The sequence below is a fragment of the Geotrypetes seraphini genome, chromosome 1 (assembly GCF_902459505.1).
Source record: "Geotrypetes seraphini chromosome 1, aGeoSer1.1, whole genome shotgun sequence".
Taxonomy (NCBI): domain Eukaryota; kingdom Metazoa; phylum Chordata; class Amphibia; order Gymnophiona; family Dermophiidae; genus Geotrypetes; species Geotrypetes seraphini.
Window position 1 is genome coordinate 82,514,077 of NC_047084.1, and position 288,358 is coordinate 82,802,434.

Here is a 288,358-nt window from a genome sequence, read left to right on the forward strand (position 1 = left end):
GGCTCTTTTTTTTTTTTTTTTTACAAAGCCGCGGTAGAGATAAATGCTCCGACGCCAATAGATCTCGCCAGCCCAAGCGGTAGAAACCTCTATCGCCAGCGTAAGTTGGTTGAGCTGCAGAACCAATTTCCATGCTGTCAGCAAACTTGGTTACAATATAAAAGATTTTCCCTGCTTGCGTTTGTTGGAGCTCCCAGAATAACGCTGCACATTAAAAAAAAAAAAAAATGCGTGGCAATTAGCAAATTGAGCTACCTTCCTATAGTTATATCATTTATGATCCTCTGTTGCAGTGATTATACCCTACTAAACATTTTCCATGGGCAAAAGAGAATAAACCTGTTAGCACATCTAGTCCAGGAGCCTGGTTGGGGCTGCACAACTATTAAACAGTGTTCAGGATGAAGGTTTGGGCTGAGCTAGCATGGAGTAAATGTGGGACCATTCATTGCCTCCTGAGGCACTGTGGGGGCAGATGCTCAAAAGTTTACCATAGCCTCTTTCCTGTCAGTGCCTGAGTGCTGGTTGGCTCAGGCACTGACATGAAAGGGAATCGCACGAACCCAACCTGCAAAAATGGCCGGGGGTCCAGCGGACCTCCTTCCAAATAAAATAATCCCCCAGGGTTCCAACAGATCCCCTCCTGAATATAAAAAAAATCCTGGGGGTCTGGCGTACCTCTCCTGAGGCTTCATAAATACCATGATGGTCCAGTGAACCCTCCTGACCCCCCTTGTTTGAAATGCACCTGATGGTCCAGTGGATTCCATCCTGACCCTCCCAGCCCCCCAAAAAGGATATCTCTGGGGGTCCCAATACATTATATTAATAAAAAATATATAGGATAGAGAGAGATTAATCTTAATATTCCCAAAAATACCTCTCTTATTAAACTTAGTTCCTCTTATGCATAGAAACAGTGGTAAATGCTTTCTATTAAACTTGTCTCCAGTAATTAGAAGTTCAACAGATTTTATAAGGGGAAGGAGCCTCTGATCCCCGTGCATTGCCAGTTATTTCCCTATCTAGTTTAGTTGCAGAGTTAACATACTGGCAAAGCACGGGGATCTGAGGCTGCTTCCCCTTATAAAATCTGTTGAACTTCTAATTACTGGAGACAAGTTTAATAGAAAGCATTTACCACTGTTTCTTTGCTAGCGGGGTTAACGCACGCAACTTTTCATCACGCTTTAACCCCTGCGCTGGCCAAAAACTACCGCCTGCTCAAGAGGAGACGGTACCGGCTAGTGCGGCAGGCAGTTTAACTCGCACTATTACGTGCGTTAAACCGCTAGCGCGGCTTGATAAAAGGAGCCTTAAGTCCCAAATGCCCAACACAAAAGCTGTCGGGGTGGTTGGGGGGGGGGGAACTCTCTTCCTATAGATCTTCATACTGAACTTTCTTACACTAAATTTAGAGGTCTTTTGAAAACCTATTTTTTTCAATTAGCATACCCATAGAAGACTATCATTATTTACTATAATAAGATATTTTGGATTGGAACTTAGGGAGGGAGACAAGACTGCAGCTTTGTAGGTTTTTATGTTTTAATTTTTTAATGGGGGGTATATTTGTTTAATCTTGTTTTGTGTTCTTTTTAATCTTTTCTCTTATTAATGAGTTCCTTTTCTTGTTGTTTAAAATTGTAAACTGCTTTGCTATTATTGCGAAGGGCAGTATATAAGTATTAATAAACAAACAATAAAAGAAATGTTTAAAAGTAAAAAGAACAAAGAAACCATTAGGCGAAGGAGGGACCAGTCCTTTGCCTAAAAGCTGGATTCTGTAACCGGTGTCTGTCAAAAAGAACACCGGTTACAGAATCCCCCCCCCCCTCCAGCAACGATCGCATCAGGAGAGATAGCCAATCTCTCCTGCCGCGATCCACCCCCCATTGGATCGGGAAGGAGGGAGCCCAACCCCTCCTGCCCTGAAGAAACCCCATCCGCACCCGGCCAATACGATCGGGGCAGGAGGGAGCTCAACCCCCCTGCCCCGCTGAAACCCCCAACCCCCACTAAGATACGGGCAGGAGGGATCCCATGCCCTCCTGCATTTGATGCACCCCCCCACGATTGCACCCCCCGAACCCCTGCTCAGCCCCCCAAACCACGTGACCCTCCCCCCACCTGGTGACCCCCAAGCCCCCCCATACCTGAACAAAGTTGGACGGGTCCCAAACCCGTCCGTCCGGCAGGCCTGCCATCCTCAGAATGGCAGGCCTTAGGGCCTGATTGACCCAAGCGCCTCAAGCCCCGCCCACAGGTGGGGCCTTAGGCACCTGGGCCAACTGGAATTGGCGGAAGGATGGATGGATGTTTTTTTTTTATTATGAGCCCCATAATGTTTTAAGATACAGGAGGTGACAGTTCTATACACAGGTCCAAGCAGAAAAATGTATTTAGATCTTTTACATGACTTGCACAACAAGAAACAACAAAGAAGAGCTATATCACATCATAGTGTGTTTTCAGTTTCTCCTAAGCATTGTTCTCCCTGAAGACGAACATGAAACCCAGCTTGGGTCGGAGGGCAGTGAAATATTAGACTTGATTGCAAGCATGACTATGTTATTTTAAAGCGACACTGGACAGCACTTTATCATATAAGCACTTTATATGGATTAATTTAATGCGGGTTATGACAGATGATAGTTAAACGCTGGACAGGAGGGCAACAAGAATAACAAGATAAGTACAGTTCTAAACATGTTTTTGAAAGCATTTTAAAACAACAATATAGGCAATTGGAACATTAGTGATTTTTTTGAGTATTTTATGGAAGGCAGGGAACAATAAAGTGCAATGATGGTTTCAAAACTATCGTGGTCTGACCTGCATTAGCAATGACCTGGTAGTGGCACTGAGCACTTTATGATTATTTATTTATATTTGTAAAGCAGTTATTTGGTCATGAACTGAATATTCAATATAAGAAAATTGTATTTTGATTGAAAGCGACACTATTGTTAAGTTGAAAGATTGAAATTAGAGTGCCAATAAATATAAATAAGAACATAAGAATTGCCGCTGTTAGGTCAGACCAGTGGTCCATCATGCCCAGCAGTTTGCTCACGCGGCGGCCCTCTGGTCAAAGACCAGCGCCCTGAGACTAGCCCTACCTGCGTACGTTCTGGTTCAGCAGGAACTTATCTAGCTTTGTCTTGAATCCCTGGAGGGTGTTTTCCCCTATGACAGCCTCTGGAAGAGCGTTCCAGTTTTCTACCACTCTCTGGGTGAAGAAGAATTTCCTTACATTCATACGGAATCTATCCCCTTTCAATTTTAGAGAGTGCCCTCTTGTTCTCCCTACCCATAGGTGGTTTGTGTAGGTATTTTGTTCTTCACATAAATACTAGCATTAAAGAAAATTTGATTCACAGGCACACAAGTTCTGCCCACTTCAAATTTGCATGTAATTAGTTTATTGCATTGTCGAACAAAACTTTTGTTTTGTTTTTGTTAGAAACTTTGTGGACAGCGGTAAGCTCATGGCTCTAACACAAGCTTTTCTGCCCTGGTCAGTGTTTTCCGTGTTGGAGGAGAAGGCAAGCTAATCCTGACATTGGAAGTGAGGATCTGATTGACACTGCCTGGGCCCTGTGGAAATATCAGTGTTTTTATAAAGCTACCTTTCCCTGAAATTATTTATAAGACAGCACCTCGTAGCGCTTTAATAGGTTATACAGAGTTGTCAAAACATAATTTTAGGGAAATTAGACTTTCAATATCATGCCTTCTTTTTTAACTTTTCATAACTGATACAACTAAATGTCAAGCATATACAGTGGTACCTTAGTTTACAAGCATAATTTGTTCCAGAAGAATGCTCGTAATCCAAAGCGCTCGTATAGCAAAGCAACTTTCCCCATAGGAGATAATGGAAACTCAGACGATTCATTCCACAACCCAAAAAACACAAAGTAATCCCTTTTGTTTCTCACTCTTGCTTTAATAGCAACTTGCTCAGTGACAGCAGCCCCGAAAGGAGCTAGATCACGGCTCTGTACTGTCGAATGTCTAGGGCCTGTAAGCGCTCAACCAGTCATAAGGCCCTGGCGTGCCTTCATCAATATATACAACTGGCGACAAGTTTTCCCAGTGGACATGTATCGCGAAAGAAAGACCAAGATGCAGCGTGCGTGTTTTGTGCAGTTGGTGGACACGATTCACACACGGACAGCATCGCAGATCCATCCACGGCTGGAGAATCCTAGCCACCTGTAGGCAGGCTCTAAGATATGGTGCTGAATACAAGATCCTGCATATATCCTGGAGCAATATTACACAGTATCTGGTGGATTATGAGTAACTAGTGTTTAAGCCCGTTACATTAACGGGTGCTAGAATAGATGTGTAGACTTTTAGCACAATGGGTCGCTGAGGCGTTTCTTTCTTTCTTACTTTGTTATTGTTTTCTCTCCCTGCCCCCCTTTCTTTCTTTCTGTCTCTGTCCCCCTGTGTGTCTCTGTCTGTCTAAACCAATGGCTTCAGTGTTTGGTTTTCTGCTTGAGAAGCTAGGGTAGGGCTGGTAGTTTACAAGTGAGAGAAGCCTCTGCCTCATGTAACCAGCAGATGGCGTTTCAAAGAGTTTGAAGACCCAAGTAGGGTAGTGGTGGCGCTCCCTAGTGAGAATATGACAAGACTCAGAGTAGAAAAATTAATTCCATATGGGCTAGGTAGGTAGTAAGTCAGAGGAAATATCAAAATATGTAAATTAAATGTCTTAGATTCTCTAAAGCAGAGGTGTCCAACCTTTTGGCTTCCCTGGGCCACATTGGCCAAAAAAAATGTTTCTGTGACCGCACAAACGCTGCAGCAAGACAGAGGAGGGAGCCAGCAAGACGGTAAACACCCGGGGGCAGTAGAGGAAAACACTGCATTGCCCTAGACCGGGGCCGCACAAAATACTTCACGGGGCCACAGGTTGTACACCCCTGCTCTAAAGTCTCTAGCTTTATATGTACCATCAAATATTTTCATAGCTGAAGCAGCTACATTTTGCATTTTAGTCAATTGAGACTCAAAAGATCCCATACACTGTTCCAAAGAAATGACTTTCTTCTCCTGTTCTTCCATCTTCTCCAAAGAAACCTTAGTGAATTTGTTTTCCTTCCATGTCACAGCTAATACTATATATTTTTAAAATTTATTTCCATATCAGAAAACAAAGTCTCATTTGCAGACTTGGGTAAAGGCAACATATTCTCAGACCTAAGAACATCACTTGAGGAACTGGAAGGTGAAATTCCAAGTGAAATACTCTCACCAGGAGAGATAGGGACTCGGCCTCTTCTCCCTCGAAGAGAGGAGATTGAGAGGGACATGATTGAAACATTCAAGGTATTGAAGGGAATAGACCTGGTGGAAAAAGACAGGTTATCCACTGTCTCCAAGGTAGGGAGAACGATAGGGCGCTCTCTGGAATGCTCTTCCGGAATCTGTCATAGGGGAAAACACCCTCCAGGGATTCAAGACCAAGTTCAACAAGTTCCTGCTGAACCGGAATATACGCAGGTAGGGCAAGTCTCAGAGCGCTGCCGCTCCGCGTGAGCGGACTGCTGGGCATGAAGGACCACTGGTCTGACCCAGCAGCGGCAATTCTTATGATACATGTAGACCCTTTCCCTTCCAAGTCATAAGCAGGTTGAGGGGATGGAGTTCAGTCACATGATGTAAGAGAAGCCTCGAAGGGAGAAAAAAATACTCACTTAAGATAGACTCTTCTCCATTATGGAGTACACATGTTGATCAATAAGTCCTTGTACTGTCTCCTTTTTTTTAGCTCCTGGAGCACATTGTATAGATTTACATTTCCACATCAAAATTAAAAAGTACAGATTCTCCCCCGCTCCATGCTCTTCAGTGGCTCCAAAGGAATTCTAAAGGGGTGAGTCCTGATCCTTTTTTCACACTCCTTCAGGCACATGCTTGTGGCAGCTGATTTATAACAACAATTTGACTGACCCCCTTGTGGGTTCTTTTGTATTTTCAGATGACAAATGCATATAAAATACAAATTACATTGAATTTAAGAGCAAAGAAAAGTGAAAGAAAGAGCCCAAGAAGTAAGCCCCAGAAAAAGATTCTAAAAATCAGTGCATAGCTACAATTATACCCTTTCTCTGCCCAACCCAGGTAAGGCAGAGCCTTGGCCAGGGTAACATACCCTGGTCAGGGTACCACATATGCACAGATGTGAAGGGCTCTGGCTGTGGCAGGAGGATTCATTACTAAAACAGTGTAAATAGGGCATGTAAATAGTTTCAGATAAGAAAAACAGATGTGAGGCCAAAGGAAAGGCCTTGGATACCTAGAGAGAGCTCTGGAAAGCCAAATTCACAGCCCATGTGAACCTAATTTCCCCTGACAAAAGAAGGTTTCTGTAATTCTGCATCAACCATCTTTGTGTTTTGAGAGTTTAGTGTTACTGAAGACGTCTGTGAATCCAAGACGTGTTGAAACTGGCAAAAGGATCTTCTGTTGTGTAGGAGTCAAGCTATGGAACTCCCTGATGGGTCAGATATGAAATTGCTGTGAAAAGGGTAGGTTCAGAAAACTACTAAAGATGCAGCTATTCGTAGATGCCTTTTTTATTAGTTACTTCTGCTAAAATTGATGAATTATCTGTGATCTCTACTATCCACATTAAGGTATTTTCCTGAGGATTGTATGTATATTTATTTTATACTAGTGTTTAAGCCCGTTATATTAACAAGTGCTAGAATATATGTCTGTCTGTCTTTCTTTCTGTGTCTCTCCCTGCCCCTGTCTCTCGCTTCCTTTCTTTCTTTCTCCTTCCCGCTGTCTGTCCTTCTTTCTTTCTGTCTCTCTCCCTGCCCGCTGTCTTTCTGTGTGTCTGTCTTTCGTTCTAATGCGCTGCCTGCCTGCCTGTCTTTCTGTCTCTCCAATGGCCTCCTTCTGTCTCCCCTCCCCCAAAGCAAACCAAGATTGCTCCCAGGCCCCCTTTCCCTCTCCACTTCTCTGTGCAGCAGCAGCATTTCCCTCCCACCCTTCCCTGTGCAGAAGCAGCATTTCGCCCCCCCACGCACACTTCCCTGTGCAGAAGCAGCATTTCCCACCCTTCCCTGTGCAGAAGCAGCAGCATTTCCAGGCCTTCCCTGTGCAGCAGCAGCATTCCCCCCCACACACACACTTCCCTGTGCAGCAGCAGCAGCATTTCCCACCCTTCCCTGTGCAGCAGCAGCATTCCCCCCACACACACATACTTCCCTGTGCAGCAGCAGTATTTCCCACCCTTGCCTGTGCAGCAGCAGCATTTCCCACCCTTCCCTGTGCAGAAGCAGCATTTTCCCCTCCCCACACACACACTTCCCTGTGCAGCAGCAGCATTTCCCACCCTTCCTTGTGCAGAAGCAGCATTTCCCCCCCACACACACTTCCCTGTGCAGCAGTAGCATTTCCCACCCTTTCCTGTGCAGCAGCAGCATCTCCCGGCCTTCCCTGTGCAGAAGCAGCATTTCCCCCGCACACACACACACACACTTCCCTGTGCAGCAGCAGCAGCATTTCCCACCCTTCCCTGTGCAGAAGCAGCATTCCCCCCCACACACACTTCCCTGTGCAGAAGCAACATTTCCCACCCTTCCCTGTGCAGAAGCAGCATTTTCCCCCGATACACACACTTCCCTGTGCAGCAGCAGCATTTCCTGGCCTTTCCTGTGCAGCAGCAGATTTCCCGCAGCCTCCTTCCCAGCCTCCCCGTTTAAATTCACAGAAAAGCGCTGCGCCGCGCTACCGCTGTCTTCGGCGTCTTCTATCCACTGCGGCCAATCCTAGCGGAAACAGTAAGTAGTCAGAGAGGGCAGGCCGCAGTGGACAGAAGATGGCGAGGCCAGCGGTAGCGCGGTGTAGCGCTTGTCTATGAATTTAAATGCGGCGGCTGGGAAGGGGGCTGCGGGAAGGTTTTGGCGGTGAGTGAGCTGGCGAGAAGATTTTGGCTGTGAGTGAGGGCGGGAGGGGTATTCGCCGGCTGTGCTGTGGCGCATGCGCCTCAAGCCGCCGCCATGGACGGACACAGCACATGTTAGGTCCCCACATCCTCCTAAGTGCGCATGCGCACTTAGAGGATTATTATTATAGATGTCTATTTGATCACGTATTTGTTTTTATTTTGTCTTCATTTTAATTTTATGTATGTAAATTATGTAAGCCGTTTAATTTTAAACGGTATATACATTTTTAAAATAAATAAAATAATAAATAGTACAAAAGGGATCTTCCTTTTAGGGAATCGGGTCCACGATCTCCCAGATGGCCCAGTAGTCCAAAGCAATACTTGCACTCAGCATCTGTGGTACAATTTGGTAGGGTAGGAGCTTTCCTAACATATGTTTTATTAAAGCATGTTTCTTCTGTTTTAAAATAACTCTCCGTACATTCAAAAGAGTCCTACTGCGTTGGCATATGAAGGGAGAAGCAGGACCCCAGGTTAATAAGTATGAGTCTGATGCAAGTTGGGTGTTCTTAAACCGGGGACTGCCTGTATTGAAAAGATAATAGGATGCTACAGTGTTTTGATTTATTGTACACCGCTTTGATTTGACTCTTTTGTTAAAAATGGCGGTATATCAAATAAAATTACTGTAACTAATAACTGTACCCCCTAAAGTTGGCTAAGGTTCAATGTTAGATTTAACTTCTATAACCTATAAACTGTTCCATACACTTACACCCAAAACTGAATTATTGTTTCATTCCCCTTAGTAATTCAGCAACTGGAACTCAATTCTGCTACTAATAACCTTTAAAGAATATGACATCAGATAAGTATTATTCCTCCTCATTTATATAATTTCAAATCTCTCCACTAAGATTTTGGTTCTTTGTTCTCAAATTTTTCTCTGTCTTGCCATACAGGTGTCAACAGATTCACATTTAACCAGGATTCCTTCAGGTATGTATACTACAATACACATTTACAGAAAATTTAAATATTGAGATCTGAGGTGTGTTTTGTTGGAGTAAATTGTTTACACACAAAGTTACCAGTGTAAGAGAGTCTCTAAATGTTGCAGATGATATTGTTTCAGATCATTGATTGAACCATAGTCACGTCATTCTGCTCTTGGATGGGCTGATAACTTTTCAGCACCCCCTCGTATGTATGAATTATCTAAAGATAATTCCCTGACTGTAACAATAGTACAGAGCTAACTTAATGATTAGACTAAATAAGCAGTCACCTAGGGCAGGGGTCTCCAACCTTTTTCACATAAAGGGTAGCAATGTGAATACAGAAAGTTTTGAGGCCCACCAAAAGATTTCAAGCTTACACACACTACAGATTTGGTAAACCACATTTACCAGCCTTTTCAAACTGGGTAAAAAACATTAAAAATTAATATCAATATTGATTCTACAACACTTCAAGGATATATTTTATACTCATTTTATTTTAAACTGTCCACAGTAACAAATTCCATAAATGAGGCACTTCAGTAACACATTTAAGAGATTGTTTGCAATTACTATATCAAGTGGGCAAGATTGAAATTAACGCATTTACAGGATTTGAAGCACACAATGAAGGACTTCGGGGGCTGTGCACTGGAGACCACTGATTTAGGATGATTTTTTTCTGTGGAGTTACAAGAAGCAACTGCATTTAAGACAAAACAATAGTCCCTGGTAACCACACAAATGCAAAGAACTATCACCATGTATTTTTATATGCTGGTAGGGTAAGGAATTTTCAAGTAGCACATTTACTGGATAAATTAATTTTAGGAAATCCTCCTTATAATGTAAATATAGAAACACAGAAACATGATGGCAGATAAAGGCCAAATGGCCCATCCCAATCTGCCCATCCGCAGTAACCATTATCTCTTCTCTCTAAGAGATCCCAAGTGCCTATCTCAGGCTTTCTGGAAATCAGACATAGTTTCCATCTCCACCTCTACTGGGAGACTGTTCCATGCATCTACCACCCTTTCTGTTAAAAAATATTTCCTTAGATTATTCCGGAGTCTATCACCTCTTAACTTCATCCTATGCCCTCTCATTCCAGAGCTTCCTTTCAATTGAAAGAGACTTGACTTGTGCATTTACGCACATAGGTATTTAAACGTCTCTATCTCCCCTCTCCCACATTTCCTCCAAAGTATACAGATTGAGATGTTTAAATCTATCCCCATAAGCTTTATGACAAAGACCATGCACCATTTTAGTAGCCTTCCTCTGGACCGACTCCATCCTTTTTATATCTTTTTGAAGGTGTGTGGCCTCCAGAATTGTACACAATATTCTAAATGAGGTCTTACCAGAGTCTTATACAGGGGCATCAATACCTCTTTTTCCTACTGGCCATATCTCTCCCTATGCACCCTAGCATCCTTCAAGCTTTTGCCTTCACCTTTTCAACCTGTTTGGCCACCTTAAGATCATCACATTCAATCACACCCAAGTCCCGCTCTTTTGTCGTACACGTAAGTTCTTCACCCCCTAAACTGTAGCATATCCTTGGGTTTTTGCAGCCCAATTGCATGACCTTGCATTTCTTAGCATTCAATTTTAGCTGCCAAATTTCAGACCATTCTTCAAGCTTCGCCAGGTCTTTTTTCATGTTATTCGCCCCATCCGGGATGTCTACTCTATTGGAGATTTTGGTATCATCCGCAAAGAGGCAAATCTTACCTGACAGCCATGCAGCAATATCGTTTATAAAAAATGTTAAAAAAAACAGGCCCAAGAACAGAACCTTGAGGCACACCACTGGTAACATTCCTTTCCTCAGAGCTATCTCCATTGATCACTACCCTTTATCGCCTTCCACTCAACCAGTTCTTGACCCAGCCTGTCACTTTGGGACCCATCCTGAGGGCACTCAGTTTATTTATTAGATGTCTGTGTGGAACAGTGTCAAAGGCTTTGCTAAAATCTAATTACACCACATCTAGTGTCCTCCCTCTATCCAATTCTCTGGTCACCCAGTCAAAGAAATTGATCAGATTTGTCTGACAAGACCTACCTCTAGTGAATCCATGTTGCCTCCGGTCCTGTAATTCAAGGATTCCAGAAACTTCACCATTTTCTGTTTTAAAAGTGTTTCCATTAATTTGCTTACCACAGAAGTCAGACTTACTGGCCTGTAATTCCCTACTTCTTCCTTCCTTCAACTTTTGTGGAGACACCACGTCCATCCTTCTCCAATGCTGGCAGAGACAGCTTGCTTCTTGTGAACTCAGGAAGAGACTGGGCCACCCTTTCAAATTCTTTTCCCACTATTGATTCCCTGACGCAGGATCGAAACGGGCCACGTCAGAACCTGAAAAAAGTGCTTTATTCATCAATCATATGAGAAACAAAAAGAGTTGACTGTGACACAGCGAAGAAAATATATTCTAACAATATTTAAACATATGCTACGACTGGGTGGTGAGGCAATATTCTTGGGGCTCGTCCCCTTGTTTTCCTTCCATGTCTCTGAGCATATACATTTTGTGATATTTATTGAAGAGAAAATTATATATGTTTAAATGCAGGCACCGCTGGACCTTTTCTGCAGAGGAAAACTGATTGTCGAGTGTTAATTATTAAAATGGTGAGGGACTGGTCATTGGGGCGAATTGGGCGTGGGCAAAGTTGAAGATTTGCCTAGGATGCCCAACCTTGCAGCGGCCCAGCATGAATCTATCCTTCAAACAATTCTTCCACTCCTCTACCCTTCCCAGACAGTAATTGGCAACTTCTGATCTTTGGTTGTGCTAATGCAGGAACCCCTGCGGACGAGCCTACTAAGGTTTTTTTTCCCCCCAGACTTACAACATCTGGGAGGTTATTCTTTCATATATGAATCGGGCTCTTTAACAAATGAGTGAGCGGATCCCAGCAAACGTGTACTTGAGAAACAGGAAGGGAGGAAGCGCGCCGCGATCTCATCACAATCCCCACGCGCCCCCGCCCTGCAGACCACGTGAACAAGTTCCCGAAGCCGCGGCCGGCATCTGTCAAAGTGCAAGTGAAGACAGGACTAACTCCGCGCGCGCTCACACTTGGCCGAGCCGCAGCCCTAGGAGGCCGCGGAAGGATCTCCTTCCCCGCTGCCAATCCCTAGGACCACCCGGAAGCGCCGGTGCTGTCACTGTGGGGCAGAGCTGCTTCTGCCCGGGGACAGTCGACAGAAAGAGAAACTCTGCTGCGGCCGAAGCGGAGGGGACCCTCTCTTTCTCTGTTTGTTTGGTTTTTTTTTTTAGCTCGGGGGTAAAGGCGCCGGCCGAGAACAACCGGAAACTTCGGCCGCCGGTCACGTTAGACAGAGGAACGCTCTCGGGGGACTAGCTGCCAGGGGATCGGAAGGAGACCGGAACGCGGCAGGGACACTGCGTCTATCTCCGGGGAGCCGTCAGCTGCGGACACGGCATGGAGAAGAAGAGGATAGACTGCCCGGCGCTGCCACCGGGCTGGAAAAAAGAAGAAGTGATCCGGAAGTCGGGACTGAGCGCTGGCAAGAGCGATGTCTATTACTTCAGGTACGAGGGGGGAGGAGGTTTGGTTGCTGTCAGATCGCGTAAAGGGAGGGAGTTCTGTGCCAGAAGGAAAAGGGGGTTGGGGGGGGGGGGGGTTTCGGAATCTTTATGCTAAGAACAGTAGGGTATCAAACCGGGGGTTGGTTAATCTTTATGCCAAGAGTAGTAGGGTGTGTGTGTTGTGTTGGGGGTGTAGTAGTAGGGTGTGTGTGTGTTGGGGGGTGGGTGAATGTTTATGCCAAGAGCAGTAGGGTGTATGTGTGGGGTGGGATGGGGGTTGGATAAATCTTTATACCAAGAGTTATTGGGGGGTGGGGGGTAATTTTTATACTAAGAGTAGGATGTTGGGGTACATGTGTGAATATTTATGCCAGGAGCAGTAGGGTGTATGTATGTGGGTGTTGGATAAATCTTTATGCCAAGAATAGCAGGATGTCAGTGCGGGGTGGGGAGGAATCTTTATGCCAAGAGCAGTAAAGTGTCGGGTTGGGGGGAAAATCTTTATGCCAAGAGTAGGGTGTTGGGGATGGGAGGGGGGGAATCTTTATGCCAAGAGCAGTAGGGTGTCGGGGTGGGGAATCTTTATGCCAAGAGCAGTAGGGTGTCGGGAGGGGGGAAAATCTTTATACCAAGAGCAGTAGGGGGGGGGAATCATTATGTCAAGAGCAGTGGGGTGTCCAGTGGGGGGGGGGGGGGGAGAAGTCTTTATGCCAACAGCAGTAGGGTGCCCATAAAATACAAGGGAAACTTATTATCAGTGCTGGTATGTAACAATATTTCACCCAGAAAACAAAAAAACAATACACCAGTATACACAATGGTTCAGAAAATCAATGTAACAGCAATCTTGGCGTTAAATTGTGCTCAGAGAAAATTCAGATATTTGAGATCATTGTGTGAGTCAAGCCCCACCATAAGATGTCTCATTTCTCAATCATAGCACATTTATAGATATGCAATAAAAATTGTTTGGTACAAACAGGGCAGGATTAACCAATAGGCCAAGTAGGCACATGCCTAGGGCCCAAAATGGTCAGGGGGGCACGATGAAGGAGGGCATCAACATTGTTTTTTCCAAACAGCGATGGGCCCCTCCAGCATCGATCGGCAACGCGGGCCCCCTCGGTCGGCAACACGCCCCCCCCCCCCCCAATTGACGGAAAGTAAGACAAGCAAGCAATGCGGGTAAGAAAGGCAACGGGAACTGTAATTTTGGAAGCAGTACTGCTTGCCCAAAGCTTCTCTCTGACGCAGCTTCCTGTTCCCCTGGGCGCTTGGTGGGTGGGGGCGGGGCAGGGGGGCCCAGTGTACTTTGGTGCCTAGGGACCCTCAACAAATTAATCCTGCCCTGGGTACAAATGCTGTGGACTAGAAATGTCTTCATATGTATTCTTTAGGGTCTTGACGCATTTCGCATTTAGCTGTCTCAAAGAACCCAAACTGAATTGTGCAAAACTCTTAAACCAAATAACGTTCTCTGCAAACTGAAGGGGTAATTGCTGATAAATAATACAGGTTCTTGAAACAAGAACCACCCTGTGCTTTATTTTGTTCCTTGTGAACCCACCGGGGAGTCCCATCGTCTCTGGCATAGGCTCAATACTTGAGCCGTTATCAGATATGATGGATTTTCACCCCAGACAAGACCTATCCAAGACACCAGTCATATGTAAGAGACACCACTGATATGTTATTTACATTGGAATCAGCTGATGAAATTCCAAATTCCAGTAGGTTATTTTCTTGCTACTTTGGATATCACAGCTCTTTATACCAACATACCACAAGATCAGGCTTTATTAGTGATTCGTTCACATTTGCAGACCTTGTCACTCCCAGAAAGCAGAATCCATTTCTTGGTTAACATAGCTGACATAGCTCTTAGTAAAAACTATTTTTTTTATTTGATCACACTTTTAATATGCAGGTCAAAGGCTCCAACAGTATCTCTCCTTATACATCTCCCAGAGAACTCCGTTCCTCAGATAAGCTGCTCTTAGCTGTACTTTTCTCCTCCACTACCAATTTCAGACTTTGTTCTTTTCATCTAGCTGCCCCTATGCCTGGAAAAAATTACTCGAGTTTATCCACCAAGCCCCTCCCCTTCCCTTTTTTAAAAGCAGACTGAAAACCCATCTTATCCCAGGACAAGCAGGCAGCATATTCTCACCGATGGGTGACGTCACCGACGGAGCCCCGGTACGGACCACTTTAAAAAGTGCATCGCCGCTTTAAGGATTCAAAAAGTTTGCGATAGTCCGAATCGCACATGCGCGAGTGCCTTCCTGCCCGATCCTCTAACTGGAGTGGAAAGCACAGTAAAAAAAAAAAAATCTCGGCAAACAAACTCTGCTAATGAGAAAAACCTGTGCTTGCACCAACCAGTGACTGACTCTTTGGCTCCATTTGGATAACAAATACTCGTTTCGGACAGCGTGTTTTTAGTCACGTTTTGGATCCTTTCCTAGAATATGGATGTGATCCTTTAGAGATTAAAGTACTGCTGGAGTTTTACTCCTTTTTTGTGACATTTTGCTATTGATTTTTGCATTTTTGTTTCACCTTTATGTTTGCTGTGACCGGGTTCAGGGCATTTTTGCACATTTTGATTACTCAACTGGTCGGTGCAAGCAGAGGTTTTTCTCATTAGCAGAGTTGTTTGCCAAGGTTTTTTTTTTAACTCTGCTTTCTCCTCCAGTTAGAGGAGCCAATGATTTGATCATTTTGTAGCCTTGCTATGGCTTATTGGTCAAGCTGGGCTTTGTTCTCAGCTTGTTAGCTCTGAGGCTTGTTTTGTTTCAAGATAAAAATTGAGCTTCCCGCACTGGTCTCTGCAAATGTTAGAGGTCAAGTGGGTGTTTACGTTGGATAATTAATTTTGGCAATAATACCAATTTTGTATTTACAAGTTAGATTCCTTACCATGTTGTGGACTGCTTTCTTTCTGGACATTCTTTCTCCATATTAACCAATGAAGCTGAATAGTTCACTGATTTATCCTCTAAGCAGGATCAATCAGGTGGTTTTTTTTTTTTTTTTTTTACTGAAACACGCTTCCCACTGTACCATCAGTGTTTATACAGTATTTTTCAGGATGCTCATACAATTACTTTGAAGTATCTTTCCCTACACATGTTTCTCCTGTTGTTTAATGTACATTATCCACAACACTCTTTATGCCATCTCCTTTTTTATTCTAAAGGAACCTGGAGGTTTGGGAGTGGCTGTACGGGAAGAGGAGCCACTACAGCCTTTTTAGGATGTTTTTTTTAAATTTTATTCCATTACTCCAGTTTATCTCGAATAGAGTCTCTGAACCGAAGGTTTCACACACACAGGTTAAAGTTAGAGGGTTGTACTTTCAGACATTAGTGTACAAGCAAATGCAGAAATTATCCTATTTGTATATTTTATTGAGCACACAAGTTAGTCAAATCTCCTTAGCTTGCTTTTTGAAGATAAATTTTGGTGAGCATTGATGAATAGAGGCTGTTCTGCAGGTTCAGGTGTCCTTGCCAAAACCATTTTATTTTATTTTTATCTTATAAGCACAAGAGCATTAACATAACATAAATATGGTGCTAATGCTTTTCTATAATATCGTGTATCCTATAGCCGAGGGGTCAAATGCAGATATTAGATGGGGACAAGATGGGTGGTACAGATTGCTTATCTCACCATTTAAAAGATTGACAACAGTTCCTCTGAATCTGCTTTTACACAATCCTGTGACCTGCTCATCATTGGCAGTGCCCCTCCAGCCCTCATCTCGCCATTTAAAAGGTCTCTGACAATTTTTAACCGACTTATTTGCTCTGTTTCTGGGGACTTATCTTTTACCTCACTAGATGAATGTACTCGACTCTATCTAGTAATTATGCTTTTTGTACTCTGTAAATGTTTTTGAAAATCTTATACATGCTTTAACCTGCAATTGCAATTCTGAATTCTCTGCTAATTCTATAATTCCATTCCCCTGTCTCCACAGATTGACAACAGTTCTTCTGAATCTTATTTAACACAATCCTGTGACCTGCTCATCTTTGGCACTGCCCCTCCTCCAGCACCTCATTTCACTCTGCAAGAGATTTATTTTTATCCCCCTTTTTAACCCTCTCGCATGCAAACTCTCCCCAGTAACTATATTAACTGTCTTCTTTGAGCCTTCATCTTATGAGACTAGCTCCCAGCCAATCTTGACCACCACACCACCACTGTCTTAGAAGCCTCTTAAATCTGGCTTGTATCACCAGGCTAGACCTAGGAAGCTTTCCCATATCTAGGATAAATCTCATTGTCCACTACGTAGGTGCCTAGTGCACTCTCCTTCCCCTTCCCCCATGATTCCTGTGTACCAGCTCCTCCTCCTAATACTGACTTTAACCAAACTCTCAACCCACCGGACGTTTTGATTTCACCACCTCACCCTCCTTCTTGTCATCCACCCTCTTCTCATCCCTATAGCTTCAACACTTTCTCCCTCTCATTCAGCCATCCCCACTATTCTTGAATGCATCTCAACTGCGATGCAGCCCTTGCCATGCTTCTCCTACACTCACTTGTATTCTCTTTCTCTCTGCCAGGGACATCAATCCCAATTCCGGTCCTCCTAATCAGCCCTCATCCCTCTCATATGGGTCACACTGCAATGTAACTAATTTTATTTCTGTTCCTCTCTTCCCCACCTCTTCTCTGCCTTACTCGTGTGCCCTGTGGAATGTCCGCTCTGTCTTCAAGAAACCTATCTTCATCCATGACCTCTTTGTCGCTCAAACTCTCCACATGCTAGCACTAACTGAAACCTGGATCTGCCCCAAACATTCAGCATCAGCCCCTGCCCTGTGTCATGGAGGCTACCTTTTCTCATATATATATTGCCCAGTTGGTTGTGGGCTATTACTCATGTGAGACGCTACACTTTTTTTGAGATGGTTCAACACACGATTTTTCAAGATCTTATTTTAAAACGGGTCGCGACCCTCGCTTCAAGCAGCTACTTATTTGTTCTATGATTCTTAAGACTCCTGAGGCAGGCCTGTTGGCCGAAACATGTACATGTCGAGTCATTGGATCATTGATTGTACCATGATGATATTGGAAGAATAAAAGATTTGTACATCTACAGATAAGTTTGTGAACACTATTTTAGTGCACATCTTTCTTTTGGACAATTCCATTCTTCTTATCTTGGGCTATTACTCTCACCATTATGTAGATATCAACCCATTCTTCTGCCTCAACTGTTTCTGAATTCAAGATAGGCACTTGGGATCTCTTAGAGAAAGGACTGTTGTCCCCTTGCAGGGACTATACAGTTAGACCCCAACTAGACTAGGCAGTGCAATTCTGGAGGCTGCATTATCGCAAGGATGTGCTGAGACTGGAGTCGGTGCAAAGAATGGCCACCCGGATGGTCTCGGGACTCAAGGATCTACCATACGAAAAACGGCTTGACAAATTACAGCTATACTCGCTCGAGGAGCGCAGAGAGAGGGGGGGGACATGATCGAGACGTTCAAGTATCTTACGGGCCGCATCGAGGCGGAGGAAGATATCTTCTTTTTCAAGGGTCCCATGACAACAAGAGGGCATCCGTTGAAAATCAGGGGCGGGAAACTACGAGGTGACACCAGGAAATTCTTTTTCACCAAAAGAGTGGTTGATCGCTGGAATAGTCTTCCACTACAGGTGATTGAGGCCAGCAGCATGCCTGATTTTAAGGCCAAATGGGATCGGCACATGGGATCTATTCACAGGGCAAAGGTAGGGGAGGGACTTTAAGGTGGGCAGACTAGATGGGCCGTGGGCCCTTATCTGCCGTCTATTTCTATGTTTCTATGGGAGAGAACTAGGAGTCACAGCTTCATTTCTCAGTGAAATCCTAATTTCTAGCCTGCAAAATCTAAAAAAAAAAATATCTAAGCGAGTTACAAGAATACATACATAAAATAGAACACCTAATGACATTAAACATATATCAGACATCCCAGTCCATATATATGAGACATTCCATTATCAGCTGTTAAAACATATTCAGCTAATAACCTTAATAAGATAATTTTTTTTAAAAAGTTTGCTTAAACAGATGTGCTTTTAGCTGTTTCTTAAATTAGAACAATTAATTTATCTGTCTTATTTCCAAAGGCAATCATTCCATATAAATGGATCAGCAATAACAAATTTTTTGCTCTGTTCTCTAATTTGACTTGTCAAAATGAGAGAATCTCCAAAAGACATCTATCTTAAGAATGTATCATAAGACAATAAATCTTCAAACAAAAGGGGATGGTTGGAGGAGCCTATCATGTAAGGTCTTAAAAGCCAAAACTAAAATCTTAAATCTAATTTTCCACACAACTAGTAACCAGTGGAGCTAAGAAGGCAAGAAAGTTTATATGTTCAATCATTGATATCCTTCCAAAACTCAAGCTGTAGCATTTTGAGTAATCTGCAAAGTCCTTAATAAAGTCTGTGGTAAACCACAAAGAAGTAGAACAATTTTTGGTATTGAGTCAGCTAGACTAGTGTAGTAGCTGTTACATAGACATCAGAACGCTTTTTTGTTTGGGGGGCCTGAAAGCTCTGCCCCAGACCCCGCCCAATCTCTGCCCCAGACCCTGTCCCCATAATGGTACTAATTGTAATACCATTTTTTCCATTCATTTTTCATATATACATACAATATAATCTTATTAACAACACATAGGGCTCTTTTTACAAAGCTGCACTAGTGGTTTTAGCATGCACGAGATGCTAGCGCCACCATTGAGCTGGCATTAGTTTTTACATGTAGCGCGGGGGGCAGTGTGCGCTAATCTCCAGCGCGTGCTAAAAACGCGCACCTTAGTAAAAGGAGCCAATAATAGTTAACCACAAAATTTAAAAAACACAAAGCACACTACGCAGGGGTTTCAAAGATGTCAAGGCAGATGACTTTAAAATATGCAATGTTACCTCAGTAACAACTATAGAAAAATAGACAAATATAGTGCAAAATATAGACAGTAGATATAAATTCTCAAAACTGACACATTTTGATCACTAAATTGAAAATAAAATTATTTTTCCTACCTTTGCTGTCTGGTGATTTCATGAGTCTCTGGTTGTACTTCCTTCTGGCTTCATCCTTTCTTTCTTTCTTTCTACACTCAGGCCCAACAATTATCCCTTTCTATTTCCTCCCTCCTTCCTATGTCCTTAGTGTCATTTCCTATGTCCTTAATGCCCCCAGTGCCTCCTTCCTATGTCCTTAGTGCCCCTTCCTATAGCCTTAATGCCCCCAGTGCCTCCTTCCTATGTCCTTAGTGCCCCTTCCTATATCCTTAATGCCCCCAGTGCCTCCTTCCTATGTCCTTAATGTCCCTTCCTATGACCTTAATGCCCCCAGTGCCTCCTTCCTATGTCCCTAGTTCCCCTTCCTATGTCCTTAGTGCCCCCAATGCTTCCTTCCTATGTCCTTAGTACCTCAGTGCCTCATTCCTATGTCCATAGTGCCCCCAGTGCCTCTTTCCTATGTCCTTACTGCTTCTTTTCTATGTCCTTAGTGCCCCCAGTGCCTTCTTCCTATGTCCTTAGTGCCCCCAGTGCCTCCTTCCTATGTCCTTAGTGCCCCCAGTGCCTCCTTCCTATGTACTTAGTGCCCCCTCCCTCCCGAACCTGCGCCAAAGTCTGCCTGCCCCCAAGCCCAACCTGCTGCCGCTTCCTCCTCCCCTCCCCCCGGTCCGCTACCAGCTACATTAAATTACAGCCCCAGTGCCGCAACTACAGGAAGGGAAGGGCCAGTGCGTGCAGCGATTGTACGCCACCGACCCACAGCCCTTCCCTACTCCCCCTCCCTCCCCCGACGTCAATTCTGGCTTTTAGTTACTCTGTGCTCTTTGGTACTAGGCAGCTGGAAATTCCTTCAGCTTCTGTGGTGCATTTCTAGAATAAATTTTCTGTTGCTTTGTGATATGAAATTTGATTTTAGATTTTGGAAACATTTTAAAGGGTATATGTTGGAAGTGAAAACGGGAAACTAACAGGGTTAACGGGCAGTCTAGAAGAGGTATGCAGGCAGATTGATAGGCTTAAAAGCAATAAATCCCCGGGACCGGATGGCATCCATCCAAGGGTCATCAAGGAACTAAAGGAGACCATAGCTGAACTGCTTCAACTAATAGACAATCTGTCGATCAAATCGGGAAAGATTCCGGAGAACTGGAAGGTGGCAAATGTTACGCTGATCTTCAAAAAAGGTTCGAGGGGAGACCCGGGAAACTACAGACCAGTGAGTCTGACCTCGGTACTGGAAAAGATTGTAGAGGCATTGATAAAGGACCGCATCATTGATCACCTTGACGGACACGGTCTGATGAGGACCAGCCAGCACGGTTTCAGTAAAGGCAGATCTTGTTTGACAAACTTGCTGCACTTCTTCGAGGGAGTAAACAGGCAGATAGAGAAGGGCGACCCGGTTGACATTGTATATCTGGACTTTCAGAAGGCGTTCAACAAGGTTCCACATGAACAACTACGTCGGAAAATTGCGAGCCATGGAATCGAGGATGGATGGATTAAAAACAGGCTGGAGCACAGGAAACGGAGAGTGGGCGTAAATGGACAATACTCGAACTGGAAGAGCATCAACAGTGGGGTGCCGCAGGGCTCGGTGCTTGGACCCGTGCTCTTCAACATCTCTATAAACGATCTGGACATAGGTATGACAAGCGAGGTGATTAAATTTGCGGACGATACGAAGCTATTCAGAGTAGTGAAGACGCAGGGGGATTGTGAAGATCTGCAACGTGACATAATCAGGCTCGAGGAATGGGCATCGATATGGCAGATGAGGTTCAAAGTGGATAAATGCAAAGTGATGCATGTCGGTAACAAAAATCTCATGTAAGAATACAGGATGTCCGGGGCGGTACTTGGAGAGACCTACCAGGAAAGGGACTTGGGAGTTCTAATTGACAAGTCGATGAAGCCGTACACGCAATGTGCAGCGGCGGCAAAAAGGGCGAACAGAATGCTAGGAATGATAAAGAAGGGGATCACGAACAGATCGGAGAAGGTTATCATGCCGCTGTTCCGGGCCATGGTACGCTCCCACCTGGAATACTGCATCCAGCACTGGTCGCCGTACATGAAGAAGGACACGGTACTGCTCGAAAGGGTACAGAGGAAGAGTGACTAAAATGGTTAAGGGGCTGGATGAGTTGCCGTACAGCAAAAGATTAGAGAAACTGGGCCTCTTCTCACTTGAAAAGAGGAGACTGAGAGGGGACATGATCGAAACATTCAAAATATTGAAGGGAATAGACTTAGTAGATAAGGGCATGTTGTTCACCCTCTCCAAGGTAGGGAGAACGAGAGGGCACTCTCTAAAGCTAAAAGGGGATAGATTCGGTACAAACATAAGGAAGTTCTTCTTCACCCAGAGAGTGGTGGAAAACTGGAACGCTCTTCCGGAGGCGAAAACATCCTCCGGAGATTCAAGATAAAGTTAGACAAGTTCCTGCCGAACCAGAACGTATGCAGGTAAAGCTAGTCTCAGTTAGGGCATTGGTCTTCGACCTAGGGGCCGCCGTGTGAGCGGAGTGCTGGGCACGATGGACCACTGGTCTGACCCAGCAGCGGTATATGTTCTTATGACTAGTTAATTTATTATTCTATTAATTATATACATTTTCTTGAACGCTGCATAGTACACAATTGTGTACTAAATTTTACATATAGTATTTTAATAAATGAAATGAAATATTTGAAAAGATAATTCAGCCCATCTCTTCCTGATTAGGAACCAATTGTAACTAGAACAGAAAAAGGTGCAGATGAACTGGAAAATACTTGTTATCAAGGGGGTATGGGATTCATATTTATTTGAAGAAGTAGGGTCTAGCAAGGTTGCCATCTGAGAAAATGCCAGCATTCAAATCTCTTCCTACTGGTCCTGCTTGGACCTTGGTCAAGTCACTGCAATTTCCATTTCTTCAGGTACAACTTATTGGGACCTATCAACTGTACCTGAATTTGTAACTCACCTTAAGTTCGGATTTAAAAAAGTGAGTAGGTAAATCCAGATCTTTGTGAGTTACAGTATTTACATGTTAGTTGAGTGTGTGTTGCTTTCCAGTGTAAGTTTAGAATATGGACTACTGAAATGCATTTGATTCCTTTTTGTTCACTTCTCTGGCTTTTCAGTGTGTGTGTGTGTGGGGTGGGGGGTGGGAGCTAGGATTTGGATTTAACTCATTCCTTTTACTACTACTGTTAATCATTTCTATAGTGCTACTTAGGGTTACCAGACATCTGGGAAAATCCGGACATATCCTCTTTTTAGAGATGGACTTTCCAAAACCTGGCAGTTTGTCCGGGTTTTGGAAAGCCCCGACAAGCTCAAGCTGCATCTGGAGGGCATCTGAGCATGTACAGATGCTCCAGGCCCTCCAGATGCAGCCAGAGCTTGTCGGGGAAGAAGAGAGGAGGCTGAACTGGGAGGAGCTGGGGCAGAACTGGGTGGAGCCGAAGGTGGAACTGGGTATAATGGGGCGGGGCCGGAGGTGGAACAGGGCAGGCCATGTGTCTGGATTTTTGCAACCCAAAAAATGATAACCCTGTTGCTACTAGACATACACTACACACGTTATATGCAGGTACTTTCTCTGTCCACATTGTGCTCACAATGTAAGTTTTTGTACCTGGAGCAGCAGAGGATTAAGTGACTTGCCCAGAGCCACAAGGAGCTGCAGTGGAAATTGAACCCAATTCCCTAGGATCAAAGTCCATTGCACTAACCATTAGGCGATTCACAAGATGGGTTACATTCAGGTACAGTAGTTATATGCCAGTTCCCAGAGGGCTTACAATCTGTCTGTACCTTAGGCAATGGAAATTAAGTGACTTGCCCAAGGTCATAAGGAGTAGTAAATGGATTTAAACCCTGACTTTCCTGGTTCTCTGCTCACAGCTCTAACCTTTAGGCTATTTCTCCACTGCCCACCAGTCCAACCAGCTTCTTGATTTGCGAACTGGGGTATGTATATGTATATTTATATATTTATATATTTATATATTTATATATTTATATATATATATATATATATTTATTTATTTATTTATTTATTTAAAGGAAAATGCTTGAAGTACCTGTATGTAAACTGCTTTAAGGGTGGTTGTAAAATTCCCTTTAAAGCTTTATCTGGAAATAGAAAACAGTGGAGTGAGTGTATTTTTGGATGGTGGAAAAAAGTATAAATTCTAATCTAGTATTAGCATACAATGGACATTTTGTAATGATTTTCATATATAAATTCTGTCCATGCCCACAGTCCAGGCAACACCAAGCTAACTCCAGCGATGAAGAGCCCTCATTCTTCTGCCACCCTCCCGCTGCCTGTCAGGGAATCCAGATTCTATACAAGGCCCGGCACAGGTGCTAGCTTAACTGATGCAGAGCCTTTGAGTCTATCTGCTCATGAGATCCTGTTGGTACAACCCCTCTGATACAAATTTGTCAAAGTGGGTGGAGCCGACAGGGCCATCCCAAACACGTGGATGTGAAGGTGCTTCAGTGGAGGGGGCATGCCGCTGGAGGAAGGGGGTGCAGGAGACCCGCACTGTGTACCCCCCAGAAGTATCTCATGTACCCCTAGGGCAGGGGTAGGCAATTCCGGTCCTCGAGAGCTGGAGCCAGGTCAGGTTTTCAGGATATCCACAATAAATATGCATGAGATAGATTTGCATCTCAAGGAGGCAGTGCATGCAAATCCATCTCATACATATTTATTGTGGATATCCTAGGGGTACACATACCATGTGTTGAGAAACACTCTTCTAAAGCTACCCTTATTGTAACTTTTACATTTGAACCAGACAGAAGTTAGATTTTGAGATTGTATTTTGAGTGTTAATTTTTTGGGTCTTAATGTGATTTTTCATGATTTATCTAGGATTATTCAAAGTTGGTGGCTCTAGGTGCAACATGTTTTATTATATATGAGAATAATATCCAAGGTGATCTTTTACTAAAGGTTACTACATGTTATTCCTATAGGCTCTGTTCCAGATAATATACGCTAACCTTTAGTATAAGACCCTCTGTAATTTAACTGACCCAAATCATTTGTAAAATTTCATTGACACATAAGTTGCTCCTGTGCTGGTAGTTCTGTCTTTTCTCTTGGTATAGTTTTATGTGTTTTCCATTAGATAATTATACTTTGCTTGTTTTTCCTTTTCCTGATAGCATACTTTTCTCCCAGAATTAAGGGTATAGATGTTTCACTTGGGGATTCCATCTGAATCTTGAAGGGTGCATTTGACTCTTCTCAATCTTTCCATCCACAGATAACTACTTTACTCCCACCCCCACCCCTTTTATAAAGGAACGGTAGCGGCTGCTGCATGGCAAACGCTCAACGCCCATTGAATTCCCATGGGTGTCAGAGCCATTACTGCATGCAGCCATGTAAAAGGTGACCTTAATCAGCAGATGTTTTTAAAAATCCTAATGGTTGTTACATGAAATTGCCGTTATAAACTTTTGAATATGCCATGACAGTTCACAATCCACTAGTTACCAAACAATTTGTCATGGACTAATCAAAATCTATAAAGCTCACAAAACTTATCAAGAAATTTTTGTGGACCTTCAAAATGTGAGCTGATTTCAAATTACTGTATAATGTATGAATCACTCACTCCAATCTTTATTAGTCCATTTTTTCAGTCTTTCTTATTGACATCATTATGCTTAAAAACATCCAAACAGGTTTTTTTTTAAACAAAATATGTTTTTATATTCTTCCACTTATCTTAGATAGTCTTAGAGCTGTTCTTCAATCTTCCTGTCTACTCATAGAGTAGAATGAATTATCCACTTGTTTCTTTTGGAAAGTCTTGTCTTTATTGCATTATTAATGCAACTTTGTGCTGGTGATACAGAACACCTTGGCCTCAATCTGGTGGTGGAAGCATTCAGCGTTCGTATTGAAGATGTGTGTGTGTGTAGGGAGAGGGAGTTCTTCACATTGCTAAAGTGCAACAATGCTTTGGCTTACCTAGAGGTTTACTAATATAACTATTGATTAATTCTATAGCGCTACCAGACGCACGCAGCGCTGTACAGAGTCACAAAGAGTAAGAAAACAGTCCCTGCTCGAAAGAGCTTACAATCTAAACAGGCAAGAAAGACAAATAGGATGTCATGGATACAGTTAAGGCAGGGATGTCAAAGTCGATCCTCGAGGGCCGCAATCCAGTCGGGTTTTCAAGATTTCCCCAATGAATATGCATGAGATCTATGTGCATGCACTGCTTTCAATGCATATTCATTGGGGAAATTCTGAAAACCCGACTGGATTGCGGCCCTCGAGGACCGACTTCGACACCTGTGAGTTAAGGGAACGGTTAATCAGCTGGCTGGGTTGGAGGGCAGAGGAGTAGGGTACAGAGGTTTTGCAGGGCTAAGTTGTGATTGACTTTATTCAGAAATTTGTACTGTTGTAGAACAGAGTGTGATCTGTTTGGAGACAAATATTTTTTTTTTACTAAATTGAGTTGCAATACAGTGCACTCAAAAAAATATTTGCTTTTATATTGCAGTGTTGAGTAAAGTAGTGTCATTGCAGTGCTAATTTGCTTAAGGGCCCAGTTTAGCAGAAAGCAGTTATGTGTATTTACAGTGTGCTAGCTGTCATCGATGCGGATAGTGCTTATCACCTCCTTTCATGCCATCTGCCACTGCACTTGCTGCATAGTAAAGCACTCTTCTGTGCCATAAGTGTATGGGAACATAATGGAAACATACACAAATAAGAAGTAGAGTATATTAAACTATTCAATCATCAAATCCTGGAATACGGATACTATGAAGTAAACACATTAGTCAATTCAGTGAGCTTGATGAGTGCTTGTAAGTTGAGATATTCTGAGACCTTTTCCTCCATGTAATTATAAATCACAGACAAAAATTTAATAATATTTATATGAAAAAATGTAAGGATTGGAAAAAAAAAATGTTTCATGTGATTTAGAACAGGGGTAGGGAACTCCGGTCCTCGTCAGCCGTAGTCCAGTCGGGTTTTCAGGATTTCCCCAATGAATATGCATTGAAAGCAGTGCATGCAAATAGATCTCATGCATATTCATTGGGGAAATCCTGAACACCTGACTGGAATACGGCTCTCGAGGACCGGAGTTCCCTACCTCTGATTTAGAAGTATCGCATTAAAACATTCCAGCAGTGTTGTGTAGTGCCCGTATTCCAGTGGAGGATTTGATGAGTGATTCCACAATGGAAGCACACAACAGCCCAAAAGCTTTGCACTTGCTGTGCTTTAGATGCAAAATGTAGCGCACAGTACTACTACTGCTATTATTTCTAGAGCACTACCAGACATACACAGCGCTGGATAGAACCAAGAAGGAGATAATCCCATCTCGAAAGAGCTTACAATCTAAACAAACACAATAAGTGAAAAACTTTACCACACTGTAGCAGAAGGGCCTCTCGCTTTACGGAGAGTATTCGGAAATGTTAAGTGATGTAGCCGATATGTTGTTACCAAATGAAAATGAGCAGAAAAAAAAACACAAAAATTCACATTTTATCTATCATCTGCGCTAGGGTTTTTAGCGCACGCACAAAATTACCGCGCGCTTTAGCGTGTGGTAGCCGAAAATCTACCGCCTCCTAAAAAGGAGGCGGTAGTGGCTAGCGCGCTCAGGAATTTAGCACGGGCTATTGCACGCGTTACGGCCCTAGCGCACCTTTGTAAAAGAAGCCCATAGTGTCTTATATACTGCAATTCTCTGCAAGAAATATGTGGTTTACAGTAAGAATTAGATCAAGTTTTGTAAGTTAATACTGCATGCTCTCTACAGAGAGGATGCCCATTGCGCAAGTATGAGCAGTGGTGCATAGTACACTCCTTCAGAATAAGTAAGCCCCCTTTGCACATAGTATATATACCCTCACCGACTCCTGTACCAAAAATGAAAAGAAATAGAATGAACATTCCTGGAAACAACATGAAACAAAACATTTCTGGTTGCCCATTCCAGTCTCAGGTTTACAAGAAAATATCAAATGCACAATAAAAATTTATTACACTGTGTAGGTTAAGACTAGGGAAGGAAAGAGGAAGTCATTAAAGCCCATAGCCGAAGTTATTTGACTTGAAAGAGGCACGTACTTGAAAAGAAACATAGATTTTTTTTTTTTTTGCTATAAACCTTAAGATATAGCTCTCATCTGGCCGTGTGGCACTTGGATATTTTCTAGGCCTGTAATCTTTTTGAACCTGAGACTACATACACGGATCAATTTATAGATTATCCAACCCACACTTAGATATATAAACTAACACAATAGGGGGGTTTTTTTGGGATAGTTTATAAATGCCCATATTTTGCACAAAAAAGTGCTTTAAATTATTAAAGATTTAGTATTTTAATTCATTTATTTTAAACATATACACCATTACCTAACTAAAAAATATATATCTAGAAATCATCCCTATAATGAAGTTGAAGTATGCATAATTCTCAGTAAAGAGACCTCTTATAACCTAGATGTTATTTCAAGTCTTCATTCTGAATGCATGTGATGTAATCATCTACTTCAAAACCTCCTTCCTAACCTAGAGTTTTTATTGTTGAATTTATTAAATTATTAATCCAAAAATAAGAAATATAGCTAACTAAATCAATAGGGAGTACAGTTTTCCTTTCAATTCTATAACATTCAAAAATATGTACTTAATACAAGAGCAACAACACTTATCTTAATGGCTTCTCAGCCAAGGCCAACGTTGGGGGACCATAAACTGCCTGACCCTTTCGCTAAGTTTAAAGCGTTTCAGCTAATGAAGCCTTTCTCGGGGGACAATCTTGCTGTTGTACCACTTGTCTTCAATCTTTGCAAGCTTGTCTGCTTGAATAGGCGAACTCACTGTGAAGTTACTTTATAAAGTAAAATTGTTAAATATAGGCATTTATAAACTATCCAAAAAACCCCTATTGTGTTAGTTTATATGTACCTTTTTGAACCTGAGCATATCAAGGACCTGTAGTAAACTGCTTACAGCACTGACTAGGAAACGACAAGATTTCCTTGGTGTTCTAAGCCCCCAACTTGCAGACAAAAAATACATGTTATTAAAAGTGTTAATATTCTCATAGGCTCTGCTTAGCTCAGTGAATTCACATGGGGTTACAGAGCGTTTATGATGAAACTTTCACAACCATCTGTCAGTCACCTCTTTTTCTTTTTTTTTTGCCCCATGAGAAATGAGTCACTAGTTTCTGTTCATTTTTCAGAGGACACGTGTCCATATCACTATATCGTAGTCACAGTATGGTACCAATTAACACTTTTGACAGACAGAAACATTGGGAGCTAAATTCCTTTTTACAGCCTTTTGTGGTGGGCTCTGCAGAGCTGCATTCAGACACATCAGCAGGGCTGTGTGAGGAACATTTCATTGCCACTGTTTGTGCTCTGACTGTGCTGTGGATTAATAAATCCTTTTGGCTTCAGTGTTGTCAATCCTGATTAATTTACTACGAGAAGGAGTCAACTTGCCAAGTTGTGATTACACATTTAAACCTTGATAAGTTTTGAGGTAGCCAACCTGAAACCTTCCTTTTCCCAATATTGTCTTCTTTCACTAATTAGATCACTTTTCTTAACTGTAAGAAAAGAAAATTGAGAGAGAGGATGTATTGTAGGCCTGGGGTATAGAAGGGAAGATTTACAAGAAAACTTCAACTATCTTGTGACTTGAAAAGGTGGCTCCTTCTCCTTTTCATGTTCTTTTTTTCTAACTTGCAAAATATAAATGCATTGTGGTTTCTGTAAATTTCTCACTTTCCAGGAGTGGAAGCCTTGGGCTCAGCCTCCTCAGTCCTCCATGGCTGGGGATCTGCAGGAGGTTTGATCCCAAGGGAAGAAATCCTTTCCAGAGTCCTCCAAAGGTGCACTGGTTAAGCGCAGACATGTGGCTGCCACGGAGCCCAGGAGGACCTGCAGGGATTCCCTGCTGGGGTCCTTGAGACCCCAGTACAAGGCTTCACAAGGGATTTTGTGAGCCTTATGTGGAATGCCTATTTGAACTGCCGAGGGTCCTCAGCATCTACGTTAAGCATGACAGAGACGGGAGCACAGGGAATCTCCCATTAGCATGCGCCCTGACCAGATGAGGACACAGAACTTGACCAGGGTGTTCAGTCTGACATAGACTGGAAGGATGGAAAGTCTGATTCCATGCCATTATTGTCCCAGGATGCAGTTTCTCTGACAGAGTCAAGTTTGCTGCATGAGGGCAGTGATCAAGAAACAGTAATAGCCCTAGACCAGGGGGATGACCCCACAGTGTGTTGGCTGTTCAAAGCTTCTGCATTCTCGGGCATTATTTCTACCTCGATGTGAGAATTGAAATTGGAAGTTCCTCCAGCCCCCTGTTACAGTGCTCAATTATGAGCTGTTCAGTTACTCAGACCATGTTCTTTCCTCACATCTGAACATCACAAATCTGGTTACGGACCACTGGGAGTTGCCAGAGTGATCCCTTCAAGTGGCTCAGACTATGTCCAAGCTTTACCCTATGACTCTGGATTTCCAACAACTGTTTGTTTAGCTGAAAGTGGATTTGCTGGTAGTGCAGATCACCAAGCGAACCTCTTTAGCTAGTGAAGGAAGTGTGATGTTAAAGGATACTCAGGACCGTAAAGTGGACGTGGTCCTCAGGAGACAATTTGAAGTTTTGGCCCTAGGAATTAAGGGGACAGCTGTGGCTTCCTTTGTGGCATGTGCTTGCCATACCCAACTGTTTAGAGTCCCGGCCTCGGAGGAAAACGAAGACCCCTAAATGCTATCTGGGGTGAATTATATAGCAGATGCTTTGTATGACATCTTTAGAGTCATGAGCAAGTGGTCAGCCTATGCTATCTCTGTCCGGTGGATGCTCTGGATCAGACAGTGAACAGTAAATTCAGCCTCTAAAGCAGCCCTGCACAACATGCAGCCCGCACCAGAGTGAACTCCTACTGTCCATCCATCCACCCGCTTCCTGGTAAATCTTCTGGCAGCAGCCACGTCAATGAGCAAGCCTTCTCCAGAGCAATTCATTCTAGTTCCGGGGCAGGCCTGTGTTGCGCAGTGGCTGCCTGAAGACTCCAAACTTCCTGCTAGCATCGCGTATGCCAGGACTCCTTCCTTCTGCTGCCGTCGTGTATCTGCCAGGACTCCTGCTTTCCTCCTCTTCTCTCCCCACCCCCGGACCAGCAGAAGCTCAGTGTGTTTTTAACTTCGCCACACAGCTGCCACTAGCACTAGTTTAGACATGGTTCCATCAGGCAGCTTCGGGGCCTTTGCTAGGCCAGCCCACTTCGATGATGCGAGGCGGGCCAGCCTAGCAAAGGCCACGAGGCTGCCTGGTGAAACCGCGTCTAAACTAGTGCTGATGGCAGCTGTGTGGCGAAGTTAAAAGCACACAGTGAGCTGCCGTTAGGCTAGAGAGAGGAGAGGTATTGTTGGACAGGGGAGAGGGAAAGGAAAGGTGCTAAACACTGGAGGGGAGATTGAGATGGTGCATGAGTAACGTGACTATTTATTTTTTTCCTCAAAACAGGGCAGGACCGCCCCCCCCCCCCACGGATCCCCCCTCCATTAAATATAGTGCAAAATATAAACATCAGATATAAATTTTCAAAACTAACACATTTTGATCACTAAATTGAAAATAAAATCATTTTTCCTACCTTTGTTGTCATGAGTCTCTGGTTGCATTTCCTTCTAACTGTGAATCCTTTCTTTCTTTCTGTCTTTATTTTACTCTCCCTGCCCCCCCCTTTCTTTCTGTCTTTCTTTCTCTCTCCCTGCCTCCCTCAAGCCGCCGCCGCCAATGCAGCAACAACTGCACAATCCTTCCCCACCCCATGTCAATTCTGATGTCAGAGAAGAAGTTCTGGGCCAGCCAGGCAGCGATTGACTGGCCCGGAAATTCCTCTTTGACGTCATAATTGACATTGGAAGAGGGGGGGGGGAGGCTTGTGCAGTCACTGCACCCACCTGATCTGTTGCTGTATATGCTTTGGGAAAGCAGGGAGAAATCCCGGGTTCCGCAATCAACTCGCGTTACCTTCAGATAGAGATCAACATTTTGGCACAGCTTCGGCATGCTGTTTCTGAAAACGGGGCATTTCGGTGTCCCGAAGCTGTACGTTGGGACAACGGGACAGGCGATCTAAAATGGGACGGTCCCATTCAAAATGGGACATATTGTCACATTATGCATGGAGAGAGCATGTTGGGTTGAGGGGTGGGAAGGAAGGATGCCACTCAAGGGAAGAGGCAAGGATAGAGAGAGAAAGCGTGCAGGAGGCAGAAAGTGTTGAACTCATGAAGAGGGTGAGATGGATGGGGAGGACAGAAAAGAGGGAAGGAGAAATGTCACACTCAGAGGAAGGGGAGGAAGGCAAAGTGTAAAAAGTTGGACTCATGGAGAGAGAGAGAGATGTTGGTTAAGGGAGGGAAGGATGACTGGAGGAAAAGCATGCAGGAGGAAGAGAGAAAGAAATGTTGGACTGGTGGAAAGGAGGGAGAAATGTTGGATTGGGAGGTGGGCCAGAAAGGAGGAAGGGTAGGGAGATGAACAGCAGGGGGCGGATAGGAGGAAGGGAATGAGAAATGTTACACTGGGGGGAGGAAGGAGAGATGACTAAAGGAAGGGAGAGATACCAGACCAGGGAATGAAAGGGAAGGAGGGGAGTCTGGTAGCGCTATAGAAATAATAACCAATTTTTTTTTTTTTTTTTTGGTAAGTTCTTGTTGTAATACATCTTGGATAATTCTTTTGTAATCCGCCTTGAACTGCAAGGTAATGGCGGAATAGAAATCCCTAATGTAATGTAATAATAGTAGTGTTAGTAGAGAGAGAGGCCAGATTATGAGAAGAAGAGGAGAGAGATGCCAGACTGGGAAGGGGGGAAAGGAAGGAGAGAGATGTCGGACTACTGGGGTGGAAGGAGGGAAGCAGAGAGATGACAGACCATGGAAATGGGGAGGGAAGGAGAGAGAGATAGGAAGGGAAGGGATGACATGGAAAAAGTAGATTTTGAGAAGAAAAATTGAAAAAATTGAATGTTAAGTTAATGTTAAAGATGGATGCAGGGCAGAAAGTGAAGAAGGAAAGAAAACAGTCAATGGATAAGAAGGCCCTGGAAACATAGTTAAAAGCACAGAAAATAAAGTCACCAGCCAACAAAGGTAGGGCAAATGATTTTATTTTCAATATAGTGATTGAAATGTGTCAGTTTTGAGAATTTATATCTGCTGTGTGTATTGTGTATATGAAAAATGAAAGGAAAAAATTGCATTACAATTAGTACAGGGGGCAGGATCTGGGGCAGAGCTTGGGTGAGTATAGGGCGGAGCTTGGGAGGTCTATGGTTGAGGGTACTTAGCTTGAAGTAGTTGAGAAACACTGCTCTCCTTCTCTCCCATCCTGTTCCCTGCTGGCACCCTCTTCTGGCATCTCGGGGCCCGGCTGGAAGGCCTCTCAGATGAATGGATGCCAATTCTATATCTCAATTTGGTCAATGCTGCACTGAAAGTGCCTCACTTCTGCATGGAGACTGTTCGGTCAGTCATAGTGGCAGTGGCACAGATGGAAATTATTGCCTCTCTCAATTTGATGGAAGCCTATCTCCACATTCCCATTTTTTCAGCCCACAGGAGGTACTTGTGGTTTCGTGTTCTGGAGCATCATTTCCAGTTCTCTTTGCTTTCCTTCGGCCTAGCAACAGCACCTCGCGCCTTTACCCAAAAATAAAAACTAAAACATGCAAGAAAGTAGGCTGGTTTAAGTCTCTGCTTGATAGCAGGACATGTGAGTAGCTACAAGCTCTATATAATATAAGTGTTGGTTGCACATAGTTTTGGTATCTGTTTTGAGCACTTACTTGAATGTTATAATGTTAATTGATGTTTGTGTTACAGAACAGAATTGTAGTGTCGGGAATTTTTTCCTGTTTCCCTCCTTTCAGTTATGTATGTCATTACAGTGCTACTTGATTGCTTTTGTACAAACTTAGGGGGCAGATGCAGCTTCCTGGGAAGGAGGCAGAATTTAAACATGATTGACAGCATTCTGGAAGCAACTTGCGGGTTCAGAAGCATAACCCTAGCGTTCAGGACTACTAGACACATCTTCAAGAAAGAAGATTATAGAGGCAAGAACCTAATTTTAATGACAACAGAACAATCCATGTGCTTTTTATATTAGAAAAATCCCTTCTCCCAACCCCCCTCTTCCCCTGCAATGAACCCAAACCTCTTGCAATGAAGCAAAAACAATTCCCACAAAAACGACAAATGGCAGAATTAGCATGTGGTCATTAATTCGTAAAATGGAAAAATTGACCATTTTTCATCTGTAGAAAAAGCAGCCTTAGCACAAGAGGAAGACCCAGTTTAGTAAAAGTGCCCCTAGGTGTGCTAATGTACCATTATAGAATACTAGCTGATCAATTTTTGAGCACCCTTTATTGAGTGACCTCAAAGTGGGTAGCAGAAATACTGTAGTAGTATTCTTAACTAGAGAACTCCAGAACATAAACCTGAATTCCTACTGTGGGACCCTGGAAATTGCAAGCAACTATGTTTAATAGCACTCACTAGATGATGCTTTTACAGAAAATTATCCTCCTAAATACTTGAGAAATGTGGATGGAGCAACATTAAGAACCATAGTGACGTGAGTGCACTAGGTCTCCAAGAAAGCAATGAATAATCTGCATGGAAGAGCCTTAGTTAAAACCCAAATTCCAATGAGCATGGTGGTGAGGGTGAGTTTTACAAATGTTCTAATTAACCTTGGTAGCTTTGAGGATTATTGTAAAACTTGATAATGAAACATAGAAAGGAGCTGAAATGATCTGTGAGCAAAGATGCTAGAGGCCATCATTGTATCAGATCTTGGGCAAGCTTGGGGTAGATATGTTGAGCAGGTGTAGAAAGGGATTGAGAGGTCAAATAGAAGATATGAGGGGAGGTGAATGGCGGTGAAGCGGAGTTGGTGCTGGTTTGTGTATGAGATTTATATGCACATCTTCCCTAAATGGACCAATCTCCACTGGACAGACTGGAAGGGCCATTTTGGCATTTATTAAAAGAAAACTACTATACTTCTGTTCTGTTGACGTACAATGAAATGTCAAAAGTATAGGGAACATGTAATATACATTCCATTTAACCCAAAGAAAGCTGGCTGTTTAATAGTAATGTCGTTGAAGACATAATTATGCCTTGTTTCTCTATAATTACCCTGAAAATAGAGACAGAACTCCTGGGTATTGGGCTGAGTCAGTCTTTGCCATGTCAGTGCCTTTATGGCCATGGGCAAGTCCCTTCATCTCTGACTTTCATGGGGGAAACAGAAGTGACTTGTCTAGGGTCACAGAGTCAGAGGCAGGGTAAAGATTAAGCTGATACCCTGATGTTCTGTCTCCACTTTCAGTATAATTATACTCAAGCGAGACATAATTATGCCCCAAGTGACATCACCATTAAATCACAGGATCTTTCAGTTAACCACATTGTATGTGAAGTGTTCCATGAAATTCTAGAATCTGTTTCATTTGATTGCACAGCTGTGTGGATGTTGTTCTCTGCAACTTGCATGAGTACAGCCAGATTAGAAAGCAGTTCTCCATTAAAACAGTAACATTTTTTCTTTTTGGCACCCTTATCATAGAGCTGCCAGCGTCTTGCTGTGCCATCCTGGCTGCTCACAGTTAACTCTATTCATTCCCAACGGGGATGGGATTTGATATACCGCTTTTTCTGTGTGATTACAGTCAAAGCAATTTACATATTTTAGACAGGTAGTTATTTTGTACCTGGGCAATGAATGTTTAGTAACTTGCCTAGAGTCACAAGGGGCTGCAGGAGGAGTCAAACTCACAACCCCAGAGTGCTGAGGCAGCCGCTCTAACCACTAAGCCACTCCTTCACTCCACTTCAGTGAAGCTGCAGCACATCACTCCAACATCTGCCAGTATGTTTGTGGGATATCTGCAGATTGCAGCCAGTTTTCAATTCAGCATTGGGTTTAGGGGGAGTGACCCTGTCGGAGGCATTTGTCACAAAATAATGATGTGATGGAAACATAGTGTGCTGTCTACAGAAAGTTTGCATTCTTTATATTATTGTGAATGATTTTGGGATAGCACCATCTCTGTCAGCCTTGAAAACCTATTTGTGGCTTTTGATCCCTGAGATCTGACAGTTGGCTATTAGTAGCTATTTAGTGCAAATTTATATTTTAAACTGTAATGATTATGTGCAGTTCAAAAGAACAAGGAATGATGGTGGGACAGAATGTCTCTTGCTTCACAATTCAGCTTTTGCATTGGTTGTAAGAAACATCTTTGTCCGAGTAACATAAAACAGCATTATAGAAAGGACACCCAACTTGGAATAAGGATGTCTAAGTCTATATGTTACATATAAATGACCATTTCTTATGTATTTGAGAACAGGATCTTGCAATATATACAGCCTGTTCGAAAATACATGAGAAATAAAAGTCCATGTGCTGGTGATGTCATTATCACAGAGACATGGTTCAGTGAATCACATGGATGGGATGCAAACATACCGGGATATAATCTTTTTAGGAAGCACAGAGATGGTCAAAAAGGTGGAGGGGTAGCTCTCTATGTAAAGATCAATATCCAAGCGACCGAAATGCAAGGGACCTGGGGAGAGGAAAAAGCGATATGGATCGCTTTGAAAAGAGAAGATGGAACTTCTATCTATGTGGGTGTAGTCTACAGACTTCCGACTCAGTCGCAGCAAATTGATAAGGATCTGATTGTGGATATCCAAAAGTTTGGAAGGAAAAGAGGAGGTGCTGCTATTGGGCGATTTCAACCAGCCGGACTGGAATGTTCCGTCTGCGGAATCGGAACGAAGTAGGGAGATTGTGGATGCCTTTCAAGAGGCTCTGCTCAGACAAATGGTGACGGAACCCACAAGGGAAAAAGTGATATTGGATCTGGTCCTCACAAATGGAGAGAGTATCTCCAATGTTCGAATGAGTGCTCACCTGGGAAGTAGAGATCATCAAATGGTTTGTTCCGATATAACGGCTAAAGTGGAGAGCAGCCGCACGATACTTAAATTCCTAGATTTCAAACGTACGGACTTTAATGTAGTGGGAGAGTACCTGAAAAAAGAGCTGTTAGGATGGGAGGACATAAGAGAAGTGGAAAGACATTGGTCTAAGCTGAAAGGAGCGATAAAAATGTCTACGGAGCTTTATGTGAAGAAAATAAATAAAAACAAGAGAAAAAAGAAGCCGATATGGTTCTCCAAACTAGTGGCGGAGAAAATAAAGGCGAAAGAGTTGGCGTTCGTGAAATATTAAAAAACCCAAGAAGAGGAGTGCAGAAAGGTCTACAGGGTGAAACTGAAAGAAGCCAAGAGAGAGATACGTCTGGCGAAAGCACAGGCGGAAGAACAAATGGCTAAAAATGTAAAAAAGGGAGACAAACATTTTTTCAGATATATTAGTGAAAGGAGGAAGATGAAAAATGGAATTGCTAGGCTAAAAGATGCTGGAAACCGATATGTGGAGAGTGATGAGGAAAAAGCAAATGTGCTAAATAAATACAGTGGTACCTTAGTTTACGAGCATAATTCGTTCCAGAAGCATGCTCGTAATCCAAAGTACTCATATATCAAAGCACATGTCCCCATAGGCTACAATGTAAACTGAAACAATTCGTTCCACAACCAAGGTTTACTATGGTGGCCCAGGGGTGGGTGGGTACCTGTCTGTGGGTACTGCAGCCCTTGCAGCATGGTGGTTTTCTTTCCCCGGGGTCCCCGTGTGGCTCTCCTCACTCTTCGGCGATGCCTTTGCCTTAACCAGCGCCTCCCGGCTTCCGATTCAAGCCGGCCATCCTCCAGACACATGCACAGGACCTCTGCACTCCCCCGTCAAGCCGGCACCGCTCCAACAACACGCGCACCACGTACAAGCACGCAGGATACCTCTAGCAACTTTCTGGTAAGTTTTATGGGGGGAGCATTAGCCTGAACTAAAAGGAGAAGGGTAAGAATTGTACAAAAATGTTATTTTCTTCTGATTGCATATTGGATTTCATTTTACTATTCCCAGGGAGAATTTCAACTAAAGTTTGTAACCAATTGAGCTCTTTAGGGAGGGTGGGATATAAAACCAAATAAATAAATACACAAAGATGACTAAAGCAAACACTGTTTTTGATAAATGGGGGTGCATGATATCTTTATATTTTTCTAAGAAAAAAGTAGTTGTACTGAAGCATTTTCTTCTCTTTTTTTTTAGTCCAACCGGTAAGAAGTTCAGAAGCAAGCCTCAGTTGTCAAGGTACCTGGGGAACACTGTTGATCTCAGCAGTTTTGACTTCCGAACTGGAAAGATGATGCCCAGTAAATTACAGAAGAACAAGCAGAGATTAAGGAATGACCCTCTCAATCAAAATAAGGTTTGTTATTAGCTCCACTGTGCTTTGAGCATAGTTATTCTGCTTTAGTTAATAATAATAATAATAACTTTATTTTGTATACCGCCATACCCAGGGAGTTCTAGGCGGTTCACATCAAATTAATTAAGATTACAAACGATGAAGTCATTGGAGTTAAGATTACAAATGAAGAAGTCATTGGAGTTAACAGTTTAGAAATGTACAGGACATTGGAGTTGACAGGAATATACAGGAGAATACAATAGAAAGGTTATATTATTTACAGGAAAATACAAGTCTTTGAAGTTAACAAGTTAGGCGAGTACAATAAGAAGGAGTAGGTGGAGGTTCACGTGCATTGATGGGAGTTGAAGAAGTAAGAGGGGGGTGTTAAGGGTTCTGTACGTGGAATAAGTGTGTTTTGAGTTTTTTTCTGAAGTCGAGGTAGGTGTTGGTGTCGAGCACAATTTGGGCTAGCCATGGGTTCAATTTAGCCGCCTGGAAGGAGAAGGTTTTGTCAAGGAACCTTTTGAGATGACATAATTTTAGGGAGGGGAAAACGAACAGATGAATTCTGCGGGAGTTCTTATTGTTGTAATTTAGGTTGATGTGTGGGTTGAGGTAGCTTGGGGATATACCAAATACTGTTTTGAAGCAGAGGCATGCGAACTTGAATAGGACTCTGGATTCAAATGGTAACCAGTGCAATTTATGGTAGAAGGGGGTGATGTGTTCCCATTTGCTTAAGCCAAATATAAGGCGGACGGCTGTGTTCTGAATCAGTTTTAGTCTCCTGGTGGTTTTCTTGATGGAGCCCAGATAAATGATGTTGCAGTAATCCAGGATACTGAGAATGAAGGATTGTACTAACAGGCGAAATGAGTTCCCCGTTTTATTTAATGTTTTATACTTTCATTTGGTTATACAAATTCTCAATCCTTTATTTGACATGCTCGACACCAGAGTTATTTTGGATTTTAGAATTTTTCAGTATTTTCAATGATGTCACTAGTGGCCCTAGCGATTCATATTCGTCGCCTGTTACTGTCCTGCAGGCTTCACTCTGCTGCTTCCTGCCTTGCTGATATCACTTCCTCTTTCCTTACTGGCTGGATGCCACAGAGAGAAGCATGTGGGGCAGAAGCAGGCAATGAATATGAATTGCTTCGGCCACCGGCAACACCTCAGAGGTATACCAGTGGAAGGTAAGATGAAAAAACTGAACTACTATTAGCAGAGAGTGAAGTCTTTAAAGTGACTTTGGGGCCAGGCTTTACTTTTGAAGCTAAAAGTAAGCTTTTTTTTTACAGATTAGTAATGCAACAATGTTACAAAAATTTTTTGTTTTTTGGAGCTTTTTGTTTTTTAGAATTTTGGATAAAGAACCTTGCACCTGCATTAATTTAGACAAGGGAGAACATATTTTTTCATATGCTGACAGCCGCTGCCAATATAGAGGAGACATTAACAAAAATTATTAACTGTATTAACAAGATTGAAAACCGGGCACTTTCTAATATGCTAAAATTTGAATATTGCCAAACTTTAAGTTCTATGGTTAGGTCATCATTCAGGATCTGTACTTAAAACATTACCATTAAATTCCAAAGATTCTCTTGCAATTGAAAGCTCAATCAAAGTGCTGGGAGTCACCTTGAATTCTTTCTTGATGTTTGACGTTTAGATAATTAATCTGTATTAAAAAAGCTATTTGTTCTTCTTTGATAATCAGTTTGCTGTCTTGGTGCAAGCATTGATTCTTTCTCAGGCTGTTGCAATTCACTTTACACCAAAGTTTCTGTTACATTCATGAAGAAGCTTCAACTCCTGCAGAATACTGTAACTAAAATGATATTTAGGCAGAACAAGTTGGATCGTGTTGTTCCTCTTTTGGTGTTCCTTTGCTTTTTGCCACTGAGAGCTTGAGGTGTATTTAAGTTAGTCCTGTTTGTAAAATTATAAATAGCTTAGCACCTGAACTCTTGTCTAATCAGATGTTTTCACATTTTACAAGATGTTCACCCAGATTAAAAGATGAATTGATTACATTTTCCATCTCTAAAAACTATATGGTTTACTAAAGTATATGATAAAGCTTTCTCTTATCAAGCATTTTGGTTATGGGAACACTTTACTCTCCTTAGTAGATAGAATATCCTATAGTTAACACAAAGTGTCACGACATCTTCTCTGTCACCACAACTTTGGAATGCTCTATCGACGCATCTTAGGAAAAAATTCTAGACCGTTTTAAAGACAAGCTGAAAAGCTTCTTGTTTAAGGACGCCTTCAATCTATAAAATCTAACAGATAGGCATACCACATTCAATCTCTATGATAATTTTCCATATCTTTTCCCAACCCTATTGTTTTTGCTTATAATGTACCTCTATCCTATTATGATTGTAGTTCTCCCCTCCTTCCTTTTTGTTTCAATCTGTATGTTTATTTTGTCCTTGAGGGAAAAGTAATGAAAAGCACTATGTACCTCTATCCTATTATGATTGTAGTTCTTCCCTCCTTCCTTTTTGATTCAATCTATATGTTTATTTTGTCCTTGAGGGAGAAGTAACGAAAAGCACCATGGACACTGATCTGCGACCACAGCGGAGGCTGAAAAAGGGGAAATCTGTCATCCTGGTGGGAGACTCGATCCTAAGACAAGTGGACAGTCACATAGCGGGAGGAAGAGAGGATAGGCTAGTGACCTGTCTCCCAGGAGCAAGGACTAAGGACATCGCCGAAAGAATTGATAGGATCCTGGAAGGAGCAGAAACGGAGGAGATGGCAGTGATAGTCCACGTCGGGACAAACGATGTCACCAGGAGAGACTACAACAGGAATGCACTCACCGAACAGTTCAAGATCTTGGGAAGGAAGCTGACGATGAGGACACAGAGGATAGCGTTCTCGGAGATCCTACCAGTACCGAGGGCTGATGTGAAGAGGCAGACGGAACTACAATCAATTAATGCGTGGATGAGGAGATGGTGCGAAGAGGAGAGTTTCCACTTCGTGAGGAACTGGACATCGTTTTGGGGCAAGAATAAGCTATTCAGGAGAGATGGACTACACCTGAGCACAGCGGGAACTAGACTACTAGCAAACAACATCGGGAAAGGAATAGAACAAGCTTTAAACTAAGAAGAAGGGGAAAGCCAACAGTCGACCAGGCGTCGATGATTCAGAAGACAGTATCCCGAAAGGATACTGGGTGGGGAATGTGCTGGGAAGACACCAAAGACACACAACAGGCGATGAAAGACCGACAGAGCCAGACGAATCAAGAGGAGGTTAGAAAGAGTCTACTACAAGGCGAAGACAAAAAGAAACAGGAGGAAGGGAAGGAGCATAAGGAGGAAAACATAAGAGACATTAAACAGGAGTCTGCAGGGCAGGAAGGGGATGGTGCGAACAACAAATCACAAGGGAAAGTAACAAAAAAACAAAAATATCAAGACTTAAATTGTATGTACACTAACGCAAGAAGCCTGAAGAACAAAATGGGTGAACTAGAAATCATGGCCAAAGATGAGAACCTGGACGTCATAGCAATCACGGAAACATGGTAGAACGAAGAAAACAAATGGGACATAGTACTACCAGGATACAAGCTCTACCGAAGAGAAAGGACGCATCAAAAAGGGGGAGGAGTAGCACTTTATATAAAGGATACCATTCACTCAACCGGAGTGGATGCAGCAGTGACAAAGGACCAGCCGGAATCAATATGGGTTAAAATACCAGGAAGAAAGGGAACCGAGATAAAGATGGGACTGTACTATCGCCCACCTGGACAAATAGAAGCAATGGATGAAGAACTGAGGGCTGAATTGAGACGAGAATGTAAAAACGCAAACACCATAATTATGGGAGATTTCAACTATCCCAGGATAGACTGGAGCCATGGAGCCTCAAGATGTTCAAGGGAAATGGAGTTCCTGGAGACAGTACGAGACTGTTTCTTGGAGCAGCTTGTCAAGGAACCAACAAGAGGGACAGCTATACTGGATTTAATCCTCAGCGGGTTGAAAGGACCTACCCAAGAAGTGGAAGTAGTAGGACCATTAGGAAACAGTGATCACAACAAGATCCGATTAAAAGTGGAAATAGAAATGCCAAAGGGGAAGAGAACCATTGCAACAGCGTTTAACTTCAAGAAAGGGAACTATGACGCTATGAGGCAAATGGTAAGGAGAAAACTCAAGAACAGCTCCAGGAAAACACAGACGGTGGAGCAAGCCTGGACCTTATTCAAGGACCCGGTAAACGAGGCGCAAAACTTGAATATACCCAGATTTAGAAAAGGGAGCAAAAAGAATCAAACAAAAGACCCAGCATGGATAACCAATGAAGTTAAGACGGTGATAGGAAGCAAGAAAAAATCATTCAAGAAGTGGAAAAAGGATAAAACTGAGGAAAACTGGAAAGAGCACAGGAAACATCAAAAAGAATGTCACCGTGTGGTCAGAACAGCAAAAAGAGAGTACGAGGAGAGACTTGCCAAGGAGGCACGAAATTTTAAACTATTCTTTCGATATGAGAAAGGAAAACAACCGGCAAGGGAGGAAGTGGAACCTCTGGATGAGGGAGGCAGAAAAGGAGTGGTAAAGGAGATAGCAGACAGATTAAACATGTTCTTCTTGTCAGTCTTCACAAAAGAGGACAGAACCAACGTGCCAGAACCAAAAAAAACCTTCAAGGGGGATCAAGAGGAAAAATTATTATCAATAGAGGTGAGCCTCAAGGACGTACTCAAACAGATAGATAGACTAAAAACTGACAAATTGCCGGGACCTGATGGAATCCACCCGAGAATATTGAAGGAGCTCAGAGACAAAATAGCAGAGTTACTACAGAAGATTTGCAACCTATCCTTGAAAACAGGGGTAGTTCCGGAGGACTAGAGGATAGCGAATGTTACACCTATCTTCAAAAAGGGATCCAGAGGTGACCCGGGGAACTACAGACCGGTGAGCTTGACCTCAGTCCCGAGGAAGATGGCCGAATCATTAATCAAAGACAGCATAAATGAGCATATAGAAAGAAATAATCTGGGTCTGCAGACCTCCCTCCAGGACCAGGGTTTCACCACACCCCAATGCAGATTTCTTTATAACGCTATTTTAGTTGTGAAGAAATTGATTTTGACATACTGGATGTCCGAGGAGCCCCCTCCGTTACCGCACTGGAGGAGTCGGCTTCGAGAGGTCGCTCTGTTTGAAATTCGATCCCATGCTAGAGCGCCGAGCGTGCTTAAGCAACACTACGCTGATCTATGGGTGAGACTGCGGGACCTGGTGCCGTCGAACGCACGGGAGGGGGAGCGGGGGCACCCTTAACCGGGATTTTACTTTACGTTCTCCTGGTTGGCCCTCAGTAGTTTGTTTCCACTAACGGCCTCTCTATATCCTTCTCTTTCTTTCTTTTTTTCATATTTTGGTGCCCTAGGGAGGGGGGGGAGGGGTAGGGGTGGGTGGGAGCTGCCCGGGATATGAGTGAATGGTCTGTACGGGGTGGATGATGCCGAGTGTGTCTGGCGTTCTGAGTGTTGTGTGGTATTTGGGGGTTCTTCTAAATGGAAAAAAAAGGCGGGAGATCACTGCTCCAGACGGGCGGCGCATCTTTACAATTGTACTTCATGGCCTATGCCCCAGCTGCTCTTTTTATACTGTCATGTTTTGGTATATTTTATGCTTATGGGGGTACCATTGGGGATGTTTTGCTATTGTTCTTGCTTGTTTTTGTGTGATGGATTGCTGTTTGTCTCTTTGATGGTTACTGTTGCGCCCTGCTGGGCGGTGTATTTTTCTCGCTGTTAATAAACATACGTTTAAAAAAAAAAGAAAGAAATAATCTGATGAGAACCAGCCAGCATGGTTTCTGTAAAGGGAGATCCTGCCAAACGAACTTACTGCACTTCTTCGAGGGGATTAACGAACAATTGGACAAAGGTGACCCCATAGACATCATATATCTGGACTTTCAAAAAGCCTTTGACAAGGTACCCCATGAGCGCCTGCTAAGGAAACTGTGGAACCATGGAAGGGGAAGTGCACAGATGGATCTGTAATTGGTTGGCGGACAGGAAGCAGAGGGTAGGAGTAAAAGGACACTACTCTGACTGGGAAGCAGTCACAAGCGGTGTCCCACAGGGGTCAGTGCTGGGACCACTGCTGTTCAATATATTCATTAATGACCTGGAAGTGGGGACGAAGTGCGAAGTTATAAAATTTGCGGACGACACAAAACTCTCCAGTAGGGTTAGAACTGTTGAAGAATGTACAGAACTACAAAGGGACTTGAACAAACTGAGTGAATGGGCAAATAAATGGCAAATGTGCTTCAATGTAGAGAAATGCAAAGTCTTGCACATAGGGAAAGGAAACCCGATGTTCAGCTACAAGATGGGGGGATAGTATTGGGGAGGAGCAACCTAGAAAGGGACTTGGGGGTCTTACTGAACCAATCATTGAAGTCGGGAGCACAATGCGCAGCGGCCTCCAAGAAGGCGAACAGAATGTTGGGAATTATTAAAAAAGGAATCACTACCAGAACCAAAGAAGTTTTCCTGCTGCTATATCGGGCGATGGTACGCCCGCATCTGGAATACTGCATTCAGTACTGGTCGCCGTACCTTAAGAAGGATATGGCGACACTCGAGAGGGTCCAGAGAAGAGCAACAAAGATGATAAGGGGGAATGGAAGGCCTCTCATATGCTGAGAGGCTGGAGAAACTGGGGCTCTTTTCCCTGGAAAAACAGAGACTTAGAGGGGACATGACAGAAACTTACAAGATCATAAAGGTTATAAAGAAGGTAGAGAGGGGCAGATTCTTCAGACTGGCAGGGGAAACAAAAACAAGAGGGCACGCAAGAAAATTGAAGGGAGACAGATTCAGAACAAATGCTAGGAAGTTCTTCTTCACTCAGAGGGTGGTGGATACCTGGAATGTGCTTCCGGAGGAGGTGGTAGAGCAGAGTACGATTTTGGGTTTCAAAAAGGGGTTGGACATGTTTCTGAAGGAAAAGGGGATTGAGGGGTATAGTTAGAGGGTACTATAAAAGGATAAAATGTCTTAAGTAAAGGATCACTACAGGTCACGGACCTGGGGGGCCGCTGCAAGTGCAGACTGCTGAGCACGATGGACCTATAGTCTGACTCGGCAGAGGCGATGCTTATGTTCTCAATATGATTGTATGTTTTAAATTGTACCCATTTTAATTTTTGTACATCGCTTAGCAGTGTTCTCCCTAGAACCCCAGCCGGGTGGCATGAAAAAGTAGCTGGGTGGGGCGGGACAGGGAAATTTGGTGGCGGGGAAAATTAAGGGCTCCTTTTACTAAGCTGCAATAGCGTTTTTAGTGCGTGCAGAATTGCCGCGCTACATGGCTAGAACTAACGCCAGCTCAATGCTGGCGTTAGCATCTAGCACATGCGGCAATTCTGCACGAACTAAGCGCGCAGTAAAACTGCTATCGCAGCTTAGTAAAAGGAGCCCTAAATGTGTACTATTTGTATTAGTTAATTATTATTCGTTATTTTCCAATGCTCAATATGACTGCCTTTCTTAAGATTTGACACTTGTTCCATAATATTTTTATTAAATTTAAGAAGTATCCAATTCTAGAAGTGAATAATTAGATATTTCCCCTCTTTCAAATGGCATAGAGCAGCGTCTCTCAAACTTTTTAAACTCCAGCACACTAAACGGAGCAAATGTTTTTCATGGCTGGAAAAAATTTCTGGGGAGAATACTGATGCCGTTAGTTTTCAAGGTCCAATCACGTCAAAGAATGATGCTTATCTGGGCAGTTGTATAATAAAAAGAATGGATAAGATAACATGAGAAGTGAAATTGTAATGAATCAGAGGGATACATACCTTGTAGGTCCTAAAAGCAGGCTTGTGGATTAGATATAAACTATGAAGGCAGTGGCGTACCTAGCATATGTGACACACGAGACCCATCATTTTTTTTACACCCCCCCCATAGTTTTTAGTAACAATCCACACATCACACAAGAGTGTACCTAGGGAAAGGCAGCATCTTACATATTGTAGTGAGCAGTACATCAATACACCCATTGTAAAACTAAACAAGCCAGACTAGTACAGATCAATCTTACACAGTCAATCCTAACTGAAAACCATGTCTTTCAAACACACAGAACACACCTTCGCCTAGTATGGAATATGTAATCACAAACTAACCCCTCTCCCTTTTACAAAACTGTAATGTGGTTTTTAGCCATGGTGGTAACAGTTCAGACTCTCATAGAATTCAGAGCAATTACCACCATGTCCGGTGCTAAAAAAACACTCTACAGTTTTGTAAAAGGGGGGATAAAATAGAAAAACGTAGACAAAGGTTAAATTGAACCACCAAGAAGCTGGACTCTGCATACAATACAACACCACAGAAACAGCGATGCATCTCCCCTAAAGCCAAAAAATAAATAAATAGAATTTTTTCTACATTGTCTTATCTGGTTTCTGCTTTCCTCATAGTCTTGTCACTCTCTTCCTTTCATCCACTGTCCTCTCTCTGCCCCTTCTATATGGCATCTTCTCTCCTTGTATTCCCCTTCCATCTCTCCTTTTACCCCTATTATTCTGGCATCCATCTTCTTCCCTTCCCTCCTCCAATGGTCTGGCATCTCTCTCCTCTTCTTCCCTCTCCCACACCCCCATGGTCTGGCATTTCACTCTCTCCTCTCCCTTCCCCCCACTTCCATCAGCATCTGCCCCCTTTCTTTCCCTCCAGCGCAATTCCATCCAGTTTCCTTTCCCCTTATGTCTCTCTCTCCTTTCCCTGCACACCAATTCCATCAGCATCTGCCCCCTTTCTCTCCCTCCACCACCCTTCCATACCACCTGACCTCTTTTTTCTCCCTCCACCACCCTTCTATGCTCCTCTCTCCCTCCAAACCAGCAAGGTCCCATGATGACTGCTTCTGTTGCCTCTGCCTCTGGAATATGTAAGTGACGTTGGAGGGGGTGGCCGGCAGACGCAGGGAGTTACAGCAAGGTTCTGCAATGACTGCAGCTGCCAGTCCACCCCTTCCGACATCACTTATGTCTTCCAGAGGCAGAGGCGGCAAATGCAGTCATCATGGGACCTTCCTGCACTTCAGTACGGCTGCCAACTCTGCTTCGGAATAAGTACGGCAGCCATGCTGAGGTGCAGGTGCCATTTAGAGCAGCTTGGAAGGTTCTGGATCCAGCCGGCTGTGTACCCCCCTAGGGCTGGCACCCGGGGCGGTTTGCCACTGTATGAGGGGACAAAAAATAATAAAAAGAATGGATAACTTGATCGATTTAGACATGTCATACAATTATAACCACAAAAATATATCATAAAATGTAATTCTAAACTCAAAAGACTCCAGACAAAAAGCAGACTATAGAAAGAAAACCAGAAAAGACCAAACACATAGTACTAAGGTCCAAATGCTAAAATCGGACATGTCCAATATGAAGAGAAGTGTGGATCACTGCTAATTATAACGAGTGAGTCTTTAAAATATGAGATGGTAACGGATAGCCAGACCTGGTGGACGGAAGTGACAAATACTGGAGCCAAAACCAGAGCACCGTGATGAAACTTGAATGGACATATGGATACCTATTTATACTTTTGAGTAAAATTGCGATGCGAACATGTCATAGAAAAGAATAAATAATGTGTAAACAAAAAACCAAGAACAACATATTGTAACACCGAACTCAGAATTAATGAAATAACATGCTAAAAGAACTAAACTAGGGCATATACATACTTAAAATGATGGCTGGTTACAAACAGTATGCCTAGACTATATAGACCTAAACAGGGCAAAAGTAAATGTATGGGAAATGAACAGCTGATAATGCAGAGTAGATGAAAAGTGAAACCTGGGAAAGATCTAAATTATTGTTCAAATGAGCTTCTATTAAAACCAAAGAATAAAACCACAGCACTCGAGAAAGTAAAAAAGGGAGAGTAAAATGGACTGCACTGATGAGATAAACTCGTACGCAGAATAAATGTGAATACGCGACAGTGGGGCTATGATATTTGATCTGTGGAAAGAGACGCCAAAAAAGTGGATTGAATGCACATTGATGAGCTGTTAAAAAATGCTGCTTTAATAAATAAATGAAAATACTAGTGAAAAACTAAATAAAAAACCAAAACCGTGATAAAATGCCGAACCTGACTGCAAGTGGTAGTGAAAGTAGCATAAGGCACCCGTAGTACTGTTAGTGTCAGAGCTGCTTAGAATAAAGAACCGTGCTGTACAAGAGGAGAAAATAAAAAGAATGAGGTGATAAGATGTAAAGTGCTGGCCCCTCACTGCACCACTTGATAAAACTAAGGAGCGATGTTCTAGAGCAGGGGTGCCCACACTTTTTGGGCTTGCGAGCTACTTTTAAAATGACCAAGTCAAAATGATCTACCAACAATAAAATTTAAAAAACCCCCACAAAGCACACTATACGCAGAGAAAATGTTAATTATCATTCCTGTTCTGGAGTTTTTTCAAAGAGGTCAAAGCAGATGACTCTATGCACTGTCACCTCACTAACAACCATACAAAAATAGACAAATACCCCCCTCCCTTTTTACTAAACCACAATAGCAGTTTTTAGCGCAGGGAGCTGCGCTGAATGCCCAGCGCTGTTCTCGACACTCATAGGCTTTCTACGCTAAAAAACGCTATTGCGGTTTAGTAAAAGGGGACCTTAGTGTAAAATATAGACAGCAGATATAAATTCAGACACATTTTGATCAGTAAATTTAAAATAAAATCATTTTCCTACCTTGTTGTCTGGTGATTTCATGAGTCTCTGGTTACACTTTCTTCTTCTGGCTGTGCATCCAATCTTTCTTCCCTTCTTTCAGCCTGTATGCTTCCTCTCCTCCTGACCTCATTTCCCCCCCCCCCCAATTTTTTCTTCCTCTCTCCCTGCTCTCTCTTTCTTTCTCTCTTCATGCCCCCTTTCTTTTTTCTGTTTCTCTTCTTTCCTTCTGTCTCCCTGCCTGCCCTCTTTCTTTCTTTCTCCCTCCCTGCCCTCCCCCAAGCCACTGCCACTGCTGCTGCCATCGGATAACAGGCCCCAAAGCCGCCACCGTCCCAAGCTCTCCCTTCTTTGGGCCGACCAGCATTCCTCTCCCTGACGTCAATTCTGCCGTCAGAGAGGAAGTTCCGCTGGCCAGAACTTCCTCTCCGACGGCAGAATTGACATTGGGGAGAGGAAGGCTGATCGGCCCAAGATCGACCTATTGGGAGAAATGCTGCCGGGTCCTGCCTTCGCGGAAACAGAAAGTAGGCAGGACCCGGCAGCAAGAAGAGCAAATGGTAAGCTTCACTGACCTGTCTACCGCCTTAGCCCGCAAACGCATGCTCCGGGTCTCTAACATGTACGTGCCGGCTTCCCTTCTCTTCCTTCCCCCCCAGACATAACTTCCGGTTTCGGAGGGAAGAGAAGGGAAGCCGGCACGCACACGTTACAGCCTCGGAGCATAAGTTCTCTAAGGTGTTTTTTTTTATGTTGAGCAGCGGCGGCAGCAGCAGAATTCAGGAGCGGATGATAGCTGAGCGGTCATCTAAATTACCCAGGCAGACCACCCGGCTAAAAGGCCCTAGGGAGAACACTGGCTTAGGAATTTGATAAGCGATCAAATCAAATTTTAATAAAACTTGGAACTTGGCAATTGAAAAGTTCTCTATTCCAGAAATATTTAGTATAACTTCTATTGCACTTTTAGCATTTTGTAAATGCTAATATTTTGCTGTAAACCGCTTTGGACCAAGTATTGGAATTAAGCAGTCTACAAGTGATTAGATTAGATTAGATTAGTCACTTTTCTTGTGGAGTATTCAGTAGTTCTGTTACAAGCTTCTATGAGCATTTGGCTGCTAAAATGGCCGATGATGTGGGTGGAGGAGGTTTGAGCATTCAGGCTCTGCCTATAACAAAACCTGAGGCTTTTTCTTTCGTGGGGATAGTGCTCTCAGTCATAAGGAGTGGTGTTTAAGTTTACTATTAGTACTATTTATTATCCACTTTCGCTTGATGCAATATAATAGTGCTGCTAAAATGTGGAAATTTCCTAGGAACAGCATTAATATATTTCTTTTATTTTAATAAGAATAAATCAGCTTAGTAGAGCTTGGTGCATTAAAGTAGTGGATTCCTGGTTGCTTACACAGATATGTACTCATTCAGCTTTTCCTGTTGCATTTCCTTAAATAGATTATTTCTGTGAGGAACCTGGACCACAAAATACATCAGGATACTGTCTTATATTATAATTTACGAGTATGCATCCTGTTGCTCTAAATTGGAATGTGTTGCGCTTTGTGATATAGATGCAGTGTCTAGTTGTTTTCACTTTCATAACTGAATCATTCAGGAAATCAGTAGATGAGGAATTTCACAGGTATATACATAAGAACATAAGACGTGCTGTGCTGTGTCAGATCTAAAGTCCCACTGAGTGGTACATCTTGGTTTTCTATTCCTTGTTTCTTACTCTCAGGCATAAACAGCAGCTTCTCTCAGGTTTAACTGGCTAATAATGGCCTTTTAACTTTTCTTCTAGGAACTTGCACAAACCCTTTTTAAACTAGCTCTAATTGCCCCAACTACATCCTCTGGCAACAATTTTCAGTTTAATTGTACATGGACCAAAAAAATACTTCTTTTAAAAAAACTTTTTTTTTCAAATTTAGTCTATGGACATGTTAGCTGGCGTACCTTAGTAAAAGGACCCCTAGGCCCTGATTCTGCAAAGTGCATCCCCCAATTTTAGACAGCTGTAGGCATCCTACAGCTGTCTAATCATCCAATCGGGATGCACGTTTTTTTAAAAAATGCTCCCGAGGCAGGCCTCCTATATTGAAGGCGACTTCGGGAGCCTAGGGAGTCCCGCAAGACGCCTAAGCTCGCCTAAAGGCCTTAGGCGAACCTAGGCAGCCCCACGCGTCTCCCTAGTAGAGGAAGAGACGCTTAAAATGTAGGCCAGCAAAATGCTGGCCTACATTGTAAGTAGACGCGGCCACTATACTTATCGCGGCAAGAGATCTCCCTGCTGCAATAAGTAGCCTGTCCGATCACTGGCAGAAGGGTGCCCAACCCCTCCTGCCGGAACGCCGCCCCCTCCCCCCGAAACTCTTGATCACTGGCAGGAGGGTGCCGAACCCCTCCTGCCGGAACACCCCCCTGAAACTCCCAATCATAGGCGCCTGGGCCAATCAGGCCTTAGGATTAGTGGGGATGGGCGGACCCGCTATGCCTAAGGCCTGATTGGTCCAGGCTCCTAGAGCCTCGGCCAATCAGGCCTTAGACTTAGCGGGGATGGGCTGGGAAGGGGCGGGCCTGCCTCATTTCGAGAAGGCGGGCCTGCCGGCATGATGGTGGAAAGACCCGTCTGGCCGGCCAACAATTTAGAGGTTAGTTGGGGGGAGGTTAGGGGGGTCATCGGTGGAGGGGCTCTAGTGTTTATGAAATATAAAAATGCTCAAGAAGAGGAACACAAAAAGGAATGCCGGATGAAAATGAAAGAAGTCAAGAGAGAGAAACATCTGACAAAAGTGCATGCAGAAGAGCAAATGGCTAGAAATGTAAAAAAGGGAGACACAATTTTTTTCAAGTATATTAGTGAAAAAAGGAATACGAAAAATGGAATTGCAAGACTGAAAGAAATTATAAACCACTATGTGGAGAGTGATGAGAAAAAAGTAAATGTGCTAAATAAATACTTCTGTGTTCATAGAAGAAAATCCCGGAGAAGGACCATAATTGACTGGCAAAGTTACATGTGAGAATGGAGTGGATACCTCACCATTCATGGAAAACCGTGTTTATGAACAATTTGAAAAATTGAAAGTGGACAAAGCCATGGGATCAAACGGGATCCATCCCAGGATATTGAGGGAACTCAGGTTCTGGTGGGTTCACTTAAAGATTTGTTCAATAAATCATTGGAGATGGGAGAGGTTCTGTGGGATTGGAGAAGAGCAGATATGGCAATAAAAATGTCTACTGACCTTTATGTGAGGAAAATACATAAAAACAAGAGAAAAAGGAACCTGATATGGTTTTCTTAACTAGTGGTGAAGAAAACAATGGCAAAAGAGTTGGCGTTCATGAAATATAAAAATACAGTGGTACCTTGGAATCCGAACGCCCCAGAACTCAAACGCTTTGGAATCCAAACTTTTTTGTGTAGTAAATTTTGCCCCAGAATCTGAACTCTGCTTTGGAATCTGAACACCCTGCACATTGTATGTGTGTGTTTCTGCCCCAGAATCTGAATGCTGCTTTGGAATATTTGTTAATATTTTACCTTAAAATCCAGTGTATTTACTGTTAAAATTTGAGTTTGTGGGATCCAGGAACGGATTAATCCAGTTTCTATTATTTTCAATGGGAAAAATTGTCTTGGAACTCGAACGGGGTTCTGGAATGGATTAAGTTCGGATTCCAAGGCATCACTGTACTCGAGAAGAGGAGCACAAAAAGGAGTACTGGATGAAAATGAAAGAAGCCAAGACAGAGATATGTGCTGCAAAAGTGTAGGCAGAAGAGCAAATGGCTAGAAATATAAAAAAGAGAGACAAATTTTTTTCAGGTATATTAGTGAAAGAAGGAAGATGAAAAATAGCATTGTGAGACTGAAAGAAACTATGAACCATGGGAAGTGATGAGGAAAAAGCATATTTCCTGAACAAATACTTCTGTTCTGTGTTCACAGAAGAAAATCCTAGAGAAGAACTGCAATAGGCTGGCAAAATTACATGAGAAAATGGTGTGGATACTGCACCTGTCATGGAAAAAAAGTGTTTTTTAATTCAATTTTCTATGTCATTCTCCCAGGGGAGCTCAGAACAGTTTATATGAAATTATTCAGTAAGAAAAAAGACAATTTAATAATGAAATTATAATACATATAATTATAGGGCAGACTGGATGGACCGTCCAGGTATTTATCTGCCGTCATTTACTATGTTACTATGTTTATGTATGTCAACCTTGTTACCCGTTTGGAAAATGTATGTCAACCATGTTACCCGTTTGGAGAATGATATTGCCAGGATAGGAGTGACAGCTATTATTCCTGTCCTCTTCTGAATCACCACGGATTGCCTCATACAGTAGGTATGGAGGTGCCCAGTAAGAACAGGTTTTCTTTTGAAGTAGTAGTAGTACTCTGTGTGTGTGTGGGTGAGGGATTATTATAAACATGGGGCTCCTTTTACTAAGGTGCACTAGCGTTTTTAGCGCACGCAGGATATTAGCGCGCGTCACGCAGCTAGAACTAACACCAGCTCAATGTTAGCGTAAGCATCTAGCGCACACAGCAATGTAGCGCGAGTTAATGCCCTAATGCAGCTTCATAAAAGGAGCCCATAGTTTTGGACTAGGTAAGGATATTCAAAATCCAATGGCAATTTTTATGTGGTCAAACAGCACACAAATCTGCTATTTTTCCATTCTTTAGTCAATTGGCCCTTAAGTTTTTACCTGAGGCAGTGAAGGGACTTGCCCATGATCACCAGAAGTATCAGTGAGAGAAGCAGAATTTTAAAACCTTGCTTCTCTAGAATAAAATATGGGTCTTAACCAACTTTTCTTGAGACGTTCCTGCATTTCAGTAGAACTACATGCAAATTCATAAGGCTTACCAACTTATTATTTGAAGCAACCAAAGAAATAAATACCTTTTCTTTAAATATTGTAGTTCTCCCCCCATTCTGATTGTTTTCTGAGGCTTAAGTATGTCAATCAGCCCAAGAATGTCCTATTATCAGTCATGTACGTCTAATTGGTCTAAAGGTTTGTCTTTAAATTTTTTCTGTACAACGCTTTGTACCTTTGGTTAAGCGTTTAATCAAAAATTTGAATAAACTTAAACTTAGGTCAATCATTGTAGACCCTATTCTAATAATTTTTTAAAAATCCTGAATTCCAAGTCTAAGAAAAAAAGGCAGGTGGTGTGGGGGAAAGCATCACTGTTTTGGAAAACACAAGCCCAGGAGTTCACATTGACATGGAGACTTTAATCTTGTACACTTAAAGATAGTGAAATTTTAATTATATATCGGTGTATGTGTTGTGCTGTTCATGAGTACTTGGTTTGGGCCCTTTGATTCTGGTCTATAACTTCTGCTGATTCTCTATTTTTGTGCAAGTGGATAAGAGTTATGTATATTTTTTCTAGGATTACTTAGAAGTGCTGTAGGTTCTCTTCTACTCCACCAAAATGAACCACAAATTATTAAGTCTAAAGGACTCTTCTAAAGCCAACTCCTTTCCTACAGAAATAGTTATCCAAAAGCAGCGAGAAATAAGTAGTAGTAGTAAATCTGTACTTGCAGAAAGGTGTTCTTTTGGTCACTTATGAGGGACATTCAATAATGTTTCTACCTCAGTAAGAAAGGAAAGAGTTTTCAAAACATTTTTGTTTTATTTTTTCCATATAATCCCCTCATTGCTCCATACACTTCATCTACTTTTCCTGCAGTGACTTTAATCCCTTTGAAAATAATTCTTCTATTTGAACTTCAAAGCAGGATGTCGCAGTTTCCTTGACAACTTTGTCATTTGAAAACTGTTGTTCATGGAAAGATGTCTTTAAAACTCGGAACCGGAAATAATCAGGTCAGGACTCTAGGGTGGATGGTTCAGCTGCTGAAACCCACATTCTTGGATGGCAGCCTGTCATTGTCGTGACATGTGCACTGGTGCATTGTCGTGAAGAAGCAGCATGCTTTCTGAGTTTTCCTCGTCTTTTTCTCTCACAAAATGATCATTGTGTTGGCATAACTCTCCCTTATAGTTGGGGTGTCTTGTGTGAATGAACTCCAGAAGCAAAAGTCCATCGTCCCAGAAGATAGTTGCCATGACTTTGCCTGCAGATTTTTCTGTCTGAACATTTTGGGGGGTGGGGGATGACTTGTGCTTTTACTGCATTGACTCCATTTTGGACTCAGGTTCTCTGTGATAAACCCAAGTCTCATCTCCAGTCACCAAATGATGAAAAAAATTAACTTAGTCTTCACAGAGCATCTCCAAGTTCTCCTGACAGCACTGGAGCCTCATGGTCTTCTGACATGGTGTTGGCATTCTTTGAACCCATCTTGCACTAACCTTGGACATGCCCAACTTTTCATGAATTATTTTCCAAACTGTACGTTCCGAGATGCCCATTTCTTCAGCTATTCGAGAAACCTTAATTCATCTGTCTGACAAAATTAAATCCATGACTTTTTTGTGCGTCCAGTGTGAGGGTCATCTTCAATGGACTCTCTACCCCACTTAAACCGATTGGGCAGACTCACCATAAACTGCAGACATGTGTTCATGAATCTCCTTTGGCTTCCCCCCCCCTGTTGTGAGAAATTGTATCACTGAACGGTGCTCCAAATCTAGCAGTTTCTTACTTGATTCACACAAGGACTTTCCTGACATCCTATCTCTTGGAATGTTAGACTCGCACTGCGCTGAAACTGTGCATGAGTAACCTTGAGACATGTCACAACATGCACTTGTTTCAACATCTTTGCTACTTTCTTTCATACTCAAGTAGATAAATTATTGAATACTCTTCATATCTTCAGAATGAGGCAGTACATGAGAGTGATTATAGTTATGGAATGAGACCTTTGCAGTAATCTAATGTTAGTACAATGAGCGAAGAACCAGAGAAATAAGGTTTTAAAATTCTGCTTCTCACACTGATACCTCTGGTGGACAAGTCACTTCACCCTTCCCTGCCTCAGGGCTAATTGACTAAGGAGTGAAAAAGAGCAGGTTTGTGTTCTGTTTGACTACATAAAAATTACCACGGGATTTCCAATATCTTTACCTGGTGCAAAACTATGTTTATAATAATTTCCCACAAACATACATGCTTGTTAAAAAGCCAGGACTGTTGGAACTGAGTAATTTGGCAGCTGTCTGAAGCACTTTGTGTCAGTCCTCAGTTGCTTCTATTCTGTGGCTAGAGGACTTATCACATTCCAAGAAGTCAGCTGTTGACAAGGCCTCAAAGACTTCATACACAGGTTGAAGTTTTTGTGCTCAGTGCCTTTCAATTCACATTTATTTAAGTATTCAGTTTCCTTCTGTATGGAACAAGAGTCTTCTGTTGACATCACCCTTGCCAGTGCCATTGTTCAGGGAGCTATTGTATGCTGGTCCATAACAAGTTTGATTGTGACGAAATTCTGCTGTGAAAGGTTGCTTATCAGCTGCATAACTTGTTTTTAAAATTCCATTTTACAGTACACTAATATTAAGGCAGACCTATTGTATTGTCATAGGTTGAACTGTTGCATAATTAATGATATCACAGTACTTTTATACATTGGTTTTCATACATTTTGCAAATACTGATGTCCCTACTTTTGCAACAGCTTGTTCTTCCTTAGGGGGCTGAGGTTCACTTTGATACTATAGTGTTAACTGTAATTTCAAAGAAGAAAGGGTAAGTTGTACATACTATTTTCATTTAGAGAGAATAAATTTGCTGCTTTAAAGGAGAGGCACCAGTAATAGAAGATAATGAGATTACTGCATCTGCCTCAATTGCTTCTTCTTTGAAGAATTAGTTATAAAACACAGTCTTTTTCTGTAAAAGTAGTTTTATATCTAGGTCTTTGCATAGTTTTGAATAGCAATCATGTACTTTATTATCACAGCCAAGAAGCCAGACTGCATACAATGCAACACCACAGAAATAGAAATGGTAACATATGTCCCCTAATACTGTGCAAAATTTAAAGATAGCAAATGTAAAGTTGAAAAAATTGACAAATAACAATCATCACTTTATAAATTAACAAATAAAAATAAAACAAAAAAATGTAAAATACCATTTTATTGGACTAATATATTTTTCAATTAATTTTCAGAACCAAAACCTGCTGCTAAGATATCCTGTCCTGACCTGAGGAAAGGGGTTTTGGTATCCAAAAGATAGTATATAAAAAAAAACAAACTATTGCCTTATTTCTATTTTCTGTGTATAAACATTTATCAATATAGCTACAAAAATACATTCTAAAGCAACAAAAAAAATCTTTTTTTTCTTTTTTACCTTTTTGTCATTTCTGGTTTTTACTTATTATCTCTTCACTCTCTTCTTTCCATCCAGTGTTATGTCTTTTCTCTCCCTTCCATGTAGCATCTGCCCTCTTTCTCTACCCCTTCCATCCACTGTTTCTTTCCCTTCCATCTGGAGTCTGCTCTTTCCCCTTTCCATATTGCATCTTCCCTCTTTCTATGTCACTTCTATATAGCTATCCTGTGCTATTTCTCTTCTTTTATACATGATTAATTTCAGCTTCACCCCTCTCCATTTTTCTCTCTCTTTCTCTACCCTCCCCCATGCCCTGGCATCTCTCTCTTCTTATTTACTTCCTTCACACCCTATCCCACCCCACCCTGGCATCTCTCCTCTCCCTCCCTTCTTTCTCCCTGGTCTGGCATCTCTGTCTCCTTCTCTTCCTTTCCCCATGCCCTTGCATCTCTCTCTTCTCCTTCCTTTCCATTTCTTCCTTTCTCCTCTCCTCCATGATCTGGCACCTCTTCTCTTTCCTTTCCCTCCCTCCTTTACCCCAGATCTTGCATCTCTGTCTCCTTCCCTTCCCTCCCCCCATGTCCTGGCGGATCTCTCCTCTCCTTCACTTACGTCTCACCCTCTCCCTCAGTGCTCTGGCATCTCCTTTCCTTTTTCCCCCCCTCCCTTCCCCATGGTCTGGCATCTCTTTCCTCTTCATTCCCTCCTTTGGTCTTCCTTCTACCTCCTCCTCCAATTGAAGGCTTTTTTCTCTTACCCCGCCCTCCCCCCAATCGGGTACAGCATTTCTCTCACTCCCCCTTCCCCAGGATGGGTACCTCTCTCTCTCATCATCGGCAATGGCAACCTTTACAACTTGCTGCTTTTGCCAATGTTGGGCTCTTCCTCTGCTGGTCCTGCCTACTTCCTGCTTCTGCGAAGGCAGGACCCAGCTGAGAGGAAGGTTCCATGCCAGCAGAGCAGCGAGTTGTGAAGGCTGTCACTACCAGAAGGGGAAGAAGTTCCTGAACCATGATGCTGGCCCTGGGAGCACCCCCTTATGGACTGTACCCGGGGTAGACCCCCCCCCTGCCATTGAGTTTTATTCTTTGTTACAAATGATCTTGTCTCTTGCATGGGATGAGAAGAATGGTATGAGTGTTTGGTGTGGATGAGGGGATTTTGTGTGGTCTACAATGTGTTTATTGTAAATTTTGAGTTTTATACTGGCATGTGTAGTGGGCTTTCTAAGTCGAATAGTAGTTTTGGTTGTTTTTGCTTTGTTACAGTGTTCATTTTGTTGGTCAACCTGAGACTTTTCTTATACTTTTATGTTGTATTCTTTCAAAGGATAATTTCTTCAAGTGGGTTAATTTTGGGCATATAATGACAGGAATTAACCTTGTTCCAAGCATGTAGAGTATGATCTTAGTCTCTCAAATTTACTTCAAACAATCGCCATAGTATTTGCATTGTGCCAAAGACAGCTTCTTTCTGGAGTTCATAAGATGTAACATATATAGGCAATGTATCCAGGTGTGCATGAAAAGTCTTTTTAATCAAGCTTGTGGCACCCAAAATAATAGGAAATATTTCTGTATTTTTTCTGCCACATTTCATAGTCTCTGACTGCATTTCCTAATACTTGAGGATCTTCCCTCTCTCCACAAAATTCACTAAATAATCACTTAGGACCGGTGCTTCTGTAATCAATGTCATTCTGCTCTTTTTCTCTTTTACAATTATATTTGGGTTTCATTTTCCTTTGTAGAAAAGTATCTTATTAACTTTGCAATATTATTATTTCCTTTGTTTTCCAATAGCTCTCTCTCTCTCGCTTTCTTGATCTAACTTAAGAAAGTCAGAAGTATGATGTTTTGAACTTGGTGTATCTGACTGTAAAGAGTCTTAACAATCCAATTTAAAGAAGGAACATTTTCCTGTATTTGGAGAAGGCTAAACCCTCTGTTATCTTTTTGCAAGACACATTTGAAAGCAGGGCATTCATATGAGTATGTACAGGCAGTCCCCGAGTTAGAATCCCAATTTAAGTACAACTCATGTGGCTTCATTTGATTTCACTGAGCAGTATTTCCAGTGGCATAGACTCCTACACTTCTGTAGCAGATTCAGGAATCATTCATGGCCACAATAAGAGCAGTGTGTGGTTGTGCATGCTGTGCCTTAGAGGGAACACTGGTAGGGACAGTTGGCCTTTTTGTCAGCTGAGAGCAGAGATAAGCAGCAAGAAACTTAAAATCTACAAGTTCTGTGTTACATACAAATCCGACTTAAGAACAGCTTTAAAAACATAACTCGTTCTTAACCTGGGGACTGCCTGTACTTAATACCAAGAAATATGTTCTGCTGACTAGTGTAGGGGCGGATGGGAAGAGAAATTGGATTACAGTGTTGTTACAAGCAGAATTCTGATCCCTTAGGTAGGGGGGTGATGTTAGTGTTAATTATGTATAATGAAACTTATCAAGTTTCAAATTTTATTATTTTTAATATACCGACCATCAACAAATATCTAGCCGGTTTACAACGCGTTGATTTACATGCGTTGATTTACATGCGTTGATTTATTTGTTCTAGTTGACTTGCCACAGTTTTTGGAGGATCTGTCAATACATATTTTTGAAATGGCATCTGAGAGCATTGTGGGTTTTCTTTTTTTTTGGGTGGGGGGGAATAATTTTCCTCTGGGTGCAGTACTGGATGGACAGTCACGTTTCATGATTTACATTATTTGATTAACCGCTTAAGGTAGCCCATCAAAGCAAACTATAAAGCTTCAGAAATTAACTCCATTAATTTAAAGCATTCTTAAATAATGCCCACCATTGGCTAAACTAGAAACATAGAAAGATGACGGCAGAAAAGGGCTATAGCCCATCAAGTCTGCCCACTCTACTGTCCCACCCCATTAAGTCAGAGTGCTGCTCGACCCACGTAGAGATCCCACGTGGATGTCCCATTTATTCTTAAAGTCGAGCACGCTAGTGGCCTTGATCACCTGCACCGGTAGTTTGTTCCAGTGATCCACCACCATTTCTGTAAAGAAATACTTCCTGGTGTCACCACCAAATCTCCCTCCTCTGAGTTTGAGCGGGTGCCCCCTTGTGACTGAAGGTCCCTTAGGAAAGAATATGTCGTTTTCCACCTCGACACGACCCGTGACGTACTTAAATGTCTCAATCATGTCACCCCTCTCCCTGCGCTCCTCTAGAGAGTAGAGCTGCAACTTGCCCAGTCTTTCCTCGTATGAGAGACCCTTGAGTCCGGAGACCATTCTAGTGGCCATTCGCTGGACCGACTCAACTCGAAGTACATCTTTACGGTAATGTGGCCTCCAGAATTGCACACAGTACTCCAGATGAGGTCTCACCATGGTTCTGTACAGTGGCATTATGACTTCAGGTTTACGGCTGACGAAGCTTCTATTGATATATCCCATCATCCGCCTTGCCTTGGATGAGGCCTTCTCTTTATATCAAAGAGAACATTAAGACAACCAGGATCACAGATGTCAAGTATACTGGGGAATCCATCTGGGTAAACTTGGCCAGAGGTGGAGAAAAATGCCTGCATCTTGGTGTGGTATACAGACCTCTGAGACAATCGGAGGAAAAGGACGCAGAATTAATTGAAGACATTGAGAATATCACCTTACGGGGGAGGCTGTTCTATTAGGAGACTTCAACATGCCTGATGTAGACTGGAACACACTATCAGCGACAACTTGTGATAGCAGGAGGATATTAACGTCCATGAAGGGAGTACGGCTCAAACAAATGGTACTAGAGCCCACTAGGGCCCAGGCCATCCTGGACCTGGTACTTACAATTTAACTGGACAGGAGCATCTCCATCCCAATTAAATCACTTTATATATGACACCTTGGTTTGTTTATAAGTTACCAATGCAGAGCCATGTCAAATCTTGGTAAAAATCTAGTTATTCCAAATCAATCATATTTTTATGTCAATGATATTCAACAGGGATGGTACAGGGAGCAGCACTGAGAAGCTGGAAGTTATGCAAGTGTCTCAGCACCCACATAGCTAAGCAGGAAAATATAGAACAGCTCAAAAACAGTTGTAATTCAGGCCACATAGCTTTGTGGATGCCAGTGCTGAATATTGGTGGCACCTTCTTTTTTTGTTGTTGTGTTCAAGATCCCCCTCCCTCCCTGCCTGGGCCATGTAGAAGCCCCATTCACCCCTCTGGGTCTACCTTTGCTCCCTGGTGGTCCCTTCACTCCTGCCCTTGCAACTGGCTGTAGAAAATGGCTGTAGCGACTTCTAGTGGCAGCTTGCAGTGCTTGTGTAGTACCGTGAGGCTGCCATAAGAGGTTGTAAGTATTGCAAGCTGCCACTAAAGGTCATGTCAGCCATTTTCTGTAGCCAGCAACAAGGCCCCTCTCTCCTGTCTCAAACTCTCCACTGGACCAACAGAGAACAAAAATAAGCCTCAGGGGAAGGGGAACCTATCTACACTGGGGGTGGGAATTAGGGTAGGAGGCTGCTACTTGGCATGGACAGAGGGAGAGGGGGCATTTTTGGGAGGCTGTGAGAGATCACATGCACTAAAAAAAAAAAAAAAAAGAAGAAGAAAAAAGTAAATGTGATTCCTGCCAATATTTAGCCAGAGTCTGCATAACTGTCTTAAGTGGGCCCTGAATGAATATTGGCCAGGACCTGCATAAGCTCCAGCAGACATGGCAGGATAATTTAGTCACAGTTATTCAATGCTGGTACCTGCACATTGCTTGGTATTGAACATTTGGGGCTATATTAGCTGGTGATAGCTTTTTTAAAAAACTACTGTTCCCCATTGGCTGCATATCGGCTGGTGCTTTCTCCAAACAAAAACTTTGTTTTGCCTCTGGAAGAAATTAATTGAGTTTGCCTGATGAGAACTACTTCTAGTAAAGCCATGCAACCTTGGATCCTACAATGCATTAGATTCTAGAAACTGTACTAACCTCTAGTTCTATTTCCATGTATTTAATCACCACCAAGATCAGATTAACTGGCCTGTAGTTCCCAGCATCCTCTATTTCTGCGTTTGAGGAATAATCATATCTACCCCTCTCTGGTTCTTTAAGACCACTCCCAAATGTAAAGTAGTACTGAAAAGGTCGGACAGAACTGCTAGAATGTTTAAAAGTTCTCTCCGTATCCTAATGTATCCTGTCTAGTGTCATCACTCGTTAATATATAGGTCAATATTCCCAAAGTTTATACATTTAGTGATGGCTGCTAAATGTACAGTATGTACCCCTTTAAAAGTCTTACAGAATGCCCAGTCAGTGTCTCTCAAACTGTGTGCCATGAGAGATTCCAGAATTTTACTATATTTAGGGGGGCGTGGCTTGGCAGCACACTGTAATGGACGGCTGATAGTTAAGCTACTCAGCTTCAGGTGTTTGGATGAAATTTTTTACAGTTACTCGCAGCTTTTCCTCTTGTATCAAACATAGTCTGTAAGTGGTACGATGGCTACTACCAGGCAATCGAAACTAGAAACTGCTTTCTTGGCAGGAGGCAATGCTAAAAGGATGAAAGCGGATCCACTGACTCCCTCGAAAGTCCCGCTGCCTAAAGAAGCTGCAGATAATGCCTTTGACAGCTCTGAGCTTCTGGAGGGAACTGAGAAACATCAAACAGGTAGTGTCAGAAGTAAAAGAAGAAGTTGTTAATTTGGCTGAGCAAATGGAAATTGCAAACGTTCGGGTAACACAGCTAGAAAATAGGATGGAGAAAGTGGAAGATGGAATCATACAATACTGGAAAGATCATAAAATTTTAAACGGTATGACAAAACAGCTGGAGGAATATGAGAACCAGGCTAGAAGAAATAATGTATGGATACTGGGTCTTAAAGAAGGATTGGAAGGGTCTGATGCTATTGCTTTTTTAGAAGAGAATTTACTGAAATTGCTGCCATTGACTTCAAAATTCCCATTGGAAATTGAATGCGCCCACAGAATTCTAATAAGGAGAACCAACAGTCAAGTGGGCCCAAGACTTCTGATATTTAGAGTGCTGCAGTTTCAACAGGTACTTGAAATACTCAAATTGGCAAAGGCAGACAGGAATTTACAATATAAAGACTGTAAATTAATTTTTGTTCCCGACTTTGCTAAGATGAGAGCTAACCTGAGGAGACAATTCCTGCTTTTGAGACCAAAGCTGAGGGAACTGGATATCAAATATGGTCTCTTTTATCCTGCAGTAATGAGGATTACACATGGGAACAAAATTATAAACTTTGAAGACCCGGATAAACTGAGTGAATATATATCTCAGCAAACAGAACAGATGTCTACTTAATAATAAAGTTCACACAATACCGTAATCCTTCAGTGATTGATTGAGGAAAGGACAAGGGTTGAATGAGGTAGAAGTTCTATAATGGTATATATGGTTGGAGGAATTATATTCTACCAGTAGATGGCATCGTCACATAGTGGTTCGGCTTATAAGGGATCCAGCTTTTTCTCTTTGATTCAACAGACAGATGATGCGCTCAACATACAGAAAAGGTCATCATATATTACGTGGAGCTTTATAAAAGTTATGTAATATGAGCTGAGATCAGCGTTGGAATCTCAGGGAGAATATAAGCAATTAATGGCACAAGAAGGAGAGGAAAATTGATACGAAGAAGGTCTGGGACTGTCTAGATCTTTAACGAAGGCAGGCTTCCTCTACATAGTAAAGTGGTCTTTGGAAAGGGTATATGCTTAAAGGAGCTAAGATTTGCGTTGGATTCAAAGGATCAGTCTGATGAATCACATGTAACAAGAGGCGCTGTCAAAGTTCCTCTCAAAAAATCTAATCTATAAGTGCTGGAAAATCTCTGCTGATTAATGAAGGTGTAAAATCCTGAAACTGAATGGCACGGAGATGAGAAAATGAAAGGAAGGATAGATAAAGGCAGCCTGAATACCTCAAATCTGTAAAGATAAGTAAATGCGGTGTCAATGCAAAGGGCCTAAGTGCCATGTTTTGTAATATGTCAATATGTCAATATAGGATTTTATTAATATGCTAATACTATTGCTTATGTGCCTATAAATGTTAATGGAGTATCACATCCCTTTTTGGAAGTTATGAACTCTGTTTTTAGATTTATAATTTATTATTTTAATATATTTCTTTTTATATATCATTCATCTTATACATATATATATTGATTCTTATAAAGAGATAGTTTTCTTTTTTGGTTTTTTTTATTATTATTATTGAATTAATATGGGGAAGATGAATTAAACCATTCTATTGGGTTTAAAATTTACCCCTCTAGGTAGTAAGTTATAGGTTAGTTTATTAAGAATCAAAATGTAGATTCTTAATTTAGATAGGATAATCTAATTTTATGAATTTTTTGAGGGGTAATTGATATAGTTTACTTGATTATAGGGCCTTGGTGATTTGTCAATTGCATCATTAAGTAAGCTTTGTAACTTCATTAAATCTTAAAGGGGAAAGTTGTATGTTGCTTGTTTTAAGCAATATTTGATTCCAAAAATTGCTTAGTAAGCTTACTTTGAAAGGTTATATTCATATTGTGATTTAGTTATGAACTACAATACTTCTTATTTTGTAATCTTAATGAATTAAAATTAATTATCTGCTTATTTTACGCTTTCTAAACTTATTAGTTGTAGCTATCTTGATTTAGGCTCTCATTAATTTTTATTATTAAATTCTGCTTTAAAGAGGAAACATTAATAACACCTGGTGGGAGTTTGAGATTACTAATCTATATGGGCGCTCCCAAGCAATCGTATTGTTTATTGGGTGGGGTGAAGGGAGGGATAGAGGGGGATATATTTTGGGGGACTGGATGTGTGAGGTTTTAGTGTCAGTTATATACTAATGATTTTTTGGTTTATATTTTATGGATCCTTATTATTAAAATTATATAATGGAGTTAAAACTGTTTTCGTTAAATGTTAATTGACTCAATCACCCAATTAAAAGGAAAAAAAAACCTTAATTTCTTAAAGAAGCAGGAGGCGGATATATATTTTCTCCAGGAAACACAGTTATCTGCTGGCGAATCGACCAAATTGGAAGGGGGGTGGGTCAAGCACAGCTTTTTTTGCTCCTGCTGTGGGAAAGAAGGCGGGGGTGGCTATTCTATTAAGTAGAAAATGTTCAGCGACATTTAAAGAAATAACTTCAGATCCCATGGGATGGTGGATTCAGGTGCACATGAGCTTAGGAAAAGGTAGTCTTGATGCTTTTTAATACCTATGCCCCTAATTCAAATCAGCTGATTTCTTCAACAGTTGATTTTACCACTGGCTTCTTCTAATCTAGTAGTAGCTGGGGACTTTAATGCTGTTATGGACCCATTGTTGGACAAGCAAACCAGTAAACTAATAAAGTCAATGGGCTTAGATAACTTGGTACAATCCTGTGGATTGAAAGATATATGGCGGATCCTTCATTTTGATGCTCAGGAATTTTCTTTTTGATCCCATGTTCATAAATCATTCTCACGAATAGATTATGTTTTCGTTTCAGATCAATTAGTACAGCAGGTAACAAAAGCTGCTATTGATCCTATTATTTTCTCAGATCATGGTGGAGTTTGGATTGAATTTAAGTTTGCTGAACCAGATTGTGGTAGACCCTGTGGAGATTTAATAATACATTGCTTGCTGACTCAAACTTTCTGGAAGGTAGAAATCTGAGAACTACTGCAATCCCTCACTAACATGTCAATTAGAACCGGACGGATACCAGAAGACTGGAAGATAGCAAATGTCACCCCAATCTTCAAAAAAGGATCAAGAGGAGAACCGGGAAACTATAGACCTGTAGTCTCACATCTGTCCCTGGGAAAATGGTCGAGGCTTTGATTAAAGATAGCATAGTCCAGCATCTGGATACCCATGACCTGCTGAGAGGTAGTCAGCATGGCTTCAGGAAAGGGAAGTCGTGCTTGATGAACTTACTTCAGTTTTTTGAGACGGTGAACAAACAAGTCGATAGTGGAGAACCGGTGGACATAATATACTTGGACTTCCAGAAAGCGTTCGACAAAGTGCCACACAATAGACTTCTCAGAAAACTACAAAGTCATGGAATAGAAGGGGATATACTAAGATGGATAGGAAAATGGCTGGAAAACAGAAGACAGAGAGTGGGCATAAATGGGAAGTACTCGGACTGGAAGAAAGTAACTACCGGAGTGCCTCAGGGCTCGGTTCTTGGGCCTATCTTATTCAATATCTTTGTAAATGACCTGGAAAAAGAAACGACTAGTGTTATCATCAAATTTGCAGATGACACAAAGCTATGCCGTGCAATCGGGTCACAAAAAGACAGCGAGGAACTCCAGAGAGATTTGAACCAACTTGAGAGATGGGCAGAGAATTGGCAGATGAGTTTTAATGTAGAAAAATGCAAAGTAATGCACCTGGGCAGGAAAAATAAGGAGCATGAGTATAAACTGTTAGGTATAACATTGTGGAAGAGAAAACAAGAAAAGGACCTGGGATACTGATAGACAGGACCCTGAAGCCGTCAGCTCAATGTGCAGCGGTGGCAAAGAAAGCCAACAGGATGTTAGGCATGATAAAGAAGGAAATCACGAGTAGATCGAAGGAGGTCATAATGCCGCTTTATAGAGCAATGGTCAGACCACACTTGGAATACTGTGTCCAACACTGTTCTCCATACCTGAAGAAGGATATAACACTGCTGGAGAGGGTGCAGAGGCGAGCGACGAAGCTAGTAAAAGGTATGGAGAGCTTGAGCTACAAAGATCGCCTCAGAAAACTGGGATTATTCACCCTCGAGAAGAGAAGACTGAGAGGGGACCTGATAGAGTCTTTTAAAATACTAAAAGGAATCGACAAAATGGAGCAAACTCACTCACCAGCAGGGGGAAAGGATGGTGAGCAAGAAACAACATTATTCACATTGTCAAATGTGACTCGGACTCGGACAAGAGGTCATGGACTGAAGCTGAGAGGGGCACGGCCAGGACAAATATCAGAAAGTTCTGCTTCACACAGCGAGTGGTGAATGCCTGGAACTCTCTCCCGGAAGAGGTGGTGGAGGAAACCACCATTCTAGGATTTAAGGAAAAATTGGATGCACATCGTCTTGCAGGACACATTGAGGGATACGAGTGACTAAGGTATTCGCTGGGGTAAGCCTGGCTGAGCCTCCGCGTGTGCGGATCACTGGACTATATGGACCCCAGGTCTGATCCAGTGCAGGCATTTCTTATGTTCTTAATATTTCCAAATCAATGCCTCAGAAGAAATCTCCTTAGAAACATTGTGGGACACCTTCAAAGCTACCATGAGGGGGCAAATCAGATCATATTCGGCACATATTAGGAAACAATTTACAATGGAATTTTCTAATTTGGAACAAAATATTAAGAATTTGGAGTCAAAATTGGCTGTGAAATGGGAACAAAGTACTTTGCAGGCTCTCTTAAAAGCTAAATATATTCGGATGGTGGCCCGCTGAGGACACAGGGAGGCGAACCCGCGGTGGATCCTCTTGGGCCTGATACTACTCTCAGCCCCGATGTCAGGGCGCCGCCCCCGCAGCTTCAGGTTACCAGCTCCCCCAGGGGTGGGGAAACCCCAGAATTTGAGGTGTTCTCTTCTCCAGAGGCAAGTTTGGATCTGGTGGAGAGCTTGGAGGTTGGGGCTCATTCCCTAAGGGCCCCAATGGAGATATCTGGGGCACATTCATCTCTGCAGGAGGGTAATACCCAGAAGACATGCTCCAAAGAAAATCTACAGAATGGTGAGCACTCTACACTAACACAAGTTCCAATTTCATTGATTAAGCCCACTGAAGGGACTCTAGATTCCTTATGAGATTTAATGGCTGACTTTATAAAGACTTTTACTCCTACTTTTCAACAAATTGAAGGGAAAATTAAGGACCATAACAAAGAATTGAATGACATAAGAAAGGAAATGATTACTTCTAACTCATCTATAAAGAAAATTGAAAAGGAAATTACCACATCTAAACAATTGCAAGAGACTTTAGTTAAAGATAATATTAATTTAAGGAGGAAAATTGAAATGCTTGAGAATAACTCACATAGTAATAACTTAAAATTAATTAATTTTCCTAGGCTTGAGATGGTAACACCTAGAAATATGCTTAAGAGATATGGAGTGGAAATCTTGGAGATAGCTGAAGAATTGTTACCACCATTCTCACGGTTTTATTATCTGCCTGATAAAGGACGTAATCAACAACAAAAAGAAAAATCCTCAGACCAAGAACCCTTAAATATTTCAGAAATTTTAGAGACATCTGATAAGGATTTAGCACCATCAGCCACTTTGATTATGACTGTAGCCTTACCAATTGATAAAACATGGTTGTTAAAGCTTTACTTTAAAAACAGACAAAAAATTTTCCTTGGTCACAAAATATAGATGTTTCCAGATTTAGCATGGAAGATGCAAAAGCGCCGCCATGAATTTCTTCTTTTGAAACCTGGGGTTATATCTTTGGGGGCGACTTTTTATTTGAGACACCTGTGTAAGTGTATTGTGTGTTACCGTACTGTTAAGTATGTGTTTTTTGAACCATCTCAATTGACAACTTTTATAGCGATGTCTCGTCTGGATGGAAGAAATCTTTGAGCCCTATAATTTGATTAAATAGAGGACCTCATTTTCAGTGCTATAGCTTTCAGCAGTTTGTTAAATACGAGAGTGTTGGGTGGTTGGGATAGGAGTTGGATGGGAATACTGGGGAATGGGGGTCTGGGGGGTGGGCTGGTGAGCAGTGTGATGGGAGTGTACAGGGGGGGTGGGCTGCGTCCTGGGATTCTGTTGGGGCCTCTTCTGATCTATGAGTGGGTGGTGTGCTGGCCCGGCTGGGAGGCTGGTGTCACTGCTCCATACAAGTTTTCACTTTATGCATATGAATTGGATGCCTTTCAAAAGGCTCTGCTCAGACAAATGGTGATGGAACCCACAAAGGAAAAAGCAATATTGGATCTGGTCCTCACAAATGGAGAGAGTATCTTTAATGTTCAAGTGGGTGCTCACCTGGGAAGTAGCGATCATCAAACGGTTTGGTTTCATATAACGCCTAAAGTGGAGAGCGGCCGCACGATACTTAAAGTCCTAGATTTCAAACGTACGGACTTTAATGCTATGGGAGAGTACCTGAAGAAAGAGCTGTTAGGATGGGAGGACATAAGAGAAGTGGAAAGACAGTGGTCTAAGCTGAAAGGAGCGATAAAAATGGCTATGGACCTTTATGTGAAGAAAATCAATAAAAACAAGAGAAAAAGGAAGCCGATATGGTTCTCCAACCTAGTGGCTGAGAAAATAAAGGCAAAAGAGTTGGCGTTCATGAAATATAAAAAAAACCAAGAAGAGGAGAGCAGAAATGATACAGATACAGGGTGAAACTGAAAGAAGCCAAGAGAGAGATACATCTGGCGAAAGCATAGGCGGAAGAACAAATGGCTAAAAATGTAAAAAAAGTGAGACAAAAATTTTTTCAGACATATTAGTTAAAGGAATTGCTAGGCTAAAAGATGCTGGGAACCAATATGTGGAAAGTGATGAGGAGAAAGCGAATGTGCTAAACAAATACTTCTGTTCTGTGTTCACATAAGAAAATCCTAGAGAAGGACCGAGATTGTCTAGCAAAGTTACACGAGAAAATGTAGTAGATTCTGCACCGTTCACGGAGGAAGGTGTTTATGAGCAACTTGAAAAACTGAAGGTGGACAAAGCGATGGGACCAGACGGGATCCATTCCAGGATACTAAGGGAGCTCAGAGAGGTTCTGGCGAGACCTATTAAAGACTTGTTCAACAAATCTCTGGAGACGGGAGTGATTCCTGGGGATTGGAGGAGAGCGGATGTGGTCCCTATTCATATAAGTGGTCACAGGGATGAAGCAGGAAACTACAGGCCGGTGAGCCTCACTTCAGTTGTTGGAAAAATAATGGAAGTTTTGCTGAAAGAAAGGATAGTGTACTTCCTTGAATCTAATGGGTTACAGGATCCGAGGCAACATGGCTTTACAAAAGGTAAATCGTGCCAAACGAACCTGATTGAATTTTTTGATTGGGTGACCAGAGAGCTGGATCAAGGATATATGCTAGATGTAATTTACTTGGATTTCAGCAAAGCCTTTGATACAGTTCCTCATAAGAGGAAAAACTGAAAACCCAAAAACTGAAACTTTCCTTTCCCTCTCTAAAAAGCGTTTCACTTGTAGGAAAACTAGGTTCTTCCCTCCCTTTCAGAATCACTCAGCTCTGGAACAACCTTACCTCCCCTCTTAGGAATCTGAGCTCCCTCCAACTCTTCCGTAAACATCTGAAAACCTGGTTATTCTCAAAAATGTAACTCCTCCTCCCTCTCGGGTTATTCTAGTTCTCTAAATTTTCTCTTCATTTTGCCTCTTCCCTCTACTGGAGTTCCTTTCTACCCTAACTCTTGTTAACCGTGTTGAGCTTTACGAATGTAGAGATGATGCGGTATACAGACCTAAGGTTTAGATTAGATTAGATTAGGCTGTTGAACAAACTTGAAGGGCTGAAGTTAGGATCCAAAGTGGTGAACTGGGTCAGAAACTGGCTGTCGGACAGACGCCAGAGGGTGGTGGTTAATGGAAGTCGCTCGAAGGAAGGAAAGGTGAGTAGTGGAGTCCCTCAGGGATCAGTGCTGGGGCCAATCCTGTTCAATATGTTTGTGAGTGACATTGCTGAAGGGTTAGAAGGAAAAGTGTGCCTTTTTGCAGATGATACCAAGATTTGTAACAGAGTAGACACCGAAGAGGGAGTGGAAAATATGAAAAAGGATCTGCAAAAGTTAGAGGAATGGTCTAATGCCTGGCAACTAAAATTCAATGCAAAGAAATGTAGAGTAATGCATTTGGGGATTAATAATAGGAAGGAACCGTATATGCTAGGAGGAGAGAAGCTGATATGCACGGACGAGGAGAGGGACCTTGGGGTGATAGTGTCCGAAGATCTAAAGGTGAAAAAACAGTGTGACAAGGCAGTGGCTGCTGCCAGAAGGATGCTGGGCTGTATAAAGAGAGGCGTAGTCAGTAGAAGGAAGAAGGTGTTGATGCCCCTGTACAGGTCATTGGTAAGGCCCCACTTGGAGTATTGTGTTCAATTTTGGAGACCATATTTGGCGAAGGACGTAAGAAGACTTGAGGCGGTCCAGAGGAGGGCGAGAAAATGATAGGAGGCTTGCGCCAGAAGACGTATGAGGAGAGACTGGAAGCCCTGAATATGTATACCCTAGAGGAAAGGAAAGACAAGGGAGATATGATTCAGACGTTCAAATACTTGGGTATTAACGTAGAACAAAATCTTTTTCAGAGAAAGGAAAATGGTAAAACCAGAGGACATAATTTGAGGTTGAGGGGTGGTAGATTCAAAGGCAATGTTAGGAAATTCTACTTTACGGAGAGGGTAGTGGATGCCTGGAATGCGCTCCCGAGAGAGGTGGTGGAGAGTAAAACTGTGACTGATTTCAAAGAAGCGTGGGATGAACACAAAGGATCTAGAATCAGAAAATAAGATTAAATATTGAACTAAGGCCAGTACTGGGCAGACTTGCACGGTCTGTGTCTGTATATGGCCATTTGGTGGAGGATGGGCTGGGGAGGGCTTCAATGGCTGGGAGGGTGTAGATGGGCTAGAGTAAGTCTTAACAGAGATTTCGGCAGTTGGAACCCAAGCACAGTACAGGGTAAAGCTTTGGATTCTTGCCCAGAAATAGCTAAGAAGAAAAAATTAAAAAATTTAAATTGAATCAGGTTGGGCAGACTGGATGGACCATTCAGGTCTTTATCTGCCGTCATCTACTATGTTACTATGGATGTGCCATATCCTCATTGGTGCGGTGAAAATTGATAGCTTTAATATAGATGGTCTGCACTCTCTTGTTAAACGCAGTAAGATGCTCCAGTATTGTAAGAAATTGCACCTTGACATTCTGCTTCTGCAGGAAACTCACCTTAGTGTGGTTGAACATACCAAGCTGAAGAGGGACTGGGTTGGTGAACTGGCTTTTACCTCCTATAATAATAGACAGCGGGGTGTTGCAATTCTCTTTCACAAAAAAAACAGCATGCACCTTACACAAGCTGGTTCAAGATGCTGAGGGCCATTATGTGATTTGGGCTGGGGAACTTTTGGGGAAGAAATATGCCTTTTGTTCCACCTATGCCCCTAATGTTTACTCTCGTAGATTCTTTTCTGTTTTGGTAGCAGCTCTTGCCCCTTTTTCAGAGTATCAGCTGGTCTTAGGTGGAGACTTCAATATTACATTATTGATTGCAAGCCTCCCAAACCTAGGATGAAAGGGAGGGGTACATAGAGGGGTCAACTTTGTGGTGTCTCAACTAGGCCTCGTGGACCTGTGGCGGACGCTCCATCCAGATGAGGCCAACTTTACCTATTATTCTACTGTACATAAAGTTCATAGTCGCTTAGACTACTTATTAATAGACCCTTCTTTGCTGCCCGGAGTAAAAACAGTGGTGATTGAAGATGATGTGATGTCAGATCATCACTAGGTCTGGATGGAGTTGGTCAACACCCGGGTCTCTCAAAGGTCACTGGCAGGTTGGCGTATGAACCCCAAGCTGTATGGCGCAGCAATGGAATGCTTATGTTCTGGAAAATTCCTCTACAGAGGTTTCCGATGTAGTATTTTGGGAAGTTAATAAGGCCATTCTGAGGGGGAAATTTATGGAATACACCGCTTGCAGGTGGCAGGCTCAAGACCATGCACTTGTGGACTTGGCTTCCCGCTTGGGAGTGGTGCGGGGGGACCTGATGAAAGCGGGTTCAACAGCAGCTAGGACCTTGTATTTGGACCTGCGTCACCAATTTAATGATTTGCTAGCCCAGAGAGCTCTTAGAGATATACAAATGTACAAATATCGCCTGCATCGATGGGGGAATAAAGCTGGGAAGCTGCTGGCCTCCTTGGTTAACCAGAAAGCCCCTAAATGACTTATCTCTAAGATTCAGGCCCCAGATGGAACTGCATTGACGGGGCTCACAGATATCCAACGGAGCTTTGTGGGATTTTACCAGCCTACATGATTGGGGGGCTTGTGACACAGTGCAGAGGGCTGTGTTTTTTCAGGACCTGCAGCTTCCAAGTTTGGACCAGGGTCAGCGAGATGTATTAAACGCGGATGTGCAAGTGGTGGAAATTCAGAGGGCCATTGGGGCGCTGAAACTTACTAAGACGCCTGGACCCAATGGGCTCGGCCCTGAATACTACAAGCTCTTAGAGATTCGGGTGGTGGGTCCTTTTCAGGCCCTGTGTAGGGCCTTGTTTGTGGGGCAGCTTCCCCCTCACCGACCGACTCATGCTTATGTTGTTGTCCTCCCGAAACCAGGTAGACCAGAAGATCAGCTGGGCTCTTACCGGCCCATTTCCCTGCTTAATCAGGATGCTTTTTCTACCAGTTTCCTGGTGGGTTTTTGATGTCTCCTGTGGTTTGGTTGCTTTGTTCACTGTACCTTCTTGTATGACCTTTCTGTATTGCTTCTGTGCATTGTTCCTTAATCTATATATATAAAATCGGAGGTATGTGTGTATGTATGTGTGTGTGTATGTGCCGCGATCACGCAAAAACGGCTTGACCGATTTGAACGAAACTTGGTATGCAGATCCCTCACTTCCTGGGTGATATGTTCTGGGGGTCTCGCGGCCTACCTGCACACGTGTGCGGAGCTACAAACAGAAAATCAGATTTCACCCATTCAAGTCAATGGAAAAAATGTAAAAAGCTGTGGGACCGATTTGAACGAAAATTGGTATGCAGATCCCTCACTACCTGGGGTGATATGTTCTGGGGGGTCTCGCGGCCCACCTGCACATGTGGGCGGAGCTACAAACAGAAAATCAGATTTCACCCATTCAAGTCAATGGAAAAAATGTAAAAAGCTGTGGGACCGATTTGAACGAAACTTGGTATGCAGATCCCTCACTACCTGGGGTGATATGTTCTGGGGGTCTCGCGGCCCACCTGCACACATGGGCGGAGCTACAAATAGAAAATCTGATTTCACCCATTCAAGTCAATGGAAAATATGTAAAAAGCTGTGGGACCGATTTGAACGAAACTTAGTATGCAGATCCCTCACTACCTGGGGTGATATGTTCGGGGGTCTCGCGGCCCACCTGCACACGTGGGCGGAGCTACAAACAGAAAATCTGATTTCACCCATTCAAGTCAATGGAAAAAATGTAAAAAGCTGTGGGATCTCCAGTTATTTTACTTAGCAACCTTGACCCACCAAAACTTTGCAATGGCACAAGGCTTTGTGTAAAGATGTTACTGGCCAATGTAATTGAAGCGACTATCTTAACCGGAAAGGGACAAGGTGAAACCGTATTTATCCCGCGGATACCACTTATTCCAACAGATCTTCCTTTTCAGTTTAAGAGATTGCAAATTCCAGTGAGACTTGCAGTGGATTTAAGATCCCCCTGTTTTTCCCATGGACAACTCTGTTGCTTGCTCAAGGGTGGGTTCACCCAAGAATGTATATGTTCTTGCTCCTGGAGGTGAAACTAAAAATGTTGTTTATAATCAAGTTTTGTGTTAGTTGTATTGTATTCATTTTGTCAAATATTTCACTTTATAATTTGAATATTGTACTTTTTATAAAGCTGTAAAAAAATAATTTCATTCACCACTATAAAGTATCTTTATTTGAATCCATTTACAGTGTTATTGCTATAATTAAATACCCGTGCAACGCCAGGGCATCAGCTAGTAAACACATAAAAAATTAAAAAAAAAAGAAATGTATGTGAAATGGAACCCTTTGCATCTGTCTTGGTGGAGGAGAATTCAAACGGTTAAGATGATGATTTTGCCTGTGGTTTGCTACCAAATGGGTATGTTGCCAGTTTATTTCCAGAGGTCCTTTTAAAAGAAATTAAATACAGTGGTACCTTGGTTTACGAGCATAATCCATTCCAGGATCATGCTCGTAATCCAAAATGCTTGTTTATCAAAGCAAAGTTCCCCATAGGCCTTAATGCAAACTCAGAAGATTCGTTCCACAATCAAAGTTTGCAATGGTGGCCTAGGGTGAATACCTACCTGCGGGTGCTGCAGCGATTCCAAAGTGGTGCCGTCCTTCCCTCGGGGTCCCCATGCAGCTGCCCTCTCACTTCGGCCGATGTCTCTGCCGTCAGTCAGCGCCTCCCGGCTCCCATCTAAGCCGGCCGCCATCCTGAATGAGCATGCGCGCAGCTTCACCTCTCCTATCCTAAGTCAGCCGCTGCCCCGACAAAACGCTCACCACCATTAGGCTTATATATTGCGTCAGAATATGTATTGGATCCTTCCTGAGCTCATGGAACCATCTCCCTGATTGGTTATATATAGAGTGGCAATTGATGTCCCCATTAAGATTGTTTCATATGTTGAGCATCCAGTTACCCAGATATGTTAAGGACAATAGTATTTTGTTTGATACCTGGAAAACCTTGAAATTTATTAACAAATTAAGTAGGATTCTCCATTGGAATATCTGTTATCAATCCTTATGGCTAAACTCCAAGATTCAAATTGGTGAGTCTAAGATTGTCTGGAAGCATTGGATGCAGGCAGACATATATATACTAGATGATGTAATATCAAATGGGAATATGTTTGATTTTTCACAACTGCAACAATCATTTGGTATTTCAAAATCTCAAAATTATAAGTGGTTGCAGTTGAAGCAAGCCATTCAGAAGGGGTTCCCTGATTGGCGAAACCTAAAAACTCATTATAGCTTGCAGGTCCTATGCTTCCAGACAGATTTCCTAGGACATCAGGCCGCCCGGTCATATAAATTATTATCTGAATTCTTGAATAATAAAACCAAAATCTATTCTTAGAGATATTTGGAGCATTGAGATAAAACAGCATATTTCTACGTCTCAATGGCCACAAATCTGGACTTGGAGGATGAGATGTACAGCATCAGCATCTATGAGACAAACATGGTTTTTCTTGTTACATAGATCTTTTTGGACCCCTGTTAGGTTATAAAAGTGAGACAGTTCTAAATCTAATAGATGCTGGCATTGGAACACTGGATCATCTGTTGTTCTATTGTCCTCTGATACTCAGCTTTTGGAAGTCAATATGGGGACAGATTAATGTTATACTCGAGTCATCAATTCCATTGACATATGACGTAGTCATATGTGGAACATTATTGCATATTAAGCCCCCCATGGACTGCTATAAATGCCAGCTTTTTCTGATTATGACAAGAATAGCCATGTAGATGGTAACTCGTAATTGGAAAAATTATGATCGCCTCAATTTTCCTTTTGGGTGGGCGAATTTATGCTCCAGCTAAAGGTATGAAAAAATAAATGCTGACATGTTGGGGGCATAGTAATTTATTTAAATTGGTTTGAGGACCGTTGACTTCTTTTATTACTTCATTATAGTTGTCTTTTGTCTTTAATTTTTGTCTATTCCCACACATCCAGGGAAGGGGGGGTGGTATTTTTATCTTAATTTTAACCTTTTGAGTATATACATCTAGGGTGGGTGGGAGGAAGATGGGATTACATTACTATTTTAAATAGGGAAATGTTATTGAAAGAATCTATGTATTTGTGTTTTATTGATTAGTCATTGGGTGGGTGGGGGGGGGGATAAAACGGTTGCTCATGTATGTTTGTAAGTTGAAAGTGTTTTTCTTGATTTACTATATGTTTATGTACTTTTTGTGTTGCACTGTCAATATTTGGAAAATCAATAAAGAATTTAAATTAAAAAAAAGAATTTTACTATATTTTTAAAAATTACACACTAGAATAGATGACATGTACGTCACGTACACAAATCTGTGAATGTTATAGGCATCTGTGTGCGTAAGGATACAACTGCACAGACAAGCATCATTCTTTGACATGATTGGTCCTTGAAAACTAACAGCAAGTCATTTTAGTTTTATTTTTTATGCAATATAGTGGTTATCCTAACCTGAGCAACAAAGCAATCGAGGCTTTGTTACCGTTTGAATCTGCTTATCACTGTGACCTTGGATTTTCAGCTCTTGACAGAAATTAAATCGAAAAAAAATTGAACAGCTGCAGATGGTGGATGATGAAATGCGTGTTTGCATGTTGACTATTGAGCCGCGTTTTGAGTTAATTTGCACTCAAAAACAAGGACATCCATCGCATTGATTAGCAATTCTATTATATCTACTTTAGTTTCACTGTTGTTACAATTACCACCCATACGTAGCTTAGAGTAATTTAAATATATAGCCCTCAAATTTAATTTTTTGTTGGTTTTGCAATTTTATAATTTCAATTATAATGTGCTGCAAAAAACATTTGCTCCGATTACTGCGCCAGATCTAAATATGTTTGAGAGACACTAGTCTAGATAGTGCTGGGGTAGAGTACAGGTGTTCAGCAAAGGCTGTCCTAAAGTAAACCATATACAGTGGTACCTTGGATTACGAGCATAATCCGTTCCAGGAGCATGCTCGTAATCCAAAATGCTCGTTTATCAAAGCGAGTTTCCCCATAGGAAATAATGGAAACTCGCTTTGATAGGTTCCCACCCTCCACCCCCCCACTCCCCCGAGGCCAGCAGCGCTGCTCCCCCCCCCCCACGTGAAACGGCATTGCTCCCCCCGAAGGCCCCCGCTAACCGGCACCCTTCCCCCCGTGATCCGGCACCCCCCCCCCCCGCCGCCATCAGGCACCCCCCCGCCGCGACTTGAGGTCCCCCAACCCACCCGAACCCTCTTCTTATTTCAGTGTAGCCTCTGCACCAGCATGTCTCTCGAGAGACAGGAGGCAGATCATCGGGCATTGGCAGGACATGCTGGTGCCGGTGCAGAGGCTACACTGAAGTAAGAAGAGGATTCGGGTGGGTTGGGGGACCTCAGGTCACGGAAGGGGGGTGCCTGATGGCGGCGAGGAGGTTGCTGGATCGCGGGGGGAGGGTGCCAGTTAGCGGGGGGGGTGCTCGCAAATCGAGGGACGCTTGGTTTCCGAGGCGCCGATTTTGCAAATGTTTTGCTCGTCTTGCAAAACACTCGCAAACCGGTGCACTCGTAAACCGAGGTACCACTGTATTTCATTCTGCTGCTTCTACAGATAGCAGCGCTGACTGAATACATGAGAAACATGTGATTGTTAAATTGATAAATTTAACCAATATATATATATTGGTTAAATTTATCAATCACAGGTAACAATTTCCTGCTGTAGCTGGTGCAAGCAGTCATAACTATTGTCTGCTGGCTAAGATCTAACCTTAAACAGGTAATGGCTGCAGCGGCTGCAATGGCAGTGGGAGAGGGTAATTTGAAAGACTGAATGGCCTAGCTGCCTGGACGAGAGAGGGAGACAACTAGATTGCCAGTCACTGGGGGTGGGGGCCGCACAGCTGAGTCTTCTTACTTGACTATAAGCCAAGACCCCAATTTTTGGACCCAAAAATCTCAGTTTATAGTCAAGTATATTTGGTAGTTAATTTTCATTTGGTTATTTGACTCCTGTGTTGGAGTGGCTGGATAAAACAAGAGCTCTGGAGCCACAGACTCTTAGCTTGCTCTCATGTGTGACTTGCTTGACAGTTTTACACTGTGTTCCTTTAGCAACTCGACAGTCACAGTGACAAGGACAAATCAAGATCAGATATGCATATATAGCATCATATGAAACCTTATGCTATGAGTTTATCTTGTTGGGCAGACTTGGATGGACTATATGTTACTACTATGCTTTTACATACAAGCAGCAGCGAGACCTACCGCAACCACCAAGAGCCCACAGACCCGATCCTGCCAGGAGTGTGAACTCCTCCCCCTGCAGTCCATTGGAGAGATCAATCTGCCTGCTTTTAAATATCAGCAGCAGTGGAGATCAACTGCTTTTACACCTAAGCAGCAACGAGACCAGCCACAACCACCGAGAGCACACAGACCCGTTCCTACCAAGAGTGTGAACTCTTCCCCCCATGCAATCCGCTAAGAAGATCGACTGTCGGCTCCGGGCGGCTTTCCCGCAGAGGAGAGAATCCTGCATTCACCGTGGGCCTCATCTGGGGCAGCCTCCTTGGAGCGGCTGGGGCACGGGCAGTGTGTCTGGGAAGGGAATGCATGGATGGGAGAACATCGCAGGGGAGGAGACATAGGCATCCTGGGACTGTTTATTTTATTTTTATTTTTCCTTTAACTCTACTTTTCACTTCTCTATTACCCTCCAGGTACTTTAGTTAGATTGTGAGCCTTCGGGACAGTAAGGGAATTTTTCAAGTACCTTTCTTATTTCTAATCTTAATGTATATTTTCTGTAAACCGCTTAGAACCTAACGGATGTAGCGGTATATAAGAAATAAATTACATTACATTACATTACTATGTTGCTGTGTGACTAGTATCTTCCAGAGGAATGACAAAACTGACTATTAGTGGGCTTGTGGCTTTCTACAGACCAAGCAACTTATTGAGGCATGAGCTTTTGAGGATCAGAGTCCACTTTGTCAGTTGTCATAGGAAAATTCACAGCTTGTACCATTCAGTTAGTGTTTAGAAGTGCTGAGTTTAGTCTCCTGTTATCCCTCCATTCCAAAGCAGATTTTCCTGGCTGGTTCAAAGATCAAGAACCAAACCTGGAAATCAAATACAGGTCTCCAGCATAGCAGTAAATACTGCTGCCTGGCAGCCTGCCATTTCTTAATGCATACATTCCTCATTGTATCTTGCTTTTCATCAAGATATCTTTAAAGCAAACATTCAAATACTGGCAGAAGGGAGGTGTTCTGCAATTTTCTTTCCAGGAAAAAGAAGCTGACACACAAAGGATTTTCCAGCACATAAACTGTGACCAATAATAAAATATATTTTTTTAATGCTTTACTGTGTAATCACAGCACAGGACAATGTAAACATACACAGGTCAATTAGGGAGAAAAATGCATGATCAACCCAAGTCATATAAGGTCCCTGTACTAAGCTGTATTAGGTACTAAGATATGCTTAATGCAACACAATATGAACTACCATGGGATAGCTATAGTGTACCCAGTAGTTTCTGAATGTGTATGAACTAACTGCATGCTATATCATATTTTTGTATTTTTTTAGGGAGTTTGTCAGAGGCAGAGCCTGGCCATTCCCTGCGCTGATCATTTAGTGCATCTATATTACTGCAAATTAACTGGTTAGCAGATGGATAATGCAGGAGCCCTACAAAATAGGTGGCAATGAGTGTTCCTGTGAAAAATGTGAACAATGGCTGCGTGCTAATGGCAACATTTAGCTTATGGCCATTAATGCAAAAAAATAGACAAAAACATTTTATGGCTGTGGTAAAAATGACCTTAGCGTGTGTGTGAAAGACCCATGTAAGTACATACTAAAGCCAATTTTTATTGCAGCTTAGTAGAAGAATCCCATAGATAAGTAGCTGAGAGAATTGTTGAAACAAAATGCACAAGAAATAGATTATTCCTCAGAGTGGCTGCACTAGCAGCAAAATAGCAAAGCACATTTTTATATTTCCTATGCATAAAACAGGTAATGTTTTGAATTGGATAGAATGCCACTTTTCTAATGTTTCCTGCTGAGATACATTTTTTGTTGTTGCTTACAGGGTAAACCAGACTTGAATACAACATTACCCATCAGGCAAACTGCATCTATTTTCAAACAGCCAGTAACCAAAGTTACCAATCATCCCAGTAACAAAGTGAAATCAGATCCCCAGCGAGTGAATGAACAGCCACGTCAGGTATGAATTTGGTTATTTATGTTTTTCCCCCTTACATTTCGCTCTTTAGACCTGCTCTATACTTGGTTATTTCGTTCTTTTTTGTTCGGCAGCACTTGTAACTTCTCTTAACTAAGGGAAGTAGTTATCAACGTTGGGATGATTTTACCACACATTCATGCTATTTTAGCATAGGCCCCATTAATGATGGCCCACATTGATTACTTCTTCCCTAAATGTGCAGGATACCTGTGGTTTGATCCACTATGTGCAAAACTTGTTGTATGCATTCATGCTGGATAGCAAAAAAACATGACTGCTTGGATCACCGTTATATCATGGTATATGATGCTTGCTTGTTTCATACAATAATCCCTGGGTCAATATGCATTCAGCGGCATTCAGTGTTTTGATGCCACCAGTGTTATGTCCAGATATTCAATGCTGGGTGCTGTATGGGCTCTGAAACTGAATGTCTAGTTTTGCGGAGTTGGCAGAATCAGTACTTGGCTGATTAAATCCAATATCCTGCACTTAACTGGCTATGGATTACCGCATATAGGACAGCTTTTTATGTGGTCCTGTTTGTACGGTGACCTTGGCCAGTTAAGTGCTGAATAGCAGCACTTACAACATAAGAACAGCCATACTGGGTCAGATGATGCACAGCATTATTTGTTAGAACAAAAGAACATAAGAATAGCCGTACTGGGTCAGACGAATGGCCCATCTAGCCCAGGTTCCTGTTTCAACAGAGGTCAGTCCAGGCCACAATACATGGCAGAAACCCAGATAGTAGCAACATTTCAGGCTACCGATCCAGGGCAAGCAGTTGCTTTCCCCATGTCTGTCTTAATAGCAGACTGTGGACTTTTTTTTTCCAAGAACTTGTCCAAACCTTTCTTAAACCTAGCTGTGCTAACCACTGTAACCACCTCCTCTGGCAAAGAGTTCAGAACTTAACTACCGTATTTTTCACTCCATAAGACACATCTGACCATAAGACGCACTCTAGATTTAGAGGAGGAAAACAAGAAAAAAAACATTCTGAACCAAATTCTCCCTGCCAACCTCACACTCCTTGCCAGGCTCTGTACCCTTTCCCCCCTCTGGTGGTCTAGTGGTAGGCTGGGACAGGGTACAGGGCATGTAGGCAACCTCCCAGGCAGGCATTCCCCCTCCCAGGCAAACCCCCCAAGCAGGCAAGAAAGCAGGCCTCCCCCCTCCAAGGCAGCCCCCCAGGTAGGCAGGCCTCCCCCCTCCCAGGCTTCCACCCAGGCAGGCAAGCTTCCCCCTCCCTGGCAGCTCCCCCAGGCAGGCAGGCCTCCCTCTTCTGGTAGCCCCCCCCCCAGGCAAGCAAGCAAGCAGGCCTCCTCCCAGGCAGGCAGGCAGGCCTGCCTTCCCCCTCCAGGCCTCCCTGCAGGCAAGCAGGCCCAGCCTCTCCCTGCTCCCTCCCTAATTCGGCAGGGCAGACCCCAGCCCCTTCCCCTCTTACCTTTTTTTCCATTTTGGCACCCTCTCTCATTGGACGCGGTTGCCTCCGAGTCATCTTCTTTTCCCTTGCAGCTCAGCGGTGCACATGGCTGGCTGCCTGCCTGGTCCCGTGCCGCTTCCCGCGAGAGCTCAGTTCTCACGGGAAGTGGTGCGGGATTGGGCAGGCAGCCCTGTGTGCCGCTCTGCTGCAAGGGAAAAGAAGAGGACTTGGAGGCAGCCACGTCAGCTGTCACTGCTTGTTGGGAACCAGGCATGCAGCTTTGTCTAGCGAGGGAGGGCACCAGAATGAAAAAAAAGTAACGGGGGTGTTTGGGTTGGGTATTCACTCCATAAGACGCACTCTTATTTCCACCCCCTTTTTAGGGGTGGAAAAAGTGTGTCTTATGGAGTGAAAAATATGGTGTTTAAGTTAAAAAAATATTTTCTCCTATTTGTTTTAAACGTATTCCCATGTAATTTAATTGAGTGTGTTGTACTTTTGAAAGGGTGAAAAATCGATTCATTCTTACCTGTTCTACACCACTCAGGATTTTGTAGACCACAATCATATCTAATCTAATCTTTGGTTTATATACCGGGTCATCTCCCAGTGGAGCTCGACTGAGTTCACATGTAATTAAGACTAGAGTGCATAGCAGAAAACATAGGAGAAGGAAGAACTAATTAAAAACTAAAGTACATAATAAAAGCAAAAAGAAAAACAACTATAATATTATCATTTCATTGAGACTGTAGATAAACCATTTAAAAATTGTGAGAACAACCATCTCTTTTCCAAGCTGAAGAGTCCCAACATTTTAGTCTTTCCTTATATGAGAGGAGTTCTAACCCCTTTATCATTTTGGTTGTTCTTCTGTAAACCTTTTTTAATTCCACTATATCTTTTTTGAGATATGGTGACTAAAACTGTGCGAAATGCTCAAGGTGAGGACGCACCATGGAGTGATACATTTAACCGGCTAAATGCCGGTTCTTCCTCCGGAATACCCCCAAAATAGCCAATGTGTAGTTCAGCTCTAAGTGGTTATTTTCAATGGCACTAACCAGTGCCATTGAAAATGAATGAGTGGTTAGCTCTGAACAGGCAATGTAACTGGCCAGAAGCTGCTTCTGGTCAGTCATTTTGAATACTGACCTGCCTTTGTTTCTAGGACATGTTCCCAGCCTTTCAGATAGGTACAATCTCTCTGATAAATGCATTATGATAAAGATTGTAGTGGTGAGCTCACCATATCCATCATCGTCATCTTGCTCTCCAATTACCTGAACTTTTTTGAATGGCTAATTTGTTTTGATGGATTGCTACTAGTACATATGCTCCTGTCTTATTTACTGTGTTTGCTGTAAGTTTACAAGTAGTACCCTGCTCAGTGGCCCATTTTTCATTACACCACAAAATATGATTTCAAATAAAGCAAACCCCTTTCAACATTTTCAGCATGCACAAACCCATCACACTGCACACCCATTTATTACTCTGCTATAAACAACATTAATAATTATGCACTGCTGAACACATAATTTATTAGGCCACTTCCATATGACGGAGCATTCATCATAGCTAAATATCGAAAGTCTATAGTTTCAAAAACAGCACTTTAGCAGTGAAGAAGAGTTATACACAGCTTCTAGTCTGCCTGCAATGGAGGCCTTCATTGGAAAGATAGTGATGCATTGCAGATTACCAGCTTTAGGATTCCTTTGACCATCACAGCCTGATGTTTGGCGTGATGCTAATATATGTTCTGTTACGTCCCTTCTGGATTCCATATACTAGATGTTCATTCCCAACCCGCAGTCTAGGAGTTACAGAAATCCAACACTTTTCTGAGCACATGTTTCTCCCTCTTAGACTGAGAGCTTATCATAATGTTAGATTCACTGATAATGCCTGCCTCATCCATTGCTTCATTCCAAAGAGAGCCTTCTTTTGGAGTTCATAAGTTATAAAATGCATGGGCAATATATCAAGATGCACTTGGAAATTATTTTCAATCAGGCCAGTGGCACCCAATAAAATTTATTTATTTTCTATTTATAGCCTCCTTTTACTAAGCTGCACTAAGGAAATTAGCACATGGATGAACGTAGCTGACAATAGCCACGCGCTAATCAGCAAATTAGTGCATCTATAAATAGTATGTGATGGGGCTTGTTCATGATAGTGCTGCTCTATTGTTATTGACGCGTTGAGCAGCACATCAGTCAAAACCTAGGCCTAATCTTCTTGAGATGGAGCACTGATATTGGTGGCTCAAAGACAGTGTAGTTTACAGAGCAACTGTTTGGGGTTTTGGATGTAGGCAAAGTGCTTTGTATGCCAGAAGTGTCCTCAGAGTTTCCTAGGTCCATTTTCCAGCAGGCTTCAATTAAGAGTTTACAGTGTCACCTATTGGTAAATGTTTGCTACTGCCTAAATGGTTATTGCTGTGTCCTACATACATGCAGACTCAGGTTCAAGTCCCACTTCAGGTTCCACAAACCCAACTTACATGTATCCAACCCATCCACTAATCACGAGTCACCAACGGATACAAAAATGACTCGCTTGCAGTTTGGGAATGGTTCACAACAGCCATAGAGAATTCATGTCTGAAATATTTATACCAGTCTATTTCAGAGTTGTTCTGAAATATTTTTCCATCAGGTATACTCACTCAAAATCATTTTGGAATCATTCCTGTGCTATTAGCTGTCCCATGTGTTTTAGTTGGGGTGTTGGGATAGAGGTATATTTGGGAAGAAGAGGTGAGGTTATATACGAGGGTAGCAAGTGCAATGAAATAGTTATTGCTTTAACATTCCTCTTCCTCCAAATGGGGAGGTTATTGATGCAGCTTAGGGGAGACTCTCAAAGTGCACAAGCCATGCACAGCAGAACCCCACCAATGATAATTCAGCAAAATATCAGAAAGAAAGTCTAAACTGTGCCAGCTGGAATAACTGTGTATGCATATGTCAGTTTAATGCTGGACTTGGAACTGCAAAGTCCAAGTGTGCAGCATATTGCATGCTCTGGGAAATAAGGAGATGCTGAGATCAGGGCAGCTACTGAATAAGAAGCTGAATACAACTCAGGTCAGGTACAATCCTGGTCACATAGGGGACTATGATAGTCGTATGTAATTAATCACATCTTTGGGGTAAAAGGGTAAAGGGCATCAGACATATAGGAAAAGCACAATACATGCTGTATTTTAAACAGGTACTTATTTTGTACCTGGCTTAATGAAGTATCAAGTTACTTGGCCAGAGTCACAAGGAGCTGCAGTGGGAATTGAACTCACAATCTCAGGGGCTGAGGCAGCAGCTCTAACACTAGGCCACTCTTCTTGTGTCAGATAAACACAGCAGCATGGATGTTAATGTAGCATCTTTTATCACAAAGCATATCTGGAATGTGCGCAAAGTACATTTATGTGCCATCTTTCTGGAAGGGGTGCTTGCTGATGTGTCTCAAGAAAGGGCCTACAGCTTTCAACTCGGGCACAAAATGCATCAAGAGTTTGGTGCATATGTCGTGTCTTGGCACTTCTACTGCTGTTGTCAGTAAGCCCTGCCAGATGAATCTCCCATAATTTACACTTCCAGAATCTCTTGCACGATTTACACTTCCACAAAAGATGTCCAACTTGGTTATAATGTGTTGTCATGTATACTGCATGCCATGCGGCATCTGGATACTCTCTGTAGCACCTGCCCATGTTGTGAGGTTCCTTCTCTGATGGAGATGTATATGATGGTGTACTGCTGTTGACTGTAAGAGCCTGCAGATAGAGAAATGCTTACAACCATGTAAATCATGACATCTCAGCTTGGAGCTATACTATGACACATGGTTTACTACTAAATTTTGGAGTCAGGAAATGTACATTCTGCTTACACCGTTATGCACTGTGTAGAGAGAAGGGTTTTATTTATGTTGATGCCAGAGAGATATGGTTCCAGTAAGTATATTCCCTTCGCCAAAATTTAGATCAGTCACTATTTCCTGATCCCTCACGTCACAGCTTGCTTTGCTTGGAGGACACCAGCCTCAGCATGATATCGTGATGACCTGGTACCTCTGCAAACAACATTGTATGGTGCAGGGCAAAGAGGTGCGACTGTGCAGACTGTGAAATCTCTGCGCCTACATCTGATCCTCCATTGGAAGATGTAGCTGCAAGATCAGTGGGAGGTAGGGAGAGTTCATTAGCCGATATCTCCATCCCTACCGATGACCCCAAAGCTCATGAATGGTGCAACTGACCATATTTTTAGGCAGCTGTACAGTCAAACCACATAGGCTTACATACCAGGAGTGTGGCCCTCTCTAAGTAGACCCTGCCTTTAACCTCTACACTGACCCAGGGAACATACATACTGATCCACAGTCTACATCACCATAGGCCCTGGAGAATTTGGAAGATATCTGCGAGTAGTGTAACTTTGACCTGATAATGGAAAAAAGTTATGAAGTGGACAGCTTTGTAACAAGCCAAATTGCAGTAATATATGATAACACCTGCTGCATTTTCAGGTATGCAAGGCATCTTCTCCACAACCCACACCCTTTGTGAGTGGTGCTAAATCATGACACACACAATTCAAGAACCTTTCCCTCCATATCTACCACACCTTCACCACTCAGACCACCAAGTACTGTAGGATAATGCTATCAATACATAGAGTAGGAAACATTTATGAACCTTAAAGGGTCCCTGAGATATCCTGAAGATAGGCCCTTCCACTGGTGACAGCATGTGTACCCTGGGCAGTCAGGATGCCCATTAGGCATCACACAGACATTCTCTGTAACATGTGACACTTGGAAAAGGTGGTTGAAAGAACATCAGTGATCCCTAGGCCCTCTAGGCAATCAGGAAACATTAGGGAGACTGTGTGTGTGACCCTGTGAGGTACATACCTTTGGTATGGAGGCTCTGGTTCAGGTTATATCCATGCTTATCAATCTTCTACAATTGGAGTAATAGAATTGTAAGAATCTTGGGAGACAACATGCTGAAACAGGAGATAGATGGGGTTAACTACATCATATTTTGAAACTGGCAGCTTTCTCTCCATTCTCAACCAGATAACTGTATAATCATATGATCAGGCAGTCAGACGGTAAAACTGACTCTAAGAGAATGGTGTATACTAACACTTCGGCTGGTGGGTGAGACAAGGCCAGTGTTTGAGGAACTTCTCTTGGAAACCAATGGCTGCAAGAGGCAAAGGTTGCTAAGGATTTTCAGCACATTTCTTTCGGCCCAAGACTCATTTCTACTATGTGAGAAATGTGAGGTATCTTAGTGTTTAGGTCTAGATTATGTTGATGACCTCCATTCCTATCTGTAGCTTAGCTGATCCCCTCACCCTCTACTACATACAGAAGGTAGCATTACAGTGTGTCAGGATCTGTGGTATTTGACAGGAATGGCAAATTTTGGGACATTGTATAAATATTCAGTACATAGTGTGCCATGATGGATGTGGATAGGGAGTTGTGGATGGGCCAGAGGCAGAAGAGCAATCCAGATATGCATTTCTACATGTCTATTTTGTTGTGTGAGTGCTGTGTCCTAGCTAATACTGTTCTCATTTATACCTGACTGTGTAGGTCAAGGTAAGGCCAACATCAATCTTGTAATTTTTTGACCAGAAGCCAAAGGCAGAATACAGTAGTATAAGGTAAACATATTTGAAATGGTTCAACATGGATTTACTCATGTGTGTGCAGGAGAATGTCAGTGATATTTGTGTCAGACATATGTGTTGGTGTTTGTCGTCAGAAGGGATCTTATACCTGTAGAGGCTGGGAAATTAAAAGCTGACGGACAGTACAAATCATACACTGACACTACCATTGTGTGGTGTGTGGACCAGTCTCCCAATATAGAGCGGTCACTGTGGCAAGATACCTCAGCTGAGGGAATGCAGCTACATACAATATTCAAAGTTGCCAGCTTAGAGCAATCACTGTATGGATACATCTGAACAACAATGAGTGGTCACACTGGACAACAAAGTTTTTGCTTCTTCAACACTTTCAGGTGTATCTTACAGATTTCTGGCTGCTGATCATGAAAATCACATTTAAAATTACATATCACATACTGTTTTAACAAAAAAGTACATTTTTACAATTTCTTGTTATACTTTCAGCCTAATGCAGTTAATTCTTAGCCTAATTCTTAATAAAGGCCTATTGCTCACATTATACCTTGCTAGATATAGTGTGGGCATGTCCAGGCATACATTCAGGGCAGGTTGCATAACGTCCATGGAAATGATGCAGTCTGGGCATGCTTGTACATAGGCTTGATGGATGCTGCCTGAAAAGGCTATATAAAAGCAGTTTGCCTACAGGAATAATTTTCATTATGTGTCTTTCAGTTCGGGTGTATTTTAATGCTTCAATTCATAGTATTGTCTATGTAAGTAACTTAATTAGTAAGCCAGTTAATTATTAATTGCTATAGGATAATTTGTGATAGCGAAAATGTCTCACCGATGTCACATCAGCTGTGATACATTCTGCTACATTTGTGGCGAGTACACGCTTAAGCCTCAAAGACACACCATGACTCGACTTGTTGAAAAAGCATATGAGCAGTACTTCGGTTGCAAAATTGGTGATCAAGACAAACCATGGGCTCCTCACATTTGTTGTTCAAGATGTGCTGTCAATTAGAGAATGACACGGGGAAAAAATCTGTCCCCGTCACCGCCCCGTCCCCAGCCCACCATCCTCTGCACCGCCCCGTCACCGCCATTCCCTTCACCGTCCTGTCACCATCACCGCCATCCCTTTCACCGCCCCGTCACCGCCACTGCCATCCCATTCACTGCCCTGTCACCATCCCCGCAGCATCCATATAAGCCTCAGTACTGCAATATTTAGCTTATTCCTTCCTTATAAATCAAAGTTCTGGCTGCTGAACTAGAGAAAGAGATGTTCAGCTGGCAGGGCTTTGTTTATAAATTTTTATCAACACAACTAACATACTACTTTATCCTAAAGCAAAAAATAAATAAATAAATATAATTTTTTTTTCTACCTTTGTTGTCTGGTTTCTACTTTCCACATCTTCTCATTCAATTCCTTCCATCCACTTCTCTCTGTGTCTTCCATTTGCTGTTACTGTGACTCTCCCTTCACCCTCCCCCAATTGGTCTAGCACCCATCTTCTTCCCTCCGCTCCCCCATAGTCTGGCATCTGTCTTGTTCCCTTCCAGCATCTTCTCCCCACTCTGTCTTCCACATTTCCCTTCAGGGTCTGTTCCTCTCCACCCTCCTTCAATGTCTGTTCTACTGCTTTCCACCACCACCCTTCCCTCCCTCCTTTACCTTTGAAAATCCAAAAATGTGTGTGTTAAATCCAAACCCCATCCCGACTCCACCCCCCAAAATGTCTCTGCTCATCATGAGTATTTTTATCCATATATCCATATATTTATAGGTGATTTTGAAAAAAGCCATTTCCATACACAAACCTGCAATTTATGTGCTTTTAAAATTACCCCCCTTCTATCCCCCAATGTATTTATCTTTGTTGCAAACCAAGCTAAGACTCACCAACATGACTTCAACTTAGCTTTAAATCAGCATTTTGCCCAAATTTCTAGAGGTGAAATTCTAGAGGTGTACTCCCAACAGCCCTCCATTCAGAACCTTTACTACAGGGCAGAGAATTAACCTTTCAGCAAAGAAACCACATCAGATACATTAAAGAACCACTATTTTCCACTGTGGCATTTTCAGATAACTGGAAGGACTCAACTGAGCCTCAAGCACTCCCCTGCCCTATATCTTAATGCTGCCTCACCTTAGTTTGCAGGCTTTCTTTTTTGGCGACCTGCACGCTTTCAAAGAGCCGCGCACACGTGGCAGCTCAGTGTTCAATCTTCTGCTCTGCTGACACTTCCTGTTTCCGGTTGCGTCAGAGCAGAAGATTGAACACTAAGCAGCCGCGCGTGCAGGTCGCCGAAAAAGAAAACCTGCAATTAAGGTGAGGTGAAAGGAGGGAGCTGGCTAAGATCTATCGGGCAGGCAGGGGCTGCGGGGACCGCGCGATCCTTGATGCCTCACTGCGGAGACAAGACCATTCACTGCTCCACGGGGTGGTGAATTGGCCTTGTCCCCGTCCCCGCAGCGACTGCTGTTTTTCTTTCCCCATTTCGACGGGTTACCCGCAGCTAAACGCGGCTAGCCGCGGGTCACCGCCACCGTGTCATTCTCTACTGTCAATCTTAGAGCTTGGCTTCAAGGTACTCTGAAGTCAATGCCATTTACTATCCCAATGATATGGTGAGTACAGAAAGATCACTTGAAAGACTTATTTTTGTCTGACAAATATATCTGGTTTCTCTGGTAAAAATAAGAAATCAATTGAATACCCAAATCTTCCTTCAGCCATGAGACCAGTCCCCTACCATGTACGTCTGGTGAGACTCATCTTATAACACAGTCAGAATGAAATGACCTAGTCATAGACTTAGGTTTGTCAAAAGCAAAAGCAGAATTATTGGGTTCAAGACTGCAGGTATTTGCTCTCTCAAAGTATGAAAATTTCTGTCTTTCGAAACTGCCAAGACAATTTAACAGATTGTTTTGCACAGGTTGAAAACCTCTATATCTGTACTGACATTGAAGGGTTGTTCACAGCTTTGGGTTGTACGCATGACCCACAGGAATGGCATCTTTTTATTGATTCATCAGTGTTAAGCCTCATAGCTATTTTGTTACATAATGGCAATATGTACCCATTGATACCTATTGGCTATGCTGCACACATGAAAGAAACATATGAAAACATGGAACTGATGTTAAAACATATCCAGTGCACAACGTACACTGCGGTGATCTTAAAGTAGTAGCTCTGCTACTTGGAATGCAGCTTGGATATACCAAGTAGAGAATGACACAGGGACAAATTTTTCCCTGTCCCCACAGGAACTCAGTTTCCCCGTCCTTTTCAGTTTTGTTGCTGTCCCTGCCCCATTCCTGTAAGCTCTGCCTTAACTGCACAAGCCTCGAACACTTATGATTTTAAAGTGTTTGAGACTTGTGCTGATGAGGATGGAGCTTGCAGGAATGGAGCAGGGACAGGAAACGAACTTGACGGGATGAGAAAATGAGTTCCCACAGGGATGGGGAAAAATTTGTCCCCTTGTCAATCTCTAATACCAAGTACTCTTGTTTTATTTGTGAATGGGACGGCCGTGCTAAGGAGTTACATTACATTCAAAAGAACTGGCCACTCTGTAAGAATTTGGTCCATGAACCACTTGTTGATCTGACAAAGATATTTTTGCCTCCTCTTCACGTAAGACTGGACTGATGAAAAATTTCATAAAAGCGATGAACAAGGAAGGCAAAGATATTTCCGAGAATAAATGATGCCAAGATTAAGGAAGGCATTTTTGTCTGTCCGCGGATCGGACACATCATCAATGATGAGAGATTTGAAGATCTGTTAGTTGGACCAGAGAAAATTGCCTGGAAAGCATTCAAGGACGTCGATAATTTTCATGGCAGTTACAGAGCATAGCATCAAACTCTGCTTGACAAACTTCTTAGAGTATACAAAACCATGAAGTGCAACATGCCACTGAAGGTGTACTTTCTACATTCACACTTGGACTTCTTCCCTGCAAATCAGTCAGCGTTGAACATGGCAAAAGGTTTCACCAGGACATTGCCACTATGGAAAAAAGATATTGAGGCAACTAGAATCTATCAGTGCTGGCTGTCTATTGTTGGACACTGCAACGAGATGCACCAGACACAGTACAAACGAAAATCAGCAGGAAAACACTTTTATCCATGATGAACTATCACAGCGTATCAGAAACTTTGAATCAGAAGTAGATGTAATTATTAAAGTAATTCTGAGGGTAGTCTGCGAAAAACAAAATATCAGGCTGGAAGTGACCAGATGTTAGGACAGTTTTGAGAAAGTGGAAGAGGAGGAAGTGAGTAGATTATTACATGTACGTAAACCAATTGTAGCATAAGGTGATTTGTGTTCACCAGCGGTATTGGGGAACTAGATAGTAGAATATGTCCCGTAACCACGCAAATGATGAATCTAATGTTGGAAGAGGAGGTGGTACCTGATATGTTAAAAACAACAACTGTCCAGCCCACAATTAAGGATGAAAAGTTAGGGATAGAAGAAATTAAGAATTTTCGACCAGTTGCTTCATTAACAGTGTTGAAGATCTTAGAGAAATTTGTAATACACAACTGGATAAATGCCTACAAATTAATAAGATCCTAGATCCTCATCAATATTCATTTTGAAAGCATCAGAGCACTGAGACATTACTAGTATTATTGCTTGATGAACTGCGATGTGCATTTGATCATGGAAAATATATTTCTGCCGCTTTTGACACTTTGGATCATGCTTAAAGATTGTGGATTTTGTGGGATAGGCTAGAGTCCCACAAGGATCAGCCCTTTCAGAAGTTCTCTTTAATTTATACCTTCTCTCTTTATGTAAGCAGCTGCAGAAACTTAAAGTATCATATAGATTGTATGCAGACTAAATACAATTCTTCTTTCCAATTGATAGATCATTAACGCAATCCATCAGATTGCTAAGTGAGATCATGGTTGAGATTAAGGAGTGGATGGATGTTAATAAGTTAATGTTAAATATTGCAAAAATGAAGGTAATGTGTCTCTCCAAAAATCCTGATATAAATATTTCAGCTTCTGGTACAGTATTGGACACAGTTGTGAATTTTTCATCTGATATTCAATACTTGGGTGTTATTATTGACTCACAATTATCCTTTAAAGGACACATTTAAGCAATAATAAAGAAGATATATTTCAAATTGCGGCTATTAAGTAATCTTCGATTGTATCTTTCTAGGAATGACTATAATCAAGTTCTTCAGGCAGTTGTGGTACCTAGTTGTGACTATTGTAATTTAGTACTTTTAGGTACCTCTTTGACAACTATGCATGCTCTGCAGCAGTGTTCTTCAATCTTTTTACACCCGTGGACCAGCAGAAATAAAAGAATTATTTTGTGGACCGGCAAACTACTAAGACTGAAATTTAAAAAAAACATTTCCGCCCCTGTCTTTGGAAGCTCGGTCCCCGCAAACCATCTGATCCCATCTGCACAAGCCGCAGTTATAATTTTATATTGAACGTATTTTATTAAAGTATAAAAATAAACAATATTCTGTACAATTGTTATTTTATAAATACGAATATACAGAGCAAGGACAAACAAAACCCCTGTCTCCCCTCCCCTTCACATATATCCCCTCTACTATCAAGAAAACTGAACAAGCCAAGTTATTACAGAATGCTACACAGAAATATCATGCTAACAGAATACTGCAGTCACACATGACAGGAATAGTGATAGGGGAGTGCCCCCTGGTCCGAGAGAGCCCTAAGCCAGCTGGAAGCTAAAGAAGTACTGCCTGGGCTTTGCAGTCCCCAGTTATATCTCTAGCAGGATATATATTTCAAATCTGATATATTCTAATGACAAAATAGAAATAAAATTATTTTTTTTCTACCTTTTGTTGTCTTTGGTTTCTGCTTTCATCTTCTTTTCACTCTTTTCCTTCCAGCGTCTGCCCTGTCTCTTCAATCCAGCATCTGCTCGTTCCATCCACTGTCTGCCCTCTCTCCCTTCCATATGTATCTGACTTCTTTCTATGCCCCTCTCCCCTTTCCAGCCAGCCTGTGCCTCCTCTCCTTTTTACATCATTCATTCTAGCTTTCTTCATTTTTATCTCTCCTACACCAGATGTAGCATCTTTATCCCTCTCTCATTTCTCTGCTGACCCCCTTTCCAGCATCAATCTCTCTCTACTTTCTCATTCCTCTCTCTCCCCTTCCCTCATCTGATCTCTCCATTCCACCCTGACCCCCTTCCCCTCTTGTAATCTCCCTACCAGCAGTTTCCTTCCTTTTTTTCCTTCTCCCTTCTCCCCCTATCCAACAGTAACTCTCTTCCCATCCCTTCCTCTCTTCCTCTCCCAGCAGCATCTCTCCTTCTATCTCCTTCCAGGTCCAGTAGCAGCTCTCCCTTTATTCATCAGCTTCCCAGCCTCCAACAGTGGCTTCCTCCCCTTCCAGCAACTCTCAGTACTTGCCTGCAGCAGCGATTTACTTAGGCAGCCTTGGGTCCGTTGCCGCCTCTGAGGAAAGAGGAAGTTGCCGGTGAATCACTGCCCTGGCAAGTACGAGAGCTGCTGGGAGGGGAGACAGCCACTTTCGAAGGCTCCCCATGATCTTGCTCCCGCGCACGATGACCATCTCCCTTCTACCTGTACCTGCAGCTCTCTCCCATCAACCTGAACCTTCCCCGCAGCTCTCTTCGGCGACTCGGCAGGGGCGGCGATCAAGACAGGCTGCCAACGTCGGGACCTTCCCTATGTGAGTCCTGCCTATTTTGTTTCAACTTTCTGTTTCCGAATAGGCGAGACTCACAGAGGGAAGGCCTCGACATCGGCAGCCTGTCTTGATCGCCCGAGGCTGGATGGAACAGCAGCCTTCCGCCAACACTACCGCAGTCGGCAGGAAATTTAACCGCCGACTTGATCTTGCCGGCCCTGCGCAGACCAGCAGGAATTTTCTGCGGACCGGCAGTTGAAGAACAGTGTTCTACAGGTTACCCAAAATTACATCATTCGTGCCCTATTTGGGTTGGCAATAGGTGACCATGTATCAGAATATTATATTGCACTCTATTGGCTTAAAATGAAATGTAGAGTGCAACATAAATTGCTGTTATTAATTTACTTGTGTGTACACCAGCTCGCGCCCAAACATTTGATTGATAGAATCTTGCTTTATGTCCCACATCAGAAGTTGCGTTCTGGAGGACACACTGAATTATTTATACCAACAAGGAAAGAATTAAAACTGCAAACAACTAGAGCAGGTGTTTTTTTGTTTTGTTTTTTTGTGCACATGTCCTGCAGAATGGAATAAACTCCCGGCCTATATAAAACAGCAAGGGGGATCTGTGTACTTTTAAAAGACTGGTAAAATGAAATATGGTGATTGAAAAGTTAGTTATTCTGCAGAGGAAAAATGGATATTATAGTCCAAGGATGATGTGTTTTATTGTTTGATTTTATATTTGTGCTTGTCATATTTATTATGTATGTGATTTTGTAATCCATCTTGTTAAAGGCGGACTATAAATTTAAAAAAAACAACAACTAAGGGGAGTGGCCAAGATAGCGGCGCCAGTCTGGTAGCATTAACAATGCTCTGGTAGCTGTGGAGGTTGCGCGCTGCCCAACCGAGAAAATGAAAAACTTTTTCTGCTAAGATGCCACTTATGAAAAGGAAGGGTAGTGTGAGGGTGCCTACCTCCTTAACCCCTTCGTCTGCCATTACACAGTGCACACTAGAGCATTACCTGCCAGCAGTTTGCTCTGGAACGGGTGATTTGACTTCCTCTGCTAGACTGAGTAGAGAAGGCATGTTCTTGCTGGGACAGGAGACCTCGCTCTCGCCTGCACCGGATGTCCCGCCTCCCTGTCCGGCTGAGGCAGCTGCCCTGGAAGTGGAAGGAAGAGGAGCCGAGAGTGCACCCGATCCAACCATGGAGGAAGGATTCACGTCAGATGAGCTTCTGCCGATGCAGACCAGCATTGGGGAGTTTTCCCCTGTCAGAGAGGACACTTTAGTTGCAATCTTCAAGACGCTCCAGAAATTGGATATCGCTACAATGAAGACAGCTGAAGAGGTAAAGGCTCTTAGAGCCAAATTGGACAATATAACTAAGGGCTCCTTTTACTAAGCCGTGATAGCGTTTTTAGCGCACGCAGAATTGCCACACGTGCTAAACCCACGCTACGCAGCTAGAACTAATGCCAACTCAATGCTGGCATTAGCGTCTAGCGCGCGCTATCACAGCTTAGTAAAAGGAGCCCTAAAACTTTTGAACAGTCATATTGAAACTAAAAATTTAATTGGAAAACTACAAAATGAGGTCCAATCAATACAAGCTTATAAAACTGCTGCAATAAAGGATAGCGAATTGTTATATCGGAAAATAGAGAATATTGAAAACTACAATCATAGGCTGAATGTGAGAATTTCTGAACTTCCCTAAGTTTCCAGGAATTTCTCCTTATGAAATGTTAAAAAAATATGCGTTAGAAGTTTTGAGAAATTCCTCAGAATTTATTCCCCCATTAAATAAGATTTATTATCTCCCACTGTCCGCAAAAAAAGTCCCAGGAGGTTATGAAAGGGGAAAATATGCAATCTTCACAAATAGATGTTAAAAATATATCCGCTATCCTAGAGGAATCCATTTCTGATTCAACATTGAGAACAACATTATTTATATCCTTCGTATTTCAACAAGACTTGGACTCATTTATAAAGTTATACTTTAAGTTTTCTAAAAAATTTGTTTTATGGCAAGAGAATTTGGGCATAATTAGATGTAACAAAGGTAACTCAGGAAAGAAAGAAACAGTTTTTCTCTCTAAGACAAGAAGTAATATCCCTGGGAGCATCTTTCTTATTAGCTTACCCTGTAAGTGTATTGTGAAGTATGCCCAAATTAAATACGTATTTTTTCTTCCTGACCATTTAAAATCCTTTCTGGAGCTGAAAAAGATAGCCTGAAGTTGACACAGTGAATTATAAGAAAGCAAACTTTTCTTTAATAATTTGCCTTATTGTGTAAGGAATTTACTTCTCATATATTCTTGCCTTAAACTCCCCTCTGTTATGTTGTGGTCTAAGGAAGGATATACAATTATTCCACTTTTCATTTTTGTTTAAAATGATAAATTGGTAAATTTTATTTTTGCTGTATTTCTCTCACAAGAAGTTTTATTTTCTTGTACTCGTTGTTGAAAATTATAAATAAATAAATAAAAACCAACAACTATGAACTCTGATTAGCATTCCAGCTTTAACAGGCAGCAGTTGGGGGTTCAAAGCCCAGGAGGTCACAGAATACAGGCTCTGTGTCTCTCAAAAAAATTGTAAATAAGGAGGAATCCAGATGACTGGACTATTTACACATGCTGTGTGTGATGATTAACCCACAGCATTGATCTTACTGCCTGGACTATTGCTGTATATATTGCAGGTACTTTGCTATACATGTGCTCTTGTGCATTACATTAGGTATGCACCTTCATGCACAGCGCATTATGTATGCCTGTACACCCACTGTTTGTGACCCCCCCTCCCCCCACTAATGACATCACTTCCACTTCTTTTACCTCGTGCCATTTTGCCAGGATGCCTCCTAAAAGTAGATAACCTTGGTTCAGGCCTGCTGACCTGCGCCTCCTGACTCAGCTAACAGTTCAGCATCAGAGCGTGCTGTTTCCAGGATCCTCTTCTGCATTTGATGTGGAACTTTATAACCAACGATGGGAGCGAGTCTGCAAGTGCTACAACTGCCAGGCACCATTTCCCAGAGAGGTAGGTATACATTGCCACACAACATTCACGCCTCATCTCAACAAAAATACTGCCATAATGTTCATGGAGGCCATGCAAGTACATACAGGGGCTCTGTCAAATAGCAAAGGCACATATACTCACCAGTGACTCATAACATCAGCTTTCGAGGAGCTATGTACACTTCTATATGCAGCTTCAAATACACTCTGGCTCCAGGATGGCCACACCACTTGCCAAATAGCCTTGTGTCTATGGCCCTTTCACACTGTGTTCTCAGATGTGCTCCTTGGAAAACATCACAAATGAGATCGCTGCCCTGCTGCCCAAACCCCACATTACACAACAGACCCACGTAGGCTGTCCTCCGGAACTTGCCTTAGAACGAATTCCAAAAAGAAAGTGCTATAGAAATACTTCCACAGTGTGCTTATTTCTCACCAGCAGCTCGGAGCAAGGTTTTGGTGTTTTATGCCCTCTATAATCCCATGCTGTTTCCTGTGCTAGCAAATCTTTTTCCACTGCTGTTCAACTACAGATTGTAAGAGTAATAAATTGTATCTCTATCTTAACCTCTACAGCCACTATACTTAATATCCAACAGATGTTACACCTCAGTGGATAAACTCAGAGTACACAATTTCCATTCAGAATTGTAACAAGGCAGCCTGGTCACTGGACTTAGATAAAAAGGTCAAATGTTTCCTGTGCTCTCATTATCTGAGGCACCCCCCATTTGTCACCACTGGGAATTCAACTGTAACTCTCAGGGCTGGATTAATCAATAGGCCCAGTAGGCATGTGCCTAGGGCCCGAAATGGTCAGGGGGGCCCGATGAAGGAGGGCATCAACATTGTTTTTTTTCAAATGGCAATGGGCCCCTCCAGCATCGATCGGTAACACGCCCCCCTCCCCCCACCCCCCCCTCCCATCGACGGAAAGTAAGACAATCAAGCAATGTGGGTAAGAAAGGCAACGGGAACTGTAATTTTGCAAGCAGTGCTGCTTGCCCAACGCTTCCCTCTGACCCAGCATCCTGTTTCCATCTGGGCTCGTCAGAGGGAAACTTTGGGCAAGCAGCACCGCTTGCAAAATTACAGTTCCCGTTGCCTTTCTTACCCGCATTGCTTGCTTGTCATACTTTCTGTTGATGGGGGTGGGGGGCGCATTGCCGATCATGGGAGGAGGGCCCGCGTTGCTGATCGGTTGGGGGGGCTCCCGTTGCCTACCTCGATCAACACTCTGCATGCTTCATCAGGAGTCTTAACCTACTAGTTAGTTCAGTCTCTTCCCACCCCTTCATTCATTTTCTGTGTTGTAGCATCAGGAACTGGACAACATTGATAGGTCCCAACTAGCAATACTTGTTCAGCACAGTCTCATTAATGGTTGAAGTTTTAATGGAACTTTATGAGCTAACAGGAGTATAAATTTAGCATTACTAGCATTTAAAATGGCTAACAGAGAAGAAACGTGTTGAACATATGTTAAATAGTATAGAACAATGCTGGATATTTTGACTAACTACTTTAGCTATTAATTGCACTATGATTAATTTGTGCTTAATAAAGCCCATGTTGCCGATCAATGCTTGGTGGGGGGGGGGGAGGGGCGTAGTCATTCTAAAAAAAAAAATAAATAAATTGGAGTGAGATGGGCCTGGGGTGGAGGGAGAGAGAGAAGGGGGTAAGGCAGAGCAGGGCAGATGATGAATGTGGGAAGAAAGGGGCAGGGCAGGACAGATGATGGAAGTGGAGAGAAGGGAGACTGAAGGGAGCAGAGCAGATGATGGAAGTAGGGAGAACTTGTGCCCAGCCCTCACCTCCTCACTACTGCTACTGCTTTCCCACATCTGATGGGGGGGAAGAAGATAGTTAATGAGATAGTGGAGGGGTGAATGAAAGGGGTGGCAAGCTGTGAGTAGACACAGTGAAAAGAGGGAAACTGAGGGCTGAATAGTAAAAAAGAATTTAATTTAGACAGGCAGAAAATAGAGAAGGAAGACCAGAGAAGAAAAGGAAAGGGAAGAGAGAGGAGAGAGATGTCAAAGAACGGGGAAGGACACAGAGATATCAGATCTGAGTGAAGGAAATGAGAAGAGAGATGCTAAAAACCACAGGGGGGGGGAAGGAGAGATGGAAGGAGAGAGATGCCAGACTATGAGAGGAACAGAGGGAAGGTGATGGAAACCAGACCAAGGGGGGGGAGGGGGCAGGAGCAGAGATGACACAGGGAGACAGACATTTTCTGGAAGGGGCAGACAGTGGATGGAAGGAAGAGAATGATGAGAAGATGAGGAAAGCAGAATCCAGACAACAAAAGTAGAAAAAAAATTCTATTTCTTTTATTTATTTATTTTTGCTTTAGGATAAGGTATTATTGTAGCTGTGTTGATAATCATTTATTAATAGAAAATGGAAATAAGATGATTCTGTTTATTGAACTAATTTTAATACATTTTTTTACAAATTCAGAGACCATAACTCCTTTCCTCAGGTCAGTACAGGGATTCTGTAACAGCAGTATAGTTTACTGATCTGAAGAAAGAGGTTTTAACCTCTGAAAGCTAAGTAAGAAATGTATTAGTCCAATAAAATGACGGGCACTAAATTTTCTTCCCGCCATGCCCCATGCCTCCTCCCCAAATGCAAAATATAAATTGGTAGGCTTCCCAAAGCCCTGCCAGCTGAAGATCTCTTCCTCTAGGAAGGAAGGGGAGTTTTGTTCAGAGATGTTTGGAGATGTTTGAAGAGAAACTGTACACTGGCACTGGTATGGTAATCTTTGTTTTGAATTATAAAATAAAAGAAATAAAGAAGTAAATACATGGGGGTGGGGTATGATGGGGTAGGGGCGGAGTGTGGTAGGGCGGGGCAGGGGGGCTCAGTGTACTTGTGTGCCTAGGGGCCCTCGATGAATTAATCCTGCACTGTATCTAGTAGAAGTTGTCACCATCTTCCAAGTCTAGAGTCAATGATAATGTGGTTTATTAAGAGCTACCAGGGCAGGATTAATTCGTCGAGGGCCCCTAGGCACACAAGTACACTGGGCCCCCTGCCCCACCCCATCATACCATCTTCCGCCCCACCTAACCATGCCCCGCTCCTCCCCTTCCCCCCCCCCTGCTGAAGCCGCCAGCACTGGGGATGCCTCCGTCTGCATGCCCGCAGCCCAGGACTTTCTCTACGATGTCAGAATTAACATTGGGGGAAGGCTTGTGGGCCGGCCGCTGCACGCGCCATGGCCTGGAGTTGCTCTTTGGCCGGGGGGGTTGGAGCATTACGGCTCTGGGTCAACTTCGGGGGTGGGGGTGGTGCAGCAGGCATATAGACGGAATCAGGGAGGCATCCCCTGCATGGCAGCTTCAGCGGGGGCAGGCAGAGATCCCTGGCGGCAACTGTGGTTTCTGTGGACAGGTCAGCTTCGGGGGAGAGGAAGCGTGCAGGAGGCAGAAAGGAAGAAATATTGGAAAGGTAACCAGAGACTTATGAAATCACCAGACAACAAAGGTACGAAAATTAATTTTATTTTCAATTTAGTGATCAAAATGTGTCAGTTATGTAAATTTATATCTGCTGTCTATATTTTGCTCTATATTTGTCTATTTTTTTATAGTTGTTACTGATTGCATATTTTAAAGTCATCTGCCTTGACCTCTTTTAAAAAAAAAAAAAGCCCAAATATAAATAATTAACATTTTCTGTGCATACATTGTGCTTTGTGTTTTTTTAAATTTTGTGGTTACCATTATGTATTAATAAGATTATATTGTGTGTATATGAAAAATGGATTGAGGAAATTGCATCACAATTAGTAGTAGTATTATTTTGGGGGGTGGGGTCTGGGGCGGAGCTTGAGCAGGGTACTCGGTTGGTATTTGTTAGGCTTGGGGGGAGTACTTGGCTTGAAGAAGTTGAGAAACACTGCATTAGATAGATTGTGAGCCCACCAGGACAGATAAGGACAAATAACCGAGTACTTGAATGTAAACTGCTTAAATCGATTTAAACAGAACAAGTAGGAGGGTTAGGGCGATTCTCAGGCAGGGGTTCTGACATACAGCTTTTGCAGCTGATTGGCCATGTTGAGAACCTCCTATTTCAGTGTTGTCAAGCCAGAGGCTGTTTGGCTAGGTTACTTTGAGAAGCCATCTCTTTGCATTGCATTAAGAAATGCCCTGAAAAAATGATGGATATATGGCACATGATGGGCTCATGAAGGGGTTAGCTGTAAGCTAGTGACATTCTACATGTTTCACTTAGCATGTGTGGTAACATGGTGTCTCTTTTCTGTATATCAGAGGGAAAATTTGAGGAAAAAGGCCAGGGAGCTGAAGCGCAAGCAGCCTAACCCTCTTGCTGAGGCCCTTGTTGAGGTCCAGGCTGCTGGAGGTAAGGGCACAAGTTGTGAGAGACTTACAAATAAACGCTGCCCCCTCCACACCATCTTTCCCAGGCTCCCAGCCATGTTGTTGGGAAGTTTTGCCACAGGGAAAAATGGCACAAAGCAATGGCCAGCTGACATCAGCAACTTTGGATACAAACCTAGCATCTGTCCCTTTATGATGTGAATGTTGCATTGCTCTCAGGGGTCTTTTTCCTGGTTCTCCTGTCTTATGCTCACTGGAGAAATTTACAACTAAGTAATCACCAAGAATAATGTGATACAAATAAAACTATCAAATTCCTGATTGTCAAACACTTATATATAGTGTATATCCTTCATAAGTGCTCAGAAATAAGTGTTAAAGAGACCAGAGTCTCCTGTCCTTTGGCCATTTGTCTTCCATGTCCCTCTACCCTTCTCCTTTCCCCTGAATTCTATCCCTCCTGTCCAGTATCAGTCTTCTGTGTTCCTGTGCTTATTCTCTTCTTCCCCACCACTTCATATTCACCTAATGCCCTTTCAGCCTCATCAGCATCCTCTACATTGGCCATTTATTCTAATTGTTCCTTTCCCATGCACCACGATGGATGGCCTTTTCTTCTTGTTGCTGTCCTCCTTCCATGTTGTATATCTCACATAGGTATCCCTATTTCAGTATGTCCAGCATAGCTCTCCACATTCCTCTCCTTTCATATGTGTGCAGTTGTGGGCCTTGGCAGCCATGGCCATGTGTTGCACCCATCTTCAGCATCTTGTTAGTGTCTCCATTCACATCTTCACATTTCCCTCCCCCCTTTTCCAGCACTTCTAACTGTTCTTCCCCCTATGCTCCCTGCTCTGGCATGTCTGTCTCTGTCACTCTGTTGACTCCAAATCTACCAGTCTCTCTATTCCATGTGCCTAACACCAAAACAGGTCTCGTGTCTTTCCCTTCTCTTCCCAGCCCACCTTTGCTCCTGGTCTCTCCCCTGTCAACCCCTTCTCTGCTTGTGCTACACTTTATTTTCATTCTGTGTACCCCCCTAGTCTACCATCTGTGCCCTCTTCTCAATTAGCCTTTGATGCCCAGCCTATCCTGTAGTCCTCCTCAAACACCTTGGTCTGTCCCTTGACTCCCAGCTCCACCGTCTGTCCTCCCACCTTGCTCAGGCCCTTTGCCCTCATCGCCCTCTATTCAGTCAAAGCACACCAGCTTCAGTCACCGCAGCTCACTCTTAGCATATACCATATTGAAAGCAGTTTCTCTCTGCCCACCAGAGCCTTTCCACCACTGAATGCCTCCCCCTCCCCCTACAGGATACTGCATCAAAGAGGCAGACTACATCAGGGGGAATGCTGGGACAGCCACAAAGAAAGATAGGTTACTTTCAGTGCTCTGTCTGCTGCCAGCTTCTTGTAGTGGGTAGTGTACCAGCATTTAAATACCTTGTAATTGGGCCGAGCGGTCATCCCCATCACTCATCCATCCCCAGACACCTCTGGTCTTCCTTCTTCTTATTACCAGGCACTGTTAAAACAAGATCAACACTCACACACTGTTAAAACAAATGACCAGGTCCCTCCAGACACTTCCTGGTCACCACTGGGTCCTCCCCAACCCTTCCTGGACTTTTAGGTCTTTTCATCACTCCTGGTACCATTTATCAGTCTCGCTGGGCCCTCCGCCAGTCACTTGCCAGTCACTGTCAGTTCCAGGGTCTCTTGCTTTTCATCAGGTCCTCTCCAACCCTTATTGGCCCTCCGGATCTTCGGGCACCTTCCAGTACCATTATTGGCCTCTGCCAGTTGCCACTGGCCTCGCCAGTCCTTCCGCCAGTCACTCACCAGTCACCTTTGGCCAGTGCTCTCTGGGTCTATAGTCTGCTTCCTTCTGGGTCTTCTGGCAACTCCCAGTATCATTACTGGTCATTTGCCAGTCCCCATAAGCCTAGGACCTCAAACTCATCTAGCAACTTATGGGGCCACCACCAGTCCCTCTGCTCCCCAACCTTTTGGGTTCTCATCAGTCCTGGACACTCTTCACTGGTCCCACTGCTGGTTGTCAAGCTTGAATACGCTCCGGTCACTCCAAGCTCTACCAGGCCCTTTGGCTACTCCTCCTCCCAGTCAGACTCCCTGAGGACTCGCCCAGTTGTTCAGTCTCTCTCCATGAGGATTCTCCTAGTCAATCACACATTCTCTCCAAGTTGGACCGGACTATAGGCTTATTGAGGATTAGGCTGAAGCCTGGCTCCCGAAGGATCGCTTACTTTTTCCAGCTCTCTGTGCTGGATTGTTCTTTTCAGAACCATACTTCACTCAGGGTGAGTGGACAGCTCCCAGGGGCCTTTGCAGGATCTTATGCAGATTAGCTCCTATCTGCTGCTAAGGCTTCCCCCTGCTGGCTTCTGATAGGAACTTCACCCTGTCACGTACCTACATGGCATAAATGCACATGAGGCGATCTCTTTCTTTTGAAAGGAAGCTTCGGAATGAGAGGACATAGGATGAAGTTAAAAAATGATAGGCTCAGGAGTAATCTAAGAAAATATTTTTTTACAGAAAGGATGGTAGATTAGTGGAATAGGCTCCTGGTACAGGTGGTGGAGACAAACACTGTGTCTGAATTTAAGAAAGCGTGGGACAGGTACATGGGATCTCTTAGGGAGAGGAGGAGATAGTGGATGCTATGGATGGGCAGACTGGATGGGCCATTTGGCCTTTATCTGCCATCATGTTTCTATTACTCTGATGTACAGATGCAGGCTGTGGCTAGGCCCAAGCAGAGCAGATGACGGTAGCAGCCTACTGCAGATGGCCTCTAGCATTTAGAAAATGAAACTATTGAAAACCATTTGCACAATATCAAAAATGGACACTACTTCTATATTCCAACTTTTTAATTAGATTCACTACTTAAATAATTGGATTTAATAGTATAACTGTTGACTTTTAATCACATTACATTAATTAACTTCTAATGGGGACAAGCCTCAGACTTTGGAGAATATGTTTCCCAAAATGGGATTACTTAAAGAGAGAAACACATTGCTCTCTTATCTCCTTATAACATCACCGGCTATTACCCCACCTCCCTACCAATATAGATAAATCAAATGTTTAATTCTCTATTTTAAAAAAAAAATACATTACATTAATTTTGATAAATAAATAATTCTAAACACTATACCTCCTCTTTTATTAATTTGAATCCTTAAAAGCTTATTAAATTTAAGCTACAAAAACTATTTTGGTATGGGATATATATTACTTGAAAAGATCAGCATATCATTTTTGAAACTCAGGACCAACTCATATCAGACCATATATATTCACCTAATCAAATTCAATCAAGATATCTCATCTAAAATTCTTATTCAATTTCATTGCAATTCATTTCCTCTTGTTGTCAATTACAATTTCATCCCATTATTTTCATCAATTCATGTATCTTACATATTTCACTGATTACCATGAAATATTAACAGTGTTACTAATAGTTAAAGTGCATACTATAAAGTGCTCAGTGAAAGTGCTTCAGTGTTATAAATACAATAAATACACTAAAAAAAAAAAATCAAACTTATACTTTCTTTAAAGGACCATATGTTTTGAGACAATCTTGAATTCACTAAATCAGTGACTTTCCTATCAATGTTTTAAACATTTCTTCAATCGTTCATTTGAAAAAAATGTTCATTTGCAAAAATAGAGTTCATTTAAAAATAGTTCATATAAAGAAAAGGAAATTTGTTGTAGCTTATGACATCAATGACATTCCTATCAATGTTTTAAACGTTTCTTCAATCATTCATTTGAAAAAAGTTCATTAGCAAAAAGTGAGTTCATTTAGAAAATAGTTCATATGAAGAGAAGGAAATTCATTGTAGCTTATGACTTCTGACTTTCCATTTAATATAGTCAACTAATGTATTCTTTTACAAGTACGTAGCTCCTTAACTCGAGTAGCCCATTGTCAAATCAGCATCATTGCTTCTAACTGTTATCCAGGCCTTAGTTTTGCGGGGTAAACTCGACACCCCCGCTGCTTCAGGGAAATGGCTGAGCAACGCTTATTCTATCTTCTTTGCCACATTGGACCCAAGCAAACAGACAAATATGGCCACACACCATTTAGAGCCATAACCACATTAACATTATGAACAGCACCACACCCTGGTTGTGCCCTTAGCAATGTTTCCCCCCTCCCCTCACATGAAATGCCAAATGAGTGTATCTGGTATGGAATATCTGATGTGAAGGCTTAAAGCACTATATGGGTGGGAACATGGTGGAAATCTCTTCCAGCACAACTATAAACTATCCTCTCTTATGAGACTTCTGTAAAGGCCTGAAGACCCATTTGTTACTGAGATCTCATTCACTTGAAAAGAACATAAGAATTGCTGCTGCTGGGTCAGACCAGTGGTCCATCATGCCCAGCAGTCCGCTCATGCAATGACCTTCTGGTCATAGACCAGCACCCTAACCGAGACTAGCCCTACCAGCACCCGTTCTTGTTCAGCAGGAACTTGTCTAACTTTGTCTTGAATCCCTGGAGGGTGTTTTCCCCTATAACAGCCTCCGGAAGAGCGTTCCAGCTTTCTACCACTCTCTGGGTGAAGAAGAACTTCCTTATGTTTGTACGGAACCCTACCTTGAGAGAGGGAACAGATCTATATGTTTATGTTTGGATTGGTATTATATAGGATAGTAAATCCTTGTGATTGAACTCCTATTGGGGTATATTAGATATTCTGAAATATTTTGATAATGTCATATAAAAAAGGAGCTTATACTACTGGATTGTATTAAGGTATCTTAAACACTGGCCATCATGGTATAATAGAGAAGGTTGGAAAGGGATATGCAGTAGGAAGAGTCTATGGGCCCAAATACAGTTGCCTAGGTAACAGTTTCTCAACTTCTTCAAGCCAAGTACCCCCTAAGTCTAATAAACATCAACCAAGTACCCCCCTCCGCCCAAACTCTGCCCCAGACCTGCCTAGGCTCTGCCCCAGATCCACCCAGGCTCTGTTCCTGACCCCCACCCCATAATAATAATATTAATTATAATGCAATGTCTTCCATCAATTTTTCATATGTTTATGTTTGTATATTAAAATCTTTATATACCGCATATACAGCTAAAAAGGATCAAAGCGATTTACAATATAATTCAATCAAAATTATGAAAAGAACATCATTTAACTAGAAAAGAAAAGAAGAAAAGAAATAACATTTCTAATACATAATATCCTATAACAGGGGTAGGAAATTCCGGTCCTCGAGAGCCGTATTCCAGTTGGGTTTTCAGGATTTCCCCAATGAATATGCATTGAAAGCAGTGCATGCAAATAGATCTCATGCATATTCATTGGGGAAATCCTGAAAACCTGACTGGAATATGGCTCTCAAGGACCGGAGTTCCCTACCCCTGTCCTATAACATCCAAATTAATAAAATTAAATTAAAAATTTGTTAATACAAATTAAAAATTATAAAAATATATAAATGCAGACTGCAGTCCCAAATACATATCCTGTCAATTTAACAAGGCCAGTTGAAAAAATATGCCTTTAAATGCCTTTTGAAATTTTGAAAAGATTCTTCCTTTCTCAATTCTACAGGCAAGCTGTTCCATAATGTACATACAATATAATCTTAATACATAATGGCAACCACAAAATTAAATAAACATAAAGCACACTGTACACAGAGAAAATGATAATTATCATGTATATTAGTTGTTTTTTGTTTCAAAGAGGTCAAGGCAGATTACTTTAAAATATGCAATGTCATCTCAGTAACAACTATAGAAAAATAGACAAATATAGTGTAAAATATAAACAGCAGATTTAAATTCTCAAAACTGACACATTTCAATCACTAAATTGAAAATAAAATCATTTTTCTTACCTTTGCTGTCTGGTGATTTCATGAGTCTCTGGTTGCACTTCCTTCTGACTTTGCATCCAATATTTCTTTCTGCCTCCTGGATACTTCCTCTCCTCCAGACCTCGTTCCATTCATCCTCTCTTTTCCGCCCCCATTGGCAACATATCTTCCTCTCTCTCTCATTCTCTCTCCTGCTGCAAAGGGAGTAGGGACAGAGAGAGAGAGAGAGATGTCCAGGGTTCATCTCTCTCACTCCCTCTACTGCCACATCCAACATTTCTCCCTCTTTTCCACGTGTCCAAGATCTCTTTCTCTCTGCCTCTTGCATGCTTCCTCTCCTCCAATCCTCATTCCCTCACCCTACCAACATCTCTCTCCTCCATGAGTTCAACTTTTTACTCTCTGCCCTCTCCCCCTTCCCCTGAGTGTGGAATTTCTCCTTCCCTCCCCATCCATCTCTCACTATCTCTCTCTCCATGAGTCCAACACTTTCTGCCTCCTGCATACTTCTCTCCTCTGGACCTCATTTCCTTCCCCAATCAACATCTCTCTCTGTCTCTCCATGAGTCCAACTTTTCTTCCTCTCTCTTCCACCCTTACTGGCAACAAGTCTTCCTCTCTCTCTCATCCCCTGGATCATGTATAGCATTTTTCAACACTGCCCACCAGCCCCATTCCCATTTCTCCTTCTATCACCCCTCTCCAGCACAATGCCACATCTCTCCCTCCATCACTATGTCTAATATTCCTCCCCCTTGCAATTCTCTTCAATCTGTCCCTCTATTCCCTCTCTACCACCATATCCAACATTTCTCACTCTTATCCTTCTCTCCCCATGCATCTCCTTCTCCTCTCTCTATGACCAATTTTCCTTTCTTTCTTTCTCCATGTGCCTCCATCTTTCCCTCTCACTCACACAATCATACCCAACAATTCTCCCTTTCTATTCCTTCCCCTCCTATGTCCCAAGTTAGTGCCCCCTTCCTCCCTCTCTTCTGTGACCCATGTTCATGCCCCCTTCCTTCCATCTGTGCATATTTCGTGCCCCCTCCCCTTCACATAAGTAGGTGCCCTTTCCTCCAGGGATCCCGCCTTCCTGCCCACCCCGTGCCGCAGCCAGGGATCCTTCCCTCCCTTTATGTCATTAACCCCCCCCCCCCCCGAAGCTGACCCAGTTTTTGTTCAAGCTGCACTCGCTCCTTCTGTCTGCAACGGGGACAGCGCAAGCAGCAATTCACACATTGCATGTGGATGACCCAGAAGCCTTCCCTCCGACGTCAACTCTGACATCAGAGAGAAAGTTTCTGAGTCAGCTACTTATATGCAGCATGTGAATCGCTACATGTGCCGTCCATGCAAGCAGTGCTGCTGAAGACCGAAGGAGTGAGTGCGGCTCGAAGAAGGTGATAACTGTGTCTGCTTCAGGGGCGGGGGGGGGGGTGGGCAGGCGCACAGGCAGAGATTGTGGGAAGCGACTTCAGTGGTGGGATGGCAGGAATGCGTGATCTCCTGCGACAGTGGCCGTCTCTACGGATGGGTGGAAAACCCCCAAGAATACGTATACCACGTGTTGAGAAACACTGGCCTAGGATGTCTCTTTCAAAGCTCCTCCAGGTGACAAACTACTGTTGTATACCTCTGTGGGCCGCTGTGAGCTGACTGGCAACCTCTATTTACTTTCCAGAGCTGTCTCTATCACAGCAGCATCCCTTCAGAAACAATATCCTAGTTATCAGTATGAATTTCATGCTCTCATTATAGTTGCTACAGGCCCCCACAGGTGTCATTGGCTGCATGCAGACACCTACAGGGTTCTTCAACTACTAATTTACCTAGAAACATGATGACAGATAAAGGCCAAATGGCGTATCTAGTCTGCCCATCTGCAGTAACCATTATCTCTTTCTCTTTCCAAGAGATCCCATGTGCCTATCCCAGGCCCTTTTGAATTCAGAATGGAGCTACATTGTGGTCACTGACCAAATAGAGGGTGGGGGAACAACAGCCTTCAAGCTTCACATTTACTGTGTGCATCTGTCCCTACAGCGTCACTGTGCAACCCTCCACAGTGGCTCTGACACTGTAGGTGTAGTTTCTATTATGACACCATGCGATTTATAGTGAGAACTAGGTCTGGCGTCCTAAGGTGAGCTGTTCTGATAGATGCACCGCTTAGAAGCTAGATTAAGCGGTATATCAAACTTTTTAATAAACTTGGAAACTCTGGGATGCAAATTAAGGTAGTGGCCTAAATATAGTATGATTTCGTTTGCATTCTGTGCACCACTCTAAAATCATTAGGAAGTGTGTTATGTCCAAATACGTAAACTGTTAAACTAAACTATTAAATAGTACCCCTCCCCTTGCACACTGACTAATCATTAATGACATGCATGCACAGGGGGTCTCTTATCAAGCAATGCGTCAACCAAACGTTTGGCAACTGGGTCTGTAGCAGCAGCACTACAAGAAGCAATGATGATGTCTTCCTTGTGTGAAATACACATTTTAATACTGGTCTCTTACCTTTTGTGTTGTGTACTTACAGGGCACAGGGTGGCACCTCAGCAAGGAGGGGTGGAAGAGGAGGAGGAGGAAGGGTGGGCAGCAGCAGGCACCTCCACTGGCAGCATTGCTACCAGCAGCGCTATACCAGCCCCTACTACTACTGCAAGCACTGCAGCTCTAGAGGTGGCAGCTGCCATGACCAGTGCTACAGCAGCACCCACCACCATCAGCAGCAAGGCAGCTGCAGCAGCAGCAGCAGCAGCAATAATAATATCTGCCCCTCCCGCAACCCCCCATGTACAGGCTCTACACCATTCCCCTTCTATCAGTCCCATATCCACTTCTGAATCCACCCCTCGGCAAACCACCCCTACCCACCTCCATCCACTCTGCCCCCTCCTACTCGAGCAGCACCCCCATGTGGTGGAGCTCTCTGACCCCCCACATCACCCCATCCATCGACACCATCCCTCTTCAGGGCCAGCCCAAGGCACAGCCCCACCATGGGAGGGCCCTGTAGATGACACAGCTGCTTTGATCAAGGAGATAGAGATGATGAGGGAGGCCATAGATGGCCGATTTATGTCCCTGGAGGGCCAGATGGTGGCCACGCAGGGGCACGTGGCTGCCCTGGATGGGTTTGTGACCTCTGTAGAGAGGCATTTGGCCTCCATAGATGGTCACATGTCTGCCCTGAATAAGCGCGTATTCTGCATGGAAGGGCCTGTGTCTGCCATTGAGGCCCGTGTGGCCTGTATGGAGGGGCACATGTCTTCCATTGAGGCCCGTATGGCCTCTGTGGAAAGGCACTTGTCTACCATGGAGGGGCACATGGGGGCCCTGGATGGCCGCATGGGTGCCATAGAGGGTGCCCTCTACCACATCCACCACACTGTAGGGCAAATGGCTGCAGATCTGGCAAACTGTGTATCTGCCCTACAGTGTGGTGGTCCCCGTGATGGAGGACCCCCTTCATGACCCTCGAGGAAGCATGCTGCACCACCCACCCCCATGACTGGTCCTGCTCTGTGGCAGGGGTTGTTTTATCCCACCATCACCCCTATGTGCCCATCACTCAGCCCTTCCTTGATCCTTTTTACTTCAAGTTTGTATTGCAGTTTGCCTTTTAAAATTTTTTTTACATATGTATAGTTTTTCTTCTTTTATACATATTATTGAAATTATCTTTTATATTTTGTTATTATAATTTTTTATTACAATTTCATATTTCTGATGCAAAGTGTTGTGTTTTGCTTCAATAATACGTGTCCTCCACTATAAGTGAACAAAATTCCAACAATGCATTATGACATTGTGCAGAGAATATGTGAAATAGCGATAGGTTATTCCTCTTTCCCCTACTTCCCTATAGCCTAGACATTGCATAATGACTAGACTTTCAAACCTGCATCTACATCATGATCCCTGCACACACATTGCTATTATTCTCATAATCACTATAGTAGCATCATCTTTCAGCTCTTGCCATCTTATAAATGACTCCATTGTGTCAGAGGCACCTCAAAGCATACACTGACATGCTACAAGAGTGCAGACAGAGTGGCTCCCGTACCCAGAGTGTTAGAGGTGACACAATCTGGAAGAATTGCACATGTAATCTGTTAGGGTTGTACAGTACAGGGTTCATTTAACCATTGTGTATCTGCTTTGAAGGTCATCTAAATCCTGCATACCACCTTGGTCACCTAGCAATGACCGAAGGCTGCAGGGATACATTTTCATTTTCAGACAGCTAGGTTACCTTGTTTGTACACCCACCCAGCCAAGCATAATATATGAGGCCCTTATGCCTTTAGGTGGCTCATGAATATGTAATAATAATAACAGCTTATATACCGCAATACCGTGAAGTTCTATGCGGTTTACAAAAGATTAAGCAAAGGTACAAATTGACTGACTTCAAGAGGGGAAGAAGAAAGAGAAGTAATTAGACAGGAAATTCATTGTTGAGGAGAAAAGTGATCAAAAGGACAGTAGGTCGCTATTGAGAGGAAAGAGATAAGTGGATCAGTTGTCAAGATGTTTTAGGAACAGGTGTGTTTTTAGACGTTTCCTAAATACCTCATAAGTAGAGGGCGAAAGTAATTGTTCTAGGTCTTTACCCCATGATGCTGCTTGGTGCGAGAGAAGGAATTCATGGTGTTTTTTCAGTTTGCAACCTCTCACTGGGGGGGAAACGAAGTTGGAATGTGAACTTCTCTTGTGTCTGTTGGTTGAGAAGGAGAAAAGGTCAGTAATGTATTTGGGGGCAAGTCCGTGTAATGCTTTAAAGCAGAAACAGGCAAATTTGAACTTTACGCGTGCCTTCATCGGCAGCCAGTGTAGCCAATGTAAGAGGTGATAAGCTCAGGAGCAATATAAGGAAATACTGTTTTTACAGAAAGGGTGGTAGATGCATGGAATGGTCTCCTGGTAGAGGTGGTGGAGACAAAGACTGTCTGAATTCCAGGAAGCATGGGGCAGGTATGTGGGATCTCTTAGGGAGAGGAGGAGCTAGTGGATTCTGCAAATAGGCAAACTGGACTGCCCATTTGGCCTTTATCATGTTTCTTTGTTTCCTAAGTAGTTTACAAAAAGCTTTTACCAGGCCATCCGCTGCCTCCTACCATTGAAAAGTTTTTGATGTCTAACCTGGCTGTTGAAAGTGACTCTGGAAATTGATTCTGAGAACTGTCATCCCTCGTAAATTTAAATGACAGACTGGCACCTTATCAAGAAGTCAAGTGTTCATACTGTCGGGCTACAGTACAGTGAACATCTTTCGTGTAGTGATCAATATGTGGTCCCTAGCTAGGTGGTACATTTCACTGAAGCTCCTATGACCCATAAGCTGTAGGTTAAATATCCTGGTGCATGTGAAGAAGGATGCAGCTGAACTATTGGTGGGTACTGTGTAATAGTATGGGGGAATTATTTTGCACATAATTGTGCACCTGATTTGCTCTAGCTTGTTTCTATTTGCTATGTTCAGGAAGCTTGCTGAGACCTCATAGCCTTTCAGCCAGCCTCGACATTGAGTTTTAGGCCTACAGTTTATTGCCGTATTGTAGCATACCTACATGGAAACAGGATGATGTTTTGGTGTGCTGGTTGTTTTGTCCTGTGTGTGCGTCCTCCACCAGCCTTTGGTGTATAAGTACAGAACTGGCATCAGATCATTGCCACAGAGTACCAGCTTCTGGTAGTGTGTCAAAGGAGAATCTTGTACAACACAGGAAGAAATAGAATCTTCAGAAGGAGGTGGCCAGACCCTGCTACACTCTCTTAAATCTGGGTGTATTTGGAAAAAGGGAGTGGGAGTTAGACCTGCCTTTTGAAAATGCCTCCATAGCTGCAGCTTGGCTCAGAGAAAAAAAAAAAATGCACAATGCACATACTACCAATACAGTTAGAAAGCTGTGACACTTACAACAAAGATTCAGAAGCTTGCTGCTGGCCAGAAATGGGTGGACAGGCAGGGAAAAAAAAAACCTGTCTGATTCGATATGTCAAGCTCCATCTCTGGCAGTATTCACATTCAAACTCAAAGCCCTCTTCTTTGAAGATGTTTTCAATTCCATCAACCCACCTTCTAAGCATCAACATCTGTCTTATCATTATCTCTGTAATTCTCCCACCTGAGCACAGTGTATTGATGCACCTTCTTGTCCAGTTTGCCTGTCTTGACTGGATTGTAAGCTCTTTTAAGCAGGGACTGTCTCTTCCATGTTTTGATGTACAGCGCTGCATATGTCCAGTAGCACTATAGAACTATGATTAGTAGTAGTAGGCTTCTCTGCTTTTCTGAGAAGATGGGACTCTCTCACTATGTGTAATTTCAGGAGAAATAAGTAAGTGGTGCACGATAGTTTGCTGTTCCATCTACCTCACTATGGATGTGAGGCCTATTTTTTGGAGTATAACACAGTACTCCCCCGATATTTGCGAGGGTTCAATTCCCGGAACCCCTGCGAATCTTGAAAAACCGCGAATACGGTTTTTTAGCGGGGAGACGGGAGAGGGCAGCCAGAGAGGCGGGAAAGGGCAGCCAGAGCACTGGCGAATGAAGGAAATCACTCACGGTATGCCCTGACCACCCCTTCCTGCACTAAAGTCAGACCTCACTAATCAGGAGCTGCTTTGACACGCAGCTCCTGATTGGTGAGGCCCGAGTTTAGTGCATGAAGAGGCGGTCGGAGCACACCGCGAGTGATTTCCTTTATTCTCCAGCACTCCGGCTGCTCTCTCCTGCCCGGTCATTTGCGGTCAGAAAATACCACGAATGACCGGGACCGCGAATCACCGACCGCGAATGACCAGGGGAGCACTGTATACAAAGTGTAGGAAAAGCCTGCTGAAATATGACCACACGGTACTGCATCTATATCAACTAAGGCTGATAATATTTCTACTTTGTTTCACACACTCCTAATCACCTTGAATCTACATTAGCTGCATGCCAGACACCAGTGCCACAATTGGGTAGTACTCTGGAGGAGAGGATTTCCACTGTAAATATGCTCCTATTGCAACTTCAAAGCTTGGATGTGAGGCAAGGGCAAATCTCAGAAAACCTCACACTTTTGTATACAACTTGGTCTGGTCTCCATTCAGTTAGGGGAACCACAGCAGGCTGCCGTTGACCTTTGTGTGCCCTTCCCAAACAATCAGGGCCCCACCTTGTTCCCTCCAAACAAAGAACCTTGATTATTCCTCTGCTACCTCTACACAGGGGCTATGCTGCAACCCAGTGGCGTAATAAGGGAGGGCAGTCCGCCCCAGGTGCCGGCACCCATCATCCTCTCCATTCCCCTGCCACGCACCCCTTCCCTTCCCCCCCCCCCCGTGCCTCTTTAATTTTCCCTTCCCCTGTACTTCAGTTTCCCTGGCGTGAGTAGCATCATGAACTTGCTGCCCACGTCAGTGTCTGCTCGCTCTCTCTGATGTCAATTCCAGGTCACGCGCCTAGGAAGTGACGTCAGAGGGAGAACTGACACAACGCAGGCAGTAAGTTTGTGATGCTCTTTGCGGCAGGAAAACTAAAGAGGTATGGGGTAAGGGGAGGAGCAGGGGATAGAAAAGAGGATGGGGAAGGGGCACCACTCGCCTTCGCTATGCCACTGCTACAACCTACTCTCGCCCAAAAAGAAGTTGCTGAATCCTTTAGCAGAACATTCTGTATGCTTAGGAAGATACCATAAGAACATAAGAAATGCCTTCACCGGATCAGACCGAAGTCCATCTTGTCCGGCGATCCGCGCACGCGGTGGCCCATTTAAGTACACCTTTTGGGAGACCCAGATTTCCCGTATCCCTCAATATGGTTTTCAAGATGTGCATCCAACTTGCGCTTGAAACCCAGAACAGTAGTCTCCGCCACAACCTCCTCTGGGAGAGCATTCCAAGCGCCAACCACTCGCTGTGAGAAACAGAACTTCCTGATGTTTGTCCTGAACCTGCTGCCACTCAGTTCCAGGCTATGACCCCGTGTCCGTGTGACTTCTGAAAATGTTAACAATGCTTCTTCCTGGTCTACTTTATCAAATCCTTTTAATATTTTAAAAGTCTCTATCAAATCCCCTCGCAGTCTTCTCTTCTCTAGGGCGAACAGAGAAGACTGCGAGGGGATTATAGTTGATAGGATAGTTGATAGGATTATTTTGTTTAGATTTATCAGCCTTTATTTCTGTACTCCTATTGAAGTTCCTAGCATGCATGTGTATACTGTGATATATGGTGTCAGGTCAAAAGTGCGCCGGGACAAAGGCGCGCGCAGACAACTGAGTGCAGCGCGGAGGCGCGCGCCGCAGAAAATCAGTCTTTACGGCTCCGATGGGGGGGGCGTGGGGGGACCCCCACTTTACTTAACAGAGATTGCGCCGCGCTGTGGGAGCGTTGTGGGGGGTGGGGGGTGTTGCAACCCCCCACATTCCACTGAAAACTTCACCCTTTCCCTGTTTTTAGGGAAAAAGTTAAGTTTACAGCAAAATGTGGAGGGCCACAACCCCCCAAACCCTCCCCCAACGCCAGCACGATCTCTATTAAGTAAACTGGGGGGGCTCCCCAACAAAACCCCTGGTCGGAGCCCCTAAAAACTGTAATTTTCTTCGGCGCGCTGCTTGTGGTTCTTGTACTCCACGAATACTGTGTAGTAAATTACTAACAGCCTGAAATGTTGGATATCAGCCAGAGGTCGAGCTGTTCTGGTTTGAAACTTCATGTGCTCCTTGTTTTCACCTACTGAGGCTCTATTGGAGTGAGGCACTTAATATCACAAGGAGAGGCAGAGGGAATTTGAGGCCACGACCCCACAATGTCATGAACCATGCACTAAGCACTACACCACTCTGACTGGCCTGCCAATGTTATGAAATGGGTGTCCAAACTATGGATGATATCCTCTTTCAACTCTGAAGGTGGGAGAAACAGCTAACCCCTCAATATGTCCCTGAGGAGTGGGTTTGTGTGAACATCAAGGGACATGGTCTGGCAAAGTTAGGATGAGCATGTTTCTCCATGAACTGTCCACAACATGGCAGAGCAGTGCTTGTTCCTATGTGGACCTTAATGTCTTCTCTACTCCGTACAGCTAGAAAAAGCTAAATACACCATTAGTTATTACAGTGGATGACCCTTCCCCCCAAGCAGCTCCTCCAAAGAGGTGTGTCTGCAACCCTCTCCTGAACAAGCTGAGGCCCATTTGATGTGGGTAATTTAAGAGGTGCCCTTGGTGTCCACCCTGATGGCCAGCAGTTGCAACCCTCACCATTTGTAAGTGGCAACTATTCACAATACAGGCATACATGACTATACCACTTTTGTCTTAGCTCCTAGCTTACATGGCTTCTGCATACATATCTGCCTTACTGTTAGACAACCTCAGTCCAAGACTAGAGTGTGCCCTTGTTACAGCCTTCGGTACAGCATTTCCATACCCACAAGGGATTCCTCAGCTCCCACCATCCAAGGGCCAGATTTTGGGACACACAGATCAGCAGTCAATGAGTAAAAGGGATGCAGTGCACACTATTAGGAGAGAGGTGGTAGAGGGAGACCACCAAGGTCAGCGATAGGATGGAGAGGTGAGGGGGGGGGGGTGGAGGACACACCATAGAAGGAAAGTGAAAGTTTCCAGATTGAACAACCACATGAAACATCTGTGAGGATCACATACTGTGCATCAGCTCTGTGATTGGGAGCACCATGTTGGACTTTTACACAGTATCAATAATACCCAGCATATATCACAGCAAGTTAAAGTGTATCAATAAATCTGTAGTTAACTCTTCAAACCTCAGATTACAAAACCGTGTGGTAACATAAAACACATCGGTTCACATCCTCACAGGGTCTTCCTTGTTTTAAGTGCAATTAGCCATATAAAGTGCTTTTCATAAAGTGCTTTTTTCTTATGTTTCTCTTATATTCATAATAATGTTTAAACTTGAATTAATTTAATTAGTTTAACATAAAACTTATGTTGCAGCAGGCAGATATTACCCCTTCCACCTTGTGTGTGGATGACGGCTACTATCACAACCTCTGTCTCCAGAAATTGTTCACAGAGCAGGGAAGGAACGAGCTACTTTATACACAGCTGAGGTTCATAATAACTGCTCTGTTATTGGATAACGTAAAACTTATCCCATGTTGCAGAAGGTAATATCTGCCTGCTGCAACATGAGATAAGTTTTATGTTAAACTAAATTAATTCAAAAGTTTAAAAAGAACGTTATGAATATAAGAAAAACATAAGAAAAAAAGCACTTTATATGGCTAATTGCACTTAAAGCAAAGGAACCTGTGAGGATGTGAACCAATGTGTGTCATGCGACTGCTTGGCTTTGTAATCTGAGGTTTGAAGCGTTAACTACAGATTTTACCACTGAAGTGATTGATACACTTTAACTTGCTGTGATATATGCTGTATATTATTGATACAGTGTTGCATTTTCATCAATAGTAGCCAATTTGGTAAAGGACCTTTACACAGACATCCTGCAGCCACACTTACAAACAATACAAAATTGCAGTACTCATCCCAATCAGGTAGCCTTGGATGGAAGTCACCATACTCTCAGCAACCAGCAGGAGAGATCGGTGACGGGACTAAATCGCGCGAGACAATGGCGCGCCGACAACTGAGCGCAAGGTTGACGGCGCGCCGAAGAAAAGCACTATTTTAAAGGGCTCCGATGGGGGGTGTGGGGGGGGAACCCCCCACTTTACTTAACAGACATTGCGCTGGCATTTTGGGGGGTTGTAACCCCTCACATTATACTTAAAACTGAACTTTTTCCCTAAAAAACAGGCAAAAAGTTTGGTTTCAAGTATAGTGAGGGGGTTACAACCCCCCAAACCCCCCACAATGCCAGCGCGATGTCTGTTAAGTAAAAGAGGGGCACCAACACCCCCCGTCGGAACCCTTTAAAATAGTGCTTTTCTTCGGCACGCCGTCAACCTTGCGCTCAGTTGTCTGCGCTCAGTTGTCGGCGCGCCGTTGTCTTGCGCGATTTTGTCTATGAACCGAAGAGATCACAGGCATTTCAGTAGCCTTAACATTCCCCAATACTAGCCACCATGCAGCCACACCACCCAATCACATTTTGGAACTGTGATATTTTGACTGTGCCATTGCCTAATAGCATCATTTGTACATTCAAGTTTCAAGTTTATTTAAAATATTTGATTTGATTGCAAAATCCAAATCCAATGCGATTTACATTTAGTTAAAAATTAGGATAAAATTTTAAAAAACAGGACAATTAGTACTAATTTTAATAAAATAATACGTTTGAGAAAGGGAGGCGAAAAAAAAAAAAAAAGGATTAAATACAATTCAAAAACAAATAAAAAGGGACAGGTAATGAAACAAGAGGTTGGGGAAGGTTACCCACTTAATTTTCACTTGGCGGTATTCCTAGTTCACTGTAAAAATCATAAAATTTAAATGAATCAGTTAAAAGCGTCCTTAAAAAGCCAACTTTTCAGGAGATTTTTAGACTTGCAAAGTAATTTTTCTTTTCTTATGTTAATCGGGAGTGAATTCCAAATTTTGGGAGCTGTAACAGAAAAAAATCATCTCCCTCCTTGAATAAATGAACACAGCCACACACCGAAAGAGCAGGATGAGAAACAGCAGACATCACACCATGAGGTTGAGAACCTGGAGGTGTTAAGGTACTAATGTGGAACTCTGCATGTTAACTTTAGATTCAGACAATGATATGGAGGTTGATACTTAACAAACCTACTTCTTGCATCAAGTCACCTTCTGAGCATCACCGTCTATGAGATACAGGAAGAACAGGAAGAACAGTCAAGCACCTTGTGTGTGGATGACGGCTAATATCACAACCTCTGTCTACAGAAATTGTTCACAGAGCAGGGAAGAAACCTTTATACACAGCTGAGGTTCACAATAACTCCTCTATTGTTGGATATATCTGAGGAGACCTTGTCATTAACAAATGTGATACATGAAACATATCTTCCAGCTTTTTTAGAAAAAGGTGGAGTTGACCTTCACAAACAACTCTCATGGTCCTAATCCCAAACCGCATAATAGCTTTCCCAAATCTGAAGCATATACATGCGGAGGGGTGGCCAAGTGATTAAAGGTACCACCGCCTCCAGTGAAGTTGCAGGTTTAATCCCAGCGATCAAACCTAACTGTTGATTGGCCGAGGTAGTGTGGTTAGATTGTGAAGCAGCTGGAACAGATAGGAAAATATTTAGAGTATGTGATTATTATGCAATAAAACAAACTTAGGATATAAGTTACGTATTCCCTTTTGTGGCATTCTTCAATCTGTTCATAATGTTCAGTGAAGAGACTGATGAAACACTCACGGTCCAGGCACTGCCTTCTTTCTCCAGCAACAAATCTCCTCAAGCACCTAGAATAGGTGAGACTGTAGACATGTTTAAAGCTTAGCAGGTCCCCAGATCAGGCACAATTTGGAGTGGAGGAGAAGCAGGGGCCAAGTGATATTGTGGGCTGTGACATGGGTCCACATTATAGATGTTAGGATATCCTGAGAACTGACATCTGCACACTGGTAGTCACCATCCACAAAGGAGAGAAAAATCCATAGGCAGTAGCGCTGAAGGTGTTCGCACACTTGATGAATGCTATCAGTGTGAAGACATATCAGTTGCACACAACCCAATAACTACTGGGAGCACAGCAAAGCCCACAGTAGCCAAACACATGTTGTAGATGAGGGTTTGGCGATACAATGGACATCTGCTGCCATATACGAAGGCAGCGATAACGACATGAAATGCTCCAGACAAGGGGACTATCTTCCTGTTGTAAGAGAAAACAGTGAAAACCAAAAAAAAAAAAAAAAAAAACCAAACCCAAAAAACTGTGGAGTGACGATGTTCCTAAATGGACTTTATTTGAAAGAGTCAAAGTTCCAAAGTTACACCAAAATCATCCACATAAAATAATTTCATCCACATAAAAATAAATTCATCCATATAAAAGCCTTAAAGGACCTAGTCCGCTAGGGATACAAACATGGACCCAACATGGTCTGCATTTCGACAAAAAGTCTTCTTGAGGGTCCCTGGGGGTCCTATAGAGGTGAATACATGGGAAAACAATTGTGTGGTGAACTGGAAGTGAGACACTGCTTGCGTTTGCCTGTTTCAATTCCTTTTGTTTTTGTAAGAGAAAACAGTAACAGACATTGAGAGGATTGTATACATAGAATGTAGCATCACACAAAATCCCATAGTACCAGGCCCATAAGTGTGTGCACATATCTTGAGATAGGTGTATATGTCTGTCTCTCACTGTATATATATATGTATGTATGTATGTGTAAAGAGAGCATACTATGGAAAGAGTGAGAGAGAGATAATGATTTGCAATATATGGATAAAACAAGTAGGATATCGGTAGATAGCCATCTATATATAGTATGTGGATATGGTTATATCTATATGTGTATTATGCTGTGAACATTCTACAAACTTCCATGTAGAGATATACAAAAACATCACTAGCTAAGTAACTGTCTCGATGGTCACATCAGTCGGACTCCCTGCAGATGCCCCTACCATGGACACCATAAGTCCGGGCCAGTATGGACTGGTGGCTCCGCCCACAGGCATTGTCAAAGGGCATGCCCCTCCGAATATCCAACTGGGTAATTGTGACAACAGATATAGGCCTGTTCGGCTGGGGGGCTAACTGCAACTGGTACTTGATTCAGGGGTGTTGGTCATCCTCCCAAAGGAAGTGGTCAATCAATAGGCTAGAACTTTGAGCCATTCGACTGGTGTTGCAGAAACTGCAGAAGAGTCTGGAGGGTCATGTGATCTGAGTCTTCTCAGACAATGCTACAGCGGTAGCATATGTCAATTGCCAAGGAGGCACCAAGAGTACCCAGCTGAACCTGGAAGCTCGCTTACTGTTCAAGTGGGTGGGGCTTCAACTTCAGGCTCTCTCAGCAGCACAGTGAGAGTGGACAATGTCCAAGCTGATTTCCTCAGCATAAAGATACTGGATCAGTTTGTTACAGTTGTCCACTTGACTGGATCCAGACACTGGATCCGATCAAGTGGATGCTGTCTGCAGCAGCTGTCCAAACCATTATTAATTGCTGGTGTTGTCCAACGATTGATGATAATAATAATAATAATTTATTTTTATAAACCACCAAACCATCAGTTTGTGGCGGTTTACACAATGGTATTACACTAGTAAATAGAAATGCAAAGTCATAAAACAATTTTTAAAATGGAAGAAAACACAATTCAGAATAAAAGCACTAGGGAAAAGATACAACCTTGTAAAACTTGTAGAAGATCGTGATTACACAGTACAATTAATTACAATATAGTAAATAGAAATTGGTGATAGCAACAAAGAAGAAGACAGACTTGTTGCCAGAGGATGTGGTAACAGCAGTTAATATATATGGGTTTAAAAAAAGGTTTGGACAAGTTCCTGGAGAAAAAGTCCATAGTCTGCTTTTGAGACAGACAAGAGGGAAGCCAGTGCTTTCCTGGGTTCTGTAGTGTGGAATGTTGTAACTAGCTAGATTTCTGCCAGGTACTTGAGATCTAGATTGGCCGCTGTGGAAACAGGATACTGGGCTCGATGGGCCATTGGTCTGACCCAATATGGCTATTCTTATGTTCTTTTGTTCTAACAAATAATGCTGTTCATCACTATGCCTAAATGAGTAGCAATTAGCCCACCTTCTGGCAGCATAGATGACTAATAAACTGAATGACTCATAAAGAAGAAAGTGCATGTCCTTAAGGAGCTCATTGAAAGCCTACACCTTTTACTCAACAGAAAATCTGTAGCAAGACTTGAAGACTGTAGTCTACAGATGATCCTATGTCATACCGAAGGAGCCTGAGCTATTCTGCAAAGAACAATGTAATATAGTAAATGACGGAAGATAAAGACTGAACCATTCGGTTCATAGACAACGGCGCGAAAGACAAAGGCGCGCCCGGACAATTGAGCGCAGCGTGGAGGCGCACGCCGCTCTAAATTACTTTTTTTAGGGCTCCAACGGGGGGGGGGGCATGGGGGGGGAACCCCGCCACTTTGCTTAATAGACATCGCGCCGGCGTTATGGGGGGTTTGGGGGGTTGTAACCCTCCACATTTTACTGTAAACTTAACTTTTTCCCTAAAAACAGGGAAAAAGTGAAGTTTTCAGTAAAATGTGGAGGGTTACAACCCCCCAAACCCCCCATAACGCCCCCACAATGCGGCGCAATGTCTATTAAGTAAAGTGGGGGGGTTCCCCCCCACGCCCCCCCCACACCTCCGTCGGAGCCCTAAAAACAGTAATTTAGAGCGGCGCGTGCCTCCATGCTGCGCTCAATTGTCTGGGCGCGCCTTTGTCCCGGTGCGCTTTTGACCTGACACCGTACCATTCTGCTTTGCAAAGTTCGTAGACGCTTATCCTGATTGGCTTATAGCTTTTAATACTATGAAAAGGACTTCTACCAAGTATTGAGTAATGGGGTCCACTAAGAGATGCAGTCAATTTTTGGTTGCTTATACATGATTGTAAACCGCTTAGATAACCTTGATAGGTAGTATATGAATACCTAATCAAATTAAATTAAAATTAAAAATGATGAATTCTTGAATATTTTTGCAGTTCTTTCAAATTGAAAATATAGTACAGTTTATTGTATAGATTAAACAAGCTCCTACTTTAATGCTTTTTGATTGTTATCTTTTAGATAGCAGAATGTGAAAAACATAGGACATTGTCTTTACTTTTATTTTAATGTCGTCACTAACAAAAAATATTCTGGTCTTTCAGCTTTTCTGGGAGAAGAGGCTACAAGGGCTCAGCGCATCTGATATAACAGAACAAATAATAAAATCAATGGAACTACCAAAAGGTCTTCAAGGTATGTCCTTCTTTTAGTTCTCTTCTGCTCACTAGGCCTCCTGAATAAAATCATGTGCACGTGAACTTTTTGAAAAACAGGAAAGTGCAGGAAAGAGCTTCAGACTAGAGAATGACACGGTGACAAAATTCATCACCGTCCCCGCGGATAACCGCGGGAAACCATCTTCATGTCATTCTTTAAGGAGAGAGGGAAGAATCAGAGTATGAATGGCTACAACCACTGACCCGCAAGCTTTGCTTTGAAGAATGCTGGTGTAGAAAGACTGAGGTTGAAATAGACACTAGAAAATGACATGGGATTATTTCCCGCGGTTATCCAAGGGGACGAGAACGGTGATGAATTTTGTCACCGTGTCATTCTCTACTTCAGACTTTCACTATGATTCATGTTGTCTGTCTCCCCTCCTCTTGTAGTTTGCTTGAATGGGAGATACTTGTAATTATTACAAAAACAAGGACAAATGACTTGTATTTCAGCAGCAGTTACAGGACAGTATTTAACTGTTTGGTTCATTACACTCTTGGAAGTGGTTTCATCCGATAGTTTCTAGACCCCAGGGATGAATTAACCAGGATGCTGCAGGATCAGAATATTATAAATTATTATGGCCCAGATTCCCTAAACGGCGCTCAAGCTCAGTAAAAAAAATGCCGCTTACATGACATTTTTAATTGAGTTTCAAGGCACCTTAAAAAATCAGTGCCTGAATCATGCCTCCATAGGCGCTTTAGGCCACCGAATGCTACTGTGGGAATGGCTAATGCCAGAAGTGGTGTTAGGCAGCCTAAAGCGCCTATGGAGGTGCAATTCACATCAAAGGTAGGCCTGGCATACATTTTCAGTGCCTACCTTTGCCGGAGGTGTGATTCTTTAACTGGCGCCGGCATGTGAGTGACACGTGATCAGCAGCCATAAGAAAATAAAAATAGCCTTACTGGGTCAGACCAATGGTCCATCAAGCCCAGTAGCCCATTATCACGGTGGCCAATCCAGGTCACTAGTACCCAGGGCCGCCATCAGAAATTTCTGGGCCCCTTACTGAGCAATCCTATTGGGCCCCCCACGCACCCCTTCCCCCCCCCCGACGCCACCCCTTCTTCCATGGGCCGAATACACACATACTTTTCTGCTAATGCTCCACCTAAGCCAGTCCCGTAAAATCTTCTCACGTCCATTGGGTGATTTGGCATAGAGGAGATATTCATAAAAAGAACGTCCGTCAAGATCTTTACTCATAGACTGTGCCATTTGCTTTAAATCATTTTCCATCATTAATCCAAATTGCACAATTCTTTCTCTGTCTTTGTCCTGAATGGCATCTGGCCACATTGCTGGATCCGTCCAGTCAACAAATTTATGAGCAGGCGCGGAGAACGCATTTTTAAACAAATGTAGTTTATCCTTGTACTCCTTATGTAATTTTAATCATCTATGGATATGTTTGTATGTTTATTGTTCAAATGATTTTATTTATTTCCCCAAATTTATTTTTGTTATACGCATTGAAAATATTTGATATTGCGTTTAAATCAAAATCTCAATAAACTTGAAACTTGAAACGAGTGCCCATGAGATTGTGGGAGGGTTAAATACTCAAAACTTAGAAGAATAACAATTTACTTAAAGTTTTTGCTACGCCAGCTTTCTGGTATCTTTACATACAGTGGCGTACGTAGCATATGTAACACCCGGGGCCCATCATTTTTTGGCGCACACACCCCCCCCCATCTGTAAGAAAAACATGATTTTTAGTATCAAACCACACGTCACACATGAGTACCTAGGAAAAGGCAGCATCTTACATATTGCAGTGAGCAGTACATCAATACACCCATTGTAAAACTAAACAAGCCAGACCAGCACAGATCAATCCTACAACGTCAATCCTAATAGAAAACCATGTCTTTCGAATACACAGAACACAGAAAACACCTTCGCCTAGTATGGAATATGTCATCACAAACTAACCCCTCCCCCTTTTTACAAAACTGTAGTGTGGATTTTAGCCACAATGGTAACAGCCCTGACGCTCATAGAATTCTGAGCATCAGAGCTGCTACCACCACGGCTGGCGCTAAAAAACGCTCCACAGTTTTGTAAAAGGGGGGATAAAATAGAAATACACAGTTTCAACGCTCTAGCTCAAACTTTTTGAGCTTGTGAGCTACTTTAAAATGACCAAGTCAAAATGATCTACCAACAATAAAATTAAAAAACACAAAGCACACTATACGCTGAGAAAATGTTAATTATCATTCAGGTCAAGGCAGATGACTCTATGCATTGTCACTTCAGTAACAACCATACAAAAATAGACAAATATACCCCCCTTCCTTTTTATTAAACCACAATAGCAGTTTTTAGCGCAGGGAGCTGCGCTGAATGTCCAGCGCTGCTCTTGACGCTCATAGGCTCCCTGCGCTAAAAACCACTATTGCGGTTTAGTAAAAGGGGACCATATTGTAAAATATAGACAGCAGATATAAATTCAGAACTGTGCATAGTAAGTGAAGGGAAGTTTTCATCTCTGGGAATTTACCCAGTTAACTATTAAGTTATTTGGGCAAATTCCTTTGAAAACTGTGGTAATACTGCCTCCACTTTGCTAAATTTAAAATAAAATCATTTTTCCTACCTTGTCTGGTGATTTCATGAGTCTCTGGTTGCACTTTCTTCTTCTGACTGTGCATCCAATCTTTCTTCCCTTCTTTCAGCCTGTATGCTTCCTCTCCTCCATACCTCATTCCGTCCCCCAACTTTTTCTTCCTCTCTTCATGCCCCCTTTCTTTTTTCTGTTTCTCTTCTTTCCTTCTGTTTCCCTGCCTGCCCCCTTTCTTTCTCCCTGCCGTTCCCCAAGCCACTGCCACTGCCACTGCCGCTGCCATCGGGGAACAGGACCCACCAATGGATAACAGGCCCCAAAGCCGACGCCGACGCATGCTCTCCCTGCTTCGGGCCGATCAGTCTTCCTCTCCCCGACGTCAATTCTGCCGTCGGAGAGGAGGTTCCGCCCAGCCAGGCAGCGATTGGCTGGCCCGAACTTCCTCTCTGACAATATTCCATGCTACCGATCCAGGGCAAGCAGTGGCTTCCCCCAAGTCTTTTTCAATAACAGACTATGGACTTTTTCTCCAGGAACTTGTCCAAACCTTTCTTAAAACCAGCTATGCTATCTGCTCTTACCACATCCTCTAGCAACGCGTTCCAGAGCTTAACTATTCCTATTGGTTTTAAAAGAATTTCCTTGTAACTTCATCGAGTGTCCCGTAGTCTTTGTAATTTTTGACAGAGTGCAAAATCGATCCATTTGTACCCGCCATTTTTAAAGCGGCCGCTGGTTAGAAAATCTGAGCCTAATTGCCTTTCATGAAGAAATTATAGCCAGTTTATAGAAATTAGGACCTTGGTTAATATTTATCAAGTGTGTATTGAAAACCTGTTTAAAATGCATGGCAATTCATTAAAACAGCTAGGGATCCAAAACAAAATAGGAGTAAGCAAGAAAATTTGTGAGTGGGCAACCCTTGCAGCGGATCTGTTTGCATCTTCTCTAAACAAAAAAGTTCATGAATTGTGCTTGAGGACGGGAAACAGAGCAAAGTAGCTCTTGTTACTTCTTCTTTTGAAACATACATTTAATATGTCTCTCTTTTATCCCTCATCTACTTTTTCTGAATTATCCAAATTTCAATTATCCAATTACCTCTCAGTTCCATTTGTGTTGGAGTGGCCTAATGGTTAGTGTGATGGGTTTGATCCTAGTGAGTTGGGTTCAGTTCCCACTGCAGCTCCTTGTGTAAGTCAATTAACCCTCCATTGCCCCAGGTATAAACCCCCCCCCCCCCACTCAGATTGTAAGCCCAGTAGGGACAGAAAAAGTGCCTGCATACAATGTATACACAGCTAGTAGTGGTATAGAAATGATTATTAATAGTACAGTAGTATAATTCAGACTCTCCTATATTTCGATTTAGCTTACATCCGGCCAGGGCTCCCCGTACCTTCACCAAAGTGATGGTGGTTATGGCAGCTTATTTACAGAAAATTGGTCTGCAGGTACACCCTTACTTGGACAACCGGCTCATCAGAGTTCCCTCATTGGCTGAGGGTCGATGTACTGTGGATCAGGTGATCCAAGTTCTGGAGGACCAGGGTTGGATTGTGAACTACAGAAAGAGCAGTCTGATTCCCACACAGTCTCTAGTATATCTGGGTGTTCTGTTCAAAATGACAGCGGGCCGTGACTATCTTCCAGAGGCACGCAAACAGAAGCTGTGTTTTCAAATCTCTTCTGTTCTAGAGAAGCTATCTCCATCAGCGTGGGACTATCTGCATGTCCTATGGTCTATGGCAGCCACATTGGATATGGTCTCTTGGGCGAAGACGCTCATGCGTCCTTTCCAGCATGCCTTACTCTATCGCTGGGCTCTGCACAAGGATGCATTACAGACCTGTCTTCCCTGAATTCTGGAAGCTCGGGCCAGCATGGCTTGGTGGCTTCTCTCTCAGATGCTGTGCAGGGGCATGCCACTGCGGATTGCCTGCTGGGTCACGGTGATCCTTAAAAATTCATAAAAGTCGATTTAGTTCTCAAAAGTATTCACAAATTCATTCACAATAATGCTCAAACAAAACACTTTTTTCTTTTTTTCATGGATTATATTGCAAGAAAAAAAGTGTTTTGTTTGGGGGCCATGGTGATGACAGATGCCAGCCTTCAGGGCTGGAGAGCCCACTGCAATCGTCCCATTAAGGACTTGAAGAGCCTCTACAGTTGCTGGTGGAGTAGGCTGACGGAGCTCAGCGAAACAGAGGTTTCCCCGTTGGGAAAGAGTGGCTGCGGGGCCAGGCAGGCTTGCACTTTTTGGATGCATGGAAGACAGCCTGGACACCGTCTGCAGCTAAGTGTTTGTGTGTTTTTTCCTGCTTACCATTGACTGTGTTTGAGACTCATATATGTGCTGCTTGCTTTACTCACATTTTTTGAAGTTTTGTAATTTGGCGTGCTAGAGTTTTTTTGAGGTGGTTCCTACGAGGGCTACTATAGTGTTTCTCACTGCTGAGTGAACTGATACATTTTGGACCTTGCTTAATGGTTGTTTATAAGTGGAGTTTTTTGCCATATGAAGATGAACTGAGGCTTTTTCTCCACTTTTTTTTTTTCCTTTCTTTTTTTCTTTTTTGTGTGTTAAGTGAATGAGTGGGTCTTTGTATGAGTGCAGTGGGTAGACCTGGTAGTGTCTAGGTAGGTCCCTCCTATGGTTTCCAATAGGGCATAATTTATTAGTAAAATTAGGTGTTGGACTCTCTCCCAGAGGAAAGATTTGATCAATCAGCTGGAGCTAAGGGGCTGTTCAGTTGGCTCTGGTGCGATTCCAGAAGATTCTGAAGGGCCAAGCAGTCAAAGTCTTCTCTGACAATGCAACGGCAGTAGCCTATGTCAATCGCCAGGGAGGAACCAAGAGCACTTCTCTGTCTCAGGAGGCCCGCCTTCTCTTTCTGTGTGCGGAACAGGCACTTTCAGCAGCGCATGTGGTGGGAGTCGATAATGTTCAAGCAGACTTCCTCAGCAGACGGATTTTGGATCCGGGCGAGTAGGAGCTGTCCTCAGCGGCATTCTGAGTCATTGTGCAACACTGAAGTCAACCCTGCTTTGATCTCATGGCCACGACATAGAACAGGAAGGTGACTTGATTCTTCAGTCGTAGATCTGAGCGTAGAAGCGAGGGCCTAGACGCTGTGGTACAGCTATGGCCACAGGAAGTTCTACTGTAATTTTTCCTCCCTTACCTATGATAGGTCGGGTCCTCCACAGGATTATGACTCATCCAGGAAGGACCATTCTAGTGGCTCCAGGCTGGCCTCATAGACCGTGGTATGCTGATCTGTGTCTTCGCATAAGTCATAGCCTTCGTTTGCAGGCTCTTCCAGACCTTCTATCTCAGGATCCAGCTTGTCTGGAGGATCCCGGTTGCTTTGCTCCTACGGCATGGCTATTGAGCATGAATCATTAGAGCGCAAAGGCATAAAAATTTTGGGAATTCACCTTGATTGAAACTTATCATTTGATACCCATATTCTGTTATGGAAGCTTAGAACAATTAGGCCATATTTTGACCTTCCTTCTTTTAGGCTCTTGGTACAATCACTTATGCTAAGAACTTTAGATTACTGTAGCATACTCTATTTATCAATTTGTAAGAAAAAAACATCGAGGTTGCAAGTCATTCAAAATACTGCTGTTCGCTTCATATTCGGTTTGAAAAAATTCAACCATGTGACAAAATATTATCACAAATTGCATTGGTTACCAATTAAGGCAAGACCATTGTTTAAGTTTGGTTGCATATGCTTTAAGTCTTTACTTAAACTCTTACCTAGTTATTTTCTTGACCATTTTGAATTTACTAATAGGAAACGCTTTACATGGGGTTCACGGATGTTTGATTTTCCATCAATTAAGGGATGTGTTTACAAACAATTCTTTAGTAGAATTCTAAAATATCTGGAGGCAGGCATATGGCATAAACATCTTGGTAATTTTATATTAACTTCCAGCACCTATCTGGCTTTCAGAAAATATTTAAAAACATATTTGTTTGGTAAATTTTTCAAGTTATGGATTGTGATTCACTGTGAATGTCCAGTATCTTTATTCTGTTAACCGCACAGAAATGAGAGGTAGCTATGGTATACAAGTTTATTGTTAAGTTATGTTATTCTGATGTAGTCATTTTTACTCTTCTGAAATCTAAGAAGTCATCTATGGTGTCTGCCTACACCATGGTGTGGAAGACATTTCAACATTGGTGCGACTAGGAAAGCGTGGAGACATATTCCACTTCTATTTTCATAGTGGTCACCTTTCGTCAGACGGGCCTTGATTAAGGGCTCACTGTGGCTTCTCTGCAGGTCCATGCCGCCAAGTTCTCTTGTTTCAGAACCTGGGACCATAGTCCTTCCATTGTGTCTCACCCTGATGTGGCCAGATTTTTGAAGGGTGCTTTTTGCATTGCATCTCCATTCAAACTACCTTTCTCTTCATGGGACCTTAACTTGGTTTTGTCTGGCTCACCAAGGCTCCATTTGAGCCTCCAAAAGTTGCTTCTCTCTTGTACCTGACACTGAAGGTAGTTTTTCTGGTTGCTATTACCTCAGCAAGATGTGTCTCGGAACTCCAGGCTTTATCTTGTAGAGAGCATTTCTTGAAGATTTTAGAGACAGGGATCTCACTCTGCATGGTGCCTTTGTTTCTTCCAAAGGTGGTATCAGCATGCCATGTTAATCAGGAAGTACATTTGCCTGTTTTTCAACCTATGGGTTCTAAGACGCAGGACTACATTTTGCAAAAATTGGATGTCTGAAGAGTTTCTTCTAAGTTATCTGGAGGTCACTAATGAGTTTTGCCTCTCTAACCATCTTTTTATCCTGACTCATTCTTCTAAGCGGGGCGCTACCGTTTCCAAAGTCACTGTTTCCAGGTGGATATATGTAAGGCCATTTCATCAGCCTACATTCTTTGTGGTAAACAGTCTCCTGTGTCTGTTAAGACATTCTTCCAGAGCTTACCAGGATAAGTACATAATCTCTTTTTAGCTCCTCAATCTCGCTCCTGTCTTGTCTTTCCTTACGCTTCTCCCTGGGAACTCCATTCATCAGGCAAATCTCTCTTATCTGTACCCTTTTCTTCTACTGCTAACTCTAGACTGTGCCCTTTCTCTCTTGCTGCACCCTATGCCTTGAACAAACTGCTTGAGTCAGTATGTCAAGCTCCATCCCTGGAACTATTCAAATCCTGAGGAGTAGTGGCTCGTGGCCAGCAGGGGGTGATGTTTATGGGACGGTAATGGAATGGATGTCAGAACATGCAGTATTTTTTGTGGAGTTTTTCTACAAAAGCGCCTGTTTTTCGTATGATTCTGGGTAATTCTAATTAGATACAAATACAAGTGTCAGTTAGGGCCACGCCCAAATAGAAGCGTACGAAAAACGGGTGAATAAAAATCTGAATAATATGTAACTAAAGCCAGAAAAACACACTAAGGATTAATATAAGGGAAAGAATGGTGTTCTTTTGTGTACTTTGCTGTTGAGCCAAATCATGGGGGAAACCAGTGGAATCTATTTTGTGGTCAGTTTATCCAGGTCTTTGTTCTCAGCATCGTGGTGTTAATTAATACCACATGTGCTATAGACTGGCTAGGAAGATAACGTGTCCTAAACTAAGATATAAAATGCATTAAGTATGAATGGCCGAGTTATGAATGAATGGGGGCCCCTGGAGTGATTTGTGTATGACTGTGTATTGAACAAAGGAATGAGTTTTGAAAAAACATATTTATATATCTTTGCAACCTAGAGAAATCCTTAGGCAACATCTGGAAGTAATTAGGTCAGAGACTCCTGCTCTTTGTGTGTGAGACTGTCAGCTTAGAAGGAGAGGGGGAGACCAGCCCCCCTGTCAATTTAGGAAGAGGTTGAGAACTTTTCAGCACCATGTTAATAATTGTAGATTCTCTTGAATATGTTATAATGTTAATTCAGAAATCAAAAGTAATTTTCTAAAACTGTCTAACTGAAACGTGGAGGAATTTTGCTTTGTCTAAACTTTTAAGACCACCCATATTACTTTATTGGTTGTCAACCTGATGATATCATTGAGCCAAAAGTATATAACAGAATGACTGGAATTATTAAGACGAGATCGTTATGAGAAGGCCAGCATTTGGCAACTATAACGATCTCCCATTAGCGCAACTGTTAAGCAATTATGCTTGATTCTTTTGATCTCATAATGGAAAAATAGAAACAATAATTTAATAAATCTTGGTTATAATTTTTGAAACCTTGCGCTGGTGTCATTTTGCATGATTATTATTTTTCAAACCTAAGCTTTCAAGAAACGTCGATGTCCCTTGCTCAATCCAGAGTACAGCTATTCAAAAATGCATTTAACTCATATTCCCTCACCTTAAATACCCTGAGAAACTCCCTAAGCCTTACTTGTCCTGTTGTCTGTTAATTTAGATTGTAAGCTCTACTGAGCAGGGGCCATCTCTTAAATGTGTTGTTATGCAGTGCTGCATGTTCCTATCAACCCTATAGAAATGTTAAATAGTAGTAGTAATAGTAATTGTTCTTACTGCAGATTAGTAACTCTTGTAGGAATGATTGTGATGTTCCTTCTGCTTCTGAGCACATTTGAATGCTATGGTTCAAAAAGTTGTTACCTGATGGAGTCTTTGTTTGTTAAATGAAACACAGTTTGTGCACTATTTGTACTGGGACTTGGGCATATCTGTATGATGAAGATTTCTGAGAACTCTGCCAAAGGTTTGGGATTCTTTAGACTTTTGTGCTAGTATAAAAATGTCTGCATGATGACTAGTTAAGCATTGTGTTATAACATATTTGGATCTGACAATTGTAGTTTGCTTTTTATAAATGTGTGTTTTTTTATTTTCGAGTCTCAGTATGAAAATGTCTGTATGATGATGAACTTGTTGAGCTGTTGTTAAAACTTGAATGGGGATTTATGTGACTCAACTTAAAATGCTATCTCTTTTTTATATACAGTAGAGTATCATTTATTCTGGGTTATTCAGCAGCCTAGACTTGCCTTATGGTTGGGCTTTTTCTGATAGTGATTAGCACAGGATGTACAGTGAGACTGATATACTTGTTTAAGATGAGCTGCAGATCCTCTGTGCCATGCCATTTGAATGAACCTACCATTATTAAAAACAAATTACAGGACTATGCAATGAACATTCTACAGGTTGTTAATTAGAAATTCAGTGACGTGCAGCATTGATTATATTCTGCTGAGGCTTGCTTCATTAAGGGCTGAGAGAAACTGAAAAATGGGCCACCTCTTTATTTTTAATTAAAATCCTTTTTAAATAAGCATACAATTAGGGGATCAGATTAAAAAGAACAATTTCCAGACTTTCATGACTGGTGCAAGGTTAAGCATCCCAAAAATTCCTTACCCCCTAAATAATATTCAGACCTCAAGACCAGTGATTCTCAAACCTGTCCTGGGGGACCCCCCAGCCAGTTGGATTTTCAGGATATCCCTAATGAATATGTATGAGAGAGATTTGCATATAATAGAAGTGACAGGTATGCAAATCTATCTCATGCATACTTACCAGGGATATCCTCAAAACCTGATCGACTGGGATCCCCCAGGACAAGTTTGAGAACCACTACTGTAGATTATCCCCTGGAGATTTTCACAATTACACTCAGCAATCACTCCAATAATAACCCTTCACAGAACAACCTTATAAAAATTCATAATTGAACATCATATTTTAAATAATATCTATCTATAAGTAATAGGCTCTTTGATGTTAATAACTCCTTTGCATAAATGCACAGGAAGTGAGTCTCTTTCAATTCAAAGAAAGCTCTTGAATCAGTGGACATAGGATGAAGGTGAAAGAGCAAAGACTCAGAAGTAACCTGAAAAAAATACTTCTTCACAGAAAGGGTGATGAATAGCCTCCTGGGTGGAAATGGTGGAGACGAAAACTAACTAAATTCAAGAAAGTTCGGTATAGGTGCATAGGATCTCCAGCGGAAAGGACGGGATAGCAGATGGCATGGATAGGAAGACTAGAGAGGCCATATGGCCTTTATTTACTTTCATTTCTCTGTTTCTATGAATATTCTTGCAGGTAAAATACATTCAGATGGTTCTTTGTTAGTGTTTGCTATCAGAACATAATAATTTGTTGACCAGGGATGGGGAACGAGGGCCGCAATCCAGTCGGGTTTTCAGGGTTTCTCCACTCGCAGAGACTCTGCTCTCTGCATAGAGTGTGTAGGCTCAGACCGAGGCACAGGAAAAGACTCGACCTCGCGGGAGTCTGCAGGATGTCCAGGCTGAATTAGAGTAGCAAGCTTTGGTCCCATGTTAGTGAGGAACTGGATGAATTGCTTCTCTAACATGGTCTGGAAAGAAGCCGGCAAGGATGGATCCGCGTCTGAAACCTGACCACCTGCTTTGGCTGGAGGTTCCACAGAGGCAGAGGAAATGTGCTTCGACTTGGAAGTCTTAGGCACCTTAAGCACCACTGATGGAACTGTCTGCTGAGCTATCTGGCCTGAGGATACAGGGGAAGATACAGCAGACGTGGTCAAGGAAAGAGCCGATGCAAACGAAGAAGGTCTGATGAGGCTCGAGGTAGAAGCAGTGGAGTCAGGAGGACCCTCGGTTGAGGGTGAGGCCGAGGTCAGCTTCGGAGTCGAGGAAGAGGTCGAATCCATCTCGAAGAGCTTCTCCACTGAAAGTAAACGACTTTTAAGGGCTCGAGGTTGAAGAATAGCAGTGTTCTCCCCAGAAAATATTTCCAGCTGGGTGGCATGAAAAAGTAGCCGGGTGGGGCGGGACGGGGAGATTTGGTGGTTGGGAAAATGAAATGTATACTATTTTTATTAGTTGATTATTATTATTTATTTTCCAATGCTCAGGTATCAGGTATTGTTAGCTGTTTTCTTTTAGCCTCTTGATCACAATTTAGGGGAAGCGTAAAAAGGTGGTTACAGCACAAGTAGTGAATGATGTGCTGACAAAGTAGCATTATCAACATCAGATGTTGATAATATTGCTTTGTTCAGCACGTTATTCAGTGTGGAGAGGTCTGGGAAGCAGGAGGGAGGCGGGGGTGGGTCAGTCGGCCCTAAAATTTGCCTTTTTTTTTCCATATTGGCAGGCAGGCTCTGCCCCTAACTCCAGCAAATATTGAGGGAGAAGTGTACTAGCTTGTCCAGGTGGTTTGCTGCTCTTTAGCCTGTCAAATTGCCTCCAGGCTTTCAGAGATTTGTTTCAGTTCCTATGACTCATCCCTTCATGCAACAGGCTGAAAAGCTTTACCCTGGGAGATAGGAGATTCTTTTTTCCAGCTCTCCACTCCACTCCTTTTACCTTCTTTGCACATCCACCTCAAACGCCCTCTCCTTTCCCCAAAGCACACTCCTAAACACCCTCCTTAGACATAACCCATCTACCAACTCACATCCTGTTGCATACCTGTACTGTACACACTAGCACCTTTTTTGGGGATCCGGAAGGTTCGCCCCCAACATTTTGCCCCCAGCAATTCGCCCCTCACATTTCGCCCCCCATATTTCGCCCCCAGGTACGTTTTGCCCCCGGAACTTTCGCCCCCACACATTTCGCCCCCCGGATGTTTTGCCCCCACACATTTCGCCCCCGCACATTTAGCGTTTTTCCCCTAGTATGTATGTATGTGTGACTGCTACATCAATACCTGACCTAGATTTTAATGTTTGTGTCGCCCCCGCACATTTAGCGTTTTTCCCCTAGTATGTATGTATGTATGTGTGACTGCTACATCAAGACCTGACCTAGATTTTAATGTATTCTGATTGTAGTCGCCAGTGCTAGATTCGGCCAATCTGGCGCCAAAATTGGCCAATGACTGCAAAATTCTACAGAGCTTAACCTTCGCCCCCGCCAAAACGTTCCAATTAAGGTTGATCCCAGAAGCTCTACACTTCTATAAATATAACGGGTTCTTGCCTCTTGGTCATTTAGTCCTTACGATTTCCGAATTGGCGCTTGATTAATTGATCTGTGTAGTGACCAGTTACTTCTCTGACAAAAATCAGGTAAAAAATACCTACTTAATCATTTTACCTTTTTTTATTTTATTTTTTCATCATTTTAATCTTAATCATTCATCATTTTGAGACATATTATTGATGTAGTACACATAATCCAACGCGATGGGGACGAAACATCCGGGGGCAAAATGTGTGGGGGCGAAACATCCAGGGGGCGAAATGTGTGGGGGCGAAACTTCCGGGGGCAAAACATACCTGGGGGCAAAATGTGGGGGGCGAAATGTGAGGGGTGAATTGCTAGGGGCGAAATGTTGGGGGCGAAACTTCCGCAAAGCCCTTTTTTGTCCCTAACACATACCTAGCCCATCTCAAAAAAACTCCACTATACTGCTGCACCAGAAACCTAATGTATAAATAAGAATAGCCATATTAGGTCTAGCCCAGTATACTTTTTCCAACAGTGGCCAATCCAGGTCACAAGTAGCTGGTAGAAACCCAAACAGCAGCAACATTCTATGCTACCGATCCCAAAGCAAGCAGTTGCTTCCCCCGGGTCTGTCTCTATAGCACACTGTGGACCTTTCCTCCAGGAACTTGTCCAAACCTTGTCTAAACCCATCTACGTTAACTGCTGTTAACACATCCTCTGACAATGAATTCCAGAGCTTTAATTATTCTTTGAGTGAAAAACATATTTCCTCTTATTTGTTTTAAAAGTATTTCCATCCATGTCCCCTCCTCTCCCTGTAGGCCTAGTATACATGGCCCCTCCCCTCCCTGTGGCCTAGCATCCATGTCCCTTCCTCTTCCCCCCCCCCCCCCACTTGCAGTCTAGCATCCATGTCCCCACCACTCCTCCATGCAGATCTGGCCTCTCTCCTATCGACCCCTCCTCCTCCCATGACAGCTGACATACCTGCGGGCTTCCCAAGGCAGCAGTAACAGTAGTGGCCAGCCAGCAGAGGCAGTGCTGTGAAATGGCTGCTTGCGGCTGCCGGGCCTTCCTTCTGCCACTTCACCCATCTACAAGAAGTGACGCAGCAGAGGGAAGGCCCTGGTGGGGCTGGTTGCAAACAGCCTGGTCATAGTGCTGCCTCTGCCAGCTGACCACCACCACTGCTGCTTCTTTAGGAGGCTCGCAGGTATGTCGGCTCTCGGAGGGGGGAGGGGGTTCAGTCGTTACATCAGAGGGAACGCTTCCGAATCAGCTGTGAATCATGCGCAAGGAGCCGAAACCACCCGCAGACGACTGCAGCAAGGGAACTGGCCAGAAAACTACTCGCTGGAGGAAGGGAAAAGCTGGGCCACCTAAGCTGGGCTGCAGGTTAGACACCCCTGAGAAGGGGCAGGAAAGCGGATTGGTGCGCGGCTTCGATGCTGGTGGTGCGATGAGCGGGGCTGTTTGTAGATCTGCAGATGAAGGATGACAGCCAGGCGCTCATCTAAATTAGCCGGGCGGAGCGCCCAGCTAAAACACGCTAGGGAGAACACTGAATAGCACAGCGCTCGCACAACTTCAGATGATGGTCTGGCCCAAGGCACTTGAGGCACCTACTGTGTGGGTCTGTGAGAGAAATCGCACGCTGACACTGGCTACACTTCTTAAAGCATGTTGTTGGCTGGGACATAGGAGGAAAAACAGCCGCTGCAAGGTCGAAGCCCCTGGACTATGGCCGAGGGGCCTGCCCCGGCAGCCGAATGGAAGAAAGAAATTTTTTTTTTAAACTAGAAATAAAAGAAAGTAAAATAAATACAGCGATTCGTGAAGAAAAATAACACAAACCACAGTGAGAGAAGGCACGAAGTAAGTAAGTTAAACGCAGAGAGTCCAAGACGGACTTCTCAGCTCCGCGGAAAACTGAAAACTGAGGAGACATGCCCTGGGAAGGCACTCGCACATGCACGGTGTGGCTGACTCGAAACTTCTAGTTTCTACAAGCAAGTCTGCTTGCGAGGCTTCCGCATCGAGGCTCCGTCGTTGACGTCACCCATATGTGAGAATAGGCTGCCTGCTTGTCCTGGGATAAAGCTAATGCTTGTCTACAATATAGCTTATTGTATAGCCGAAGGGTCAAGTGCAGATATTAGATGGGGATAAGATGTGTGGTACAGAGTCCATACGGATAAACGAATGGGAGGCAAAACTCAAGGCAAGTGTTGTTTATACAGTTAAACAAGATATATATCTCTCCATGTGTGTGTGTCTATGCATATATTTGCTGAGCTGTAAAACATTTAGAGCAGTGTATGTTAAAAATCAATTTCCTCTACCAACATACAGGTTTTTATATTTTTAGGTGTTGGTCCTGGTAACAACGATGAGACCTTACTTTCGGCGATTGCAAGTGCTTTGCACACCAGCTCTGCACCAATCACAGGGCAGCTCTCCGCAGCGGTGGAAAAGAATCCAGCAGTTTGGCTTAACACATCACAGCCTCTTTGCAAAGCGTTTATGGTTACAGATGATGATATTCGGTAAGAAAGTTCATCTTTCACCTGAAATTCTCAATAGGGTGGAAGCAAAGGTGGCAGAGGGTGATGGTAAATGGTGCTCATGCCAAGCAGATAGGGTGACTGGTAGGTATCCATTCTTCTAATCTGTTTCTACACTGGTTGTATTGCAGTGGGTTAGAAATAAATGTGAATCTTTGTACATGCTACAAAAATCTTCAGCACTGACATTCTCTAGAGCAGGGATGCCCACACTTTTTGGGCTTGCGAGCTAATTTTAAAATGACCAAGTCAAAATGATGTACCAACAATAAAATTTAAAAAAAAACACAAATAATAGTGTAATATGTGGAATATCTTTGGTTCTTTATTTGTATGACACTGTTTTTGATTAAAAATCAATAAAGAATTAAAAAAAACAAAACAAAACACAAACCACACTGTACCCTGAGAAAATGTTAATTATCATTCCTATTCTGGGGTTTTTTCAAAGAGGTCAAGGCAGATGACTCTATGCACTGTCACCTCAGTAACAACCATACAAAAATAGACAAATATACCCCCCTCCCTTTTTACTAAACCACAATAGCAGTTTTTAGCGCAGGGAGCTGCGCTGAATGCCTAGCGCAGCTCTCGACGCTCATAGGCTCCCTGCACTAAAAACCTCTATTGCGGTTTAGTAATAGGGGGCCATAGTGCAAAATATAGACAGCAGATATAAATTCAGACACATTTTGATCACTAAATTGAAAATAAAATCATTTTTCCTACCTTTGTTGTCTGGTGATTTCATGAGTCTCTGGTTGCACTTTCTTCTTCTGACTGTGCATCCAATCTTTCTTCCCTTCTTTCAGCCTGTATGCTTCCTCTCCTCCAGACCTCATTCCCTCCCCCAAATTTTTCTTCCTCTCTCCCTGCCCTTTCTTTCTCCATGCCTCCCTTTCTTTTTTTTCTCTCTTCATGCCCCCTTTCTTTTTCTCTGTTTTCCTTCTTTCCTTCTGTCTCCCTGCCTGCCCCCTTTCTTTCTTTCTCCCTGCCCTCCCCCAAGCCACTACCACCGCCATCGGGTAACAGGCCCCAAAGCCGCCGCCGTCGCCGCCCCAAACTCTCCCTGCTTCCCTGCATCGGCCGACCAGCATTCCTCTCCCAACGTCAATTCTGCCGTCGGAGAGGAAGTTCTGGCCCAGCCAAGCAGCGATTGGCTGGCCCGAACTTCCTCTCCGACGGCAGAATTGACATCAGAGAGAGGAAGGCTGATCAGCCCGGTAGATCGCCAAGGCAAAGTGAGTCTATCATGGAGCCCGGGATGGGCTTCGCGATCGACTCACTTTGCCTTGACGATCTACCGATCGATCGCAATCGACCTATTGGGCGCCCCTGCTCTAGAGGGAATGTGAAAAATGAGGATGAATGCAGGAACCTTGAGGCATTATGAATAAAGTGACAACTGAGATGTAATGCAAAAAAATTTTAGGGAATTACAAAAAAAGAGATTAGACATCTACAGATAGTCCAGAATACTGCTGTTAAGGTCATATTTAAGGCCAAGAAATTTGACCATGTCACTCCCCTCTTGATTAAAGCCCATTGGCTCCCTATCGATCACCGTATCACTTATAAAACATTACTGCTGACATTTAAAACAAGAAAAACAGGACAGCCGGAATTTATTAACAAACTTCTGATCCCATATTCTTCATCACGTACCCTCCGATCCTCAAAATCTATTAGTTGTCCCATTACTTAGGGCTCCTTTTACGAAGCCGCATTAGTGGTTTAACATGCGTAATAGCGTGTGCTAAACTGCCGGCCGCGCTAGATGCTAACGCCAGCAATGAGCTGGCGTTAGTTCTAGCTGCATAGCGTGGGTTTAGCGCGCACTAAAAATCTGTGTGCGCTAAAACTGCTAACGCGGCTTCGTAAAAGGAGCCCTTAGACACATCAATACAAGGAGAAATTCCATTTTTTTGGTTGTTGCTCCCTCCCTTTGGAATTCAATGCCTAACTTTTTGAGAGAGACAACATCTATGGAGAAATTCAAATCTTTCCTTAAAATATTCCTTTTTAAAGACACATTCGAAGTTTGACTGTCCTTTTAAGGATTTTATAAGCTTAATTTCAGCCCACTTAAGTTGGACTGCTGCGTGTTACCCTCCCCTTTTGTATTTGCCTATATTTCTCTCTTTCCTTTGTTTATATTGTAGTTTTCCCTTTTCCATTCATTTCAGTATGTCATAAGAACATAAGTAATGCCTCCAGTGGGTCAGACCTGAGGTCCATCGTGCCCAGCAGTCCGCTCATACGGCGGCCCAACAGGTCCAGGACCTGAGCAGTAATCCTCTATTTATACCCTTTTATCCCCTTTTCCAGCAGGAAATTGTCCAATCCTTTCTTGAACCCCAGTACCGTACTCTGCCCTATTACGTCCTCTGGAAGCGCATTCCAGGTGTCCACCACACGTTGGGTAAAGAAGAACTTCCTAGCATTTGTTTTGAATCTGTCCCCTTTCAACTTTTCTGAATGCCCTCTTGTTCTTTAATTTTTGGAAAGTTTGACGAATCTGTCCCTCTCTACTCTCTCTATGCCCTTCATGATCTTGTAAGTCTCTATCATATCCCTTCTGTCTCCTCTTCTCCAGGGAAAAGAGACCCAGTTTCTCCAGTCTCTCAGCATATGAAAGCTTTTCCATCCCTTATATCAGACGTGTCGCTCTCCTCTGAACCCCCTCGAGTAACGCCATATCCTTCTTAAGGTACAGCGACCAATATTGGATGCAGTATTCCAGATGCGGGTGCACCATCGCCCGATACAACGGCAGGATAACTTCTTTCGTTCTGGTTGTAATACCCTTCTTGATTATACCTAGCATTCTATTCGCTCTCTTAGCGGCCGCTGCACACTGTGCTGTCGGCTTCATTGTCATGTTCACCATTACCCCCAAGTCCCTTTCATGGGTACTCTCATTCAATAACATCCCTCCCATCGTATAGTTGTACCTCAGGTTTCTGCTTTCCACATGCAATACTTTACACTTCTCAATGTTGAACTTCATCTGCCATCCTGTCACCCATTCCCCTAGTTTGTTCAAGTCCCTTTGCAATTCTTCGCAGTCCTCTTTAGTCCGAGCTCCACTAAATAGTTTGGTGTCGTCCACAAATTTTATTATCTCACATGTCGTCCCTGTTTCTAGATCATTTATGAATATATTAAATAGCAGCCGCCTGAGCACCGAGCCCTGCGGGACCCCACTCGTGACCCTCCTCCAGTCTGAGTAGTGGCCCTTCACCCCTGCCCTCTGTTTCCTACCCGCCAACCAGTTTCTGATCCATCTATGTACATCTCCGTCCACCCCACGGTTCTTCAGTTTCCGGAGTAGACATTCATTAGGCACCTTGTCAAAGGCTTTTTGGAAATCTAGGTATATGATGTCTATGGGGTCTTCTCTGTCCATCCATTTGTTAATTCCTTCAAAGAAGTACAATAAGTTAGTTAGGCACGATCTCCCCCTGCAGAAACCATGTTGGCTGGTTATCAGAAGTTTGTTTCTTTCAAAATGTTCATCGATGTTTTCTTTTATCAGTGCTTCCGCCATTTTCCCCGGAACCGAGGTCAAACTTTTGTCTTATTTGTCCATTGTTTTAATTGATGATGTTTTTGTTATAATTTGTCCCCCCCCCCTCCGATTTTATTGTACAACCACCTTGAAACTGTTGATAAGGCGGTATAAAAAAAATTTTAAATAAAGTTATAAACTTGGATATTCAAAGCAATGAACTGGATAGAAATGGCTCCTGGCCAGTTAAATCACATGTTTGTGGCTAAATGGCCTTATTCAGCCGCACAGCTGGATAATGCTGCTGAAAATGTTTGATTAAGACTTACAGCAAAACGAGCTATTTTGTTCTGCAGCTTGTGAACACTACGCTTCTTAAGTGTCAATATTCAGCATTTAACTGACCAAAGTAATCAAATAAATAAGACTGTATAAAAGTCAGTTCTATCTTTATACTGTTCACCATAGCGGGTTAAATGCTGCATAGCACATTTAACTGGCTATGGTTCAGCTGGCTCCATAAACTCAGAAAATTTAAGCCAGGGGCAGGATATGACCCAGCATCGAATTTCTGGGCATAGTGCCAGTGACAGTCAGCAAAATGCTAATCGCCACCAGCTGAATATTAGCCCCTTAGAAACCTAGGGGGAGCAAAGTATCATATGATGGCCATCAAGCAAGAGAAGGATGTAGGAGTTGACATAGCTCATGACCTCAACGTTTGCAGAGAACCAGAGAGGAAGAAATATAAATTATTGGAAAAACTGAAAATGTTCAGTTCTAGCCATCACATCTCCAGGAAGATATTGGCCGAGTCAGTACAATGTAGAGGGCAGCTACAAAAATGGTGTAGGGTTTGTGACACATACCTGGTGACTTAACAATTCAGCATCTAAATATGTAATAAGAACATAAGAACATAAGCAATGCCTCTGCTGGGTCAGACCTGAGGTCCATCGTGCCCAGCAGTCCACTCACGCGGCGGCCCAACAGGTCCAGGACCTGTGCAGTAATCCTCTATCCCCTTTTCCAGCAGGAAATTGTCCAATCCTTTCTTGAACCCCAGTACCGTACTCTGCCCTATTACACTCTCTGGAAGCGCATTCCAGGTGTCCACCACACGTTGGGTAAAGAAGAACTTCCTAGCATTCATTTTGAATATGTCCCCTTTCAACTTTTCTGAATGCCCTCTTGTTCTTTTATTATTTGAAAGTTTGAAGAATCTGTCCCTCTCTACTCTCTCTATGCCCTTCATGATCTTGTAAGTCTCTGTCATATCCCCTCTAAGTCTCCTCTTCTCCAGGGAAAAGAGACCCAGTTTCTCCAATCTCTCAGGTTTTCCATCCCCTTTATCAGATGCGTCGCTCTCCTCTGAACCCTCTCTGTGAAGAGGGTGAGCAAGGCAGGATTAAAGCATAAGCATGGGCCTAGTGCCCAAATATTTAGGAGGGGCCCTCTCAAATGTGTAAGTCAAGGCAGAGTTTTGCCCTGGTATGTTAGCTGCTGACATAGAGAAGAGAATTGGGAGAGCGCAGAGCCATTGTTCACCACAGTGGTCTGTCTATTCTTCCTCACTCCCTATGTACTGCCTTCTTGTCAGCAGGAGGAGCCAGCGAGCAGGAACTCTTATCTGCTGTTTCCTCCTCTGCCAGTTTTCCTCTGTAGTCAGAATCATTCAGGGCTCCATTTGTGGGAGCTTTATATTTAAATTACAATGAGGGGCCCCCAACAAACCTGTTTGCCTAGGGCCCAACAAGGAGTTAATCTTGCCCTGAGGGTGAAAGAGGAATAAGGGTGTATGATAGTGGCACTGCATCTTCACAGTATAAATCACATTTGGAAATTCAACACTTTTCCGTGGAAAGGAAATTCCAGACAAGGCATCATGGTTTTGAGGATGAAAAGTAGGCTCCTTAAAAACTAAGAAAAAATTTCTTCCTGGCAGAAAGATGAAATCTTTTCCAGTAGAGGGCAGCAACAACAATTGCATTAGAATTCAAGACAGCATGAGGTAAGCACAAATGACCTTGAAAAACAAGGAAGTGAAGGTAAAGCTTTGTGACACAATGAAGGGAAAATGAACAGATAGATGAGACTTGGAATCTTCCATTTGTTCTAATGTGACACACACTCCATTCCTGAACCTGTGGGTAGTCAATCCCTTCTCAAGAAAATTCTTGTAGGGTGCTTCATTCTTTTGCTTTGCCTTCCATCCTTCTGAGCTGTTCTCCAATTCCTCAGTTGTCTTTCTACAAGCGAGATGGTAGGAGCCGGTCTTTTCTGCTCATGTTTATTTTTCAGTTATATTTGTTTTTTTGGACCATTTGTGAGGCTTTTCGGTGCTGCAGAGGATTCCACTCGGGACAGCTCTGGCTGTGGGAGAAGGGCAGTCTGAGTCTTCTCAGACAATGTGACCACAGTAACCTATGTAAACAGGTAAGGAGGAGTGCACAGCTGAGCTTGGAAGCTTGCCTGCTCTTTCGGTGGGTGGAAGCCCATATCTTGGCCATCTCAGAAGCTCACATAGCTGGAGTGGAGATTGTGCAGGTGGACTTCTAAGTCATCAGATCTTCGATCTGTGGGAGTAGTTTTGAAAGGTCACTTGGACACACAAAGTCAGAGGCGTGAAGAAAGTACAAGAGGTTTATTTACAGCATGACAGACTCTTGTGCAGTGAGCAGCCTGCTTACAAGAGTGCCAGAAACAGGAAATGCACGGACTTTTATGCCCTTTTCACAAACTAATATATGCAAAATCTACAACTTCTCATTTGTTACTTCTATAACTTTTCTACAATTATTATTGGTCCTAAGCCAGCACTTGCGATCGGTTCAGGGGTCCAACTTATAGTCCTATAGGAAGCTAGTTCATTTACCTGCTTATCTAAGCCTTGCAGTTCTAACTGTTACATGTTCAGGAGGGCAGGGTACATCATGGCTCAAACTCTTATCTATTTAGCTTACAATGTGGTAAGGCAGGGACATACATTTCAAGCAGATGATGTCAGCAGATTGTACACTGTTTCCAGCTATGTAGGCCAGAGCAGTATTTCAAACAGCAGTTAACCTTTTCATGACCCTACAGTATCTCTCTTGGAGGGCCTTTGACTGCTCAGGATCCAACAAAAGGCAGCTTGTTTCTTCAGCCAAACGTACAAGTCCGGAAGCACCAGGCTGGATACTCCGGCCGAAACCTGGCCTGCAAAAGAGCTCCTATATGTGTTCCCTCCATGGCCAATGATAGGCAGAGTGTTTCAGTGGGTCAGAACGCACCCAAGTTGAGTTATCCTGGTAGCTTCAGATTAGCTGAGTCAGCCTTGGTATGCAGAGGGATGATGCTCTCAGGCTTCCTTGTCATCTAAATCTTCTCACAGCATCCCATGGCCCTGGAGGATCTGGAGAACTTTGGTCTTATGGCATGCCTCATGAGCGTAAAGCCTTAGGGCATAAAGGCTATTCACCTGAAATTATTTCCATGTTCCTGAGGTCTAAGAAGCAGTCCATGTTAGTGGCCTACATGAAAGCTTGGATGTGTTTCAGAAACTGGTGTGAGCAACAATGCTCAGACCTGGTGACTGTACCAGTTTCTGTGGTGCTTGACTTCCTGTAGGAAGATTTGAAGAAGGGCCTGGCGGTTGGCTCTCAAGATAGATTGGACTTTCCTGCTTCAGAGCGCAGGTCAGCAAGCGCTTATTGGCGTCCCATCCGGAAGTATCCAGATTTTTGAAGGGAGGCTTATATCTTCGCCCTCCAGAGCAACAGCCTTTTCCATCTTGGAATTTTAATCTGGTCCTGCGGTCAGTTGGGAAGGCCTCATATGAGCCTTTGGAGGAGGCGTCCTTGATAGATCTGACGGTTAAGACAGTTTTCTTACTGGCTGTGTTGTCAGCGAGAAGGGTATCGGAGCTGCAGGCTATGTCCTGCAGGGAACCCTTTCTTCGCATCTTAAAGGCTAGCATCTCAATTTGAACAGTCCCTTCCTTTCTTACCGAAGGTTGTGTCCAGTTTTCACATGAACCAGGAGGTTCAACTACCAGCCTTTACACCTATGGGAATGAAGAAAGCAATAGTGTGTTGAAAGTTCTGGATGTGCAATTAATTTTCATTTGTTACTTGAAGATGACCAATGAGTACCTGCTGTCTGATCACCTCTTTGTGCTTACGAATGCAATATGTCGGGGAAGGCATCTAAAGCGACCATATCCAGGATATCCATATCTTATACCTACATTGGAAGCGAAAAGCAGTCTCCAGTGGCAGCGAAGGTATACTCCACTTGCAGGATCGTGTCCTTTTGGGCAGAGTTAGAGCAGTTTCACCTGCAGAGATTTGCATGACAGCCATTTGGTCCAATCTCCACATGTTCACTAAATTTTACAGGATGGATGTGGCAACTGGGCTGGACACCACTTTTGGGTCCTCAGTACTGGTAACAGGCTCATCTGTCTCATCCTAGGAACCAGGGACTGCTTTGATATATCCCAATGATCAAGATTACCAGTCCTGTTGCACAAGAAGAAAAGATTAAGTTCGTACCTTGCTAATCTTCTTTCTTGTAAACAGGAATGGTAGTCTTGATGCCCACCTTATCTGATACATAGTCGAATCACATTATTATGACCACCTGCTAGTATCCAGAATAACTTCCTCTGGCAGTATGGATGGCAGCCAGACACCGTGGGAGTGACTCAATGGTTGCTAGAGGTATCTGGAGCCATGCAGACTACAGTGCGTCCAACAGTTGCTGATGGGTGTGTGGTAGTGGATCAAGTTGTTGAACATGTCGATCGAGGTAGTCCCAAATATGCTTGATTGGGTTAAAGTCTGGGGAATTCGGAAGCCAGGGAAGTAGCTGAAAGTCTTGGTTGTGCTCTGCAAACCACTCAAACAATTCTGGTGGTATGACATGTCACATTGTCCTGTTGAAAGATCCCTTTGGCCATAGGGATGACTGGCAACATGTATGGGTATACTTTATTGGCAAGGATGGAGAGATACCCATATCACATGAAAGTGCCTTCCAGAGGTGTCAAGGGACCCAGACGATACCAAGAAATCATTCCCCTGACCATAACACTGCTGCCATCAGCTTGTGTACGTCCAACAATAGTTGCTGGGTGATTGTTCTAAGTGGTTTCACGCCTGACACACTAACATCCATCCATTCAATGGAGTTCAAAATGTGACTCATCAGAGAAGGTAGCCCTCTGCCATTCGATGTAAATCTAATGTCAGTACTCCTATGCAAATTTCAGCCATTTTTTTGCAATGAACGCTTGTGAGCATGGGTGCAGTCACTAGCCGTCTGTTCCAGAGCCCCGTTAGCAACAGGGTTTGCTGCACAGTCATTTTGGACACACATCTGGAAGCCCTCTGGTTCATTTGGACAGTGAGTTGCTCTACGGTAGTGTGCTGATTGGCCTGCACCAACCTGCACAACCAACATTCACCTCTCGCATCAATGTCTCATGCTGCCCCACAGTTACCATGTCAGGTCGTCGAAAAGCTTCCATTCGTCCACTCACTTTAACTATAGCAGCCGGTGAATAGCTCACAAACTCTGCCATTTACAAAATGCTGCTGCCCTTGGCCCGGTAGTTGATGATCATGCCTTTTTCAATGTCTGATAAATCGTGTTTTTTTCCCTATGACAGCCACAGTTGCTATATTGGCAACTTGTTGACATCTCACTTTATATACCCACGAAGTCTGCATGCAACACATGCATTCATTCATTGGCTATGCATCCCTGATGTCAGAGGTAGTTGGTGGTCATAATAATGTAACTCGACTGTATATATTAGCCTGCTTTCTGTTTCAGACATACCTGCTTAGAGGGGCATAATCGTTTTCATCTAAGTCGCAAGTCGTCCAAAGTAAATAACAGCTTAGGACACATTTTCAAAAAATACGTCCAAATTTTTTTTTCATTTCAAAACTCGTCTAAGTATATGTCCTGCCGATCTGATCGTCCAAGCCGTTAAATCGTCCATCTTTATACCACATTTTCGTCCAACTTTTCGTCCAAGTCAAAAACGCCTAGAACAAGCCCTGTTGGACGTGGGAAGGGTCTGCAAAGTGATGGACTGAACACCCAGACATGGCACCTAAATAGTGGGGTACCTTACAGGGCACTGCTGTGAACTTCACAAAAAGGGTGCCATGTCATCATCTCACTACAGCTCCCTTATAGGTCATGGTGAGCCCCCCCAAACCACCTCCAGAATCCCCTAGACTCACTTATCTACCACCCCAATAGCCCTTATGGCTGCAGGAGCCACTTACATGCCAGTACAAAAGGGTTTTGGGGGTGTAAAGGGGAGTTCACATGTTTCAGTATCAATGCAGTGATTACAGGGGCTTATGGGCATGTGTCCTCCTCTCCGTGGGTCCCTAACCCACCCTCAAGACGGTTTAAGACGCCTGTGCAGCACGACTAGGCTTTCCTATGCCAGGCTGCCAGGTGATGATGTTCTGGAGGCACAATTTTCAAGTTGTGATTAATATTTTTATGGGGGGGGGGGGCGGTGATCACTGGGGTAGCATGTGGGGGTCTGTATTATGTGTTTGCAGTGTTTATCTGGTGACTTTAGGTGGTTTTTTGTGACTTAGACCATGTTTTAAATGGTCTAAGTCACAACGTCCAAGTTCCGTCGATCCTGTGCTGTATAACTTTCGGTTATACATGCAGTACAACTAAGTCTAAGCTGGCCCACATCCCACCCAACTCTCACCCTTGACACTCCTACTGACATGCCCCATTGAGCTCTGGTCGTTCAGCAGCACTATGAAGGCCTAGGTCATTTATAAATATGTCTAAAACCCGTTTTTATTGTCGGCACTTGGACATATTTTGACAATGTTCGTCCAAGTGCCGACTTAAGCCGGTTTTTGGACGTTTTTCTCTTTTGATTATGAGCCCCTTAGTCATATGTCATGTTTCTATCACTTGCCTGGTAGAATCAGGAATGAAGAAGAATTCACTCATAAGAGTAATCGAACTATTGGTGTAGATAGCACACAGGTAATTTTATTAACCCCTTGTTTGTTTTATTTAGTTGTGGTTAATCAGTATTCTTTAATTTTTGCATTTAGAGCAGAACACACTTATGTAGTTTGGGGTAGTTTCCCCACACCCCCCGCTTTCTTTTGTTTGCACTCTAGGAACTCGCTAGAAGCTTTGGTACCAACTGAGGGGGTGGAGCTCATCCCAGAGTGATGGATGGTGGAGCATGAAAACAAACAGAGGGCTCTCTACAACCCTCACAACTAATGGGGGGTTCAACTTGAAGGTTAAGACTATCATTCCTGTTTACAAGAAAAAAAAAACCTAATTGTTGCTTCTTTTCTTTGTTTTATTTCTATTTATTACCTTCAACATTTAAAATCTGTTTCAAATTTATGCTGTAATAAAGCATATTTAATATCATCACTTTTAAATAATAATTATTTCTCAAGGCATATATACTAACATTCAACAGCATGATAGAGCAACCAAAAATTATTACAGTAGGATGGACTGCCAGGGTTCCTTGCAAAATATTCTGTTCCCTAGAATAACCACCAGATGGCACCATGGAATCACATTTGGTGTTTCTTTTATTTTTTTTTTCTCCTGTTGCATCAATGCTGTTTATTGTATTTACTTATTTATTTGGATTTGGCTCATGTCTTTTTCATTGTAGCATAAGATGGATCATGTTCAGTTGTAGTAGGTATTACTAATCTGTTATGTACCAAATAAAATACTACATCCGATCTATCTGTACAGTAAATAGCCAGTAATCCTTATTTTTAAGGAATGGACAAGGAAACTGATGTTATGAATGATTTTTGTGGCCTTTTAGATTTTGTCATCATTTGGCTTTGTGATCTGGCAGCTCCTATCATTAAATTAGGTTTGTTGTGTATAGAGAAGCAGAGTGGAGGAATAACCTAATGGTTAGAGTAGTGGGCTAAGAACTAACCCCCTCCCCTTTTTTTACAAAACCATAGTGCCGTTTTTAGTGCCGGCTGCGGAGTAGTTACCGCCAAGGCCAGCACTAAAAACTGTACTACATTTTTGTAAATGGGGGGGGGGGGGTTAAGTGAGCCCAGTTCAAATTCCACTGCTGCTCCTTGTGATTTGGGGCAAGTAACTTAACCCCTTCATTTTCTCAGGTACAGACTAAGATTGTGAGTCCTCTAGGGACTGAAAATTCTTAGTGTACTTAAATGAACCACATCAGGTCATCGAAAAGCTTCCATTCATCCACTCACTTTAACTACAGCAGCCGGTGAATAGTTCACAAACTCTGCCATTTACAAAATGCTACCTTTTTCAATGTCTGATAAATCACACTTTTTTCCCTATGACAGCCATGGTTGCTATATTGGCAACTTGTTAACATCCCACTTTATATACCCACGAAATCTGCACGCAACACATGCGTTCATTCATTGGCTCTGTGTCCCTGACGTCAGAGGTAGTTGGTGGTCATAATAATGTAATGTAATTGTAATGTAATTTATTTCTTATATACCGCTAAATTCCGTTAGGATTCTAAGCGGTTTACAGAGAATTGACAATAGGGTGTATTAAAATTATAAGTAATAAAGGTACTGTCCCGAAGGCTCACAATCTAACTAAAGTACCTGGAAAAATGACAATTAGTAGAGTAATGAAGAAATAAAATAGAGATAGATGAGAAAAATAAGAAAATAAACATTCTAATAAGACTACAATGATCTAAAGAACTTTGAAAGGTTGAAAAAAGAGGGGAGATAGGAAATAGAAGCAGAAGGGAGAACCGTTGAAACTATAGAATTCTGGGGAAATTTAAATTAAATTTAAATAAGAAAATAAGAAACAAAAACAAGTGGCAAAACAATGAATGAGATTTTTAAAAAAATATCATAAACTAAAAAGAAAGTGAAAAATAAAAACAAAACAGTCAAGACTGAAGTCCAGCTTGAAATGACTTCACTGCTTTGGCTGTGAAACTTCTCCAGATGTCATCCGATCCTTGTCAGCAAACCGGAAGCCCCAAATCCAGTGTCTCCGGTCATCAACTCATCTAAGACATTCACACTCTCCTCCTGCATGCCAAATTCGCTGAATCTGTCTCCGTTCAGGACAGGCACCACCCGCGTCTCTCTGACCGTTTGCGGCGCCATGACGACCGTGCCGTCCGGACCAACCATGGCCTGCCCCTCGCGGTGGCGGTGGTGGTCGTGGGGGTCGCTCCTCTTCATGGCCAAAGCTAGCGGCTGCAGCGCCTTCTCTGAGTTGACGCTGCTCAGCAGAACCAGGCTGGCGGCCGGGCCGGGCGCCTCTAGCGGCGGGCGAGTGCCGGGTCGGCTGCTGGCTTCTCGGCGACAGGGGTGATGGCGATGATGGGATGGAGGGGCTGGGTGAGCGACTGCGCCGGAGGCATCTCCTTGCCCGCATCCTTCAGCTCCAACTCGGCAATCCTCACCGACGCGACCTGCCCCAACAAAGCCCAATAATAATGTGACTCTTTGACAGCTTTTTGGCTTTCAGGTGATATATAAGAAACTAAAATAAAAAATAAGAATGAAAATAGTATTATTGCTTGGCTAATTGGAGGGTATTTTTAGAAGAGGCCTAGGTAATGAGCTGAAAGCACCTATTTGTCTTTATGGAACAGTAGTTTAAATCTTGCAGTATGTGGCGTTATATAAAAATACTGGCCCCTCCTACATCCCAATGGCTTGTTTTGTGTATTTTTCTTTTGGACTTTTTTTTTTTTTTTTGGTTAAAAAAGAAAGATGCACTAAGGACAAGCACTCTGAAATATTACTATTTTTAAAACAAAAAATAGATGTTTTGCTGTTTCAAAAATGATCATGTTCGCAACTGGATTTTTGTGCATCTTCGCAAAACGTCCAAACTCGGATTTGGACATCATATTGAAAATGTCCCCTATGTATCTTTGTAAAATAACATAAAACCAGATGCTGTGTTACAAGTTTCTCTATGCCTGCTTGAGAGCAGATGTAAATGTTAATTATTTAAGTACATACACAAATTACTATATCTGCTTAGATTTTTGAGATAATCCAATCTAATATTCAATCAATAGAATTTCAATCAGCAACCTGCGGTATCCCAATGCTGCTAGGCTAACGTTTCCCCCCTCCATGGCCCAAACCCCTACCATGCTGATCCCCCACATGGCTCTCTGAGTAACCCAGCTCTTCCTGATGGCTACCTAGAAAATCTCTTGCTTGATGGCCATCATATGATACTTTGCTCCCCCTAGGTTTCTAAGGGGCTAATATTCAGCTGGTGGCGATTAGCATTTTGCTGACTGCCACTGCCACTATGCCCGGAAATTCGATGCTGGGTCATATCTTGCCCCTGGCTTTAATTTTCTGAGTTTATGGAGCCAGCTGAACCATAGCCAGTTAAATGTGCTATCCCCACTCCTCTTCAACCTGTACGTCAAACCAGTACTCAACATTGCAGAAAAATATCAAATCAAGATCCACTCAGGCAGATGACATACAGCTCTACCTCCCCCTAGGTCAACATCGAGACGCTCAAATAAAAAAACTTCATTGCTGCCTAACTGAAATAAAGAACTGGATGACTGCATACAAACTAAAGCTCAACATAAGAACATAAGCAGTGCCTCCGCCGGGTCAGACCATAGGTCCATCCTGCCCAGCAGTCCGCTCCCGCGGCGGCCCAAACAGTTCACGACCTGTCTAAATCACCAGAAGGGGCCCCCATGCCTCCTTGGTTTCCTAATTGAGTCCTATCTTCCTATCAAATTCCTAGCCCTCCGGTCTTGCACCTGCACGACCTGGTTGGGTTTCTACATTTATTTTCTGGTTAGCTTTCTCAATATCCCACAATCCCTTTATCCCTCAGGAATCCATCCAGTCTCTGTTTGAATCCCTGTACCGTACTCTGCCTGATCACTTCCTCCGGTAGCGCATTCCAAGTGTCCACGACCCTCTGGGTGAAAAAAAACTTCCTTGCATTCGTTTTGAACCTATCTCCCTTCAGTTTCTCCGAATGCCTCCTCGTACCTGTTGTCCCCTTCAGCCCGAAGAATCTGTCCCTATCCACCCTCTCTATGCCCCTCATGATTTTGAAGGTCTCTATCATATCACCCCTGAGCCTCCTTTTTTCCAGAGAGAAGAGCCCCAGCCTATCCAACCTCTCAGCATATGGGTAGTGTTCCAGCCCTCTTACCAGTTTCGTTGCTCTCCTTTGGGCTCTCTCAAGTACCTCCATGTCTCTCTTGAGGTACGGCGACCAATATTGAACGCAGTATTCCAGATGCGGACGCACCATCGCTCGATACAGTGGCATGATGACTTCCCGCGTCCTGGTAGTTATGCCCCTCTTTATGATGCCCAGCATCCTGTTGGCTTTTTTTGAGGCTGCTGCGCACTATGCAGATGGCTTCAGTGATGCATCCACCAGCACACCCAAGTCTCTCTCAAGATTGCTTTCTCCCAACAATGCCCCCCCAATTTGTAGTTGAACAACGGGTTCTTTTTCCCTATATGCATAATCTTGCATTTTTCCACATTAAAGCGCATTTGCCATTTGTTTGCCCAGTCTTCCAGCTTGTCTATGTCCCTTTGCAGGTCCTCACACTCCTCCCTGGAGCTAACTCTGCCGCACAGTTTGGTATCGTCTGCAAATTTTATAACCTCGCACTTTGCCTCCTTTTCCAGGTCATTGATAAATATGTTGAAGAGTAACGGCCCCAGCACCGATCCCTGTGGCACACCGCTCGTGACTCCCCGCCAGTCAGAATATTGGCCCTTTACTCCGACCCTCTGCAGTCTACCCGACAACCAGTGCTCGATCCATCTGTGCACATCCCCTCCCACCCCGTGGTTCCACAGTTTCCTAAGCAGCCTTTCATGTGGTACCTTGTCGAAAGCCTTTTGAAAATCGAGGTAAATGATGTCGATGGGTTCCCCATTGTCCACCCGACTGCTTATTCCCTCAAAGAAGTACAGAAGGTTCGTTAGGCACGACCTTCCCTTACAGAAACCGTGCTGGCTTGTTCTCAGTAGGCCATTTCTCTCAATGTGCTCGCAAATGCCATCCTTTATCATAGCTTCCACCATCTTCCCTATAATTGAAGTCAGGCTCACCGGCCTGTAGTTCCCGGGGTCACCCCTCGATCCCTTCTTGAAGATAGGTGTGACATTCGCTAATTTCCAGTCCTCTGGTACCTCTCCAGTTTTCAAGGATAGGTTACAGACATGCTGGATTGTGCACGCTATTTCTTGTCTTAGTTCCTTCAGAACCCTTGGGTGGATCCCGTCCAGACCCAGTGATTTGCCGCATTTTAACCTGTCTATCTGTTTGAGGACATCTTCCTTACTTACCTCTATGTGCTCCAATTTTTCAGCCTGTTCCCCACTCATGAGCTCCTCTGAGTCCGGTATATTAGATGTGTCTTCTCGCTTCAAAACCCAAACTTCTCTGGATACACAAGGATTCCTGCACAAACCCCCGACCATCCCTCTCCTGGGGAAATGACACCCTTACAGCCAAAGACAACATCCACAGCCTGGGAGTGATTCTCGACTCAAACCTGTCGCTCTCAGATCATGTTTCAAAATTAGTGTCTTCATGTTTCTATTACCTACGCCAGCTAAAGTGCATCCATGCTTACTTCTCAGAGAATGATTTTGCCCCGCTACTATATGCGTTTGTGTTATCCCACTTAGACTATTGCAACACGCTACTAGTAGGCTTACCCGCAAAAACCATCTCCTGTCTCCAAGGCGTGCAAAACGCTGCTATCCGACTCCTGAAAAACCTGGGCTTCCATGACCACGTCACCCCTGCACTAAGATCCATGCACTGGCTGCTTATCTGAAAATGATACATCTTTAAAGCCCTGGTTCTAGCTTTCAAGACATTTCACAAGATGACACCAAGCTACATAGCATCAAAACTACAAATTTATGTCCCCAACCGATCACTGAGATCCCAAGCGGAAAAACGGCTAGCCATTCCACCCGGTCGCTCACTCACATCTGAAATAACCCAGAAATGCTCTTATTCCCATTTCATACCCAGATTATGGCACACCATCCCCCCATCTGTCAGATATTTAAACAGTCTATGGAATTTCAGGAAACTCAGCTACTTGGCTTACATCTGCATCCCTGACTGACCTTTATGTCGGACCACCAGACCAAAAACCTACCACACTTCAATGGTGCACAAACCTACAAAGCTATTTTACCTATGTTAGGCTATGTCCATACAGAAAATGATGCAATTTAAACCACCATAGACTATGGGGCTCATAATCGAAAGAGAAAAATGTTCAAAAACCGGCCTAAGTTGGCACTTGGACGAACATTTCTCAAAAACATCCAAGTGCCGATAATAAAAACGGGTTTTGGACGTATTTCTAAATGAACTAGGCCTTCATAGTGCCACGACCAAAGCTAAACGGGGCATTTCGAGAGGTGTGTCGAGGGTGGAAGTAGGGCAGAATGTGGGCCGGCATAGACTTAGTTGTACAGTAACCCGCCAAAATGATGAGGGGGGGAAGTGCTCACGGCGGGTATGGGGACAAGGCCATCCACTGCCCCGTAGAGCGGTGAATGACCTTGTCCCATCAGTTAAGGGAGGGATCGTGCGTGGCCCCCTCCCTCCTATCTACCTACCCAAATCTATCTATCTCCCTCCCTCCCCCTTACCTTCATGGTGCATTTTGAATAACTTCTTCACAAAGCCGTCAGAGCCTGTAAGCAGTAGTGTGCATGTGTGGGCGGAAGCTTCTCCTCTGATGCAACTTCTGGTTGCGTCAGAAGAGAAACTTCCTCCCACACATGCACGCTACTGCTTGCAGGCTCTGACGGCTTTGAAGAAGTTACTCAAAATGCGCCATGAAGGTAAAGGGGAGGGAGGGAGATAGATTCAGGTAGGAAGGAAGAGGGAGGGGGCCGTGCGCGAGGGGTGCTGAAGGGCGGTGAGGTGGTGAGAGGGAAGGGTGGTGGAGAAAAGGAGCAGATGCTGAAGGGGGTGGAGAGGAACAGATGCTGAAAGGAAATGGGGAATAGATAGTGGGGAGAAGACGCTGAAAGGACATGGGGAAGACAGAGTGGGGAGAAGATGCTGAAAGGACATGGGGAATGCAGAGTGGACAGAAGATGCTGAAGGGAAATGGGGAAGACAGTAGGGAGAAGACGCTGAAGTTAAATGGGGAAGACAGAGTGGGCAGAAGATGCTGAAGGGAAATGGTGAAGACAGAGTAGGGAGAAGACGCTCAAGTGAAATGGGGAGGACAGAGTGGGCAGAAGACGCTGTAGGGAAATGGGGGAGAAGACACTGAAGGGAAATGGTGAAGACAGAGTGAAGAGAAGATGCTGAAGGGAAGTGGGGAAGACAGAGTGGGGAGAAGACGCTGAAGGAAATGGGGAACAGAGAGTGGGGAGAAGACGCTGAAGGGAAATGGGGAAGAGAGAGTGAGGAGAAGACGCTGATTGGAAATGGGGAACAGAGAGTGGGGAGAAGACGCTGAAGGGAATGGGGAAGAGAGAGTGGGGAGAAGACGCTGGAAGGGAAATAGACAGAGATGCCAGACTATGGGGGAGCAGAGGGAAGAAGATGGGCACCAGACCAATTGGGGGTGGGTGGTGAAGGGAGAGGCACAGTAACAGAGCAAATGAAAGATGCAGAGAGAAGACAGACAGTGGATGGAAGGAATTGAATGAGAAGATGAGGGAAGCAGAAACCAGACAACAAAGGTAGAAAAAAAAATTTCTATTTCTATTTATTTTTTTGCTTTAGGATAAAGTAGTATATTAGTTATGTTTAAAGCTTTAGATAGTACCTGTAGCTTTTCCCAGCCTATGATTTTATTAGTAACTTTTAAATGATTAGTAGATTTTAAATATAGATGAAATAAATTTTGTTAGTTTTTAGGATATGAATTGAATTAAATAAATCAATAAATCAAATATTTAATTAATTTTATGTTATGGTATTTTTGGTATAGCATATAAAAATTTATAAACAAAGCCCTGCCAGCTGAACATCTCTTTCTCTAGTTCAGCAGCCAGAACTTTGATTTATAAGGAAGGAATAAGCTAAATATTGCAGTACTGAGGCTTGTATGGATGCTGCGGGGATAGTAGTCACGAGGATGGGGCAGGTACAGTGGTTGCGGGGACGGGGACGGGGCAGTAACAGGGACTGTGGTCGTGGGGATGGGGCAGGGATGAGGACAAATTTTTTTCCCCGTATCATTCTCTAATTCACACATCAAACTCTCACTCATTATACAGTCCCTCATAAGGACAGAAATGTTTAAGTACTTTAGACCATTGTTATAGAACAAACTTTCATTCTCTTCCCCCACACAGTACTTTACTGACTCATGCTGCATTCAAACATATAGTCTAAGGCTTCGGGGCTGCATTCCATTTCATTCCCCTCAGAGATATCTCTCTCTACCTCCATAAGAGACTCCTCACTCTCTGAAGCTGGGTACAAGCTATCCTCTGGAGCCGCATTTTGCCAGCCGTGTCATGGAGCCTTTCCCTTCCAATTAGCCTCTGCTTAGGAAGCAGAGTTTTGTCAGTATGGCAGTGCTGTGGGACAGGAGGTTTCTTAGCAGAAGGCAGTATGATAAAGCTCCTAGCCTTCAGTTCCCTGTTCTGTGAGGAACGTCCTCCCTTCCAGGTTCCTGATTGCCTCTGTGTGTTCTCAGCTGGCTTTGATTTATTCTGCTGGGGAACTTTCACTGGTGCTCTAACCACATTCTGCCTGTCAGCTCCACCCCCTTTCCTTAACCCTTGCTGTGTCAGATTGCCTGACCAGAGGTTTTACAGAAGAATTAACAGAAGGTTTATAAAAGGGATTATAGTGGCTTGGAACAGGTATTCTATTCTGCCCTGCCTATATGATCTTAGCACTGGGAATAGAGTGAATGGGCAGCTTCCTTGGTTTAGGAATAGGCACATTTACTTTAGTGGCAGATTTTAAAGCAAATTTTGAACCAGTGACAGGAGCTTCCCTGTCACAATATTCAACTCCTCAAGTCTCTTCTTGTATGTCTTTTGGTCCAAATACCATATCATTTTTGTGGCTTTTCTATGAACTGCTTTGTCTTTTTACATCCTTAGTGAGATATGGCCCTCAAAACTGAACACGATGCTCCAAGTGGGGCTTCACCAATGACTTGTACAGTGGCATCAGTACTTCTTTTCTTCTGCTGGTTATACCTCTTTGAATGCAGCCTAGCATCCTTCTGTCTACGGCCACCACCTGTTTAAAATAAATGTCAACTACTTTGGTTGTGCCACAGAAAAGTGGTATATCAGATCCATAATCCTTTACCTTTTTGACTTATGTCTAGTCAAGATTAGCATTCCTCACTGTTAAGTACAGGTTTTCCTTTTAAAGCTATACACAGTCATAGTTGACATCTTCATTGCTATACTGGCTTCAGTCTGCTCCTGTTAAGACATCCAGTAGTTAAGTAAATATTACCTTGACGTATGATCACTGACTTAAAAACATAAGAATTACCATACTGGGACAGACTGAAGGTCCTTCAAGCCCAGTATCCTGTTTCCAACAGTGGCCAACCCAGGTTCCAAGTACCTAGCTAGATCCAAAGTAATAAAACAGATTTTATTCTGTTTATCCTAGGAATAAGCAGTGGACTTCCCCAAGCCATCTCAATAATGGCCTATGGACTTCTCTTTTAGGAAATTATCCAAACCTTTTTTAAATCCTGCTAAGCTAACTAATTTCACCACATTTTCTGGCAATGAATTCCAGAATTTAATTGCGCTCTTTGGAAAGATGTTTTAGATCTCTAGGCCAATAGTCTTAAAAAGAAACTAGCTAACAAATTCAAAGGCATAGAACTTATTTGATCTTGTATTTTGCATTAACAGTCCCTGCATAAAGCTTCTTTGTTTGCAGAGCTAGAGGCAGCATTTAAATACAGATAATCTGATGAGTAACTGTCTGGAATCTTAATATCCAATTCCTACATGGGCACTACTTGGCTTAACTTCATCACAGGGCCTATAAACATTACCACCTCATTACTGCCAATTCCCCAGCATAGGAACTAAAGCTGAAACTGTGTATTGAGCACTTATCTCTGTACCACTGGGCTGGTTTCTCTGACTTTTGAAGTAGTTCCAGAAAATAACAAAACAGAACTTTTTGAATAACAAAAAAGAACTAGCAAACAGCAGCAAACTACATACAGCAGTCAATTTAATATCCAATTTGCAAGTTCTTCCAGAATTAATCCAGGTACCTCTCCTCCCTTGTAACAAAAAACAAAAAAAAAACCCCAAAACTGTTGTAACTTCACTGGAAATGTCCAGTTAGCTCTTTTGTAATCCGCCTTGAACTGCAAGGTATAGGCGGAATAGAAGTCCCTAATTAAATGTAATGTAATAATTACTTGAAAAGTTACCATGATTTTACCTAAGCAGCTGAGAATTGGTAGCAGATTGTTTAATTAAATAAAACAGTTTGATGTGCTCAGAAACTGGCAGTCACAGAAGAAAATATAGTAAAGATTTCTAACTACTTTCAGAAGGATTTAAAAATATATATGTTCATGGAGAGTGGGGTAGACACTTGAAAATAGATTTCTAACAGTTTCTAGTGCAATAGGTGTGTCATTCTCGACAAGTGGCTAATCTCCCCATGGCTGTGAGCCTTTGCAGAAGGAATCCATTTTGGATATTTATGTAACCCTCCTACTTCACTTCACGTAGGAGGCTCAATGGTATTTCACAGGGTGATGGCTGTGTTTTTGCCTCCCCTCTCCCAGTTTGGTCCGTGGGGGTGGAAGCTCAGTCAGACACTGGGTCCGACTAGCATCCTGAAGATCCAGCATTGGAGGACATTCTTAATGGGGCTGTGATTTCTTCTCCCTTTCCAGGTACTATTGAGGCTGAGGCAGGCTGCAGCACATTACCAACACAGACCACAGTGAGTAAGGCTGTTACATTTTATGAGGTGCATCGGGGAAGCAGGGGGATCTGAAATTCAAGAATTTCCCTTATGTTCCCCCACCCCTAAAGTCCTAAATTCGCTATTTTTTTACGTTTTATTTTGTCGTTTTTTGGCGTCAAAATCCTGCCAGCAGCCATCTTGGATTTTAGCAGTCTTTTCTTTCAAAGTTTCCTGCAGCTCCAGAACTTCTCATTTTGCCTCAAAACAGGTAGGGTTGGAGTCCTGGGGCTCTTTTACTCCTAATTCATACCAGGAATGCACAGATTGTGCACCTATTCAAACCCTCGGCTTTGCTGGATCTCATTTTTCAGTACCTCCGAGAGTTAAATTTTGTACTTCCAGCCGGTCCTCTCTTCTTCCTCCTCCCTTATGAGTGGAGTGAGAGTTCAGTCTTCTGCGTTTTCCTGGTATCCTGACATTAATGTCTTAGTCACAGAGAGGTCTCTCTCAAGGTGGTGAGAGTCACGTCTTGGCTGTATCCTATGGCACAGGAGTACCAGCAGCTGTTTACTCAGCCTCAGGTGGATTCCTTCATTGCACTAGTTACTTAGCATACATCTCTTCCAAGTAAGGGCGGTCTGTTGCTCAAGGATATGCAGAATCACCAAGTGGATGGAGGTTCTCAAGAGCTTTTCGAGGCTTTGACTTTGGGAGCCAAAGCAACCTCAGCAGCGTCCTTTTATGACACGTGCCTATCTTTTCAGGTTATGAACTTTGGAGTGTGAGGGCGCAGCTTATTTGATCTCTGCCCACAGAATGCTCTGGATTAGACAATGGGCTGGGGGACTCCACTTCCAATGCTACTCTCAGCGGACTCCCTTTTAAGGAACATTTGTTATAAGGAAAGAGTGTGGACGATCTTATGTCATGTGTGATAGATCATCAAATCAAGACCCTTCCTATTAGCAGGCCCAGAGCCTCTAGAGGCTCAGGGCACTCAAATTTTTATGGCTTCAGTGGTCTCAGCAGTATTCCAGGTTGGGGGCTGACTCTCAGCCTTTCTACAGGCCTGGATTCAGATTTCATCCAACACCTTCCATATCAACTCCCCCTCCCCATTGTCTATGTCCTGTCCATGTACCGCCCCATTTTTATTTTAACTATTTTAAACTCTTATTTTAGTATTGTAAACCGTAGAAACCAAAAAAATGACCCCAAAATATCCACAGAGAAGAAAATCCAGAAGAAACCAAAAGAAACTCTGTGGAATGACGATGTTCCTCAATGGACTTTATTTGAAAATGTCAAAGTTCCAAAGGTACATTAAAATCATCAACATAAAATAAAATCATCCACATAAAAGTAAATTCATCCACATAAAAGCCTTAAAGGACCTAGTCTGCTAGGGATGCAGGACCCAACACGGTCCACATTTTGACAAAAAGTCTTCTTCAGGGGTCCCTGGGGGTCCTATAATGGTGAATACGTGGGAAAGCTAATATGTGGTGAGCCAGAAATGAGACACTGCTTGCATTTGTGAGAACTGAAGGCACCATTCGGAGGGCGGCGCTGGCCCAGGCAGGCGGGCTGAAAACTCATGCCTGCTGGTCAACACTGAAAGCACCATTCAGAGGGCGGCGCTGACACACCGCTGGACCACCAGGCAATGGGAGACATTTAAGGAGGTGCAGGATAGGACTGGAAGAGGCGGCGCGGGCCTTACTGGGTCAGACCAATGGTCCATCAAGCCCAGTAGCCCATTCTTATGGTGGCCAATCCAGGTCACTAGTACCTGGCCAAAACCCAAGGTATAGCAATATTCCATGCTACCGATACAGGGCAAGCAGTGACTTCCACCGTGTCTTTCTCAATAACAGACTATGGACTTTTCCTCCAGGAACTTGTCCAAACCTAGTACCTAATAATTCATAGTTCACATTTAAATGATTTGCAATATATCAAACTTAAAAAACCCACACACTTAAGTGGTTTACATATAAAGATAGACCTGATGAAACAATTTGTAAAGGCTTTGAATAAAGATGGTTCGTGCATTGAATACGTGGCGCATATGTTACCTGGACTTACCATGGAATTTTCGATGGTCCACAGATTAGACAACTTATAAATGATCCACATTTCATAGCATCAGTGAATAAAATCGAATCATGTCCTGGTCTTCATTTGTTCTTGTTGTGAAAAACTTTCTTGGCAACAAGAAGACAGACAACTGCACACAATTAATAGAGGATATGCTCTTTCATTTCAACAGGCCTGACTGTAACATGAGTGTTAAAGTCCATAATCTGCACAGTCACTTAGATCGCTTTCCAGAGAACCTTGGTGACTTAAGTGAAGAGCAAGGTGAAAGATTTCACCAAGACATAAAAACAATGGAAGCCAGATACCAAGGACGATGGGGTGCACACATGATGGCAGACTATTGTTGGAATATTTTTCTTATAATTTTTAATATTTTCCTTCACACTTAAAAGATATTAATTTAAACACTACATTAAAGTATCCTGATTTTTTAATTGGCAAGCAGAGTGAAGAATGGTATGTGGCACATGTTCTGTATCTCAAAAACGAGCTGATAGGAGAAAACTGGTGCTATTTTTGGAATCAGATCAAATAAACCCAGAAACAGGTCTAACATTTAAGGTACCAAAATGAATGTTGGCCAGTATAATAATAAACATGCATTTACCCTTTCCAGCTCTTACATTTTACTCAATTACAAGTAAATAATCTTGATTTAAATTAACAAATGCCATTTCCAGTGGCAGAATTACAGTGACAAGATGTTTGAACGACAATACTTGAGTCCTTATGCGGGTCTGCCACTAGACCAGACATGGGCAAACTATGGCCTGCGGGCCAGATCCAGCCCGTTTAGTGTTTTAATCCAGCCCGCAAAGCACTCGTTTTGCACATGGGCCGGACCAAGAGCATTAGCCGGCGTTATGCCAGGCCAGCTTCCTCTCTCCCAGGGGCGGGAATCCTCTGCCCGCCTCTTGTGTGTTGCAGGTTTGCAACTACTTTCCACATGCCCTTTCCCCGTGTAGAAGCTTCCCCATCTCTCCTCCTCCTCTCTGCCAGGGGTGGCCATGTGGCTCCTTCCTGGCTGAGGACAGGACTGCACCTACTGGTGCGTGGGGCTGCACAGGTTGTGGAGGATGCCAGAACGAGGCTAGAGTTGCCCTGGAAAGCCTGCGCCGCATTCCATCCCATTCATGCTGAACAGCTATATTGGAGCACAGTAGGGCGAGCCTGGAGTTCAGAGTGCTGGAGGATGGCGCACATGCTCGCTTCTCACCATACTTAGCAGCGGCGATCGGGGCCGGGAAGCTAAATGGTGACCGGAGACTTCCGGGACTCTGCCATTGGCACTCGGGGAAGCAGGGCTGCAGCTGCCCGAATCCGCGTTGCACAAACTAGGAAGGCGAGGAAAGTGTAAAAAAAAAATAAAATCAATTTCCACTATGGGAAGTGGAAAGATGAGGGGAGAAGTGTAGAGTACAGCTCTGATCGCAGCCTAGGCAAGGGGGGGGGACTTTAAATGCAACAAAATCCATCTCAGATTTTCTCAGTAGGGGGTAAGAAGAGGAAGGAATTGACTTTAGGGGCGCACCTAAAGGGTAGTAGCTAGGGTTGGGGTGTCTAAGCTAGGGGATTGAAGGAGATGCAATGATTTATACCAGGAAGTGATGTAACCCCCTCCTCATTTGCATGCATAACAAACTGACCAATAGAGAGGCCAGGTGAGGCTGTAGTCTAGGTCATTTCAAAAGTTATTTGTTTAGGTATGCATAGGGATCAACATACTTAGTGTTATTTTGCTCCCTGATCTAGCCATACTGTTCTGAATGTGAATAACATTCAGAACAGTATGGCTTGATCAGGGAGCAAATTAACACTTTTCTATTCAACATTGCATGTGTACTGTAGATATGAAAGTAGCTGCTGAAACACAGATGCAAATCTCTGGGTGCTTTGAAAGGAAAAGTAATCTCACATTTTCCCCGTCAGAACCTGGAACAAAGTCTGTAGATGTTACCATGAGCTTGGCAGCTAGTTTTCAGACGTGCTCCCTGAATTCTTTGCATCATTATTGTTCTATAGTTCTGTAAGTGCTATTGATTTCTGCTGTGTTACACTGTGTCTATGAGCTCTTTAAATGTTGTGCTAATGAGTGTGTTATATATTGCATAGATTTATGAGGAGGAGGCATAGAGGCTCATAATCAAAACTTTGAAATGTCTAAAAACCTGCCCAAAGTGAGCACTTGGATGTCCCAAGTGCCGACAATTAAAACCGACTTTCTGGACGTCCAGCAGCACTTCTAGACCGCTGTGTATCCAGAGTTCAAAGGGGCATGTTGGGAGGTGTGTTATGGGTGGACTTCGGGCAGGCTTAGACCTGGATGTCCTGCAGCGATAATCAAAGCTTTCCCAGGACATCCTAGATGAAACTTAGACACCAGCAGTTAGACCTGTTTTAGTTGCATCTAAGTGCCCCAAAGCTGCCCAAACTAACCAGATGACCACTGGAGGGATTAAGGCATAAGAACATAAGAATTTGCCTCAGCTGGGTCAGACCAGAGGTCCATCGTGCCCAACAGTCCACACCTGCGGTGGCCCATCAGGTCCATGACCTGTCATGTTATCTTGATTTAGCCCTATAGCCCCCTTGTTTTTATCTATACCCTTTCCTGTATTCCTCAATCCCCCTATCCTTCAGGAATCCATCCAATCCCTCTTTGAATCCCCGTAGCGTACTCTGCCCGACCACTTCCTCCGGGAGCGCGTTCCATGTGTCCACAACCCTCTGTGTGAAGAAGAACCTCCTGGTATTTGTTCTAAACTTCTCTCCTTTCAGTTTCTCCGAGTGCCCTCTTGTGCCTGTGGTTCCCCGTAGTTTGAAGAATCTATCCTTGTCTACCTTCTCCATGCCCTTCATGATCTTGAAAGTTTCTATCATGTCCCCCCTAAGCCTCCTCTTTTCCAGGGAGAAGAGCCCCAGCTTGTCCAGCCTATCAGCGTATGAACAGTCCTCCATACCTTTTATCATTTTCGTAGCTCTTCTCTGGACCTTCTCAAGTATCGCCATGTCTTTCTTGGGGTACCACTTACTCCCCCAGTGGTTACCGACACCCCTCCCACCACCCAAAGATGGGGGGCAATAACAGTATATTGAGGGCTTGCCATCGGCTGATCGCAGCAGGGGAATCCCCATCAACTGAGCCGGTTTCAAGGTTTCCTGTCAGCTCAGCTGATAGGGATTCCCCCTGCTTAGATCAGCTGAACTGGCAGGGAGATTCCTGTCTGCCTCATAGGCATTGATCCCATCCAGTACACCTCCAAACTAATAAATAACAGATAATAAAGAGCCGCTAAGCCCTACACCCCTCCCCACAACATCTCTTCAAATATTTAGGAAACGTCTTAAAAAACTATCTATTCACCAATGTGGTGGGAATTTAAGATCTTCAAGCTAAATCATTCTTTTATAGTGTTCTCATGCCCACTGAGAGACAATATAGTTCTGGGGCTTGGCTTGGACCTGAAGTGAAGAACTGCTATATCTTTTTCCTATTTTTAAACTTTCATAACTTATTTCCTACATTTCTATATTGTGATCTACTTGTTTTATTGTAAACCACTAAGAATGTAGTTCCTAGTGGTAGTCTATCAAATCATAAATAACCTTAGAAACTATCTAAAGCTTTATCTGCACCAATTTATTTTCTGGTACATACGAGGGATCTTCAAAAAGTTTCCACGCTTTTATTTTTTTTTTAAACACTATTTACTGAGTATCTCAAAAGCAAATTACATCGTTTGCCACATAATCACCCTGTGTTGCAATACATTTTCCCCATGACATTCTATGATACGCCCTTACCACTTCTCCAGCCTTGACCATTTCCCAAGAAAATATGAAAGTGTGAAAACTTTTTGAAGGACCCTCGTATTTATATTATAGCTATTTGATCAAAAATTTTAATCACAATTAATTGCCTGATGAACAATTTTGATCATTACATTACATTTGTGATTTCTATTCCGCCTGTGCCTTGCGGTTCTAAGTGGATTACAGTTAAAAGAGATCAGGACATTACCGAGAGAATTACATTACAACGATTTAAGTAAATTACATGTTGCGGTATAGAAATACAAGTATAAGATATCTGGATTTATCGATAGAATAACTTGACAGGGTTCAAGTAGTTACAAGGTTCAGTGGGGAAAACAATATAGGCAACTGAAGAAAGATACCTAACTTTGAAGGAATCAGTTAAGTGGATACCTAAGGGAGATGCTTATTTAGGAGTCTGGATATTTTTGGTAAATGAGGTTCAAGGAGAAGACTAGTGTGTTATTTGCTGGGGAGAGTGCATGTGCGATTGGGGAGGATCACAGTTGATCACCACCATGGCACTATCCAGGCTGTTAAATGGATAGTGGCTGCACCTTGGCATATTTTGTCTTTGGTGCACACGCCCCGTTCTGCCTTGCCGGCGGCTCTTCGGGGGAGTTTGTTGTTGCACTCGCTACGCGTTATATGGTCTTATGTGTTGGACTCCTGGAATGGTATTCCCTCGACTACTAGATACTTACCTATTCAGGGGAATCTGCAATTCAGCCCGGGCATGGAGACTGCTAGTTTTCGTAAATTGGCATCCCGGGACTTCACGTTACTTACCCATGTTCTCCAGGCAGATGGTTCTTTACTGTCCTGGGATGCTCTGGTCCGGTCGGGTGTTTTCTCTGTGGGCGACTTTCTTGCGTTTCGGCAACTTCATCATTATGTTCGATCCCTCCCCCGAGCCGCTTTGGCTTTTCCTATTGAGGACAGATTTGCGGCGCTGCTGGATCCCTACTTGGAAGATGGGTTTACAGTTTCGGGTCTTTATAAGGACTTCCATCGATTATTGGGTCCGGCTGACCGCGCTGTCCTACACGCCCGTTGGTGCCAGGATCTGGGGATAGCACGGGACGCGTTAGATCTCCCTTCCTTGATTGCAAGAATCCCGGGAGTTTCCATTAATGCAGATCTACGGGAGTGTCAGTTTAGGGTTCTTCATCGGGGCTATTTTACGAAAAGTCAGTTATATTATTCGGGTTACACGGACTCTCCTTTATGCCCTAAGTGTCTCTAGCAACCCCATTCGTTTCTCCATGCCTTCTGGTCATGTGTGAACATCAAACGTTTTTGGCGGCAGGTTGTCTCTTATGTGGAGGGCGTCTTCGGCAAGGCATTACCTTTTTCTGCCGCTGGTCTTTTGCTGGATAAGTATGAGGCCTTCCGCTTGTCTGATTCGGGTCAGCGGCAGTTTATGAGACGGGTGGGGGTCTTGGGGAAGAAAGTAATTCTATCTGTTTGGATTGGGGAACCTTCTCCATCCTTTTGGGATTGGAGGAATCGTTTGCATGCTCTGCTGCTGCTGGAGTGTAAAGATGCGTCTTATAGCTTACGACGAAGGCGACTCTTTCTTCGGATCTGGGATTCTTACCTTTTTTCATTATCACCACGGGCTAGAAGTGACATTCTAAATTCCTTGTGATCTTTTCTGAGACCTGGGCTTGTGTTCCATCCTTGAGGGGCGCCAGGTATACTTCTCTTTCTCTTTCTCTTTCTTCTTCTTCTTTCTTCTCTTTCTTCCTTCTTTCAGTGTTGGTGTTACTCATTGTCTTGGGCAGTGGGCTATCTGAGTCCAAGCCTACTGCACTCACTTTTTCTCATTTCAGGCTAGGGGGTTTGGGGAGGGGGGTGGTGTGGGTGGGATTGTTGGATCTCCTATTTTGTTTCTGATGTTTTCTTCTGTTACTGTGGTTCTGACATATTGGTCTGTTCTGTGTTATTGGATAATAAAAATCGATTCAACATAAATGGATAGTGGCGTTATTCTGTCATCTACCCAGTGCTAACCTGATATGGAACTGAATATCAGATATGGGAGATGAAGTTAGTTTTACCAATCCCTCCAAAGCATCCCCCAAGAGCATCTGACCCCTTCTAAAAGCCTCTCCCCAAAAGCATCCATCCCCTCTTCCTGAAGACCTCTTCCCCTCTTTTCTATAGACCCTCCTGGGTCTATCTTAAGGATGCTCTGGTGATCTAGGATGGGGCAGGCAGGAATGGTCCCCACTCACTCCTGCCACCGTCAGCTCCAAGTTCAAAATAATGGCCACAATTTGCAGCGATAGTCTTGGAGGGGGGCAATATTTTTACAGAAGGGGTCTTTGGGAAGTTGTTTTTTTTTTTTCCAGGGGAGAGGAAGTTCTTTAGGAAGATTATAGAGGCTCTTCAGGCACTGTAGTTAGCATTACCTGTGTTAATTTTAAATCGCCATTAACATGTGCACATTAATTGCAAACATTAATGGTGATTAACCAACAATATTAATTTATATCTCATAAAAAAGGGAAGGCAAATTAAAAAAGAAAAAAAAATGCCTAGGTTACTGGCTGCCTGAAAATTGCCTGGAGCTTCCTTACCTGCTTAAAAGTATATAAGAGAATTCATGATGCATAGACTTTTTAGGAGGGTAAGATGGAGTTGTTTCTGGGGACAATTATAGGACAGGAGATTGAAATAACATACAAGATTACATTTTCAAACTTGTATGCATTATTGTTAAGGAAAAGGTATCTCCAGAAATGGCATGCACTTTTTTGTATTTAATTATTCACCTTTCCAAACCAATACTCAAACTCAGGTACAGTAGGTTATGAAGGGCAGTGTGACTTACCGAAATCATAAACGTAAAAGATAGACAGACTAAGGACCAAATCGTCTACATAGGTCATTTTCAAAAATAAAAGCTGTTTTTGAAAATGGGCATTTTCTCTACTGATTAGACTTAGGGCTCCTTTTATCAGGCTACGCTAGCGGTTTAACGTGCATAATACCGCACGTTAAACCACCGGCCGCGCTAGTTGCTAACGCCTCCCTTGAGCAGGTGATAATTTTTTGGCCAGCGCGGGGGTTAGCGGGTGATGAAGCGTCAAGCGCGTTAACCCCGCTAGCACGGCTTGATAAAAGGAGCCCTTAGACATCCTATCGAAAATGCCCCTCAGTCTGAGTTTTCTCCAGGGGAAGGCTGTTTAACCCTTTCAGGACCAAGGGACATATTTGTCCCATAACTTTAAAATCCTATACATTTTGATTGGGATAGTCTACAGTTCTAAATTTGATATGTACGGATTCCATATGATACTGCCTTTATGTAAACAAACTGGTTCCGACATTCATTCATTAGCGTCGTTGCTAGATTGACGAGAAGATTCACTTGCCACACTGTCCATAAGCCAGAAGTGTGATTTTTTTAAATAAAAATAATGATATTTCACAAAAAAAATCAATTTTTTGGCATCTGCAAGCCCTTTTTACCATAAAAATGTCGTCAAAACCACAAAAATTGGCCTACGATCCTTATGGTCCTGAAAGGGTTAAGGGCAGAAGGGATGACTCAGTGGCACCGATGTGGCTGTTGTTTTTTTTTTTTTTTTAATTTGCTAAATGAAAATGAATGCAAGTTGGCAAAAGATTTTGGTATTGCTCTTCCTCTGGCTCTCTGTAACTTTGGGAAAAGTTAAGTACTTGATCTCCTGAAGCTTCTTTGCTACCTAGGTGTGATTTGGTAAAAAGCATAATAGCATGTTTACTTCCCCCTACACCTCTGTGAAAGCTGACATGTGGAAGAAGTGTTCAATTTGGTAGTCTGACATAGAGGATAAGTTTATTATCCCAGGACAAGCAGGCAGCATATTCTCACTGTGAAGAGGCCTGGTTTGGCGCATACTACGCAGAAGCGTTAGCAGGGCGTGACAGAGACCTCCCTAGTTCTTATATACATGCAAACACATTTAAAACTTTGAAAAAGTCAGGATAATTAATAAAAGACCAGGAAATCGATGTGTAGCATAGGAAAATGGGAATTTCATATTTATGTGATTTGTTTGGTGAAGCAAGACCATAAGGGAAATCAGGACACATTTCTAGAGGTATGAAACTGCCTCCATGTTTCTGTCTCTCTCGGTCTGTCTTTGTTCAGGATTTTCCCGCCTTGAGCTTCATGGGAAAATTGGCAGAAATTAATGTAAACAAAAATATGACTTTTAAAACTTTGTTTTGAGTTTAAAAGACATGTAAAGGAATTTCCTTTGTCCAAATTTAAGGACAGCCTCTGTTAATGGATTGGCTGACAAATAATGATGTCATGCAGGACAAAAGGTACATATTGAGGAGCATCGAATTATCGAGTCAGGAAGGCCAGCGTTTGGCATCTGTAAAGATCTCCCGGTGACGTAATAACCTTTTGAGAATATGAATAATTAATAAAAAATAATATTTTGGAACCTTTTACGTCATGTGCCATTTGTCATATTCATTTTACCCACCCATGAGCAAACCTGGCTGCTCAACTGATGGATGTCGGCACCAACGGAGCCCCGGTACGGATACTTCAAGAAGTTGAAAAAGCTTTTGACGCCCGCACTGCGCATGCGCGAGTGCCTTCCCGCCTGATATAAGCGTGCAGTCCCTCAGTTTCATAGTTTTCGTGGAGCTAAGAAGTCGCGTTTCAACGGCTATTGAAAATTTTTTATTTTGCTGCCTTCCCGCTCTCGCGGTTTTACTGACTTTTTGTTAGTTTCTTCTTTTCTGTTGTTGATAGGTTCATTTTACAAAAAAAAAAAAATAATAATTAATTATACTGTTGTCAATTTTGCCTAGTGGGGCCTTATGGATCGCCATTTTGTTTTCTCCCCTCTGCATGGCTCTTGTCCCAGGCTGGTTTTTCTGCCCACTTTTCCTCCACGCGGTTGTTTTGTTGTGGAACTTGTCTTCACCGACATCCTTCTATTATTTTAGCAATCTCGGGACCTTGCTGTTTTTTTTCTTCCCTTGCTTTTTTCCTCTTCAGCATATTTTTCATGTGTATTCTCCAGAAGCAGTTTTCCGTCGACGCTGCCAGGAATCCGGCACCAGTCGATGCCAGTGATCCAGTACCAGGAATCCGGCACCAGGCGACGCCAGTGTTTCGGTACCCAGCGTACTTCTGGCACCGCTTCTCTGGTCCTCACCGACTGTGATACTTTATCTTTGGTAAGTTGGTTTTCTCCTTTAGACTTCAGGTCATTGTAACAGTGAGTCTAATCCTGCCGACCTTTTTCAGTCCTATCTCTGGCTCCGCTTCGACGTCGATGACTGTCTTGATACGTGCATGTTCATCTTCGAAGCGTGGAGCGACACCGATGGTACTGATCATGAGCCAATGGTAGCGGTGTCCCTTTCTTTTCTTCTATTCTGGAGCCACACCTACCGGTCATGGACCAAGGGTACCGGTGTTCTTTTCTTTCTGCTCTGGAACGACACCACTGGTACCGGTCGGGGACCAAGGGTACCGGTGTTCTTTCTTTCTTTCTCCTCCGGGAGCAGCACCAATGATACCGGTCATGGCCCCTGGGTGCCGGTGCTTTTTTCTTTCTACTCTGGAACGACACCATCAGTACCGGTCATGGACCAATGGTACCGGCGTCTTTTTATCTTTGCTGGGGCATGACCATCGGTACCGGCCATGGACCAGCTGTGCCAGTGTCCTTTTCTCTCTGCTTGGGAATGACACCATTGGTACCAGTCAGGGACCAACGATGTCGGTGTCTTTTCCCCTCTGTTCCAGTAGTGCTGGGTGCCTTGATACCAGTTTTTTTCATCTAGGGAGTGTTGCATCATAGTACTGCGTTGTATCCATTGGTACCGGCTCTTCATTTTTAAAAGTGTTTTCTTTCATGCCACGATTTCAATCAGCGTCGGCATGTTTTTTTGCTGTTTCTGTCGGTGATGTCAACGATGTCGACTTCTCTCTCGACGTCATATTACTGTTGTCATGTCTGATTGATGTCGCAGTCCATATCGACATCCAGGTCGATGTCGTACTTTCTTGTTGACATCGACATGTTCAACTGTGATTCCAGTTGTTTGGGTTGTCAGCCCTGTTGACATCGTCTCTTTTAGTGCTGCCCGGTTGAGTTTTTTGATTCTGGGGACTTTTTTCTCTTGGGTCTTCTCTGCTTTTGACGACTCCTATCCCATGACACCAGTTGTCGTTGCAGTTACCGGTGTCTGTATTGTTCTGGTATGGGAAGGCTTTGCAGTCCTCAAGCTGTTTTCAGCCTTAGACTTTGACTTCTTGATAGTCTTGGCTTTGCCTGATTGAGAGGTGTCTTTTAGAACTACGCCCCATCTCTTTCTGAAGTGGTGGGTGCTTCTTCATCACATATGCTTTTTTCCCTTGAGTGGGGTTCACAAAGCCTTCAAAATTGCACCATTAGGGAATTTTCTGTAAATGCATTCCTCTGGGAGTTGACTTTGTATAAGTCATTTCTTTCCCTAAGGAATTTATTTTCCTTCCTTGTCCTTATCTCCTCCAGGGTGGTTTGCTTCCCTTCCTGGATCTCTGTGGGGACTTTTTGGCATGTCCTATGAAGTAGTTCCCATGTATCTTTGTTTCCTTCCTGGTAGAGTTCCTCCTCACGACTAGTTTTTTCTGGGCAGAGTGGACAAGGTTGGGGTCCAGTTAGCCAAACCGGCTTGCTAGATTTCCCTACTGCCTGAATGGTTTTCCTTGGCATTCATTGGTGTACACATTCCATGTAGCCACTTTTCCATTTGAGTACCTGTTTTTTGCAGATCTGTTTTTTACGATCTGGTCTCCATCATGAGTGTCTGTCTTTATCATTACTCAACAGGTCAAGTTATTGAATATGTCTGATTTGGGTACCAGGTGAGGGCTTGTCTCTCAAAACTTGTATATCTTTGATCTCCTCTAGTCTCTATAGAGGTTCCCTTTTCTATTTGTTACCTCCTTGCATGGTCTTCATGCTTGCTGCATCTACTTTCTCCCTAGGGGATTCATATGGGCGTTCTATAGGCTCAGTGTCTTTCGACTGCCAGGCACCGGATTTTTCCCCATTTTTTCCAAATGTTTTCTAATGATATTTTTCGGACCTCCTGATTTTTATCATCTACTCTGTCCTCAAGTCCTCCTTCCTTGCACAGTCAATTCAGGGGTTTTACACTACATGTAATTGAGCAAGGAGTCTAGGGCTCTCTCCTCTTATGTCAGGAGACCCTGTTTTTTGTGACCTTGGAGGCGATTGGCCATCTGCTCTTGCTGCTATTCATATGGAGCTGAATTTTCTAGCAGCCATTTTCAGCAGGATTCTTTAATCCTTTTACTCCAGGATTTTTCTTTGTCTGGCAACGGTTCTTTTTCTCCTGGATTGGGCGAGCATATCTTTATATGCATTCCCTTCGCTTCTTCTCCTGTTGGGCTTTTTCATCAAGCTCACGAGAGCTGTTATCACCATGATGCATGGTGGCCCAGTCAACATGGGTTCTCCCTTCTTCGTCCACTCAAATTTTGGGAGCCCTTCCTTCTCATTTTTCTGCTCGGTTCACTCTGACTCAGGCCTCTTTGATTTCTTCCAATCTTCATTGTTTTTTTCTTTGGGGCTGCATCCGTTTCATTTACATCTTTTTCAGCCCGTTTGTTGATTTCTGCCAGGATAACAGCCACTCACCCTTGTTGATATCAAAAGTGGTTTCGTTTTCTTTCCTGGTGTCTTTTTCTCTGCCTGTTTCCACCTTCCTAACCGGTGGTATTTTTTCTTTGTTTGATTCTAGTCTTGAGTCTAAAATTCTCAGACTTCTTTTTAATGCTATTGCATTTTTTCCCTTGATCTGTCGAGGAGCAACCTCTTTCTGATTTCTTCTCTGGTTCCCAGGCTCATGACAGGGTTTTTTTCATGTGTGTAACCACACCTCATTCGTTCTTCTGTCATCTGGACTATTCCTGTGGTTCTTTCCTGGTTGTTGATGCTACCATTTGTATCAATTGTGTCATCTCCACTTGAGTCTTACCTAGAAAATGGTTTTTCCTTATGTCTCTCACCTCTTCCAGGGGGATCGATGAATGCTCATGCCCTGTTAGCAGCTTCATCCTTATCAGTCTTTCATCAAGCCAAGGTGATTCTATGTTCATTTTCACAGTACCTTCTACTATTTTCATTTCGCTCAGCCAGTTCTGTCTGTGTTGTTTCCTGCACCTTGTTTTTTCCTACGAGGATCCTGACTTTATAAGTTTGTCCTATAAGCGTTTTTTTGTCCTCTTTGTTATGCAGGTCGGAGCCACAGTGATTTTATTCTAACTTTTTCTTTTGATTCAACTCAGTTTGGATACCCTATATTCATGGAAACAATTTTTGTTTGGCTGATTGCCTCCCTCTCGTTCTTCTTTACTCAGACTGGCCTGGCACAGGGATATCGTGTCCCAGACCCTAAGTTTGAGTTCTGTCAGCTTTTGTTGTTTTCCTTATAGTTACATTACTGAGGAATTCTGTACAGCTTCCACCTGGTCCTCAGTTCATTCCTTCTCTTTTCACTATTGTCTGTTTTTTTTTTCTCCAGATGGGATGGGCACTTCGGCCATTATGTTTTACAATTGTATTTCTTTGGCCAACTCTCCCACCATCCCATCTCTGTTAGCTTGGAGGTCACCCATCAGTGAGAATATGCTGCCTGTTTGTCCTGGGATAAAGCACAGTTACTTACCGTAACAGGTGTTATCCAGGGACAGCAGGCAGATATTCTCACAACCCACCCACCAACCCGGGTTGGCTTCTTAGCTGGCTTATCTTAACTGAGGGACCGTACGCCTACGTCAGGAGGGAAGGCACTCGCGCATGTGCGGTACGGGCGTCAAGAGCTTTTTCAAGTTCTTGAAGTGTCCGTACCGGGGCTCTGTCGGTGCCGACACCCATCAGTGAGAATATATGCCTACTGACCCTGGATAACACCTGTTACGGTAAGTAACTGTACTTAACTGGCCGCATTAGTGAAAAGTACAAACTAGCTTTTTCCTAGCTGGACTTTGCCTGACTTTCAAAGCAAAAGTGTGCAAGTACTTTGGCTTGAAGTATTACCCCAGGAAATGTATATATACGCATCTATAATGAATAAAATACATTCATTTATTTGAGTGTGCTTAAATACAAGCTCTCATTCTTTGGGAAGGATGTTGCAGGAGGAAAATAGCCTAGTGATTAGAGCAGTTGGCTGAAGCCAAATTCCACCTTTCCCGCTGGCACTGTCAGACCAATGGTCCATCTAGCCCAATATCCTGTTTCGAACTGTGGCCAATCCAGGTCACAAGTACCTTGGCAGAAATCCAAATAGAGACTAGGGAAGATCACTCTCTTCATCCCCTATTTTGTTGGGGGGTTTTTTATCCCCCATAATTGTGTAAAAAATTGCATTTAAACATGTAGTTTGGGGTCCATTGACGTCTTTTGTAGATTCGATATAGTTGTCTTTTATCTTTATTTTCCGTTGTTTTAGCACCCACACATCCAGGGGAGGAGGGAGGGGGTATATCTTTTGTTTGGTATTATTCCCTGATGGAAAATGTTGGAGGGGAGAAGGGTTTTTATTATTTTTGCATTGATACTGATTGATTATAAGTGCTTATTGTGATTATTAATATCTGTATGTATATTGTTTTGCACTTTTTGTTAGCTTTGAAAATTTAATAAAGATTAAAAAAACAAACAAACAAACATGTAGTTTACTTTTAGCATCTCTGAAGTTAGGAATTTTGGCTTTGCTACTGATGTCTGACCAATTTCTAATGGCTAAATTAATTTCCCAGAAAACAGGAAGAACGAGTGCAGCAGGTGCGGAAGAAACTAGAAGAGGCACTGATGGCTGATATCTTGGCGCGGGCCACCGAGACGACAAGAGGCACAGATGTGGAAATGGACAGTGGTGACGAAGAATAAGAAAATGATTAGGTACAGCTAAATGGCAGCAGATGGCAACTTCATGTGACACTACAGTTGTGCAATTTTCTCCAGATTCGCATTTGGCTGCTGCCACTGCACAGTCAGACTGCCTAGGGGTTAAGATTCAGGGGAACAGAACTGGATCAAGCTTGAAGAGAGTTCATTACCAGCGACCTAGGAGATGCCTTTAATTAAAAATGTTCAGCTGTAAGAGAAGTGCTATCGAAAGCTACTAAAACGGGTTTTCATTTTTATATTCTAGCACCAGAAATGAAATTTAATGCCGACTTCTTAAGATAAACTGCACTAAATCTACTTTTATGCCCAGCCTTGGCTTTTCATTATGAAAATTGTGCTGACTTTTTAAAAGCCTTGCCAGACGTGCATATCCTCTGCCCCTTCTCTAATTAAGTTTGTAGCAAAATATTGAAGGTGAACCTCAGTACAAAAACAGAGAGAAAATAGATGAAATATTTAAAAACAATACTTGGTTGGTTACATGCAGGCAAGATTGATTGCTGTGTTCTTGTACCTCAAACACAAGTGGAAAACATGACTTTCCCTGATGACTTTATGAGCTGTATATGTTATTGTGAGTTATGAGTGTATGCGGGTTTAATCTTTTAACTAAATTAGCTAGCCATCTGTGGCAGGCTAGCGTAACAAGGGGAAGAGCAATATGACTGAAGTGTATAGAGTTCTGTTAGCATAGTCTATGGGATTTATTCCTTTAGTTTAGTGAGGGGAGTCTCTGGGGTGTAACCAGAAGGTTGCAGTTTGACATCCCAAATCCTCAGTTAAAAGAGTGAACATGGAACCTTCAAATCATATTTTAAAAGAGCTTCCTTTTTCCTAGAATAAAACATAACATTGTAGGATAAACTGCAAATTGGCACTCTTTCGGATTACATATGACTGTCTCTGGGAAAACAGTCACCAGAAACAAAACAAATGAGACTTTAATGAATTCTATTAGAGCAAACCCCATCTCTTTAAGTGAAATAATAAAGAAGTTCAAACATAACTTTTTCACACTGAATTTGGACCCATGAAATGAAAATCACCCATTCTCAATATTTTGGATCTGCGACTGTAGTCATGTTTCCCCAGAGATGGTCACAGATATTTTTGTTTGTTTGTTTTCTTCTTCCCTTTTCTGTCTTTGCCTTGTTCTTAAATGACAACACGTAGGGCTTAGTGTTTCACCCAAATCATCTAAACCAGGGGTGTCCAACCTGTGGCCCAGTGAAGTATTTTGTGCGGCCCCGGTCAAAGGCGATGCAGTGTTTTCCTCTGCTGATACCGGGTGTTTACCGTCTTGCCGGCTCCCTCCTCTGTCTTGCTGCAGCGTTTACATGTTTGTGCAGCCCCAGAAACATTTTTTTAGACCAATGCAGCCCAGGGAAACCAAAAGGTTGGACACCCCTGATCTAAACCCTCATCCAGATCTGATTTTCAGAATATTCACGATGTACATGCATATCTGCATGTTTTAATTATGTGGCAGGTGAATTTATGTATTTTGGTTATTCTGAAAACCAGACCTTGTTGATCATTCTGCAGAGCCTCATTTGGAAACCCTGGATGGACAAAAAATTCTTTGGCCCATAATGAGCCTTTCTTCTAAAGATAAGTATATAACATTTTTTATTGTTATGGTACATTGAACAAGTGATCTTGGCTCCATTTGCTGCATAATCTATGTGATAAGTGCAGTAATGCATATGAAAGTCATCTAAGCAATATCCGTTTACGAGTGACATTATGGGCTCCTTTTACAAAGGTGTGCTAGTGGTTTTAGCGCGCACTAAAATGCCGCACGCGCTAGCTGCTACTGCCTCCTTTTAAGCAGGCGGTAATTTTCGGCTAGCGTGTGCTATAGTGCACGCTAATCTTGTGCGTGCGCTAAAAACGCTAGCGCACCTTTGTAAAAGGAGCCATATATCTGAGCACTATATTTATATAAACAATTAACTAACTTTATTATTTAATTTTATTTTTACCCTGTGCTATAGCACACGTAATACAATAAGAATAAAACAGAATAAGTGTAATTTGTTGTCCTCTTGAAAGCATAATAGCACAAAAAAGCACACAAACACAAATGAGAGATAACAGCTACGGGGTTTTAACTAATTTTCTGGACTGTGGCAGGAATGACCTGCCGACTACAGTGTTGTGAAAAGATATAGCCGGTGTCGGGCGATGGCCACAATTAGTGTGTTTATATTTTCCAGATAGAGAATGTGAAGGGGTATTTTCAATAGTGCATCTAACTTCAACTTTGGACATTTCCTGAAAGATGTCCAAAGGTTTGGGTGGGGAAACATGCATTTTCAAAACCGCTAGACATCCAAATGTTTTTTGGGAAAATGACCTATTTGGTCATTTTGGTCCTTAGGACATCCAACATTTTTGGCCATTTTCAAATACAAAAACGTCCATGTCCAAAACATCCAAAATCAATCAAATAGTGCAAAATACAGCAATTAAAGTAATTTATAAACCAAAGAAATACATTCACATAACACCTCTCTTAAAGGGTGCTCATTGGTTTCCAGTGGCACATAGAATCACCATTAAAACACTTTTCCTTATATTTAAAGTTCAATCTGTTCACTCGCTCGCATTTATGGACAGATTTTTGATCCCTTATACCACCTCAACGACACTTCGCTCAACCCAGCAGTTTCTCCTTGCAATCTCTTCAATGAGCTAAATTGTGTACGACACTACATGCAAGATCATTGTTTCTGTTGTTGCACCTTTACTGTGGAACTCCCTTCCTATCAATCTGAGACCAGAACACTGTCCCCTCTTTTACTAAGGTGCACTATGCTTTTCAGCGCGCGATAAATATTATCACACGCTAAACGTGCACTAAATGCTAATGCATGCATGTTATCCTATGGACGCATTAGCATTTAGCGCACATGTTGATTTAGCACGCTCTAAAACGCTTAGCACACCTTTGTAGAAGAGGAACTGTATGTTTAAATTCAAATCAGGCCTAAAAACTTTCCGGTTCCAAGACGCATTCATTATTTAAAATACGTCTTCAACCCATGGATATTTCTGTCAGCATGGTTCCTTTTCCACTAGGCCCTTTGCTGCACCCTCTGTCCCTTCAAGTTCCTTTTTCACCCTCTTGGTTTATGCCTCCCCCACCCAAAATTTAAATGATTACCGTTTTTCCTTTTGTATCCATCTTTACCCTATAGTATGTCCTTTTGATTGTTTCCCTTTATTTTTAATTATTTATGTTATTACCTTTGAAGCATTTGTACAAATGTTTTTCATTTTATGTAAACCGCCTGGGTACTTAGGCGGTAGATCAAATACAATAAACTTGACTCGCATCTTAATGGAATGGCCACGCAGACATCCCAACAGGGCAGTGAGACACCTTAGAGCAGTGCCGGTCCACAGAAATTTCCTGCCGGTCCATAGGGCCAGCATGTGCATCAGGCCCAAAATAGTGTTCTTCAACCGCCGGTCCACAGTGCGATCGATGCGGCGTTATCTTCGAGCCAGCTCCCTCTTCCTAACTGATTCAGTGCACAAAGCCAAGGGCAGTGGCTCCTACAGGCATCCTGTGCCTGAACCGGAAGCCTTCTCTCTGACGTTGCAACGTTACAGGGAAGGCTTCCAGATGAGGCATGGGACGTGCAAGGTGCAATTAGTACTATTATGGGGACGGGGTCTGGGGTGGAGATTGGGTAGAGATGGACGGGGTCCGGCCCACGACTTAGCCCAGTGTTCTTCAACCGCCGGTCCACAGAATAATTATTTTATTTCTGCTGGTCCATAGGTGTAAAAAGGTTGAAAAACACTGCCTTAGAGGGTGCTGCTGTGAACTTCACATTAAGGGTGCCAGGTACATATTTCACCAGAACTCCCTTTTAGTATATGGTAAGCCCTCCCAAACTCCCCCAAAACCTACAGTATCTACTTGTCTACCACCTCAATAGACCTTATGGCTGCAGGTGTTACCTATAGGCAATACAGTAGGTTTTGGATGTGTTTTGGTGGGCTCACACTTTCCACCATAAATGTATTGGTTAGATTGGCTTATGGGACTTGCTACTCCTCTCTATGGTTCACTTGCCCACCCACCAGGCTACTTAAAACACCTGTGTGTAGGTCTACTAGGCTTTCCTATACCAGACGCTACTGTTCTGGAGAAAGGTATATACTTTTGTATTCTGAACTTTGTGGGGTGTGAGGAGATCAGTGAGCTCAGGACAAGTGTGTGGGAGTTACTTTGGTCACTTTGGGTACCTTTCTAACACTTATACCCTTTTAAAACAGGTATAACTCAAATTGTATAAATTCCAACCAGGACATCTGCCAAAACATTGGATTACCCTTGCAGAATATCTAAATCTAAGCCTTCCCAGAGCCCGCCCAGACGCCACCCATAAAACTACTCCAAACATGCCCCTTTGAGCTCTGAACATGCAATGACTTAGAAGTCCTACTGGACATCCAGAATGTTGGTTTCAAAAATTGGCATTTGTACATTCTGTCGATTAGGATGTCCAAGTGCCGACTTAGGTAGATTTTTGGACGTCTGGATGTTGTGATTATCAGCCCCATAGATTTTAATAATAATAACATAATAATAACTTTATTTTTCTATACCGCCAACACCCAAAGAGTTCTAGGCGGTTCAGAGGACTGAACAATTCAGTGATGAAACAGAACACATAAGAAGCCACAGTACAATATACCATTTTGTAAAATTATAGTATGAATACTATGATATAATCATCGATCAAGTAACAAATTTTTTGAACAAATAAGTCTTAACTAATTTCCTGAAAGTGCAATAAGATGCCGTCTGTTGAATCATATCATCTAACCAGACTTGAACTTTGCCTGCTTGATAGGCCAAGGTTCTATCAAAAAACTTTTTATAACGGCAATTTGTGGGATTAGGAAAAGTAAATAAACCGGAGTGCCGAGTAGACTTAATCGGACTATACAATTCAAAATGAAAAAAAAGGTAAGACGGAGATAATCCAGATAGCAATTTATAACAAATACAAGCAAATTTGAAAAGTATTCTAGCTTCTATTGGCAACCAGTGCAGTTGACGGTAATAAGGGCTGTTTAAATCATTATAAGCTAAAAGTTCTACATTTAAAGTAGGGGTGGATTAAGTGTTTTCTAAGGGCGGAACTTACAGTTAGGCAGAGAGCAGCAATATGCAGTCACTTTTCATATAGCATATGCATTCAAGTCAGAATGCAAAAATTTTATATAGAATACAAATAGGGAAACTTGAGTTTAAAATAAATCTGCTTTGAGGTGTCACTTTTATAAGGATGCCAGCTCAGTTGGGGTTTTTTGATGGAATGTAAAAATACAACTTAATTCATTTATCCAGGCTAGACGGAAACCTCTCTCACAAAAATGCTTCTTTTTTTCTCCCTCTCTTCACAGGTACATTGACTGATATTTGCACCAAAAGCCAGAGACAATTTTCCTCATCTGTCTTTGCTTCTAAAGAAGAAGATACAGACTCATGCACACTTATAAAGCTTTTTAATAGCAATAAACCAATGCCTTTCTAGACTTGTATTTTTGATGTACATATCTATATTATTATTCAAAAAAGTCTTTATTTTATGTTTAAAAAAAAAATCAAGCAATATCCTGAAACTAAAGTTGGAACTGTTGATACCAGGTAGCAATCAGCTGTGGTAAAACAGCCCAGATTAACCTCTTTTTTTTTGTTACCATCCATTTTTTTTTTTTTTTTTAATTCAGCTTGATGAAAATAAATCAGGATGACTGTTTCCAGACTGAGGGCTGTAGAAACTCAGTGTATTTAAACATTTTTTATACTTCTATTAAAAGAGCAAGGACACCTGTACATTCTCTAGTCATCAGTGTAAAGACAAATAAATGACTGTGCTCACAGAGCGATTGGAGGTCGCTATTTTACGATACAACAGATGATTCATTTACTGCTGTCAGATCGCTTGAATTGACTGATGTAATGCATCAATTTATACAAAGACCCTCGTATGTAGAAAGGTGAGGGAAATGCCCTTTTAGTACCTACCTTTCAAGAAAACCTTTGCTTGAGATATAGTTGCATTTAGGGCTCCTTTTACAAAGGTGCGCTAGCATTTTTAACGCACGCACCGGATTAGCACGCTCTACAGCACGCGCTAGCCGAAAATCTACCGCCTGCTCAAAAGGAGGCAGTAGCGGCTAGCGCGCGTGGCAATTTAGCGTGCGCTATTCCGCGCGTTAAGGCCCTAGCGCGCCTTTGTAAAAGGAGCCCTTTGTAGTCCTTTTACTAAGGTGCGGTAGCTGTTTTAGCACACGCTAAAAATTAGCGCACGCTAAACGCTAACTCGCGCCAATGCGTCCATAGGATATAATGGATGCGTTAGCATTTAGCGTGCGCTGAAACGGCTAGCGTGCCTTAGTAAAAGGACCCCTTAATGTCTGAAATTATTTTTTTATTTTTAGAAATAAAGAGGTCCTTTTATTAAACTGTGGCAAAAAGTGACCTTAGTGCACCCATATGTGGTTTTTTCCTGCATGTTAAAAATGTTTTTGCCACAGCCATGACCTTTTTTTTTTATATGTTTTGTGTTAATGGCCATGCATGAATGTTTTCATTAGCACATGGCCATTAAAAATGTTTTACTGTGTGAGCATTTACCGCCACTCATGTTAAAGGCAGTAAGCTCCCAAGTCTATAAAAGGCGCTTAAAACATAGGCATCATAGTGGCGCTCAGGCGCAGTTTTATAAAAGTTAGCACACATTATAGAATCGTGCCATATTTATGCCAGGGTTATCTTGGCCTAAGTACTGATACTTTAGTCCAAAACAGGAGCCTATGTGAAAAACATGCCCACAATCTGCCCCCTAACCACACTTATTTTCCAGTAGGTGCCTACCGTCCAATAAAGTGCAAGTAATGTTAGTTACAAATTGTTAATTGTCAATTATCAGCACCGATTCAGGGCTCGATGCATTAAAGTCAGCGATCGTCGCTAAATCTGTTTTCACAGCTTTAGTGAGGATCACTTTTACTGACCCGATGCACAAAATGACTCACCGCATGTTTTTCCCCTCGATCGCCCATCAATCACATGGGATACACAGGGAGGAGCCTAAGGTCCTGATATGCTCAGATGTCAGACCTTAGGCCCCTCCCTGTGCATCACATGGGATACAGAGGGAGAGCCCTTAGGTGTCTGAGACAATCAGGGCCTTAGGCTCCTCCCCGTGCATCACATGGTACACCGAGAAGGGGTGGTCATTGGCCTCCTCATTGGCCTTATACTTTATAATATTTTATATATTCATTCAGGCTTAAAGTCAATAAATACCATCTTAAGTTGATACACTGAATGGGGCTCCAAAGTGAATTCAGCGTTTCGCAGAGAAGCTGTTTCAAGGAGCATCACCTAAAACAAATACATTTTCAGTGTACCCTGAAGCACCATTAGTAATTACAGCCATATATATCTAGAAAGTAATTAATTTTCTTTCTCACCATTTAAGTCATCACACCACTATCTCCATGTAGATCTAAAATGGCCGTGGCGTCTCAGTTCTCGTATCAGGACTCACTGCACAGTCAACCAATCACAGAGCACACAAGCAAACACACCTACTTTCATACCAATGTCATCCATTCAAGTTCAGCGTTTAATCCAGGATACACTGAAAATTTGTTTGTTTTAGGCGATACTCCTTGAAAGGCTTCTCTGCGAAACGCTGAATTCACTTTGGAGCCCCATTCAGTGTATCAACTTAAGATAAGTTATTTATTGGCTTTAAGCCTGAATGAGTATATAAAATATTATGAAGTATAAAGTAAAAGACTAATGAGGAGGCTGGCTACTGTAAGCTTGAACTTTACATGGAATATGATGCTCAGGTTTAGCCGCTGAGGCCACTGTTGGATTAGAATTGAATGTTATTCTGCTTTTGGAAGAGTGAAAGAGATACTATAGAAGTAAGTAATATCAAGTTACTTGAAAAACTGAAGGTGGACAAAGCGATGGGATCAGACAGGATCCATCCCAGGATACTAAGGGAGCTCAGAGAGGTTCTGGCGAGTCCTATTAAAGACTTGTTTCAACAAATCTCTGGAGACGGGAGTGATTCCTGGGGATTGGAGGAGAGCGGATGTGGTCCCTATTCATAAAAGTGGTCACAGGGATGAAGCGGGAAACTGCAGGCCAGTGAGCCTCACTTCAGTTGTTGGAAAAATAATGGAAGTGTTGCTGAAAGAAAGGATAGTGTACTTCCTTGAATCTAATGGGTTACAGGATCCGAGGCAACATGGCTTTACAAAAGGTAAATTGTGCCAAACGAACCTGATTGAATTTTTTGATTGGGTGACCAGAGAGCTGGATCGAGGACATATGCTAGATGTAATTTACTTGGATTTCAGCAAAGCCTTTGATACAGTTCCTCATAGGAGGCTGTTGAACAAACTTGAAGGGCTGAAGTTAGGACCCAAAGTGGTGAACTGGGTCAGAAGCTGGCTGTCGGACAGACGCCAGAGGGTGGTGGTTAATGGAAGTTGCTCGAAGGAAGGAAAGGTGACTAGTGGGGTCCGTCAGGGTTCGGTGCTGGGGCCACTCTTGTTCAATATGTTTGTGAGTGACATTGCTGAAGGGTTAGAAGGAAAAGTGTGCCTTTTTGCAGATGATACCAAGATTTGTAACAGAGTAGACACCGAAGAGGGAGTGGAAAATATGAAAAAGGATCTGCAAAAGTTAGAGGAATGGTCTAATGCCTGGCAACTAAAATTCAATGCAAAGAAATGCAGAGTAATGCATTTGGGGATTAATAATAGGAAGGAACTGTATATGCTGGGAAGAGAGAAGCTGATATGCATGGACGGGGAGAGGGACCTTGGGGTTATAGTGTCCGAAGATCTAAAGGCGAAAAAACAGTGTGACAAGGCAGTGGCTGCTGCCAGAAGGATGCTGGGCTGTATAAAGAGAGGCGTAGTCAGTAGAAGGAAGAAGGTGTTGATGTTCTTGTATAGGTCATTGGTGAGGCCCCACTTGGAGTATTGTGTTCAGTTTTGGAGACCGTATCTGGCGAAAGAAGTAAGAAGACTTGAGGCGGTCCAGAGGAGGGCAACGAAAATGATAGGAGGCTTGCGCCAGAAGACGTATGAGGAGAGACTGGAAGCCCTGAATATGTATACCCTAGAGGAAAGGAGAGACAGGGGAGATATGATTCAGATGTTCAAATACTTGAAGGGTATTAACGTAGAACAAAATCTTTTCCAGAGAAAGGAAAATGGTAAAACCAGAGGACATAATTTGAGGTTGAGGGGTGGTAGATTCAGGGGCAATGTTAGGAAATTCTACTTTACGGAGAGGGTAGTGGATGCCTGGAATGCGCTCCCGAGAGGTGGTGGAGAGTAAAACTGTGACAGTTCAAAGAAGCGTGGGATGAACACAGAAGATTTAGAATCAGAAAATAATATTAAATATTGAACTAAGGCCAGTACTGGGCAGACTTGCACAGTCTGTGTCTGTGTATGGCCGTTTGGTGGAGGATGGGCTGGGGAGGGCTTCAATGGCTGGGAGGGTGTAGATGGGCTGGAGTAAGTCTTAACAGAGATTTCGGCAGTTGGAACTCAAGCACAGTACCGGTAAAGCATTGGATTCTTACTAGAGAATGACACGGTGACGGTTTACCCGCGGCCACCGCATTTAAGCCGCGGGTCACCGCCGAAAACGGGGAAGAAAACTAGCAGTCGCTGCGGTGACGGGGACAAGGCCATTCACCGACCGCGGAAACGGTGAACAGGTTTGTCCCCGCGGGCCAATGTACCCCCTTCTAGGAACCGCTATTTCACCGTGCTCCTCATTTGTCATTTCAACCCTTCCTGCCAATCGCAGCAGAAGGGTACCCAACCCCTCCTGCCGGTCCTCCCAATGGCCTCCCCTAAGATCGCCGGCAGGAGGGTACCCAACCCCTCCTGCTGGACCCCCCCCCAACGAACCCTCCCACCCCAGAACCCCCTTAGTCTTACTTTTCAAGTTGGACCGGACAGCTCCTCGCTCGTCTGGCCAGCAGGCCTGCCTCCGTCCAAATGAGGCGGGCCCGCCCCTCCCCTCCCCTCCCCTGCCTCCCAATGGCCTCCCCTAAGATCTCCGGCAGGAGGGTACCCAACCCCTCCTGCTGGACCCCCCCCTAACGAACCCTCCCACCCCGGAACCCCCTTAGTCTTACTTTTCAAGTTGGACCGGACAGCTCCTCGCTCGTCTGGCCAGCAGGCCTGCCTCCGTCCAAATGAGGCGGGCCCGCCCCTCCCCTCCCCTGCCTAACCCACAGGATCCTAGGGCCTGATTGGCCCAAGCACCTAAGGCCCCTCCTATAGCGGGAGTGGCTTTAGGTGCCTAGACCAATCAGGCCCTAGGATCCTGTGGGTTGGGCAGGGTAGGGGCGGGCCCGCCTCATTTGGACGGAGGCAGGCCTGCTGGCCAGACGAGCGAGGAGCTGTCCGGTCCAACTTTGAAAGTAAGACTAAGGGGATTCCGGGGTGGGAGGGTTCGTTGGGGGGGGTCCAGCAGGAGGGGTTGGGTACCCTCCTGCCGGCGATCTTAGGGGAGGCCATTGGGAGGACCGGCAGGAGGGGTTGGGTACCCTTCTGCTGCGATTGTCGGGAGGGCCGTTGGGGGGGTCTACATGAGGGGTTGGGTGCCCTCCTGCCGTGATCGCTGGGGGGAGGGGAGACTTGCAGCCGTAGCAGCATTTAAAGTACATGTCGTGTTTGTTTTTGCATTGCTAGCCCCAGGGGTGGTGGAAGATTAGTGATTGAAAAACTGTATGAAAAATAACTATTTTAAATTTAGTGATCAAAATGTGTCAGTTTTGAGAATTTTTATTAATTAATTTTTTCTCTGCGTGTTTTGTTTTTGTATAGTTATTAACTAATATTTAACTAAGTTTTAAAGTTTTAAAGAATGTTTCCTTTATACGTAAATAAAGAAAAGTGAATGGGATTGCAGTGGCGGTGACGGGGCGGTGAATGGGGTGGCAGTGGCGGTGACGGGGCGGTGAAGAGGATGGTGAGACGGGGACGGGGCGGTGACGGGGTTGGTGAGACGGGGACGGGGCGGTGACGGGGATGGTGAGACGGGGACGGGGCGGTGACGGGGACCAATTTTTTCACCGTGTCATTCTCTAATTCTTACCCAGAAATAGCTAAGAAGAAAAAAAAATTTTTTTTTAAAAAATTTAAATTGAATCAGGTTGGGTAGACTGGATGGACCATTCAGGTCTTTATCTGTCGTCATCTACTATGTTACGGAATTAAGATGTATAAGAGTGTAGTGTTTGCTTCTTTTTTTTATATTGATTGTTGCCTCAGAAGATCTATTTCTAAGGCCAGAAAAATTAGTGCTTTCTGCCCTGACATGTACCCAGTTAGCGGGTGCTATTTTGGCATTTACTTTAGGATGCCTAAGGCCCTCTATTACTAACTTGCGCTAACTGATTAGCACACGCTAAACGCTAACACATGCATGATAGTCTATGGACGCATTAGCGTTTAGCGTGCGCTAATTCAATTACCAATCAGTTACGCCCTTTAGTAAAAGAGGGGGCAAGTGTATACTATATGTACCTAATGCAGATTAGTAAACCACCGCCTTGGGTGAATCTTTTCATAAAGGCAGTTAATAAATCCAAATAAATAAATGAATGAATGGGCCTCAAAATGAGAGAGAGAAAGAGAACTTTTCTGTAGATTTGTTGATTTCTGCAGATGCCTCTCTATTTGAAGCAGCTAGTGCTTCTGGAGTTCTTATTTAATTTAATTCATTTCAGTTCCAGTCTGTGATAGCACAGAAAAGAACTAAGCAGTGTTTAGAATAACAGGTGTCATAAAGAAAGAGAAATGGAGAAATTCTTAGGTGTAGATCAAGCAAGGCTAGTAAAACAAATGCTGAATAATTAGAATGAAAACCGTTGCACACCTGGAAAAACATAAAAGTGACCATTATTTCCTAAGAAATTGCAGGCCTAATCCTACTGAATGTCATGCCAGAAAAAGTAGCACTTCAGGGATGTCTCATAATTCTTTACAACCTAACAGAATGTTTGAAAGGAATTCTACATGAGGGGGTCAAAAAAAATGTCTGTCTGGAAGCAAAATAAAACTCTGAAAACTACGGGATAGGATCAAATTTCCCAAGAGGGAAAAGCCAGCAAAAAGACACACTGAGTATAAAAATGGGCCATATCCCCTGAAAAATAGTCAACATGATTTTTTATGGAGAAGGAGTTCCAGCATCTGCAGAATAAAAACATAATTGTTAAGGACTTGCTGCTTTCAGTTCTGTTCCTTTTATTTTGCACAGGTACCTATATACAGACATATGTGCATAAACACAGCAACACACACATAGGGGTTGGAAATTGTTTCAATGGTTTCATTTTCTTTGTTGCAAATTTTACAGAGAAATCTAGTCACTGTATATCTTTCTTTTTTTAATAGAAGTATATTTATTGAAACTCAGGAGTAAGAACATAAGAATAGCCTTACTAGGTCAGACCAATGGTCCATCAAGCCCAGTAGCCCGTTCTCACAGTGGCCAATCCAGGTCACTAGTATCTGGCCAAAACCCAAGGTGTAGCAATATTCCTTGCTACCAAAACAGGGCAAGCAGTGGCTTCCCCCTTGTCTTTCTCAATAACAGACTATGAACTTTTCCTCCAGGAACTTGTCCAAACCTTTCTTAAAACCAGCTACGCTATCTGCTCTTACCACGTCCTCTGGCAACGCGTTTCAGAGCTTAACTATTCTCCGAGTGAAAAAAAATTTCCTCCTATTGGTTTTAAAAAAATATCCTCCTATTGGTAACTTCATCGAGTGTCCCCTAGTCTTTGTAATTTTTGACGGAGCAAAATAATCGATCCACTTGTACCCATTCTATTCCACTCAGGATTTTGTAGACTTCAATCATATGTGTGAAGTTATAAAATTCGCAGATGACACTAAACTATGAAGCAGGGTTAAAACTATAGGGGAATGTGATGGAACTACAAAGAGACCTGACAACATTGGAGGAGTGGGCGAACAAATGGCAGATGAGCTTCAATATAGAGAAATGCAAGGTCTTGCATATAGGGAAAAAGAACCTGATGTTCAGTTACAAAATGAGGGGGGGAGCTGGTACTTGGGGAAAGTAACCTTGAAAAGGACTTGGGAGTGTTGGTGGATACAACAATGAAACCAACAGCGCAATGCGCGGAAGCCTCGAAGAAAGCAAACAGAATGTTGGGTATTATTAAGAAGGGTATTGCAACAAGAACAAAGGAAGTCATCCTACCGCTGTATCGGGCGATGGTGCGCCCGCACCTGGAGTACTGTGTCCATTATTGGTCACCTTACCTTAAGAAGGATATGGCGATACTTGAGAGGATCCAAAGGAGAGCGACATGAATTATTAAGGGTATGGAGAACCTTTCATATGCTGAGAAGTTAGAGAGGCTGGGGCTCTTCACCCTGGAGAAGCTGAGACTCAGAGGTGACATGATAGCGACTTACAAGATTATGAAAGGTATAGAGAGGTGGAGATGGACAGGTTCTTCAGTGTACTAGGAACTACAAAAACAAGAGGGCACTCAGAGAAATTGAAAGGGGACAGATTTAGAACTAATGCCAGAAAATTCTTCTTCACTCAGAGGTGGTGGATAACTGGAATGTGCTCCCGGAAGATGTAATAGGACAGACTACATTAAGGGATTTCAAAGAGGGACTAGATAAATTCCTGAAAGATAAGGGGATTGAGGGCTACAGATAAAGGAGGACATAGGAGCAAAAAGGGCAAAGATAAGAGGGAAGAAGAGGGTTTTCAGGATATAAGGAAGTAGGAATCCAAGGGTTAGACAAAAGATCACTTACAGGTCATGGACCTGATGGGCCGCCACAGGAGCGGACCGCTGGGTTCGATGGACCCTTGGTCTGACCCAGCAGAGGAAAATTCTTATGTTCTTATGTCCCCTCAGCCGTCTCTTTTTCAAGCTGAAGAGCCCTAACCGTTTTATTCTTTCCTCATATGACAGGAGTTCCATCCCTTTTACCATCTTGGTCGCTCTTCCTTGAACCTTTTCCAGCACCACTATATCTTTCTTGAAATAAGGAGACCAGAATTGAACGCAATACTCCAAATGAGGTTGCACCATGGAACAATACAGGGGCATTATGACATTCTTAGTTTTGTTAACCATCCCTTTTCTAAAATAATTCCCAGCATCCTGTTTGCTTTTTTGGCTGCCGCTGCACATTGGGCAGAAGGTTTCATCATATTGTCTACAATGATACCCAGATCCTTTTTTTGGGCGCTAACTCCCAAGGTGGACCCTATCATCCAGTAACTGTGATTCATGCATCACTTTACATTTGTCCACATTAAATTTCATCTGCCAATTTCCTAAGGTCCGCCTGCAATTTTTCACAATCCGCATACGTTTTAACAACTTTGAACAGTTTAGTGTCATCTGCAAATTTAATCACCTCACTCATCGTTCCAATTTCCAGATCATTTATAAATAAGTTAAATAGCACCGGTCTCAGTACAGACCCCTGTGGCACTCCACTGTTTACTCTCCTCCATTGAGAAAAATGACCATTTAACCCTACCCTCTGTTTTCTTTTTTCTTTTATTAATCTTTATTCATTTTGAAAGCTCACAATAAGTGTAACATATAATACAATCATTTATACTTTAACATCACGTAATAAATCTTCAAGTTCTAACTCGCATCAAATAACCTCCCTCCCTTATACCCAACAATTATTCATAAGCAAAAGAAATCATAAAATATTACCCCCCCCCACCCCACCCTGGATGTGTATGAACAAAAAGGAAAAAATTAATATTTATTCTATGGAGTAATTTCAATCTTTACAGTATCTTGTTAATGGCTCCCAAATAACCTGAATTTTTTAAAAAATTTTCCTGCTGCATGGCAATTATCCTTTCCATTTTGAATATGTGACACAAAGGGCTCCTTTTAGGAAGCCGCGTTAGCGACTTTTAATCATGCGCTAACCCCTGCGCTAGCCAAAAAACTACCGCCTGCTCAAGAGGAGGCGGTAGCGGCTAGCGTGGCCTACGGTTTAGCGCGCGCTATTAGGCGCATTAAACCGCTAACACGCCTTCGTAAAAGGAGCCCACAGAGTTCCACCTAAAGCTATAATTCAGCCTCTTCCAATTTTTCCAGTTATTCGTAATCTGTTGTATGGCAACCCCTGTCATAATGAGTAGAAGTTTATTGTTATTTGAAGATATTTGGCTTTTAGCCTTCATTGACATACCAAACAATACGGTGTCATAGGATAATGCCACCGGATTATCTAACAAATTATTTATTTGACCCCTATATTGATTTCCAAAAAGCAAGTATTAATGGACAATAGAATAACAAATGATCTAATGTCCCAACTTCAAGATGACAGTGCTAGCATCTATTAGATTTACCCTCTGTTTTCTATCCGATAACCAATTCCTAATCCACAACTGAACTCTTTAATCCTCAACTGAACTCTTTAATTTTCTCAGGAGCCTCTCAAAAGGAACTTTATCAAAAACTTTCTGAAAATCTAGATACACTATATCAACTGGCTCACCTTTACCCACATGTTTATTCACACCTTCAAGGAAGTCAAGCAAATTTGTGAGGCAAGATCTCCCTCGGCTGAACCCATGCTGACTCCGTCTCATTAAATCATTGTTGTCAATGAGTTCCACAATTTTATTTTTATAATCGTTTCTACCATTTTGCCCGGCACCAAAGTGAGGCTTACTAGTCTGTAATTTCCCGGATCTCCCCTGGAACCCTTTTTAAAAATCGGCATAACATTGGCTACCCTCCAATATTCAGGTACTACAGATGATTTTAGTGACAGCAGGTCAGCAATTTCATATTTGAGTTCTTTTAGTATCCTGGGATGTATACCATCCAGTCCTGGCAATTTATCACTTTTTAACTTGTCGATTTGGCTCAGTACATCTTCCAGATTTCACTGAGATTTCTTTCAGTTCCTCCGCATCATCACCCTTGAAAACCATTTCCGATTCAGGTAGATCTCTTACATCTTCTTCCATAAAGACCAAAGCAAAGAATTCATTCAGTCTTTCCGCTATGGCCTTATCCTCCCTGAGTACCCCTTTCGCTCCTTGGTCATCCAACGGTTCCATAGATTCCCTCATAGTTTTTTTGTTTCTGCTGTACCTAAAAAAATTGCTACATCAAAATACCTTAACAATATGCTCATATACAGCAAACATATAACTCCCCAAAGAGTAAAAACGAACAATGTCTAGTTAAAACTTCTAATATTTGTACAATTGTCTTTGTTCCATGAAAACTTAAGACTAAACTATGTTGTTTTCTGCTGCTTGCTGTTTGTATGGTTTCCTAATAGTTAAGAAGCCTTGGTATAGCGATAACTGGTGGTTTAAATGTATTTTTTTTGCAGTTTGTTGACAGTGATGTCTAATAATTTGATATATGCTATTATTATCACAGCTCTGATTAAATAATAATTACACTAATCAGTAAAATTTGTTAAATTAAAGTGAAGTGACCTTATAACCTTTAATATAGTGAAGTCACTAAATTGAGGTTAACAATGGGACCATCATCGCCTTCACTGTCCCCTGCCCACCCTTGTTTAGCAGATGCTGCTAATCACATAACTATATCTAATGACTGTAGTTATGTACTTATCTGAAATGGGTGGATGATTGATTGATGTTAATCTTCAATAGTGACTATGTGCCATAAACCTTGTGCCAGTGACTAAAAGATGACTTTATCAAATTTTTCTTCCAATGATCCCTGTCCCCCCGACTCGAGTTTCATCTCTTCATCAGGGAAGGATGCTAATATAAAGAAACAAAATCAAATTCAAAATCTAACTCAAAAAATTCTTAAATATAATTCAAATATCCATAAGTATCTGAGTAACTTGTTGTATATTACTTTCCTTATACCTTCATACTATAAGTTAAATTAAGTTAAGATAAAACTATTTTATACCTGGTATGGGCTCGCTGGGACAGGACTAACCCAAAGCCTCGGACTTACTGAATCCCTCTGTTCGACTACCTGACATTTTAAGGGGGATGAGCGGGGAGGGGGATGCCACAATGGGAACAGGAAATGATGTCACAATGAGGAAATGAGGTCAAAATGAGAAACGAGATCCTGTTTCCTGTTCCCATTGTGGCATCCCCCACAATGGGATGCCCTACTATACCCACCTGTCTACAACCCCCAAAGTAAATAACTACAGTCATTGGATATAGTTATGTGATTAGCAGCATCTGCTAAACAAGGGTGGGCAGGAGACAGTGAAGGCAATGATGGTCCCCTTGTTAACCTCAATTTAGTGACTTCACTATATTAAAGGTTATAAGGTCTGAGCACTTCACTTTAATTTAACAAATTTTACTGATTAGTGTAATTATTTAATCAGAGCTGTGATAATAATAGCATATATAGATCTTCATCACAGGATATTTTGATTTATCTCCCTATTAGTTAGGTTAATAATTTGATATCACATTTGTTTTCATTTTTTTATTATTATTTCCATACAAACAATGGCTCTCTTTTCCTAAGCTGTGGTAAAGGTTTCTACTGCAGCTGGAGGGCTAAATGCTCCGACGCAGCGTTGGAGTATTTAGTGTTTTGGGCCATGGTAGAAACCTCTACTGTGGCTTAGTAAAAGGGGGGTAATGTTTTGGAACCATTTCATTCATATCCCCTCTATTTCAGAGGACCATATGCATATTGGCAACACAAATACAAACATGCACACATATACACATACACATGTAGAGGAAGTTGAAAAAAATTCCATGTTCCATATGTTTTCCAAAGTTATATGTCTTTCTGATTTAAAAGGATGGAACTGCTCTCATATATGGAAAGGTGTAAGAGGTTAGGGCTGAGGGGAGATATGACAGAGGCTACAAAATTCTGAGTAGTGTAGAAAAGGTAAAGGTGAATCAATTTTTTACTCTTTCAAAAATTTTTTTTATTTATTTTTAAGAATAAAGATTAGGGGACACTCAATGAAGTTATATGTAATACTTTTAAAACAAATAGGAGGAAATATTTTATCACTCAATGAATAGCTAAGCTCTGGAAACTTGTTACCAGAAGTTGCGGTAACAGCAATTAGCATATCTGGGTTTAAAAAAAGGTTTGGAAAAGTCCATAGTCTGCAATTGAGGTAAACATGAGAAAGGCTACTGCTTGACCCTGGAATCAGTAGCATGGGATCTTGCTACTCTTTGGGATTTTTCAGGTACTTATGACCTGCAGTGGCCACTCTTGAAAACAGGATACTGGGCTAGATGGACCATTGGTCTGCCCCAATATGGCTATTATGTTCTGCTAGGTAAATAAAGAACCACAATTACAAACTCACTGGACAGCATAAAATTTGCTGACTGCTGAGAGTTGAATTAGTTCTCAATATTCAGTGTTGGGACTTTCATGGTCACCCTTACTTGTTTGTCCGCATAAGGCCTGCATTAGCCTAACTTCGGCCTAAGAACCAAACACTGCAGCAGAACTATCCTGTCATGGCTACTACAAGACTTCCTTTGTTGGGTCCTGCCAAGATTCAGTCTCAGTATCAAGTGGAGCAAGCTTCATCCAAAGCAAGGCAAATCATAGGTTTAATTCGCAGGAGTTTCGTCAGCCGTAAACCTGAACTCATTATGCCATTGTATAGATCCATGGTGAGACCACACCTGGAGTACTGTGTGCAATTCTGGAGGCTGCATTACAGCAAGGATGTGCTGAGACTGGAATCAGTCCAGAGAATGGCCACCAGGATGGTCTCAGGACTCAAGGATCTCCCATACGAGGAGCGGCTAGGGAAGTTACAGCTCTACTCACTCGAGGAACGTAGAGAGAGGGGAGATATGATCGAGACATTCAAGTATCTCACGGGCCGCATCAAGGTGGAAGAAGATATCTTCTTTTTCAAGGGTCCCGCGGCAACAAGGGGGCATCTGTGGAAAATCAGGGGCGGGAAACTGCACGGTAACACTAGAAAGTTCTTCACTGAAAGGGTGGTTGATCGCTGGAATAGTCTTCCACTTCAGGTTATTGAGGCCAGCAGCGTGCCAGATTTTAAGGCCAAATGGGATAGACATGTGGGATCTATCTGCAAAGATAGATAGGGGGTGTCATTGGGGTGGGCAGACTTGATAGGCCGTGGCCCTTATCTGCCGTCTATTTCTATGTTTCTATGTAGTACTTGGATAACTCTCTAGGCAAGTTAAGACTGATGTGTAAGTGGTCCTATTTGTTTAGATAATTATCTCAGCACAGGTACTGAATATTATTGGTCTTGTCCAGATAACTTCCAGTGCTTCATCACTGAATGGAGAGTACTGTAGCTATCAGAGTTCAAATTTAGTAGTGCTTTTTTGCTGGACTCAAAGACAGTGTGGTTTAACTGGATCGGAGTGGCTCCCTGAATATCAACCCCCTAGTTCCTGAATGATGCATCAAATGTGGCTTAGAATTCCGGATGTTTTATTTTCTACACTGAAGTCACTACTATACGGTCTAGTAATTGCCAAATGATGGAAATCCTGACTCTACAATGGTATCTGGGTACCTAGATGCCACCATAGAATAGCTAGAAAGGGCTCAAAGGCTAGAAGGCTTAAGGCTAGAAAGGGCTGAAAGTGGAATCTGAAGATGCTGCCAAAGCAGGTAAGCCAGGATCTTTTCTTCTTAAATTGTATCACAAGCCTTATATAGACTTAAAGGTACTTTGGGAAGCTTCACTTGTGCAGAGGGACAATAAAGAGGACCTCAAAACAGGAGCACTGACTACGTGACCCAGTACTCCAAACAGTACCTAAAATTCCAATGCTCTTGATTCTTTGATTTTCTAAAAATTCAATATTATCAGGTTGTTAACGAAGGGAAAGCCTCTCAGACTTGGAACCCAGAGTATGGTGTTCCACAAAGGAGGTCCTTAATCCTGATTTTGTTTAATGTTTACCTAAGTTCATTTGATAAAATATTACAGGTCAAGGATTTGTCATATGTCATACAGATGATATGTAGAATATTTTTTTAAATGTTTAGTTCATTGAAAGAGACATGAATTAGTTGGGTTCCATTGACTCGTGTTCAAGTCCTAGGGCCCAGCGCTGTGGAATACTTTACCACTGACATTGCGCCAATCGAATATTCTATTTGCAGTTCAGAAAGGGGATGAAAAGTGTGTTGTTTGAGTGCTTTTTAAGTGCCAGCTATGCGACAGTATGAGTTAGAGCAGTTTTTTTGCTGTTTTATCTTGTTTAGTATTTGTTTTGTACTTGTTTGTACTTTTTAATCATGATATTTTTGTATGTGATTTTGTTCCCCGCTTAGATTTGTGGATAGGCGGGCTATAAATAATTTTAAATAAATAAATAGTGACTTGATGAATTACAGTTGTAACTTCATCATTTGGGCTTTGAGTGACATAGCTGGTTTGGTCTCTTCCAGAATTGATTTGTTAGTTCTTCTGGCAGTCCATGGCATGCATAAATTCCTTTCCTGAACCAAAGCTCAAATGAGTCAATCTTTCTGTCTTGTTTCTGTGGAGGGGAATAATAAAAAAAAGTCTACGTCCATTTTGGGCCTAGGCTGCTAGTTGCCCAAAATTGGCAGCGTCTAAAGTCCATTCTTGAAAAATATGTCCAAAATATTTTTTTCCCGAAAATCGTCTAACTATATGTCCAGCTGTTTGCCGCCAGTTCGTCTATCTTTATACCACATTCATGTCCAAAAAATCATCCAAGTCCCATACGCCCAGAACAAGACTTTTTGGACATGGAGGGGCCTACAAAGTGATGGGCTGGCCACCCAGACATGGCAACAGAGTAGTGGAGCACCTTACAGGGCACAGCTGTGAACTTCACAAAAAGGGTACCACATAAATATCTCACCACAACTCCCTTGCAGGTCATGGTGAGCCCCCCCAAAATACTCCCAAACCCTACTATACCCACCTGTCTACAACCCCAATAGCCCTTATGGCTGCAGGTGCCACCTATATTGAGGTACAGTAGGGTTTGGGGTTTTTTTTGGTGGACTCGTATTTTTCACCATGAATTCAGTGATTAGAGTGGCTTATGGGTCTGGGTCTTCCTCTCTATGGTTCACTAGTCCACCTCCCAGGCTACTTAAGCTATCTCTGTGCAGCTCTACTAGGCTTTCCTATGCTAGTTTCTTCTTTGTTTACGAAAGAGCCCAGGAGATTGAAATTCTTTACAACTTCTATTCTATCGCATTCAAGCTCAAAATCTTCATATGTGTTCATGATCTTTGTCTTATTTATGTTCAGTTCTAATCCCATGTTATGGCTTTCGGCTTTGACTTTTCTCAGTAGATTCAGCATGTCTTCTTTGCTGCTGGTGATGAGCACAGGTTGTTTATTTTTCGGCCACCAACTTTGAAACCAGTGCTCTCTTCTTCCAAATTTGCTTTTCTGAAGATGGCTTTCACCATAAAGGTGACAAGATGCATCCTTGCCTGATGCCACGTTTTATTGGAAATCAATCAATGTTGCCATATTCTGTTCTCACTGCAGCTTCTTGATTTTCATAGAGGCTCTTTATCAGCTGAGTTATATGTTTGGGTATTCCCATTTGTGCTCCTTAGAGTCCATAGAGTTCTCCACAGTTTATTGTGATCCACACAGTCAAAGCTTTGGTGTAATCAATGAAGCAAAAGTATATGAGCTTTTGGTATTCTTTACTTTTTTCTAATATCCATCTAACATTAGCAATAATGTCTCTTGTTCCTTGACCTTTTTCTGAAACCAGCCTGAAATTCAGGTAATTCTTATTCAACATATGTAGTCTTCATTTATATTATTTTGCTGGTGTGTGGAATTAATGCAATCATTCTGTAGTTGTTACATAAGAACATAAGAAATGCCTCTGCTGGGTCAGACCTGAGGTCCATCCTGCCCAGCAGTCCGCTCACGTGGCGGTCCAACAGGTCCAGGACCTGTGCAGTAATCCTCTATCTATACCCCTCTATTCCCTTTTCCAGCAGGAAATTGTCCAATTCCTTCTTGAACCCCAGTACCGTACTCTGCCCTATTACCCCCTCTGGAAGCGCATTCCAGGTGTCCACCACATGTTGGGTAAAGAAGAACTTCCTAGCATTCGTTTTGAATCTGTCCCCTTTCAACTTTTCCGAATGCCCTCTTGTTCTTTTATTTTTTGAAAGTTTGAAGACTGTCCCTCTCTATTCTCTCTATGCCCTTCATGATCTTGTAAGTCTCTATCATATCCCCTCTAAGTCTCCTCCTCTCCAGGGAAAAGAGACCCAGTTTCTCCAATCTCTCAGCATATGAAAGGTTTTCCATCCCTTTTATTAGACGTGTCACTCTCCTCTGAACCCTCTCAAGTAACGCCATATCCTTCTTAAGGTACAACGACCAATATTGGACGCAGTACTCCAGATGCGGACGCACCATCGCCCGATACAACAGCAGAATAACTTCTTTCGTTCTGGTAGTAATACCCTTCTTGATTATACCTAGCATTCTATTCGCGCTCTTTGCGGCCTTGGTGTCACCTTTCTTCAGTATAGGTATGAACAGTGATCTCCAATTGATTGGCCATGTTTTTTCCCTCCAAATATGTTGACACAGTCAAGTGAGGGCCATGATAGCACCATTTGAGCCTTTGATTAATTTAGTTGGTATACCATCAATACCAGCTGCCTTTTCAATAAAGCTTTAATTGCTGCTATGACTTCTTTTAAAATATCTGGTTCTTCTTCAGCATTAGTTTCCTGTTCAATTTCTCCAATGTTATCCTCATTGTCTTTTTTGTATAGCTTTTCTATATATTCTTTCCATCTCTTCTTAATGCTTTCTGGATCATTCATTATCAGTCCATTGGGGTCTTTAAGCATCCCCAATCGAGGCCGGAATTTCTGCCACAATCTCTTAACTTCCTGATTTGCTAATCTTGGTTTTTCCATTTACATGTTCCGATTCAATTTTCTGACAAATATCCTTTAGATATCATTCCATGTCTTGTCGAACTTGAACACTTGATTCATTCGTGATATTTTTTCTCTATCACTAGAAAGTTTTTGCTTGTCTTCTTTCTTCTGCTATTTTTCTGGTTTCTTCTGAAATCCAAGGCAATTTCTTGGCTTTCTTTTTCTTCTGGAGTGTTTCTTTTAGCTTCATCACTAATTACAGAGTTGATGTCATTCCATAGCTCTTTGGGCTCTCTATCTCCTGTAACAAGACAGGCAAATCTGTTGTCTAGTTTTATCCAATAATCTGATGAAATATTTTCAATGTCATATTTTGGGAGGTCTCTAATGATCTTCTTGCAAAGCTTTACTTTGATCTTGCATGTCAAAAGCTTATGGTTGCTTCCACAGTCGGCTCCTGGTTTAGTCCTTGCAATCAAAATTGCAGATTTCCATCTCTATCCTATGCAGATGTAGTCAACTTGATTTTGATACATGCCATTTGGAGAGGTCCATGTGTAATGGCGATGTATATGGTTTTGGAAATGCATATTCATGATTCACAGTTGGTTCATTTTGCAAAACTGTATTAAGTTAACACCAGCTTCATTTCTTTCTCCTATGCCATGCTTTGTAACCACTGCATCTTCAGTTGTACTTTCTACTTTTGCATTGAAATCCCCCATAATGATCAGTAGATCTTGTTTCACTTTTGATCTATTTCATTTTGAAGTTGTTCATAGAACAACTCTCTATCCTCAATTTCCACGTCTGTTGTTGGAGTATATACATGGATCACAGTGACATTGATCAGCTTTCCCTGTAGACCAGGGGTAGGTAACTCCGGTCCTCGAGAGCTGTATTCCAGTCAGGTTTTCAGGATTTCCTCAATGAATATGCATTGAAAGCAGTGCATGCAAATAGATCTTATGCATATTCATTGGGGAAATCCTGAAAACCCAACTGGAATACGGCTCTTGAGGACCGGAGTTCCCTACCCCTGCTGTAGACAGATTGACATGACTATCATTGATAACATTGCACTTTAGTACCATCTGTGATAGCTTATTATTGAGGACGAATGTCATGCCATTTTGCTTGTGTGTTTCATGACCAGAGTAGCAGATCTAATGTTCATTTGATTAAAAATGGCCCTGTCCTGTCCATTTGAGTCCAACAATCCCTATCAAATCAATTTTGTTTTTTTCCATTTGATCTTTAACAACTTCCAATTTTCCTTGGTCCATGCTTGGACGGGATATTAATATGGATCAAGATACACATGCTCAAGCTAACTGTTGATGAAATAGTAATTCTTTGGATTGGTGATAAATGCCATAATGCCATGCTAGGAATGATTAAGAAGGGGGATCACGAGCAGATTGGAGAAGGTTATCATGCCACTGTACCGGGCCATGATACGCCCCCACCTGGAATACTGTGTCCAGCACTGGTCGCCGTATATGAAGAAGGACACGGTATTACTCGAAAGGGTCCAGAGAAGAGCGACTAAAATGGTTGATGGGCTGCAGGAGTTGCCATACAGTGAGAGATTAGAGAAACTGGTCCTCTTCTCCCTTGAAAAGAGGAGACTGAGAGGGGACATGATCAAAACATTCAAGATAATGAAGGGAATAGGCTTAGTAGAAAGAGACAGGTTGTTCACTCTCTCCAAGGTAGAGAGAACGAAAAGGCACTCTCTAAAGTTAGAAGGGGATAGATTCCGTACAGACGTAAGGAAGTTCTTCTTCACCCAGAGAGTGGTGGAAAACTGGAATGCTCTTCCGGAGTCTGTTATAGGGGAAAACACCCTCCAGGGATTCAAGATAAAGTTAGACAAGTTCTTGATGAACCAGAACGTATGTAGTTAAAGCTAGTCTCAGGGCACTGGTCTTTGACCTAAGGGCCGCCGCGAGAGCGGACTGCTGGGCATGATGGACCACTGGTCTGACCCAGCAGCGGCAATTCTTATGTTCTTATGTAAGGTGAGGTGTTTGAGGTGCTGGGTTAGAACACAATAATAGCCATACTGGGTCAGAACAATGGTCCATCTAGCCCAGCATCCTATTTCTGGTATGACCAATCCAGGTCTCAAGTAACTGACATAAACCCAAATCCTTGACATGCTTTATTTTATTTTCATTTCTTTTCTTATCCTATATAATAAAACGCTAGCCGTGCATGCGCACTCAGACCTGCGTGATCTGTAATCCCTGATCCGTAGGTCCGTGGCCAGAGTGCGTATGCGGCGGACAGATCGTGAAAGCACAGCACAGCTGGCGACTCCCCCCCTCCCGCCCTCACTCATTGCCAAAACCATCACCTCCTCATTCTCGCCGGCTCACCCGCTTCACCCGCTTTTAAATGAAGAGAAAAGCGCACTGCGCTAACACTGGCTTTGCTGTCTTCTGTCCACTGCGGCCCGCCCTCTCTGACTACTTCCTGTTTCCGCTAGGGTTGGCCGCAGTGGATAGAAGACGCCGAAGCCAGCAGCTGTAGCCGCCGATCTCCGTTACTCCGGGGGGGGTCCCGGGAGGAGAGGGATTGCGGCCACTCAGCGCCACCACCGAGGAGCCCAGCAACTTTCCGCTGCCCGGGACTCGAGTCATTTGCCGCCGCCCCCCCCCCCCCCTCTTCCCTTCCCGCGGCCCCGACTGGCGATTTAAGCAGCATGTGCAGCAGTCTTCACACGCTGCTTCGGGCCCTTCTACTGCCCTGATTTGCTCTGGACGTGCCAGAGTAAATCAGGGCAGTAGAAGGACCCGAAGCAGCGTGTGAAGACTGCTGCACACGCTGCTTGAATCGCCATGTGTAGTCGGGCCCGCGGGAAGGGAAGGGAAGGGGGGGGGGGGCGGCAAAGGACTCGGGCCCATGTTTGTAGTCGTGACTGTGGGAAGGGAAAGGGGGTAGAGGAAAAGCTAATGCTGTTGCACAGGGAACTGATGTGGGGGGAGGGAATGCTGCTTTGCACAGACAGACAGAGGGAGGAAGGGAGACAGAAAGACACAGGGGCAGGTGCACAGGGAACTGGTGTGGGGGAGGGAAATGGAGGGGGAGGGAATGCTGCTTTGGACAGACAGACAGAGGGAGGAAGGGAGACAGAAAGAAAAGAAGAAAGACACAGGGAACTGGTGTGGGGGGAGGGAAATGGAGGGGGAGGGAATGCTGCTTCAGACAGACAGACAAAGAGAGGAAGGGAGACAGAAAGAAAAGAAGAAAGACACAGGGGCAGGGAGATATACAGAAAGACAAACAGACAAAGGGGGCCAGGGACAGAGACAGGCAGAAAGAAAGACAGCGGGAGTCGCATCAGGAGGGGTGCGGGATGCCGCAGAGGGAACTTTTCCAATGGGTGCAACTGGGCGGCTGTCGGGAGCCTCTGATCAGGGGCAGAGCATGGTAAGTGTATCATAGGGATAAGAAGGAGGAGGGGGGGAGAAAAAGGAAGGGACGCCTACTGCTGGACAGGGGAAGAAGGAAAGAGGTGCTGATGGACAGGGGGGGGTGAAGAAAAAGGAACGGAGGCCTAATGAGGGGGAGAAGGAAGGTACTGCTGGACAGGGGGGAGGTAAAACAAAGGGAGAAGGGCTGCTGCTGCATAAGGAGAGCTGTGAAGGGGTGGTGGTGGACACAGGGGAGGTAAAAGGAAGGGAGAATGGACAGGGGGAGCAGGCAAGGGGTGGTGATGGGACAGCCAAGGAAAAAGAAAGAAAGAAAGCGGCTAAGGAGAGAGAGAGAGAGAGAGAGAAAGAAATAAAGAGAGACACAACACACATATATTCTAGCACCCGTTAATGTAACGGGCTATAAGACTAGTGTTTTATAAATTTTTAATATTGTAAACCGGCCAGATACTTGTGATGATCAGTATACCAAATTATAAATAAACTTTAAACTTATTTTAGACTTTTCTCAGGTGATGAAATCCATTTTCTGTAAGCTACTGTTGCTTTGCCAGTGAATCTAGATTTTCAGTGAGAGACTCCTGAGAAAATTAAAGAGTCATGGGATAGAAGGCAATGTTCTTTTGTGGATTATGAATTGGTTAATGGACAGAAGACAGAGCATAGTGTTAAATGACAATTTTTCTTAATGAGAACAGTGAATACTGGCACGCCCAAGGATCTATTTAATTATATTTATAAATGATCTGGAAATCAGAATGACAATGAGGGATTAAATTTGCAGATGACACAAACTATTCAAAGTTGTCAAAACACATGTGGATTGTAAAATAAGACTTTAGGAAATTGGAAGGCTGGGCATCCAAATGTCAGCTGAAATTTAATGTGGACAAATGCAAAGTGTTGCACATTGGGAAGAATAATCCAAATAATAGTATTTGAAGCTAGGTTCACCGTATGAGTCAGCTGAAATCTTTTGTCTAGTGTGTGGCGGTGGCCAAAAAAAGCAACCAGAATGCAAGGAATTATTTTGAAAGGGATGATAAATAAGACCAAAAATATTATAATGCCGCTGTATCACTCCATGACGTGACTTCACCTTGAATTGGTTGCCGTCTCTCAGGAAAAAAATAAATAAATTGCAGAATTAGAAAGGTTCAAAGATTAGTGACTAGAGGATATGGTAACAGCAGTTAGCATACCTGGAATGAAAAAAGGTTTGGAAAAGTTCTGGAGGAAAAGTCCATAGTTTACTATTAAGATAGACATGGGTGAAGTTGCTGCTTGCTCTGGGATCAGTAGCATGGAATATAGCTACTATTTGTGCTTTTGTGATGGGTAGTCGGTTACCACTTGGTTGCAGATTTTCAGGACTGGTTGATTTAGTCCTGGTCTGACCCCACTGTCTGCATGAACGTAGAGCTAAGGAGGGTCCCGGGAAGGGGGGGTGTTCCTGTTCCATTTTGAGGATAAAAATAAATGGTCACATTATCTTAAGATGAATGCATGTGCACCTGTGTTGTGCTTAACAGTGGCATAGCCATGGGTAGGCCCAGGCCCACCCACTTTGGGCTCAGGCCCACCGAGTAGCAACACATCTTTGATAAAGCTGGTGGGGATTTTCATGTCCCGCCAGCTAAAAACTCCCCAAACCTCTCCTCCAGCGTTCCTTTTGAAGAGCTGATCTTTGCCGGCAGCGAGATTGACACACGCTGCTTGCACTGGCCCCATAGCAAGTAATGTGATTGATATATGCAGCTTGCAACAGTCCCACAGCCTTCCTTATGCAGTTTCCGCAGAAGCAGAGTGTGAGAAGGAAGGCTGTGGGACCAGCGCAAACAGTGTGTATCAGGCTGCTCACTAGCAGTGAAGATCAGTTGTTCAAAAGGTAGGCAATGGAAGAATCTGATCAGACCATCTTGCCTGGGTGGGAAAAGTTGAGATGGGATCTGCCAACCCAAACGTGGGGGTATGCCCTTGGTGCTTAAGGGTGGTAATATTAATATGGTTCCATTATACTTCCTACTTGTTCATGAATAGGCCTTTTAGGTGTTGACTCAAGGAAGATATGCTAACGCATCCATCATATTGTGTTGTGGACATGATTGCACCATAGTGTTGTGGCGTCAATCTTTGAAGATATAAGCAAAATATATATTATTTAAACTGCTGGAACTGTAAACGAATGGGGAAGGCTTATTTGGTAATGTCATTCTCCAGTAACTCTACAGGAGTGACATAAAATAAATACTTCTTCATGGAAAGGGTGGTGATGTCATGGAACAGCCTTCTGATGGAGGTGATGGAAATGAAAACTGTATCTGAATTCAAGAAAGCTTGGGTAAGCACACAGGATCTCTAAGGGAGAAGAGGGGATAGTCGATGGCATGGATGGGCTGACTGGACAGGCCACATTGTCTTTATCTGCCTCCATGTTTCTCTGTTTCACAAAGGATAGAGCAGGCACAAATTCTCTGAATGAGTTCATTGGACAGTGACGGGCAGCTTTCACAGTCCTTTTTGCAGTGGAGAATATAAAAAAGCTAGCCTCGCCTGCACTGTTGCTTTGGTAAATTGTTACTATTAGCTGAAGTTTAGTGGGTACCTTGCAGCCAAAACGTCCTGGCTTCCAGTTTTGTAGGGTTATTGGAAATGATGAAATTCTATAACACAGGGCCCTGGACATTTTGAAAACTAGGAGCCATATGGTTTTGATGGCATTCCTTAGCACTACAGCAAAATGATGGCCTTGCATTTCAAAAGCTTTTTTTTAAATTAAACTGGGTATGCTGGATGTACTGCTGCCCGGCCTACTGTGACTAATAGCTCCAACACTATTTGAAGAGGGATGGGGAAGCTGGGAGGCAAAATGAATGCTTCACAAATACACCCAATACGCCAGCTCTTCTGATTTACGGCGCCTCTTGATTTGTGAGCGGACCAGGCTCGCGCAGTATCTCATCGATACTCCTCTCGGTATTAGTTGATTTTCCTTTTCCCTCCTCTCCCATTCCATGGCACGTGTGTGCTTCAACTTTCTCGGCGCTCTTTGAGGGTGAAGCCTTTCCGGAGCAGCTTCCTAATGGATGGATTATGTTTATCCTTTAACGAATATGTCCCTGTATAAGCAGCGCTAAGTGCAGTTTTTATATAACTGCAGAAGGTTAAAGCGTTTCATAGACGAATTGGAAATGAAATTGCTGCAGCTGGAGACAGACTGCAAGCTAAGTTTCATGCAGTGTTGACTGGAAACTGTAGTGGAGCTTAATGTCCGTAAGACATTCTTTCACTTGCCTTTTATGAAATATAGTATGCTATAAATACTTTAGGAACCTTAACAGAAGTGGAAGTATGCAGAGTATAGGGATTTTTTTGTATTGATCTCCTTTCTCTTTGGATTTATTTCTTTTTGCTATAAGGACAATCACTTAAAAGAGAAATGTAATGACACAAAACTAATTTACAATATTGTCTGTGTATGAAGTCTCTTGCGATCTTATTTGTGCATTAAAGCTTTCTCTTTTTTTAAGTTCAAATAATTTTTATTTTGAAAACGTTTTAGAACATTCAGACAGAAGAATATGCAATTCAAACTATTTCTATACAATGGTCATAAACATAAGCTAGGGATACATATCTATCTTACACACAAAAACAACCCTCCCCCCACTCCTTGCAGAGAGTGTAATATCTTACTTACCACATTCATATCCACTCATACACATCCATTCCATTTAACCTTTGTTTCCCACATGCTTATTAACTGGCAACCATGTTCTATCAAATTTTGCTTTTTCCCCCCCTTTTTTTCCATAATAGCTGCTTCATATTTCCTGATCATACACACTGAATTCCACCAAAAAGGAAATGACAATGAATTTGAATCCTTCCACGCTTTAAAAATTGACTGAATGGCTACCGCTGTCAAAAAGGCTATTAATCTAATATTATTCTTGCTTATGTCAACCCAATCATCAAAGATATTAAATATAACACCTGCATATGTTAAAGGCATATTTGTAGACAATAATATTTGGACATGACTCCAAATCTGTTTCCAAAATGACTATACCAAAGGACAATAGAAAAGCATATGCTCTAACGTTCTTTTTTTAACTCTTGCAGGACCAGCATAGGAGAATTTTCAGCACTAATTTAGTTGAGTTTTCTGCGCTACTACTGCTTTGTGATCATGTGATGGTCTAAAGTTTGGTTGTTGGGGGTTTTTTTTTTTTTAAACAAATCTCACGATCTACTACCCAGAACTATACAAAACAAAACAAAAAAATGTTTGGGGGAAGTGAGACCCGGGAAGGAGAACGTGATCCCGGGCTACCTCAGCTCATGCCACTCGTGAAACCGGCAGTGGTTACTCTGGACTCACTATGGGGAGCTATAGAAAATCTTCAGACAGTATGTACGGGATTCATATCTCTCATGGCTGATGTTTCAACTACAGTTAAAAAATTAGAAATAGACTTTCAAGATCAAATGAAGCAAATTGGGGATATTAAAAAAATCTATAATAGAGATTAAAACTGTAAATAAAGTTTTTCTCCTTTGCAAAACTGAAAATTTGGAAAATCAAAATTGGAGTTTAAATTTAAGGATTTTAAATTTTCCAATGTCTAAACTGAAAACTAGAGAGATTTTCAAGGACTTTTTAATTGCTATATTAAAAATTACAGAAGTGAATATACCACCTCTGCAAAAGATTAATTATTTAAAAAGAACAATAAAAGGGCGTGGGGGTCTAATTGGTTATAAAACAATATATTAATATTGAAAGATTAATTTTAGACCCCTGAGGCAGGCATTGTTTGCGCTGAAACACAGCCTATGTTGGGTCCCAGAATAAAACGTACCCTATTTCCCAAATTTGGATGGCCCTTAGTGCTTTTTTTTTTTTGTCTTTTGTATGTGCTGCGCATCATTGACCCTCTCTTATACCAGAGAATGACACAGGGACAAATTTTTCCCCATCCCTGCAGGAACTCAATTTCCCCCGTCCCATCCCCATGAGTTTTGTCGCTGTTCCTGCCCCATTCCTGTAAGCTCTACTTTAACTGCATAACCCTCAAACACTTTCGATTTTAAAGTGTTTGAGGCTTGTGCAGTTGAGGACAGAGCTGGCAGGGACATTAAAAGATACAACAACAGAACAAGAATTATCAGCACTTTTGGAATCATCAAATCTTGAACTGTCTGGATGAGCTACATTAATAGTTTCCTTAGTATTTAATCAGGATAAAGAAATGATCTTGAAACTTTACTACAATTTTAAATAAGTTTCTTTTTGGGAGAAAGAATATACATATATCCGGATGTTTCTAAATAGACTCAGACAAGAAGGAAAGAATTTCTTACATATTGGGACAAAGTTGTTTCATTAGGTGCCTCCTTTCAGCTAAGATTTCCCTGTAAATGTTTTGTTGTATTTCAAAACAATAAGGGGATCATAATCAAAAGAGAAAAACGTCCAAAAACCGGCCTAAGTCGGCACTTGGACGAACATTTCTCAAAAATGTCCAAGCGCCGAAAATAAAAACAGGTTTTGGACGTATTTCTAAAAGACCTAGGATGGTGCCGCTCAACGACCAAAGCTAAACGGGGCGTTTCGGGAGGTGTGTCGAGGACGGGAGTTGGGCGGGACGTGGGCTGGCTTAGATTTAGTCGTACAGCATGTATAACCGAAAGTTATACAGTCCAGGAACGACAGAACTTGGACATTGTGACAAAAACCCACCTAAACTCACCAAATAAGCACTGCAAACACATAACACAGACCTCCACACACTACCCCAGTGATCACCAACCCCCCCACCCCATAAAAATTTTATTCACAACTTTAAATTTCAGCCTCCAGACCATCATAGGAAAGCCTAGTCGTCCAGCCCAGAGGCAGCTTAAGTCATCTTGGGGGTGGGTTAGGGACCCATAGAGAGGAGGACCCATGCCCATAAGCCCCTGTAATCACTGCATTGATACTTAAACATGTGTACTCCCCTATACACCCCCAAAACCCTTTTGTACTGGCATATAAGTGGTTCCTGAAGCCATAAGGGCTATTGGGGTGGTAGATAAGTGGGTCTAGGGGATTCTGGAGGTGGTTTGGGGGGCTCACCGTCACCTATAAGGGAGCTGTAGTGAGGAGAAGCCATGGCACCCTTTTTGTGAAGTTCACAGCAGTGCCCTGTAAGGTACCCCACTATTTAGGTGGCATGTCTGGGTATTCAATCCATCACTTTGCAGACCCCTCCCACGTCCAACAGGGCTTGTTCTACGCGTTTTGGACTTGGACGATTTAGTGGCTTGGACAATCAGATCAGCAGTACGTATAATTAGACGATTTTCAAAAATAAAAAAAAGTTGGATGTCTCTTTCGAAAATGTGTCTTAGGCTCTTTTTAACTTTGGACGACTTGCGAGATGGATGTAAACGGACTTAGACGTCCCTTTCGATTATGCCCCTCCACGTATATTTTTTATGATCCAGATCTATTGCGCTTCTTTTTAGAAGGGAAAGGAGTTTTGTTTGCACCCCAGTGATTTCTGGAATAATTCAAGTCCGTTATTGATACCATCGGTTTCACTTTAATTTCCTTTTTAAAAAAAAAAAACATCCTAAGAAGAGTTTCTTTTTTGTTTCTCTCCTCCTCCTTAATTTGAGGACTGTGTTTAAGTTAAATATTGCTTTTTGGTTCATTTCTGTTTAACCCAATATATGATTGGATGCACTAATATCATTATATTACCTGTTAAGCACAATTTTGTACTTAATTGAAAAATCAAATAAATAATAATAATTTAAAAAAAAAAAAAAAAAGACCAATACAAACTAACCCCCCACTTTTACAAAACCGCAAATGCGGTTTTTAGCACAGGCTAGTGCCAGTGGCATAGTAAGGGTGAGCGGCAACCGTTTTCCCGTACCTTTTTAACTTCTCCGGCATGAGCAGCGTGCCTACGTCTGTGTCAGCTCGCCCTTTGAAGTCACTTCCTAGGCACGGGTCCTGGAAATGACATCAGAAAGAGCACCGATGCCGACTCGAGCAGCAACCGCATGCCAGGGACGTAAAAAAGGTATGGGGGAGGCAAGGGGCGCACATGCACGGCATAGGGAAGAGCGGGGAGGGTGTGGTGGTGTGGAGGAGGAGTGCTGCGCCCATAGAAAGACCATGCCTGGGGCGGACCGTCCCCCCCTGCACCCACCTTACTATGCCACTGGCTGGTGCACTGAATGCTTTGCACTGCTCCCGACGCTGTTAGAGTTCCTAGGAGCGTTGGGGGCAACGCAGAGCATTCAGCATCCAGGCCTACACCATAACACACTTTTGTAGTTTTGTAGGGGGGGGGGGCTAAATGAATGATCTATTCACCCACTTATTCAAAAATAGAGGAAAAACCTTCAAGCGCTCCTAGAAACAAGGTTTAGAAAATGCTTTAATACGTCGGATCTTACAGTAGGAGCTATCATTAGTCAGAAAAACCTCCAAAATGATCTATTTTGTCCTTTCAAAGTTATCCATTTTTCCTTTGCACAATCCAATATATATAAGGCAAAATATATTGAAGACAATTCTTTAAAATAGTCTACTTAGCTTAAGTCCAAGTGGATTTATGTTTCAGCTTGAATGCCTCAGTAATCCAATCTTCAACAATTCAATCCAGGCAAATCGCTATATGCTCTATAGAGCTTCTCCGTTTCACACCATCACTTCATCAGGAGCCGATTGCCCCAATTATTTCTCTTCAGGTTATACGAGTCAAAAAGGTGAATAGTGAAAGTGCGGCAACAACTGACCATTTGGATTACAAGCCACTACATAATCACAAAAATGTGTATTAACCTATTCTCAGTTCATATGCCTCAGAGTTCTGTTTAAAAAAAAATGGCACCGTAGCATTTTTTGAGTAAGTGGGTGAATAGATCATTCACTTAGTTTGTTTTGGTCATTACAAATCTCATGATGACTTTTATGGTGATATTTTATCTGCAAGTAACCCCCTCTTCTATTAAACTGCGCTAGCAGTTTGTAGCGCAGAGAGCCGCGCTCAATGGCTTGCGCTGCTCCCGATGCTCATAGGAACTCTAAGAGTGTCGGGGAGCAGCGCGGGCCATTCAGCGTGGCTCACTGCGCTAAAAACTGCTGTCGCAGTTTTGTAGGAGGGGGGTAAGTATTTCCGATTTTGTACCTACATCGGTGGTTCTCACCCCAGTTCTCGAGATACATCCAGCTGGTCTTCTCAAGACAGCCACAATAAAATATGCATGAGATGGATTTGCACTAGATGCAGACGGTGCCTCAGAATTTATCTCATGCATATTTTATTGTGGGTGTTCTGAAAACCTGGCTGGCTGGATGAGTCCCGAGGACTGGTTGAGAACCCATGTCCTATATTTATGCAACTCAGCAGGATTCCACACAAAGGGCCACCCCACTCTGGCCAACTAGCAAGAATTTGAATACTGTGTAGTATAAATAGAGAATGACACAAGGACAAGTTTTCCCCCGTCCCCGCGGGAACTCATTTTCCTGTCCCGTCCCGGCGAATTCTTTTAATGTCCCTGCCAGCTCTGTCCTCAACTGCACAAGCCTCAAACACTTTAAAATCGAAAGTGTTTGAGGGTTATGCAGTTAAAGTAGAGCTTGCAGGAATGGGGCAGGGACAGCGACAAAACTCATGGGGATGGGACGGGGGAAATTGAGTTCCTGCAGGGATGGGGAAAAATTTGTCCCTGTGTCATTCTCTGGTATAAGAGAGGGTCAATGATGCGCAGCACATACAAAAGACAAAAAAAAAAAAAAGCACTAAGGGCCATCCAAATTTGGGAAATAGGGTACGTTTTATTCTGGGACCCAACATAGGCTGTGTTTCAGCGCAAACAATGCCTGCCTCAGGGGTCTAAAATTAATCTTTCAATATTAATATATTGTTTTATAACCAATTAGACCCTCCCACCCCCCTTTTACAAAACCACACAAGAGGTTTTTAGCGCTGGCCAGCGTGCTGAATGCTCTGCGCTGTTCTGATGCTCATAGGAACTCTAGGACCATCAGAGCAGTGCAGAGCATTCAGCGGGCCGGTCAGCGCTAAAAAACCTCTTACGCAGTTTTGTAAAAGGGGGTAGGTGTTTTATGGTTACCTTTTTTGTAATTATTTATATTTTGTTATATTTATTGCTCTCTGTGGAATATATTGCTCTCTGTGGAATATATTGCTCAGGCAATGGGCCTGATGGGCCGCCACGGGAGCGGACCGCTGGGCGAGATGGACCTCTGGTCTGCCTCAGCGGAGGCAACTTCTTATGTTCTTATGTTCTTATATCATTTTCGCTGGCTTTTACAAAGCCACGGTAGAGATTTTTACCACGGATCAGCGAGGTAAATGCTCCAACGTTCATAGAATTTCTATGAGCGTTGGAGCATTTACCTCATCAGCCCGTGGTAGAAATCTCTACCATGGCTTTGTCAAAGGATTCCTTTATTTTATGTTATAGTAACATATCTGATTTCGGAATGTTCTCTGTATTACTAATTTTTAATATTTTGTTATTTTAGACCTCTGCGGCAGGAATTTGGGGGGGGGGGGTTTAAACCATAACACAGCCTGTGTCAAGTCCCAGAATAAAATTCACCCAATTTCCTCAATCTGGATGGTCCTCAGTGGTTTTTTTTTTTCTTCATCTTTTGAGAATTTGGATACTGCATTCCTAGGCCTGGTGGGACCCATACATGCCAAATTATCAGCAAAATTCACTCAGTACAACTGTGACTCCACAGAATAACTTCCCTGCCACATGTTTTATATAAAAAAAAAAAATAAAAAAACAACCCTAAACTCAATTGACTTCTCACATATTTTAGACCAGGGGTCTCCAAAGTCCCTCCTTGAGGGCTGAATCCAGTCGGGTTTTCAGGATTTCCCCAATGAATATGCATGAGATCTATGCGCATGCACTGCTTTCAATGCATATTCATTGGGGAAATCCTGAAAACCCGACTGGAGTTGGCCCTCAAGGAGGGACTTTGGAGACTCCTGCCTTAGACAATGAGCTCTCAGCAGAATTAATTTCACAATATTAAACAATCTACCCTCAATTTAAGGCTGTATCATCCCGAGCCATTCTCCCCCTCTTTTACTAAGACACGCTAAATCGGGTAGGGCGCCTTAGTAAAAGGACCCCTCTGTTAGCTCACAAATATGACTCTAGGCACCAAAGTGTTAACACTGTTTAATTGAAGCTGTATCTGGAAACTGTGGCTGCACAACTCGCTTGCTGTAAATCTGACCCCTATTACCATAAACAGGAAAGACAAGTAAAATTTGAAGACTGCTGTTTGCAGCAGAACATTAAAAAGTGTAAAGTACATATTTCAGAAATGAGTGCCTAGTCCATATAGAAAATGCTTCTTAAGTGCATAAGACATTCCTTATTTTGATGTGGGGATACATTAAGGTTATTTGGAAGGGACAGGAGAGCCTTTCATGCTACTTGTCTACTAAAAAATATAATGCTTATAAGCTAATTAAGCAATGGTAGTTATTTTTTTTTTTTCTGTGGTTCTAAACCATTAGATAAATGTCTCATGAATAAATCCTGAGGCAGCTGGCTCAAGAGTTTGATTCACCAGCTATTTATAGTTTCTCTTACCCTGAAAACAGCATCTTGATTAGGCACCGATGATAAAGAAATGTTTGTTTACCTCTTTGTTTCTGATTTCCATCATTATTTCTGCTGTTTTCTCCCTAACCTTGCACTGTCAGCTTTGTGGATGAGCCTCCCACAGAAGAGCTCCAGGCTGCTATAAAGGTATAAAGTGCCCCCAGACTCCGCCCCATCATAGTACTGATTGTACTACCAGTTTTTCCATTCATTTTTCATATATACACATACATATATTCTCAACATTCATTCCTACCAGAACACCTGGCCTTGGTCACACATGCAGAACACAGATAATCCCTATGCAAAAACAGGACTACAAACTAAAAGTGCTAATATAGTCAAACAAAACCCTAAGATGCAAGACTCTGCATTCAGTACAACCCCAGAGAAATAGAAACAAATTTGATCAGTCGCTAAATCAGTCAAATCGGTTTAGCGATGATCATTAGAAGATTGGAGACTTTAGTCACTAGTGCATCTAACCCTCTGTCTCCAGTGCTCAGTCCTGCCTGTACTTCTCTCTGAAAACACTTTCTATCAACTGCAGCACCATCCTCCTCCTTCCCCCTATTATCTCCTCCCCTTACCCCATAAAAGGCCTCTAACTCATCTCTCACAGCAGGGCACAACTAAGCTGCCTTTTCACTGCTCTTCCTGAGTGTGCTCTTGGCACACTCAGGCCTAGATTCACTAAGTTCACGGATCGGATCCAATCCGTGAGGGATCCGATCTGATCCGTGTCCGGGGGGCTGATACACCAACCGCCCTCATGCACATGATGGTCTGCGCATGCTTAAAGAGCAGCGACCCTTTTTTTTTTTTTTACTTTTTGGTTTTACTATTCTTTGTGAGCCTGTGGTTTTAACCCAAGGGTTAAAACCACCGGCTCATAGTGTGGGGAATAGCAGGAGAGTCGGGGCGGCGAGAGGAGGAGATTCAGGGCAGGAGAGCAGAGTCGGGCAGCAGAGGGGAGCAGGACAGCGAGAGATTCGGGGCAGGAGAGAGGAGCAAGGCGGTGAGATGAGAGTTGAGGCAGGAGAGTAAAGTCGGGCAGGAGAGCGGAGCAGGGCAGCCAGAAGAGGTCTGGGGCAGGAAAGCAGACAGGATAATTCAAGCCGAGAGAGCAAGATGCAGTTGGAAAGCAGTTAGCGACTGGTCCCTAGCAGTCGCTTCGTTTGTTGATCGGCCAGCCCAGTTGATTTTCAAGATTTGTTTTGTGAATCGCTGCCTGCCTACATTTTAATGCCGATCCCCCTCATTTGCAAGCGCGGATTGGATCAGATCAGAGGATGATCGGGACAGAGGTTAGTGAATCGGGACAGAGGAAAATCGGTTCGCAAAGGGATCGCAAACCAATTGGTACATGAATCTAGCCCTCAGTGTTCACCCCTGGCAGAAAATGTGTTGGGCAAGCACATATGATTCCTCTCCTGCCAGGAAGGTCAAGGTGTTAATCCAGTTTTGCATTCTCCAGCAACCCTCCTCTCTTCGCCTCCAAACCTGCATATAAAGACTGCTATTGCTTTTCTTGTGGGGGCTGCTCTGCTGAGGTGCACGTTGCCAGCCGTACGGGTTCTCTGTCCTCTCTGACATCAATGTCTGTTCTGGGACAGAGGACCAGCACAGCCAACAGTCACAGTGCGCACCTCAGCAGAGAGGCCCCACATGTATTTCTTCTTGCCATCATGCCCGTGTGGTACCCACCAAAAGAAAAATTTTAAAAAGCCATCCGGACGTCCAACAGAGTTGTCAAAAAAAAAGGACATGTCCTGAGAAACCCAGATGTCTGGTAACTCCAGCTGGGATCTCAGGGCTCGGTGCTTGGACCCGTGCTCTTCAACATCTTTAAAAACGATCTGGACATTGGTACGACAAGTGAGGTGATTAAATTTGCGGACAATATGAAGTTATTGAGAGTAGTGAGGACACAGGGGGATTGCGAAGATCTGCAACTTGACATAATCAGGCTTGAGGAATGAGCATCAACATGGCAGATGAGGTTCAACATGGATAAGTGTAAAGTGATGCATGTAGGTAACAAAAATCTCTTGCACAAATAAAGGATGTCCGGGGCGGTACTTGGAGAGACCTCCCAGGAAAGAGACTTGGGAGTTCTGATCAACAAGTTGATGAAGCCATCCATGCAATGTGCGGTGGCGGTGAAAAGGGCGAACAGAAAGCTAGGAATGATAAAGAAGGGGATCATGAACAGATCAGAGAAGGTTATCATGCCGCTGTACCGGACCATGGTGCGCTCTCACCTGGAGTACTATGTCCAGCACTGGTCGCCGTATATGAAGAAGGACATGGTACTACTCGAAAGGGTCCAAAGAAGAGCAACTAAGATGGTTAAGGGGCTGGATGAGCTGCCGTACAGCGAAAGATTAGAGAAACTGGGCCTCTTTTCCCTCGAACAAAGGAGATTGAGAGGGGCATGATCGAAACATTCAAGGTACTGAAGGGAATAGACTTAGTAGGTAAGGACAGGTTGTTCACCCTCCCCAAGGTAGGGAGAACGAGAGGGCACTCTCTAAAGTTGAAAGGGGATAGATTCTGTACGAACGTAAGGAAGTTCTTCTTCATCCAGAGAGTGGTGGAAAACTGGAATGCTCTTCTGGAGTCTGTCATAGGGGAAAACACCCTCCAGGGATTCAAGACAAAGTTAGACAAGTTCCTGCCGAACCAGAACATACGCAGGTAGGGCTAGTCTCAGGGCCGCTGCATGAGCAGACTGCTGGGGATGATGGACCACTGGTCTGATCCAGCAGCGGCAATTCTTATGTCTACTACAAATGCTGGCCCCTTCTTCATCCCAATGGCTTATTTTATGGTTTTCTTTTGGACTCTTTTTTTTTTTTTTAATGTTTCTAAAAACATAGATGTTTTGCAATTTTGAAAATGGGCATGTGTGGTACTGGTTTTTTGTACATCTTTCACAAAACATCCAAACTCGGATTTGGATATCATATTGAAAATGGCCCTCCATATGCTACTATCACATACAATCACACCCAAGTCTTGCTCCTCTTTCATACCCCCTAAAATGTACCATTCCCTTGGGATTTTGTAGCCCAGATGCATGGCAATGTTTTTTTTTAGCCTTAAATATTAGGTCCCACATTCTGGACCATTCTTCAAGCTTCACTTGATTTTAATTTTATTACAAACCTTTTTGATGAATCCATATTTTCAGCCAACAAAGATTCTCACTGCTGGTTACAAAATTACATGCAAAATTACTTACAAAATCTACAGTATATATATAAAATTGGATGTATGTTTATGTATGTATGTTCCAGCATAACTCTGAAACACATGGACAGATTTCAACCAAACTTGGTATACATATCACTTACTATCTGGGAACAAATACTGTGGGGGTAGAAAGGGGTGACATAAAAATTATCAAAAACAATTGATTTTAGGGCTCCTTTTACGAAGCCGCGTTAGTAGTTTTAGTGCACGTAGCTTTTTAGCGTGCGCTAAACCCGTACTACGTGGCTAGAACTAATGTCAACTCAATGCTGGTGTTAGCGTCTAGCACGGCCAGAAGTTTAGCGCGCGCTAATATGCATATTAAACCGCTAACATGGCTTCGTAAAAAGAGCCCTTAGTGTCTACTCCATAGTGTTTTCGGGCTTGCTGATATGAATACTCAGCATAACTCTGAAATGCATGGAGAGATTTCAACCATACTTGGAATACATATGACTTACTATCTGGGGAAAAATACTGTGGGGGTGGGAAGGGGATGACATGCCACAATTATCGAAAATGACGGATATTAGTGTCTAACCCATAGTGTTTATAAAACATAGTGTCTAACCCATACTCATACTCCCAATGACGTTTAAGTCCAAGTTCAGAGAGGGACATTCTTGTGGGAAGGGGTGACATGTAAAAATAATCAAAAATGATAGGGGGAAGGGGGTGACGTAAAAATTATCTTAAAAGACAGATATTAGTGTCTAACTCATAGTTTTCGGGCTCGCTGAGATGAATACTCATACTCCCGATGCCGTTTAAGTCCAAGTTCAGTCCCACATTCTTCTGGGAAGGGGGTGACATGAAAAAAATAAGCGAAACAACAGATATTAGTGTATAACCCATAGTTTCGGGCTCCCTGAGATTAATACTGAAACTTCCAATGATGTTTAAGTCCAAGTTCAGCCCCATACAGAGGGCCATTCCTTCTGCTAGAAATGAAGATATCCATGAAATAAACAATCAAATACTTCCCGCTTTACCAGGCGTAATCACTGAATTCATGTCTATCGATATCGGAAGATTGGGATAAATAAATATCTGGGCAGTGCTGGATAATCAGCTACGTCAACAATAAATGAACAAACAATACAAAACTCTATAAACAACACATAACAAAATACACTGGAGCAACCTTGGTCTCTTTTTAAGGATACGGTTACCGAGGCGCAAAATCTATATATACAATGTATCAACAAGGGATCAAAGAGGAAAAAGAATAAAGAACCGGCATGGCTCACTGTAGAGGTTAAGGAAGCGATCAAAGACAAAAAAAATCTTCGTTTAAGGAATGGAAAAGATCAAAAACAGATGAAAACTGGAATAAACACAAACAACATCAACGCAGGTGCCATAAGGCAGTAAAAGTGGCAAAAAGAGACTACGAGAAAAAAATAGCCAAGGAGGCGAAAAACATCAAGCCATTCTTTCGATATATTAAAGAGAAATGACCCACGAAGGAAGCGGTGAGACCGTTGGATGACCAAGGAATAAAGGGAGTGCTGAAGGAGGACAAAGCAATTGCCGACAGACTGAACACGTTTTTTGCGTCTGTATTTACCAAAGAGGATATACACAGCATACCGGAACCCATCAGGTTATATGCTGGAAGTGAAAACGGGAAACTGACAGGGTCTACGGTCAGTCTAGAAGAGGTATATAGGCAGATCGATAGGCTTAAGAGCGATAAATCTCTGGGACCGGATGGCATCCACCTGAGGGTCATCAAGGAACTGAAAGGGACCATAGCTGAACTGCTTCAACTAATAGCCAATTTGTCAATCAAAACAGGAAAGTTGCCGGAGGACTGGAAGGTGGCGAATGTTACACTGATCTTCAAAAAAGGTTCGAGGGGAGACCCGGGAAACTACAGACCAGTGAGTCTGACCTCAGTATCGGGAAAGATGGTAGAGGCGCTGATAAAGGACCGCATCATTGATCACCTCGACGGACACGGTCTGATGAGAACAAGCCAGCATGGTTTCAGCAAAGGCAGATCTTGTTTGACAAACTTGCTGCACTTCTTCAAAGGAGTAAACAAGCAGATAGACAGGGGGGACCCGGTCGACATTGTATATCAGGACTTTCAAAAGGCATTCGACAAGGTTCCGCATAAACGACTACTTTGGAAAATTGCGAGCCATGGAATCGAGGGAGAAATACTCACTTGGATTAAAAACTGGCTGGAGCATAGGAAACAGAGAGTGGGGGTGAATGGGCAGTATTCGGACTGGAAGAGTGTCACCAGTGGGGTGCTGCAGGGCTCGATGCTTGGACCAGTACTCTTCAACATCTTTATAAATGATCTGGACATAGGTATGACGAGCGAGGTGATTAAATTTGCGGACGACACAAAGTTATTCAGAGTAGTGAAGACGCAGGGGGATTGCGAAGATCTACAATGTGACAAAATCAGGCTCGAAGAATGGGCATCGAAATGGTAGATGAGGTTCAACGTGGATAAGTGGAAAGTGATGCATGTTGGTATCAAAAATCTCAAGCACGAGTACAGGATGTCTGGGGCGGTACTTGGAGAGACTTCCCAGGAAAGGGACTTGGGAGTTCTGATAGACAAGTCAATGAAGCCATCTACACAATGTGTGGAAGCGGCGAAATAGGCGAACAGAATGCTAGGAATGATAAAGAAGGGGATCACAAACAGATCGGAGAAGGTTATCATGCCGCTGTACCGGGCCATGGTGCGCCCTCACCTGGAGTACTGCGTACAGCACTGGTCGCCGTACATGAAGAAAGACACGGTACTACTCGAGAGGGTCCAGAGAAGAGCAACTAAGATGGTTAAGGGGTTGGAGGTGCTGCCGTACAGCAACATATTAGAGAAACTGGGCCTCTTCTCCCTCGAACAGAGGAGATTGAGATAATACATGATTGAAACATTCAAGGTACTGAAGGGGAAAGACTTAGTAGATAAGGACAGGTTGTTCACCCTCTCCAAGGTAGAGAGAACGAGAGGGCACTCTCTAAAGTTAAAAGGGGATAGATTCCGTACAAACGTAAGGAAGTTCTTCTACACCCAGAGAGTGGTGGAAAACTGGAATGCTCTTCCGGAGGCTGTCATAGGGGAAAACACCCTCCAGGGATTCAAGATAAAGTTAGACAAGTTCCTACTGAACAAGGACATACACTGGTAGGGCCAGTCTCAGTTAGGGCGCTGGTCTTTGACCAAAAAGGCTGCTGCGGACTGCTGGGCATGATGGACCATTGGTCTGACCCAGCAGCAGCATCTCTTATGTTCTTATGTTCAAACAATAAAATAGATAGGTGACATTCTCTGTCAGTATATTGTTCTGATGTCAATAAAGGGTCCTTTTACAAAGGTGTGGTAAAAAAAGGCTTTGACTTAGCACACATGGGAAGGCCATTTTTACTATGGCCATAACATAGCCTGTTTTCTATAATAATGGCTATGTGCTAATGTTAGTTCATTCTAAAACATCCAATCAATATATACCACTCTCTCAGTGACATTAGTCAGCCTAAAACACCTAAAGAGGCATCAGTAGGCATTTTCATAGAAACATGATGGCAGACAAAGGCCAAATCTAGTCTGCCCATCCGCAGTAACCATTATCTCTTTCTCTCTCTGAGAGATCCTACATGCCTATCCCAGGCCCTCTTGAATTCAGACACATGGAAGATTGTTCCAAGCATCTACCACCCTCTCTGTAAAAAAGTATTTCCTTAGATTACTCCTAAGCCTATCATCTCTTAACTTTATCCTATGCCCTCTGATTGCAGAGTTTCCTTTCAAATGAAAGAGACTCGACTCATACGCATTTACACTACATAGGTATTTAAACATCTCTATCATAACTCCCCTCTCCCGCCTTTCCTCCAAAGTATACATGTTGAGATCTTTAAGTCTGTCCCCATACGCCTTATGATGAAGGCCACATACCATTTTAGTGGCCTTCCTCTGGACCAACTCCATCCTTTTTATATCTTTTTGAAGGTGCGGCCTCCAGAATTGTACACACTATTCTAAATGAGGTCTCACCAGAGTCTTATACAGAGGCATCAATACCTCCTTTTTCCTACTGACCATACCTCTCCCTATGCAACCTAACATCATTCTAGCTTTCGCCATCACATTTTCAACCTGTTTGGTCACACCCAAGTCCCGTTCTTTTGTCGTGGCATTTCTTAATTAACGTAGGTGTTGGTAAGGCACCCATTGACGTCTAACTTTAGGTGCCGTTTCTAGAATTTCCCTCATAAATTATAACAAATAGACAGCTCAGGGGAGATACGATAGAGGTCTATGAAATACTAAGTAGAGTGGAAAGGGTAGATGTGAAATGCTTGTTTACTCTTTTCATAAATTCTAGGTCTAAGGGGCTTGCGATGAAACTACTAAGTAGTAGATTTAAAGCAAGCTGAAAAAATATTTCTTCACTCAACATGTAATTAAACTCTGAAATTTGTTGCTGAAGGAAGTGGTGAAATTGATTAGCGAAACAGGGTTTAAAAAAGGTTTGGATCATTTTCTAAAACAAAAGTCCATAAGAGATGGCTTGGTGAAATCCACTGCTTATTCCTAGGATTTTACCATGTATTTGTGACCTGGGTTGGCTACTGTTGTAAACAGGGCTTGATGGACCTTCGGTCTGTCCCAATATAGCAATTCCTATGATCTTATGTCGTGAATGTTAGGCAAACAGCTTTTTAAAGTGACCCCCATAATAGAAACACGAATATAAAAAAAAACTTTATTAGTAGATAGGAAATTCTGATTTTATATGCTTATAAATTTAAAATTAAAGGCCCTTTTACTAATGTTTAGCATGCACTAAAAGACATTAGCATGTGCTGAATGCTGCGCATCTGATTTTTTATATGACACTTAGTGCATGCTGTCTGTTAGTGTGTGTTAAGCTTTAGTAAAAAGGCCCCTTAGGTGTTTATTTTCTAGCTAATTTGCCCGCACCTTTTTACGAAGCCACATTAGGCTTTTTTATTGCAATATTAGCGCCGATGCTCACAGGAATTCTATCAGCATCAGAACTAATACTGCTGTGTCCGGTGATAAAAAAAAAAAGAAGCTTATCGTGGCTTTGTAAAAGGGGGGGAGGTGTTCTTTGTGGTTAATAAAAATCAATGTTTTCATGTTGCTGACACTAGAGTTGTTTACTTTTTCTGGTTATGTCATATGCACAGCTTATAACACCTGCTCCCCCTCTAGGCCTGGCCATGCCATAGTCCCAGCGCTATATCCTCAGCTTTCAGAATAACTTTCACTCCCCCATTCCAGCTCCACTACAGCCCCAGCAATCACATCTCCCAGACTCCCTACTGCCTCATTACTCATAGCCAACCCACTTATAGCCCCAACATTCACATATCCTCCTGGAATGTCAGCCATGGGAAGACACTTATTGAAGTTCTATTGTATGTATGGTAAGGCAGGGAGTAAAGATGTACGAGGGGGGGGGGTGCTGAAAAGTTCTCAGCCCAACCAAGAAGAGAATGAAGTGGATATGGTTCAATCAATGATCTGAAACAAAATAAGATAACACTCTCTTCAGCTATAGTGGCAAAACAAAGCTCAGAATTTAGGACACTGGTTGGGCTGAGAACTTTTTCAGCACCCCCTCGTAATTGACTGAGCATGCAGATTCTTATTCTAGCAAAAATGGTAGGGACCACGGGTTACTTTGGCAGATTTGTTACTGAGGCACACCCGGGGAAAGAATAGGGGAATGGAGCTTTCTAATGTTTCAGCACAAGGTGTTAAATTCTTCAATTTATGGCTTTGGGAATTATGAAAATGCAGACACATCTTTTAGGCTTAAGTAATAATGCCTGTCAAAAATAAGACACATTTATACGGCAACGTGAAGTTAAGATTTAGATCTAAAACATTCTGGAGGTTCCAATAAATAGGCAAACATCCTGCCTTCCTAAACCACATACCACAAAACGAATCTTTTATAAAAGAAAAATTACAGACAGACCTCTAGAGGTCAGTGTAGCGTAAACAATCTCTCTTTCTTAAAGTGGCTGTGAGCCTTTTAATATTTCAATCATGAAGTTTCTTCATTCCCTTGCCATGATAAATTAGTCACTTGGACATTATGCGATATGATAAGAGTGATTCCCTCAGCATTAAAGCTGTTTCTGCTATGATAACAATTGAATCTAACAAACATAAATGTTTACAATGTAGAATTTTAATTACCAAAGCTGCAGCAACACCTTCTTCATTAAGGCCCTTAGGTAGGCCCCAGACTTCAAGGATTGTGTATAACAATATATCTGTAAATCAGAAAAATCTATTAATGCAAATGCTTTATTTGTAGTGTGCTTGTAATGGCACAGGAAGATAAACGGGTGAATCTTCAGTAGGATCCTAAGTAGTAGATTGTACTATAGCCAGATAGATTTAAGCAAATCTTTAGTGGCAAACTGGTTATGTGTTCTGTTTCTGAGCTCAGCCATATGTAACTGAAGTCTACTAGAACTGAAAACTCAAATTAGTCGATCAAGTTTATCTTTTTTCATTTCAAACTGTTTATTGGCATTTAAGTTGTACAATAAACAAGGAATACAACCAACAAGGTAAGTTCAAGCAGAACAATAGTAATGCAATAACAGATTATCATCGAACAGACAATGTATTGCTGAAAATCAAGAAAATATGCAAATATAAATAAATGAAAAATGATACAGTAAGCAAAAATAATGAGAAATAATAAATGACAGTTCAGCTACAAAAACCAGAGACAGAAATCTAAATTCTTATCAGAAATATGGCAATAGCATAGATACAACCCAGCAGTATATATCACAATCGCAAAAATAGTGTAAAATATTGCTTCACATAAGTGGTATTTTACACTATTTTTGGAATAGCATAGATACATCATAAAATAATAGATCAGCAAAGAAGTCAGTTAAGGGTTGCCAGATGGACTGGGTCTTGGATAGTATACCTTTCTTACCTTTGACGTAAAAGCACCACTCAGAATACCTAAGATTAAAGTGACTAAACATGGATGCCTAGTGAAAAATATATTAGGTGGCTATTATTTAGCCATTAGGTAGGGGTAGGGTTACCAGATGTCCGGGGAAAACCCGGATATGTCTGCTTTTTAGAAGATTGTATGGATGCCTGGATGGATTTCCAAACCCGTGCAGTTTGTCCAGGTATTGGAAGGCCACAAGCTCAGGGCTGCATCTGGAGAGCCTCAGAGCATGCATGGATGTAACCCAGAGGGTGGTGGATACATGGAACGCGCTACCGGAAGATGTGATAAGCAGGAGCACGCTGCAGGGCTTCAAAGAAGGTTTGGATAGGTACCTGGAGGTCAAAGGGATTGAGGGGTACAGGTAGGTCATAGGGAGAGGATTAGAGGCAGTTACAAAATTAGTCAGGGACACTGTTCAGGCAATTAGGTCTGACGGGCCACCGCGGGAGCGGACCGCTGGGCAGGATGGACCTCTGGTCTGCCTCAGCGGAGGCACCTTCTTATGTTCAAAGAAATATGGTAACCCTAGGTAGGGGAAAATTTTCAACCAGCCCCTTCCATCCACCTAATTCCATCGTTAGGCGCCTAAATCCTGTTTGAAAAATGACCCACTCAAGATCACACAAAGCAACATTGTCGATCCCAAGATTTGATATTGTAACTCCTCCTTCCTATACCATGCTTGAAATTTCACATGAAGATTATTTAGCCATTTCATCCTTCCATTTTCTCTCATCTAGGGTTACCAGATTTTACCTCAGTACAATCTGGACCCCTACATCCGCCCCCAGGCCGATCCATCCCACTCCATTATGCCCCAGCTCTTCCCTCAGCTTTGCCCACAGCCCCACCCCCACTGCCTGTTCATTGGGTAGGAAGGCATCCACGTATGTGCAGATGCAGCACGACAATGACACGTGCATGTGCCTGTGCGTGTGACATCACGCATTGCATCTGCCCCCTCCTGACGCGATTTCTTTTCAAAACCCGGACAAAGTGCCGGGTTATGAAATGCTGTCCGGACAACCGCCTTCATAGACTCTCACTGGCTACCCATACAAGCGCGAATTGAATTCAGATTCTACTGCCTATTATTCAAGGCGTTAAACGGCTCCTCCCCCTCCTACCTAAACAGCCGCCTAAACCAGATCTTCACCTCAAGACACAGAAGAACTCCGAACCCTTTTGCCTTCCCCCCACTCAAAGGCACACAGCGCAAGAAAATGTTTGACAACCTTCTAGCAACACAAGCAGCAAAACTCAACCATACCATCTCCAACTTGCTGACGACAACGGACGACTACAAAACCTTCCGAAAAGAAATCAAAACCATACTCTTCAAAAAATTCATCCAAAAATCTTAACTCTCATCACCATATCATCACCATACCTCCAGATAATTCCCCCCTAAACCCCCCCCCCAAAACACCTACCAAGTAAACAGATTCCTGAAATGTATAGTAATCTTACCTACTCTAACTGTAATCTATTTATTTAAATCACTAGTTCTGCATTTTCAATTTACCTCCAACTCGGAAGTTCCCCCTCGGAATCTATCCAGCTATCTCTCCTCTGTTATAAAAAAAAAATTTTTTTTAAAATGTATCTTCACTGGAAAATGTCCAGTCAAATCTTTTGTAATCTGCCTTGAACTGCAAGGTATAGGCGGAATAGAAATCCGTAATGTAATGTAATGTAATGTAACATGTCCTCAAAAGGATGACATGTTCGGGGAAATCCAGATGTCTGGTAGCCCTACTCTCATCAGTCTAGCCCACACATGTCAAACACAAGGCCCGGGGGCCGAATCTGGCCCGCCTGGCGGTTTTGTGCTTCTGACCGTGCAGCCCCAGGCCCAGTGGCGCTCCAAACACCTTACCTGAGTCTAGCCTTACCTGAGTACGTTCTGGTTCAGCAGGAACTTGTCTAACTTTGTCTTGAATCCCTGGAGGGTGTTTTCCACTATAACAGCCTCCGGAAGAGCGTTCCAGTTTTCTACTACTCTCTGGGTGAAGAAGAGCTTCCTTATGTTTGTACGGAATCTATCTCCTTTTAACTTTAGAGAATGCCCTCTCGTTCTCTCTACCAGCCTTAACATGCTGCCTCACTGCCCATTTGCAAGCAGAAGGACTCAGTCCCAGTGTAAAAGCTAGGTTGGAGCAAGGTGCTCCACACAAGTGTCTGAGGGTGAGGAAGGATCTATACTTCTACTAAGACTAAGGGCTCCTTTTACTAAGGTGCGCTAGCATTTTTAGCGCACGCAGGAAATTATTGCGCGCTACGCTTCTAGAACTAATGCCAGCTCAATTCTGGCATTAAGGTGTAGCATGCACGGCAATTTAGCGCGTGCTATTCTGTGCGTTAAAGCCCTAACGCGGCTTAGTAAAAGGAGCCCTAAGTATCTTAATAAAAAATTTGGCCCGCAACTTAGCCTGTGTTTTAGATTTTGGCCCCTTATGTGATTGAGTTTGACACCCCTCTGGTCTAACTGATTGGATGAACATACAGTGGTACTGTGACGGGCAATTCTATAACTGGATACCTGCATTTAAGAGCCGCTTGGGTATGTAAATGTATAGAAGCACTTAAGTGCATAAGTGTATACTTATCTACGAAAGTGTGTAAGAGGTATAATGCACAGGGATTAATATCTGGGGGAACGGCCTGGAAAGCACTTCCACCACTTCATTTCAGTAGGGGCGCTCTGCTCCATTCCCTCCCTTCCAGACAAGCTGCAGGGAAGAAAGGGGGAAGGATAAAGCCTAGAACAGAGCAAGGAAAAGTCTCCCTGCTCCTTTATCTATCTCTCTTCTCCTATTTCTCCTGACCCTGGCTTGCCTGTCACCTTCCCCGGCTCCACAGTTCCACTTCCTTTTTGTTGACAAATTAGGCCCTGATAGTGAGTAATTGCAAGGGGGCTTATACATGGGCAAAGCACAGCTGGGGCTCCCACTCACAGCACGTTCCAGATTCTATAAATGACGCTCATAATCAGTGTCTGGAAAAATCGGCGCTAAGTGCTATTCTGTAAAGGGGATGTGCATCTTTAATTCAAGGTGCCATTTTTGATTTGAGCAAATGAACTACTAGCACAGAGATCTTAAGTTAGTATATGTAATTAAGAAGGATTTATATTTGTGGGATTTTATGTTTGGATGGTAACGTATTATATTTAGTATTAAGGTTTGAGCCCTGATGCAGCGTCGACACGATGCGAAACATGGCCATTGTTGACCTTGGGATCGAATGAAAGTGATCTTGTGATATTTGGAGTATTTGAAAGCTAAGTACAAACATCTTCAATTTTATGGACTTCAGAGTAATACTTGTTACATTAAAATATTAAAGTATTTTTCAATAGTTCGCAAATTTAGACAATATAAAGACCGATGATGAGATCAGCGAGTCATGGGCATAAAACAGAGCACAGGAATGCAGAGAGTAGTGACTCACAGTTGAGGGGCAGGGAAAGTGGAGATAAGAAGATAAAGAAACTGCACATTCCAAGTTACACACTCTCCGCGCCTCCCCCATCCCCCCCTTTTTTACAAAACCGTAGCATGGTTTATAGCTCCAGCTGTGAGGGTAACAGCTTTCATGCTCATAGGAATTCTGGTTTTGTGAAAAAAAGGGTGGGGCGGGGGGTAAGTTCATTATTAATCTTTGGAATTTATTGAAACTAACTGGAAAAAAAAAAGATAATAGTTGTTTGAATAACAATGAAGAATTTTATTGCAAAATCAAAACACATAAACAAAAGAAATTTTTTTAAAAAATATTTCTTTTTTCATTTTTTAATCTTACAAAAAGTGTACAAATAATAAAACATTTAAAATTTATTATTCTATTGTCCCTTTATCATGACCTTTTGGAAATCAATTTGGTCCCAAATTAATTGTTTATTAGAGAATCATGTAGCATTATCATATGATACGATTCTATTCGATACATCAATGAGAACAAAAGGTCAGATTTCATCAAACAACAATAAACTTTTATTGATTATGACGGGGGTTGCCATTCAAAATATCACAAGTAATTGGAAAAACTGCAGTAGATTAAATTATACCTTCTGGTGGAATTCGTTATGTCACATTTATTTTAAAAAAATGGAAAATAAAAGAAATTATGGGAGACCTATGATGACAATTGTGGCTATGAGTGTAGGAGACTGACCCAGGGGCTTCAAGGTAAGATAGCATTGTTTGCCGACGACGCCAAACTATGTAACACTGTAAGTAAAAATGATTTGTCTGACAGCATGAAGCAAGACCTGCTTTTACTGGAACATTGGTCCACGACCTGGCAGCTGGGCTTCAATGCGAAAAAATGCAAGATCATGCACCTTGGCAACAATAATCCGTGCAGAACATACACACTGAACGGCGAGACCTTGGCTAGGACGGCAGCAGAGCGGGACTTAGGGGTGGTCATTAGTAAAGACATGAAAACAGCCATCCAAGTGGAAAAGGCTACATCCAAGGCTAGACAAATGCTGGGTTGTATCCGTAGAAGCTTTGTTAGCCGGAAGCCGGAGGTCATAATGCCATTGTACAAAGCCATGGTGAGACCTCATCTGGAGTACTGTGTGCAATTCTGAAGGCCTCACTACCGTAAGGATGTACTGAGAGTTGAGTCGGTTCAGCGCATGGCCACTAGGATGATCTTGGGGCTTAAGGATTTCTCATACGAGGACAGGCTGCACAGATTGCGGCTATACTCTCTCGAAGAGCGTAGGGAGAGGGGAGACATCATTGAGACATTTAAGTACATCACTGGCCGCATAGAAGTGGAAGACAACATTTTCTCTTTCAAGGGTCCGTCAGCCACAAGAGGACATCCGCTGAGAATCAGGGGCGGGAAATTTCATGGGGATACCAGGAAGTACTTCTTCACAGAAAGAGTGGTAGACCATTGGAACAAACTCCCAGAGCAGGTGATCGCGGCCAGCAGCATACAAGATTTTAAGAATAAATGGGATGCCCACGTCGGATCTTTACGAGGGCAGTGTAGAGGTGATACCACCTGCGAGCGACCCCTTAGGAGGTTTTTAGGGGAGGGTTAATGGAGTGGGCAGACTTGATGGGCTATGGCCTTCTGCCGTCATCTTCTATGTTTCTATGTAACTATGGTATATGGCACTCCTATTCATGTTTGTTGCTGGTAGATTGTTTTTTGCATATGCCTTTTCTGTGCTCTAAGTTTGTTTGCTGAGTGTTACAATTCCGAATACATGTGGCATGTTGGTCATTTTGCAGAAGACGCACAACAATCCAGTACCAAACATGCCCATTTTCAAAACTGCAATAAGTCTATTTTGTTTTTTTTGAAAAATGGATATTTTCGAAAAACAACAAAACAAAAAAATAAGCCCATCCAGAAGAAAAATGCGTAAACCAAGCCATTGGGATGTAGGAGGCACCAGCATTTTTAGTAGTCTTCCCACACAGATATCCCAGCAGAGCAGTGGGGGCACCTCACATAAAAGGTCCCAGGTACACACCTCACCATAACCCCCTTACAGTATATGATGAGGCTTCCAAAAAACCACCTAATACCTACTGGACCTAACTGTACACCACACCAATAACCCTTATTACCTATATATCAGCACAGTAGGTTTTGGGTGGGTTTTGGAGGGCTCACACCTTCCACCACAAGTGTAGTAGTTAGCGTGCGATATGGGCCTGGGTCCCCTTCTCTGCAATTCACAGCACTGACCACTAGGCTACTCCAGAGACCTTCCTACTGCTCTACTAGGACTGCCCAGAACATCTGAAGCTGGCATATAGGTAGGTATATACTGTTTCATTCACATCTTTGGAGGATGGGAGAGGTTTAGCGACCACTGGGGGAGTGTGTGTGTGTGTGTGTGGGGGGGCATGCCTTTATCCCTCCAGTGATCATCTGGTCAGTTTGGGCACCTTTTTGGCACTTATTCATTAAAACAGGTCTAGCCCCAAATGACTAAATTGTGCCCTGGTTGTATTCTAATATGTTCAATTATGGCAGAAAAATGTCCAAGTAGAAATGAACAAACCACAGTGGAGATACGTAGTAATGTTGGTGTGCAGTTTATTCAATCAATCAAAAAAGTCTGTGCGGTGGCTCGACACACATGTGTTTCGACCAAAATGGCCTGTCTCAGGATCCTTTATTGGAGTAATCAGTTAATTGAGTAAAACACTTCATTCAAGTATTATGAATTCGATTGGAGATACCGTATCGGTCTCTATGCACATGAACAGCTGGATTGTGGAGATCTTTCTCCTGGTTTGTTTGGCCAAAAAAATGTCCAAGTCATAAGCCCGCCCTGGTCTCTCCCAAACCATGCCTGTAACATACCCCCTTGAGATTTAGATGAACTACAGATGAACAGCATAGATATCTATCTAGGACAGGGGTAGGCAATTCCGGTCCTCGAGAGCCGGAGCCAGCTCAGGTTTTCAGGATCTCCACAATGAATATGTATGCGATGGATTTGCATGCACTGCCTCTTTGATATGCAAATTTATCTCATGCATATTTAATGTGGATGTCCTGAAAACCTGAGCTGGCTCCGGCTCTCGAGGACCGGAATGGCCTACCCCTGATCTAGGAAATAGATTTTGAAAACAGTGAACTGGAAGGGTTTGGTGAGAAAAATGTCCTTCTGCTCCTTTATGCCACATTTTAGATATTTTTCTTTTTTGAAAATGAGCCCCCATGATCACCCCCAAAAATAAACAAAGATAAGAAGTGTTCAAGTTGAACTTCTCAGTTAAAAAGCAATGCCTTAAATGCAGTTAAATAGATACTAGACGTGGCTCAAACGTTTTAAGTGGGTGATACTTGAGTAGGAAGAGGTCATTTGTAATGTCTGAAATATATTTTTATCATTTATTCTGTTTGTCATAAAATGTTATTGTGCTTATGTTTATCTTTTGAATTGCTTTGGCAACTATTAGAATTACGAGGGGGTGCTGAAACGTTCTCAGCCCAACCAACCAACTTCCTAAATTCTGAGCATTATTTTGCCACTGTAGCTGAAACGAATGTGGTCTTATTTTGTTAAGTTCCAATTTGCAGAATTGAAATTCTGTGTTTTTGACATGGTTTCAGATCATTGATTGAACCAAATCCACGTCATTCTCTTTTTGGTTGGACTGAGAACTTTTCAGCACCCCACTCCCCCCCTCATATTATCATTTATTTTACAGTATTACTGAATATACTGTACAGTGCTGTACAGTGGTGATAACTATTAAGTTACAATATGACCCTGCTGTAGGGACTTTAAAATCTAGGTGAGTACTTCAAGCGATGGGAGACAGCCTGTATCCCCTCTTCTCTTCCCATAGCTCTGTTCTCCCTCTCATGCTCCTCTCTGTCCATTTTCTGCTCACCTCTGTGGTCCTCTTCCAGTTCTCACAGTATGCAGTATGTCTACGCTGTCTTCACATCAGCTAAACTATTTATATTTTGAAGTGAGGGTAGGGTGCAGCAGAGAAAATTTTGCACCCACCCAATGGCATAGTAAAGGGGAGGGGAGCAGGAGGCAGACTGCCCTGTGTGTTGTCTTCATGGGGGGGGGGCACTGGCACTGATTCCTCTCCTCCTTTCCGCTCCCACGTACTTCTTTAAATGTTCGCCACCGTGAGCAGCACCTTCCATTCGCTGCTCGCAACGGCCTTGTCTCCCTTCTGACGTCACTTCCTGGTTGCGGGACCAGGGTGTGACATCAGAAGAGAGATGAGGCCATCGTGAGCAGCAAATGGAAGATACGACTCGCGCTGGTAAACATATCAAGAGTTGCGCGGGGGAGGAGGCAGAGGGTTGCTCAAGCGACGAGAAAGAGTGTGTATGTGTGTGGGGGGGAGGCACTCAAGTGGCTATGCTGGGTGCTCACACGTCTACCCATCTTGGGCTCAGGACCACCCAAAATTGGATCTCTGGCTATACCACTGATATAGTCTTCACATTCAGTGACATCCATGTGCTTTTATATTCCGGATTGTGCATCAAGCTGGTCTAATGTCCGCAGTGCAGACCAGTGTCTGGACTCCTTTATCCATTCGAGTATGAATCTATATCATTTTTGTCCTTAAATCAGTTTTATAATTAAATACAAAATGGGAAACATCTTAATGCTTCTTTCGTTTGTTACCTGTGCATAGTTTGGGTAAGCCTAAAATGCTAGTAATCTTGATTTTTTTTGTTAACATGTTCTCACAAAGTTCTTGTCTCAGAGGATATTAAACTGGGGTGCCGAGGCAGGAGAGAGCAGCTGAAGTGCCGGCGGGTGCAAAATCACTCGCGGTCTGCTCCAACCGCCTCTTCCTGTTCCTAAAGTCAGGCTACACCAATCAGAAGCTGCTTTGACACACAGCTCCTGATTGGTGTAGCCTGAATTTAGTACAGGAAGAGGCGGTCGAAGAATACCACGAATCAGTGAGTCCGCGATCTGCAAATTCGCGGGGGGAACACTGTACACCTATTTTGACTTTGGAACCGAAACATGCCAGACTTGTTCAAGTCCTTGTTAAAATGGCTCTCCCAGTAGTTAACCGGTGTTTGCAGTTTTTGGGATTGGAGGGTAATCTCCTGTGGGTTTAGCAGAGGGCTGCCAGCCAACTGCAAGCTCTGACAATCTGTAGTGGCAGTGCCGTAGTAAGGGTGAGTGGTGCACGGGGCAGTGGCGCCCATCTTGGTGTCGGCTTGCCCTTTCTAGGCACGGGTCCTGAAAGTGACATCAGAGAAAGTGCTGATGCTGAAGTGGACAGCAACCTCGTGCCAGGGAAGTAAAAAAGGTATGGGGGGCATGTGCGCGTGGCAAGAAGATGAGCAGGGGAGTGGCGAGGAGGAGTGGTGCCACACCCTTAGGAAGACCATGCCTGGGGTGGACCACACTCTCCCGCCACCCCTCTTACCACACCACCGCTCAGTGGGCAACATTAGTTTAAATTCACACAACCAAATTTTAGCATTCGGTTTCAGCCAAAACCAGGTGGTAAGTCTCATCTGAGGTTTCGGTTTCAGCTGAAAGTGGTCAGAGAGCGGGACTTGTGATGGTAGCCATTCAGGGATTGGCGCAGCACCAGGTAGTAGCATGAAAAGCTTGCACCTGCCTTGTGCACTGCTTTGCCGCAAGAGACGAGGAGGCAGTCATCCAGCGAGGGAGGGGCAGGAGTGTGGAAATCTCCTGCTGATATAGCGCTGGACCGACAGAATTTTAAAAAGTTACGGGGGGGGGAGGGGGGGTGAGAGGGGCTGCCTGCCTACCACTAGACCGACCCTGTGCCCTGTACCCTGTCCCAGCCTACCACTAGACCACCATAGGGGGGACAGGGTACAGGGCAAGGCGGTGGGAGAGGGTACACCATTTGGTTCAGTTTTTTTTTCCTTGTGTTTTCCTCCTCTACACGTAGGTGTGTCTTATGGTCAGGTGCATCTTATAAAGCAAAAAATATGGTAAATTGCCCCAGGTACAAAATAAGTTGCTGTCTAAAATACATAAACCGCTTTGATTGTAGCCATACAGAAATAGCAGTATGCAGTGGCGTACCAAGGGGGGGGCGGGGGGGGGGCGGTCCGCCCCGGGTACCAAGCCCTGAGGGGGTGCTCCCGGTCCGGTTCAGTTCCCCCCCCTGCGCCGGGTGTCGCGTCTGGAAACAGCCTGCAGCAAGATCGCGATGCCAGAGATCTTTGCCTGCTTCGACTGTTTCCTCCGCCACGGTCCTGCCCCTCCTCTGATGTCAGAGGAGGGGCGGGACCGCGGCGGAGGAAACAGCCGAAGCAGGCAAAGATCTCTGGCATCGCGCGATCTTGTTGCAGGCTGTTTCCCCAGGGCAGTAGCGCACCAAGGGGGGCGAGGGGGAGGTCCATCCCGGGTGCCGCCTTAGGGGGGGGGGTGCACAGCTGGCCCGGTCCCTATCGCGCTCCTACCCTCCCAGCGAAAGCAGCATCGGCGCCATTATCGAAAAAGGTAATGGCGCCAGGCCTTGGAGCACCAAGGCAGACCGCTTCTCCCCCCTCCCAGCCGAAACCCCGCTGACCATCCTATCTCTCCCCCCCCAAGTGAACCTTTCCGACCCTCCCAGCGAAAGCAGCAAACCTCCCTCCAATAGCGTCGCTTTATCCTCCCTCTGCCGCATCACTGATGACGTCATCAGTAACGCGGCAGAGGGAGGAGAAAGCCGCGAAGGAGGTTTGCTGCTCTCGCTGGGAAGGTCGGAAAGGTTCACGGGGGGGAGAGATAGGAGGGTCAGCGGGGGTTCGGCTGGGAGGGGGGAGAAGCGGACTGCCTCGGTGCTCCATTACCTTCTTCGGGCAGCAGCAGCGTTTACAATTCGCTGCTGTTGCCGGCTTCAGGCCTTGTTCTCTGCCGGGTCCTGCCTACTTCCAGTTTTCATGAAGACAGGACCCGACAGAGAGGAAGGCCTGAAGCGGGCAACAGCAGTGAATTGTGAATGCTGCTGCTGCCCGATGAAGTTCAGGACATCAGGACATCGGGGAAGGAGCAGGGAGAAATCGGCTGCTGGCTTGGGGGTGAGGGTAGGGAAAGAATCGTGGAAGTGGAGAAATCGGCACGATGGCTTTGTGCGGGCTAGGGGGAGAGAGAAAGAAAGGAAAAAATAAAGAGGGGGCCAGGGGGAGAGAGAAAGAAAGGCAGAAAGAAAGAGGGGTCAGGGGGAGAGAGAAAGAAAGGCAGAAAGAAAGAGGGGGACCAAGGGGAGAGAAAGAAAGGCAGAAATAAAGAGGGGGTCAAGGGGGAGAGAAAGAAAGGCAGAAAGAAAGAGGGGGGCCAGGAGGAGAGAGAAAGAAAGGCAGAAATAAAGAGGGGAGCCAGGGGGAGAGAGAAAGAAGAAGGACCAGAAGAAGGACCAGAGACTCATGAAATCACCAGACAAAAAAGTAGGAAAAATGATTTTATTTTCAACTTAGTGATCAAAATGTGTCCGTTTTGAAAATTTATATCTGCTGTCTATATTTTGCACTATGGCCCCATTTTACTAAACCGCAATAGAGTTTTTTAGCGCAGGGAGCCTATGAGCGTCGAGAGCAGCGTGGGGCATTCAGCGCAGCTCCCTACGCTAAAAACCACAATCGCAGTTTAGTAAAAAGGGAGGGGGAATATTTGTCTATTTTTGTATAGTTGTTACTGAGGTGACATTGCATAAAGTCATCTGCCTTGACCTCTTTGAAAACCCGTGGAATATAAATGATAATTAACATTTTCTCTGCGTACAGCGTGCTTTGTGTTTTTAAAATTTTATTGTTGGTAGATCATTTTGACTTGGCCACAAAGGTAAGGGGGAGGGAGGGGAACTGCTGAAAGACATCTAGTAATCCTTGCAGGCTTGACTGCAGGGAATTATTTTTGTAAAATCATGTTTTGTTATGTGACTGGCATTATCTAGACTTTAATTTCTTTGAATGAATAGAATGAAAATGATATAAAATTACTTGCTTGTTTTTATGTGCGTGCGCTGAAGGAAAGTGGAGAGAGAGTGGGCTGAGGATGCTGAAGGGAAATGGGGAAGAAAGTGGGGAGAAGACGCTGATTTATAAATTGACAATTGTACAGAATATTGTTTCTTTTTATACTTTAATATAAACAATTCAAGGCTTGTGTGGATGGAATCAGGTGGTTTGCGGGGATGGGGACCGAGCTTACGGGGATTAGTCCAATAAAATGGTATTTTTTTATATCTCATTATTTGTTTTATTTTTATTTGTTAATTTATAAAGTGGTGATTGTTATGTATCAGTTTTTTCAAATTTACATCTACTGTCTTTATATTTTGCACTGTATTAGAGGACATGTGTTACTGTTTTTTGTGGTGTTGCATTGTATCCAGGGTCTGGTTTCTTGGCGGATCAGTTTAACTTTTGTCTACATATTTCTATTTTTAGTTTGTGATTATTCCATTTTGGGCGAGGGTGTATCTCTGTTCTGTGTGTATGAAAAAGACATAGTTTTCAGTTGGCATTGACTACAGGACCAATTGACTGTGCGGGATCTGGCTTGTTTAGTTTTGCAATGTATGTGTTGGTGTTCTAGTGCTCACTGCAGTGTTTAAGATGCAGCCTTTTCCTAGGTACACTCTTGTGGTGCGATATGTAGATTGGTACTAAAAATCATATTTTTCATATAGATGGGGGGGGGGGGTGTCAAAAAATGATGGGCCCCGGGTGCCACATACCCTAGGTACGCCACTGGCAGTATGTCAAGTCTTTCCTCCTTCATCAGGAAAGGAAACTCACGAAAAAAAAAAAGAAACCAGCCTTCACCAGCTACAGACTCTCAATATATATACAGTATGGGGCTCATAATTTAAAAAAAAAAGTCTAAAAAGTGGCCTAAATGGCTACTTGGACGATCAAAAAGCCTGATCGTCCAAGTACCCATAATCAAAACTGGTTTTAGACGTATCTAAAACCAGCTTAGGCCTTTCCCCTGCCTCTAAACGCACAGAGAGTAAAAAGGCATTTTTAGAGGCGGGGAAAGGGCGGGGTGTGTGCGGGAGGTGGGCCGACCTAGACCTAGGCGTGCAGCAGGTATAACCAAAACTTTAGGCAGGTTGCCTAGTCGGCACTATATGTTTTGACTTAGACCAAGTCAAAATAGGTATAAGTGCCGAAAAGGGGCCGCTGAGCTGATCGTGGCTGATGCAATCAGCTCAGCGGCCCCAGCAACCTGCCTTCCCCCTACAGCAATGATCACGGCAGGAGAGATGGCTCATTTCTCCTGCCGCGATCCACCTTCCCCAACGATCAGGGCAGGAGGGAGCCCAAGCCCTCCTGCCCAGGTGGACCCTCCCTACCCCCCACCCCCACTAAAATATGGGCAGGAGGGATCCCAGGCCCTCCTGTCCTCGAATTGACCCCTCCCACGACCGCCATCCCGAACCCCTGATCACCCCCCTCCCACCAACCTGTGCCCCCACGCACGACCCCACAACCCCCCCACACCCAATCCCCCCCCCCATACCTTGAAAATGTTGGCTGGACAGATGGGGGCCAAGCCCACCCGTCCGGCAGGCCAGCCAGCTCTGGAATGGGGCCGGATTGGCCCAGGCGGTTCAAACCCCGCTATTCTCCTTTTGGACTTTTTTTTTGATAATGGACATTTTTCCTGCTTCTGCTTTCAAAGTTTAAGGCCTTAGGCCAAAAGAGGACTTAAGACGTTTTTTTTTTTATTATGCCCCTCATTATATATATATATATTTTTTTTTTTTTTAATTTAATTTTTTTGTTTTAGTGCATCATAACAAATATGCCAGAAGGTTGGCGTTGCGACAGGTTATATTGCAGATCTAAGCACTCTAGGTGAGGAATGAGGAATTATTAAGCCAGAGAATAAAGTGTGATAAGCCTGCCTAATTTAAGGATCTTGACGGTGAACCTAAAATGGAACAAGCAGAATGAAATGCGTAGAGACAAAGGGAAAATCCAAATGAAAACATTTGCCTTGCACACCTCTACTAGCACCCAAAAACCAACGAATCTGCAATTCTGCATCTTGCTTCAGAATTAAAATCCCCTCTTCTTCCCTCCCTCATCTTCCTGTGGCAATCATCCAATACACTATTGTCAAAGCTTTTCTGGTGTCTTCATACAGGCTCTTCGCCAGTGCAGTAACTTCCTGCAGTCAGCAGGAGGAATGTGTGATGTATTGCATGACTGAATAACATGTGAAGGGGAATTACATATTTAGTCATAAAAGACCTGAAATATGGAAGGGTACTTGTACACTTTTACGTAGAAGGCTTAATGAGTGTGTTTGAGATGAAATAGCAGTGACTGCAGAAACGTTTGAGGTTTTATTTTAAGTATTCAAGGTGTGTTTGTGCCAGTTTTTTATTTAGCATAGCCTAGAATTCATTATTGTTATTATCATCATTATTATTTTAGATTTCATTATTTGGAGACTGCAGTTGTTGCATAAGGCCGGGTTCTCAGACGAGCGCATTGAAATGCGAGCGGTGACCGGCCAAGCTTACTGTAGTGTCTCGATATTTAATCTCCTGTTTCTCCTTCATTGCTTTCTCCTGATTGATGCTTATCTTTCAGTCTCCGAAACCCAAATTTCCCCCATCCAGGCTTCGCTCGCTTTGCATAACGATTGCAGCCGGGCCTGCATTTTCCATTTCAATGCAATCGCTGCAGGAAGGATGGCAGGCACATCCTGATTTACAGTTCGCTGATTGGCAATATAGGCACATGGCCATCGGCCAGTGATTTACCATAAATAAAGATATCGGGTTCTTTTTTTTTTTTAATTTTAAGATTTGCAGCATTAGGGGAGGGGGGGTTCTGCTAGCCCTGCTAATCTCGTTTCCTTGCATTAACAGAACTGCGCTAGCTGACATTTTTCAAGGGGAAGGGGTAAAACGCGGACCTCAAGAATATCAACCGCAGGTCCTTAAAACTCTTCATTTATTGACAGCTGAGGTTTCATATTTCATGTGTGCAGGTCCACGTTTTAGCCCCTCATTCCACCCCTGTATTGGTTGCCGTTTATGACCCCCACGAATCCGTGCCGACAGCCTTTTATTAATAACACTTCAGCTAAGGGAGCTCTGATGGACCCTAAAGCTTCTCCCTCCCTATGCTGAGACTAAGGGCTCCTTTTCCTAAGGTGCACTAGGGCTTTAACGCGTGGAATAGCGCGCATGCCAGGCCTTAATGCTAGCATTGAGCTGGCGTTAGTTCTAGATGCATAGTGCGCTGTAATTTCCTGCATGCGCTAAAAACGCCAGCGCACCTTAGTAAAAGGAGCCCTAAAAGTGGCACAAAATGGAAACAGCTACAGCGGTGGACCGAGGGGCTAAAACGCAGACCTGCCCACATGAAATATGAAACCTCAGCTGTCAATAAATGAAGATTTTTAAGGACCTGCAGTTGAGATCCGCGAGGTCCGCATTTTACCCCACCCCTTTTTCAAGTGCTTGAACAAGTGGGAAAAAGAGTGGCTGGTATATAGGTCTCCAGGCGATTAAACCGCCCAGTGGGAAAAACCATCACAGCCATGAATTTGCACAAGTACACATTCACGGCAACATAAACATATGACTGTCATGCAAACAATGCAAAAAGAGGGGGGGGGGGGGGAATTTATTCACTTTGAGGCCGACAAGAAGGATGAGGTGGACAGCAATTTGAAAAGACAGATGAATACAAAAGATTTGCTTTCCAGCTGCATAGGAGGTCACACTGGGTGGATTACAATAGTGCTGCTCCTTATTTTTATGGAGCTACCAGAAACATACAACACTTACAAGACTGTTTAGATGCCATATATAAGAGAGAGTCCCTACCCCATAATCTAGGCAACGCACTTAAAAGAATCAGGAAATATATCTATTGCAGGGAAAATGATAAAACACTGAGAAAGTCCAAGCTCTGGAAGTGTCTGCATTTTCAGATTTAAAGGGGAGCTATGAGATTTTTAATCTTTGAAATAGTGCTATACTGCTGCGGTTTTCTGGCTTCCAACCACAGTCCTATTCACAATTTCTCTTAGCTAGTTCCCACAGGTGCCAGGGTCAGCATTGGCATTCGTATGTTTTATTGTAAGCTACCTAAAAGAATAGGATAGCGTGGGACAGATTTTTTTTTTTTTTAAATAAAATAATAGATCCTGCTGCTGCTGCTATCTGCATCTTCAATTTGCTGTAAGAATAGTGCAACTGATGTCCCCATTACTCTCTCTTTCTTCGTCCTAGTAAGAGAACTGTAAGTAGCAAACTCCCACAATGCAATTCACACTGTCAACAATGCAAAAGGTAGCGTCGTCTGGTAACCAACAAACTACATATTAGAGAATGACACGGGGACCGATTTTTCCCCATCCCATCCCCGTGTCGCTGTCCCTGTGCCTGTCCCATTCCTGTAAGCTCTGCCTGAACCGCACAAGCCTCGAACACTTATGATTTGAAAGTGTTTGAGGCTGGTACAGATGAGGACAGAGCTTAGGCATTGGTGGAATGAGGCATTATGACATCACAATCTGAGCTCTAGAATGTTGCTACTTATGATTTTAAAGTGTTTGAGGCTTGTGCAGATGAGGACGGAGCTTAGGCATTGGTGGAATGAGGCATTATGACATCACCGTCTGAGCTCTAGAATGTTGCTACTTATGATTTTAAAGTGTTTGAGGCTGGTGCAGATGAGGACAGAGCTTGCAAGAATGGGGCAGGGATAGGAAAAGAACTCGTCGGGATGGGAAAATGAGTTCTCGCGAGGATGCAGAAAAATTTGTCCCCATGTCATTCTCTACTACATATCAAAGAAAGTAATTACTGTCTAAGATTTATTAGGAGATAGAACAGAGTTGTGCGTTTGAAGATTAAATACAAAAAAACAACTGAAGGACACAGGTTTCATGTCATTTTAAAATGAATTTTTTAAAAATGAGGGAGTCAAGTAAGAGGTCGAGAAGAGCTGCAGAGCAATATGAGACTGTTTGGACTGGGGAAAAGGAACTACCCAGAGCTGTTTCCTGTTAGTAGTGTGGGTGTGTCTATGGGGCTCATTTTCAAAAGAGAAAAATGTCCCTAAGGTGGCATAAAGGGGCAGATGAACATTTTTCTTGCCAAAACCTTCCAATTGGCTATTTTTGAAACCTATTTTCTAGAAGGACATCTATGCTGTTGATCAGTAGTTCGTCTAAATCTCAAGGGGGGGCGTGTTAGAGGTGGGATCTAGGCGGGACTAGGGCGGGCTTTATTCTGCCATAACCAAACATTTAAGAATACATCCAGGGCACAATTTGGCCATTTGGGGCTAGACCTGTTTTAATAATGAAAAAGTGACAAAAAGGTGGCGCACAAAATATTACCTCGCAGCGCACAAGTTTCTCGTCACAGCGCACACAGTGTAGAGCACAGTTCTTCAACCGCCGGTCCGCAAACAAAATCTTGCCGGTCCGCGAAGGATTCGGTCCCCGTCGCAACGAAAGGCCGGCGTCAGCTGACTTGCAACTTCCTGTTGCAGTCGCTGTGCCGGGACTCCTGCCTTCGCCGGGACTCCTGCCTTCCACCGCGTTTGCCTCCTGCCTTGTCTCCGCACCTCCAGACCAGCAGCGGCAGCTGTGTATGCTTTTAACTTCGGCACAGAGCTGCCCCTAATCAATAGTTTAGCGCGGTTTCATAAGGCAGCCTCGGGGCCTTTGCTAGGCCGGCCCACATCGCATCATCGAAGCGGGCCGGCTATCAAAGGCCCCGAGGCTGCCTCATGAAACCGTGCTAAACTATTGATTAGGGGCAGCTCTGTGCCGAAGTTAAAAGCATACAGAGCTGCCGCTGCTGGTCTGAACTCTTGGGCCGCTGAAGGAGGGCAAAAAGCAGCTGTCCTGGAGGTTTCCCTTCCTCTCGCCTTTACAGGTTCCTTTTTTCCACCTTTTTTTTTTTCCTTCAAACGGCAACGGGCCCCAGCATCGACATCAATCAAGTAAGTTCCACTGTCAATCAAGCGGTTCTGCTCGGCCAAAGCTTCCCCTGTGACATGAGCCACCCTCAGGGGAAAGAAAGTGACCCACAAAGGTGAGGGGAAGGGGGGCAGATGATGGAAGTTGGGGGGGGGGGGGAGAGAGAGAGAGAGAGAGAAGGGGCAGATGATGGAATGGAGGAGATGAGAGAGAGAGAGAAGGGGACAGATGATGGAAGTTAGAAGAAGGGAGAGAGAGCAGAAGGCAGATGGATGTCAGTTGAGAAGGGAGAGCAGATGCTGAATGGAAGTGGGGAAAGAACACATACTGGATGAAAGGAGGAGATAAATAAAGGGGGAAGAAAATAGTAAGATAATGGAGGGGTGAGGGAAAGGGGTGACAAGCTGTGTGTAGACACAGTGAAAAGAGGGAAACGGGACTAAATAGTAAGAAAGAATTTAATTTAGATGGAGGCAGAAAATAGAGAAGGAAGACCAGAGAAGAAAAGGGAAGAGAGAGCAGAGAATGATCAGATCTGAGTGGAGGAAATGAGAAGAGAGATATGCTAAAAACCACAGGGGGGAGGGAAGGATAGAGATGCCAGACCATGAGGGGAACAGAAGGAAGATGATGGATGCTAGACCAAATTGGGGGGTGGGGGGGGGGCAGGAGGAGAGATGGCAGGGAAAGACAGACAGTGAATGGAAGGGGCAGATGCTGGACTGAAGAGACAGAGAAGGTTATCATGCTGCTGTACCGGGCCATGGTACGCCCTCACCTGGAGTACTGCGTCCAGCACTGGTACTTTAAGAAGGACACGGTACTACTCGAAAGGATCCAGAGAAGAGCAACTAAAATGGTTAAGGGGCTGGAGGAGTTGCCGTACAGCGAAAGATTAGAGAAACTGGGCCTCTTCTCCCTTGAGCAGAGGAGATTGAGAGGGGACATGATAGAAACATTCAAGGTACTGAAGGGGAATAGACTTAGTAGCTAAGGCAGGGAGAACGAGAGGGCACTCTCTAAAGTTGAAAGGGGATAGATTCCATACAAACGTAAGGAAGTTCTGTGGTAGAAAGCAACATATTTATTTGGCTCATAACTTGCTGGCGCCCGATATTTTTTAGCTCACAGTGAAAAAGTTTGCTCACAACACCCGCCCGCTTAGAGGGAACACTGAAACTAGAAGGATGTAAACACATCCCACCCCTCCCCCCTCATAGATGTGAATGAAACTGTACTTATCTGCTAGTATGACAGCTTCAGATGTAATGGACAGTCCTAGTACAGCAGCAAGCACATTCCTGGAGTAGCCTAATGGGCAGTGTAGTCAACGGTTCATAGACAGTAACGCGGAAGACAAAGGCGCGCGCCGACAACAGAGCGCAAGACGGAGGCACGCGACGAAGAAAAAGACTGTTTTTAGGGGCTGCGACTGGGGGTTTTGTTGGGGAGCCCCCCCTTTACTTAATACATATCGCGGCGGCGTTGTGGGGGGTTTGGGGGGTTGTAACCCCCCACATTTTAGTGAAAATGTAACTTTTTCCCTAAAAACAGGGAAAAAGTTACGTTTTCAGTAAAATGTGGGGGGTTACAACTCCCCAAACCCCCCCAACGCCCCCACAATGCGGCGCGATCTGTATTAAGTAAAGTGGGGGGTTCCCCCCCCACACCCCCGTTGTAGCCCCTAAAAACAGTCTTTTTCTTCGGCGCGCGCCTCCACGCTGCGCTCAGTTGTCTGCTCGCGCCTTTGTCCCGGCGCGCTTTTGACCTGACACCATAGTCAACCATAGAGGCCCATGTCCCACTCTAAGTACTACACTTAAAATGGAATATGTAAACTTTCCAAAATCCATCCAAATCCCACTGTACCTACATATAGATGACACTTGCAGGCAAAAGGGCTTCTGGTGTGCTGTACAGTTGGGTCCGGTGGGTTTTGGAGGACTCACCATGCACTATAAGGGGGTTATGGTGAGATGTGTATCTGGGCCTTTTCATGTGAAGCTCACTAAAGCTTATTCCATATTTGATATACCATCTATCAACTTGTACCTAGACGGATTTACAATACTAAAAAATTTAAAAGAAGGTACAAAAAAAAAAAAAAAAAAAAATATATATATATATTCAATAGAGAAAACACAAGTGTACGGAAACAAGAGGATCATGGGTTAGGCAAGACTAAAATACATCGAGATAAAATAAATAAAAAAGGGTGGTAAAAGGGAACGGAGAAAACAAAGGAGGAAGGGATGACGCTCCACTGGGATGTCTGAACATTTCTTCTTAGCTATTTCTGGGCGAGAATCCAAAGCTTTACCCGGAACTGTGCTTGGGTTCCAACTGCCGAAATCTCTGTTAAGACTTACTCCAGCCCATCTACACCCTCCCAGCCATTGAAGCCCTCCTCTGCCCATCCTCCTCCAAACGGCCATACACAGACCGTACAAGTCTGCCCAGTAACTGGCCTAGTTCAATCTTTAATATTATTTTCTGATTCTAAATCTTCTGTGTTCATCCCACGCTTCTTTGAACTCAGTCACAGTTTTACTATCCACTACCTCTCTCGGGAGCGCATTCCAGGCATCCACCACCCTCTCCGTAAAGTAGAATTTCCTAACATTGCCCCTGAATCTACCACCCCTCAACCTCAAATTATGTCCTCTGGTTTTACCATTTTCCTTTCTCTGGAAAAGATTTTGTTCTACGTTAATACCCTTTAAGTATTTGAACGTCTGAATCATATCTCCCCTGTCTCTCCTTTCCTCTAGGGTATACATATTCAGGGCTTCCAGTCTCTCCTCATACGTCTTCTGGCGCAAGCCTCCTATTATTTTCGTCGCCCTCCTCTGGACCGCCTCAAGTCTTCTTACGTCTTTCGCCAGATACGGTCTCCAAAACTGAACACAATACTCCAAGTGGGGCCTCACCAATGACCTGTACAGGGACATCAACACCTTCTTCCTTCTACTGACTACGCCTCTCTTTATACAGCCCAGAATCCTTCTGGCAGCAGCCACTGCCTTGTCACACTGTTTTTTCGCCTTTAGATCTCCCCAAGGTCCCTCTCCCCGTCCGTGCATATCAACTTCTCTCCTCCCAGCATATACGGTTCCTTCCTATTATTAATCCCCAAATGCATTACTCTGCATTTCTTTGCATTGAATTTTAGTTGCCAGGCATTAGACCATTCCTCTAACTTTTGCAGATCCTTTTTCATATTTTCCACTCCCTCTTCGGTGTCTACTCTGTTACAAATCTTGGTATCATCTGCAAAAAGGCACACTTTTCCTTCTAACCCTTCAGCAATGTCACTTACATACATATTGAACAGGATTGGCCCCAGCACCGAACCCTGAGGGACTCCACTAGTCACCTTTCCTTCCTTCGAGCGACTTCCATTAACCACCACCCTCTGGCGTCTGTCCGACAGCCAGTTTCTGACCCAGTTCACCACTTTGGGTCCTAACTTCAGCCCTTCAAGTTTGTTCAACAGCCTCCTATGAGGAAACTGTATCAAAGGCTTTGCTGAAATCCAAGTAAATTACATCTAGCATATGTCCTCGATCCAGCTCTCTGGTCACCCAATCAAAAAATTCAATCAGGTTCGTTTGGCACGATTTACCTTTTGTAAAGCCATGTTGCCTCGGATCCTGTAACCCATTAGATTCAAGGAAATACACTATCCTTTCTTTCAGCAACACTTCCATTATTTTTCCAACAACTGAAGTGAGGCTCACCGGCCTGTAGTTTCCTGCTTCATCCCTGTGACCACTTTTATGAATAGGGACCACATCCGCTCTCCTCCAATCCCCAGGAATCACTCCCGTCTCCAGAGATTTGTTGAACAAGTCTTTAATAGGACTCGCCAGAACCTCTCTGAGCTCCCTTAGTATCCTGTGATGGATCCCGTCTGGTCCCATCGCTTTGTCCACCTTCAGTTTTTCAAGTTGCTCATAAACACCCTCCTCCGTAAACGGCGCAGAATCTACTCCATTTTCTCGTGTAACTTTGCCAGACAATCTCGGTCCTTCTCCAGGATTTTCTTCTGTGAACACAGAACAGAAGTATTTGTTTAGCACATTTGCTTTCTCCTCATCACTCTCCACATATTTGTTCCCAGCATCTTTTAGCCTAGCAATTCCATTTTTTATCTTCCTCCTTTCACTAATATATCTGAAAAAATTTTATCTCCCTTTTTTACATTTTTAGCCATTTGTTCTTCCGCCTGTGCCTTCGCCAAACGTATCTCTCTCTTGGCTTCTTTCAGTTTCACCCTGTAGTCCTTTCTGCTCTCCTCTTCTTGGGTTTTTTTATATTTCATGAACGCCAACTCTTTCGCCTTTATTTTCTCAGCCACTAGGTTGGAGAACCATATCGGCTTCCTTTTTCTCTTGTTTTTATTGATTTTCTTCACATAAAGGTCCGTAGCCATTTTTATCGCTCCTTTCAGCTTAGACCACTGTCTTTCCACTTCTCTTATGTCCTCCCATCCTAACAGCTCTTTCTTCAGGTACTTTCCCATTGCATTAAAGTCCGTACGTTTGAAATCTAGGACTTTAAGTATCGTGCGGCCGCTCTCCACTTTAGCCGTTATATGAAACCAAACCGTTTGATGATCGCTACTACCCAGGTGAGCACCCACTCGAAAATTAGAGATACTCTCTCCATTTGTGAGGACCAGATCCAATATCGCTTTTTCCCTTGTGGGTTCCGTCACCATTTGCCTCTTGAAAGGCATCCACAATCTCCCTACTTCTTTCCGATTCCGCAGACGGAACATTCCAGTCCGCATCCGGCAGGTTGAAATCTCCCAACAGCAGAACCTCCTCTTTCCTTCCAAACTTTTGGATATCCACAATCAGATCCTTATCAATTTGCTGCGATTGAGTCGGAGGTCTGTAGACTGCACTCACGTAGATAGAAGTTCCATCTTCTCTTTTCAGAGCAATCCATATCGCTTCTTCCTCTCCCTAGGTCCCTTGCATTTCGGTCGCTTGGATATTGATCTTTACATAGAGAGCTACTCCTCCACCTTTATGACCATCTCTGTCCTTCCTAAAAAGATTATATCCCGGTATGTTTGCATCCCATCCATGTGATTCACTGAACCATGTCTCTGTGATAGCAACAATATCTAGATCTGCCTCTAATATCAGGGCTTGCAGATCATGAACTTTGTTGCTTAGACTGCGAGCATTTGTGGTCATCGCTTTCCAGCTATTTTTCAGCGATAATCTCCTTTTTCGTATGGATTTTTGTGTCATTTCACTTTCCGTTGCAATACTAAGAAATGAGTTGCTGATATTGCTTATGTTGCAGTCTTTACTACTATCACATCTTTTCTTTTGCCGGGGGTGGTCTCTATAATTGTCCTTCGTACATACACCACCCCCACCTTCTAGTTTAAATGCCTAGAAAAATATTGTCAAAATTTCTCTGCAAGGTTTCTTTTTCCTGCTGTAGTAATATGTAGCCCATCAGTGCAATATAGCTTCTTGTCCTTCCATGTATTTCCCCATCCTCCTATGTACCTGAAGCCTTCTTGATGACACCAGGCTCTGAGCCATCTATTAAAGTCCTCTGTGTTTTTCACTCTTTGCTCTCCTTTTCCATATGCAGGCAGTATTTCAGAAAAAGCTAAAGTCTTTACAAAAGGTTTCACGCCCTCACCAAGCTCCCGAAAAGCTTTCTGTGCTGCAAGTGTGGAGTTGTTGGCCAGGTCTATCCTGGGATAGACTGGAGTATTGGGCACTCAAACTGCGCAAGAGAGACCAAATTCATAGAGGTCACGAGGGACTGTTTCATGGAGCAACTGGTCACGAAACCAACACGGGGCGATGCCACTCTTGACCTAATCTTCAACGGCCTAGGAGGGCCAGCAAAGGAGGTGGCGGTATTACCCCCGCTAGGTAACAGCGATCACAACACGATCCAGTGCAGGCTTGAAATTGGATCATCAAAGGGGAAAAGAACCACAACGACGGCACTCAATTTCAAAAAAGGAATTATGATGCCATGAGGAAAATAGTGGGAAAGAAACTCAAAGGCAACATAGGGAAGACGGAATCCGTAGAACAAGCCTGGACCTTACTCAAGGAGACTATGCACGAAGCGCAAAACCTATGCATCCCCAAGTTCAGAAAAGGGTGCAAAAAAAATAGAACGAAAAATCCAGTGTGGATAACAAATGCAGTGAAGAAGGCAATAAGCGACAAGAAGGCATCGTTCAGGAAATGGAAAAAAAGACCAAACAGAGGAGAACCAAAGAGTGCACAAACAACACCAGAAGGAGTGTCACCGAGTGGTTAGAAAAGCAAAAAGAGAATACGAAGAGAGACTTGCAGAGGAAGCAACAAACTTCAAGTCGTTCTTCAGATACGTCAAGGGGAAGCAACCAACGAGAGAAGAAGTGGGACCATTGGACGATGGTGACAGAAAGGGAGTAGTAAAAGAAGAGAAAGAGATAGCTGACAGGTTAAATGAGTTCTTCACGTCAGTCTTCACAATGGGAAAATATAACCAACATTCCGGAACCCGAGGAGATCGTAATAAGAGACCAAGATGATAAGCTGGTCGATTTAGAAGTAAGCCAAGAGGATGTACTTAAGGCAGATTGACAGACTAAAGAACGACAAATCGCCAGGTCCGGACGGCATTCACCCAAGGGTACTCAAGGAGCTAAAAAATGAAATAGCGGAGCCATTTCGACAGATATGCAACCTATCCTTAAAAACCGGTGAGATCCCGGAGGATTGGAAAATAGCAAATGTCACGCCCATCTTCAGAAGGGCGCAAGAGGAGACCCGGGAAACTACAGGCCGGTAAGCCTGACCTCAGTCCCGGGAAAGATGATGGAGGCACTGATCAAAGACAGCATCTGTGAGCACATCGAAAAAAATGGGCAGCTAAAACCCGAGTCAACACGGCTTCTGCAAGGGTAGGTCATGCCTCACTAACTTATTGTACTTCTTTGAGGGGGTGAGCAGTCAGGTGGATAAAGGGGAATCTATAGACATCATTTACCTTGACTTCCAAAAAGCCTTCGACAAGGTGCCACACGAGAGACTGCTTAAAAAGATATGGAACCACGGGGTACAAGGGGAGGTCCACCGATGGATCAAGGTCTGGCTGGCAAACAGGAAGCAGAGGGTTGGCGTAAAGGGCCACTACTCAGACTGGAAAGGGGTCACGAGCGGAGTTCCGCAGGGGTCAGTGCTGGGACCGCTCCTGTTCAATATCTACATAAACGACCTAGAGGCGGGAATCAAGTGTGAGGTCATTAAATTTGCAGATGACACCAAACTATGCAGCAGGGCTCAAACCAGGGAAGACTGCGAAGATCTTCAAAAAGGATCTAACACAGCTGGAAAAGTGGGCCGAAAAATGGCAGATGAGCTTCAACGTGGGAAATGCAAGGTCATTGCACGTGGTGAAAAAGAACCCGATGTTCACATACAAAATGGGGGGAACATCACTAGGGGTCAGCAACCTGGAGAGAGACCTGGGAGTGATGGTAGATGAAACACTGAAGGCATCAGCACAATGCGCCACGGCCTCAAGGAAAGCAAACAGAATGTTGGGTATCATTAAGAAGGGTATTACAACCAGGACGAAAGAAGTCATCATGCCGCTATATCGTGCAATGGTGCGGCCGCACCTGGAGTACTGCGTCCAGTACTGGTCGCCGTACCTCAAGAAAGACATGGCGGGTACTTGAGGGAGTACAAAGAAGAGCAACTAGACTGATAAAGGGAATGGAAAAACTTCCATATACCGAAAGATTGAAGCAGTTGGGACTTTTCTCCCTGGAGAAGCGAAGACTTAGAGGAGACATGATAGAAACCTTCAAGATCCTGAAGGGCATAGAAAAAGTAGACAGGGACAGATTTTTTCAAATTAAGGGGCGCCACAAGTACAAGGGGGCACTCGGAGAAATTGAAAGGGGACAGGTTTAGAACAAACGCTAGGAAGTTCTTTTTCACTCAGAGGGTGGTGGATACGTGGAACGCGCTTCCAGAGGCTGTTGTAGACAAGAAACATTAAATGGTTTCAAAGAAGGTTTGGATAGATTCCTAGAAGAAAAAAGGATTGAGGGGTATAGATAGGTATAGACCATTGCTCAGGAAATGGGCCTAATGGGCCGCCGCGGGAGCGGACCGCTGAGCAGGATGGACCTAGGGTCTGCCTCAGCGGAGGCAACTTCTTATGTTCTTAGGTCATTTGTTCCCAGATAGATAACAACATCAGTGTTAAAATCCTTAGTTTCTTCCTTAATTATAGTCAGTATTTGCCTGGAACTCCTGGTAGCTGAGGATCCTGGAAGACATTTCACTATTTTGGTCTCCTCGCCCTGTGTTCCAAGGTTAATGCCTCTGATGATGGAATCCCCCCAACAGTAATAGTTTTCTGTTTTTGGCTTTTTTATTTGTACTTAGGGTGCTCTTGTTCTCTTGAGTTTCCTTCATTGGTTCCAGTCCCACCTCCCTTCTGTTTTCCTGAGTATCGCAGTGCACTAATGGAGCGAAGGAATTCTGTAGAGGTAATATTAGTAAAGGTGGATGTTTCTGTGTTACATGTCGCAGTCTTCCTGAGCCTACTGTGACCCATTTATTCCTGGGCTGTTTTATTCTTTGAGGTAGAGGTGGTAAGTTGGTATGATTTTGTGGAGTGATGGAAGCTGCTTTAATTGTATTCAATTCCTGTTTAAGTTTGCAGAGCTCCTCCTTAATACTGGCAAGTTGAAGACAGATGGGGCAAGCCTTAAGCCTCCAAATAGTATGTCTTGGAATTAAAGCACCACAGTGATTGCATAGAATAAAGGTCATCTTGATTGGTTGTGAAGTGACCAGAAACATAGGCTCTATACCACCTAAAACACAGTATTTTAAACAAAAATGCAGGTTCTATCAGTGCTACCCTAAAACACAGGATTTATAACAGGATTTTCCCTACTTTAGTCACCCTGAGCCACAGGCACCAGAAATATAGGCTCTATACCACCTAAAACACAGTATTTTAAACAAAAATGCAGGTTCTATCAGTGCTACCCTAAAACACAGGATTTATAACAGGATTTTCCCTACTTTAGTCACCCTGAGCCACAGGCACCAGAAATATAGGCTCTATACCACCTAAAACACAGTATTTTAAACAAAAATGCAGGAAGAGGAAATAAGATTTAACAGAGGAAAGAGAAGGATTTATTTTTTTGTGCTTTTATATATTTTTTTTTAGTAAGAAACAGGGAGGAGAAGAGAAATGAAGCAGATATAATGCTGAAAAACCAGTGAAAAGAGCAGAATATGAAATGTTGAGTAACTTAGCTTTTAGAAGTTCACAGGGCAGCCTTGTTTCAGCAATGTCCCAAAGATAATGCAATTAACCTTAGAAGTAAAACAGAGCCCCTCTCCTTCTCCACCTAATCAGACACAATGGCTAAAAACTAGTGGGCCGGAAATATAGGCTCTATACCACCTAAAACACAGTATTTTAAACAAAAATGCAGGTTCTATCAGTGCTATCCTAAAACACAGGATTTATAACAGGATTTTCCCTACTTTAGTCACTCTGAGCCACAGGCACCAGAAATATAGGCTCTATACCACCTAAAACACCTAAAACATGTACGGTACTGGATTTTTGTGCATCTTCTGCAAAATGTTTAAACTTGGATTTAGAGGTCATATTGAAAATGCCCCTCCGCACTGTTTTTTTTTTGTGTTACCCACCATATGTGTTCCCCCCTAAATGTTTCCTTTCTCTCTTTAAAATTGTAGCTCATCCCCCTCACCTTTCGTGCCAGTCATGTATTAGAATGCATAGGATTTGCATGTAGAATTTGTAAAAATGTTATATGCATTGAAGCATTTGATACTGCGTACATAACAAATTTAATAATAAATTTGAATTTAATAATAATAATAATAATAAACTTTAAAAGCCAGTGTATTGAGAATGGCTTAGGGAAAGAGGGAGTGGCCAATGGGAGCATCATGAGCAGGAGAAACTTGTTGATTTGGGGGAAGAGAAGCTACACAATGCTGTTTCCGTAGGGTGGGGGGAGGATGGGGTCTTATCAGCAGAGCTTAAAAAGCTCCTTCTAGTAGCAAAGCTGTTGAATATAACCCAGGTGGAACTTCAAGAACAATGGGCTCCTTTATCAAAGCAACGGTAGTGATTTCGCCATGGGAAATACACCAAAGCCCATTCAGTTCCTAAGGGGCTTTGGTCCATTTGTTGCAGGAGATCACTACCACAGCTTTGTGGCCCTGTGTTTGTCCATCAGAGTTTTCATTATAGGAGTAGACATGGAAAGGTTCTTAACCTTAATCTTATCTTACTCATAGCAGATATAGAATGCTCACTGTTGTGAAGATTTTTTTGTTAAATTTTTTTTATATTTATTGGGTTTTTTTCAAAAGCTTTTACGTCCAGAAGAGAAAGTATATTCTCTTAGAAGCACAGAGCTTTATACAAGAATTTTGAAGATTGCATTCCACCTTGCTCCACAGAGGTTCCCAAAGGCCAAGGCATGCCCCCATGAGGCACAACCCTGCTGTCACATGCTGTAGTACTTATTGACTTTCAAATTGCATAGGCACATCAAAATTATGTCAGTGGGAGTGTGTGGCGCAGTGGTTAGAGCTACAGCCTCAGCACCCTGAGATTGTGGGTTCAAATTCCTCACTGCTCCTTGTGACCCTGGGCAAGTCACTTAATCCCCCCATTGCCCCAGGTACACTAGATAGAGTTTGAGCCCGCCAGGACAGATAAGGAAATATGATAAAGTATCTGAATGTAAAACATCTTAGGATATAAATGGTATATAAATAAATAAAAAATGCTACAGTCTCTTCAGTTGGCTTCCTGTGTCAACCAGAATTTCAGAAGGGCCCACTTGGAGAAAAATAAAAAAATATTTTTTCTGCACACGCAAAAGTGCCCATTTACCAGCATTTTAACCTGTGGCACGTGTGCACTAGTGTTTACTGCATTTTAGTAAAGGCACCCCAAAGTTAGGTGCTTAGTGCTGAAAATCAATGCCAAATGTTAACATTTTCCTCTGCTGTAAATCCATCCATATTATAGACTCCAGTGGTGTAGTTAGAGGAGGGGGGGGGCAGACCGCCCATGGGTGCCATGCCGGTGGGCAGTGCCGGCAACTCTCCACCCTGCCTCAACCCGCCACACCGCCACACATGCCACGCTTGTACCATCCCTCCCCACCACCCTGTATCTCTGTAGATATTCACTATGTGAGCAACTTCTCCTGCCTGTTGCTCACGCCAGCCTGGTTCCCCTCTGAATCACTTCATGGGGCCAGGAAGTGATGTCAGAGGGAAATCCAACGCTGGCATGAGGAGCAGCCTGGAGAAGCCACTCACGCCAGCGAAGATTTAGAGGTACCGGGAGGGGGGGGGGAGGGAGAACATGAAGTGTGGATTGGGGGGGGAGGGAGGCTTCCACCACCCAGGCGCCAAGGATCTGTCATATGAGGAAAGGTTGAAAAGTTTGCGGCTGTAGTCTCTAGAGGAACGTAGGGAGAGAGGAGACATGATCGAGACGTTTAAGTATATTACCGAGAGTGGGATCCCTAGCATAGCAGACTTAGGGGTGGGTCAGTGGAATGGGCAGACCTGATGGGCTATGGCCCTTATCTGCCGTCATCTTCTATGTTTCTATGTTTCTACTACCCTAGTTAAACTAAAATCCTAAGGAATGCATCCCTGATCATTTTTTAAAGGGAACTAGTGTTAAACCTAACGTAATATAACCCTGTGGTATTATCTAGAAATACAAACAATAAGAGTAGAATACCACTCAAGCAGACTCTACATCTCAGTATACTCAAATTATTCTTCTATAGTTTTTGTAAATAACTTTTTATAAATTTTTTTAAATTTTTATATAGTTATCCAACTAAATGGCCTCAGAAATGGAGCCTATGCATAACGACACAGTCATCAACTGGAAAATCTGCGTAGTGTATAAGCTCCTGCTCCAATCATTGGCCTCTACTCTAACAACTTATTTACTTGCTAAATTTACTTAATAGAGCAACCCCACACCTTATAGTGCTAAAGGCTTAATGACATTGAATTGGGTACTCAATATCAGAGTTACTGTGTGTAAAGTCCACATTTGAAAAACTCGACCAAGCAACTTATCTTGTTAGTTGAGTGTTCTTCATAGTCGAAGTTTAAGCAATAAAATTTCCAAACATTCCGTTCACCAACGCGGCCAGCGTTTCGCGGGTATATTATACAACCGCTGCATCAGGGCCATCGGAACATTCACACACACATCCTAACTCAGCCAAGCAGAGTGTCTGGATGTTGCAGTCAGAGTATTCTAAGGTCACTTCCTTCTACTCTCCTGGGCCTCCTGGCCTCATTTTTTAAAGGGGCCATTTTAGGTTTCCAAAAGTTTCTCAGTTGTACTCTTTAACAATTTGAAAATTTGTTTTGCAGCTTAATCTAGAAAAAAGCTAAACTTTTACACAATCAGTTTTGAAGGAAGGTAAAATCTTGCTCATACAGAGCTTTTATTTACAACAAAATGGAAAAAGCCTGCCGGAGGAGTTTTGCTAAGAGCTTAAATCTGATCCTAAAATCTGATTATTTTGTTTTTAGGAAGGTATGAGTAATTCATTGCAAAATAACATCAAATGAAATTTAGTTATATAGCCTCAACAAAAACCTTAGTACACACTTCACAAATCTTTTTTCGGTAACAAAAATAGATTAAATGCTAATACACCAATATCTCTTGAATAGTTTGTTCAGAGAAAATGTGATTCATTATAGTGACAGAGAGAGAATGTATTACCTTTCCTTGAGTTCTGGGCTATCTGCTTTTATCTAGCTTCAAAGTAACAACCTCCATTTGATTTCTAAATGAGAAGACTTTGTAAAGCAACAACGCTGGATAGCTAAGCAGTCAGCCTGTAATGGCCTTTCGTTTGATAAGCACCAGTAATGTTTATAAAATGTTCGCCTACTTGGCCATCTGCTAGCTGAGAAAACTATTTATTTCTCAGATTCTTCAGGGATCTCCTTCCAATTGCAGAAAACAAGAATTTAAAACTGCACCAGTGGTACCTTGTTTTTGATAGGGTCAGTTAAACTGAGGTAGCGTCCTTAAGGATCAGACAAAGTAACGTTGCTTTTGTTTTCCCTGGGTGACCTCTTCAGAAAGGTTTCTGGGCCTTAAGGGCCTAACGTTTACCTGCTTCTCAGCACAAGCTCGCAGATTTGTGAGGCGAGGGAGGCTTTATTATTTTCACATAAAGCCTTTGGGAGGTTTCAGCAGCCCAGATTATGAATCTCAATCATCCTTTCTCAGAGACTTCAGGGGCTCATGCTCGTTTAATAAAGGGAGTTTGCTTATCAAGTGCACTTATGTGCGCAATGGCTCTTCACATCTGCCAGGTAATATCTCATTGATCCATAATGTTTTACGTGGCTTTACATTTGGTATGAGGGATGATCTTGTGGTATGAGAAGGAAAAGGGTATAGGATTTGGAGCTAGAAGATCTGCGTTCTAATCCCTGCTCTGATGCTTGGAAACTCCTGTGGATTTTGACAGGCTTTTTTTTTTTACCTTCTAGAGAGTCAGCTTGTTCTTTATCCATCCTAAAGTGTCATCCACTCTAAGAGATTATAAAAGGATTTTTGAATGCACATATTATCAACTGTAATACGATTATGAAATGCATAGAGATCCAGTTTAGAAAAAAGGAACATTATCACTAATAATTGGTTTTTTTGTTTATTAAAATCGTTTATATACCGCTTAACTAGCCTGAAAAGGATTCAGGTCCCAATTCCTGCCCCATACTTTCTCTGTCTCTGTCATATGTAAGTCAGGTACCTGGGGACACATCTTAAAGACCAGAAACCATCTTTCAAATATGTCCGTCTTTTATTATGAGTTTCACATATTTATACGAATCAGGTTTGCCAGCATGTGTCAGCATGTGATGGCATGTGACGTAAATACAAACCATATATGGAAGGTCACATGAAACTTTAAACACATCAGCATTTTTCCTATCTAGAGATTGAAGTCCAAAGAGGGTCAGAAAAAGCCTTAACCAGCAGAGCTTCTTAACTAAAGCTGTCTGTAAATACGGCTTAACAAAACAATTGAATTCACTTCACATTATCTCTGTTTAAACATTACCTGTCTTCAAAGAAGGGAAAGATAAACAGGGCCTACCTTTGCATCTTTAAACAACATATGCCTAAGGACACTTACTAAAGTTCTGATACGTGTCCCTTCAAATCCCCTCTTACGACATGTAAATGACGTCACAAATACACAGCATGAGCTGGAAGGGAGTGATACCTTAGGTATGTCTCTCAAGGAGGGGTTTTTTTAGGAGCTGTAATACGAATAACACAGTACATGAGCAGTCAAGATAAGAGTGCAAATAATAAGAGATTATGCATTCAACTAAAGTGCTGATCCCAAGAATTAGATAAATCAGAGTTACATTTGAACTCAGCAAAGAGGTCTGCTAATTTCTGAATGTCCATAGGAGGACCTATATTGTCAGAAAGAAAAGTACAACAGCATAAAGTACTGAGGAGAATTTTTCAGCTAGAATCCTAGCTAGGGCCATACGATTTTGAGAACCATCTGAGAAGTGGAGCCTAATTGATCAGTAATACTTTGCAAGGCGTCCCTAGAATAGTTCACAAAGCGTTGCTGATTATAATAATTTTAACTAATCCGATCAACATTCTTATTAATAGTAATAAAGGGAATAAGGAACTCAAAACCCAGCCTTAACCTGAGCTCGGGCCTTAAATTCATCTGGGACCCCTCTTGGGACCCCTATAGCATCTATGTATACATCTGATCAGATTTATATCAAGACAAATAAAAGGAAAAACCATGTGAATAGGAAGGATGCCTTTCCAGAAAAATATGCAGGAGCATGGTAACCTTAACTAAAGTGCACTGGCCTATCCACTGGCTGGGTAGCTTAACAGGGAGCCAAAAGTCTCCATAAAGCCAGTAAATATCAAATCTGATGCAGCAACAATAGGGCATTACCTATGAGCCAAGACAGAACAATAACCTGGGGGTAAATTACCTACAAAACTACCCTGTGTCAGAATAGAAACATGACATATGTAATTGCCCTTATAGATGATAACGGCAATATCAAGCTTTTGCTGTCCTGGCAACAAAGGGTATTTAGAACACTACAGTGCACAAAGGGGATAGGTAAATAACCCAAAAAGGCATGGTTGGATACCAGAGAGGGAGGTCCAGATGTACGGTTCCTAGATGGGGTCTAGCTTGAGCACATATGTAACAATTACTCTTATTATGTTGATCAGCAGTGAATTTCATCCATTCTAACCAAAGGTTACGTTCTGAAAACCCTACCTCAACAGCCACAATATCTTCAAAAGTGGGATTGGCAATAGCCATCATGTCAGTAAGTTTATTGAATGTAGGGCCAGTGAGTTAGTATTTTTTGGGGCCCCCACAAAATGGCGGGAGAAGATGAGTGGAGGTAGATAGATCCCATAAGAAAAACTGATGATAGCTAGACCCACCCTTAAACCACATGTCCATAATGTACATACCTTCATCAGTAGGTCTAGGGTTGTCAATAGTAAGAGAAAGCTTAATAATTTGTGCAGGAAACACTTTTCCTATAACAGTGTCCAACCTTATGAAGGGTCATACAAGTAAGCAGTGATTTACCATTTTGGTCCACTGTTTTTCAGAGTATTTTCTAGTTTATAAACCCAGTCAGTATTAATATTCCACCCTACCACTCCCCAGAATGCACACTTAACCCCTCAACGTGAGTCAGTAACATATACATATATATATGTCCTTAGTTTTAGGAATCTCTGAGGACCAATAGCACAGCCTTGGGATATCAATTGATGAACAGTCCACAATGTCACAATACTCAAAGGAGAAGGTGGCAACTTGTACACTGCTGGAATTATACCAAAGGGTAGCATCGGTCTTTTCTGGATTCCAATTGAAGGACAGCCTTTGCGAGGGAGTAGTCCAGCTTGACATCGTGTTCGCAAAGAGGTGTCGGGGGTGCTGTTTACAGCAGGAGTGTCATTTACAGATGGGTATGGGCAGAAAGTGTCGTGGACCCAGAACACATCATCCCTGTAGACCCAGTGAAAAGGATTCATACAGGGAGAAAAACTAGCAGCAGCAGTGCCAGTAAGAGAATGATAAAGTTGGTAGAATGCTGCAATGAGATCATCATGTTGTTCCACTGGAGGAGGTGAAATCTGCGCAGGGAAGACTTGCTTCTGGGGTTTTAGGTTAACCCTCTTCAAGCGACTTGCGTGGATCCAAACAGGAAACTCCTCAGTGAGTGCAGCGGGCCTGGTCACAGCGATCACAGTAGTGGGAAGGCCAAAGGGGAAATCCGTCTGCTTCCGATCCTTGGAAAGCTGCTGGACAATCACCAGGCTGGAAAAAATGGGTAGGAATCTGTGGAGAGAAAGGAGAAGTGCAAGACACGTTTCTTTGAACAAGCCCTAATATTTCAATTAGCTTTTGGACGTATTCCTCCTGTATCAAGGGAAAATCTACCCATGGGGCGGGGAAAGGTCATCCCGTGAGAACCTCAAAGGGAGAGCAGCCAGATGTCTGTGCATACAGAAAGAGATACTTGAAAAGAAATGCTTGAAAAGCATTCCAAATATCATTCAGCAGCTGTACTCCAATGTGATCCAAATAAGAGATAGAAAACAAGAGAAACCATGTTGCCTGCACTGAACGTGGCAACATGCAACAATACCAATTCAATTACTTGGCATAGCCATGGCAAAAGAGAGACAATACTCAGTTACTTAAGGTTCTTAATTGAACAATCCAAAAGGATATGTTTTTATCGTGCTGCATATAACTATTATGCACCTCAGAGAAACCATACTGATGTACTGAATGTATTCAGAAATGTATATTGAATGGATCATATGTAGGGAACACCACGAAATAAATGCTGTATAAAATAAAGCTTTTTTCTTAAACATATAACCCCTAACTAAACTATATTCAGAATATAAAAGCTAAAAGTAAAAGAACATTGCGCAGTTAGGCTAGTAAGAAGTGGAAAAAGAGCTCTAGAAGTGGCCAATATTATGTATCCTGGGGTACCCACTAAACTAAAACAAGTAGACATGACACAGACAAAACATAAAGTTTTTAAGCGTGGAGCTATTACTCCATCTGTCAAGTGTGCAGGGCTGAATTTAACTCTGCAAATAAACACATTGATATAAAAGAACCAAAACTACAAATAATGTATATCATAACCATCTCATATTTGGAAAAAGGGCATAAAGCTAATGTCTCTTTGGAGCGTCTCTATCTCTGCATAGCCAAAAAAGGATCAAAACGGTTAACAACATAATTCAATCAAAGTTATGAAAAGAACTCCATTAAAATTAAGAAAAAGAAAAAAAATACATTTCTAATACATAATATTTAATATAACAATCTACAATGATAAAATAAAAATGTAATTAATTAATTAAAGCAGATTGAAGTCCCAAATTCAAATCTCGTCAATGTAAGAAGGCCAACTGAAAATAATGTGCTTTTAAATGACTTTTAAAATTTAGGTAAAATTCTTCCTTTCTCAATTCTACAGGTAAACTATTCCATAAAGTTAGAACCAAATAGAAAAATGCACAATTGCTAGTTGAGGGAAGATGAGCCTTTGATATATGAGGTATAGCTACTCTATTATCATTCAATGGTCTTAACAATCACCTCGGAGCATAAAATAGTATTAAGTTAGAAAGATCTGAAGGTTGTAGTTCAAATAATGCTCTAGGCGCCAACATCAAGATCTTAAACGCAATCCCAAATTCCATTCGTAACCAATGGAATTTCAAATACAAGGGAGTCACATGATCTCGAAAATGTGCATGACCTAACAACCAAATTGCAGCATTTTGTACTGTTTATAAACGTTTTAATTGCCCTGCTGTTATTCCTGCTTATACTAAGGGCTCCTTTTACAAAGGCATGCTAGGGCCTAAATACGCATAATAGCGCACGCTAAAATGCGCTAGCCGCTACCACCTCCTTTTGAGCAGGCAGTAGATTTTTGGCTAGCGCGCAATCTGGTGCATGCAGTAAAACCTGTAGCGCACCTTTATAAAAGGAGCCCTAAATTATCATAATCCAACTTAGATAGTAGAAAAGTGAGAATCTTTCCCACAATAACTGATCTCTAGAGCTGTTAGTCACTAGTTTTTAACTTTGTTAGTTCTACTCAATTTGTAGCATTTTTAATCATTGTAAACCGCATAGAACTTCACGGTCCTGTGGTATATAAACTGTTATTATTATTATTATTATTAAAAGCATGAATTAAGGTATGTAAAGACTTTTCATCTAAAAATGTATGAATAGCTCTAAGCTGTCTCAATGCACCAAATTCTTTAGCCACCACAGAAGAGACCTGTTCTTCGAAGTTCAAATAAGAATCAGTTATGATTTCCAAGTAGCTAAAACTATTTACCATGTTAATACAATGGTGATCTAAAGAGAAGTCCAATTGAGGCATTGCTTTATCCCCTGAGATACAACAAGCTACTGTTTTTGACATATTTAATGCCAATTTGTGTTCTCATAACCATTCTTCTATATTTTTCAGGTCGTCCAAAAGTGGACCCAAATCTAATGTTAAAGGAGATAATCTACAGACCAATAAAATGTCATCTGCATAAATATACGTACTAATTCCCAATTCTATGAATTCGTCTTGCAAGGGGACTTAGAAATATGTTGAACAAAATTGGCGATAAGGCCGATCCCTGTGGTACCCCACAATCTAATGATTTTCCTGAGATGTTAATCCACCAGTGACTACTCGAAAAGTATGACCTCAAAGAAAAGATGAAAACCAATCCAGGACAACTCCTTTTAAACCAATCTATTGTAGAAGGAGTCAATAAAAGTACATGGTCATCCAAGTCAAAAGCAGAAAAATTTTTCCCCATCCATGCAGGAACTCATTTTCCCGTCCCATCCCGGTGAGTTATTTTCTTGTCCCTGTCCCATTCCTGCAAGTTCTGTCCTCATCTGCACAAGCTTCAAACACTTTAAAATCATACGTTTTTGAGGCTTCTGCGGTTAAGGCAGAGTTTATAGGAATGGGGCAGGAACAGGGACAATGACAAAACTTGTGGGGATGGGATGGGAAAATTGAGTTCTTGCAGGGACAGGGACAAATTTGTCCCCGTGTCATTCTCTGCTCCCAAGTCTTCAGCTCTCCTGTGCAAAAGCAGAAAATTCCCACTCAATGCAAGAAGTTTTGGGGCAGTTTGGCAGCAGCTCCAGGAGGTGGCCTTGCACAATGGAGTCAGCCACGAGAGTCTGTGGCATATGAACATGAACCTTGATATTCCCCCCAGAGGTTATCAGGAAGATTAAGTGGTATTAAACACCACATAAACCTCTGCCTGTGGAGGTAATCTAGTGGTATGAATGGTGACATCCCATGTTCCATACCATAAGATTGGCCCTGCTTAGAACCGCAAGGCACAAGCGGAATAGAAATCACTAATGTAATGTAATGTAATGTAATATTGCATTAAAAGAGCTGACCTACAGATACAAGTCTCCACTGAGAGATTGCAGGACAAAGATCAAGGGAGCTGTAGAGCAGATGATATGAGGGATCATATTGAGAACTTGCAGTGGGGTATTCTGTATGTTAGAAGTTGATGGGTTCTGGAGGCCTTGAAGCCAGACTAGAAATTCAACAGGGGATCCATTCCACTATTTTAAATCATGTACCCCAGCCGACTAGCAGCTGAACTGTGGCCCTAAGGAGAACTCTTCCCTGCCTCCTAAATCTGTATCATTGTGCCAGACCAAGCAACATTTCAAAATCCAGTCAACAACACAGACCAAACTCAAACCACGGTCCACTAATAGCCTCCTAGCTTCTTACTTGTCCCCACCAGTCTCAGTGTACTGCAGGAAGGAGGAGGAGTTGCAAATTATGAGTGGGGGTCAGGTTATGTAGTCTTTCCCCACTGGTCAGCAAGGTTAGCCTGACTGAGCCTGCTGCTATGGCTCTAAATTAAAGGTGAGAAGAAGCTAAGCACTGTTTCCTCTAAACTAAGCAGGAGCCCTCCAACTGTATCGCTGTCAGTAGAGGGTGGTACTTCAATATTTTGTTTTCAATTACTAGGGACAGGTAGGTTCCCTGGGATACTGCAGAGCTTGCCTATCCCTCATCACTGAAAAATGTGATAGTGAAGCAGAAACCCCCTACTGGCAGGGATGTATCTGGAGGATCCCCACTCAGCTTAGAGGGAATAGTGAAGCTAATGCTCAGAGATGGGGGGAAAAAAAAAAAAGGCAAATGTTCCTGGAGCCGAGACAGAAGCATAAAGAAGATAATGCCATGGGGAGGAAGGAGGGAAGAGAAGAATGTTCCTGAGCAGGAGTAAGGGAAGAAAGTGGAATGTTCCTGGTGCTGGGGCCAGAAAAAGAGTAAAGTTCTTGGGGCTGGAGAAGGGAAATAAGGAGAAGAGATAAGAAAGCTGTGTATATTGGGAGTGTGGTAGGTTGGATACAGGAACAAATATTCTCTTAGGACATCTAACACCCTTGCACCAGCCCTAGGGGGCGTTGATCGAGTTGTTGGATGATCAATGGCTAGAATAGAATTATAGAAGAATAGAGACTCATGGAAAGGGAAGGACATATATATTAGAAGGATAGGTGGTGGCCTGAATGTATATGGATTGGGAAGAGGTTATAGGAATGGTAGGGGACAGATGAATGCTCTTTCCTTCACTCCCAGAAGTCTGAGTAGAGGTGGTTGGGGCAAAATCAGCACCGGTTGCATGTGCTTTGCTTGTTGTGGTGCCAGATGGCTTGGAGCCTGTCATTACATGGTTCAAGCCTTTATTGTCAAGATTCTAAACAGAAGCAAAATCTTACGTAGAAGTTTTAAATTTTCCTGGTGAATTCTGACAAACTAACATTAATCTTCATCAGTTCTAAATTACACTTTAGACACATATTTCCTGGTCTATTATTATTTTAGGGCTGTCTGGTTACAGAATGATAAACTGCCTGTAAAGATTTCTGGCGAGGACAAAGAAGATGAAGTTTGACGGTTCCATTGACAATCTTCTCAACGTTTCTCTCTTTATTTATTTATTTTTTTGCTCTTTTGGTTCTTGCGTCCGGAATATCGTGCATATCTTATTTTGAGCCAATTATCTTGATAGGTGCACCGGATTAACAAAGGCCTCCTGGTTGAAGTTTTGTCTTTGAAGACCTTTGCAAACATCAGCCGGATTATAGGAAAAGGTGAATATTTACATATTCAATAGAGTATGTCAAGAAAAGCTATCTGAATAACAAACAGATTCTCAGACAGCCTTATTTCAATTTTAAAATAAATATTTGGTCTGGCAGTGTAACTCAATGTTAGAGCACAGAAGCGTGAAGCTTGCGATCTGTCTTCCCTTCCCTTGGCTTTCATCTCATGTTTACCATGTTCACTGTGTGAGATTGTAATAGTAACCTCCACGCACTCTGCATCCAACAGCGCCAGATGGGAATCGTGTAGAAAGAACAGCTGGCTCCATTTATGCAGGATGTGCTGAACCAGTCCCGGTTTTACCCCATGGCATGTAGATTTGCTATTTTGCTTAGTGCAGCCAGAACTACCGGTACAAGCATACAATGGCAGTGAACCAAAGAACTGAAGCTTCACACATACTGTTTGCACGGACACAAGCAGAGCTAAAGGTGTAGCAGTAGCCAAAGGCGTCTAGGTAGTGAGTCACGATAAATCTGTCGTTGTAATTCCAGCTACCTGATTGATTTAAAACAAGTGTAGTATTGAGTTTTAATGGCCAATATCAAAACTAATACAATGCAGAATATAGTGGTATTTGAATAGCTGTATTAAGCAGAACACAAACATCACATTCTCTGTTGTTCCCTGTATGCCTGCATTAAATGGCCCTAAGAAATATGTCCAATTAAAAAGAACTGTAGAGGCCTGGTGTGGGGATGAGATGCCTCCAGAATGAATGTGTCCTGTTGTCTCCTTCAAGACTAACACTAAGGGCTCCTTTTACTAAGCTGCGCTAGCGGTTTTAAACGTGCACGCTAGACGCTAATGTCACCATTGAGCTGGCGTTAGTTTTTGACACGTAGCGTGGGGTTAACGTGCGCTAAAACTGCTAACGCAGCTTAATAAAAGGAGCCTTAAGGTTTCTATGCCCTAATCTTCTCACCTCCCTGAAATATTCAAAAGTCTCCAAGCTCCTCTACCATCTGAAATATTGTGTGGGACCTCAAGGATCTCTATCACCTCCCCTTCCCCACGTATCAAGAGTACTTCCAGCCCCAGGCCCTTTATCCTACATATTATGAAATCAGTGGGGCATTTCGAGCCATGCAACCTCTATCCTGATCATCAAAGGCTCTTCAATGCCCTTCATCTCCATGTCGCATGAAAAAGAACCCCTCCGTCCCCACCTCAGCCCCAGAACTAACAAATATATCTAAAATATCTTCATAACCTTTTCGGGCAGAAGAATGGCAGGTGCTCTCTTGCTTCCAGATGCACCAGGTTCAAATTGCAGAGCTGACAGCTTGAATTTCATTTCAACAGGCATGAATGAACTTGGGAGGAAAAGTTTGAATTTGGATTTTTTTATTTACCTCTTTTAAATCTAAACTAAAGACTAATTACATTCAGGTGTACAAATTATTTCCGGACTCATGGATTTGCTAATTAAGCTATACCTGAGGCTGTAGAGAGTGAAGTGACTTATACATACACTCCCATTGGGAAAAGCAGGAGCTGAACTCAGACTTTCCTGGTAGAAGGAAGTAAATATAAAGAGATCTGCTTTGAACAGAGGCATATTAATAACTATATAGCACACTCCCCCCCCCCCCCCCCCCCCCCCCACAGATTCTATAAAGGGTGCTGAAATTTGGGCATGTTCTTAAGATGCAATTGGTACTTAATACTTAATTGGGTAACAAGCCAATTAACAGTGATAATTGTTGATATTAAGTGGCACCAATTGTGATTTGTGCATGCCTTTGTCCCATGCTATTCCATAACACTATGCACCAAAATCCCATAGCATGCAACCCAAAAAGGGGTTTGGTCATGGGAGGGCAATGGGCACGTCAAAGGCATTCTATAAGAACATAAGAATAGCCTTACTGGGTCAGACCAATGGTCCATCAAGCCCAGTAGCCCGTTCTCATGGTGGCCAATCCAGGTCACTAGTACCTGGCCAAAATCCAAAGAATAGCAACATTCCAGCATCTCAAAGAATAGCAAGTTTCCGTAACCCCAAAGAGAGCAACATTCCAGAGCTGAGATTGTGATTTAATAATGCCTCATTCCACAATGCATCAGAGCCAACCTCATCAGTGATGTTGCAATGGCTCCTATACTTGGCTCACAAAAGAACATAAGAATAGCTGTACTAGGTCAGATCAATGATCCATCTAGCCCAGTAGCTTGTTCTCAAGGTGACCAATCCAGGTCACTAGTACCTGGCCAATACCCAAGGTGTAGCAACATTCCATGCTACCGATACAGGGCAAGCAGTAGCTTCCCCCGTGTCTTTTTCAATAACAGACTATGGACGCTATCCACTCTTGCCACATCCTCTGGCAACGCGTTCCAGAGCTTAATTATTCTCTGAGTGAAAAAAAAAAATTCCTCCAATTGGTTTTAAAAGTATTTCCTTGTAACTTCATCTAGTGTCCCAAATACATGCCCAAATACCTAGTTTCAGCAGGCTTAAGTAGTGGCACTCCAATTTGGGTGCAAAATCAGCTCTACACACTATTCTATGAAGGACAATCTGGATTTTTTCCCCAGCACCCAAATTTCAGCACCATTTACCGAATCCAGTCCTTTATGAATTTGAATTTGAATTTGAACTAGGGACTGCTTGGAGAACCTATAACACAGGGAAAGCTGATATGCCAGAAGGAGTGAATTTGATCCTAGAGCTACTATCTACATCCCCAAGAAACTTGATTGAACCCATAACTTTGAAAATGAGTTACTGAAAACCAGAGTGCCTAAAAACCAGTGTGCTTTAGGGCGTGGAGGTATTTTACTCTGAAAGCGGAACAACTGGATTTGTTTGCAGATACTCTGAAGTCTACTCTACAGGTCTGATAATCATAGGCCCCTGCTCTCCCCTTGCCTTAGAGGAGGCTGGTGTTCTGTTATCTGAAAATATCACAGGCTAGAAACATGATGATATAAAAACATGTCTCCGTATTTATTTCTGTAGACAGCCTAGGATCCTGCTATGTGGTGCAAGTAGTGACTCCTAGATATTGTACTAAAATAATATACTTTCATTGAATTCTGGTATCACTAGCTGTCAGAAAAGTATCTTTTATGGTGACCAGTATTGTAATGAGAGGAGAAGGCTTGTTTTGGAGGGACATTACCACATTGCCATGTCATAAAGTTTCTTAAATCCCCAGCCCCCTCCCCCCCCCCCCCGCGACCTGCTCTTGTCGGGCAGGATTTCATCCACACATGCATAGATGGGATGCGATGACGACAGCTGTGCTCCTGCCCGACAGTAATTTGTTCCAAGGTTTTCAAAACGCGGACAAAGTGCCGGATTTTGAAAAGCCATCCGGACCCCCGGACATGTCCTCAAAAGGAGGACATGTTCGGGGAAATCCAGATGTCTGGTAACCCTAACCCAAGGCTTCATCTGGTATGCCTACCTTACATACAATATTTATACATCTCTTATCCTAATAACCTCATTTTACTTCCATCCAGTGCTCTGTCACTCACATAAAGTTTTCATATTGTTATACTTTACACAGGAATGCTTGCACTTTATATTAGCTACAATATTAAAAACACTTTCTTACATTTGCAATTTTTATCTTTTTTATGACACAGTATAGATCCATGGCACAAGGGATTCCCAGGATGATAGAGAGATGCAGACACTATTACAGCTATAAGGACAGAAACGAAATGGCAGGTCTCAAGCCGAGAGCAGCTGAGATGTAAGAAAGACTCATCTGCTTTTAAACCACCAGGTGGCAACAGTAAGTTGAAATTTAAACAAGTAAGAAGAGTTTGTATGGAATCTGACGCAAAGATTCCTTCCTCTAAGTAATTGGATTGCTCCTCAGTGCTTACAAAGAAGTCAGTGGGAACAATAGTTGTTCCTACTACACAGAGAACCTGCTACGAGATATGTGAAGTCTTGTTATTGAAGTACCCAAATAATTTTGCCATGGTTATGCCAGCCAGTAGTCCTGCGGAGTTTGCATCATTATGGATAGTTTTGATTATTGCACATCATAGTATACACAGAGAAACACCTCAGACAAGAAATGTCATAAAATATTAACGATTTATTTAGAGAAAAATTAATTTGAAGAGATACATTAAACTGCTTGGTTGTATGTACTTTATCAGATTTGTGGGTAAGGACCTCTCCTGAAAAAGGCCTCTGCTGAACTAGCAGGAGATGGCAGATTTTTCAGGAGGTCACTGAGAGTGTGGTTGTGGACAGCAGGAAGTAGTGGGAGAACGCATTGCCAGAGGTTGTGGTAAGAGTGAATAGCATAGCTGGTTTTAAGAAAGGTTTGGACAAGTTCCTGAAGGAAAAGTCCATAGTCTGTTATTGAGAAAGACATGGGGGAAGCCACTGCTTGCCCTGGAATGTTGCTCCTTTCTAGGATTCTAGAATCTTGCTACTCTTTGGGGATTCTGTATGGAATGTTGCTACTATTTGGGGTTCCGGAATCTTGCTTATTCTGAGATAATGGAATATTGCTACTCCTTGGGTTTTGGCCAGGTACTAGTGACCTGGATTGGCCACCGTGAGAATGGGCTACTGGGCTTGATGGACCATTTGTCTGACCCAGTAAGGCTGTTCTTATGTTCTAACTGAATGGGATCTAGGGAAGAATAGTAACCAACATACTTTTTGGGGGCATGTACATCCTTACTCTCCATCCCAGAGGCGGACAACAACGGTCCTCAAGGGCTACAACCCGGTTGGGTTTTCAAGATTTCCACAATGAATATGCATGAGATTGAATTGCATACAAGGCTTCTATTGTATGCAAATAAATCTCATGCATGTTTATGAAAATCTTGGAAAACCTGACTACGGGCTCCTTTTATGAAGCCGCGCTAGCGGTTTTAGCGCACGCACCGGATTAGCACGCGGTAGCCAAAAATCTACTGCCTGCTCGAAAGGAGGCGGTAGCGGCTAGCGCACGTGGCAATTTAGCGCACGCTATTCCGCGCGTTAAGGCCCTAGCGCGGCTTTGTAAAAAGAGCCCTAAGTGGTGGCCCTTGAGGTTGCCCATCCCTGCACTATCCAGTGCATACAATATAAGATGTTCAAAGAATTAAGAAATTGAAAAATGAGATATTTTTGAAATTATAAGTTCAGACCAGAGAAATAACCGGGTAGAGCTTTGGATTCTTGCTTAGAAATAGCTAAGAAGAAAAAATTTAATCAGGTTGGGCAGACTAGATGGACCATTCGGGTCTTTATCTGCCGTCAGCTACTATGTTACTATATATTCTCAAAACTTACCCTGCCCTTAACAATGGTCGCTAAGTCTGTTCCAGCAGGTTTGGTATGCATGTATTTTAGCGGCCGATTATCCAAAACAGCTCACCGCGGTCTTTTACGAGCTTTCTAGCAGTCTCCAACTCTGCCCTGCAAATGTAGTACAATGAGGTCATTAATATTAAAATGGTAGTAAAATGGGCTCATCAATATTCAAAGGAGCACTCTGGAAAATTCTCTATCATTGCCATGTGATTCCACAAGCACGGTGCTGGCTTTTGGTGAGCAAAAATCACCTCGGTGTCCTTTTATTAGCACGTGCTAAATGTTAATGTATCCATTACAGTCTATGGACGCGTTAGCGTTTGGCGCACGCTAAAATGGCTAGCGCGCCTTAGTAAAAGGACCCCCAACTGCTCCCAAGGTGCCGGTACTATGAAAATTGCATCTCAGGCATATGTTTCTGGCTGTGGCTCATGATAAAATTGGACTATACTTCAGATACAAACTGTTCAATGTTTTAATGATTGCAATTAAAAGTCCTGCTTTTTAATCAAGAACCGTTGGCACAATGCGCGGCAGCGGCAAAGAAAGCAAATAGAATGTTAGGCATGATAAAGAAGGGAATTGCGAGTAGATCGGAGAAAGTTATAATGCCGCTTTATAGGGCAATGGTCAGACCACACTTGGAATACTGTGTCCAACATTGGTCTCCCAACCTAAAGAAGGATATAAAACTGCTGGAGAGGGTGCAGAGATGAGCAATGAAGCTAATAAGAGGTATGGAGAACTTGGAATATGAGGAACGACTCAAGAAACTGGTACTGTTCTCCCTTGAGAAGAGGAGGCTGCGAGGGGACATGATCGAGACTTTCAAAATACTGAAAGGAATCGATAAAATAGAGCAGGATAAAAATTTCTTTACAATGTCCAATGTGACACGGACAAGAGGACATGGACTGAAGCTAAGGGGGGGACAAGTCCAGGACAAATATCAGGAAGTTCTGCTTCACGCAACAAGTGGTGGACACCTGGAATGCTCTCCCGGAGGAGGTTATTGCGGAATCCACCGTTCTAGGATTTAAAAGCAAACTAGATGCACATCTCCTTACGAGAGGCATAGTGGGATATGGGTGACTAAAATTACTCCAGGTACACCTGGCTGGGCCTCAGCGTGTGCAGATCGCCGGACTTGATGGACGGAAGGTCTGATCCGGAGATGGCAGTTCTTATGTTGGCATCTTGTACATTCATTGCTGCCGTCTTCCTTTTTCCGTTTGGATGCTCGACATTTCACTGGATTTTTTTTTTCTTTGGGCTCCTTTTACGAAGGTGCACTAGCGTTTTTAGCACACGCACAAATAACTACCGCCTGCTCAAGAGGAGGCAGTAGCGGCTAGCACGCGCGGCATTTTAACACGCGCTATTCCGCGTGTTAAGGCCCTAACGCGCCTTCATAAAAGGAGTCCTTTGTGTTTGTCTTCATGATAAAATCTGATATAAAAATAAATTACAAGACCCACATTAATTATAATAGGTTTTTATGGGGGAGAGAACAAAAGCCCGCTTCTTGAGCATGTGTACTATGCTTGAGTACCTGATTATAAACCGCTTAGATAACTTTGGGCTCCTTTTACTAAGCTGCGGTAGCGTTTTTAGCACGCGCTGCAGATTAGCGCACGCTAACTCCCCGCACTACATGGAAAAACTAACGCCAGCTCAATGGAGACGTTAGCGTCTAGCGCCCGTGGCATTGTAGTGCGTGCTAAGTGCACACTAAAACTGCTAGCACAGCTTAGTAAAAGGAGCCCTTTGATAGGCTGTATAAAAATGCCTAAAATAAATAAATAAACAGGCTTTTCTCTCGTGTTTCTGACTGTGGCTCATGATAAAATTCGCCATAAAAAATTACAAAACACCCATGAATTGTAGGCACTTGTGAGCTGAGCATGTTTTGTGCTACAAAAGTGGAAGGTATTATAGATGGTGATTCTTATCCTTGCGCTTTTCACATTGTTTCGATGAGATGTCCAATGAGACCCGAAGATGATCTAATCTAATCTGACGTTTGTGCGTTGCACAATACCTAATTAGGCTCAAGATGACTTACAGCGAAGAGAAAGGAAAAAAAAAAAAGAAATACAACACTAACCCCCCCTCTTTTACTAAGGTGCACTAACTGATTAGCGCGCGCTAATCGAATTAGCGCACACTAATCAAATTAGCGCACGCTAAACGCTAACGTATCCATAGACTAACGTGTTCGCATTAGCATTTAGCACACACTAAATCAATTAGCGTGCACTAATCGGTTAGCGTACCTTAGTAAAAGAGGGCCTAAAGGGTTGAGGTGGGTAAGGTGGGGGGAGGAATTTAGCAGAAATTGCAATTGAGATGACACTTGCCCACCTCTTCTATTAAACTGCGCTTGCAGTTTTTGGCGCAGAGAGCCAAGCTGAATGGCCCGCGCTGCTCCCGACGCTCATAGGAACTTGGGTTGGCGAGAGGTGGCTTGGATGGTGGAGGGTGTTGCAGCAAGAGGAAGTTGGACTGAGTTTGACGTGGATGATGATGGCGGCATTGCTTTTCCCGGCACATGCGCACATGTAAGCCTCTTTTCGGGGTGTATTCTGCGCATGTGACGATCGCTTTCACCAGCGACTCATCACATGTAAATTTAGCGGCCCTTTGTGAAACTCCGTGAACCTCATTTGCATGCATGATTTTATGAGAATGACTCAGCTTTTTCAAATCGTTGCAATAACGGCCGCGTGACAGTGCCCCGTCGGATTTTTCTGGTAAGTTTTGAGAATCTTCCTTGTTTAATTCTATGCTCAGTTCTCTGTTACGAGAGTTTGCTCTCTTTTCTTTGTCTGGGAACTGCATTGCAGATGTCTTATTGAATGCAACAGCGCTACAGATATATTCAGAGGCATTGATCTCCCTTGCCTAAACTTTGCAATTTACTATCATTTTTACACGTGTTGAAGACAAACTCCAAAGAGGGAAAAAACATCTTGCACAGACTGTTCTAAAGCTTTTGTACTAATGACGTCCTTTAAATGATCAACTTGTCTGTTTCTTGACCCTTTCATGCCAAGTTTCCTTCCTTTCTTGTATTCTGCTGATAACAGTCCAGACAGATTGTGACTCCATTCTCACAAACAGAGGCGAAATTAGAATGATCAAAGGAGCCCCGTGGACGTCCTGAAGTAACCTGGCTGCTCTGATTCACATTTTATTTCTGTCTGCTGCAGTAGAGTTGCTCCATGCCACGTTTCAGTCTCTTAACTGAAACGTACAAAACCACCAGCGCTTTTGTGTTGGCACTTTTTGGGAAAGGTGATCCTTCTCCACAGCTGCCGATTTTAGGGCCTGTGTGTGCCTTTCCCGAAGAAAGTTTCCGGAGCAGTCACTGCTAACAGAATAATGAAATGCCCATTGTGTAGATTTAATTGCATTTATTTATTAATTCACCTAAGGCAGTATACAGCAAGTATTAATTCAGAGCAACAACAGTAAAATATTCAAATAACAGTACATATTACAAAATAGCATTCTGCTTACAATGTCGACACAATGGTTATCTTTATCTGATCTACCACTTTTCCTCTGCAGCTATCAAAGCAGTTTACAATACGTGGGATAGTAAGCAGGTACTCTAAGTAATTTCCCTATCTGTCCCAGCAGGCTAGCAATTCTGCTATGATTCCTGGGACAATAGAGGGTTAAGGGCTAGATTCAAGTTTATTAGGATTTTATATACCGCCTATCAAGGTTATCTAAGCGGTTTTTACAATCAGGTACTCAAGCATTTTCCCTATCTGTCTCGGTGGGCTCACAATCTAGCTAACGTACCTGGGGCTATGGAGGACTGAGTGGCTTGCCCAGGGTCACAAGGAGCAGCGCGGGGTTTGAACCCACAACCCCAGGGTGCTGAGGCTGTAGATCCAACCACTGCGCCACACACTCCTCCACTAAGCTCACCTTTGCTGGGCGATCTGTGGGCGGTCCGTGGCCGAGTGTTCCCGGGCGACCGATTCGCAATGCGTCTTCATGCAAATTGCAGCGATCGGAGGCACGCCCCACGGCGACCCCCAGAGCAATCCTTCAGAGCGATCCTGACGCATGCGCAGACCATCTTCTTTGCCTGTGGATGGTCTGCACATAGCGCTTGCTCTCCGCACAAGGAAGGATGAAAGGGAGGGGGGGGGGGCTTTAATGGAACAGAACACGCTTCTACCCGTCTGCATGGACACAGCTGTAGGGTGTGACCAGTCAGGCATCGGGCCTGCCAAGGTCCCAGTAAAAGCAGTCACAAAAGTCAACAGGAAATCCAGGAAGGGAGTTTGCAAGGTCTCCCCTAGCTCTGATCATGTTGATTTCCCGATTAACCACCAGGGGGAGCCTGAAATTCCTAAGAAACAGACAGGCAGGCTAGGGAGAAGGATAAGGTTCCTCTCCCATGATGATCCCCCTGGTCCAGGCAGAGGTGAGAGCTGTACACCCGTGGAGGTTACTGAGGCTGGAGAAGCACTGAATCTGCAACTACTTGATGAAGAAACCCTGATGGAATTGGAAGGGAGTTTGGCTGAAGGAGTTGCTGAATATGCTGAACCGATGGAGGTTGGTTTAACTACTAGGTGCCAAGAATGACTTGCTTGACTGTGAGTTTTTGTTTGGGACTCTTTTTGGAACTCTGCATTTTTTTTTTATTTTGAATATTTGAAGCTGTGAGTGTGTCTCTTGGGTGAGGTTTGCTAACACCCAGGGAGGGAATTGTGATAGCCGTGTACAAAGCTGTTCTATAAGGCAAATCTAAGACACTCTTAATTGCCCAGCAGTGCTTCAAAGGCTGCTGGAGGCTTCTGTTTGGAAACTGTGTACATTATTCAGACCAGAGCAGAGAACTCTATTGTTGGTATTGTCACCTGCTGAGGAGCAGGCTGAGACCTATCCGAGAAAATAAGCTTTGTTGAATGCAGGGTCTCATGAGGATTTGGTTCCATTGTTTACAGGAAAGAAACCTGAATTATTTTGACCTATTTTGCTTTTTGTGTTTTGTTTTACTTTGGAATTCTTTTGCAAGAAGCACTATTTATTTTGCTGATACCATTCTGACCTTTATTTTGGACAGTAAATTTATGTTTGATTATATAACTGTGTGTTGGTGTTTTGCTGAGTTCCTCTTATCAGTCCAATCCTGCAGGGTGACTCCAGGCCGGGTCACATGTCGGTGCACTTTTCATGTTTAGCCACTAGTAGTGCTAGGGAGTCCCGATCCCGGGCAGAAGAGTGGCGACAAGGGGTAACGGGAGAAGGAGAGAGCATCCCTGGCTTTAGGATCAGAACACGCTTTTAACCCGCGGGCTAAAACCACGGGCTTGAAGGGCGTCACAGAGGCAGGGCACTTATGCACAAGGGAGATGTTTTATTTCAGGGCTGCAGGGCTGGGATTTCAGGGCGGCAGAGAGCAGGACAGTCAGAAAGGATGTGAGCGACTGGTCCTCAAAAATCGCTTCTTTTTTGATCAGCCAGCCAAGTCATTGTTCCTTCTTCTCTTTAGTGAATCGCTGCCTTCCTACTTTGCATGCCATTTCCCCTCATTTGCGTGTGCAGATCGGATCAGGTGTGGATCGGATTGGAAGGAAGATTAGTGAATCGGGTCGGGGTCACAAAGCGGTTGCAAACTGGTCGGGACAAGATTGGTAAGCTTAGTGAATCTAGGCCTAAGTGACCTGCCCAGGGTCACAAGGAGCAGCATTGGGATTGAACCCACAACCTCAACAAAGGGGGCAAGTGGAGATGAAACATACAGACAAGATAGAGTAATGGGAGTTTAGATAGATCATGGGCATTGGAACGGCAGTGGCTCCCCCCCTCCACAATTGACGGTCGGAGGTCAGAAGAGATGGCTCTCCTGCCTCTCTCAACCACTTGCTCCCTAGCCGCTCTCATATTAAATCATCAGGCAGCAGCAATGACTTCAGCCATTCTACACCTTCCAGTTGCTGCAGAATGAAGACTTCCAGGGCAGGCCGACGGCAGCAGGCTCACTCTTTGCCGCCGATGGTTGTCCGAAGATTTAAAAATGACAGCAGCCAGGGAGCAGGTAGGTGGGGGAACCAGGAGCTTTTTGCCCCACCCCATAAAAAAGTGTTCCGCTGCCTATAAGATAGATCAGTGGTCTCCAACTTTTTTTCATGTAAAGGGCCACAGTGTGAATATGAGAAAGTCCGAGGGTCCAGACGGGTTTTCAAAACCTGGCACTTTGTCCGGGTTTTGAAAAGCTTCCTCAAAATCGCGTCGGGTAGGAGGGCATCTGAGCATGTAACACGATGACATCACGCGCACATGACATCATCGTGTCGCATTCACGCATGTGCGGATGCCCTCTTGCCCGATGAGAGCAGGCAGCAGGGGTTGGGCTATAGTGAAACGGGGGCGGGGATGGGTGTAACTGGGTGGGCCTGGAGGTGGGTCTAGGAGTCTGTATTTTACTAAAGTAAAATCTGTTGACCCTAACCTAAAGGCTGGTGAAAAGAGCTAGGGTTTCCCCAGTGACGGGACAAAAGCGCGCAAGACACCAGGGTGCTGACATTGGAGCACCGACATTTCGGCACAAGACACCAGCACGCCGCGGGAAAACTTACTTTTAAAGAGCTCCGACGGGGGTGTGGGGGGGCCTCCCACTTTACTGTATACTCTTCGCGCTGCCGTTGGGATGGGGTGTGGGGGTGCAACCCCCTACATTAAAGAGAAAACGGAACTTTTTCCTAAAAAATCGGGAAAAGTTCAGTTTTCTATATAATGGAGGGTTCCAAACCCCCAAAGCTCCACCCCCCGAGGCAGCGTGAAGAGTATTAAGTAAACTGGGAGGTTCCCCACTCAAACCCCTCGTCGGAGCTCTTTAAAAGTAAGTTTTCCCACGGCGCGCTGGTTTCTTGCGCCGAATTGTCAGCGCTCCAATGTCGGCGCGCTGGTGACTCGCGCGCCAATGACTATGAACCGGTTTCACCTGCTTCCCGAAGAAGAGAGAGTCTTGTGTTTTCTTGGAATGCATTCTAGAATTTAAGGATGCTTCTTGGAGGATTCTAGAGGGGCATCCGGTTCTTCAAACACTCTGGCCCATTTCCTTTAAGGGCTTTTTAAATCAGAGGTAGAGCTTTAAATTTAGTCCCATGTTGCACCTGTAGCAGGTGAAGGTTTGAAAGAGATTTGCAATGCTTTGAAGCTCTAAAAAAAAAAAATAATAATAAAAAGACAGAAAATGTTTTTTGTTGCCATATGTGTATTATAACTAGTAAGCATTCATGGTTCCATGTGTTTCAAGGAGCCGTTTGTCGGCTGCAGTTCTTTTGCATGGTTAAAGGTCTTCTTACAAAACGGATCATGAGTTTCCCTGTGAGTCTGGAAGTAATCAATGAACATATTGTACCTTGAGCCAGACTATTATCTCTTACTTTAATGACTTCACGTATTACTTCTCTAAGTCAGTCAATAAGCACTTTAGGAGCTGTCTGTTACTCACGCAGCTATGAGCTCTCAGGAGATGCTCTGCAGGTGAACTACTCATATTTCAACAACTTTCCTCCCTGCATTTTTCTTACATCCTTAGGCTGAACGGCATATTTATCATTCTGATGAACGTTTGAGCCTTCAAGCTTGCCCTTGGTGGTTTGCCAGGACCAATAGACTGCCAGAAACTGAGACCAATAGAACGTTGATGAGTTTTCTGCGGCAAGAGTAGGCATAGTGAGGGTGAGAGGCACCCGGGGCAGTGGCACCCCTCCCCTGCCCTCTTCTCCAACCCCCGCCTCGACACGCTCCTTCCCCGCCCCCAACTGCTGTGCACGTGCCGCTTCCCTTCCCCTATACCTCTGTAACGTTCCTGGTGCGAGCAGCAATCCCCAAGCTGCTGTTGCACCAGCATCAGCTCTTCCTCTGACATCATTTCCTAGGCGCGGGTCCAGGAAGTGATGTCAGAGGAAAAGCCGATGCTGGCATGACAGAAGCATGGAGATTGCTGATTATGCCAGGAACGTTACATAGGCATGGGGGAAAGGAAGTGACGTGCATGTGTGGCAGTGGGGGGGGGGGGGGGAAGGAGCGAGGGGACGGAAAGGAGGCTGAGTGCTTGCGCCCTCACCAAGATGGTGCTTGGGGTGGACCACCTCCCCATTTCTACGCCACTGGGTGGTACGTATGTATAAACTTATTCACCTGGAGAAAGGAAATCGTGGATGCAGAGGTCTTTAAGAATCTTTTTTTTTTTAACTCTTTATTAATTTTCCATTCAAAGACAGTGCATTAAAATATACATACAATTGACTTCAAGACAGCACTTACAATCAATCAAAACATCCCCCACCCCAATTCAAGAACAAAAATAAAGTGGATACATGCAATAAAAATCATAAACAGCACTTTCGTTTGGTCAATGAATACAAGAAAATATAATACCCCTCCTCCCTCCCACCCACTCCCACCCCTGGATTTGTAAATCAAATAGGAAATAAGTCAGAAGATCCTATAATGCCTTATGGTAATGTTTTTCACAGATACCACAAGGTGGAGTTTAGAACTGAATATAAAGTTTTGACAATTGTGCATCAAAAAATCTACTGCACAGCACCTTGGTATTTAACACATGCACTCAGGAAGTACCTACCAACACGTTCTTTAAGATCTGAAACAGCGATGCGATTGTCGATTGAGTCAGTTGGGGAGACTCATAAAAGGACACAGACCATAGCAATTTTAGTTGCATGTCCACGACTGTGGAACCAGTTGCCAGGTCATTTGATATTATGTAGGGAGTTGCAATCTTTTAAAAAGGAATTGAAAACTTACTTAGTTGTACAAGCTTTTTTCTAGAGTGAAATGTTATGAAATATTCCTTTTTGATTATTTGAAATTTTAGAAGATGGAATGTTGTAGTAGGTTTACTTGTTGCCGTCTGTTTTAATGTGAAGATCATGTGAAATATTCTCTGTTTGTTGTATTGTAATCTGCCTAGTTTGTAGGCAGAAAATAATTTTTTTTAAAAATAAATAAATAAATAAAAGTTAAGCCCCTGAAGCAGCCCATGCAGGGCAAAACACAGCCATATTTGTGAGTAGTTTAACCCAGTGTTTTTCAACCTTTTTATATCTATGGACTGGCAGAAATAAAAGAATTATTCTGTAGACCGGCATCGATCTGTGGACCGGCGGTTGAAGAACACTGGGCTAAGTCGTGGGCCAGACCCCGCACATCTCTACCCAATCTCCACCCCAGACCTCGCCCCCATTATAGTACTAATTGCACCTTGCATGTCCCATGCCTCAACTGGAAGCCTTCCCTCTGACGTTGCAACGTCAGAGAGAAGGCTTCCGGTTCAGGCGCAGGATGCCCGTAGGAGCCACTGCCCGTGGCTTTGTGCACTGAATCAGTTAGGAAGAGGGAGCAGGCTTGAAATTAACGCCGTATCGATTGCACCATGGACCGGCAGTTGAAGAACACTGTTTTGGGCCTGATGCACATGCTGGCCCTGTGGACCGGCAGGAAATTTCTGTGGACTGGCACTGGTTTAACCTACTTTAATAAAGATTTTTAAAGACCTCTTCAACTTTGACCATGTCTGCCTCCCGATTTCCTTCCTTTGGGACCTAGCAGACTGTTTACCTATTTGTTTCTTAGGACTAAACTTGTCCACTAGGGGGGGCACTAGAGAGCCCAATAAGATGGTGTCATGAAAGCATCTTTCTGATGGAAAATTATGATTAAAATCAATTATCACTGATCTATTAATAAAACATCCAAGAACTGCAGCCAAAATTGCATACTTACTGAGAATAGTGTCATATAAGCCCGAAAAAATAAAGAATCTACAGCCTGCTTTGCCTCAAAAAGCAGCTGCGGTTACCCAAGAAGATGTGGCCTCCCAAACTGTACCCATAATGCTGTGGGCCATGAAGGAGCTGCTCCGTGAAACTAAAAATGATACAGAAGAAATTAAAACTGAGATAAATATTAAAATGGAGATCTCTTCTTTCAAATTATGTTTATCGCAAACTGAAAACAAAATTAACATGGCTGAAGAAAGCATCAAAGGGTTACAGCAGAGAGAACAAAAACTAGAAATACTGGAACACAGACTTGAAGATATGAGTAACAGAGCCAGAAGGAACAACTTCCTTATATTAGAGATGCCCAAGGAGCATGAAGGTAGAGACATAATTACTTTTTTAACCTCTAATAATAATAACCATCATAACTGGGTCTGAAGTTTCTGCATGATTTTGAAATTGAATGTGCCCGTCGCATCCTAACTCAAAAACTAAGCAAGGATCATTTTGTGTGTTCCATAATAATCAAACTGCTCAGATACAACCATATCACTGAAATTTATGCAGGAAGGAAAACTAAAAACTCCACTTAAGTATGAAGGGCACACTTTGATATTTATACCAGATCTGAGTAAACAAACCACAAAAGTCAGGAAGCAATTATTATAATACCGACCAAAGCTAAAGCATTTAGGTGCAAAATCTGGTATGTTTTACCCTGCTAGAATGAGGGTCACACTCAATAATACAACCAAAGATTTTACTAATCCTGCACTGCTGGCTGACTTTTTTGGAAGATAAACCCCCGACTGCATAACATAACATAATAATGAATTTCTAGACCACATAACCTTCAGTTCAATGTGGTTAACAAAAGATTATGCTATGAGAATATACAGAGATAATGTTTGACATAAAGATTTAACTAGCCGAAAATTTGGAAAAAAAGAAAAGTCTTCAATAGTTTTCTGTAATATTTATAAGATGTTGATCTGGTCAATAATGGGCGAAAATCTTTGTGGAAATAAGCTGCTTGATAAGAAAGACAGTGCCTATGATGTTTCTTACTTTTACAGCCCTTAGCTGAAGGGAACATGAATAAGGCATGGGATTTTCTACTGTTCTCATGTGTCATGATAACAAATCTATCAACAAGATAGAATAGAGCAACATCAAAGGCAACTTTATAATATAAGCATCCCAACTTAAAAATCACCCGGGCATCCACTGGGAGCCAGTGCAGCTCACAATAATAAGGAGTTACATGGTCGTTGACAGAACATGACTAATGAGTATACTACATTATGGTGCATCATATAGTAACAAATGATTTAATATTCATATTTATACTTATCCGTTGGCAGTGGCGTACCTAGGGGGGGCGGGGGGGGCGGGCCGCCCCGGGTACCAGCCCTGAGGGGGTGTTCCCGGCCTTGCCGCTCAGTCCCCCCCCACGCCCGAAGGACCGCTCGCCCCACTGACCTTCCAGCACACCTATGAAGCAGCCCGCAGCAGGATCGCGACGTCAGCAATCCCTCAGCTGCTTGGGCGCTGCTTCCTGCGCCGCGGTCCCGTCCCTCCTCTGACGTCAGAGGAGGGGGCGGGACCGCGGCGCAGGAAGCAGCTCCTAAGCAGCGCAAAGATAGCTGACGTCGCGATCCTGCTGCGGCTGCTTCATAGGTAGTGCGGGGAGGCCAGGGGGGCGAATGGTCCTTCGGGGTGGGTCGGGGCATCAGGCCTTCAGGGTGGGGCGGGCGGGCGGGCAGGCAGACTTTCAAGGGGGAGGGGGGTGACAGGCAGGCAGGCAGGCCTTCAAGGGGGGGTGCAGGTCTTCGGGGGGGGTGCAGACCTTCAAGGGGGTGCAGGCCTTCAAGGGGGGGACAGGCAGGCAGGCCTTCAAGGGGGGGACAGGCCTACAAGGGGGGGACAGGCCTACAAGGGGGTGGGACAGGCAGACCTTTAAGGGGGGACAGGCCTACAAGGGGGTGGGACAGGCAGACCTTTAAGGGGGGATAGGCCTTCAAGGGGGGACAAGCAGGCAGGCCTTCAAGGGGGGGTCAGGCCTTCAAGGGGGGGGACAGGCCTTCGGGGGTGCAGGCCTTCGGGGTGGGTGCAGGCCTTCGGGGTGGGTGCAGGCATTCGGGGTGGGTGCAGGCCTTCGGGATGGGTGCAGGCCTTCAGGGGGGGACAGACCTTCGGGTGGGGGGTACAATCCTTCGGGGAGGGTGCAGGCCTTCAGGGGTGGGGTTTAGGCCTTCAGAGGGGGACAGACCTTCGGGTGGGAGGTAAAGTCCTTCGGGGGGTGCAGGTCTTCAGGGGTGGGGTGTAGCCCTTCTGAGGGGGGACAGACCTTCGGGGGAGGGGGGTCCTGGTGTAAAAGTACACAGAGGGAGAGAGGGAAGGGGGGGTTCAAAGATACGTGCATATGCCAGACTTTGGGGGTTAGAAATAATGGGTCTAAAAACAGAGGAGTGGGAGAGAGATGGTGCATAATGGGATTTAGGGAGGGAAGGAACAGAAAGGGAGAGAACTTGGAAACAGGGGATGGTGTGGAGGGGGGATAGAGATACTGGATAGGAGGATAGTTGGGAACAGAAAGGGAGAGATGGTGGATCCTGGGGTGGTGGGGAGTTGAGAAAAGGTGAATCTGTGGATGGAGACAAAAAAAAGGAAAGATGCCAGATCTCCGGGAGAGGGAAGGGAAACGGAAGGGGAGAACAGAGATGGCAGACGGATGGTTAGCACGGAGAAAGGAGACCCTGGCAAGCAAGACAACAAGAGCCTGGGACCAACAAGATTTGAATATTGATCAGAGAACAAAAGGTAGAAAAAATAATTTTATTTTCTGTTTTGTGATTACAATATGTTAGATTTGAAAAGTGTACATGAGACAGCTTGAAATGGGAACTTTTCTATTTTTGTGAATGGCAAGGCTGAGTTCAGTTAAAATATATGCTTTATAAGAAAATATAATAATGTGTTTTATAAAGTTTATAAGCATTGCTGGCATACTCGGTGAGGTGTTCCTAGTGTTGGTGGTGGTGGTAGCATGTCAGTGTGTTGAGAGGAAGAGGTAGTCTGGGAAATTCTGCTGAGCAAACTCTGGGCCCATTTCCACCCCCAGTTAGTCCACTCCACTCAACTGGTTCACACACTGAGTGGGTCTTTGGGTGTTATTTCTGGGTAGTTGTTTTAGAATCTCTTCCAGTGGTTTGTCAGTATCTCCTTCTGGTCCAAGGAAGGAAACTTTGTCAACCTTAGCATTGACCTTCAGAATATGTTTGTAACAGCGCTGCTTGTGTGGCATTAGGCTATGTAGTGATCGAAAGAAAAAAACAGACCTTTGCACATTTTTGCACTATATGGTGGGTGTATGAGGAGATTCATTTCCTGCACAGTTAAGTCCATGTGAAGTTACCTTGTGCTGTATTTGACATCTAGCAAGGTCTCTGTTTGGAAGGAAAGATCTAAGCTTAAAAATGAAGTGGCCAGAAGTTATGTTAAAAGTAGATAGCGTAGCTGGTTTTAAGAAAGGTTTGGACAAATTCCTGGAGGAAAAGTCCATTGTCTGTTATTAAGACATGGGGGAAGCGTCTGCTTGCCCTGGATTGGTGCACTCAGCAGCAACAAATACTAGTTTTGGCTGGCTCTTTCCCCGCATTTCTCCTCTCTTCCCCACGATTTAATATCCAGTTCAGGCAGTAAGTAAATGCATCGGCAGGGGGGGTCTGGTAAGTCTTGGGGGCTGGGGATGGAAGGTGAGAATCAGTTCTGTAGGCTATCAGAAATTTGCTTAATTATCTACTCACACAGAAAAGCAGTAAAGTCAATAGGTTCTCTGAGTGGGAACAACCTGTTTGATCTTGCACTCTTGTGATTGACCAATTGTTTATCACTGTTTAATTTATCACATTGATTAATTTGAGCACACCTGAGGTGTCCTATGATGGTGTGCACTGCAGGCAGAGGAGCCTTATTGTGTAAAGCACTGGAGAATTCTCTCCTCTCGCTTACCTCTCACGCTGAGGACACCCTGCTTCAGTATAATCATTTATATGATTTATCTTATAAACATTATTACGTGGTCTTTTCCTCAAGTGCTGAGACATCAGGTTGTTCCCACTTGGAGAACCTATTGACTTTTACTGCTTTTCTGTGTGGCTTTAACATTTTTGCTATTCAGTATACCTAAACTATTATTCAGTAGAAAAAATATGGTTTGTTCAATCAAATCCTGTGTGGACATTGGACTTCTATGAGTGAATGTTCTGCTTGATTGAACAAACTAAATTTTTTCTACTGAATAATAGTCTAGGTACAATGAAAGTAAATAGCAAAAATGTTTGAGTAGATAATTAAGGAAATCTTTTTCATATTGCTTGCTTATGGACTGGGAAAAAAGACTGTTCAAGCAAATGTCTCCAGAACTGCTTTAATGGAAAAATGTGATTTTTTTTTTTTTAAGTACTTTGTGAAATTTATTGTTGTTGTGAAATTTATTGTTATACTTTGTTTAAACTTAAAAAGCGGTGTCATTAACAGTGAATCTAATCGAAAAATCGATTCAACAGGGTGAATCGAATCGAATGAAATATTTTTCTCTGAATCGGGCAGCACTATTGGCTACCATGAGAATGGGCTACTGGGCATGATGGACCATTGGTGTGACCCAGTTAGGCTATTCTTATGTTATGTTCTCATCTGTAGGGGCCTTTGTTTTCACTTCTTATTTTAATGTATTTTTTTCCTGGGAACTTATCAGTGTTTTTTTATAATGGGAACAAAAATGGAAGAGAATTAATGTGTGTGGAATGGGGGGGTAACTAATTTCTTCAGCTAAATAATTCAATCCACTTCAAACAGACATAGGAGAACTCACGCACCATTCACACACCCTCCAACCAAAAACGTCAAAAGAAAAAAACTGTTCGACAACCTCCTAGCCATTCGAGCTGCAACACTTGACCCCCAACTCTACAACCTATTGACCTCGACCACAAACTACAAAACCTTAAAAAAAGAAATAAAAACCCTTCTATTCAAAAAACACATAAAACCAAACTAACATAATCAGAACTGTCCCAAGCATCACCTGCAACTACTCCATATGTACTTCTGATGTCATGACAATTCAGACATAATTTATGTTATGTTATGTTTGGAATAATGGTTACATAAATGAGGTTCAATAAAAGAAAATTTTCACTGCCTGTTTCTATTCTGACCATTTATTCCATTTCATGGTTATTGCAAAAAAAAAAAAAAAAAAAATTTTTTCCATGAGGGGGGGGGGGGGGGGCGTCAAAAAATGATGGGCCCCGGGTGCCACATACCCTAGGTACGCCACTGTCCGTTGGAGAGGGTTTCATAATGCTATCATGGCTTTACTTACCCATTTCTTTTGGTTGATTAATTTGCAAATATTATTTGTTGTTCTGTGGCTTTTGGGAGATGCTCCTACACTATACACAAAAAAGATATAGGGCTCCTTTTACTAAGGTGCACTAAGCATTTTAGTACATGCTAAACATGTGCTAAATGTTAACACGTGCATGTTAGTCTATTGATGCATTAGCGGTTAGCGCGTGCATATATTTAGCAGGTGCTAAAACGCATAGCGCACCTTAGTAAAACAGGGGGATAGATAGCCCACAAAAAGCAAATAAGCAAGCTAGACAAGTGGGAATCAAGGCAACTGCTCTTTATTATGACTTTTCATTTAATGGACTCAACACAAGTTGAGTTTTGGCCAATTGCCTTCATCAGGAGTCCAATTCAGGTCATACAATATGTCAGATTATATATGCATATAAAGAGCTTTTTAATGAACACATTCATAACGGCATTTCGCTGTAAGTAAAGAACATTCTTGTCTAATCACCTCTGTATGCACTTTGCCTTAATTCTCACTTGTCTAACTTGCTTAGATGCTCCTACACTAATAGATTATTGTCAAGATGATATAATATTTATTAATTTTACATCTATTACTATAAAAATTGGAACATGTGACTAGATCTGTATAATGATCTGTTAAATGGTTATCTTATAACTCAATTATATGGCTCTGAAATGGATTTACATTCAATATGAAAGGATTAAATAATTTAATGAAAAGGAGGAAACGTTTAGATTGTTTCAAAGTTTAAACCTGATTTAATTTAATTACACGAGACACACTTAACAAAAACTGAATCTCCCAAATTGAAAACTAAATGGCCTCATCCACCCTTAAATGCTGCAGCTGAGGGAAAAATATGGTGCCACATTATTGATATGAAATAGATTAGTTGTGATTATATTATCACATATAACAGATGCCTGTGGTAGATGGACAAAAGTAAACCTATATGTAAATGGAAAACTGGTATCTGTACTAAATTTATATGCACCTTAGGGCTTCTTTTACAAAGCTGTGCTAGTGGCTGCTACGTGGCATAAACTCTGACGTCCATTAATTCCTTAAGCACATCGTAGCGATTAACGCAGCATAAAAGAGAGGAGGGGGATAGATAACCCGTATTTCTATAATTCCTGTCAGAAGCTTTAATAACGAACAGTTCACCACATATACTTATGGGAGGCGATTTCAACAACATATAAGATCTTATTTTACCCCCTCCTTTACAAAGTTGCGCTAGCGTTTTTAGCGCTGGCTGGGGCGGTAACAGCTCAGATGCTCATAGGAATTCTATGAGTGTCAGAGCTGTTACCGCAGTGGCTTGCGCTAAAAACGCTAGCGCAACTTTGTAAAGGAGAGGGTTTGTTAGGAAATCCAATGTGTCATATCAAAAACCTAAAACATAGCACAAAATACAGGACCTTTTGAAACAATTTAAATTGTTTGACCTGTGGAGAACCACTCCCCCACTAGAAAAAGCATATACTTTTTACTCTTACTCAAGAATCAAATTCTATCTTATAAATAATTCTTTGTCTGAGAATATAGAAACAGTAGAAATAAAGGAAATGTTTATGTCTGATCATACACCAGTTATATTAAAGCTTAAAAATATGTGTAACAGGGGGGCATGGCTTGGCAGCATGCTGTGATGGACGGGTGATCATATTGTTCCTCAGATCCAAGCATAATTGGTGTTATTTTTCAGTTATTTTGCTATTTTTTCCTTTCAAAAACATATTGTTGTTGTTAAAGGATGGCTTCAACCCGGCAATCAAAATTGGAGGCAGCATTTTCAGTGGCTGGCACGGCAAAAAGATTGAAACAAGATCCACCGACGCTATCAAAAGTTCCGCTCCCCAAAGACGCTTCAGATAATGCTGAGATGCTGGTGGAGTTGCACAGCATTAATCTACTGCTACATGATAATGCAGAGAAGTTAATGAAGTTAAGAAGGAGGTGGCTAATCTTGTGAAGCAGATGAAAATGGCAAATATGAGAGTAACACACTTGGAGAGTCGGGTAGAAAAGGCAGAAAGTAGTTTACTACAGTGCCAAAAGGATCGTAAAATGATACAAGGTCTGACAAAACAAATGGAGGATTTTGAAAATAGGACAAGACAGAATAATGTAAGAATCTTAGGTCTTGCAGAGGGGATGGAAGGGAATGACACTATTGCTTTTTTGGAGGGGCTCCTGCCAAAATTGTTTCTGTTAAACTCCAAGTCAGAGGTGTACTTAAGGTATGTGACACCCCGGGGCCCATTGTTTTTTGACACACCCTTCCATCATTTTTGACACCCCCAAATGTAAAAAAATATTTTAGTAATTTTCCCCCCAAGTGCCAGCCATGAGGGGGTGTTCCCGGCCTAGAAGTCATGGTCTGGGAACTTCCCTTCTCATGGCCCGGTGCCAAGGCTCTGGATAGTCCCCATGGCCCAGCATGTTCCAAGCCTTCTCTCCCTTTACCTTCCGTGAAGCTGATAGAACTGCCAGCCTCAGCAGTGATTCAGCTATGTTGCCTGTGGCTCCCCTTCCTGCTTTCCATGTCTGCCTCTGCAATCCACCTGGGTGGAAACAGGAAGTTGCATCATTGGCAGATGCGGAAAGCAGAAAGGGGAGCCGCAGGCAGTGGGGTACCTAGCATATGTGACACCCAGGACACATCATTTTTGACCCTCCCCCATCTGTATGAAAAACATGATTTTTAGTAACAAGCCACATGTCACACATGAATACCTAGGAAAAGGCAGTGAGTTTCAAGTTTCAAGTTTAATCTTTATTTGATGAATCGCTTATAACAATATCTAAGCGATGTACAGTATAAAAACCATCAGTTTGAGGTGATACATTTAGTTCACAAAAGTCAATTAAAAGACAGACAATGTTGGACTAACAAGAGGGGGTGGGAAGGAAGGGAAGAAGTTACAATTTTGTTTTATGATAGAAATTAACATCAAAAGGGAAGCACATTGGGTAGTAATGGGTAAAGATGATATAAGAAGAATGTGAAAGCTTAATATGTTATGTTTTATGAATCGAATGCGTCTTGAAATAGATATGTTTTTAAAATTTTCTTAAACGTGGCAAGGTCTGTTTCGTTTTTAATATAATTAGGAAGGGAGTTCCATAATGTAGGGGCTTTCACAGAAAACATATCATTTCGTCTTGTACCTATGATTCTTAGCGAAGGGATTGAGAGCAATTGTAAAGAAGAGGATCTTAACGTATGAGAGGATTTATATGGGACAATCATTTTTGCAATATATTGGGGTTCGTTAAAGGTCAGCGTTTTGTAAACCAGAAATAAAATTTTAAAGGTAATTCGATGAGTTATGGGAAGCCAATGTGATTTGATTAATAAGGGGTTAACATGGTCAAATTTCTTTGCACCGTGAATTAATTTGACTGATGTATTTTGGATGATTTGAAGACGTCTATTTTCTTTTTGAGTTATGTTGATTAAGAGAGAATTACAGTAGTCCAATTTAGAGATGATAAGAGAGTGAACTAAAATATTAAGTGATTTAGCATCTAAGAAAGTAGAAATTGAACGTAAGAGCCGTAATCTATAAAAGCATGATTTAACTAAGTACATCAATACACCCATTGTAAAACTAAACAAACCAGACTAGTACAGATCAATCCTAACAATGCATGTTTCTTGCCTTGTTAACATTTATTGTACTTCATCTACTAAATTCAATAAAATTTTTGGAACTGAAAAAACCATGTCTTTCGAACACACAGAACATAAAAAACACCTTCGCCTAGTATGGAATAAGTAATCACAAACTAACCCCTCCCTCTGTTACAAAAATGTAATGTCCAGGAAGGTTCGATATCTGCAGCCAGCGATTTTCGGGTATGCAAACAGGTTGTGGTTTCTGGTAGATCTAATGGGGGAATAGAATTCGAAGTGAGGTAGAAGGTAATTGGGGGCCATTCCCCAGATTAATTTATAGCAAAAGCAGGAGAACTTGAATAGAATTCTTTCTTCGATTGGTAACCAGTGCAGTAAAGTATAATTAAATATAAATACAATGAGATTTCCTCACAATTGGTTAGGAAAGCTTTGTTTTCTCAACAGGCTCTGTATTATGGAAACTCAAATAAAGCGGGAAAATTATTGGCTAACTATCTCAAAGCCAAAAAAAGAAAAATAAAGATTGTGGCTATTAAAGATGAGAAGACTCATTCTCAAATTGGAAATATTTTAAATCAATTTTTGAACTATTACAAAGCTTTATATTCTTCTGAGATTTATTCAAATAAAGAAATAGAGGGATTAGAGTTTTTAAAGTTAATTAAGGGGCCAAAAATTCCCGAGCATATGAAAGGATATCTTGAAGCGTCTATATCACTTAAAGAACTTCAGACAGCGTTGAAGTCCGTTAGAGTAGATCCACTCCAGGTCGTGATGGATTCACTGTGGAGTTTTACAAATCATTTCAAAATACACTTTTACCTCATCTTCTAAATTTATATCAATCACAACTAACTAAAGGTTGTATTTCAGGTACTATGGCTGAATCCTTAACTATTGTTTTGCCAAAGCCAAATAAAGATCCCATGTTGGTTTAAAATTACAGGCCTATTTCTTTGATTAATGTAGATGGAAAACTCCTGGCTTAGTTATTGGCTTTACGCTTAGCTAAGTATGCACCAAACGGGTTTCGTTGCTCAAAGACATTCTTCAAATAACACTAGATTGGCTTTTCACATGTTAAATTTAACGAAAGCCATGGATGATCTGGCCTTCTCTGTGTGGGGATTATAACAGAACTGTTCTAAGTTATGTGGCATTTCAATAATATTTATGAATAATTACTTATTATAAACACTGGCACTTTATTCTTTGCAAGCTAATGAATATATGATAAGTTCTATGTAAAAAAATTCACCGTTAATGGTCCCGATGAGGATGGCTACCACACTGAATAACTAAAACCTTACTTGGCTTAGTGTGGCTTTCTGAGGAACACGGTGCTGTTATAACTGGACTCAACCAAGGTGGAAACTAAAGTATAATTAAATGTAGACCAGCATTTTACAGGCCTAGATTTATGGCCTCTGTCTCACTCCTACAGAGATGCGTAGGGATGCTTATGGATGCTCAAGGCCACTTCTGGTGGACACCACGCCTTGGGCATCCGTCAGCGTCTCTACGTGTCTCCACAGGTGCCTGACATATGCCTACAAAGTAGGCGTCCTGATTAGCTGTAAGATGGCGGTAGGACACCTACCACTGCCTACAATCGGGACGCCTGTTTGTAGAATCAGCCCCCAAAGGGTGTTTAGATTCCCTAGTAGAAAGGACTCTGGATTTAACCAATTTTTTAAAAAGTTCCTCTGATAATATTTCCACCAGGGCAAACCCTTTGATTATATTCATCACTGAGAAAGATAGTGTTGTTTCTAAAAATCTTTCTTTAAAAAGGAAGAGAATTTAT

At 43.0% G+C, this 288,358-nt stretch overlaps 1 protein-coding gene and 1 long non-coding RNA gene across 4 annotated transcripts; both read left to right on the forward strand.

Moving 5' to 3' along the window:
* The first annotated feature begins 11,861 nt into the window (after positions 1 to 11,861).
* Positions 11,862 to 181,979, forward strand: MBD2 (methyl-CpG binding domain protein 2). 2 transcript variants are annotated; one of them, XM_033934245.1, is made up of 7 exons: positions 11,929 to 12,494; positions 37,856 to 38,015; positions 80,705 to 80,842; positions 123,811 to 123,901; positions 138,799 to 138,976; positions 176,152 to 176,293; positions 181,733 to 181,979. In XM_033934245.1, the coding sequence occupies exons 1-6, from the start codon at positions 12,385 to 12,387 to the stop codon at positions 176,279 to 176,281; spliced, it is 807 nt and encodes a 268-aa protein (XP_033790136.1). In that variant the 5' UTR covers positions 11,929 to 12,384; the 3' UTR covers positions 176,282 to 176,293; positions 181,733 to 181,979. The 2 variants fall into 2 exon arrangements, with proteins under 2 accessions (XP_033790127.1, XP_033790136.1); XM_033934236.1 differs by lacking the exons at positions 123,811 to 123,901; positions 138,799 to 138,976; positions 176,152 to 176,293; positions 181,733 to 181,979 and adding exons at positions 102,028 to 102,118; positions 110,539 to 111,612 and having other exon boundaries at positions 11,862 to 12,494.
* A 50,171-nt stretch (positions 181,980 to 232,150) lies between these two features.
* LOC117352649 lies at positions 232,151 to 285,280 on the forward strand. 2 transcript variants are annotated; one of them, XR_004537748.1, is made up of 4 exons: positions 232,151 to 232,449; positions 262,341 to 262,422; positions 266,036 to 266,187; positions 284,661 to 285,280. It is a non-coding gene; the product is annotated as an uncharacterized LOC117352649 (long non-coding RNA). The 2 variants fall into 2 exon arrangements; XR_004537747.1 differs by lacking the exon at positions 232,151 to 232,449 and having other exon boundaries at positions 260,262 to 262,422.
* Positions 285,281 to 288,358: the final 3,078 nt, after the last annotated feature.

Coding starts and splice junctions, on each gene's coding strand:
- MBD2 (XM_033934236.1), top strand. CDS start 12,385: ATGGAGAAGAAGAGGATAGACTGCCCGGCGCTGCCACCGGGCTGGAAA. Junction 12,495..37,855: donor AGCGATGTCTATTACTTCAG/GTACGAGGGGGG, acceptor CTTTTTTTTTAG/TCCAACCGGTAAGAAGTTCA. Junction 38,016..80,704: donor ACCCTCTCAATCAAAATAAG/GTTTGTTATTAG, acceptor TGTTGCTTACAG/GGTAAACCAGACTTGAATAC.